General features: G+C 40.7%; 6 protein-coding genes across 12 annotated transcripts; 4 read left to right on the forward strand and 2 right to left on the reverse strand.

The window, feature by feature from the left end:
* The first annotated feature begins 82137 nt into the window (after positions 1-82137).
* On the forward strand, positions 82138-105952 carry HABP2 (hyaluronan binding protein 2). The gene is made up of 14 exons (XM_049810422.1): positions 82138-82266; positions 90465-90501; positions 95572-95700; positions 96865-96975; positions 97431-97547; positions 97915-98034; positions 98955-99126; positions 99567-99661; positions 99791-100037; positions 100930-101072; positions 101422-101556; positions 103079-103224; positions 104132-104332; positions 105928-105952. The coding sequence occupies exons 1-13, from the start codon at positions 82198-82200 to the stop codon at positions 104306-104308; spliced, it is 1698 nt and encodes a 565-aa protein (XP_049666379.1). The 5' UTR covers positions 82138-82197; the 3' UTR covers positions 104309-104332; positions 105928-105952.
* On the reverse strand, positions 104345-163586 carry NRAP (nebulin related anchoring protein). Of its 2 annotated transcripts, none has more exons than XM_049810421.1 (42): positions 161860-163586; positions 158172-158266; positions 157391-157478; positions 154182-154286; positions 153571-153675; positions 152828-152935; positions 151887-151991; positions 151215-151322; positions 149584-149688; positions 146735-146839; positions 144726-144842; positions 142867-142971; positions 141818-141925; positions 141009-141113; positions 138489-138587; positions 137863-137967; positions 136148-136255; positions 135224-135325; positions 134520-134717; positions 134192-134296; positions 131803-131901; positions 129642-129746; positions 129055-129162; positions 128102-128413; positions 126953-127057; positions 124709-124807; positions 122782-122886; positions 122280-122387; positions 121394-121507; positions 119752-119949; positions 117793-117897; positions 116650-116748; positions 115871-115975; positions 115405-115512; positions 113435-113746; positions 111323-111427; positions 110469-110567; positions 110248-110352; positions 108625-108732; positions 107648-107959; positions 107248-107400; positions 104345-105987 (listed from the first exon to the last, which is right to left on the reverse strand). In XM_049810421.1, the coding sequence occupies exons 2-42, from the start codon at positions 158225-158227 to the stop codon at positions 105886-105888; spliced, it is 5103 nt and encodes a 1700-aa protein (XP_049666378.1). In that variant the 5' UTR covers positions 158228-158266; positions 161860-163586; the 3' UTR covers positions 104345-105885. The 2 variants fall into 2 exon arrangements, with proteins under 2 accessions (XP_049666378.1, XP_049666377.1); XM_049810420.1 differs by lacking the exon at positions 161860-163586 and adding an exon at positions 158530-161268.
* A 1111-nt stretch (positions 163587-164697) lies between these two features.
* Positions 164698-190816, forward strand: CASP7 (caspase 7). 3 transcript variants are annotated; one of them, XR_007507295.1, is made up of 8 exons: positions 166491-166746; positions 182844-182992; positions 183882-184010; positions 184509-184684; positions 186180-186318; positions 186950-187599; positions 189111-189226; positions 190762-190816. XR_007507295.1 is itself a non-coding variant. In XM_049810492.1 (7 exons), the coding sequence occupies exons 2-7, from the start codon at positions 166634-166636 to the stop codon at positions 187171-187173; spliced, it is 930 nt and encodes a 309-aa protein (XP_049666449.1). In that variant the 5' UTR covers positions 164698-164727; the 3' UTR covers positions 187174-188544. The 3 variants fall into 3 exon arrangements, 2 of the variants coding, with proteins under 2 accessions (XP_049666449.1, XP_049666450.1); XM_049810492.1 differs by lacking the exons at positions 189111-189226; positions 190762-190816 and adding an exon at positions 164698-164727 and having other exon boundaries at positions 166634-166746; positions 186950-188544; XM_049810493.1 differs by lacking the exons at positions 189111-189226; positions 190762-190816 and adding an exon at positions 164734-166440 and having other exon boundaries at positions 166634-166746; positions 186950-188544.
* PLEKHS1 (pleckstrin homology domain containing S1) lies at positions 190799-211531 on the forward strand. Of its 4 annotated transcripts, none has more exons than XM_049810491.1 (15): positions 190799-190848; positions 193333-193468; positions 194721-194812; positions 194918-195024; positions 196406-196540; positions 197903-197978; positions 198656-198763; positions 199451-199546; positions 203056-203166; positions 204140-204267; positions 205583-205792; positions 206036-206137; positions 207550-207685; positions 208500-208592; positions 210331-211531. In XM_049810491.1, the coding sequence occupies exons 2-14, from the start codon at positions 193438-193440 to the stop codon at positions 208566-208568; spliced, it is 1401 nt and encodes a 466-aa protein (XP_049666448.1). In that variant the 5' UTR covers positions 190799-190848; positions 193333-193437; the 3' UTR covers positions 208569-208592; positions 210331-211531. The 4 variants fall into 4 exon arrangements, with proteins under 4 accessions (XP_049666448.1, XP_049666445.1, XP_049666447.1 ...); XM_049810488.1 differs by lacking the exon at positions 190799-190848 and adding an exon at positions 192505-192624; XM_049810490.1 differs by lacking the exons at positions 190799-190848; positions 193333-193468; positions 194721-194812 and adding an exon at positions 202403-202476 and having other exon boundaries at positions 194974-195024; positions 196488-196540.
* Positions 211532-222997: 11466 nt separating this feature from the next.
* On the reverse strand, positions 222998-242319 carry DCLRE1A (DNA cross-link repair 1A). Its single transcript, XM_049810889.1, has 9 exons — positions 241220-242319; positions 238077-239648; positions 236031-236164; positions 234751-234869; positions 232882-233025; positions 231856-232001; positions 230645-230799; positions 224408-224549; positions 222998-223762 (listed from the first exon to the last, which is right to left on the reverse strand). Exons 1-9 carry the CDS (start codon positions 241635-241637, stop codon positions 223596-223598), a joined length of 2997 nt encoding a protein of 998 aa, XP_049666846.1. The 5' UTR covers positions 241638-242319; the 3' UTR covers positions 222998-223595.
* Positions 242320-242452: 133 nt separating this feature from the next.
* Positions 242453-274306, forward strand: NHLRC2 (NHL repeat containing 2). The gene is made up of 11 exons (XM_049810138.1): positions 242453-242997; positions 245066-245218; positions 252039-252494; positions 254866-254987; positions 256737-256866; positions 266021-266120; positions 266594-266825; positions 267276-267398; positions 268473-268682; positions 269769-269994; positions 271982-274306. The coding sequence occupies exons 1-11, from the start codon at positions 242835-242837 to the stop codon at positions 272245-272247; spliced, it is 2181 nt and encodes a 726-aa protein (XP_049666095.1). The 5' UTR covers positions 242453-242834; the 3' UTR covers positions 272248-274306.
* The last annotated feature ends 14052 nt before the right edge of the window (positions 274307-288358 follow it).

Genomic DNA, 288358 nt, shown 5'->3' on the forward strand with positions numbered 1-288358 from the left:
TCCATGCAAGCAATTCACCCTGTTGCCTCAAAAAAAGTTGTCTTCTGGCAACAGCTTTGAGATCACAAGGAGCTGTGGCAGAGCTCAAAGTGACTGCTGGCAGCACTTGTTGTTTTGTGACTCCTGGGCTAGGAAATACATTGTGTGAAACCAAACTCCTTTCAGATGTGAGGAAACAGGAGCGTATCCTGAGCACAGCCGAACGTGACCCCCAAGCCTGCTCATGCAGTAACCCACATCCACACATCTCACAGATTTGCTGTCAGGTCCTGATCCAAGGCCCATTGAAGAGAAGTCATTCAGTGTACTGCCACAGGTTTGGCATGTAAAGCACTTAAGCTTTTTTTTTTTTTTTTTTAAACTATTTGCACTATTTTTTCCCCAGGAGAGGATAGTCCTTCCATGTTAGCATTTTGGCCAAAGAGCTAAGGACAAACACACTGCCTGTCATGTTCTGACACCACTTGTGTTCAGAGAATTTGCCAAACTGGTTAACCCAGCCAGCATTAAAAGCTTAACAGAAAAAATTAGGAAGACAAAGATACACAATTTCCTCTGTGTGGGCCTGTATTATGGAAAACAAGGTGACACAAAAGGCACACATGTAGAATGGAGGTGAAGGCAAACTGCTAGACTTCGCCAAGGATCAAAATATTGATAAGATGAAGGTTTCATGTGCTTATATTTCACATGGAGGGTTGAAGTGAAAAAAAGAAAGTTTCTGGTGCAAACATATAAAAACCCTTCTTGGTTCCCATATCTCTTTTTCTGTGTCTTTAACCGCATGTCTTTCCACCTTTTTAATTTTAAAACGCATGTGGGTTAAGCCTAGAATTTCCTGTGGCTAAGAGGAATGGGGTCTGATTGATCGTAATAAGGGACAGTCTAAATGAAGTGCTTGGACTTGCCCCGGGCGCTTCTATCTGCAGGTGCTGGGAGCCCTTGCCAATGCGAATGACTTTTTGGAACACAAGTGATTATTTACTGCTGAACCAAGCCAAAGGCTATGCTTCTCCTTGCAGCTCACAGCCCTCAGTCTCCAACAGGAAATGTATTTAGTTTTCAAATCCCTCTCCGACCAAAAAGAAATTCCAGCAAAATAGCAATAAACATCCAGAGAGTCTCCTCTTCTGTAGGAAAAAAAACATGAGCTTGGGTTTAAAATGAAATATCCTGTGACTAATCTATTCTAGGACCGGGACGGGGTCAGGTTGTTCTGTGTGGGAGTCAGCAAGAGGACCTGGGAGAAGGCTACCCTACCCCATTTGCCACCCACCCCCTTTTAGAAACTCCGATATCACCAACACGATGTTTTCAAACAACGATTGCAAAAGGGTTCACTGTTTGATCCTCCTCTTCTCAGTTTGTCATTGATTTCCCCCATCAAAATAGTTTGTGCAACGAATCCCAGCTGTATCGCTGGCACAGTGCTAGCCAGTAAATACAATCCAAATGTTAATTCTTTGGAGCTGAGAGCTTCGTGCCAAGAAATGAATAATCTGTGCGAGGCTAAACAAACAGTTTATTGACAGGGTGGGGTGGGGTGCAGGTGGGGGGTGGCTGGGCTGAGAAGCAGGCAAGCCCGACCAGAAGGACATCAAAGCTGCTTCTGTCAGAAGACTCAGTCACATGTGATTTGTTTTCTCTTGCCACTAATTCAGTTACGTGTTAAACTACTAATATTCCCAGGCAACAGTGCGAGTGCTTTCCAGACCAAATGCAGCAGGCAGGAAAAGCAGATGTTTGCACCCTGTCCATCTGAATTTGCCCTCGTTGTCTTTTTCATCAGAGGAGCGCGGTGGGTGCACTCAGGTCCAGAGATCCAGCAGCCAGGGAACTCGGTAGGTTCGTCTCTGCTTTATAAATGGAGGAAACGAGGCAGTTTGGAAGTGGCATTTCTCTGGCAGCTGATGGGAGTGTAGCAGTGCTATTTTACTGAAATTTAAATCGAAAGATTAAATTCCCTTTTTTAAAACTGCCCCTTCTGACTTTTTCTTCCAGGTTATCCAGGAGGTCAAGACCAGAAGCAGGATTAGAGCCTAAATCCCCCGAGTCCCGGGCCAGCTACAGTGCAGACCACTCATGGCAAATGCTACTGGACCCTGACCCCAGCTACGTTCTGTAGTAATCCACTTTGCATATTTTGGGCCAAAGCCAGGGCAGGATCCCAGGAATGCCGCCCAGCCACGTCTCATCCCTCTTCCAACCTGCTGCACCATTACGGCATGCTGTCTGGACTGGTTTTTTGGAGAGAAGGACTGGATTGCGCTTGAAGCCCAAACCCAGTAAAATACAGAGACATAAATTTGAGTCTCAATTTTAAAAATAAAAGTTATGGTCCAAATTTACATTCTGGGGAAATTATAGGAACAGGTCGTTGGTTTTTATTCCATTTCTCAACTGCACTGAGAAGGCAGGTATCTCCTCTTTTCCATTCCTCCCCATGGCAAAGAGGGTCCTTCCCACCCGGCGGTGTGCCTACGCTGACAGTGTCCCAGTTGAAGACAGAGTCACCTCACGGGTGGACCTGCCCAGGCTCAGAGGAGATGGAGGGGTTCCCTGGCCACCAGCACAGCCCTTAACACCCAGCATCACACAGGCAGGGGAAGGTGAGGGCCCGCAGCATGATGGTTTAATAAATAAAAGGCAGGAAAAGTCACCGGTGATGGGGTTGTGATGACAGGTTATGGAGTCTCATGCACGAGTAGTTAAGTCTGTCCGGGGTTAATCTAACTCAGATACCGATGTGGGCATTTAGATAGTGGATAACTCATGCTGTCATTAACCTGTCAGCATTACAGCAGGAAGATTATATCTTCACAAGAATATATTGATCTGGAAAGGGACGTGTTAGGCATGACCAAGCTTTTTCTATGCTGTCTTTTACCACCTGCTTTTCCCCTGATCAAAGATGTTTAACGTGTGTGGTCAGTGCAAGGAAAGCCATGTTTTCCTCTAGGCTGGAGAGCTGTATCTCTTTGTCCTCTTCCCATTATCTTGGGTGCAATCTAAATATCTAGTTACTTGCACAGCCCCTTCTTTTCATGCTGATGAAGCAGTGAAGAGAAGATAGTTGTCTCTGTATGTCTACTGCAGCCTTTTGCGGAGAGACTCGCACTTGCTGTGTGCGTCCTCTGAGCAGCTCAAAGGCAGGATGGCTCTGAACTGGAAGCTGAGTGCATAACATAGGACTTTGCTAGAGCTGGTAAGTCTCTTCTCAGCAGATGACTTACTGGCTTAAGGACTGTGGTGTGGTGAAGTAGATCCCCAGGTTTTGGATCTGAATGGGTTCCTCCAGATATTCAGACCTTGGCAAAAGTTTGCCAAGCTGTGCTGCCTAGAGATGCATTCCAACACCTGGTTTCCTCCAAAACCCACCAGAAAATGACAGCTTCCAGCCTCCATTTGGGGAGAGGCTGGACAACAGCGTGCAGTACACAAGGAGAGGACAAGAGTTACAGCCATAAAAGTGTTGATATTTAAGTTCACTGAAAAGGTAAAATTAGGAGCATTGCACTGGCAAATCCACCTAGTAAACGGTGTTTTAATGGCAAGAGAGTTCTTCTGATGGCATGGCATAGCATATCCATTCCCAACAGGGATAAGTTGGTCATTCCCAGCCTGGGGCAGGTGGACTAGACATGGTTTCCAGAACCACGGCACGGTAATGTCTGCAGTGCTTTCAGGTGACCACCTGAGGATAGGATCATGTGGTAGCCCATGGGAAATCTGGGCAGCTGGCAGACTTGCAAGGACTAAAAGTGTAGAAATGAGCCACACTTAACAGGATATCTTGTCCCAGTCCTGACTGGCATCCAGATTTCTGACAGCATGGTTGTGTCAGCTAAAGGTAGGATTTTCTCCCTCCCTACTTCCTGTAGATTGGTAAAACATTCCAAAGCAAAGTTTTGCAGCTTGAAATCAACAAAATTCCCTAGCATTGGCATAAAAATGCTGATATTGGTATTCCTTGCACTGGGTAGAAAACTCTATTTCTGTGAGCTATCCTGATGAAGCTTCAAAAGGCAAGTAACATTTTCTTTCATGTTCCTGGTTCCCTAGCTTTGGGAATGGGGACAAGAAGCTAGCTGAGTTGAGCTGAATGTTTTTTTCTCATTGCTTATGTGAGAAAATAAAGGTAACCAATACTGGAGACACTTCCCAGTGGCCCTGCACACATTGACCTTGCACAGGCTGTTGCCCTCCAGACCTGCTCCCGGCAGGGACTGATCACGGAAAGGGAGAAGAAGCAGTTGTGCTTCTTTTCCCCACGCTCACCCCAAAGCACTGCCTGAGATGTAAGCAGCATTAAAACACTTTCCTCTTTTCTGCGAGTGTCTGCTCAGCACAGCCTCCTGCTTCCAGGGTCTGACTGGAGATACCCAGGGAAGCATGAGAGGCCAAAAGTCTCCCAAGAACTGTCAAGTTTGGCATCCAAATGTTGACAGTGTTTAAACAAATCCTCGCTCTAAGCCTCCTGAGATGAAATTGTTTTCAATACTGCAGTGGGAACTGTCAGGTCTTGGTTAAGAAGCAGGTGGAGGTTCAATGAGCATGTGTGGCTGGTCCTAAAGCCTCCTGCCTCAGACTGGGACACTACCATTTATTGGCAACCAAGTGCTGGAGAGCTGAGAGATACGCACAGGGCATTAGGCACATATGCACACGCATACACGCACTGTTCAAGTGCTCACAAAAAGTGCCCGCATTTTATTTATTCAAGCAGAACCAGGGTTGTGGATGAATGACAAAGTGGTACTTCATCTCCCCTTAAACACAACCACAAATTAGGACTCCACATTAAGATCAGAGCAAAAAGCTCACTAACTTGTGTGTCTGCACATGACACCCTTGGAGCAAACTCTTCCTCCCCAACCTCCCAGCTAAACCGGCCCTTTGTGAAGAGGCAATACTGCCTTAGCAGGGGCTGTACAATCATGGCTATTCCTTGTGCACTGGCCACACAATAATATACCACCAAAAAAAAAAAAAAAAAAAAAGGGAGAGAGGAAGAGAAACGAGCGTTCTTAACAAAAGCAGAATAATATGCTAAGGCAAGGCTCTCTGTGATCTGCTGTTTGAAAGCAGGCGGGCATTGAGTTGTCGTTACCAGCCTCCATCATTTGAGGGCACCCTAGTCTTTGATGTTGGCTGCAATTAGCTGCGGGAGTAGTGTAGCAGCCATCTCTCGTGATGGCAAGTCTGTCTTTCATTGAAATGCTCTCTTTCCTTCAACCCTCCAGGTCAATGCTGCTGGGACTTGCTTCTTTACTGATGGCAGGAGCACATGCTGGGCTCGCAGATCACCAGCCTTATTGGTGTGTTGGGGATTGGAGGTGAATTGCCTAAAGGAGGGATGCGCTGGCATGCCAACACTGCTATTGATTAATGCTAATTATCATTTAATTTAACCTCCAATTAGTTTTAATCAATTGTCACATTCTCCCCGAGTATTACTGCAAGGATGATGTACAGTAAGGAGGATAATTGTCTTGAGCTTTTCCTTGCTTCCCAGATGGCTATTTTCTATCCCTTTCTTTTGCTTTTAATAGAGCTGGGTGAATAATTTATTTGCCAAATTTAGCTGCTGCTGCTTCTTGTGCCTCGGAACTGTCTGTAAACATAGTTTGAGTCTGTTGCTTGGTCCAAAATTTCTCATCACAGAATATTGGTTCTTGGTCTGTACAATGCGTTGCAGCCATTTGATCCTGGAAATTCAAGCAGGGCAGTTTCACTTTAATTGCGCATGTGGTGGGGTCGCATGGCCCTGGCCCCAGTGTTGCTGTCAGTCATAACTCTGGGGATCCAGGTTTGCATGAATTTTCCGTAACTGTTTCTTAAAAGAATGGTCACATTCATGTTTCTGTCACCCAGAGTATTTCCCTTCAAAAGAGAAAAGCAGAGAGGAAGAGCAGTTACATCTGTCCATCTGGGTGGATCATCTCCAGGTCTTGAATCCAAGTTCTAGCAATCAGCAAGCACCAAGTCGACTTCTTCTCCCAAGGGACTAATTCCTCTCTGTTACAGCACCAGCCCTCTTAACACTCTCCTATGTGGTCTTCCCACTGGAGCTGGAGAGACTGGTTTTGTCTGAATATCGCTACGACAGCCTGGCCTTTCCATGGCAGAATATGCTTTCCAGAATCAGAATGTATTCAGAGGTACTTGTCCAATGCTAATAATAGCTCTGTCTGTCCAAGTGAATTACAAAAAAAGTATCAATTCATTAATCACCCCCACTGATTTTGTGTACATCACTGATGAAACATCAGGCAGCATTCCCTGAAGGTCAATAAATTAGGGCAGTTATCCAAAATTACCTTCTGAGATCTCTCTGAAAGCTGAGGGAAAAGTGAGCAGAGCACAGTCCTATCTATTCTTGCCGAGGATCAAAAGCAACTCAACAATACCTCAGGGCATCAAAGACAGCTGATAGATCTAACAATAACATCTTGGAGCCCTGATATTCATCTGTAACCTGGACTGCCCGTGCAGTGCAGTCTCTGTGCTGTACTCCGTCTGTACCCAGACCGACACGGGTCAAGAAAGGCTGAGACAGTCAGGTACTCAGGGAATTCGCTTCCCTTCACAACTTTCTCATTAACCATGCCCACACTTGAAGAACAGAAACAACGCAGCCAGATTGCCAGCATCCAGTAATAGCTTGTTTGGACGCCTTTTCTGCACTTTCCAGAGATATCCTGCACCCGCCGGCTGTCCCGATTTCAGGTGGAGTGGTTTCTTGCCCCCGGCCCTGCCACCAGGTATATGCGGCACTGATCAAAAGCCGTGGTGGATAATGCGGGTTCATTTCGGCTGGTGGGCAGGTCACGTCCCTGCCACCAGTGCCGCCACTCGTCTTTGAGCCTCTGCCGTGACCCGAAGCGAGGTGGCAGTGGTGCGGGAAGGCGACTGTGCCCCTGGCCCCGCTGCTGACTGCTGGCAAGGCTCTCAGCGTTGGTGTCTGATCTCCAAGGGGTTTCCTCCTTTGCCTGCAGAAGATATGAAGAACCTCATTGCTGGAGGACTGAGAACCTCCCTTGTGATAGAAATCAGGAGGGCTCAGGTGCCTGGTAGCAAATATGTAGTTCATTGCAGGACTGTGTCCTGATTTATATTTTTTTTTAAAGTTTTATTTTAAAAAATAAAAGATCAGCTTATGTGTACAACTGAGCTCTTCCTCCTCCTACCCAACCTATTCATGCCCAAAGGGTCAAGTTGCATGGGCTCAGATGTCCCAAGCAGATAGTTATGACTTGGTTCAACATTATTTCATTATAACCACTTAAGTTACAGGAGAACTTTAGTGAAAAATAAAACTATGGTAAAGCAAATCCATTGCTCCATAGAAACGAAAGCTGACCCCATGCTCGCCTTTGTGCATGGGCTGGATAACAAACCCATTGTAAGATTAAAATGAAAAAAGAAGGAAAGCCAAAGCTTGTTTTGTTCATATAAACATGGGACTTTCGATTTACTTTTCACAGAGCTTTGACTGGGCAACACAAGAAATGTGAGCTATCTCACAATGTTCCCTTGGCATAACATGGTGCTTTCAGTCTCATTATTATTGCATTATATGTAGCACATCTGTTACTGGTCAGGAGCCAAACTATTTAATTCTATTAGATACATCTATACAGCTAAGTGATAATCTACACCAGGTTTATGGAACAAGCACTTAATTCTTGGCAGGGAGCAGCTCAAGACTTGATACAAGAGCAACAGAATATATGCAGTGTAGTTGTAGATCAGTGTCAGAAACTGGCCAGAAATCATTTCTGCATTCTTCAGCATGCAGGCATTCCAGTGTGGGAAACTATTCATTCAATTTATTGTTCTAACATCTGTAAGTTATTGGATGGGGGGGAGGGGAGAGGGAGAAGAGGAAAACGCTCAGAGGGAAAAACGTTTACCTAACAAAATACTAACTCTTTCAGGGGGTTTCATGTCAGCACTCTGTAAATAATAGGAGCCTTTTAATGCACATGTGGTAGTATTTACTTTGTGGAGAGGTACACAGAATCCTGTCTTGTTCAGAAAGTTTTGTGCCCCAGTGCTGCTCGGGCATACAGTTTTTGCTGTACATATTTTGTCTTAATCCATCTTTTATCTTGCTGAGCACAACTGCCAAGACCCAAGTCACATCCCATCACCTCTGCAAGCACCCACAGTGTGAGATGAACCTCTGGAGCTCAGCTCCTCCACTGGTGCGAGAGGGCTCTGCTCCCCTTGCAGGGCACACGGCAGCTCTGACGTTTGCCAACTGGCAGTTTGGATCCTGGAGCTTTTTCTTTCCCCTCTCTGCAAGACCCTTCCAAACTTTAGGAGGGAGGAGCCCCTAAACCAGGTGTTCTTCTCAGAAAGGCAAGTAAACATGGTTTTACCCCCGTTTCGGAGAGGAGGAGGAAGGGCACTGCGAGGTGATGACTTGCTCAGGGTTGCACAGGATGTCTGCAGCAGAGCTGGAACAGGGGCCAACTCTCTGAACTGTCAACAGTGCCTCTACCTTTATCCACCAGACCATCCTTCCTTCCTCTACACTGAAGAATTGAAACAATTCTGAAAAGAAAAAAAAAAAAAAGAGAGAGGGTCTCCACCTGCAGAGTTTTCTGACCTTCCACTGACAGGGCTTTTCTTTTCCTCCCTCCGCTCCCCCCTGCCCATTTTTTTGTCTCTCAGTGGAAGTAATTGGATCTATTTCTGAAGGAAGTGATGTCAGGAGACCTGGGTGTTCCAGGAATAGCTATTTCCATATGATCTGAACAGGTTCTTACATACTGTGACACATACATTGTTGTAATTTAAACAGACCTGGTTCTTTGGACTGAAGACCATTTATAAGAGTCTCCAGCTGGAGGGGAATTCATTTACTCATGGCCTTTTGGGAGCAGCAACATCCTTAACTCTCTGCTGTCTCTCCCAGCACCAGGCATCTGAGATTTCCATGAACCATCTTATCCTGAGCCTGACCCTACCCAGGTAAGAGCACGTATTGATTTCAGAGGTCCTGCTCTGCTGTGGGTGAACGTGGCTGAGCTCCACTGGGCATTGCAGGCAGCAGACAGATAATACCAGAGAAATCATTCCTGGTCGTCACCGGTGATACTTGAGTTCTTATAAGAAAAACCCAATCCTTGCACCTGAATTTACAAGCTGAATCCAGGAGGATAAAAACAGGGCTCTGAATGAAGGGAAAAGGCTGTAACACTGTACTATATTTAGGCTGTGAGCTCTGGGGACAAGCGTTGCCTTTCTTTTTCCCATGGAGTTGTACAGCATCTAATACCGTAGGGTCCTGGTCCATGACAGAGGTCTGACATACGACTATAGTGCCAAAATAATAGCATTAAATACCAGTAATAACATAATGAGGTAATAAATAGTAATAAAACCTTGGAGGGAGGCCAAGTAGAAGGATCTTCAAAGGCTGTGCTGCCCCCTACTACTCTTGATCCCAAATTGTACATGGCCTTCAACCCTAGTGAAGTGGAGAGGTGTCAAAGAAACGAGGGTCTTGCTTAATGTGGACCCGCAGCACCCAGGGGCGGGATGAGAAGGAAGAAAGGTCTGTGCCTTGCTTAGCCCCTACGGCTTCCCCTCCTGCCCGGTACAAGGTCCTTCTGACATCCAGAGCAATGCCAGGTCTGGTCTCTGGGTTGAGGACTTTCAGAGTTCGTTTTAAAATCATTTCATGATTCAGCATTATACTTGCATTTCCCAAGTGCTCCCTAAGTCAAGGGTGCTCAAAGCAAAGCCAGTGACTGGTTTAGGCTTATTAGGTCCCAAACACAGCCCTGACCTGTCTTCTCCCTCCAGCTGAAGACCAAGGGCAGAGCCAGTCAGGAGGAACTGGTCACTGCTGACAACAGCAATTTGTACCATATTTGTCAACATGTAGACTTGTAAAAGTTAATTTCCCAGCGCTGTTCCTTAAACAAATAACTCACACCTCCACATGGCCTGGAGATACCTTTCAGGGGCGCTGACTGACAGAAGGAGTCACCAGCGGCTGAACATCCGAATTCCAGCCAGGATCTTCAAGGTGAGCTTTGCTCTCTTAGAAAGAAGGAGCAGAACAGGCGCAACCTTTATACCAACCAGCCTGCTCCCACTGCTGGATCTCTGAGCCACTGTGGGGATGGATTTATGAAGACTTCAGATGCTTTCTTGAAAATGGGGAAGGAAAAAAACCAAACTCAAATGGTAAGAAAAGTCACATGTGGTTTTTGCTGTTTATTTTCCATTAGCTTTGATAATTGCTCCAGAGTGCTGTACTTTATGGCAGTGTCCACCAGAGTTACTAGTACACATGCCGAATGTATATACTGATATCGGGAGGTTTAGCTGTGCACAGCAGCAGCTCCACCATCACTCCCCTGCGCACAGGGGAGTCACACAAATTAGCAGTAGTAACAAAACTCTTGTTCAAAACGCTGAAGACATTGCCAGCTACCCCACCAGAGCCACTCTGTTGCTTTTCATGGCATCATTTCTCTCCTTCCTCCTCACAGTTCCTCAGCTCTGCCAATGAAGCATCCTGACATTGTGCTGCAAGCTGGGGTTTTGCCCTTAGCAACTTTAAACTTTCCAAGATAAAGGATTTTTTGGTTTGGGTTGATTTGGTTTGGGTTTGGTCAGCGACATTTCAGCAAGCCTGGTAAGATGCTGGTAGCACAGGCATTCCTTACTAAAGTGAGGTGATTTCTGCAGGCAGGGAAAATCTTAAATTTATTACAAAAATCAACCTCTTGGCAGTGGTCCATGACCTCCTAAAAGTCTAAAGTTCACCAGTTTCAAACTACTGATGTGATAATACCAATTCCTGATGCTGAGCTTCAGAGAAAGGACTCTCACCCCTCCTTCTGTGCAATCTTCCTTTTGCATGTTATTTGCTTATATACTTGATAGGCAACTGTCATCCCTAGAAAGTGCCAGCAAACAAAAATATTTTGCCTGGTATTTTCTTGACATAGTCAGACCTTGCCATTGTCCAGAGCGGAGGACCCAGGATGTGGTATTGGAACACTATTGCGAAAAAGATGAGTGACAGGCATTTAATTTCCAGTGCTGCTCATCAGATATTTTTTTCTTCCACTCTTCCCATGACAGAGAAAATTATGTAAGTGGAATACCCCAAGGGGAGTAGTAGCTTGTTGTAATTTAAGATTAAGCCTGAAAAATGAATGGAGGATCCAAGCTACAGGTATTTTACCTAGCAGAGCACACCACGTTCCTGGAGTGATACATGGCACCTCGGCTGGGCTGAAGCCTTGGCTTTGGTACCATCACAAATCCACCTTTGGGGAAGTTAAGGTGTTACTGTCATCCACTATTGCCAGTTATAATCCACTGGGACTGTTCGTAGGGGTACAGCCAGCCACAGTAAGAGAACGTTCATCTGTCCATCTACAAATACTAGATCCAGTTCCCCGCAATAAAATCAGCATGAGACTGCGGAGGGAGCACCAGGACAGAAAAAGCCAAGCAGAATAGCCCCTGGGGCTAATGCAGATCTGCTGACAGTTCACACTGCTTGCTGGAGAAAACCCTGGCTAGCAATAGCTCAGTTGTCGTGGTGTTGGACAAGGTTTTGAGAGGTTTGAGTTTGTTCCCTGTTTTTCCATAATGTTTCTGTGCCCCAGTTCTCCACTTCTGAAGGCAGAGTTGGTAGGGGATTGCACATCCTTCTTGAATGTGGTGAGGGCAATGGCCCTATAAATCCCACACGGTTATAGACTCAGTCACACTGCACTACCTTCTAGAGCCTAGTAGTTCTCCACATGCAGTATAAAATAACCATTAAATCATCTGTAATGCAGCCAACTTAACTGTAATTCTATAAGGCGTGGATTGAGGACATGTAGCTAACAGAACTGGTTAGAGAATGTGGGAATCTTTACAAGGGAAAATTTAAAATAACTTTTCCATTTATTTTTCTGAATTTGCTTGTTTGTTTTTAGTTAAGTAAACTTTTCTTTCTTCCTTTAAGCAGTTTTTATTCTCTCATTCTCTCCTCTTTCTCATTTTGTCATTAGAAAAAGTGAAGGAAGGGAAGAAGGGGATGCAAACTGATAGGGAAGAGTAAAACCCCGAAAACCTTGAAACCTTGCTGGTTATTTTTTGGACACCATTGTGGGCGTTTTGTTTCAAAAATGAAAATGTATGTAAAAACCAGACATTTCTTTTTCTTGAAATAGGTTGTTCATCACTGGAAAGTATGGCTGAATTGAAGAGGCCAAATATCCCAAGGCCTTGTTTTCTCCATTTGCAGCTGGGAAAACTGAAGTGAAGCACCAAAGTGATGGCCCCGAGGCCACAAAGTGGGACCCAGTGTCAGAAAAGATATTTAGACCACAGGAGTCTCTGGGTCCTCTCCCAGGTCGAGACCATCGCTGCTCACAAGGCAGCTACATGAGGTCTCCTACTGTAACACAACCGGGCTGTGCACAAGGAGAACCCAGAGGGCTTCCCTCTCGCCCTCCGTATAAAAAAAGTGCCCTTACACCTCAAAATTCTTTCTCAGGGCCCCTGCTGCAGCAGCGTGGTGAGGCAGTAACACAGCAGGGGGCTTGGTGGTGGGCGTAGGAGAGCAGGTAAGGTTGGGGGCAGCGGGTGGGGGGCCAGGGGACCGGAGCGGGACACGGCCAGGAATGTGGGGAAGGGCTGTTCATAGATCTACAGACGCTTGAATTAATTGGCTGCTGTTTACAGCTTGGGTTTATTGCTCAGCTTTTAATTAACTGTTTCCGGATTTAATCTCACAAATGTTCTGTCTTCGTCCTTGTTTAATCCGGCAGTCTAATGGCAAGCTTATTTATGCAGATCAATACTGTTTACAAACATGAAAGCCGCCTGTCGGTTTTTGAACTTTAGACGTGATGGCATTGGTTATCAATAGCTGAAGCAGCCCCAGCAGGTGGCATGTCAATATGCAGCCAGTCAATATTCATGGAGCAGCCAAGATTAAAACTTTTTTTAGCGGGAGTGGGAGGGAGCTGCCTAAACTCTTCATCGTATTCATATATGGAGGATTTACTAGCCGCTCCTGCCCTTGCTTTCTTTTATTTAGTTGCAGCCATCCGAATGGAGCACTAATGAGAATAATCAGGTTATTCAAGCACATGCATGGTGGTGGGGAAAATAACTGTTCCCACAATCTGCTCTGGACTCTGGCCCTCCCTGAGCCAGCTCACCTGCAAAGGTGTTTCCCTCTATTAAAATATTTTAAGCAGCAACCAGGAAGACCTGGCTTGCTCTCTGCATCTAGTTCACCGTTGATTTAAATTGAAATTACTGAAGGTATTGGATTGTTTTCCACTTACTCTATTGACTTCTGTAGGCATGGAAGAACAATTCAGAAAATGCTTCCTTGAAAACAAAGTATGAGAATCCAATGACTGGTAATTTTTGGTGAGGGGATGCATGGAGAGCAGCTCTTGATGTGAGCCCCCTCCCGTGGCCTTGTGTCCCCTTGGACCTGCTCTTCTGCTTGTACCTTGGGCAGCTGTTGGCATAATTGTGAAGGGAGAAAAGGGTGTTTTCCACCTGACGTGCACAGGTGTGAATAACACAGCGTCCCGGTCCTTCAGGGACTGACAGGTGCTTATCTTGTTGCTTTAGATGGTAGCCTCTGTTAAAGTCACTGGCCCGGTTTTTAACAAGCCGGGTTAATCACATGCAAATCTCTGAAAGAGCAGAGCAGAAGGTGTTAGTCGGTCACTAGTCAGGGCTAGTGGGAGCTTTTCTTAGGAAGAATTATAGGCATAAACATGGAAAAGAGCCCCTCAGCCTGATTTCATATGATATAACCTTAACCCACCAAGGCAAATGAGATCAGGCTTGCCTGTGCCTCCTATTTATTTGTGGAGTACTCCCATCATGAGCTGCATTCAGGGACCAAGCCCCTGCTGTGCTGGGAATGGTACAAGCATAGCTAATTGTATGTTTGCTATAAACACGGCTCTTACACAGTTGTTACACCTTCCATAAATACGTCTCTAATAATCAGCAGACAATGGTATGGGCAAGCCAGAAGCATAACACAAAGCATAAGAATAAATTGCATTTAATTACAAGGAGAATCTAATTAAGCCTGATTTTCTTAGACCAGTGTTAGATTGGGAGTAACTTCATACACATTAATAGAGTTGTAACACATGTGACCCGTGGTATAATGACAATGACTACTCAGGGGTGGATTGTCAGATTGATGCACGGCATGACACTAACTCCGTTCCTTAATTTCAAAGGTGCAGAGTAGATCATTTCTATGCAGAACGTAAGGGCTCCAATCCTCCCTTTACCTTTGTGCCTTGGCTTTATATTTTTGGCCATTTTCAGCATTTGCTGACATTTTCCAGTCTGTTTGTTCTAGTATTCATTGTCGATTATGTAGCCAGGAACAAGCCTCTTGGGGCAGCAGCCGCAATGTTTGCATTGGGGTCCCGTGGCGTCCTCGGATCGAACACCCCCCGTAGCCTCCCAGGGGGGTATTTTGTTCTCTGGGTTCAGAGAGAATTTCATGACGGTTTAATTTTGACTCTTCCCTGATGACTCACAAAAGGGGGAAAATAGGACATCAGGAAGGGGGAAACGTGGGGACATCATGGGAATGCTGGACCAGCATCAGGCTTTGCAAAACCAAGCTGGATTTCGAAGCGACTCACCCTTGTATACAGGCGGGCTGGTTAGAAGCTGCTGGTCTGTTCTCTAGCAACTTGTGGCACACCGCAGCCTTTGTAAGGCTGGCAAAGTCGGAGCAGCTAATCAATTCTGCTTTATTCTCCTAGCCACAGACCCTCGCCTGCAAAGCGCAGCGCCGGTTTTAATAGTGACATCTTGAGCGCCTTTCAGAGTCGGCTTGAAAGCAAATATAGGCCTTTTAATAGGTTATTTTAATGCATTAAACTACGGAGATGAGGAAGAGAAGGGAAAAAAAAAATAAATCCCTGGCACATACATCTCTGCAAAAGTTTCAGAGTCTGGAAGAATCTGATCCAGAAACAAAAGCCCTTTGAATCTCTCCCCTTCCCTGCTCCCCCATGCCTGGCTCCCCCTCCCCTTCCTTCCTTCACTTCTCCCTCCTCCCGCTGAGCAGTAACAGTGCCAACTTATCAGATACTTTTAGCTGCCAGCTTCCCAGATACTTTCCTTTGAATGTGACCTGGCAGCAGCTCGCTGCAACTTTTGAACTGCTATATATGTCATATGGTAAGAAGAAGAAGAAGCAGCTGAAGTATAATGACTACTGGAATACGCGATTCAAGACAAAGTCAAAATGCTTTCAGTGGGGAGCGTGAGGCAATTTATTTTAACTCGTAAGGCAACTTTGCTTTCCAACAGGAAGGGGGGTGGGGAAGCAAGCAGGATAATCGTCGTATTTTATCTTCACCTGAGGGCTACAAGTCCGTCACCAGCATCCACGTATTGCCCCTTCTGACAGCCCTGAGGTGCCCATAAGAGTTTGGGGTGAGGAGGGAGAGGGGGACCAAGGGCACGCGCCCAGCTGGCAGGGAGCAGTTTGGAAGCACCATGTGTCCCCGGCCAAGGGGAGAAAGGGGAAACTGAGGCAAATTGACTCGTGCTGCTGCAACAAGTCTGCAGCAGAAATAACACCAGGGAACAGCCACCCGTCTTTCCACTTTCTGGATCAATGGGATCCCTCTGTTATATGAAGGAAGAAAAATTCCCAGCAGTCCAAAATGCACATGGAAATAGGCAAACAGCTAAGTCAGTACAGGTTCAGGAAGAAGCTATTGTAGGAGCAATGGTCATTCCAGGTTAATTGGACCTTTTTTCCTTTTCTTTGGAAATGTATGGATTTTAAGATGTTGCTTTAAAATTGCACAAACCAGTTCTGGAGGGAAGCATCTGATTTAAAAAAAAAACCCAAACAGCATTAACAAAAACCCCCTTATCTCATTCAGAAGAAATAGTTTTGATTTTTGAACCAAAATAGATTTTCTTTTAGGAAGGCAGAAATGAATGGAGAAGATTACAATGCTGAGACATGGTGCAAAGCGGTATGGTTTATGAAAAAAATGTTTCAAGTGCTTGGGCGTTTGTTTTTCAACTTTTGCCTGGAAGGAAATGTTTGAATTCCCAAGTATTTTGTTTCAGGACAGAGCGGATGCAGTTTTCATGGTCTGCGGGGTATTCTGCACAGTGGAAAAGCTGGTTCTTGAACAGCTCTACCTCTAATACATTTAATTGCTGCAATGCCAGAGATCTTTCTGCATGTAGCTGCCAGTTGAGGCTGTTATTAAAGAAGGAGCGGGAATGCTGAGACTAGAGAAAGGCGGTTCAAGATGTTCCCTCCAGCTCCCAGGTTGTATTGCTGCAGGAAGCCCCCAAGTGCTCCCTGTACCTCTCTGTACCCCTCCCTGAAACAGGTAGACTAGTAATTATTTGTTATAAAGTTTATTAGTGTCCTTGGCACATTTCAGCAGATGCAGATTAAGACCACCTTGGCCCCAAGGAGTTTGCTGGTACACTGCCACCCTTGCCGGGGCTTGGCAGGAGACTTAATACAATAATTTCACAAAGCGCTTTGAGATCAGGGGATGAAAGCTGCTATAGAAGTGCAAAATATAATGATTAATTGCCTTTTCTTGGTGGGAAGTTGCTATCATCTCTTCACTTTCTATGACTGGCAAACCGGAGGGAGTATTTAACTTTTAAAAAAAACAACATCTTTACAAAGTAACAAATTAAGATGCAAATCTGGAGGGGTTTTTTCCCTCTTCTTTTTTTTCCTCTTCCTCTCTTTTTTTTTTTTTTTTTGCTAATTGGCAGAAAATTAATGACTGTGTTTCTGACTGAGCAGATGCTCCCGTCAAAAAAGGCAGATTTGGAATTTCTCTAACCCTCCTTTTAAAAACACATCAAGAACGCAGTAGCATGTGGCAGGTCAGAAATTAAGCGAAGGTAACTGTACAGATTGTAAAGAACACAAAGGCGGTTTTGTGTGAGTGAGTGAGTGAGTGGGGGGTGCTGTTTTTCCCCCCATCGCTCCCTTTTGTTTTAACTTCCTTGCATAGGATTTTATGGGGGGGGTTGGTGTGGTTTTTTTTGTTGTGGCGTTTTTTTGTTTGGTTTTTTTTTTTTTTTATTTTAAACCCGTATTCCACTGCAGCTCACAATTAGCAGCCAGGCCTCTGGGACCTAATTAACCAATTCAATTAACAAAAAAAGCATACAAGTCACCCTGACATTTGTCAGCCATTAGGAGGGATGTCAGGCTGGCAGGTTCTACCGACACATTAATGATGATTAGCTCATTTGCAGCTCACTTTTACCCCAGGTGTCCACCTGGAGAGACTGGCACCAAACACTCAGCAGACAGGGAGAGGGACTGGGGCTGGGAAGAGCTTTACCACAACTATGGTGACCCTCAAAGGGAGTTTTGACCTTTTATTGAACGTATAATCAATAAGTTTTTTGCCTCAGTTAAGAGAAGCTGCTGTCCCCTCATCTGGCTCCCGTGCTCGCTAACCTTCAGAGGAGCGCTCGCCCAAAGATCCAGGGGACCAGCACTTGCCCCAGGGGCTGAAAAGCCTTGTTTTTCAACTCCTTCAGTGGGAGAGAGGCCTTTAGAAACATTTTCCTTGTCGATAGCGCTGTGTGCTTGCTTACCGCAGCAGGGCTCCTTCACTTGGCTGGGGCTGTTTCTTAGTTCAAGCCAAGCTCTTTGTTCTCAGGATTGATTAACTACAGTACTCTATATAATATAGGCAGATATTTATATAGACAGCGCTTCCGTTCCTGCCTCTGATCTCCCTTAATTTAACTCCATTTCCCCAGCAGCTCTGATTTAATAATAAGTGGCTGATTGTTAAAGAAATGAAACCAAGAGAAACAGTGGCAAAGATTGCTTCCAGGATGGAGGGCTGTTTGACCCTTTGGGCTTTTCCCCTTTTTTTTCCAGCACCTGAGAACAACTTTTCCTTTCCCTCCTGGGCAGCTGACTCCAGGTCACCCGAGACCGCCGGGGGTTCTTGCTCCCATCGAGGACGGTGCCCAGGCGGGCTCCCTTGGGCTCGGTGGAGCAAAGGCATCACTGAGTTTTGCTCCTGGGGGACATTCATAGGACTGGCCGAGGTTCACGGGCAGCCCCCTTGCCCCTTGGAGGCTATGAGGATATTTCAGGTGAGCGAAGCAGGGCACAGCGACGGGGACACACCTCCGACACGCTGCAAGAGTCAGTCCCCCCACACTGGACCCATAGGGATGCTGCCAGCAACTTGCTTCACCTTGCCCAGCCGTCCTGCTTTCATTCTCCTCCGCCCCAGGCAGCCCAGTCCTGGCTGGGTGATCACAGTGTTGTCTGACATAAAATGAGAATAAACGACACGTACAGGAGTCACCAGGAGCCTTTGTGACGGCATTTGCAGCTCCCCTCTTGTTCAGACCTGTCTGACTGTGCTTTTTCAGAAGGCCAGAGTGTATCGGTTTCCTTCTCGTTGCCTCTTATTCTTGTCCGTTGCACTGTTGGCCAGCCCCAGCCAAGAGCAGACCCTGAACTGCTATCAAGGAGCAGATTTCTTCCTTGATTTAGGTGTTTCGCAAGTTTCCTGCCCGCAGGGTGAACTCCTTGCATCCAGAGGCAGTGATGGCAAAGTGAGAAACCCAGGTGCACCATCTCCAAGCAGGGAAGAAAGCCCAGTGAGCAGTTCAAAGGCAATCAGGTGCTTTCCTTAATTTCAATTAAATCCTAACTGCACCTTCGCATTGACTAATCACCGAGGGGCTGATTCAGCTCCCTCTGCAAAACAGGACCTATATCAATAGCCAGAGCCAAACACTCCTTCCTGGAAATCTGCAGCGCACAATAGTAAATACAGAGAACTGGGACTATTCATGTATTAACAATGCAGCGGCAGCAGCCCTTTATTGTCACACACATTGTTAAACCCACAAAGAGCAACTGGTAGGTTAAATCTATTTTAGCTGGGAAAGCTTGACAAAAATCCTTGCCACCAAGCATTTGATACTGATCACAGTGTCACATCAGGGAACAGCAAGCTCAAAAGAACGAGTCATTTTTTTTATTTCTGAACTTTAGAGGCAACGGCCTCTCCTCTTCGCTGGCTCCCCAGGTCTTAGTCCTCTTAGTAGGAGGTGGGCTTTTTTTTTTTTTAAATTTTTTTTTCCTTCATGCCACTCAATGAGAGCAAATTCGGGGGGGGGCGGGGAGAAAAAAAAAAGCAGGAAACATACAATGCTGTATTGAGGCAACACAGGTGGATGGCGAATGTGAACACAAGCTTCTTTCTCGAGGGAAATCAAATCCAGACCTCGGGATGGCAGCAAAGGGTACGGCTTGCAAGGCAGCAGGACGGCTCCACAGCAAACAATCACAGCTTAAATCTGCTCTCCTCTCATACAGAAACATCCAATCTAGAGCATCTCTCTGAAATAAATATCTTGGAATTAACACAAAAGCCTCAAATCGGGTGGATTTGTTTGAGTTACAAACATTACTATAACCTATTTATTTTTCCTGGGAGTTTTCTATGCAAGGGGACCAGTTTTTTACCTAGTAACACATCTCCATCTGCAATCATGTTAATTTTTGTGGCTTCACAGGCAGACTCCACAAAGGTCTCTGTTGAAAAACCCCCAACACTTTGGGCCTTGAGAAGGACAAATCTCCCATAAAGAAGATGGGAAAAAAATCTGATACAGCACCATTTGTCCCCATTGAAGGGGTCACTGAATACTGCCAGGAAGGTCTGGTGGGACAAGGGGACATTAGTGCTATCCAGCTGGTGGAGCTTCTCAGTTGCCTAGTAGGATATTCATTTTCTTATTTAGATGGTGGCAATAAGTGACTCCCTAAAAGGGTAATTTAAAACCTCCAAAATAGGATCCCATATTAATTTTATAACCTATGCATTGGTTTTATAGGGACCTTGAAGATAGCTCAGTAAATGTAGATGCCTTTCATATTAAGGTGCTCCTGTTAAATTTTACAAGTGGACTTTCCTGTTAATAGGAATTATGAGTCACTGGAAAGATAAGGTCCAGGGCTCTCAGCACAAGGCTTCACCTTTTTTTATAACTCCCATGCCCCAGAGTAGCAGGATCGGCAGTGGATAGGAAATTACATATTCTGTATTTGCTGGGAAGAGCAGATGACATTGGGTGCCTGGAAATCCTCCTATGTATACATGGGTGAAGAGGGGTCTGGATTAAGGTCTTTGTATGTAAAAGAACCTTAGAAAATACCAATAGGCAGGATATTGAACTACCCACCGGAGGTCATCGTGGCTGGCGTGCCATGCAGGGGAACCTGGGATTAATGAATTTGCAAGCTAAAAGAAACTTCTCATCCCAGAGCACTCCAAAAGGATTTTTCAAGGGGGGGGGGGGGGGGGGGGGTGTTAAAAAAGCAAGATCTGCTTCAAAATCAGGGCTGCATTAATACTAATGCAGACCTACCCAAGCACCATCTTGCCAGATAACATCACATTAACAGTCTCAGCCACTTCCTTTCCCACCTGCATCGTTTCTGCTCATCGCATCATGCTTGACAGGAGCAAGTCTGGGGCTAGAGCAGTGTCCCTCTGTCTGTCACCACCAGCGTGGTGAGGCTGCAACAAGAGCGTGGCCTGTCTCTGAGTCTCTAGGATTCCTGCCAAAAGGGCAATCCTGTAGCACATGTCAAACCACGCATGGAAAGACAAAGTTGTCTGCTGCTTTGCCACACCTCCTCCTCTTAGTTCACCCTGCTGCATTTATGCTCTGAGGACTTCCATGTCGACACCAAACTCCAAATAAGCATCGCCAGCCTCGGCTCAAGTGCCGGGTGCCTTAGAGCTACACCAGAGCCAAGGGGAAACAGAAGCTGTGCCTTGATCCTGCTGCCGGAGGCTGAAACTCGGATGTAGTCCCTATGCTGAGTTTCTCTGTGGTATCGCCACTCTGCTGTGAACCTTATGGCTCAATTTCATGGATGAATTTTATGCCATTGAAAGTCAGCCAGACAGTGTGGAGAGGCTGTTTGCTCAGACATAGCAGGAGTATCTGAAAACACTGACATCTTGTGACAGTTTGGAGTGAGATGACAACAGAAAAGAGCTGGAGAGCCTGTGGGGTGTCCATGCCTTTTCAAGGACTAGAAATTTTAAAGAGGCTTTTACATATTATTGCCATTTTTCCACACACCTTCTACACCACAGCCCTTTTGCGGACCCTCCTGCTGCCAGTGCGAGCAGGCCCACATTAAGCACATTTAAGCCCTGAGTTTCTGCCCACCTTGCTGCCGATCCACACTGTTACTCTTCAAATGAAGGTATGACAGTCTGAGGCTCGAGGTAGTATCTGCGCGGAGAAATCCCTCCAGAAAAAGCTAGAGCTCCCTTCTACACGGGGTGTGCATGAATGACAGAAAATCTCAGACAAACAGAGGAGAGGGAAGGGTCAGATGTCTTCAAGGCTCATGCTCAGCTGTAGTTATGCGAATGCTCCTCTTCCCTCCCAGCGCAAAGTCAGACTGGCTCGCTCGCCCCTGTCTGGCTATAAAATGGCCGCCCAGGGATGCTCGTCAGGCCCAGGCTGAGGGAAGCGCACGTTTTTTGCCAGATCCCCTGCCTGCAGCTGCCCCCCGACACCCCCCCTGCAGCCCTAGGCCCACCCACCCCTTCCTGCACCAACGGCTCTGCCTCCCCACAGGGCGCCAGCCCCCCAGCCCTGCTGTGGGGACGGTCCCCTTCCCACACCACCCACCCTCTTCTGTCCCCCACAGCCCCCTCCCCAGCTGGTGGCGGCTCCCACCAGTGCCAGGACTTTCTGGGCACCCCCTGCACCCCAATACACCTACACGGGCACCTCCAGGAGGAGCGCAGGTGACAAACCCCGTACCCAAAAGCCGCACGGTTAGTGGCGGCAGCCCCACGTGAATAAAACATTTCTGTGTCGCAGAAAACTGGGTTTAGCCTCTTTAATGCTGCCGGTGCAGGAAACATCTGGCTGCCGCTGAAGGGAATATTTACTGCCAGAGATGCGGGAAGCGGGGTAGCACCATGGTGCGTATGACTGCATCCTCACCCAAATATTCATCACGGCTCCAAGGGCCAACTGAGCAGCCGCTACAAAGGGAAAGGTGCTGTCGGGAGAAGCCACACAAAGTCCTTGCACCCAGGCCAGGCCCTCAGCATCTCCAAGTGTTCATCTCACGTTCAAGTCTTCGCTTTTTGTTGGCACTTGAATTTTGAGGGTCTATTTATGAAAAATAAGGATTTTTTAAGCCCACGCCACTGCCATGCAAACTGAAGTGGCCCTTTCCCCCCCAACCAGTTTTTCCTTCCACATGGGAGAAGTTCAGTCTCAATACACCTGGAGAATGCCAACCCCAAATTTTAAAATTCCAGAATCAGGGGATTTGCTTTAAAATTATAAGATGAAAAAGGAAATGGAGGTGTTTATTTACTTAGCTATTTGCTTAGGTCTTTTGAGGAGTGAGTATCATGTTTTCAAACTCTACTGGCAACCACCTTGAGTGATTATTTTTTTGAAAAGAAATGTCAAGATTTTCATATATTCACATGACTCCTGGAGCTCGCAATTTAAGGAAAGTTATTCAAGATTCAAGATAAAGCTGTGAAAGCAGGTATTGGGACTCAATTTGAAAGTTGTCTCTCAACTTAGCTACATAGTAGAAAAGCAATAAAAATAATATGATTACAAGCCATTAATTATTCCCCACTTAACAGCTATATAAATGTAATTAAAAATAGGAATTTTATGTAACTAGTTCAAATCCTCTTCATTTGCAGGAATATGTCATAAAGAGCACCAAAGAAATAGAAGCTGAAAATTGTGAGAAACAATGTAAAAGACTCGCTGTGAAAATTTAAAATTAAAAAGTTGTTATATTTTGAAAAGAAATAGCTGTGTGCTGGTTGAGAAACCAGTCAGCATTTTCCAACTACTTTTATTAAAGAGAAACTAGACTGTTTTCAAATTTCTTTCTTTGAAAGAACCTGAGGTGTTACGAATACTCTGCAAAGCAGAGTCCAGGTAAGGCTGATGAACTGCTTTAACCAGCCTCTGTTTCCAAAATTAAAGTTCTGTGGGCAGAAGAGGTCGTCAGGGTGGCTTGCTTTTTCCTTATTGAAGTCGTGTTTGGGCTTCGCAGATTTTAAAGCCAGAAGGGACTATTATGATTCCCTTGCCTGACCTCCTGCATAACACAGACTGCAGAACCTCACCCAATAATTTTCGCATCAAACCCATAACTGCTGTTTGATCTAGAGCATATCTTTTACATCAAGACTGGATATCTTCTTAAAGACTTCAAAAGTGATGGGGAATCTACCAAGCTCCTAGATAAGATAGTTTGAATTTGTCTAACTTCAGCTTTCAATCACTGGATCTCATTATGCCTTTTTCTGCTAGATTAAAGACCCTTCTTCCATCAGAAATCTCTTCCCCATGTAGGTACTTGAAGACCTTGAGAGGGTGATAAGAGAGGACGATATTTCTTGAATGGCTGAAGAGAATGTGTCATCTTAACAAAGGCAAAAACTTATCCATCAATATTCTTTATTTTCCCCCCAGTTTAAAGCTGGTAAAAGGTGAAACCAGTAGACTACTCTGGTGAGTAAAGATTACTCCCAGGAATAAGGGCTACAGCGTCAGACTCCAACTCACGCATTGTGAGGTGTATTACTGTGGATTTGAAAATGTCTGTCAATTAAATTGCACTTCATTCTGCCAGGTAGCGATGTTATATAGTGGGACACACCATCTGCCCACATGATCAGAGACTGTGTTTTTAACAGGCATTTACAGTTTTAATCCACTCAGGAATGATTCATTCCACAATTTTTTATCCCTTCCTTTCTAAACACGAGTACAAGAATAGCGTCACCTCAGGCTACGTCTGTTTTAGAAATGTTTACTACAGTCCCAGCAAAAACAGTCTACTTTTTTTGTGTGAATCTACATGAAGGGCTAATTTTTGCTGTAGGCTAATTGTGAAATCACATAGACATTTCTTAAAAAAAAACAAACAACAAAACAAACAAACAAAAAAAAACCACAACAAAATGCAGCACCTCCATTCCCAAACAACCTCTTTCCTGTCCATCTAAAACAGTCTTATTGTTGGAAAACGGGAGGGAAGAAATGAAGCAGAAGAAAGAAGTATTTGCATGAAGGTCAGTGTCTGCTACTTCTCTTCATAGAAGCAGTTTCCCCCACCCTTTTTGGACTACTGACAAGAAGCCGCAATAATGATTTGGCCAAGGAGTTTACAGGAACACAGGAACACTACACTTCATTGCTTATTGTATATCCAAGGTGGATATTGCCATAAAGTGTGTTTAGCTGGAATGCCCCACACCTTTGTGTAGAGGAACAAAGGAGATTATTAATGATTAGTGGTAAGCCGCGTGCTCCTGGGATTCACGTTATGAACTCTGTCCTGCATCCTTTTTGACAGGACACACCACTCACTTCCACACACGCTGGCTGACTTGAAACGCCTGGAAACATTACTCTGTTCAACCCTGATGTCACCGACTTTTCTTGATTTGTCCTTCTCATCTTCAGCTGTGTGCATCGCTGTCTTTCTCTTCCTTTTCATTTCAGTGGAAATGTGTTTGCAGCTAGTATTGAAGAGCACACACGGACTCATCTCTGCCATGCAATTAGAAATCTACATTTGGGCACCTGAATAGGTGGTTACACTGCTGAAGAAACAGCTGCTCTGGGTCACAGTGGCAAATAATACCAAATACCAAATTGCAAAAGCTCTAACCACCCTGCGTGGCTGCCTGAGAAGGTGCAAATGCTCTCCCCTTCCCTTGGCAGGGCACAAAGGCAGAGAGACTAAGCACCGTGGCTGTGGCCCACTGGGCATCTGGGCCAGAGCTGGAGGCTTCCAAGCTCATGTCTAGTGCCCTTCCAGTGCCATCTCTTTACAAAGGGAATGTTAAATAGCATGTTAGCAATGGCCTGGAGACTAAGGAAAAATTGGGGGCAGGGGAATATTTCATTAGATAATTAAAACTCGACATCCAAAGGTGGTGATGAGCATGAGCCAGGGGCAATTCAGGATCAAATCCTCAGAACAGAAAATGGATACAACAACAAGAACAAGCCCTGCCCAGAGTAAATCCTTTCTTACGGCTGAAAAATAATCTTTTTTTAACATCATGTTTCACTTCTTTTCATTGTGTGCATATTAGGGATAAAGATGGAAATAGCTAATAGTATTTTTGGCCCAACTCAGTGATATTTTGGATAAAGATCAAATTCTGGATGTTTCAGCAGAATTGGCTTTATCAACACTGCAAAGTTCTCCAGCCTCGCCTGTGGGTTTAGCCACAGGCTCGTTGGGCAGTGGAGGTCTGGCATTCAGCCAGCGTCATCCAAGGAACTGAAAGGATCTGAAGAAGCTGGGAGGGTTACGTGCATATGGACAGGTCTGTTTTATTAAAGCAGGCAGGGCACACAGTTTACCTTTTGGAGCCAGCATCTGCCAATACAAACTAAACTTTCCAGTGCTCAGCTGGGAATTAGCTCACAGGACCCAGTTTCAAAAGCACTGCTGGAACAGGAGCTAAAAGAGCCCCAGCTCAGCCCTAGACTGCAAGCATGGAGCAGGAGAAGGGGCTGTTTGCTTTTTAACACACTGCGTGACCCTGCCTTCTCCATGCTGGCTGGCCACGTTGTACTGTACTCCAGTCGCAAGTATGTTTAAACAGCTCTTTAGCCCGATTAAACACCACTGTCTTTGGTTATACCCAGGCTCTCTTAAACAAGGAATATTAAGCTGACATTGGGTAAATACATTTTTTAAGCAAAGGCACTTGTAAAGGCCAATTACCATCCCAAAATATTGCATCAGCTCCCCATGGACACTGTAGCCTGTCTCCTCACACACAGGTGACAGCTAATGTTGCTCAAAGAGATGAAAAACCTATTTGAAAATAGGTTTCTTTGCACCTGCCAGAGGGTGTTTTGTTGAATAGGTTTATGTAAGTATGAGTTTTCTTCTTCTCTTTTTACAAAGAAAAGATTTGCCATACACCCTCACTCCAAATGCCTGAGCACACCTGTGGGAGTGCAGGTTTATATATGTAACATCTCCTTACATTGCCTCCACTGCCACAATTTCTTAGCGGGAGGGAAAACATTGATTTCCATTGGCAAGTAAAAGCAGTCAATGTAGTTTGCCTCCCTTTGTGCTCCACAGTTTCTCAGTCCTTAAATTATCAATCTTCAAAGACCAAATCAAGGAGTCCTTACATCGTGTAACACTTCAACATGCTATTCTGTGCAGATGGTTAGCACACCCAGATCTTTATAACAAATGAGAGGTCACCAGATATTGCCTCTACTGGATGATGCTTCAGTAGCTACCAAAAATCTGCATAATGACCTTCCATCATGAGAAATACTTACGCTGCATTAAAGAACAGGCACTATTCACATCATCCTCTAATTAATGCTTTTATTCACACTTACATTTAAGGCCATCCAGCATGTTTCCAACTCCTCATCTGGTCTCTTCCATGTTACTTACTAAGTCATTTCTCCACTGGGGCTGTCCTCTAGTGTCATGGAATGAGCATTCTCCAAGGTGATAGAGCTGCACAGACAGACAACTGAGAGAAGCCTGAAGTTTGACAATTAAATGAAAAATCCTATGCACCAGAAAGGGGCCATTTTTTCTCTCCCTCTAGGCTAGTAGAAATTCTGTTTGGCAATGAAATGGAAAACTGTAACATTTTAGCCAAAATTCAAAATAATTTGTAACAAAAGTATCATTCCTCTTGGGAACCATATTTAAGGTTTCTAGTATTTAAAGAAATGGTATCACTATGCTATCTTCTGGACAAGATCTAGCAAAGGCCAGGTTCTTGACTCAGTCCTTTCTCTTTCTGCTGAGAACATGCACACCTGAAGTGTCAGGAACATAAATATATGTTTTGTCTTACCTTCTGCAGCAGGACTTCTTAGTAAGAAAAATACTGGCTTCTTGATCAAAACTTGAAAAAGACAGTAGATGGAAGAGCCGCTATATGGTTTTTGAAAGCAGATGCAAGCTTACTGCACTGCACCAATGCTCCAAGCTGAGCAAAAGCTATATGTTAGCTTGGTGTCCCAACTGAGCTAGTATCACCACCTCTGCACTCAGTTCTCATCTGCCTGCAGATTTCTTGGAGGCAAGACCTTATCACAGGCTTGGGACAAGGATGGAGATAGAGAAGATTTTTCCCCAGCAGTATAACATACATAGGATGAAACAAATTAAATGATCAAAAACCACCCTGATGAGCAGAAGAAAAGAAACAACTGCAGCAGGTTCCCCTGGGTTATCTCCTTATGCACCATCAGCCAGTAGGCCAACATAGACCCCACATGGGATGGGTCCCACTCAGGCAGGTGCTGCTCATCTAGGATGAGGCATGGCTCCAGAGAAGGCAAATGGGAGAGCCTGGCAGCAAGCTGAGGTGCTGCTGGAGGAACACTTCAGAGTGCGTCGCTTCTGAGGGTGAGGAGGTTTGGGCTCAATGGTTGGGGGTTTAGGGCTTCCTTGGCGCAGGCTTTGCTGAAATCATTCTAGGTTGTATCCTGAGCTGGTGGTCTTGGATTCTGAGCTGAGATCTTGCCCCTAACTGGGAAAGGAAGGGGAGTTCCCCAGATTAGGTACTGGCACATGGTCTAATGAAAAGTATGTTTTCTCTGTCTTCTGTTGTACTTGGTTGTTCTGTTATTCCCACTATGCAGGAAAGCTTTGCTAAGGGCTTATACAGTAGAGTGGCCATGGTACTCTCTGCCCTGAGCTGGTAGTGTTTGTGAGACTGTAGTAATCCATTGCTGCCTACCAAAACACCAGGAGGTATCAATGCAAGTGCAGAGTCAGGCAATCATCTCTGATGCTTTAAGTAATCAGCCTGGCAACCCCATTGCCGTTCTCTGGGGCTCTGAACTTCTCTCTCCATGCACAGAGAACCCCTGTGTTGATGAAAGCAACTGGTCTGCATGCGTCTGTGCCACCAGGAACCAGCAGGCTGATTATGTCTGTGTTGAACACCGTCTGTCCCGCACCCCATTAGCACACTGACGTCTTGGCTCAGCCCCACATCATTTCCAGTAGCTGGTTGTTGGCAGGGGTCTCCCTCTGTGGTCCCCACTTCAGCTCAACACAGACCTTCTCCATCGCACCCCTGATGGGGTTTACAGCTACAGAAACGGGTCGAGAGCCAACAATAAGAAAAACAGTGGCTCGATTAGTTCCCACTGGCACAGTAGCACCCTGAGCACAGCTAGGAAGGTGGCACCTCGGTGACTGTCACAGCCTCTCTGTTCTCCCAAAAGCCTCCTCTAAAGGGCTGGACTCCTCATCATGTTCTGGTTGTCCCCCTTGGAGGCATTCTGCACAGCTGCCAGAAATCTTCCCAAGCACCCGAAGCTGTTGCTCAGCTTGGTTTACCTGCATATGAAATGCAATGAGCAGAAGTAGCAACATGCTTCACAGACAAGCTGTGAGATCTCCTTAATGAATGTGCGTGAAGGACCCAGGGTGGGTAAATGCAAAATAACAAATAAATAAAACCACGCCGTCTCAGAGTGTTGCTAAAGGAAGCTGAGCATGTGATGAAAACAGGTTTTAATAGATCCTGACGATACCTCCCTATGTTGCAGGCCTGTGAGCAAAATCCAGTGTGCCTCATGCCATGTGTGAGGAGACTTGGAGAGCCAATTAAAACCATAAGCAAAGTCTTGAAGTTTCAATTTTTTTTCTTTTTTTCTTTTTTTTCCAAGCATGAGGTTTTTAGGATGTGTAATCCTAGGCACATCTGAGTTGTACAGCACCTGTGCTGCGCTGCGTTTTGGTGATCTAGTACTGATATCCTGGGTGGTAACATAAAATATTCACAAAGACAAATGTGAGCTGAAGCTGCTACAGGCTCCCTCTGCCAGCTGTGTGGACAAAAAAAACCCAAAAAACCAAAAAAAACAAACAAAAAAAACCAAACAAAAAACCCCCACCAAACCTCAAAAAAAACCCCCAAAACAAAACCCACCCAGCTAAACTAAATGTGGCAAGCAAGCAGAAGTTCCTCTGTCTGAGCCTGTGCATATGTGAGTTAGTCTGTGTGCTTTAAAAGCCAAATTAGAAGGGATTTGTGAACAATGTTCTCCTGACAAGTCAGGTGAATTTTATTCCTTGCTTTCAGCTGCTCTAGTGAATTTTATGCAGCTCTCCAGAGACACTCAAGCTCACAGAGCTCCTTCCAAAAATGTTGTCTTTGCTCCCTCTGTTACATCCCTCTCCCTGTCAAACTTCCACTGCTCTAGTCTCCGTCTCTTTTAAATGGGCTTTTACTGTTCATTTTTGTGTTTTAGTGACTGCACGCAGCCAAAAGTTTTTCTTCCAGTCAGCCCTGAAACAGCCGGAAAGTTAAACTGCTTCCATTTGACAAAAGCAGAGGGGCACAGCGACTTATAAATCTCCTGAAAGGAGAGAATAAACCGTCAGGACGGGACTGTGGGAGGCTGGTACTATGGGTGCCCATGGGATGAGATGTCCCTCAAGGTCAGCATCCCCTGTGGTACCTCTGCGGGATGGGACATGAGTTCCTATAATATGTAGGGTTTAGACAATGGTGAAAGAACAAGTAGTAGCAAAGAGAGGGTGTGGGGTTTGTTTTGGGGGTTTTTTTTGTTGGTTTTGTTCCCCATGACCCCATCGCATATAGGATTTGAGGTCCAAAGCAGAGGCTGAAGGAGCAGGGGTCTGCTTGGAGGGCATGGTCTTTGCAGGAGCTGCTGGATGCTTCTCATAGCATGACCATCATAGGCATAGCAGCTGCTCAGGCTGGTCCTGGCTCTCAACACACTTGCCCCTGCAGGGCAGGTTTGTTTCCCACTGGTCTCTCCAGGCCTCACCTGTGAACCATGGTGTGAATTAATGCCACATGTAATGCTGGGGACACCTGCCAGCCCGGCCCACGCGGGCCCAATGACCCTGCGATGGCAGGGGACTGGTGGGTGCTCCTGTCCCGGGGAGGATTTGAATGACAGACCCAGAGGCAAAAGGCTCAGTATCCTGTTACTAATCCCATCATCCAGCCAGATCCCCATCTCTTCCTTCTTTTTTTCTTAAAGGGCATTTGCTGCACCAGCTGCCAAAATATCTCAATTGCATCATGTCAACAGATCCTTCTCAGCCTGACGTTTTTTACTAGGAAAGGCTGGGCTTAACTCTTCCATTAAACAATTAAAGCCATGCGCATCAAACTCAAAACAGGCTCTGTTATAAGAGAACAATAAATATTGATGACTTGAGGCAAGTCTGGCTTTTATGACGTTTGATGACAACTGGTATCACTTACAAAAATTACATCATAAAGAAAAAGCAATGAAATTGCATGTCATCAGACAACATTAAATGTCAGAAGAAATATGTTTATCCTTTGTTTTCAGATCCAAATTCAGTTCTAAGATTTAAATGAAATCTAGGGCTGCTCTGATATTTATCAGGCACCATTACAAAAAGTCCTGGGGTATTTTTGTTTGCTAACCTGCTCATTGCCAAGGGTGGTGTTTGTTTACGTTCTTGTTCTTTCAAGCCAATTTGTGCCTAGTAGAGCATCCTCTGAATTGAAACATCCCCTTCCTCTTTACCCCACCCACCTTATTTTTGTCTGTTCTCATCCTCTGGAGGAATCATGGGCTGCCAGCTTGTTGAAAACCTCAGGGTAATCAATGGCAATACTGGGCCTGGGGATGGGATTCACAGAGGTCTGTATTAGCAATAAACCATGGGTTTGTTGAAGATGTTTGGAGATGAAAACATTTTGTCTCCTGTTTTTTTCCTAAGGTAAATAAAATTAGGACTGTCTGGACCACTGCACCACAGTTCTGCGGTTCAAACAAAACAAACCCTCCCTCTAGATGTGAACCTCAAGATCCTATATATAGCCAAGGATGTTAAAATAAATGCTATTATTAAGCAATGGTAGAATTTTCAGCTACTCTGAGTGCTTTAATATCTATTGCTGTATACATTTAAAAAAAAAACACACACAGAGAAGTCTTAAAATACATGTCTTTGTCATGAGGTCCTTTTGCTGGCCAAATTCTCAAAAGGCTTCCTTAGCTTTGCACGGAGTGATAGATCACGTGAGAAATCTGGCCCAGAGTTCATTACAATGTTTGCCTGGTTTCTCTTTTGATAGTTGAGGCAAGTATAAAAAAAGTTACCATTTGGGGAGGAATAGGCGGAAGAAAGTAGAAATGGCACTCAGCAAGCCTCTGGGAGGGTACAAATGTCATTTCTCTTTGAAACAGCACCCAACAGCATTCAGCACATCTTACAGCAACCTACATCTCTATGGCATCTGAAAATGAGTGAGCTGTTTCAGCAGAAGAGCCTCGCTATTGCTTTCATTGTTACCAACGTCTCCTGAGGTCTAATGTAGGGGCAAAAAACCACCTGCTCCAGTTTTTTGACTCAACTTTACTAGATGAATGTGTTCCTGATTCTCCTGTAGTTTATATGCAAAAGATGCAGTTGGCCACTGTGCATCTTCAAGGTAAACTGTGCCCTGAACTTCAGTGTCTTCTCAGACATCAGCCAGAACTCTGGATTTAAGTACTTGGAAGATTGGGTAAACCCTGCTCTTTATTGTAAGCTAAACCCACTAAAGATTTCAGTGTTTTTCTTTTAGATGTCTGCTAGAAGGGGTCAGGGGAGTTGTTTTGAACTCTGGGGATCTAAACCCAGACAATTAAATTATGCAAAAATAGCATTTCTGGAACAATTTTGCAGTAAAAGTTTCAGTCATGCTTTTACTTCTTGAGCTTTTGGCTCATCCCTGATGAGCGAAAAGAGGAAGGGGGAAATCTTTTTTTTTTTTTTTTTTCTCTCCTGAATGGCACACAGACTGTCAGTTCATGGGAGCTGAATAATCATTGCTGGGTGTTAGGTCTCAGATTTTCTGACTATTTTAAAGCAAGGCAGGGGTAGCTGCAGTTGTTTTACACTAAGGAATTTCAAAGAATCATCATATGTTTTTTCTTGTGGTTGAAATGCTTAAAATATTCCTGTTCCTAAAGTAAGCTGAATTTACACACATCTATATGTATATATAAACAAACACACACTAAGGCTCTACGTCTGCTGGGAAAAAAAATTGTAGCAGTCAAAATAGGAATACATCTAAGTTATTCTGGGAGACTATGAAAGCATCAAAAAGTAAATACAACCTATAAAAAAAACCCAAAAAACAACACAAAAATCAGGCATTCATAAGGACTGGAAGGTATTCCGTTGGCTTTGCTCATTTGCATGTCAATGCCACAATGCCATGCCAGCGCAGAGCTGCTTCATAGCAGCACTGGTGTCTAAGCCCAAGGGAACAATGTAAGAGGTCGTATCAGCACATTTGTAGGTTCACTGATTTCTTTTCAGTGTGCTCTGGAAAACAAAACAAAAGTGGAGAGACAGGAGCTGTATCCTATGTGGTGATTTGTTGCTGACCTTTCAGGTCTTCAGCACAAGCAGGGTTGCTGGTTTTCCAGCCTCACATGCTTTACGTTGCACAACATGGTGGAAGGAGAAACCCTTGAATTCCACTGTGGGCTCTGCTGTTGTGACACATTTCTGTAGCTTCACGGTTAGCGCAGCACCTATCTAGGTATGCTTTGACTACCAGCTTTTCCATGCCTGAACTTAAAGGTCAGGTTGTCTTTGGCTGAAATAGGAGCAGTCAGCTTTAATTATGACTCTGTCAACTTCTGTAAAGCCTTTTATCTGAATGTTCCAGGGCATTTTACGGATGTTAAGGGGCAAATTTGGCTGTTACACATACACAGGCTTCCTTCACGGAAGCTATATTTGTGGCTCTGATTTGAACCCACTAATGAAGTTTTGTACTATCACATCAGCAGATGCTCTTAGGAGGAGCAGCCACCAGCAGCTGTGTGACTTGGAAAGCAGACTAAGCAGATATGTAGGGTGAGAAATAGGAAAGATACTGAGTGTGCAGATGGAAATGGTAAGCAAGCCTCATGAGAAGCTTCTGCTTCAGTAGTTACACAGATGAAGTACTCTTGAAATACTCGTTGCCCCATATTGGTTTTACATAGGGCTCCTATACCTTTCCTCAGCACTTGGCACTGGCTCATGGTCGCAGCCCTGATTTTTGCGGTTCATACTCTCAGGTTGGTAGTGTTCCCTGCAGGCTTAACCTGGCCAGGACTACCACCTTCATTAGACAGTTAAGAATTTAGAAGTTGCAGCTCCAAGACTCAATTTTCTTTGTGGAGCTTGCTCCAAGTTATCTCACCATGACTTAAGGCAACTGCCTAAGCAAGTCCAGCTGTTGTCATGGGGTAAACATGAATAAGTACTCTGAATTCGCTCTGCCACTACAGCTACAACTAATTCTATTTATTCATTTTTTAAATGCCTGGGAACTTATGCTAGGACCCCACCATGCTGTAATACCAAAGCAACAACCGGAGACTGGTGGAGAAATCCAAAATCTTTAAAACTAAAAATAAATTCAGCAGCTGGGGGATACCGGGAGGAAAAATAAGAGCTGCCAATATATGCAGCATTTTTCGGCCTAACACTATGTGCCAATTTTAGCTTGTCAACCATTGCTGGCAGTAGACAGAGAATGTGAGTGATTTTCATTAATTACCATTTCTCTGCCAATGTAGATAACCAGAACTTTCTTCCACCTCACTGATGTGCAGTGTGACTTTTCTTTTTTTTTTTTCCCCCTCATTTATAAAACTTCAAATTATCTTTTTGCCCAGGAACTTTCATCAGGCTTTAAACCTATAATATTTTTTCTGGATTGAAACTGTGTCTCATTGATTTCAGTTCTATTTTACACTTGCATGCACCTTCTTGGGCATTGAATGCTGAATAGGCTTTGTGTAGTTTCAACTGTTCTTAGATGACAGTAAAACCTTCTCTTCTCTGCACTGGATCTTTTTTTTTTTTTTTTTATAGACAGCTTCAGATCCAGGTAGGGAATCCAGAACCCCAAACTTCCCTTTGTTTGCCTTGGCTATGGAGTATGTGTGCAGAAAGCTGAAACAAAAAGGGGCAAAACTACCCAACTGGGGAAGATGACATTGCATTATTAATGAGGCACACTTTGTGGAAGTACCTATAGCTTTTTAGCAAACCAACTAGAAACCAGATGTTGCTGTTGATCTATCTAACGTTTGCTAGTAGCCCTTTCAAATGGTGACCTTCCACGCTGTAGCCATGACTGTCGAAGTATATAAGCAAGGCCTACAAGGACAGGCAAAACCATCTGGCTTAATATAAGGTAACTTCCCTCCTTACTGCTATTGTCTTGCTTGTGCTCTTAGACTAACATTAGGACTACAATGATGCTAATCCTTTGTCATTAGCAAGACCTTAATTATTTTGTTCATGAGTTAGGAGGTGACTTTGAAGGCTACAGGGGTTTCACCCCGATTTGCTCCATGATTCAGTGGTTGATTTCTTTCTCCCTACTCAGAATGTTTATTCATGGTTGAACAAATAATGGATGAGCAAGTTTGAAAAAAGTGAGAGCTAATTTAAAACATCAATTCAAGACTGCTGGTGTATTCAGAACATTTTGTTTAATGTTTTCGCTAAACTTGTTTTGTTAAACAATTGTATTTCCAGCGCAAATGGCAAAAATGCTAGAGTCTTCCATACAGATGTGCTCAGTCACTTCACCACTTTCTGTGAGGATAAGTTAATAGTTTTCCTCTCTTTAAAGGATAGTATCTGCTCTGCCCACTACATTAAGGCTAACTTTCTGAATTAATCCCTGCAGTTCTGTGACTTTGACTTACAATATTCATTTCACCATCTGTGTTGACATAGAAGATCAACCTGCATTTCACATCTTTTTGCAATCTGTCACTAAAATCAGCAAAGAGTTTAGAACCAAACCATGTTTTATCTTAATGGTGGGAAGACAATGTTTAGAGAAAAGTTTTTTGATGGAAAACCAAAGTTATTATCTAGCCTTACATCAATTATTCTAAACATATCTAGTTTCTTTATAAGTCCTTAGGGTGTTAGTGGTCTAGTTTGATTTCTTTTCTTCTCTTAATCACCTGGGCATTAGCACTTATGAAAAAAGTTAGTCTTGCAAATTGGATGGAATGGAAATACAATTTTTTAAAAATTAATAGCTTTGGCATGCTTCTGTCATGCCTCCATATTATTCAAGGCAGTTCTTAAGTAGTTCTTAAGCTTTTGTTGGGTTTAACTGCAGCTTTGTCCTTCTAGTCTGTTGTTAAACAAAATCTGATTCATACAAGAAACATTTATATCCAGGTCATGACACAATGGAACATGCATGTAAGCTTCTGATGAATGTCCTACCTGATGAGGTGCCCAGGTCAACCATTTCATACCCTTTAAGGTCCAGAAGACTATTCCTATTCTTCACATTAGGCTCCTGTTTCTAAATCAGGGTTTGGGTGTCCCTTCAGGTCATTTTTGTAGGCAGATTGAATCTCTGCTCGTATGTCGTCAACCTAGGTGGATTGTATCTTCACTAATTCTGCCTTGGGACCCTGAAGCCCTTTGGGTTTTCTTGCCTTCAGGCTGTACCACAAAGAAAACTAGCCAGGCTTGCTCTTGTAACTCACTGTCAACATTTCTGAAAGTCTGTGAAGAACCCCGCTAATTGTGCTTACGCGTTTGCTTCCACATGATTAAGTTCAGCTGTTTAGCTGAACTCTAGGAACTGTCAAGCCTCATTAACTAATCATACCTTCCGTGAAAAAATTGTGTCTGACAGCTTCATGGACATAAATGCCCTCTAGTGACTGGTGACCACTGTAAGGAGCTGTACTTTGTGTAGAGCCTGTGTATTCTTCGGTAAACATCTATGTCTCTCTTACAGTACTGGTCTGTTATGGGAAACTTTAATGAAATTTAGTTTTGGAGAAAACACTCACCCTTTATTCTTTCTTTTTTAATACTTATATTAAAGGTACTGTATGTGAGAAACCCCTCTAACACTGCCATGTTTGTTCAGTTTTTCCTTCCATCTCTTTCCAGATAGCAGGAGCAGATAATAGTTGTCACTTTTCCCTGATAAACCTTGATGCCACATTTGCCCCTGGAGATGGTCTGGAGTAGCCCATCTGAAACTGGTGTTACTTGGTCTAATTGTATTTCTCCACAGCTGGAGTAACCTTGCTCTCCCTAGTGAGCAGGAAAACTGGGAACAGGAGGACTGGGACTGCTTGGTTGTGTTCCCAGCTCTCACAGCGAGATCACTTTTACACGTAGATCTTTTATGTAAAAAAAAGTACTTGGATCCCTAATTCCTAGTTTCTGCTTTTGTTAGCTGTGGTTTAGGGATCCAAGGAGCACTGTTGCAGAGACAGTACAAGATGCCAGCTGCATCTTGTGGACCCTATGCCTTTTAAGCTGGATAGTGCCAAGCCCTCTGGAGAAGACCCTAGCACCGCTGCTGATTGACCCATGGATGGATAGGCCTCTGCTCCCAGACCATGCTCTCACTAGTGTAGACAAAGCTCATTAAAGTTGCACTTAACCAGCACTTTCAATCTAGACCTCATCCAAGTTGTCGTCAGACCGAGAGGTGTCTTTCTGCCACTCGAATGGGAGATACAGGCCTTGTCCATAGGCAAGAGGCGTTAAGGCCAGAAGCGGCATGATTTGTTGCAGACTTGAACCAGGCATCCTCAACGCTTGCAGAGTTGCGTTCCTCCCCTTGGCTAGCGATCGCCCAGGTTGGGTTTGCTATGGTTCCTACAAACCCCCCTCTTGCTCTGACTCCTGGAAGTCCTCCCTCCCTCCCTCCCTCCCTCGTTCATCCTTATCTTTCTGTCTGTACAGGCTTTCTGGGGCTGCTGGCTCTTTGTTGCTGGCAGCCCCCGCTGAGGTCCCACGTGGACAGCCGCTGCTGATTTGCATGCATGTGCATCGCTGCCAACAAGCTGCCGCTCGGCCGCCTCCGCTGACCCTTCTTGGTTGGGTTTGGGTTTTGTTTTTTTTAATGCTGCTAATCCCCAAATCTTATGTAGGACGAATACAGGACAGCTAAAGAATGATTCTTTTTTTGGCGAGAAAGCCTTGCAAACATCTGTAGTCAGCATGTGAATGCTATCTGGAGAGGGGGAAAAACCGCAGCTGATATTGGCTATGTCTCATGGTGACTGAAGGTTTCACATTAGTCTGGGCTGACTTGTTTGGGGCTCTTTTACACTAAGGTATTTGCAATATTTGCTATACAAACATCTTCTGTGTGCTTTCATGCACATGTATGTCTCTTTTCCATGTTGCTCTTAGAAGGGTTTCTCATCACAATTCATGTGCCTGTCGCTTTTGGGTGTCATTGCCTCCTGCCACGCTAATTAAACCAAAAAGGAAAGAGGGGGCAAATAGCCATACAAATAAAAAATACAGGCTTGTCATATTTGACAAAGGCATTGACGTTAAAGCAGAGGCTTTCAACACCATGACTGCTTCCTTGTTACACCTAGCTAAGGGAAAATGCAACCAATGTTGTGGGTTTTAGTGATTAAGTGGTTAATGATTTAATGAACTAAAAAAATCTCATTTGTTGCATCCCTTGGACTCAGAAAAAACCTCAAAGAGCTGATTTTCTGTGTACCTCAGTCCAATATTGCTACCTGCTGGGATATGAACACAATCTCTAAATAAATTGCAAGTGGCCTTGGGCAAATGGAAGAGTTTCGCTTTGATCTTGCTAGAGAGAATGAAGTCAAATGTTCAATCAATCAATCAAATTCATAACTTCTAGCTACAATCGGCCTGACAACAGCCTATTATTTATTTTTAAAATCATATATTTCATTATTGCAAAACACACAGTCTCTCGTGGGGGGAAAAGACTAAATTATTTATAAGCCTTATATGTGACTGAGTTTGTTGTTTTTGACATGCTTGTCACTAACTATTGTCAGGAAGAATTTACTAAGATGTTTAGTCTGAAAAGTTGGCTGGGAATGTGTGTTGTGCCACATTTAAACTGGGTAGAGGAAACTCTAATAGCTTCTTTCTTCTTGAATTCCTAGTTGGTAAAGACAGCTGAAGGCAGACTGGGCTTTCTAGTGTGAAAACAATGCGTTAGAACAAGCGTTCTTTGTTTTAATTGCTGCAAACCAGATGATTCAGGCTCTGAAATTATCCATGAGGTGGGGATATGAAACTTTTAATTGATTTGTGTATCCCTGGAAATGGCAATTCTCAGTATGCAGAATACTTATGTAAACAGAAAAGGGAGAACAATTAACCCCACACCTCAAGAGTCTGTTTTCACTAGTGTTTGTCAAAAGTATCAGAAGAGTGGGCAGGAGAAGAGTGTATCAGAGAAGTCTGTAGGGAGACTTACTTCTCATAGTCATCCTATTATACCAAAGCATTTATAGAGAAGTTATAGTGGGTAGTTTTTCCAACCCAGCTGGAGTTTGTGAGGAAGCAGTGCAGACACCTAGCTGCAGCTCCCACGTGGCTGAGGGGACGCCATGATTCACATATTGCCATGTGCCTGGTAATGGAAAGAGTTTTTGTAGAAGAGTCATGACCTTTTCACTCCCCTATTGCTATTTATGTGACCCTTATTGGTCTTACATGTCTGTAAATAAAACAGTTACTAGTACTCAAGAGACCTTGGTCCCTGTATGTGTCTGAGAGCGCTTGCAGCAATACCTGAGCACCACGGGAAAGAAAGTGTTGAAATCCTGGCCCTTTTGAAGTAAATGGATGTTTTTTGTAATGGACTTTTTAAGGTCAGGATTTTGTCCGCCTGTGCCTTTAGTCATTACTGGGCAGAGCAAGGAACCAAGGTGAGTGCTATGACCCCAATCCAACTAAGAGATCCACCAGCTTGTACCTTTAATACAACATGAGGAAAAATAGCATCCAGTGTAGAGGAACTGAGGAACGGTGAATCTAATCACTATTGAAAACATCCACATATGTATTATATGTATATACATGTATGTATATTATACGGTACATACATTACATGTATATTCATATTCTTGGTGCACTCCTTGTCTGCATCCAAAACCAAGTCATAAGTAAGGACTTAAGCATTTGGGTGATTAGCATGTAAAGCATTCAGAGCTTTACAAAGATGCTGCATAATACATCTCTGTCAATACGTAAGAGATACAGCTTCCACTGTACACTGTATAAACAATTAATGAAACTACAGCTGTCTGAATTTTTTCCAAAATAGAAATTGTTATCAACTTTTGCCTTGCAGATTGCCTGAACACAGAGAATTTAATTTGCTCCTTCTTGCTGATAGAACTCTTGAACAGATTGAGGGAGGCAGATTAGTAGTACTGCCCTGGTTTTGCTGGAGGGAAAGGCAGGTGTGGCTCCTCCAACCCAGCAGCCTGGGTTCAAACCCAGAACCTTCAGGTCTGATGCTCTGTTCTTTGCTGCAGTGTCTTTCTATCATCCTTAGTGGTGCAGGCTGAAATTATCCCTTCTGATCTGCAACACAGATCAGCTATCCTTTGGATCTGCTGCTTATTCTACACCCATTCCTCAGGTAGAAGTTTGGTGCATAAAAATGGTGCAGGATACACGGAAAGCATCCAAATGGCAAATGAGACCTGTTGTTTTATGTGTAATTCCTGCACTCTTAAGTCAGATAAGTAAGGGCTTATTTGAAACTATTCCTATTATTACCTTTTAGCTCTATAAAATGGATTCTGTGTTTGTAACGGGAAATTTTTTGAGCAAGTCTGGCTTTAAAAAAAAAACCAAACACAAAAAAATTTCTGAGGTTAAGCTGGGCTACTGTACCTACTTACAGGTACTTCATTTCAAGTGGAACTTCAGGGTTAAATTCTGATCCATGGGTGTAATGAAAGTAGAAATCTGCAGAAGTTTAGCATTGCACACAGTCATAGGGCTTGATAGAGAATTTTGAGGATCATTTTAATGGAAAGGTGATGCTATTACAAAATCAAAATGACTGGAAAAAACTTGCTTTCCTTCTAAATACTGTTCTTCTCTCTTCAGAGTCTAAATAAGACATTTTATTTCAGCTTAGTACAACACTGATCTAATTTTGTTTTGGTTTTGGCATGTCTTGATTCAAAATGAAATATTTCAGGTCAGTGAAAGAAGAAAAATTAAATGTTGCCAATAATCCCCAAAATGTTGTTTTAGTCAGATATTGAAATTAAACATTTTACTACTTCTGACTGTGTTTGTTCCCGAACAAGTTGTTCCATGAGCTTTTTGATGATATTTCAACATCTTATATTGATTTCCCAACAGTGGAGTATCCCATGGCTTAGAAGTTCCAAGAGGTGGTGAAGGAAAAGCTGAGCAAAAGGATTGATTTAACCAAACTTTAGTGATCTGAAAGTTGACCATCTCACCCAGATCCTCTAGGGTCCCTCTGTAGGCACTGACAAAAAGAAGCCCTTCCAGGGGATGGTTTGTCCTATGCTGAAGCAGTTGAACATGGGCTATCTTTCTCCTCGGGAATGGAGATGATTATCTCCATCAACATTACTAGATTAGATTAGAAGCCTTGTACAAAAGGACAAGAAGCAATGCTTAGAGGAAGGGAAGTTTGGGACTAGACAGAAGAAAATCCATTTTCACAGCGAGACTGTTCAAGCACCAGGACAGGGGCTGGGAAATTTCCACCCTTGGAGACTTCATTGGGCAAGGCCATGAGCAACCTCACCTGTTGAAGCTGACCCTGCTGTGAGGAGGAGGTTGGCCTAGAGACTTCCAGCCTAAATTATTCTGTAATAATAGAGCATGTCCTTGTAGTTTTGCTCAGCAGATTTGAGCCTTAAGCTTTGTTTCAGCAGCCAGTCTGCATTGCCAAAATGGGATCCTGCCTCTGAGATTGCAACTTTAATGAGAGGTAATGGATTTATCTTAGCATTTAGACCTTCTGTAGGTATAAAGCACTCATAGAATCATAGAATAGTTTGGGTTGGAAGGGACCTTTAAAGTCCGACCCCCTGCAATGAGCAGGGACATCTTCAACTAGATCAGGTTGCTCAGAGCCCCGTCCAACCTGACCTTGAATGTTCCCAGGGATGGGGCATCCACCACCTCTCTGGGCAACCTGTGCCAGTGTTTCACCACCCTCATCGTAAAAAAATGTCTTCCTTATATCTCATCTGAGCCTACCCTCCTTCAGTTTAAAACCATTACCCCTTGTCCTATTGCAACAGGCCCTACTAAAAAGTTTGTCCCCATCTTTCTTGTAAGTCCCCTTTGAGTACTGAAAAGCTGCAATAAGGTCTCCCTGGAGCCTTCTCTTCCTCAGACTGAACAACCCCAAGTCTCTCAGCCTTTCCTCACAGGAGAGGTGTTCCATCCCTCTGATCACTTTTGTGGCCCTACTCTGGACCTGCTCCAACGGGTCCATGTCTTTCCTGTGCTGAGGACTCCAGAGCTGGACGCAGTACTGCAGGTGGGGTCTCAGCAGAGCAGAGTAGAGGGGCAGAATCACCTCCCTCGACCTGCTGGCCATGCTTCTTTTGATGCAGCCCAGATTACAGTGGGCCTTCTGGGTTGTGAGCACACATTGCCAGCTCATGTCCAGCTTTTCATCCACCAGTACCCCCAAGTCCTTCTCCTCAGGGCTGCTCTCAATCCCTTCATGACCCAGCAGGGTTTGCCCTGACCCAGGTGCAGCACCCCGCACTTGGCCTTGTTGAACTTCATGAAGTTCACATGGGCCCACTTCTTGAGCTTGTCCAGGTCCCTCTAGATGGCATCCTGTCCCTCAGGCATGCCAACCACACCTCTCAGCTTGGTGTCATCTGCAAACTTGGTGAGGGTGCACTCGATCCTGCTGTCTATGTCATTGATGAAGATAATAAACGGTACTGGTCCCAATACACACCCCTGAAGGACACCACTTGTCACGATCTCCATCTGGACTTTGAGCCATTGACCACTACCCTCTGGATACGAACATCCAACCAATTCCTCATCCACCAAACAGTCCATCCATCAAATACATATCTCTCCAATTTAGTGAGAAGAATGTTGTGGGGAATCACATCAAAGGCCTTACAGAAGTCCGGACAGATGACATCCATAGCTCTTCCTTTGACCACTGATGTAGTCACTCCAGCATAGAAGGCTACTAGGTTGGTCGGGCAGGACTTGCCCTTGGTGAAGCTATGTTGGCTGTCTCGAATAACCTCCCTGTCCTCCATATGTTTAGCATAGCTTCTAGGAGGATCTGTTCCATGATATTCCCAGGCACAGATGTGAGGCTGACAGGTCAGTAGTTCCCAGGGTCCTCCTTTTTACCTTTTTCAAAAATGGGTGCAATGTTTCCCTTTTTCCAGTCACCAGGGTCTTCACCTAACTACCATGACTTTTCAACTATCACGGAGAGTGGCTTGGCAACTATATCAGCCAATTCCCTCAGGACTCTGCGATGCATCTTGTCAGGTCCCACAGACTTACATATGTTCAGGTTCCTCAGGCGGTCATGAACCTCATCTTCTCTTGACAGTGGGAGGCACTTTGCTCCCCCAGTCCCTGGCTTGTTGTCCATCCACTCGAGAGGTGTGGAAAGAGAGGTTGCCAGTGAACCCTCTTAAAAAAAACACATTTGTTTTCTGAGCAAGGTAATTTGAAGAGTAATTTAATGACATTAAACTTTAAAACCAACATTCAGATGATTATTTGGAGAATATCAGGTGACAGCATTGAAAACTGGGTGGTTGTTCACTTTGTAAGAAAAAGGGGGAGACAAATCCCCTTGCAGAATGTGTTGCCTGGGAGATGGCTGAATTACTGAACTAGAAGCAGCCTGCTCTGAGTACAATATCTGGGGTGGCTCCTTGGCTGCTGAAGACATCTCTGTGCCACCATGGGCTGTCAGGGTAATTACAGGTAATTTGTTGCATTTTTGTGTCTGAGTACCAGATCAGTGTTGGCCAAAAAACTCTTGACGTTCTCTTAACTTGGAAGAGTGCACTGCATTTTAAAAACACAAATGGTCACGTTTGGGGACTTTAGGAAAAAGGAGCCTTTTAAAAGTAAAATTTGTATTTTTGAAATCTTTCTTCATTTCCCAGTTTTAGCTGCTGTTGTTTCATAGTTTGTCAGAAGCAACAGTGCAAAACGCCTTCCAGCCTTTCCAGCTGCCTCTGTTCAGACTGTCTGAACAGAAGCAACACCATAGGTGCAACAGGCAGCCACTTCTGCAACACTGTGCCAATAAATCTGGGTGATGTTGAGGAACTTCCCTTCCTGGTGTTTGCTTAGCAACTCTGAGCATGAGCTAGTACCATTTGTCTGGTTTATGTCACATATGATAGTCCTATTTGCACCTAGGCTTGGGTCCAGATTGTGAATGCCTTTTAAGCCTCACACCAATTCACGCTTGTTGCAAAGCCCGGAAAATTAAGCCTTTCCTGAGTTTTACTCCTGTGGCATCATTACACCATGTAATTATAGACTGTAATGTTATTTTATTATGAAGGTTTAGTGAGATGAGCAGTTTGGGACACTTAATGCCTAACGTGCAGTTCAGCTTGGCTTTGATTCCCGTTATGAGATTTATTGTCACAGGGAATACATGTTCCACTTGACACTGTCATGTGCCCATCTAAGCTGAGTACACAGACTTTTTTAAGGCTAGAAAGATTTATTTGTTCTTTTTAATGTCTGGGACTAAATTTTTGCATGGAAGGAATGTGTTGCATAAATATACTCTGATCCTTCCTGGTGTAAGAGTGGGATAGAATAATTTGCTTTATTTCTGTCTTTCTCAGCCATCTGAGAAATATTTCAAAGACATTTCCTGCCCAGATTTCCATTGGGCTATAAGTGACTATTGTCTGTTTTCAGAAGTTCACAAGTATATCAACATGTATGAACAAATATCTCTTTCCTCTTAACAAGCACGCAGGCTCACATAATTGTGGGAGGGCAGTGCTAGTGTTGTGTACTTTACCAGATGTTTAGCTGCTGTGATAATGAGGGCTATTAAGGAAGCAGGGACATTAGATGCTGCAATCTATGATAGTGGGGGATTGTGCTTGATGACTCAGAAAGGTCTCCTCAGCTGCTGTGTTTCTGTGTTTAAGGGAGGTGGTGTTTGTTACCTGCCAAGCAGCCTGTGATTTACAATCTCAAAGTACTGTGAAGTGTCAACACCAAATTAATTTCTTTGTGTGTCAGTTGTGATCTCAGATGGTCCCTTCTAGTACTTGGGGGTTGCCAAAGGGTGGTAAATTCAGCTCTGAGGTTGTTTTGGTTTTTTGGCTCAAGTGAACATCAGAGGAAATCCTTCCCTTTTCACTCAACTGTACTATTGAGAAGAGCAGGGAAATGGCTCGGTTATGTAGCTAGAGCTGTTTAGAAGTGTTTTCAAAGGGAAAAATGGCACTTGTAAACCGGATAGTCCTGTAATTTCTCTTAACCAGGTATATTTTGCTGTTAACTGTAACCACGTAATCTCAAGCATACCACATAATGTCTGTTTGCCAATTTGCCCATTTGGCAGTGAGCACACAGTATGTAATACTGCTGCTGTAGGTGGGTCAGCCACTGGACCTCCAGGGCCGATAATTATCAATCGCTTCTGTCTGAATTAAGATACCCTCTGCACCAGTTCTGAATAGGAGCAGATATTGAAAGTTAACTACATGTCTCTGCGCAGAGGACTGTTTAACACAGGTACATCACACAGGACAGGATCCTGTTGCCATTACAGGTGTCAGAAATTTTTCATGGACTTTAGTAGCCCCAGAGTTTCAGCCGTGGCTTTGAGTGCACTTAGAGAGGGATTGTTTATGAAGAGCTTCGATAGCACAGCATACCTACTGCCATTGGGTTTGGGGAATGTTACAATTGGACATTTTCCCAGTGAACTGATACATGCTGCTGCCTTACCCTGTGTTGGTTTCAATTTCCTGTTCTAGTCATTTAATACAACATTTCATGATCTTGAAATTTGGAGTTACCTTTTTGCCCAGGCAGGCAATTGTGTATCTTACACATTTACCGTACTCAGGCACTTCTGAAGGAACCTGAAGTGCCATCTGACTGTTTGCTTCTGGATTTTGCGTATGAGAGGCTTCCCATTTGTACACTGGCATTTTAACATACCAAAAAAGAGTGTCTTCAGCAAGCAGAAACCACACAAACAACATGATACTGTCTCCAAGTGGAAAATGGAAGTAACAAACCAGGCAGTGTAGGATGTTTCTGTTTCTTTCTCTCTCTTTAGCTATGTCCTTGCTGTGAAGGCTTTTCTGATCTAATTTCTTCAGGTTCTTGGGATGCTGCTCATCTACATCTTGCACTGTATCAACATAGAATCATAGGCAATTATCTGTTTACTCAAAAACATAATTATTGCTGCATTTAATGTTCAACCCTATAAAAGCCTGGCCACAATAAATTAGGGAAACAGAGCTTTATCCCTAAAGACAAGCTAATTCATTCCAGGGGTGTAGTTGCAATGGGACTCTCTGACTTAACAAAGGCAAAAAAAAAGAAGCAAGAAGAGGATAATCACTACACATGGGCTGCAAGAAAGGCCCACACACCAGGTTTAGATGGCAGCTGGTCCAGGCTAGCATAAACCAGTGGATGCTTCAGGGCGCGTGGGTTCCCGGCACAGCTCCATCCATCCCTGCCTGTGACAGCAGCACTGGGTGCCACAGGCGCAGGGAATGCTGGCACAGGCAGTGCTGGGCTCCTCCAGTGGCAGCAGCTCCGGAGTCCGACTGCTCAGAGCATTGCCAAATCCAGCACTGACACTTATTCTGGTTTTCGCCGCACACAGGAATTCAGGTGTGATAGCTCACTCTGGTCCATGAAGGTCCCCAGGAATCCTGACTATGAAGCATCGGTGCTTATGCTGGTGCACTTCCCAGTGACAAGCAGAAGACCTTGGGTTTTGCTGTGCTGTGGTGTTGCCTGGATCTGTCTTGGTCCCAGGAAGACCAGCGTCTGAGAGCAGCACCCCTCATCAATGTCCATCCCCATCCTGACACTCAGTTTAGTGTCTATCCACCAATTTTAAATTCACTGTACTGGTGGGGGACATGATTTAACAGGGGCAGTGGAAAAGTTTTTAACTTCATGCTTGACTTTCCTAGAATGGCACTGACAACAGCTGATGGCCAATTTCTGTTGGTCTCCTTGTGTTATTTTAGTCCAACTTCTTAAATCACAAAGTGCTTATATTCCCATTTTTATCCTCATGGTAGCACAAACTGCATCTCATCTTCTGGATATAAGACATAGTTATCTATAAATGCATGGGAGACAGTGGATTATGCAAATATGCTTATTACTCTGTTATGGTGCTGGTAGTGGTTGGTTTGTTTTTTTTCTTTAATTTGAGCTCATTAACACTTGAGGCAACATGTTTTTTCCCTGCAGTCTCAAGACAAAATCATAGAAAAAAAATTGTTACCACCTCTATTTTGTCTGGGCTGAGACATAAAAAAAAATAAGAGGCTGCAAATTGCTGGCCAATCCCCCCTTAAATCTCCCCAGCTCTCCCCCCCCACACCCCCCCCCCATATCAGTCCTTGTTTTCTCACTCCTGAGCTGAAAGTATCAACCAGGAGCAAACGTACAATGTTTTTGTAGTTGTTTCCATAGAAATTAGGCAGTTCTTCTGCTACACCTTAATTGCATATGTTGCAGATCATGTCATAAGTCATTCTGACAAAAAGGCCAGGGAACCTTAATATTTTTGTTTACAGTATGTTAAACAGATGTTTTTTTCAGTGTAGAGATAAGACTACATTAAATGTGATTTTATAAATAGAGCGTCTCACAGCTCAGCTCCTCTCGGGACTGCTCTGATTTGCTCGTTGGATGATTATAATGGGTTTTTAATTACACCTGTGAGCCAAGGTGTATATCAGAACTAAATTACAAAGCACCTTATAGTCAAGATTTTTCCAGTGTACAATGAGCTGAAAAAGGCTTTTTGTCCATAAGGACAAAGAAATTATTTTTCACATTATTAAAATAACAGAAGCTTTCTGGGCAAACATAGTGATAACACAGAAGATTAAGACAGACAAACTTTTTATTTGTTTATTTTTTATTATTTATTTATTTTGGAAGGTGCTTAGCAATTTCTCCCAAGCAAGCTTAACTCCTTGTGAGCAGCTGACTGAGCCTCTGGTGTTTTCATACTCATTGAAGCTTACAGCAGGTTATTTTGTCTTGGTTTCGTTTCTAAGATTTTTTTGTTTGTTTTCATAAAAATGAAGGCCAATCATGTCATTATGGAAAAAAAAACAAAACCCAAAACTAAAAAACTTATGTTTAAAAGAATGAGGACAAGTCATTTTCATCCTTGAAGGAAAAACATTTAAAATAGTTTAATGTTTTCTCAGTCATCTGAAGCTGTCCCTTAGGCTAAGAGTTACCTCTATCTACCATGAGGAGTTGGACAACTTGAATCATTAAAAAAATGGCTATTTTGGTCAAAAATGGATGCTCAGTGAAGTAACAGGAGCCCAATAATTCCATATAAACAAATGATTGGGGTAATATTCAGAACAGATTCATTTAGTACAGGCTCTTAAATATGTTATTTCAAACATAAATATCAGTCTGATCCAAGGCCTGCTGAGGACAGTGGAAATAGGCCCAGTTTCAAAGTTTTGTTTTGATTACGAGTAGATCTAATATCTTCTGAATTTACCTGAAACATGGGATGAAGTTCTTGAACCCGCTAATGTGAATTAGGCTTCCAGCTGCAGAAAGTTATTGAAATGTTTTTGCTTGGAGACCCAGATATTTAGATCTTAACTCAGCAAAAGGCAGGTCTCAGCTAACCTGCAACCTCATTTTAGGCCATGGCAGCTGCTGAATTCCAGACCATCATCAGGAGAGGCTAAAGGAGGGCCCATAAACATTGTCCCGGGGACACCCAGGTGTGTTTGAAAAAGCTCCGTCTGCATTGAGGGATTTGCTCATTGGATGTTTATAAGGATCCTGTTGCCCTTTTCTTGTTTTTAATAAGTTTTCTCAATATCAAAGAGGATCAATGAAGTCATCATTGAGCTCCCATACTTGTTTTCCTCCTTCCAGCAGCGTTTCCAGGTGGCCCAGCACACAGGGACGCTGCTGGTCATGGGGGTGACACGAGTTGCTGGACCTGGGAGCCCAGCTGCATTGCACCAAGCATTTGCGTCTTTGGAGAGGGCTGGGCTGCAAGTGTGAAATGTAACAACACGTCTTGACTCCTGGATTACCATCAGGAAGAGTAATTTCACTGTTGAAGCAAGTCTTTTGCTCTGTCTTTCAAAAGAAAGTCTTTGACTTATTGGTGGCTTTAGTGAACTGGCTACAGTACATAATTATCTAGGTCTACACTTCTCCAAATAGCACAAGAGCAGGTGCTCCCATAATCTGTCACTTAAATGCACAAATCTGTTCAAACCAGATGCTTGTCTTGGTAGAGAGTAAAAAGACGTATTTTTTTTGCCAACTTGCTTGTTACCACCTGGGCAACGCTGATCCTGACTGTTTGCCCCTTCAACAGCTCAGCACTGTCTAGTGAAGAGAACAAGAGATCTCTTTTCCTTATGTGTTTTGAGAAGGGGAGGGCTTGTTTCTTTTTAAAATTTTGGGAAATTAAGACCTGCTTTACAAAGAAAGGAGAAAGGCTGACGTCAAACAAAGGAATGGTCACCTATAGGTACAGTTATTGGGAAGCTGTGCAGTCCAAGAACTTCCCTTTAGTCAAACACAGAAAGGAAAAAAGTGCAAAAAGCACAGCAGATTGCTGTGCTCGTCCTGCCTTGGTGAGCTTACCCACAGGGCAGCCTTCGCCATTCAGTTTGCTGTCCATGGAGGCGGACATGGCACTAAGTGGACAATATCTGTATTTTGCCTCAGATATCTTTCAGAGAGTGAACTTGCTATGTTTACGAAGGTATTACTTAATGGCCCAGGGGTGAACGGACCACTTGAGATAAGCCATATTTGAACCAGCCATAGGCATGTTGTTCATGAACTTTTCTTTTTCCCTGAGCGGAATTAGAAGGGAATAAGCTGAATGCTGAAAGGCAGTGATGGAAAAGTAACACAAAAGCAAGAGGTAGGAGGAAAGGCAAGGCATAAGAGGATAAGAAGAGGTGAGAAGGTGGGAAGATGGAAGCAATGGAGATGAGAAGAGAAAGATGGAGAGTTAAGCAGCTGGCACTAAGTGATTCGTACTAGGATGTGCTTCCAGAGGAGACTATTAGCTTTTCTGCTCCAATTATGCAGAGAGCAGCTGACTGCAGCTACTGGCTTGGACACTGATTCCAGACATTGGTTTCACCCAACACAAGTGTTAATGCTAGTTTGAAGGAAGCACTTTTCACTTTCATAGAGAAAAATTGTATGTGATCCAACTGGCCTCTAATCTGACAGTGAATGGTGATGGTGTCCATCGTAATGGCTCTGGTTCAAGCAAAATTCAGAGGGTTCACCCATCTGAGGTGACATCATGACATGCTGAAGCCCCTTTTAGTACCAGGTCAGAGACTGGCAAAAAGAGCTGCTAACTCGACTTCCAGGGTAATCTTCCCTCTTGAAAATACCAAAATACTGGCTGAATCCTGTTTGATTTATAGGTGGCAAACTAGAGCTGACATGGCTGCAAATGTCAGTCTCATTGGGTTAGGAAGTAATGCTTACTATTGTACACATTACTTGCATAGGACCATGAATGCAGAGTGCAGAAGGCCAAATCTTCAACAGATACGAATTTTCTATAGATAATTTCTATTCCATTAAAACAAATAATTCTTTATCACTTGGGTGAGCGTCTACCATTTCTTGCCAGATGCTGACAGCTGAGACTCTTCCCAAGCATTCTCCCCATTGCTCTGCTGACTCTGGCCGGCGTGGGATGGCTTGGACAGCCCCTCCTAAGTGAAGAGAGCAGGACTGCCAGTTTCTGACTTTTTATATTTTTCCAGAGGAAGCATCAATGCAGTAACTGAATAATTTCCCTGATGTTGCTGACTTGAAACATAGCCAGGTAGCATGTTTATTACAGTTAGTTTTCCTTCATAAATCAAATTACCTTTGATCTCCAAACTCTCCATTTATTATCATTCAAGACCAGAAAGGCTGATTCCTAAAAATGAAGGCACAACCATGTTCAAGAAGCTGGCCATATCCTCTGCTTCTCCTCCCTTTCTGCGGTGTTTGAGCCCCCATTGCCACATGCTTTAAAGGCCTCCAAATGACAAGGGAGTGTGCTTGCAGTAAACAGAGACATACAGTAGGGCTGTGGCAACTGTAGTACACAGCATTATAACAAGTAGCTCTCCAGTTGCTGTCAACCTTGACAAGTATCCTATTGAAATGCAGATGCCTCCTTCTTGCTCCGAATGCGGCAAATAGTTCAGCCAGAGTCCATTCCTCTGGCTCTAATGAGAAAGAGGGGAAAGGATGCGCTTTTGATGAAACATAATAATCTCAGGTTGTCTGTGCCTTGGGGTAGGGCCACATCATGCAGGTGCTTTGCACATTATTCTGTTATGAAATTTAATATTTGGCCTATCCTACCCACAGCCCAGCCGGGAAGATGCAGGGGTATCTGAGGCTAGGATTTGTCCCCTTGTTTCTTGACTTTGTGGCAGTAAGTGGGATATGACCTCAGCCTTGACAGAAGATGAAATTTTATAAGCTTTTACCTACAGGTGGAAGATGTTAATAAGTATTTCTGGCATTCTAATATCCTTCCACTTAAGCATTATTAATAAAATCTCCCTTCCTTTAATCACCGGAGCTAGACATTTCTGAGCTTTGCCGTCATTTGAAAAGAAACAAACACGCAACAAATTGCACTTGACTAATTTTGTTAAATTCTACAGGAAAGCAAATGTGAAGTCAAGTCTCTAGAGGTCGAGTCTTTGGCAAGAAGAATTTATAAGCGGAGTACGTATCTATTTGTTCTCTGATTATTTGCTCCGCTGACAGTAGATGAAGAAAAGACGAAGCAGAAGATTTGTGTTAATTTAGAAAAATGTTTGAAAGCGTTGGCCTTGCAAATCCAAATATATTAGCTAAATGTTATTGAATAATAATGAGAACAGGCGTGTATTGACCGAAGGACTTTGGAACTATGCAAAATTAATTTGTATTTATTTAACCCTGCCTTTCAATGGATCTTTGTTCATGTTTCTGCAGCTTGGATTTCCTTGCAAGATCTGATCTCTTTTTATAGCACTTCTTTAATTGAGTAACCAGCCTAAGTGCCTCGCTTCCCTAACAAAGGTTGAACAAGAAATGAAGTAAATATAAAAAGCAAAGGCTTGCTTCTCAGAGGTGCTATTGTTTGTACAATGGTAAAGAGCCGGCATCTCCTCTGAGGCCTGGGCTACCTCTTGCTGGATGTGCAGTAACCCCAAATCTTCCCAGACAAATGGCTGGAAGAAAAGAAGTCTCTTATCTCTGACTTGCAAGCGGTGAGCTGAAGTGAGGAGCAAGCAAGAGACCTGTCCAAGCCCCAGTGATCTGGGCTTCCCTGAGCCACAACCCCTTACCCTGAGCACGTTTCCCTCCTCTCATTGTATATGAAGCTCTCAACCTGATGCCTTTTTCTTACAAAAAGAGAAATGTTTCATCAGATTAAAATGAAGAAGGAAGATAGTCATAGGGAAGGAGATCTGAGAAGGGCTTACAAGTAAAGGGTAGCTACTGAAAGCAAAAAATCAAGATCTTGCCCATCTTTGCTACAGAGATGATCTCCTTGTCCAGCCCATGCCCCCAGACACCATACAGGAGATGAATGAGTTGACTGCATCATCTTCCTCCCTCTTCCAGCACCCTGGGTGCCTTCCTGGTGCTCATGCACCCCCGTACAGCTGTGCCCGCGAGAGCAGCAGCGGTCGGTCCTGCGTGGTACTGCGCTCTGCTGAAGGACACATATCTGAACATCGTGCTCCTGCAAGGCCAGTGCAGAGCACAGCCAGGTGCTGTTTTATAGATTGTGGCTGCAAAGTTCCCCATCTGTCCTTCCATACGCCATATAAAGAGCAGCTGGGCTAATTTCATTCCTGCACATACTCTGTGGAACAGCCTCAGGAGGCTGTTTAGTCCTTCTCCCTCACTGAGATGGGATTGAGCACTTCTAGAATCCTTCCTGACCTGTTTCTGATCTCTTCCCTAACAGCTCCATCAAGGGCAACCTGCAGCTTCCTGCTGCTCCAGGGGGCTGATGGCCCAAATTCAATTTGTCTTTAGCTCCCTGGAGAACACAGAAGGTTGTTACTCATCCCTCTTTTATAACAGCTATTCCTATGTGGAAGATTTTGCCTTCTGCCTTTTTCTTTTGTGCTAGACTAAGCAAACCCATGTTTTTCTGCCTCTGGGCAGGGCTGGCAAGTTCCAGCCCATCCGTACACTGGTATATCCTGAGTGTGAGCGGGGAGTCTCTGACCTCAAGTGGTTCCACTTGCCTCCTCTCCATCACTGGAGAGCCCATGTCCCCTGTACGTCCTTCCTGTGCCCCCCACGGAGGTTAGGATCCCCCCCTCCCCCCATCCTTCCCATTTTGGAAAACGTTACCAAGGACTCTTGGAGATGTCAGTGAAATTTTTTCCCAGGTGCTGTATGGGTGAAAACCAGAGGTTAGGCAGCATTTGTCAAAGTGAACAGAGAAGGCAGAACGTCACATTCCTCTTCTTTACGGGCATGGAAGTGTTAAAGGCTTTTAAGCTTTGCTGAGGACAAATTAAATGAAGTCTTCAGCATGTTCATAGTGGTTACACCATTGCCCACACATACATGCGTTATCTGTAGCAACTCAATACTTTGCAGAGGGCTTTGGGAAGTGTGAGAATGAAACAGACTCTTTTTAATCTCATTTATTTCCTCAGGCCATCTGGATTTAGTAAACACTCAAGACGTCTGAAAGGACAAAGTTGAATCTTAACACTAACAGGTTCATACGTGCATTAAGAGCCAGGACTGCCTGCACTTGGAGTGCTGGCTCCAGTGTTGGCTCGCTATGAAGCCTTAATAGCTTTTCTGCAGCTTATGCGCCTTAAAGTAGGCCCAGCTATGACTTCTTGCCTCATGGGGTGTTGTGAATGTTTATTACTTATTGCTAAGAGCGGACAGCATTACTGAAAAAACGCTAGCAGTCATATTCAAGGCTCATTAAAGTCTTGCAAATTTGGCTTGTGCAAAGTCATCCTCAGGAATTACCCGTTGGAGTTGCTTTACACCTTCTTGTGTAAGAATGGCAGAGCTAAGCCTTTAAAATGCTTTTCAGATGAATCTGTTCTCAACGTGGTCAGGAGAATCTTACAACTGGCTTCAGTGGAAGCACGGGATGCGGTCCAAAGTAAAAGAATCAGCGCTCTGGGAGTTTGAATGAAATCTGGTAACTAATAAATGAAAAGTACTTTTGTTTATCCATGCTGGCAAGCAGCCTGTCCATAGTGGGAACACCAGTGCCCAAGTATGTTCTTTATCCATTTGGATTTATACGATGCTAAAATGGGAGCCTGGCCAAAGCATGAGGTGCCCCTGCCACAAAAAGCAAGGACAAAATAGGAGCTTAGCTCCGAGAGCTGTTCGTGAAATCCATGCGAAACACAGCTCCTAACTCCATGAAATCCCTCCCTTCGCAGCGGTGTATAACCATAGCTCTGTGTGTATTGTCTCTGTTTGTGTCTGTCCAGCACAGACTTCCATTAAAGATGCTGCTACGTTGCTGACCTCTGTGCAATGTTGATAGTATGGTGGATGTATTTGGATGTAAATTGTACCAAACGTGAGTTAGAGGCCTGGATATTTTATGCTTTCTTAGTCCTTAAAGTCCCTGCACTGGGAGGACTCTGGGGTAGTTTAGTCACCTTAGCTTTTTTACTGCCTTGAAGTAGTACCAAGCGTCCAAGCCACCAGCACTTGCATGACTCTATACCTGCCTCTCTACTCACCGGTGTCAGGAAGGGGATGAGTAAAGCATAAGTCATGTTTATGGGGTTTAAAAGAAAAGGTTTCAACCTTGACTTATTGTGATGGGATGGTAGCAGAAGGAAGGTTAAAGTGCTATCCGATGCTTATCCTTATCTATAGCTGTGCTGCGAATCTTGTGTAGTTTTATTGAAATTTGTGTTGATGGTATGTGTCTATGAGAAGGGGGTATTCCTCCTTATTGTTCTCGATCCAGAAAACTAAGCATGCAAATATTCTACTTAGGCTTCATAGTTAACGTTAGGCAGTGGAATAAGAAAGAGCTGTTAGATATGATGCCTTTTCCTGAGCTTTACACTCAAGATACCGGGTAAATTGGTAAAATTTGGTCTAATTATTGTATGAGTGCGAAGCTGCTGGAGGGAATTTTAAGGAATCATTACACTGAGCCACACCTTAAAAATTTGCTTAGTTTTTGTGAGTGAGCATCTTTGTTATGAAACCTTCCACAGCTAAAACCTGTGTAAGACTTCATTCAAGTCAGGCCTATAATAATAGATGATACAGCATAACACAATGTGACAATAAGACAATCTCTAGCTGTAACTTCATGGAGGGGCTTTTTGAATCACAGACCAAATGCTCCCACCTACCACAGGGCATCTTGGTTGGCTGGTTCATGTCTTCCACTGGAGGGGGAGTGTGTGGTTTCATCCAGGCTGGTAGATCTGAACCCCCGTTTGACACCACTTCAGTCTGAGTTTGAGCCATTTGAATTTCACCCATATGCAAAGCGATTGGGATGGAAGGTGTAGGGGGAAGAGGCTTTTAGCTAGTTAGAGCTTTACACTGTTCTTGGTATGATGCCTCCTGATGGGAAGCAGTCTAATAAAGCTTCCATTTTCAAGTTGAGATAAAAGCATTACCTATCCAATAGATCTGTGTGCAGACATTAATGCCTCTCTGCTTTGTTTTCACATATTATATGTACAACTGGCATTAATTGTTGCATTTTTCTTATGTTTTTCCAGTATGTTTTTAATCTCTGCAGGCTGTATTGATTTTTTTCCTGTGTTGCTTCTGCACTTGCCACCAGGACCTCCTTGTAGATAAGGTGTTTCAATTCAGTGTGTGATATTTCTTGGAAAAACACTCTAAACCACTTTTTTTTTTAATGTGGTTTTTTTTTTCTCTCTCCCCCCTTTTGCGATGTATTAAAAGGAAGATGCTGGAAAAGAATTCAGAGCACAAAGCAGGGACTTGCAATGCCCTTTCTCTTTCAGCAAACTCTTTTATTCTACTGTGAGGAATGAAACGCTTCTGTTACAGCAAACACAGACTTGTGTTTTACAGCAAAAGCTGTTTAAAAGGTTATACACAGACTGTACACAGGGTTGAGCTTGGTAGAGAGAGTGTTTCTGTGTTGCTAATATTAAGAAGAAGAGACCACTTATTCTGAAGTCACAGTTGTTACGGAAAGACCCTTCTTTTTAGTGCTTCTGTCATCTCTTTAATTCAGAGCTGAGGGGATTCTGTCTGGACAGCTAAGAGTTAAGGTGAAATTTTAGGCTGCCACAGAATTAGGCTTGGGGGCTAAGAAGAGGGTGTCCTTGGCCATTCCTCTTGCATGATGGATGATGACGGGGAATAACAAAGTTTGACATGGGGTGGGCAAATCCAGTGACTACAGGTAGATAAATCACAATATTTTCTAGGTTGTTAAGGCTTATGATGCATTCCTTTAAAAAAATAAATATTGTAATTCTTCATTATCTCAGCACGTACAAACATGAGACATGGAACACGCTGAAAATACTGGGGAGGTGGACTCAGCCACCATCTCCAGGCAAGCAGCGCTGCCAGAGATGACTTGCAGTATATCATGATCACCAGCATTGTGCAGACGTGATTTACGTCCCTGTCGCTCACCTCTCGTCATCCCACCATGGCAGGCAATCCGAGTGGTTCTGCCAGAAGGCAGCTTTGCTCCCCAGCACGCTGCCTATCTGCTGCCAGCCTCCACCTCTGCCCTCACCTCCCTAACCATAAGCTCCGCTGTTGAAACTTGCTATGAGCACAATTAACGTTGGCACAGCAACCTCATACCTTTCAGCGCATCTAAATTTATGCCATAAACACTAGCCAAAAGCTGACCCTGGCCGTGAAGGTCAGACAGAAGGGCAGAGTCGTTCCTGCCCCCCATCCTGGCTTTGGCAGGCAGCCCTGGTCCAGGTGAATGGGAGCCGCAGGGGTTCAGTGACAGGTCCTGGCAAATCCAAACCACCGTCAAGCCTTCTTCAATTACCCATAAATCGAGTGCTTTCACTTAGCTTGAGAGGCAGGACCTTTTTCTGCCCTATGCACTCCACCGGCCACACTGGACACACAGTGTTGCTGCCCTCTCTTTTCCCGGTGCGGACCGCACGAGCCTGCTGCCCTGCCCGCTGCCCGGAGAGGATCCTGCTGGTTCCTGGGTACGGCATAAACACGCTAACCCGCATTTAGCAGTTAGCAAATGGCGCTCAGAGCATCATGCTGGGCACTTCCCACAGCCTGCGCGTATGATGTGCGAGCTGGCAGCGTCGTCTGCCTCAGCCACGCGTCATTATCTGGGCCCTTCAGATCCACTGCTGCTCATTAGGTACCTTTCTTCATCACAGCACTGTCCGCTGGTGCACCCCCAAAAGTGTCAGGGACCCCCCAACTGAGCTGCCGGGGTGACGACACACATGCAAAATCAGCGCACACCAGGCACGATTTCGGCAGATTGCTCATTGCTGGTTCAGCTCTTGGGAATGGAGGACAGGGAAACACGAGCTCCTCTTGCTACGGGGTGCACTTAGGGCTCAAACCTGTTTCTCTGCTCTGTCCCCCCTTTTTATGCCGTGGGTTTGGCTGCTTACAGACCCCCGACAACAAGTGGTGAGGGTGACTGCACCGCATCCCTCGCTTGTCCCAGTGCTTAGGTGGTGAGATCGCTGCTCTGGCTCGGATCTTGCAGCAAGCTGGAGCAGAAGCAACTCCCTTTCAAAGCTCAGGGCTCAGAACCAGACCAGTATCTCCCATAGCGCTTCATTGCCTGGGAAGCCCCATCTCAGCTGTGCCCCATGTACTCGCGCTCCAGCACCCAGCCTCCCCTGAGCAGGGAGAGGTGGAGCAGATGAACTTCCCATCGAGAGCACCAGGACAAGGGAAAGAGCAGCAGCCTGAGCATCTCCCAGCAGGCACAGTGAAAGAAAATGCCACGAGTAGGTCAAAATGTCTAGGCTCTGTTGTCACAGGCTGTACCTCAGGCAAAACACAGCTGAAGGAAAAATCAGAAACCTTCCAACCCAGTTAACTTGGATCCTAAGCAGAGTGAACAATGCTACAGAAGAACTATCCATTTCCATTTGATGTCCCTAAATACAGCAATGATCAGTTCAAAAAAGAATTTAATATTAAAAATTCAGCCACCTTAATCAGAAATAAACCCTGATTCAACACAGATGTACAAAAAAATGTTTTGAATTTTAGGTCTACACCCCAGCCCCAGAGAGCTAAACACTGAATAGTCACCACTCTGAAATGCATGCTGTCTCTTGGAAAGTTCTGCAAAAGGTGAAATGTGCTGTGGTTTGTTTTGCTTCCAGACTGATCTAACTAACTGTTCGAACTTTCAAAGAAACTGTGTAGGAGCCTGACATTTAAAAGAGGGGAAAAAAAGAAGATGGGGGAGGAAGTCAAATCTTCCCAGAGAATTTGAAAAGATTTTTTTTTCTCCCCTCTCCCCTGAAGGAGAGTGCATCTCGAGCACTGCTGGGCCGGCATTTGCTCCCGGCAGGCAGAATATCGCTTGGTGTTTTTCCCAGTGGTGCAAAGGAGAAGCATGTGTAGATGGGTGTGTTGATGTCAGGTTTGCTTCGCTGGGTAGTTCAGTGGGAGGAAATCATTCAAGAGATCAGCTCTACCTGCATCATGAGATACCACAGTTAAGAATAAGAAGTACTTGCAAAGGTTTTTATGGGCCATGGGAGATTTAAAGCCGGAAAATACCGAGTGTGCTACAGACTAGACTGGTCATCTGCCCAGGAGCCAGACAAATCTCTACTCTCCTTAATCAATGTAACCAGGAATTTACCAGATTAAATGGGGATGCATTTTCAGTGGTTTTCTCCCCCTCTGTGGTAGGCAGAATTTCCACGCATTCCTACATAGATAGATACATAATAGAATCTTAGAGAATATATACTGCTTTGTAATGTGCAAGTATTGTCCCTACGCCTTTATATATTTCTTTTATATTTTGAGATACATTGTGGATGTAAATCAACTGTTTGGAAGCACAAGAACAAATTTTCCACAGCTTACACTGAAGCCACAAAGAGGCATTCCTGATGCATTTTTAGCTCGGTATGAGCTTTCTGAAATATAGCAGAAGCCAGGACAAAAACTATTTTTTCTTTGGAAAACCATCACCAGGCAATACAGATTCTTAGAGGAGGCTTTCTTCCCCTCCTACCACACCGGCACACACACACTCACATAAGTGATCTGGACTTAGATGTATAAAAACTCCAGAGGTCTAAAGGTTTGACGAACAAATGGCAAAATTCCCTGTAATCCCACCGAGCGGGTGTCTGTGAGTTATTCGGTATGGCTTTGCTCCCAGGGCCCTCGCAGCTGCTGACAGAAGCTGCGAGTCCACACGGAGTGGCAGAACGATGCTGTTACGATCGGGAAGAATTTAGCTCTCGGAAGTTGAAATAAATGCCTCATTCAAGCTGAACGTGGTGGATGTTACTTAGGCTTGTGGTAGTGAGATGTGGAAATAACCTATTAGGTGAAGTCCTCTCCCTTGCCAGCATCAGATGTGGACTGTTGTCCTGTGAAACCTTATTCACACAAATTGTTCTTACTTATGTGACCCTTCCCACCGAAGTAAAAGCAAATTCCGATGCTATTCCTTCCTCCGAGCTTCCCTCTACATCCTGTCTCCTTTGTTTCTAACAGAGGTTGGGAATGCATGCTGTTCGGGTTCGGGGGTTTCAGCACTAAGACTTAAACTGTCATAAATAGTGCCATACTGGTGAGATGAGAGATGATGAATATAAAATAGAGATTTTAAAAAAGTATTTCCAGGGGTTTCAGTAAAAACCACACTCCTAAGAGAGTATTAATTGATATAACTATTTGCAGAAGTTATTTTTTTACCGAAGTTAATATATTGGAATTATTGGACAAATGCTAATCAAAATCTCTCCTTCGAATAATTTTGATTTTAACCTTTTTCTTTCATGCGGGAAACCTGTGAATCTCCTGGTTTCCTCTTCCTTTTTTTTTACAGTAAGATGAGCTAAGAATGCCTAAGAAAAAATTGAAAAGAAACTTAATTTACATGAAGTAAAAGAAAATATGTTGTGTAAAAAAGACAGTAACAGGATCTCTTTTCATTCCTTTTTTGATGAGGTTGTCTCTTGGAAATTTTAAGGGTATATATTATTAAAATTATTTCAGGACTTACATGTTCCAGTTGCATTTTAAAATATTTCTTATTATCTTAGTGGCATATTTTCAGTTCTCAAGAATGACAGTCTTTCAGTACTGCGTGTTTTTAATGTTGGGGTTTCCTACATCTGGTTTATATGTTAAAAAAAAATACGTGTGAACTGATTTGCACCAAATTCCCTCGTAACAGCAAGAGTTCATAGTAAAAAGGGATTGTGAAAGTGAGGGGGAAGTAGGGAAGAATTAAAAATAACGGCAGAATAATTCTTGTAATCACTCAGGCTAGGATAAGCATGAAATGCAGCTATAATATGAATTATAATCTGAAGGGGGAAGTAACAGCTGAAAGACTGAAAGAATTTCAATTAAAATATACTAAGCTTAACAGATTGTGCAGATAAAGCACACCAATACAGCGATGATGGACACTACATAAATGCCAATGCAGATTTCCAGAGCACAGCAAACAGTTTAATTAAAAAATGCATTTCAATACAATTATTGTTTTAGCCCAGCGAACAACTACAACAGAAAGTCATATTTCAGCGTACGAGCTCCCGACGCATGAAGCCTTTCATTGTAGGGTATTTATGAACCCCGTTCTTGTTTCCGACCTCATAATGGGCAGTTGAAACACACAGCAATGAATATATCCTTGTATCGGTCCTTTGTTCTGGAATTTTATCTAAAGATATAATTAGGGGGAAGGCAGTGGCATCAGAGGGGAGACCCCCCTTCGGCGCAGGAGCCTGAGCGCGTTTCGGCACTTCGGTTATGTTTCAGTGCCCTCTCGTGGCTCGCACGCCGCGGGGACACGGGGGACAGGCGGCCCCACGCGGGGACACTGCCACCCAGGGATGTCCCCACGCAGCACACACACCACACCCCGGGTGGGAACCCCTTCCACCCCACGTCGCCTTCCCGTGCTTTCGGCAGGGCGGCTCAGCTCAGCGCCCTACGGCAACCCTGCGTGGGCATCGCCGCCGTCCCCGTGGAGCCACACGGGCTCAGGGGGTCAGCCAGCGTCCCACACGGGTTCCCGTGCCCTGGGTCGCACCCCCCGTGGGGACGGGGCCACCCACGCTGTGGGGTACGAGCCTCGCGGTCGTCTGCCCCGGGAGGAAGCACGGCCCGTCGGCATGGTCTGCGGGGGATGCTTGCCGCCGGCCCCGTTTCTGGACCGGGTTCGTTCTGTCCGGTCTCTCGCCGTGCGATGAGTCACGCTCCTGTCATGTACCTGGACATCAAAGGATGCTGCAGCCCGAGTGGTACCCACCCGCGTGGGGGTTCTGTAACAGTCAGGGGTTGCGGACTGTGGGATGGCCACTTCAATACTCAATCATGCGTTTCAGAGTTCCCCTGTGATCTATAGGTACCTGCCATTTAAAACATCTTTCCGGTCTGTTTTGTTCTTCTAACGTTTTTTTTTCACCAGATTCTTCCGTCTGCCACTTCCTTTCCTCCCACACCAAGTAGCGCCTCTCACAAATTGCAGCGCTTGGAGCTGGTGCGAGGGGCTGCAGGCTGAAGAACTCGCAGGTTACGGGCAGCTGCCAAGGGAGCATCCCACACACATCACTGTCTACAACTTTCTTTCTGGAATTAAGTTTCTTGTTCCCTCCTAGTCCCAAAACCTGCTGCCAGTCACGCTGATTTGTACCAAACCATGCGGTGCATGTGCTCTGATACAGAAAACCCCATCTAATTCTAAATCGGAGTCACTTATCTAAGCCTGGTTAGGAGTCAAGCTGTGACCATTACGTTCAGATCACTTATGACACAAACTAGATTTAAACACATACCTCAAGAAGCATAAACCCGTGTCTTCTGACTTTACTACAGTTTTAGATGATGGTAAAAGTCAAAACCACCACCATAATTACCCATCTATTTCTCATCGTGTTTTCTGTAGTGCCCATCATTGTAAAATCTAGGATATGATGTTTGAAAGTTAAATAAATGATGTGAAACTTAGATCTCTGTTTCAGCTAGGCATTTTTTACAGCATCAGAACTGAGTGCAGGCTGTAAGTCTTGTCTGTGCACGGTGTCTTTTATTGCTTCCTTGCTTGTATGGTGCAGCTTGGGAATTTTAAGACAGAGTGGGGTGTATAAATTGCACAGCTCTGTACTGCAGGTGAAACTGATCCCTGCTGTAATGCTGCTGAAGGTAGGAGAGCTGTAAATGAGAAGGACTTTTGCTCAATGTTTAGTATAACCGTTTCACCAAGCAGTGCGTTACCCAGCCCCTGAAGCCTTGTGCTGAGAGACAGCAGTCAGAGAATGCCTGTTGGTTTTTAGAAAAATTTAACTGAGCAACTGTCATCTTTCCTTCCTCCATTTTTCAGGTCTCTGTGAGACTGTGTAGACGGCACTTTTTGTTTTGAGGAACACAGCAAAGCAAAGCCAGACCAGGTCTGGGTAGAGTTTTTCCTCTGTTACTGATGCCCTCCAAGGCTGTGGGAATTTCCCAGTAAGATGCTGTTGTATCACTGGTTTTATCTTCTGCTGATATTGAACTGATATTCCTGGTGTGGGGAGGTTTCTTATAATGGTGTTTTTGCAAAGGGGAGGAGGAGGAGAGGTATTGGGACTCTCTATGCCTGTGTTGGTTCTTACTGGTCAGGGATTATAAAGTGTCGATGGAACTGAGGCAGGGTTGGAGGCATCCTTAGGTGGTACCCTGACAGCAGCAGTGACTTGCAGGTAGCTGCCATTTCTGCCTGCTTTTCCAAGGAGAAAACCCCATTCCTCATGAGGTGACTGAGGGAGAGGTCCCCAGTCCTGTGCTTGTGACCCGCACCCACCTCTGCTGTCCTGTGATGCTCCGTGAGAAGGTTCGGGTGAGCACACAAGCATGTGCTAGCCTCACTACTTACACTGCTAGTCATCGCCTATGGAAAGGGGTCATCTCCTTTCTTCCCTGTCCTTTATGTTGGGATTACGCAGGGTCAGCATGGGCCAGGTTTGTACTCAGTGGGAGTCAGCAGAGTTTTCACCTCAGGATGCAGGAACCAAGATTTTGTGTTAAGGATGTGAACAAAGCCCTGTGAGCACCTTCACCACGTTCCTCTTTTGTCAGAAGCAAAAAACTGCTGCATGACTTGTTTGCTCCTGGAGACAGACCCTCAAGGGAGCTGCTGGTGAGTTTGGGGAGCTACAGCAGAGATGCGGACTGGGTTGGGAGTTAGGGCTGGCAGCACTCATCTCTGTCACAGCAGGAGCTGCTGAGCAGGGGTGGTGAGTGGGTCAGACAACAGGCTTGAGGACCACTGTCAGGGTCCACATCTTGAAGACCTGGGCTAGTACAGGTCAGAAAAGAGGAATCGGCACTGTCGGCCCCTTTGTTTGCATAGCCTCTGAGCTTCGGCAGCCATGTTATAAAGAAATTTATTTGGTCTTTGAAGAGGGCAGAGGGGAGCAGATGGGGCCACAGGAGCAGGCAAAACTTCTAACGGGACCATCCAACAAGCCTGGCCAGAGAGTTCTGTTGCATCCATTAATAATAATACCGCACACAGGCAGTTCTCAATCCTGTATTTTGTGAATCATAAAACAGGGGGAGATACCCTTTCATGTACGTACTAGGATACCTTCTTTTCAGACCTCAATATTTCAAATACCTCTAGAGTCGAGTCTGAAGTGGATTTGGCTCTGCTTTGTGAATAAAATCCCAAAGGACCGAGGGCTAAGAGATGCTGAGCACTCATTTCAATAGGTCTTCCTGGTGCAGACCAGGCAAACTTGCAGGTCATGCCACTCAAATGTCAAGTGTGTGCCCAGTGGTGGGAAGAGCAGAGGCTCTTTGTGACCGGAGCCCATTCCTGTGGCTGTGAGTTGAAGTGCAGATGCACCGTTGTTCTGCCAGTCCCTGTGCAGCTCCCTTTGCACAGATCAAGCCGGCGAGAGACAGTTTCTTTATTTGCCCAGATTGTGCCACGACCTTGCTTTTCTGTGACTCCTATTCTAGTGAGCCCTATCTTGTTGCTCACTGACATTTCCTTGAATGCAACTGTTATTTACAGAATGAGAGGTGAATGCTCAGAAATGTTTTTGGAAGCCAGCAGCAAAGGCCAGGTTAATGGTTACTTGTGTGCTAACACAGACTCTGACCCACGCGGTGCAGCCGGAGCGGTAGAGAGTGTTGCTATCGTCTGCTCACACAGCGCAGGATGGCACAACACAGAGACTGCCTATGGCAGTGCTGTCTCCTCACTTTGCCTCATCTCTCATTAGCGGCAGACTCTACAGCAAAAGATGCTTCTTTCGAAACTTAAAAAGTGAGCGTGAATGCAGTTCAAAAGCCTGCTTGTTAGAAGACTAGAAACGAGTGGCAGCCTGAGCTGGAGAGATATAGAAGACTTAAAATACATATATATGAATCATATATACCAGCCTATAAGCCAGGGTGTATAGAAACCGACCTTTCTGTTTCATCATCGCAAAGTAAACAAACTGCATAATTTGCTCCATCCCACGAGTACTTGTCCCCTCTGTGCTGTCTGTCCTGATGCCACATGCTGCAGCTGCGTTTGGCAGCTTTGCTCCCTCCCACTTCCCTCTATTCCTTCTCTTTCAGCCAGTGCAACAGGACACCCACTCTTCTATCTTCACTGTTTCTTGACCAAAAATATGGCCCAGTTCATGTGGGTGCAGAGATGAGTCATGATCAGTTGGGCAGAGGCAGAGCAGATGGAAGACATTGGACTACCTTGTGGGAGGGCAGCCAAAACAGTCCCAGTTTTACTATATGTCTGTCTTAGATACAGAGATTTAGGTGGCTGGATGCTTATCTGAAAAGGAAGAGTTCCTGCTATTGGTGGAGGAAAACGAAGCCATGTCATGTCTGAGTAGAGAGATGAATGTAAAGGTCTACCTCTCGAAAAATGCATGAGAATGGAGCTCTCAGACCTGGGCTAATACATCTTCAAGTACTCAGCTTTGAGTTCAGACTCAATGTCATTGCATTTTTCACAGTCTTGTCTGAGGATGTATCTGTTCCAGCTTGAAGAGAGTCCTCAAGAGTAAACACGTTTTTATATTTGCTGGCTACATTGCACAAAAAGTTAATGTTCTCCAAGCTGAAGATCTACATTTAGTTTGTCCTTGAGGTAGGCAATCTCCATCAGAATATGTGTGATCTTCACTTAGAGAAGCAAACAATTATTCTACATGAAGCTGATGCATAAAATAAGCTAAGAAAGCACCCTCCTGTGAGTACAGCAGCCTGCTAGAAGTCCTGAGTAAGCAGCACTAGAAATCTATTACTTCATGGAGGCTGGAAAAGATTTGCTTGATATTTTTAGCCCAGTTGACAGTTTTGTTAACCTCTCTCCCTTTTGAACATTTTGCATGTCAATATTTTTAAATAGTAAGTATATAGAAACAGTGTGGTAAAGGAGCAGGGAAATTAAAGAGGAGCATGTGGGACTGGCAATGCTGGAACTGAGACCTGTCATGAAATACCAAATCTGCAGCCTGATATCCTGCTCTCTAGCAGGTTTCTGCACTGAAAGACTTCAAAGTTCCCCTGTGCAACAGCACATAGTCCATCTCAATGCATTTAGCTAGGAACCCTGTCCCCCTAGACGTGCCTACGAGTGGGAGCACGTGCTGGAGACACACACCTCAGTGGTGCCTCTGAGCATCGGGCCCATGGTGCCTTCTGTGGTCAAACTCTGAAGGGCCCAGCTACCACTCAGTATAGCTGACTTCATTTCAATGTAATGCTGAGATCTAGTCACAAAATAGGAGTATGAGCTCTTTATTTGTTCTTGACTGCTGATTTCAGTCATTCATGAGAGATAACCGTCCTTCTTCTTCTCACACATCCCAGAAGTTGATGGGCAGTCATTTTATCAGCCTTTTTCACATTGTTCCAAAAGATATTTTTCCCTATAAATTTCCAGATAAAGGTGAAACCGTGACCATTGAGAATTACAGATTATAGAAAGGTCAGCCTGCAAGAACACTCTCACCTGCATGCCCTGAATCCTATGCAAAGTATTTCCTAAGCCTAAAGAGCAGGAAGAATTGTAAAGACTCACTCTAATGGAAATTTTGAACATGTACTAAACCACCGTGTGTTAAGGGAGCTGTAGGTGATGGGATTGAGGAAAAGCATCATTTGTGGGGAAATTATGTCGTAACTGGAAAAACCATCACTGACCCTTCCTTTGCGCTGAGGTCCAGCTTTGCAGGGAGATGGGCGCTGGAAGGGGCTGTGCTGGGAGGCTGTAGCATCTCTGCCGTGCAAGGTCTCTGAGAGCTGGCTGGAGGAGATTCTGACAGTGCTAGGGCAGGGGACAGATTGACAAGAACTGTGCGAATTTGTGTGATATTTCCTGATTTCTGACAGATTGAGTTGTTGGATGATTCAGCTGTGAGTAAACCTCTGTCTCCTCCCCGCTGTAACTTCAACTTACCTTCCCTTCTGCTCTCTCCCTTCCTGTGCTGCTCATTTGGATGGAGGTTAGGTGACCTGGCATCCTTTATTCATGAAAGAAGCCCCATAATTTATGTACATTTGTTCTATGTTCATGGGGTTAATTTAGTTTTGGCAAAATGTGCAGAGAAGCAGCCCTGAAGACAGAAATCCTCCATTTTCCTTCCCAGAAACAGACTGTGTCGTTCGTGCTGCAGAGTCCCTGCCCCGCAGGCTTGCCTCCTGCCTTGCCTCGAATGGCACGGGGTATTTCAGCTGCTGGTATGGTCCTTGGCCTTGCTGAGACCAGCATAATGGTGCCAGCCCAGTGGTAGACTTTACAGCTTCCCTTACCTCCTCCTAGCTATAAATTTGGCTGGGAGAACCAGATTTATCTCTGGGGAACCACAAAGAATCACAAGTTGGTGGCTCATGTCCTCCCCTTCTCGCTGCCCAGCTGTAACTCGTGGGCAGAGGACTTGCCGGATTCAGTATAAAATAAAAAGGTCATTTAAAAACTGGTTAACTATCCCTCCTAAAGAAGGAACTGTCCCCTGTTTAATTGTGAAACTTAATACCATCAGAAAATTCCTGTTTATCCCACTTGAGCTATTAGGCAACTTCTCAGAAAGAAACCACATTCATCACTGGGGAATAATAAGTCTTATTTATAGAGTAGCCCATGCATGAAATCCTCTGGGCAACTAACAAAATATAGTCTGGCTTTAAAAAAAAAAAAAAAAAAAGAGTCTGAAAAAACATCTCCATGTAGTTCAATAAATGCCACGAGGGGTGAAATAATTTCTTAATGTTTTTAGACCAAACGTGGTCAGCAGTAAATGAGTGTCAAAGGGATTTTTAACAGACATTTTCTGGAGTTACATTACCATCCTCCTCCAAACAGTTGGTAGCTGTGTGGGATGATCAGAAAAAGAAGAGAGAATACAGTTGAAGAGGTGACGATGTCTTGACCTTCAGATCACCAGAGCAGCCCTTCTGTCTCTAAGCAGCTTTAATCTAAAACTACTGAAAAAACCCCTAATATGGAGGTGACTGTGCTGAATGCCAAGTGACATTAATTTTACTCTCAGGTGTGGCAAATTAGGAGAATAAGCCTTCTGTTTAAAATATTTCCTGGTGAAGCCTCGAGGTCCCATCCCAAGGGAGGAAATCTTCGTTTGTCCCTGCAACCCATGCGAGTGGGGCAATCTCCCTCCTCCGGAGGGGCTGAAGCCACACGGGGACCTGAGTGTTGCTGTGCCACCCTTGAAGATCTGCTCGTCCCCTGCATCAAGGGTGGGTGTCACCGAGCTTTAACCAGACACAGCACCGGGGAAAAAGTGTGAAGAAGGACAGTAATATCCAGCCCCTCTTTCCACCTGGCTGAAATATATGTGAAGTCCAGGGAGGAGACTGGGGACCAGAGCCAGGGTTGGTCTCCATGCCAAGGCTCTCATCCATACTTGCTTTTTAAGGAGAATAAGAGCAAATTCAGGATGCTATTGAAAACCAGATGATAATTTATGCAGGTACAATATCTCTTAATATCTTCCTTCCAACTACATTTCCTGTATGTTGCAGCTTTTATTTTAATTATTGCATTCCAAATGACTTGCCTTTCAGTCAGCAAGACTGAAAGATCTTGAAAGACCCCAGAAGTAATTTATGAGCAATTATCTGATATTCATTTTTAGCAGTCTGTACTGTTCCGATTTCTGTCACCTTGGAATATTCTTCGCCACAGTCTAGATAATTTAACTAATAGGAGGGACACCCGTTTTAAAAGGGGGCTTTCTAATGACAGGCCCTGCTGAGCCTGCTGACACTGGTGCGGGTAGTTGGAATTATTATGGTGATTCTCAGCATTTTCATTAATCTCTTCTGCATTCTCTGGGGCTTCTGAGCTGAAACTTGCCAGGCAAGGTCTTAGCAAAGTAACATTTTTTTTCTCTTTCCTTAGGGTCTTTTTTCCTATTGTGAGAGTCTATTAAATAAGGTAAAAGTAGTTCACAAAACTACAAATGAAGATGGTGACAACAGGCTTAAGGCATGTATAAGGAGTGCAATGAGCATCTGCTGGAGCACTGCATTCCCTCTTTCTTATACCCTCCACTGGAAAATCAAGGTCCAGCAGGGGAAGACAGGGTAATTTTTGGATGCTGATCCTCCTTGCTCAGGATTATAGGTTTGCTGAGGATTGCTCTGCTGGATCAACAGGGAGGTGATGGCCACCGGCAGGTCAGTGCAAAGAGGTGCTGTGGCCACATCCACTTGTGACCTGTGACACGGTCCAACAGTAACCGTGCTTGCCCCTGGGATCCCCAGAGGCAGTGGAAAGTGATGTAGTGGCAGTGCATGGGAAGAGAGGAATGAAATGCATGCAAAGTGCCACGTGAAGGCCCATCAGCTGTGGTTCCTCCACCTGGCAGGACACGACACAAAACACACTTCTTCCCTCCGTGCTTGCCAGGCACAGCTAAAGTGTCCTCCAACACGTGTGGAAGAGCAGGGCGTGACAGAGACTGTGGTGTGGGTTTACACAGCCAAGCGACCGTCCATTCTGCTCCTCCACCTCCACCAAGTGAAGGAAGTCGTTCAGCTCAACTGTGTTTGACCAGCCCCAAGAGCACAAATTGTTCATGGAAGAGCTGGTGGAACCAAAACCCTTGCATTCCTGAAGCATAAGGTCTCTGAAGGGTTCCCCCACGGATGCACAGCCCCACAGAGGTGGCAGGACCCAAATATCTTCTGCCACTACGTCACCAGCTGAGGAGAGTGTGCCCACAGCTCTTCCAAAGAGAATTAGCCCAGGAGCAGAGATGCCCTGGCAAAATGAGCATTTCTTCATCCTGGTCACTAACAGAAATAGTCTGTTTTCAACCCCCATGGGTCCAATTTGCCTGTTGAGACTGCTGGCGCTTCAGAAGACAAGAAAATCCCACTATTTGCCTGTACAGCATCAACTGCAGGAGGCCTTATTTTTGTGTGGAGCTTTTGGGCGCTACCACAATCTGAATCACGAATGTCATTTTTGTGTTTATCTTCTTTTCCCTTTGATCTTTCCCACACTCTGATTGCTGATAGATTCAGCTAGCTTAGAAACAAATATTTATTGCAGCTATGCTTTTCCATAAATAGCAATTGTATACTTTTAATAAGATCAACTTTTTTTTTTTTTTTTTTTAAAGCACGTATCTGGAAGCTAAAGGGAAGAAAAGCAAAACCATTTAGAAAGGCACAGGGTACAGGCATGTGTGTTTCCCAGTCCTCTGCGCTACAGTGTGCAGAGCTGAGCACAAAAATGACTGCTGTTCTCAGCAAACATCAGAGTCTTTAGACATTTAAACATTCAGCATGCAGAGGAAGAAAAGACATGGCAGCTACCAGTTAGCTGGGAGGTTTTGTTTTATTTCTCTCTCTGTTCCTCTTGAATGCACTTAGAGGGGATGGCTCAGAGGATTCAAACTTCCTTGCTTGCTTGTGGGAAAAAAATCATCCCTGCTTTGGGTACCCAACTTCTCTACCCAAGCGGGAAGTCACAGATACAGCACATCAGTGGGTAAGAGAAATGCTTGACTTGCCCCCACCCCAACACATCAGAAGTGAAACCTAGGTCAAGTCTTTTCATGTGTTGCTCATAGCTTCTTTAAAATAGTGTTTCCACTGATGCACACCAACGTGATGAACATTTTTCATGTATTATTAATGCATTTCTTTGTACCATGTTCCGGAAAAAAAGTTTTGATTTATTCCACACCTTAAACCCAATGTGACAAACTAGTGAGATGGCAGCGGGCTGTCTCTTTCTTTCTCCAAGATTTAAAAACTGAACTTAAAAGTCTGGAATTATACTCAGATGCATTCCACTCTTGTAATATTAACATTTTTTTTATTACCTGAACTATTTTCCCTGTCTCCCTTGACTCCCACAGCAGGGACTCTCATATTATTTCCTGCAGTGTTCCACCCCCACTTTCAGAGACCTGGATTTGAGGAGCTGCCCTACCGTTTATCAAAGCTTTTCCCTTGGTCATCAGAGAGAGTCTTGTCTGGTTTGGGCTCTATGAAATTGTCTGCTTCTACTTTTTTCCTTGCTTTTTCTTCCTCTTCTTTGTATTGAGTTATCTGTTCACAGCTGAGTAATCTCAGTAGAACTGCGGGGATGGAGATCTTCTTGCCTTGCGTCAAAGATACAGAACCTTTTTCAGCTGAGCCAGGGATTGGCGATACGGGCAGGTATTTATAAGTGCACACACAAAGTAGGTATGAGGTGTCCGCTGTGGCAATTCCTGTGCAATATTGTATTGATCATATATACCTCTGACCTCTTTTCTGCCCTCTAACCGCACAGTTCACCTCCACCAAGACTAACTACTTCCAGCCTTCTTTACTGCTCAGTGCCTCTCATGCAGCAACCATCTTTCTGGGAAAAACAAAACAAAACAAAACAAAATAAATAAAAAAAAAAAAAAACCAACAACACCTCACCAATCAGAAGAGGAAAGTCTTTGTTTCCTTTCTTCAGAATGTAGGATTTTCTCCCAAACCAGAGCTGTAAAATTTATAATATCCATTCTTAGATAAGCTGACATGTTTAAAGCTCAATAGATTGTAAAACAGGTTAAATCATCACCATATTTATCCCACAGAGATTTGGAAATCATTTGTTTGAGAAGAGAGAAAAAACTAATTTTTAAGATTGAGGTAGGTTGTGAGATAATAGACTTTAAATTGTCAGTGTTGTTGCGCAGAGAAAAATCACAGATCATTTCCCAGTGAAACCACTGATACCAAATTTGTAGATGGACTCTATCATCAGCAGCTATTTTAAGTATACAGTATTAATATAAGTGATCCAACTGCAGAGTGGTGTGATATGACTTAAAGCAAATGTTTTGGCTGGACTCGCTTGGGGGTTAAATTTTTTGTGTGTTTTCAACTGTCCTGTTTGTGCTTTTTTCCTCACAACGTAAAGCCTCTATCCTGCCTGTGCTTTACTTCTTAAGCTCTTTAAAAACATTTGTCTCTGCAACCCTTTTTGTAGTACAGTGAGTTCACATATATAGAAATTGTCGGTTGTTCCTAATCTCTGTCCATTTGTGTGATGGTCCTCTGAGTAGGAGCCTTGGAATAGAAATGAGTCTCCCTTTCCTGAGAGTTTGGAAATCATCTCACCCAAATCAGCATCTATGATAAAGATGCTGACACCAGTGTTGCGGATGGCTATTATTTATTTATGTTCTCATGACTGGGTAATGGAGTTCTCTCACCTGATATTAATAGAAATATCTTTTTACAGCAACTTTATATTTATGAGTACAGATGATGGGGACATCTTAAACTTCACTAATCACTTCCATGAATATTTGCTTGAACAGAAATCTAAATCTACTTTCTCTGTATTTGTTTTTCAGTTATTTGGGGGGAACATCAAATTAATTTTTTTTCCAAACATCATTGCCACATTTTCCCTAAAGAAAAAAAAAAAGAAAGGAGAATGAGAGAAAGAGAGAGAAGGTCCTTCTTCTGCTATGTTTCTACGTTGCAGCCCTTTCTGAGTGTACAGAGTTGGGGGGGAACTAATCACTTTCTGTGGCTATTCTAGCTGACAACTGTAATCACAAAAACAGTGATGTTTGCATGAGATCCTGAGCTATGCACAGAAAGCAAATTTTGAATGCTAAAGTGAGCGTAAGGAAACAAAATCTCTAAGAGTAACACTCAACAATCTGCTAATCAGGCAGTGAAAAGGAAAGCCATATAAGCCTATACACTGAACCAAGATTTACCAGCCCAGTTTAATCCACCTTTACTAGAGGGTTGTAGGAGACTGTTTTGCTAATGGTTACAAAATGCAAAGGCTGTAAGGTATTAATGCACTTTTTGTAAACAGAAAAAGTGGGCAAATCTATAGAATAAATTATACATAATTTTTCCCCACTTCTTTTGCCTGACAGCATAACTATGCCCATACTGTGCTGAAAAAAGGGTTTTCACAGATTTGTGATGTTAACTGTTGAATCTATATTTATGAGTTTCCATGATGTTTCTGTAATAATAAGATTATTAACATCTTTTTTACTTCGTATGAGGCACTAAGGCAATCAATGCATGAAACTTACCCGCCTGTAACAGTAGCTGGTTCATTGGCAGGGACTGCTGTAAAGAGCGTGGTGAACATTAAGAAATATGCATTTATTTTTAGCAGGCACTCAATATTCTGTGCAAATCCAGCATGGGAAAGGGGAACGGAATTTATAAATATCTCGTTGGCAAAGAATCCTTCCCAGAATGGCATCATTCAAGCATTTTATACCTTTTCCTTTTAACCCTGCACCCTAAGGTGCCAGTGAAAAAAACATGAACACCACAAGTCTTAGGGCAGGCCCAGAGATGAGTTGTTGGTCAAACTGGTCTTCCATTTTGAGTGTTGTCCCCTGAGTGTGGTTCTACCAACAGCCGTGCCCATATAATATTTTGTCTAGTTCCCATTTTCACAATTAGCTTATGAGGATATCATGTCAGGCTCTTTCAAAAGCCTCCTGCCATCTTCAGAGACACCTTGCTCATATTGAATTCTGCTCTGTCCTTAGTACCTCTTTTTCTTTCAAGTGAGACCAGGATAGATAGGGAGGCAGTCCTCAACATGACTGGCAGAATCTGGGTCTCACTCACCTTTGAGAATGCCCAGATTTGGTGACACCCAGATCCTTTGGTGGGGATTTGGTGGCCTCACCATTGGCGTATGGTCAAAGAGGTCAACTTCAGCACTCGATTCAAACCTTGTCACTGTGAGCAATGGTTGCACACTGACACCACGGTGCTGAATATGCCGTTTTGACTAGGACAGAGTGTGAACACATTCAGTTCTTAAACTTTATTTAATCAGATTGGAAGTCTCCTTGCTCAACTGAAGAGCTTGCAACAGCATGTGAAAGTGACAGCTAGGGAAAATGCCATCATTAGGAGTATTTCCATCGTGTCTATGGCTCTCCGTCAGCAGGCAGACATGCTGAAGTGATGCACACAGTATTTTCACATTAATATAAAGTGTGTATGAGTGGCCTTTGTAAGTTTGCTGTGTATTCAGAGAAAGCTCAAACTGAGGATCTGACCTGAATTTGGAATTGAGTGGTCCTTTCAGTTATGTAAAAGCTCATTTTTCATGACAAGAATCCATTTATTAGGTGAACCAAAAACCCCATAAGCAGACAGTTTTAGGATTTCAAAGTGCCTTCATACAGGTTCTAGGAAACAACTTGCAAAACATGCAGAAATTTATACAGAGATGTTTAATAAATCAAAGAGACACTTACAACAATGAACATCACTCAGTTTAGGTGATTAGTTCTTTACAGTCATTAGGATTGGAGACCAGAGTGTGTGGACTAGTCTCTTTTTATAGATGATTGATGGGATGAGAGAGATCAGAAACAATATTGTAGACAACAGATGAACAGAGAATATTAAAAAAGCAATGGGGGGAGGATTGAAGCCCTGCTGAAAGATTAAAGAATAGAAAGAAGTACAAATGAGCAAATCAATTATTGTGTGAAGATTTCTAGGATGTTGTTTAATTCATATTGGCCTGTTCTATATTTAGTTTCCTCACAGTTTCTTTTTTTATTGATGTTTCTTTTAGTTCCCTCTCTGGAATCTGATTCTAAGATGCATCATTGAATGATCCTTTGAGGGGAAATGTTACAAAATGAGACCCAATCTAGCAAACATTTTCTGACATGAGCCGTCTTGCCTTAACTAAGCAACATTCAATGATGCTGTTTGGGAGTATGAAAATTGCTCAAAGAAGCAAAAAGTTTGCAAATGTGGGGCCTGGAACGTGTGCATCTGCTTGGGGAGGGAAGGGCAAAGAAGGAAAGGGAAGGGGTAACTTCAGACATGCTTTTTCCTTCCCCAGAAATTTATTTTAGCACCAAATATATGGGTTGGGTTGCTGGAAGGATGGCCCCAAAGACATGCAGAGTGAAGGGGGTTTACGCGCAGTGCCTGCCTGTCAGACCCCTTTCGGGATGTGATGCCAGGAGTTGGGCAGCTGTCCCACGGGAACCTTGGCTTCAGGACCAGCTTCAGGGGCCAAGGTAGCTGGGTTTTCCAGCTTGTCCTCCTGCCTGGAGCCTCCTCTCCCAAAGCATCCTGTACGTGGTGTGAAAGCTCTTTCCCTCACGGGGGTCATTCGCTTTGACTTTTTGGGTCCCACTCAATTAGGTGCACAAGTGAGAGCACTAGCACAGGCAAGGACAAGGCATGACAGGTTTCCTCTGGGAGCTGGAGAGGTGAACTGGAGCCATTGCCTCCACTCAGCCCTTCCTCGAGCCAGCCCAGCGAGCAGGGCATCTTCGGGCCAATGTGCGGGGAGCAGCAAGAAGAGGAGCCCGGAGGACGGGGACTGAGGTGGAGGTGCTGTAGCAGAGCTGTGTGCTGCGTGGGCGCTGTGCGCGGAGGGTCTTAGGGGAGAGGAGAGGAGAGGAGAGGAGAGGAGAGGAGAGGAGAGGAGAGGAGAGGATGTCTGGGAACGGGTGTCAGAGTGGAGAAACCTTTGTGCTTATGGGAGGCACCATGGGAAAGGGAAAAGAGGAAATAAATGCACATTTAAAAAGTGGTGCACTCTAAGCACAGACCACAGACTTTAAAATAATGTATCGCTTTGCTGGCTTCAAGATGTCATTATACAGCCGAGCTCAGGCTGTTCAGGAATCAGTTCTACTTTGGAGCATGTTTGAATTAAGTTTAACAATAAATTATTCAGTTTTGCAATGCCTGGCTTAGGGATGATTATAACATCACTGTAATTACTTCTAATGTAAACACTGATACATGCTGTCACCCATACCAGCACCTCAACATTCAAAATTTGCTGTGAAAAGTTAGGTGCCTGTCTAAACATATAAAAAGTGCTGCTTTCCACACAAAATGTCAACTTCCTGCCGGAAAGTTCTTTTTAACAACAGCCAAACAGATTCACTGATACCCTTTTTGTGAAGCATTTCATAGGAGCATGGTGACTCTTACCTCTTCTCTGTTTTCTGGGAGACTATGATGCATCACAGGAAGATTGCCAACTAGGAGGTCCATGTTGCTTCTGAGGGTTAGGGGAGGAGGAACTTGACTATTTCTGCCATGAAACATTGTGATGGTAGGCTCATACCAAAGTTTCCCAACCTTAAAAATATTCAGTTTTTTGGTTTAGGACTCTGAACCAGGAAAACCGTGCTGACTTTCCAGTGAGCTGATACAGTCGTTGGTTGCTGATGAGACAAGTCTCCCTGGACAGTGTCTGCATTTCCCTTTATGAACCTCGGACGCTGATTTTTCATGGTGCCGGGTCTGTCCCGTCCCAGTCTGGCCCTTCAGAGGCTGTGCTAGTGGTGTGGGTGCAGAGACACCCTGGGCTGTGAGCATCTTGTTCCCTTTGCTTTTGCTGGGTCTGGCTCTGGGTACCCACCATCGGTGTAACTTTAAAGCCTGCAGGATGACTGGTTTGACTGCAATGAAAAGAATAGAAAGTGGAGAGCAGAAAAGGGAACAAAGAGATTTGGGAGCAGCTTAGTCAAAAAAGGGCCAGTTAAAGAGGACCGTAGGGAAGCAGGGAAATCGTGCTGAATGCAGTGAACAAGGGGGAGGAACAGTGGTTGGAGTTTTCAAAGGAAGGTGAGGGGGAATTCAGTGGGAGCGGGACACAAAATCCCGTAGGATCCGCTCACAATTCCAGTGACTAATTTACAAGCTATTAGCCCTGCTGCTATCGATCTGGAGCTCACATTTAGCGCTGCTGCTCAAGAGACAGCTTTCTTATCCCAGACAGTCTTATAAAAGCCATAATCAATTTTACTTGTGGTTGCCACTGCTACATGGGGAAAAGTGCAAACAGTGCTGTGCTGCTTCTGTTATAAGTTTCAGAGAGACTTAAATTAAAAAAATACTTGTTTGACTTCAACTATGTAGAAAATGAGCTGGAATACTGGATCAGTGTCCACAGAAAAATTGCTTTTCAGAAAGAAAATCCAGGGTCAAAGTAGAGATCTAAGGTGATGGATCAAAAAGAGGAATTGTAACCTGGGGAAGCTGGGCTTGAAATGAAATCAACATCTTTATGCTCAACCAAATTGGCCCCGCTCATCACGCTAGGCCAGCCAAGTTAAACACGAAGCCAAGATAAACATGACATAAGCACAAGAGCTGTTACACATTTCATCACCTCCATGTATGGGAACCAAGGAGGTAAGGCAGGGGTTACAACTGTGTGCTGCTGCGGTTGTGCGTCCTTTCAGCTGGCCGTTCAGATGGCTAACTGTCAATGTGTAGTAATGAACATTAGTAGATAGATGAAAATTGGAAATCTTTTGTATATTCTTATTCAGAGTACTGCACAAGGAAAAGTGAACACCTGACGAGAATAAAGTAGTTGTGTGGTTCTTACTCAAGGAAGATTTGTTGGCTCTATCAGAACTGCATAGCTGTACATATAACACTTGTGCATCATTGCACCTGAAGTTATTTGCCTCTGTTATTTTAGTCATTTAGACAATTCATTGAACAGCGTACCAAATTATTCTGCCAAAGAATTCACAGATATTTAGTATATGCATTACTGTATGACCTCCTGTTGGATTCCCCTCCTGGAAACGGATATCTCACTGTCCCACTGAAAATGTGTGACTCCTGTTTAAAGTAACAACACTACAGTGAATGGGGGGAGGGGGGGGAATCATTCAAAAAATGACAATAATTTTTTTTAAAGACGTATTTGGGAGGCACTTTTTTTTTTTAAATCCAAGCGTTTCCTAGTTTGTGCTTGCCTCTAAATGCATGCAAACTAGCATGGGGGTCAGACTTCATTATGGCTTTTCTTCTCCAACAGGAAAAAGGTATTTACCATAATGTTCATTACATTCAGCTTGTTTGGGCATTGTAAAAATAAATCAGTAATGAGGGTGGTGTCATCTACACTGCAGTGTGAGAGGAAAAAAGACACGGATGCTGGCTGAAGCGGCACCAAGATGTGCGACAGCTCCTGCAGTTGGGCAGCACCCAAGACTGCAGAAGCGTTTCCCAGGGGAGCTCTGGAGCTGCAGCCGTTACAGGTCTGCAGCCCTGCACGTCCAGCGGGCTCTGTGCCTTTCTCAGAGTACAGAAGGGAGATGGAGATTCCCCAGAAATCCATGCACCTCTGCCTAACCCCCTTTTGCCCCCTCTCAATCCCATGCAGCTTGTGAGTCTGTGGGCCAAGGACCACCTCAGGCTGGGCTGTCAAACTCAGCCCACAGCAACTGCTTTGTGCCACCGTACTACAAGGGCCACTTTTCGGGAGGGTGGCAGAGGCTCCTACCTTCAGTTGACTTGCCAGCTGCTATTTGACATGTTTTGGAAGTGCCTGGCTCTGACCAGCGTGGGGTAGGTCCGTGCACCTCTGTGCAAGCTGCTGCCTGGTGCCCTGCTGAGCCCAGCCACCCTTCTGGGCTGCTGCTCCTCACCCCCTGGTGAAGAAAATCCTCATGGCTGCAGTGCCAGGCCCTAGTGTCAGGCTTTTTTCAGGTCCAGGAGCACTTGGGTTTTGCTGTTACAGCTCCTTCTTTCCTTCCTATGCTTTTATTGCTGCCGCCAGGTTAAAAGCCGAATGCTGCGCCTTTCAGAAAACCCATCTTTTCCCCCAAAGCAGCAGGATGGCACTGTCAGCTCTTGCCAGCTCTCCCCTGTCTCTGCTCCCACCTCTAACTAACAATCCCGTTAAAGATTACCTGATGGGGGCACGGCTTGTACGTGTTCCCTCGGACTGGTGTTCCCTCGGACTGATGTTCCCTGTCCTGCACTTTGTCTGGAGAAGGACCAACGGAGCCTGTGGAGGAGGCGTTTGGTAACCGGAGCAGAGAGACTATATTAGCTCTACCTTTGCAGTGTAAAAATATCCCTGGTATAGGACGGTTGGACAGAATTTGGCTCTTGGGATTTATAGCCTAGGCAGGTTAAGTGAGAACTGTGCACATTAAATGCAGGCTTTGAGGTAGGCCATCGCATCTTTCCTAAAATGATGTTACCCTACGGTCAGATTTTGTTTGTTTTTAATACTCTGTAAATTTACTACAGGGGCTTTGATGCATGTTTTTCAGCTTGAAAGCAAAACTGTCTTCCTTCATCCACCACTTTACAATTTTAATGCTTTTAGCAGGCAGCTCCAAGACACAAAATGGGCTCAGAAAGCTGCACAGCTAACAAGAATATCTGGAGCTGTTATAGGAAAGATTTAAAAGAACACCCAAGAGGCCAAAAGAGGACAGAAAACCTTTTGGCCAGGGCATACGCCAGTCTTTGACTGAGGACAGGAACAAAGCTCCACCATGGCAGGTTGTTCTTCAAGGGCTCAGTGGTGTTTATGCACCTTCAGAGGAAGAGTCGGGTACCAAATCAGCGTCAGAGAGAGGTTGCTGGTCCTGGTGCGTACCGCTGGAGTGGGATTGCCTCTCTTCCTAACTAGCTGAGCCTCTTCTGGCACTAGCTTTGAGCTGCATAAAGCCTTTGAAGAGTTACTTCTGGGTTATAGCGGCGGGGATGAGGGAAGAGCCCTTTTGCACGTCCAACAGAACTTTCTGCTGCCTGCACTTATTCTGGTTTTTGTTTGTTTGCTTGTCTTTAAATTTTTACTGTGCTTTTGATCTGCACCCAAGAATTGAAACCATCACTGGGAATGTGCTGCTAGAGAGAATTATGAAACAAAATGCAACCGCAACACTTTAAATGTTGATTTAAGTGGTGTCTAGACCTCATGCTGGCTTTCTGCACCAAGATGAATTTCACAAACAGAATACCCCTCCTCCCCTTCCCAGATTTTATATTAAAAGTCAATTCCCTATACTCTCACTCAACTCCGGTCCTTCTGTATAAAGAGGAATAATAGGGCTTCTGCCTTCTTATTTTCATTTGCCGTTTGAAAAAGGCTTGTATTTAATGGAAGTGGAGGGAACACTAAAAAGGAAGCATGAACATGTATAGGGCTTTTGAGTTAGTAAGTTAATTAAAGAAAGCCACAAAATGGTAGCAGTGGAAAAGGCCAAAGTCAAAGCATCAGTCTTTGCTTCTGAAGAAAGATGTCCTGACCTCAAAGAGACTGGCTTATGCTCTTGTGGGCATGGTGCTCATGTCTGATGCAGGCAAGTATTTCTAGAACCACCGTTTTTATTAATGTTGCATAATAGATATTTTTATTTTTATTTTACCTTAGGAAATTTTGCTCTTCACTTGCAGCTGTAGTGATTTGTTTCTTCTGGTGTTAGTAACTAGATCTGCAGTTAGTGTATCTAACACCTTAAAAATCCACACACACCAGACACACATAGGTAGATCCAGCACAGAATATTTATTCGTGTTGGAGGATGGAGAAGAGTTATCAGCCAGGAAGGGCTTGAAATGCTTTCCAGGATCAGAATTCAAGTGTTGTTCACAGTGGCAGAAAAATGTCCAAGGGAAATATTTTTCAGTGGAAATTCCCATTTTGCGGGGGTGGGGGGGTGGGGGGAGGACAAAGTATTATTTCTGCTGCTTATTTTGGAAACCAAAACTACTCAAGCATTATTAGAGTACAATACTTAAATATTGATAGTTAAGATATCAATAATAAATCATTAGACTATAGTCTTATAGGTTAATCTTTTCCTTCTTTTATACTAGACATCACAACCAAGACAGGGCACCTCTTGTGCTTGGAGCTGCTCATTAATATAGGAAAAAATACTGAGCCAGAAGAGTTTATTACCTAAACAGGCAACACATAATGAAAGAAGAAAAGTTACTACCCACACTCTTCAGGTGGGATTGATGGCATATTGAGAGTAAATGATTTGTTCAAGGCAGTATAGATGGCTATGCAGAACCCCCCCAGGCCACCACAGTGCTGATCCAGTACTTAAAACATTTGTTTTCATCTATTTCTTCTCAATTTAAAAAGTTTTGATGTTCTTATCTATTTTTTTCTCTCCAAATTTATTGTCTGAAGACACCTAGACTGTCACAGAGAAGTGCTTTGTGTCTGATGAGCAAGCCATCATCATTAAGATGGGCTTGGAGATGTAGGGAATGGGTCCATTCCCAAAAAAGAACATCTGCACCCAAATCCTGCACTGCCTTTGAAGTCTTTTGCCATGCACAGCAACATACTTTATGCACTCCCGTGCCCCGAAAGGGTTGGCCATATCCTGATGGTCAAGGAAAGCAAGATGGTATATATGGGCTCACAACTTTTAAGAATCAAAAAATGTCTTCAAAGCTTCTTTTCAGTTTCTTGAAGGTCCCTACTGACAAGACATTTCCACACATAGAAAAGAGGAAGAAAGTGTTTCACTTGTTTAAACTTTAGTCCCTCTTCTAAAGTTGCTAGCAGGTTTGCCCCTCCATAGGGTCTGAGAGGAGGACCACTTTGCCACAGACCGAGGGGCAGAATGAAATGGATCCATAGAACATTCTCATCGGTCAAAATTCTCCTGGGAACAAAGAGAGACCCAGCAACCTTGTCGCTTGCATCTTATTCTGTAGATTTATGTGGCACAAAAAGATATGAGCATTGTGCCAGTCCTCTGCACAGGCGAGATTTCACTCAGCAGCTTGAGAAGGTCAATTAAGTGTTAAATAGCACCCGGGATAACAGGGTAAGATGACTATGTGCCATGTAACGCTTTTTACATATCATGAGCTGTGCACAAGGGCACATCTAAATAAAATGCATAGGAAATAGCATCACGCAAATATGATCTACATTTTTCCTTGATCAAAGAGGCTGAGGGAAAAAAATAATTAAAAAGTAAAAGCCTTATGCAATGAGATTTAAAAGAAAACTTTGGAGGCTGACAAGACGCATCTGGCACAACTTCAAAGTCCATCAAAGTACATATAATCAATGTTTGTCAATAGCAGTTTTGCATCCTTTAATTTATCTTTCATGGATATAAAGCATGATGTTATTAGGACCCAGTCCATACCTTAATTCTGTTTAAGTTTTGATGAATCAGGGCTCTATTAAAATTCAGTGCAAATCAGCTTACTCAAGGACACATTACATAAAGTCGTGTGTTATCTAATTCCTTTTATCTTGCTGTCTTTCTAACTAGTTAAAGAATCTGGAATCTCTTAAACTTGTATGTGCGGCCACCAACATACTAAATCTCAAACAAGTTTTGCTTGTAGGCACCTGCTTAAATTATGCACGTGTGGCATAATTAGCATACCTAAATTCTTTGTGTATTTTTTGATGTCTGAAATCTCCTGTAGCATGTTCAAGCCCCAAAGTGAGGAATCATCAGAAATAAGGTTCCTTGACATCCAAATTTCAGCACTTGTCACAGAGTCTGTAATCAAGTGCTCGCATCTTACCTTTTTCACCAGAAAATCCCATTCAGGTTGGGAAATGATGAGGCCCTTGTGATTTCACTGTTTTCTTCCTCATATTTCAACATGAAGACACCCCACCCATCCGTTTTATTTACTGTTCACCATTCAGGTCCTCCTGAGCAGACAACCATATTCATTTTTCTCCTGGTGTTGTGTAATGTGCTCAGCGCTATCCTATTTAACTGTTTTATAACCATAAAGAAAACATATTGCTAGGGAATTCCTTATGAATTTGGGCTGTGATGTGAAAACACTGCATTTCTATCCCCCTCTTCCTTCTTCCTACTCAGGCTCTAAACTATCTGGGAGAAAGAACATGTCTTTTCACTTGTTTTCACAACATTTAGCACAAACAAGATCTGATCGGTAAAAGTTTGCCAGCATTTGTCAGAGAGGGTTGTTTATTCTCGCAATAATATTGTGGTTTCCTCAGTTGCTACTGTTGTTACAAATGCTTCAGCTTCTGGAAACTGGGGGTTACTCAAGAATTTTGATTTTTATTAAAAAAAAATAAAATGTTCATTTGTGGACAAATGCTTCAGAACATGAACCCCGATATCTGAAATTTAGAAAATAATAAAAAGCACACTTTCATGTTTTTAAAAATCCTGTCTTTAATAGCTAGATCTCACCATTTTTTCAGGTGGGAGACAAGTAAGTCTGATTCATACTTTTTTTAATTGACAATAATAGTCGAAAAATAATTCTGATAAAAGGAAAATATTTTGTTTCATTTTTTATTTATACTAGTCCTATCTTTGATACTTACTGATTTGAAACATTTACCAGCAGTCAGTTCAGTGATTACCTGGACAGGATGCGCTTATTTGATCAGGGCACTCTGTTGAACATTAAACAGTATTTGAAGCCTGGTTAATTATTTGCACTGAATTAGCTCACCCTCAAATGATTGTGGCTTGGCTGAAAAAACGTAGGCAAGAAGAACAAGCTAATTTCAAGAAAAAACAAGCGCGAGGATGGTTAACAGTGCTTTGACCCTTCAGGTTCTTCCACTGGTCGTTCTCCTAGGGAACACACATTTGAGCGTGAGTATGTTTTTATATTACTTTTCTTGCCACGTGCCAGGTCCGCTCCTTGCTGAGCCCTTCCCGGGCAGCTGGAGCATTTAGCTGAGTATCTGCATTTCAGGACACTGAGGCGCCCAAGCGAACGCTGCATAAGAGGGAGGGCCCCTGGTTTTTTGGAGCAGATACCTACAGTGACAGGGAATGTCCCACCCCGGTGCGGTCGGTGGCCGGGGGTGTGCGGTGGGGACTGCAGCTGCTCCCCCAGCCCTGGGCACCGAGAGATGCTCCATACCGGAGGGCTGCAGCATGGATGATCATCTTCATGGCGAAGGGACTGGATAGATAGCACATTAAACAGGTCAGGGGTCTGCACTGGCTTGGGAGTTTTGCAAGCTCTTTCGTGAAAGGTAAAATTTACCCCAGCCCCGTGTTTTGGATGGCTGAATCGTCATTGCCGCTAACGTTGAAGGAAGGTTAATGGCAAAATGTGCAACTCAACCAGAGGTGGCCAGAGCCCTGCTCTGGTAGAGCTTGATATATTTTCCCAAATCTGTTCATCTCCTCTTTAAAGAAGACTGAAAGAATGACCTGTAACCAAAGCAAAGTTAAAAGTCAGTTTTAAAAACATTTCTTCTGTTCCTCCAAGCACTGTGATCAAGTAGCTTTTCTCATGAAGGAATCTGAGGTTCTTTCAAACCTCTGCTTTCTTAATGACGGTTCCTATGCATGCAGGTTCATATTTACTGAAATGCATTGCAAAATTTCAGATGTTGACATGCTTAAATTGAGTCCTTTGGGAAAACATAGAGTGAGGGGGTTTAATGGGTTATAGATCTTTTTGAAGAGCTCAGTGAATTTGTGATCACTGATTTTTGCAACACAATAGGGTATTTATTAATTAGTGTATCATCAGGGCTATCTATTCTCTGACAACAGTGAATGTGGCACACTTGATTCACTGGTACATGTGACAGCTTACTGAGGGGATCAGTTCTAGGACAGCTCAATGCCAGTTTTACAGACATTGTGGGAACCCAATCTAATATAAATAAGCTCATAATGAATTGGTTTTGTTAATTGACACTCAGTGAAGAAGATGTAGGTGCAGTCTTAGACAACACAAAGTCTTGCACAGATTTTTACTAACTAGTCCTAAGTGTTAGATTGATTCATTAGCTCTGACAATCCTTATCCGACTTTGCTCTAAGTACTGCTGTGGAAAAGGTAGTGTATACCTCCCCCCGCCCCTGAAAATTCATTAACATTGCTAAAATGCAAAAGCAATTCTGCTGTCACTGAAAAGCAGCACGACAGAATATTCAGCAGGCTAGTTTTTAATAAAACATGTTTTTTCTTCATAATTAATATAACAAGGTTTTCTGGCTTAGCACTTGGCATGGATCCCAGAAAAAAAAAGAGGGGAATGAGTCGCCGTGACGTGACCATTGCATGACAAACATGTTATGAGAGAACATTTTTGCCTTAATGATTTGTTCCAAAGAAAAAGTTACACTGAAATAGTTCGAATGAAAAAAGAAAAGACTTTTTACTTTGCTGAAACCATGGAAAACACCCTTAAATTCCTATTTCTTCACAATTCTCATTTTTATTCGAACCTGGTTTTAGGAGTTTTTATAAGTAACATTCTGATTAATACATGTTATTGGTGAAATATTCCAGAAGTCAAAGGCAGATTTAGGCAGTAGCTCATATCGAATCAGTCAAAATAGAACAAGAAAGCACTCGGACATTCATGGATCTGGCGGGTGTGGAGCAGGACCCTACAGCAAAAATTTCCATTTGGTTCTTTCATATTACCTGAAGAGAAACTGATTTCACCTGCATGAATTCAAACTATTTCCATAAAAGGCATAAAGCAGCATGATGGGTGCAAGCGAGAACAAAATTTGGTCCTTTATTTTAGCGTATATGATGCAACTGAACCAAAGATTGTCTTCAGACATGACAAGACTTCTCAGGTTGGGGGTTTTTTTTCCACTTTTAATTACACTTCTGCTCAGCGAGATACTGTAGGAGAAATGTGCCTGCCATAAGATATTGGTTTGTTAAGTATTCCTTACTTAGCCAAAGAGAAAAATGAAGAGCTCTGCTGCAGCAGGTTGTGCAATTCAGCTGCACATCCTCCCTTACTCAAACTTGTATTGAGGCAACTTTTCTGAAATACACATAGATTTAAACGGTATGCTTAAATGTCGTGCTGACTTGGGCTAGAGAAATCTGCAACAGGACAAGACCAAGCTGGATCCCCCAACACTCCGGTGATGGAGCTGCTCATACACCAGGCTGCAGCTCCCATTTAACAATGTTCTCAAGTGCTTCAGCACATGCTCGCAGGAAAAAAAAAAAAAAAAAAAAAAAAGTGCTTTTTAAATCAACAGATATTCACATCAGGCTTTTTCCTCATATCAGAGTTCCCTGCAAACTCAACACCCCTGGCAGCAGAGAGGAAGACATGCAGGGGCATGAAAGCAGCAGAAGTGGCTCTTCACTGAATATTCCAGAACCTCAAAAAATTGGTGGCAGCTTAGTTGTGACGGAGAGTGTTCTGAAGTAGTGACTAGCCATGCCCATCCCGATATCCAGTGCACTTAGTAGTGGAAAGGGAAAGATTAAAGTATCACAGTAAGATCAAACAGTTGCAAAGAAAACTTATCATCGGTGCCTATCTCCCAGCTGGCCCACATCAGGTAGGAAACTGTTACCAGCAGTACAGGTCTTTCCTTGCCTCAAGTGCTTGGAGACCCACATTTTAGGATGTCCCAAAGTCAACTCTGTCTGACATCTTTTTGTACCCACCAACGGATCTATTCCTACAGCAAACTCCCACTTCTGCTCCCCTCACCGTCTCTCCAGTGCTGCACCACACGCACAAGGGCTTTACGCTCCTCTGTGTCGCAGGCCGATCACTGCAAAGAGAAGTGAATGCTGTCAAGCCCGACTGGGTTTGTGGCCCATCAGGTGTAATGCCCTTCTGCCGCGCTCACCTAAATTTGCCTGATGCAGCAGGAAAGCGACAAAGCCTTGGGAGTGCCCCCAGCTAATTGTGCACCGTGCTCTCCGAGAGGGAAGCGTTCCTCACTGACCCCTGAAGGCAATCAGCTTATGCCCTGAAGCGTGCGGGTTGATATCCCGTGTAACTAAAGGGACTTAATGACTTTGCATAAGCTTTAAGTCTAGCAGTATAACCTGCATTCCCGGCACTGGCTGCGAAAGCGTTTGATAGTGCAGCGCGCTTGTGTTAGTGTGACGAGGCTGGCTCCTGCAGCCCCCATGGAACAGATTTTGCAGCTTCCCCTTGCTGTGGCATCCAAGGCTGACCCCATTTTCCACCTGGGAGCACAAGCACACCTCATCCACCAGTAAGTAACTTTAAAAACAGCCAGCTGCTACCAGGTCATCTCTCACAGTACAAAGATTAAGTTGGGAACTTTGATCTCTGGGAAAACAGGAGCAGGTAACTCCTGTGCAGAGAACCAAGGTGGTTTCAGCAGCACCTCCAAGGGCTGTTGCTTTTTTTCTGCATCCCTATGGGTTTTGTATCAGGTGCTACCATGGGAAAGGTTCACAACTGAGTAATCAGCCAAATAAAGACGTTAAATGTAAACTTCTCTGGCCACCCAGGGACCAGTCAATAAGGACTCTGTCATTTAGTCTGAGGCACATGCTGCAGTTCAGTGTGGAGGCAGGAGATGTCTTGCTAGCAGAGAGGTGAAGAACTCGGAGGTTTTGGTGGAATCCTTTCAGAGAATGGTTTCCCAGGCTAAAAATACAACATGTGTTGCATGTGTGCTCCAGATGATAATATGCCCTGCTTTCATTATACTGCAACCATGGCCTTGGCTGAGAAATACAATGTCATTGCTGGAAAAGCCACTTTCCCTTGAAGTTCAAAGACTGTCACTACCCAAGATGGTTGCAGGCAAAAATCTGGCCGATTGTAAGAGCATCAGAACTGTCGATTCCCTCCTCCTTTGGCGAGAAGCCCAGACAAAGGTTCCCACTGAGAGCTGTCAGCAGGATCAAGGGGTTCACTACGAAAAGGCAGTAGTTGTGTCTGCCCTCATGGCTCCTTCATGCCTTATGTCAGTCATGGATGGAAGTTGATCAAATATCCATCCTTATTCTCCAGTTCATCCCCATCCCACCTCCTTCTCGGCTGCAAAGCTGTGACTGCACAGAAGAGCTAATGAAAGGGGTAATATTTGGGTTTTTGCTGCGGAGGCCACTTTGCAGCAAGTTGCGGGAGAATTTGCAGGACTTAGGGTAATTAAGTGAATAGGCCTACTCTTACCAATGCAGTTTAATGTCTGAACGCCTGTAGTGTTTTGTTGCAAAGTGTGTGTATGTGTAGAGGTAGTTTTCATCGCTCTGCTCGTCTGTCATGCCAGCTTGAGTAGCTACACTGTTTTCTCTAGAATTACTTCTGTTCTGCACACATGTAAATTCACAGCCTAACGCTGGGTTGTTGTCTTTGTGCTGCCCGTTTCTCCACCTGCTTTTGTGTTTTAATTATTCTTTTTGATTGTAATAAGGGGTAGCAAATGTACCCAAGACACAATAAACAGTTCAACTGCAGAATGCCGCTGGCAGCTGTAAATAATTTCCTTTGAATTTGAGGTCAAATCTTCCCAGCTTTATTCAGAAAGAATCACCCGAGATTAACTGGACATTTTTGTCTGAGAAAGAGCTGTAGGATTCTGTCCTGAGACCAAGAAAGCTCATGGTTCTGGCATTACTGTTTCATATCTATTACATTTCATTCGTGTCTCTTTCTTGAGGAGTCGAAATGGAAAAATGAAGAGTATCACGTACCTGCAGCGTTTAACCTTGGTACGAAACCCAATTAGTAAAGTTTTGATGGTTCTTTGGAGAAAGAAAGTTTTAGTGAAGTGCTAATCATTACGATGATGATGACAGACAACAAAGGTCAGGTGAAATGAAGATATTTTGAATTTCAGCCATTTTTCCACCATTTTTTTTCTAGAAGCCCTATAAATGTAATCGGCTCCACACTCAGCAATGCATCAGTACCCATATAAAATGTCTCTCCCAGATATCTTTTTTTTTTTTTTTTTTTTTTGCAAGGTTTCTTTTTTATGAGCCTAAAGTAATAAAATTTAAAATTGCTCTCCGCACATTTTTCCAGCTTCGTCCCCCATCTCTGCGGACCTGCTACAAACAGGATCCAGCGATTTTATTCCCTCTTGAGAGAGCACACAAAGTATCAGTGTCGAGCTGCAGCAAGGAGACCGTTTGGTGAAACCAGCCCCACAGCCTAATTTCTTCTCTCCCCATCCACCCCCACCCCCACCCCCCCTTTTGTTTGAATCCTGCTCCTGGTTGGGCTCAGTATTGCACCTCGTCGGAAGGACAAGATCCTCCTCTGCTGGCCATGAGCAAATACGGCACTGCAGGCAGGAGGCCCTGCCTTCACTGCCCCTGCCTGCACCCCCTCCTGCAACCCCCAGCCTGCAGACCCCCCCCCCAAAAACCTGCAGCCCCCCTTCTGGACCCCCCACCCTGCAGCCCCCAACCTGTGTCCCCCTCCTAACAGCCTCCTTCTGCATCCCGCATCCCGCATCCCGCATCCCGTGACGGCACGCAGGAAAGGGCGAGCTCAAGCGGGCAGGAGGGAAGGAGGTGAGCGCTTCTCCCTCCTCTGCTGCACACCACCATGGAAAGCTTCATGCAGGGAGCCAAAAGGCTTAAATTTGGCCCTGTGGTGGCTAGTGGGGGTGAAAAGGCTTCAAAACCGGTGTGGTCTTGGTGAGTGGTCCAGTGGACCTCGAAAGGGAGGAGAAAAGTCTGTGCCGTGCTGAGAGGTCAGCTCTGCCTGGGGTTTTGTCCCCTGTGGCTCCGCTTGTGACAGGAGCACGACTGGGAAAAGCTCCAGGACAAAACAGGACACCAGAGCCTTAAGGTAAAGATTGGGTTTAACTCTTTGTCTCCCCGTGCCAGGTGCTCCGGGAGCTTTTGTTCCCAGTAACATTTGTACCGTGGCAGCAGATGGAGGCTTTCATCCAAAAGCAGGAATCAAAATTCGGGACTCAGCCACCCTGGACTACAAGCGACTGCCTGCTCTGAAGGATATTATTGGGAACCTGCACGGTTTTTAGGGCTCCAGTTTATTGCAAGTGGGAGTTTAGGATATCTGCCCTCTTGCAGTCAGCTCTGCCCACTGGAAGAGTGCTTGGACAGGAGGGGTAGGTGGGTAACCTGGAAAAGAAAGCAGTGTAGCAAAGTGCTTGGTCTCTCATCTTTCCTCTTTTCTCAGTGTGTGAGCCATCCCCTTGGGCATCGCGAGACTATCATCTCTGCTCTACAGTGGGGGAAACTGAGGCACGGAAGAGCATGATGCAGTCATGTCCTGCACCTCACTCAGCCTGAGCTGAAACCCTCTGGCATTCCCGTGTGGTGCCAAGGGCTGCCCCAAGTGCGGGGGCAACCTCGCTGAACTCAAACCCTCCTGCCCACAAACCCTTTCCAATGCCATCAGGCGAACAGCACAACAGGGTGCCGCGGAGAGCTGGGGAGGGAGATGAAATGTTTCTTGCTTCGTCCTGCTCCCGTTGCTGCTTCCTTGCTCTTTGTTTCATCTGTTCCTCCAAAAGAAAGGAGTACACTTGCAGGGTTTGTTTTGGTCTGTGTTTATGGATGAACGCTACCACTAATTGTAAATGGAGCAATTAGACCTTTTCTTTATACAGGCTCCATCGGGGTCTGGCAAAGGATCTGACGAACCCTGTACCTGCACTCAAGAAACACATACACCAAGGGCAGAGCTTTTACAGCCTTCTCATTTACTGTCATCTCCGCACTCATTCAGGAAGGGCAATTGTGTGAGTGCGTGTGTCCTTCCAGCTGCAAAGGATTTACTTCTGTATGTGTGTGGCTCACTTAAGTGCACCTGGAAAGGGGCTCTGCTGAGCGGTTCAGGGGACATCGCTCTCATTAAAGTCAGTGGGAAGGGGAGAGCTGGAGTGTCTGTTCTCCCTGGCTTAAACACAAGAGGGACGCAAACGTGCCTGAAGCAAAAACTCATTTATATATTCCAGATAATATTCGCAAATGTGAATTCTGAGCATTTTTTGCCCTGTTTCTTATTCATTGCTTCCGATTCATTCGTTCTTAGTCACAACCAGCGTTAGCTGAGAATGTCTTTCTTCTGTATAGCGTTTCTATATATAATGCTCAACTAACCAGGGCTTATATTTACAGTTAATTGTATCTGTAGCAATGCGTAAGTGCACATAATGATCGTGTGTGAGTGCGTGTGTATGTACGCTGTCTTTATTACGTGTGTGAAATTGTTTGGAAACATGTTTTCTTCCGACAAATCATGAGAGGGATGAAGAAGAGCAGCTCCAAATCTCCTTCTTTACACCCACTGTTAGCATGCATGTTCTCGTCGCAGGCAGGTAATCCTGTCCGCAGCTGGGATTCAGAGCAAGAGCTGAAATCGTCACGCAGGGGGATGCATCCCGGTGTGGAGTCTGTGTGTCTCCTTTCAGACAAACCTCACTCACACTCTTCAAAGGCTGCGAGCTGTTTTCCTTCTTCTTCTGTTCCCTTTTGTCGCTTGCCCTTGATCACGAGCCAAACAGGAAAGGCTGGAGCCCCACGTCGGAGGTCAGACACATGGCATTTCCTCATGGGAAGTGCCAGAAATGTTCTCCTCCATCCAAAGGTGGTTGACAGCCTTCCAGCTCGGAGGTCCGGATCCCACCGCCTGCTGCCGACGTAGGCTCCCGGGCCGGGCCGTGCCGCCCGACCTCCTCTCTGCCCTTCCCGAGCGCCTCCCGGCCTCCAGCTTCGGCAGCTGGCTGGGGCACGGTCTCCGTCGGTACTCAGAAGTTAGACAGATAGTCAGTGTGCGGTCACTTAATAAGAAAACAGGCGCTTTGACTGGGTCAGGACAGGTTTTTCCCAAATCACACCAGCCCAGCAGCGTGGGTTGGATGCTCAGAGAAGCCAGAGCTCCCACGCGGGTTGTTGGGAGCAGGGGGTGTTTTAAGACATTTTGTTAATCTTTTGAAAGAGCTCTTAAAATCCAGCCCAGTTAGCTACAAAGTGGGTAGTGAGCTTATCTGAATGTCCACCACTGGGGGCAAACAAACTTTGTGCTGTAAACCTGGCTCTGTGCTGGCTTTTGTTTTTCCAGAAACTGACCCTCTGCCCTTTTTTATCTCATGCAGGCTTCCCATTTCTTCTTCTTTATCGACCTGCTGCATGGTAAGTGGTTTCAATTTCTTCATTTTAACTTCTGCGTACAGAACTGAGAGGCTGGCAACCTGGTCCATCAAAAGTCTTTGCTAGTGCCCAGCATTGAATTTTATTAACTTCATGCACAGCTTCGCTGAGCTCAAAATAAGGCCTGAGATCAAGCAGAAAGGCTGTTTGACTTTGGACAAGTAACATGGTGAGCACTTTCAGACCTCCCCGTGTGCTCTATGTCAGAGCAGGAGACAGCCCTGCATCAGGTTGCAGCCAGGAGCGTGTCCGGCACGCTGGAGCCCAAAACAGAGGTACGGCAGCAGTACCAGCTTGCAGCTGATCATGGGGTACTCCTAGACCGCACCTGCAACTCACAGCTCCGTTCCAATCCAGGACTATTCTGCCGCTCTGCGGCTTCATGTGCTCAACACAGTTTTGGGGACCCATGGGTGACACAGTGGGTCATGGGCTGGAGGAGAGGTCGTGGTGCCGGGCTGCAAACCTCACAGAAAGATAAGCAAAGAGTCTAGCTGTGCACGAAAATTGAAGGTCAAATAAATGAAGGCTAACTTTCCCTTGCAGCATACAACTAACCGTGGAACTTATTTCCGCAAGGTTTTGTCCAAAGTGCAAGAAGGTTCAAAAGCTCATGCAAGTAAAAAATCATTAAAGGCTATGTAGCATTAAGATGTTGATAAGAGAAACGCTGTGATAAATGTTGTGTGAGGATGTGTAGATTGTGTGAGGATTTGTACATCCTTTCACAGCCTACTTGGTCCACGTAGAAGATTATGGTATTATTGATAAATTTAGTATTTTTGCAAGTAAGCCCTGCTCCTCCTTTTCTTGATTTCAGTGGCTCTTAGATATGCGTTTATAATGTATAGCTAATAAAGTATTACATTAATTTTTCTCATTTTCCTGCAAAAAAGTGTGTGGCTTTTACTATGCACTCATTACTTATCTTCATTCCGGTTCATTCCAGTGGCATTTTGGCTTCCAGGACAAACCTGCAAGTCTAGCAGCCTTGTAGCTTGTACATGACTGCTTCTTTCCCTAAATCAATGTTACTCGTCTAACAAGATGTTTGTGGAAAACAAATTTCCAAAACATTTGTGCATCTGAGCTCAGTATTTGGCTTCTGCAAGTATTTGGCCACAGAGTCATGTCCTTGGCTTCAGGCTTTACGCACAAGCCTTGTGCAAACCGGTTGATTTGCCTCTTGATGGTAGAGTAATCCCCTTCACCGTTTCTTAATTCATTCCCTCCCTCATGTGTTATGGTCCTTACCCCTGTCCCTCCACCGTCCCTGCACTCTCCCGCTCCCCATCTTCCTGCGAGTCCCCGCTCCTTCAGCCGTCATCGGCCGCCTTCGCCCAGCGCCCGTCCCTCCAAGGAAAAGGTGCTGCAAAACTGCTTTTAAGTAACAGCCACAAAACTATTCGAAAGGCTTGCTGGCTTTGTTGTTAGCTGGTCTCACTTCTTTCACAATTTCTTTCTGAAGCCACAGATAGTCCCAGCCACAACCTGCGTGGAAGGGAGGAAATACCGTGAGGTCTCATCTCTGCAGAAGTAAATGGGAACATCTCGTTATTTAAAATACAGTCAGGATTTCAGCCTCATAAAAATAACACTACATTATTCTCAGAGCTGGAGACAAAAAGTATTTAGAGAGGTGGTAGAAAAACTCATCCTGCTTAAATTAGGCCAGATTTCAGTCAGTCCCCAGAGGTTCAGAGAGCTTGAATAAATGCTGGGTACTTTCTGGTGCTCTTGATGTGTGTTGGCAATATGCTTTAACTTTGCACATCACTCATCTTGACAACTGCAGTCCAACAAAGTTACCTCGCAATTCAGGTCACTCGATGGCATCCTAATGCATCACTTTCCCACTCGGAACATTAGTCATGACTTGATCCAGTGAAGGTTTTGAAAACAGTGTGACTGCCGGCGTTGGGGTATCTGTTCTCTCCATAACAGAGAGCCCGTGTAAGCTAATGAACAAGGGGATATTGATCAGAAATCCATCGCTTGATTGACAGCTCTTGGCAATGTGAAAAACTGCAGATGAAAGCTTGAGCAGTTTAAAAGATCACCCAGACCTCAAAGCTGATTTGAAGCTTTAAAAGTCAATCTCTGCCTATCAATTATGGGGGGATTTTTTTGTACTACACAGAGGAAAGTTATTCTTTGAAAATTTGCATGCAGGATGTCTAATTTAATTTCATGTAATAGTCACATTTCAGTGACAAATGTCAGATCACTGCTTTTTTTAAGCATGTTAAGGTTTTCCAGCACTTACAAAGAATGAACACTCTGATTTAGTAATATGTTTAAATCAACCAGTGTATCAGACTTTGTGCGTTAATTATGTGCTCAGATAAAAAAAAAGTGTTGTTTTTGCTTTACTAAACCTATAGCTTGTTATGAATAATTAAAAAAATGGAATGGGAACACTTCTTAAATAAGAGATGTGGAAGCCAAATAGTGATTTAGTGTTGAAGCAATGATAAATGAGAAGACATCTTTCAGTTTGATGTCACGTACCCAAGTCGGGGTACTCTGTTCTTTGTTTTTCACCGCTTCGTGTGGCTGGGGAGGACACGGAGTAGCTGGGAGATAGGAAGCATCACTCACGTGACCCATAGAAGCTATTTCTGTTTCACAGTTTCATAAAGAGGGATGGCAATGGAGAAAGCAGGGATGCTGGTGATTTCTCAGATCGGCTGCACTCTCACATCGCCGTGGCTGGTCTCCCAGCCAGGCAGCTCAGCTCCACGACTCCCACTATTCACATGAGGGGCCAGGGTACCCAAAAGGGTTTGCTGAAGTTTTCCGAGCCCTTTCCGCGTGTGCCCTTAACTCCACAGCTTGGCCATAAAGTTTCACTTCATGGTAATCGCCAGCCTATGAGGGGGTTGCTCAGTGTCACCCGCTCGACTTTAGCCCTGGCCACCCAAAGGTGCTATCCTCGAGGGCTGCTGGGTGCCAGCCTGGCTTCAGGTGTGCATTAGCCTGTCCCAAAACTGCCCAGGGGTCATCTGGCTCATCAGTGCAAACAGGGGGTTGTGCTCCTCCACCTCGCAGAGCTACCAGAAGCAGACATCCTCCAAAACGTGAACTGCAGCTTGGCCAACTTGGGTTTTACTGCAGAGATGCACTTAAAATAGTCCATAATGGGTCAACAAGTAATTTCCTAAGTGTTGTTAATAAATGATTAATCTATTGCTAAGAAGTTATGCCAGTGTAACAAAATGAAGTGACTGTCTTGTAATTTCTTAACACCATACACCGAGCAGTTGATTTAAAAATCATGGTAGAGGCTTCTACAATGGCTTAGCTATTTGTGCTCATTCTGAGCACTTGTTTTTCCTCTGTCAACTCAAGAGAGTCCTCACCAGCCTCTGTAAAACATGCTGGGAGTCTTTGCAGTCTGCTTTTGACAGCTGTAACTCCCCTGTTCATCCTTCATAACTTTTAACAGGTATATCTTTTTTATACAAAGGGCTACCCCATCCCTCAGGATACTTCTTTAAAGCATCTGTGGAATAAAAGTGAACATTCCCCACTAAGATTTTGAAAATAAACAGGGGAAACAAAATCAGACTTGTTCAGACAGTTCCCTCAAACTCAAGTCCTCTTGCAAAATCTCCCCTCCGACAAAGTGAGCTTGCAGGCTGCATTTCAGGCAAAACCCTCTTTTTGTTTTCCTTTCTTAACTACATCACATTAAATTTAATTTTGTTCACTGTAGACAATGTCCTTATCTTCCAGTGAGATCCTTCTGTTCCTCAGCAAGGCACACACTTCTGCAACACTTGCACACTGTCGAGACTCAGCTCCTGTGGAAATAATGAGCTGAGGAAAAGGAGTCTTGACTTGACATAGCAATAAATGAGGTGAAACTTTCCTCTTTTTTTTTTTTTTTGGTGAGAAATGAGAGTTGGCATGTAGGAAAAAAAGAAGAAAAAAAGACGGTTCTATTTTAATATGAAATATAAAACACCCATTGTACAAAAGTCGAATTTCTTTTTTTTTTTTTTTTTCAGAAGCAAAGAAAGAATAAAGATAAAGGCTGCAAGCGAATGAATGAGGAGAGAAAACTAAGATAATGCAGTCGATAATCAGTTCAAGGCAGAGCATTATCCATGGGGCCATCGGTCCGGCCCTAGGGGAGAGCTTTTTAAAATGTCTCTGTACGTAGCTTAGCTTTGCTCATTACCATAGCTTGTCTTTGAAACACCGGAGTGGCTTCCACCAGCAGCGGCCGTACCTGTGCAAGGAGCTGCCAGCCCACTTTAATCAACCGACCCCCCCAAACGCGGGCTGGCAAAGCTGCGGGTCCTGCCAGCGCCAGGCTCCCGGGGAGGACGCTGGCTGCTGGGAGGCTGCAGGCTCAGCGGGGGCAAGGTTGGGTTTTTCGGCACGTCTCCGCTGTGCCCGGCCCTCGCTCCTCTGCAGGGGCTTTGTGGACGGGGAGCCACGTAGGCGTGTGGGTGCCTTGGGCCCTCGTTCCCCTCCGATTTCGCCCAAAAAGGGTTTCTGTGTCCCCACGGGCAGCAAGCACCCACGTGCTGATGAAGGTCTTGCCTTGCGCGGCGGCGGCGGCGATGCTGGCGGTCAAAGCAGCTGGACAAAGAAAAACCCTTCTTCTCGTAGGAATCTAAATCTCCTTTTCTCACTGTGCCGGTAACAGCCATCAGCACCTCTCCTGGCTGTGGGGCCGTGCGGGGGGGCTCGTGTCCGTGCCTGCAGAGCCCCCCACCTGCGTCCCCTCCAGGGCATCCCGGTTGCCACCGTGGGAACTGGCTGAGCAGCCAGGGCCCCAGCACCCTCCAGCACCGGTCCGGTGGTGCGCGGTGGCGGCCGGGCCGGGTGCCGGGTGGGTTCTGTCCACGCACGCCAAGGAAGAGCTGAACAGCACCTTCGGTCCTCCAGACGGTGCGAGCTCTGGACCCGCTGGTGTCCCAAGCAAGCTGAAGGAGAAAAGGACTGGGCATCCCAGGGAACAGCTTCTTTGATACCCTCTCTCCTTCAAGCAGTTTTAATTCCTCTGTTCTTCCACCCCCTTCTCTCCCCTCCCTGCAGACCAGGCTGATGAATACGAGTACTACGACGAGTACACGCAACCGGAGCAGGACCCCCTCCTCCAGCAGCAGTCCTCGGAGGACCCCGACTGGTTCGAGGCATTTTTTGGCTACAGCGATACTGAAAGAGGTACCTCTGAGGGGTGGGCAGGGAGGTGAGGAAGGGGTAAAATCCCAGCCCTGCACTTGCAGCATGAGCATGGCAGGCCTCGGCTGCCAGCCTGCTCTCGAAATGCCTGCATCAAAGAGATGAGTTAGGAGGATTGTTTGCAGTGTTCTCCTTTGTATTTCTCTTGTAAGGAGCCTGTGTTTTATCTCCGGGTTTCACAGGATGGATTCTGATCATGCAGAACATTTCTGATTGCTACTACAAAAAAAGCACAGGCTTATTTGTCTATAGACACTGTAAGATGTAATTGCTGTTTTCATGGGATATATGTTCTGTATTTATGCTGGGAACCAAATGTAGAGCAGGCTTCCTTTTTTTTTTTTTTTATTTCTTCTCAGTTGCAGGGTCTCCTTTACTCTTTGCTTTTCTTTTTTCTTTTCTTTTTTCTTTTCTTTTCCCGTTTTGCCAAACTTCAGGAAAGGTTCCTTGAGATTGCTCAGGGAACACAAAAGGAAAGACAGGGAAGTTGCCCGTAACATCCCCTGGGTTATCCCCTGGTACAAAGAAAGCAGAGCTGGTATGTGACTGTCCCCGATACAAATTGCTCCTGGCAGCCTGGAGTGGAGTGGAGAGGTTGAGCATGGTGTACGGAGCAGCACTCCAGTGACTCTCAGCAGGTGCCTGCTCCCTTGGAGCAATAGCGATAACACCAGGAGGTATTATACGGTATAATGGTGGTGGATGGCTATTGCAGGGGAGATTTACTGCCCAGTTGTGACCAGGGCAATGCCAAATCCAGACCCCTCCACACTAAGTGCATGAAGGCACATGCCCAGGGCCAGCTCTAGTTTTTAAGGCATCTGCTTCTGCCGCTGCCATAGAGTTAAATCTGTCCCTGAGCGAAGGAAGGGACTTGTCCCATTACAGCTGCATCATAGACATGGCAAAGGGAGCTGAGGAGCTCCAGACCCAAAGCCATGAGCTGTTACAGCTTGCGATAAGCTCTGCAGCAATTCATAGGTGCTCCTATGGCTGCTGAGCTGATGCATAAGCATGGTATGTGTTACACGGGATGCTGTGCCCAGCAAGGCAGCCTTCTGCAATTAGAAAATGTGAGAAGAAAGAGCAGGTGATGGAGGTGGAGAAGCTGAAAATAAAACTAAAAGTTCTCCATCCTTACCCCAGCAGACCCATGCTCCTCCAACCCCTGCAAGAACAACGGTAGGTGTGAAAACAGAGGAAGAAGCTTCAGCTGTCTCTGCCCCGAGCCTTACGCTGGGATTACGTGTGAGAAAGGTAATCGTTCTTTTGCTGACTTACACTCCTTATGTTGGCAACTGATGTTACTCTTACAGCTCTGTCAATGGAAGCAAACACGGGGCTTTATAAACCCACTGTTTGCTAGGGCTGAGGGTTTTGACACCCCACTGCAGTCATGTTCATAGGTCTCACACTTAGCTCCTCATCCAGATCAAGGTCTGTCTAAAGTAGTATCCAGGAAAATAGACTTCAGGTGTGCAGGAAGCGCTCCTCTATCCCCTGCCAGGTGGGCAGTGGGGAGCTGCTCATTGGTCCTGCAGACTTTTTGCCATAGATACTGTGAACAAGAAGAGAAACCCCAAGTCCACACCAGCCAAATGAAAGCCTCCTCAAAACATCAGAAAGCGTGTCTTCCCATGCTCCCTGCAAGGGCACGGCTCTTGCGCGCACACAAATGCTGATGAAGTACCTCGTGTCTCTGTTTTACACAGTGAAGAACATGTGTCTGGAGAAGCGTTGCCATGGTGGAGACTGCCTGATTACGTTAACCCCGCCTTATTTTCAGTGCAGATGCAATCATCCCTACAAGAAACCCGACTGCCAACGAGGTGAGCCCTCAGCAGGACGCTGAGTGAATTGTGGTGGGGACGGCACGGTGAGGTCACCTCGCCGCGGCTGGTCAGATGTGGGAAATCACAAAGAGCCCACTGCAGAGGGTGGTCCTGCCCTAGTCGTCCAGCCTGAGTCTGCTACAGCTCCCACCTGTGGGGCTGGTGGGTGATGAATCATGCTTGATTTATAGGATGGTGGTTCAGTCACTGGTAAACCCCCCCGTGATAAGTGGTTTTCAAGAGTTCATAAGAACATGATGCCAACAGGCTAAGTGGGAGCTCTCCCAGTTTCTATTGGGCGTGCAAATGGCTGTATAGTGTTCAGAAGAGCGACAAAGCTGTTCTGTGTTTTCCGCATTGACAGCATCTTCACCGTGCAGGCCAAACCCTTGCAAAAATGGAGGTATCTGCATACGGCACAGAATCAGATCCAAATTCACCTGCAAGTGCCCTGAACCTTTCAGCGGGAGGTTCTGCGAGATCGGTACGTCACCACACCAAGCGCCGAACGCACCCGGGGCACTGGCCTCCTTGGGGAGAACGTTGGAGGAAGCAGCTGACTTCTGCAGCCACCATTAGCAAAGGGACTCCAAACAGTTCCCATAATGACGTTTTCTAAGTGTGCTTCAGCAAGGCCCCACTGGTATATAATGAATGAGCACACATTTCGCAGAGGTTGCATGTGTCTCATGGGGTAGGGGCGTCGGGCTTTCCTTAAACACTCGAAAGCTGATGTAGTAAAGATTCATGTCCAGTTGCCTGAGACTCCCCAGGCTGAGGGGACAGCCACTGATACAGGATGGGTGGCCAAGAGCGTGGGATTACCCCAGCCTGTGTGGAGACCCTTCTGCCCCTGCAGCACCACCATGGGCACCACACTCCACGCATGTTTCCAAGGAGAAGGATTTCTTTCTTTCTCTTTTAAAAGTTGATTGCACTTCAAACTCTATGTACCAGTACGTGCTCCACATTGCAGGTGACTTTTCCTCCATCTCGCCTCCAGGTTAGGTTCACAACCCCACAACCTTCCTTTTGGCTCATCCATTGCCCTAGAACGACAGCAGCTCTATGCCCACTTCTGTCTAATCCTGCTGATACCATTTCTTGCCCAGGACACTGATGGACAGATTCAGCTTTGGCATTAAGACACCTCTTAGCTGCTAGGTCTTTACCATGCAAAGAGGTTTCAGGCATCTGAAGTCAATCAAGCTTCAAGCTGGACAGATGTTGGGACATTACTCTTATTTCTGGCCTGTGTTGGATAAGGGATATAATTACATGACCCCGTAGGTCCTTCTGATCCTCCATAAAATTAACATAGGGCAAGGAAAGGAAGGAAGATGAACCACTCTGGGCAAGGAAAACCACAAAAATAATTTTCATATCAGCATTGTCTTCCTACAGGACCAGATGATTGTTATGAAAAGGCCTCCTCTAAGTACAGAGGAAGTGTGAACCAAGCGGTGAATGGCAAGACCTGCCTGCACTGGAATTCCCACATTCTCTTGGACTACCCTATTAATGCCTTTATGGAGGACGCTGACTCTTATGGCATCGGTGAACATAACTTCTGCAGGTAATATTTTGAAGAAGCAACTGTGGAGGTCTATATCAAAGAGAGCACTGAGGAAAAACTGCTCATGAATTTGGCAAACTGATGGTGTTAAGATCTCACGTCTTTCTAGACACCGCTTGCCTATAAAATACCAGGATGTTAGAGGTGCATTCCCTAAGCCACTGTACTGAGGTGAGGTTTCCAGAAGCAGCCCTCATTTCCCTGAATCAGTGCCTCATTTTTCTTAGGGTTAAGATGGGTATGGGAATAGTGAAATGGCAGAAGCCCTGCTTTCTTATCTCAGGTATCTTCCTTGTCAGGTCTTATGAAAGAATATCTTTGAAAGCTTGGCTGTCCTATGGGAGCATGAGGCTGCTTTCCTAAGTATCCTCAGATCCTTCACTGGTTTCGTGGAGATTTCCCTATTCCTGCTGGCTGATGCTCTCAAATGTTCCCTTCAGGAACCCTGATGAGGATGAAAAACCCTGGTGCTACATCAGAAAAAGTCACAAAGTGGAATGGGACTTCTGTGATGTTTCACCCTGCTCAGGAACAGGTAAAGAATCAGAAGTAAGTTGTTTGGCAGCATGTAGGTGGTCCAGAGCAGCAGGTAACTCCCTGTTACTTAACTCCTCCAGTCCAATGTTATCTCTGCATTATACATCTGCTGTCTCTTCCAATGCAGCTGAAGAGAGCCTATGGCCAACGGACAGCTCAACAGACCCACCTGGATCAAACGAAATATTCAAAACATGTGGACAACCAGAAATTCAAAGGCCACTCAAGAGGATCTATGGTGGAGCTAAGACTACAGCTGGCAAACATCCCTGGGTGGCATCTCTGCAGATAAAGACTTCAAAAAGGAACACACATTTCTGTGGTGGAGTGCTAATTAAAGCATGCTGGGTTCTTACTGCCGGGCACTGCATTGAGTAGGTGCATGTCCTATGCCTAGGGTAGATAAATGTATAAAAATCAGAATGGTTATTAAAGGCAGTTTGGAATTCAAACTATTTGCAATCTAAATGATTGCTGGGAATCAAATTGAAAGGAAAACTTATATGTGAAAAATGAACACGTACATGAAAATATGTATATACTTGAAGATGGTGCTTGCTGGAATAACAAATTAAACTTACCCCCCACTCACCCAAAATGAGCTAAAATAGTTGTGTGAGAGGAAAAAAAGGAGGAAAGTAACAAAGTTTTGCAAAGTATAAAAGAACGTATGAGAACTTCAGGGGATATTGGGATACCATAAACTTCATCACGTATTGCATCATAATTAAGATCTCCAGAACAGCCAAAATATGCATCGTGCTTTCAATTGTTTATGTGCCAGCTAGCTTAGAATATGACATTCCCTTCAACATTTTTGTTGAATAGGTTGGAAACCACCATACTTGGAAACTAGTAAATTACACTCTGCAGATCATTCCAGCTCAGATGATTGTACGCATGCCCAGACAATGGCAAGCAATTGTACCCCCATGGCTCCATGAGTTGCCACTCATCATCATGGCTATAGTAACAGACTGTGTGCACTGCTACTCTGCCCGAAAATGCAAAGAAAACAATGTTTGTGCAGCTTTAAATCACTTTATTTAATGATTGCAGCTAGTTAAGAGCACATGTATCGTCCAACACCACCGCTTCCCTGACTAAGCCCTCCTATAACAATCTTAGGAAATCTTCTGGCCATGCTCTACAACAGGAAGCAATATCTTGACTTCCAGATACTAAAGGTGCAGGTTTTCACTCACCACCACTGATAGACAATGTCTGCATGTAATTTACTTTCTTTTTTTTTTTTTTTTTTTTCAGACAACCAGCAGAAAATCTTCAGGTAGCCCTTGGAAAGCAAAACCTCAAGAAGAGAGAGCATCAAGAGCAAATATTTGATGTGGAGAAGATCATCGTACATGACAAATACAGAGAGAAGGATGGTGTCCCACACAACGATATCGGTAAATCCCTTTTATTGAATATTCATGTGGCTCACCTCCAACCTCAGTTCTTTGAACGCCTCTTTCCAACTCAAGTCAATGTAAAATTTCCATTGAGACTATATTCTGGAAATAATTAGGCAAAATTGAGGTTTAGACCCATTTGAATCTTGAGGATGTGAATTGTGATGGGCAGGCAGAAGTCACCGTGTGGGAGGAGCAAAACAAACAGGGACAGGTCCGGCATATAGTGCAAATAGCACGTCAGGTATATGCAGCTTTGCGTGGGGTTGTGTCACCGACTGGTAAGGATGGTTAGGGATTAAAATGAGCTACAAATACTTTTTGTTGTTGTTTATCGTCTCTCCAGCACTGCTGAAATTGAAGCCAGTTGATGGTCACTGTGCAGTGGAAACAAAGTATGTGAAAACAGCGTGTCTGCCTCACTTCTTCTTTCCCGTTGGGACTGACTGCTTCATTTCTGGATGGGGCATGACAGAGACAGGTATTTGTGGCCTAGCTGGATTTTGGTGGGTACTTCCATGGCAAGGTGGGCTGGTGTTTTCAGTAGCAATTGCCAGACCCAAATGTGGACCTAGGCACTTAGTGAAAACAAGATATGGGATTCAAAACAAAGGACAGATAAACCCTGCCATGGAAATTACTCATTAGGAGAAATCTCCAACTGCTAGACCAACCAAACCTTTCAGAGTTCTGAAAAAATCTCTGATGCATTTTTTTTTGCTTGCCATCTGACACACCATGTCATGGTTTCATCTGAAGCCAGCAATAGAAGCAAGAAGGTATCAAGAGAGAGGCTATTGTATAGTTTGTGTGTTTCAAGACAGGACCAAGAAAGATGGGAACTTTCACATGGTTTTCCAGCCCATTGGGTCAGATAAAGCTTTTCAGAAGCAGCATCTGGATCTTCAGATGCACTGAAAAATAAAAAATCCCAAAGCTTTTCAAGTTCAACCAGCTCTATCCAAAACCTTTCTTGCCCACAGTAAATCCTAAGGGGAGAAATTACTATGCTTAAAAAAAGATAATGGCAATTTTCTGAAAAATGCATTTTCTCATGTTCTGATTGATGTGTTGCTGTAAAGCAGCAGAAGGAAAATGTGTCACTGAGGCTGCAGTAGGTGTCCTAGTGCTTTGTGACTGATACAGCCTGATACGATACATAGGACCAAATTCTCCCTTCTGATGTAACTCTCATTGAAGTCCACAAGAGACAAGCGTGTTCATTTGATCAGAATGCACCAACAGAATTTAATGGACATTTTTTAAAAGTTCCAAATAAAAAGTCTCTCTTAAAAAGGGTACGGGGAATTTTTTTTTTTTTTCCCCAACAAAGATATCAAGTACCCTGTACATGTTCACACTAGATGGCTACTTCTTTGAGCAGAGCTATTATTAGCATTTTAGGAAATCACTGCAGAAATGGAATATTTCCTGAAACTCAAGCAGAACCAAACTTATAAACCACCTTTGATTATCTACAGATGTAGTGCTTTGAAACTCTGGCTATTGCCTTTAGATGTCAAGTTATGTCTTTAGATTCACTGTAATTAATCATTGCCCTTAAATATTGTATGATTTTCAGTTTTCATGTGTTTCATTAACTTGTGTGTTAAAACATCTAATCGCACCAGTCTGAGAAGTGCTGAGCAGCTCAAAGCCCTGTGGGGACCTGTGGGAGCTGCAGACAGCCAGCACCTTTGAAAAGCAGGATTACACGGGTAGAGCTGATTGGAGCCAAATTCTGAATACTTGACCTTGTGCTTTTATTCAAGCAACAACCTGGTATCCTGAGTGAAGCTTCTAGGCTCCAACTCTAACCCTTATCATTTCAGACAGGTACCTCTTTTCTTCCCAGGTTAGCACATGCATTCCCCCCCCCCGCCCCCGCACCCGCTATTCCCCCTTCCCATCCAAATGGCAAGCAAGCTCATATTTTCAACAAAGACAACATGTAACAGGATTGGAAGGAAGGTGACTCCATTTTTTTGGTGCACATCCTATAGATGAAGAATCCCATCAGCTGCTAGATGCCAATGTCAAGCTGATTTCACAGAAGAAATGCAGTGCACCCAGAGCATATGATCACATACTGGATGAAAGCATGTTTTGTGCAGGAAATCTTCGGAGACCCAGAGCCGATTCTTGTCAGGTCTGTTGCTTCTTCTGTATTTAAACACTAATTTTTTGTGTAAATAGTCAGGCTGTGCAGAGTAATAGCTTTGGCAGGGTGCTGCATATGTATCTGTTTCTCCCATCAGTGTATTTCAACAGCGACCATCTTTCTTCGGTACAGTTTGAGATGTATATCCCTAGAGCTAATATTGTCACTGTCAGCCACAGGCAGATCTATGGAAGCTAGAGACTAGCCTGGAAAGTTTGGCTTCTGAGGCAGTTTGTCATAATAACCTGGAAACTTGCCTTTTTTCTCTCAATTTTATTATGGCCTCTGCTATGAGCACCAATTCTAATGTGATTTTCACTATCAGAGCTAAGACTTGCAGGGAAACTCAGGATTGGTATTGCTTTTCACTACAGCTAGTGCAAATGTGAAGCAAGTTCATATTTATACTGTTGTAAGATAGGGAAGAGTTTGAACAATGCTTCCTGACATGCAAACTACCACTGCAAGCATACTTCACAATAGAAATCACCAATAAAACAAACAAAAAAATGAGACCAACCAGCTCAGAATAAAGTTATTTTGAGGGGAGAGATCAAGTGTTTTCTTTTATGTCAAGGAACACATCTTTATCTTTCTGAGGTCAGGTTCTTAGTGCCTGGTACTTTCATGCCTGGGAAATTTCATGTGACCTTGTCAGATATACGTCACAGACTTGAATAAACAAAAACTTACATCCAAAAAGTCTGGTATCATTTGACCTGGTTCCAGAACCGCAAGCCTATTCAGGGACTGAGCAGCATCTGATAGTACATCTGATAGGGGAAAAAAAAAAAAAAATCATTACAGCTTCAAAGCCCTATGATGGGGGGGGAACATTCTTATTTTGGTTAATGTCTTGGTCCCTATTTTGAACATGTGTGCTTTTTCTCATCAGGGAGACTCCGGAGGCCCACTAACTTGTGTAGAAAATGGCTCCTACTATGTATATGGCCTTGTGAGCTGGGGTGATGGGTGCGGGTTAAAGAACAAGCCAGGAGTTTATACCCAGGTGACAACATTTCTCAGTTGGATTAAATCCAAAATTCAGTCTGAGTCAAGGTCACTTCATTAGGAGACAGCTTTGGAATGACAAATGGTAAGCTTGAGATATTTACTTATTTTTATCATTTCCCCAAATGCCTCCTCTTTGACCAAAACCATTATTGATATTTCCTCATGGCCTACATGGAGCATCCTTCACCACCATCTTGAAAATAGCCTTAGAGCATTTGCTAGAATGTTAGTGATAGTTTTCCTGTTGGGGACTTTGAAATAAGCCCACATTTTGTATGCAAAACAGATCAGAAAGTAAAGCAACTCCAGTTTTTCCCCAAATCAATCAGAGCCACAGTTGCCAATGTTTCAGTTTTGGTTTTCAAGCCTTGAAAATTCTGCAGGCTCAGCTACTGCCACCCTGTCCCTCCGGCCCTCATGCCCCAGGCTAAGGTGTGGGTTTTCTGGACTCATTGGACCCTGACACCTCAAAGCTATTGGGGTGTGCTCCTAAAGCCAGTACCGTTTTTCACATATATAAAAATCATCATGTGCCTATGTTTGCAAGACTGCAGCCATTAGAACTATCTGAGGAGGGAGGATCAGGCAGAAGAATTGTTTTTAAAAGCACTTCTGTAGGACAAATTCCACCAGTGATGGATTCCAGATTGAAAAAGCCAAAAAAAATTCAATATTAGAATTATCCACTTTATTCCTGATTAGAGGATAATTACTTCTTATGCTCCAGATCTACACTGGTATATATGTGCTTAACTTCAATATCAGTGAGACTTAGGCAGTATTAAAGCCCATTAAAAAATATGGGTCTAAAGCCATTGATAATTCTTGGGTTTTCATAAGTTTTGCAAGTCAAATTGTGTAAATTTTGCCCAATGATTCTGTATAGAAATTTGAAAAACAGAGGATTGGTATTAAATCAGGATATAAAGAATAGTCGTGTTTTTGAAGAGTCAATTCCTTAAAATAGTAATGTCCTTTTCATCTGAATTCCAAGGTTTACAACCTTCTCTAAGCAGCTACATAGTCTATCAATAGCTACCCTTATTGTGATAATTTCTAACAAACTAATACTGATTTTTTTTGCTTTGGAAGATTTGAAAAAGATTGAAGAATTAATTGCGATATGAATACATCATGTTAATCAAGAACAAATTCTTTGACGTCTGCTAAAAGGCGTGCCCTTGGTTAGTCAATGATAACTTTGCTTCCACTGGCCTTTGTCTTGTTCATCTGTTAAACCACCTGAATCACACTTCTGTATTCTCTTAGGTCAATGGTGCTAATAATCCAGGAACATAAAAATCTCCAAAGATTACAAGTGTGGAATAAGATTCATCTGATTTATTCATTACAAATTATTTTATATTCTACCAATCAGGTTCATTCATCTGTAGTACAAAGCTGAGCCTGCCAGTCACCTAGTATTAATTTAATTTACAGCTTTAAATAAATATCAGATTCTGTAATACATACAAAGATAAATCACAAAGTATCCACACAAAAATAAAACAATCACTTATAAATTGCAATGTTTAGGTTGCTTTTTAAAACAAAAAGTTCTTAGACGCCATCTGGAAAAGCTACAGGATTTGCAGGACAATATGAAAATCTATTTGTGTTATGTCATGTTTCTGTTTACTTCTGATACAGCTGCATTCTCCTTCTCTTGAATTGCAGAATTTCTGAAGCATCAGGGTTGACTGTGACCTGCTGAGATCCTTCTGTCTCCAGTTCATCCTGTAAAATCAAACCCAAGTAAATTGTGAGGACGGCCAGCGGACAGGAGGTTTTAACTATTATTCCATAAAAATATTTGCATATTAAAAATTACCACAACTGGCAAAGAAGTGAGCAAAATCTGCATCACTGCTTTGCACTGAGCAAATCTCTACAGTGGAAAAGTGCAAAAAATGGAGCTGTTCATATAAGTTAGATACTACACATACCAAAGGACTGAATGCGCTCAAGTCCTAATTTCTAATTTGAGCCCTAAATAAAGAGCAAACTAGCAAACACCTGTGTTCCAGATGGATTGCACACCTGTAGATCTCCCTGGAACCATCAGATCTTTATCATACGTAGGGCTTAAGATATTGCCTGCAATCCCCACTGCCTGCATTACTCAACCACAGTTATAATTTATTTCTGGAGTAACCTTTCAGATGGGAATGTAAATCATGGATATGTCCTGTTTTTCTTGGGCTGGATTATTGTTTGACTTGTTGCCAAAGTTAAAACTTAAATGAAACAAGTATTTAAAGTGCAGAGCTTCAATTTTATTATAATTTAATGCTTCCTAACTGTAGGGGCTACAAGGTCCCTATATAGACTTCTGCTTTCTTGTGCAGGTTAGGAGTTACCCCTGTGGAGGCAGGGAGAAGGAAAACCTGGAAGATCCCAGGTTGTAATTTCTTGCCTCTTGATCTGGGCAGAGATGGAGGAGGCTGGAGCATTCCCCCTTTCCAAAAAGCCTCCCACAGTATTGGGGAGCCTCCCACAGCACAGATTATGCTGTTAGGAGTCTACACTGAGCCTGTCAATACAATTGCCAGCGGAGATTACATGGCAACATGTAATTACATGGCAACACATGGTGTCTTGCTGAAATTAGGAAAAGAGAAGGGGAGTTGTACAGGGAGTCCCTTCTGCCTCTACTTCTGATTTCCGTGGAGGTACCAGGACCTCTGGAGATCTGACAACATCCACAAGTTAAAGGAAACACATCCCATAGTATAAGTAAATCCTATTCTGTGGCACTTTCTAGTCCCTACAGGAATTCCTCAGCCATGACAGTGCTGAATTCTCTTGAGAGGTTCCTTCAAATTAAGGTGTACACAAAGCCACAAAGCTTTGCAAGGGAAGTATATGTATTCTGTTCAAATAAAGGGGACAACTGTTGACTCCAGGGAGTATTCAAAAGCATTAAACAGGATGTGTGCCTGTCTGCCTTCTGGAGAGCAGTGCTGTTGGGATTTGCGAGAAGAACAGTCTACTCACAACTCCAGGTCCATACTGAGCAGAAGCACCCTGCAATCCCATTTCCCGGATGTACGCCAACTCAGCAGCTCTTCTTGCCATTTCGACTTTGTGAGAACCTGGGGGAGTCCAGCCAATGCCTCTGAGCCAGTTCAAGTCAGACTTGTATTTTACCTGAGAGAATGAACCATACACCAGTGTGCATTATTTTGTTTGGCTCTAATCAAACCACATGTCCTGGGTATTCAAGAGAGAGCATATAAAGAGCAAAAGAGTTGATAATAAACAAGCTATTCATTTTCAGCAAGCAGACTGTAGTTCTTTCAAGAGTGTGATTTTGTTGATAGGTAAAGTCTGTGAAGCACATTGCCACAGGCAGCTCCTAGCACTTGGAAGGACAGTGTTGCTCAGCTATACTTACATCACTCTGCAGCTTGTAGGCCTGCTTTGCATGCTTCACGTTCAGCTGCTCAGGATCACAAGTGTATTGGTGCAAAGGCTGCCTGTAGTTAACATTGCTTGCAAGCTGCTGGCTTCTCTTAGCATGAAGGAATCCTGGCTGGTTGATGTGACTCTGGAACTGTGCCCTGTTTTGGGCATATCCGCTCCTGTATTGGTTGTCACTCTGGAGTTTCCCCACTCTGAGGACATGCCTGATTTTGGGATCATCACTTGCACTGAGGAATCCAACCTGCTGGCCTCTGTCTCTCAGGAAGGCTTCTCTGTATTTGTACTGCAGGAAGTGCAGAGGAAGATCTCATTTTCACATTCAGATTACCTTCAAATTCTGTTATGAAATAATTTACCCTCCCCTAGCTACCGTTCATGCTCCTGTAGTACCCAAAGACCAAGTGTTTGATATCAAACTACATCTCCTAATCTAACAAGACACTTCAGAAGAATGGTCTTTGTTCTAATTTTTAAAGGAGTAGGAAGACTTAGGGACCCCAAATTACTGATCCCTCAAAAGCAATCAGAGGTCCTCTTATTGTTGCACTCGGGTGCACCCAATACACAGCTCAACCAATGAAGTTCCCCCATCTTCAGTTTTCTTGCCAACTGTGGTCTTCTGTGTTCAAAGGTGACCCACTTTATTCTAGACCATGCTTTAACTATTCATAGCCTAGTACCTATTTTATTTAACTACATCATAATATGCCTCCTTCCCAAGAATAACTCTTTGAAGCGAAACAGAGCAGCCTGGTATTGGACATTATTAATGGTAGCCTTTAGTTGGAAATCTCTGCACTTAACTCACATTTGGTTACACTGGGTCACCAATTTTCCAAACCAGAGCCAGAACAAGGTTCAGAGTTATGTCAGAATTCACCCATTTTTACAGGGTGGGGGTGGCATGGGAAGAGGGTTGGGAAGTGTGTGAAACAGAACAATTCTTACATCACTAGCAATCTCTCTTGAAGCCTTTGCTGTCTGGAATGGGATGGCGTCAATCCTAAAATCATAGCCAGATGCCCTTGTCTGTTCCCAAGATGTTTTATACAATTTCTGTGTTGAAAAGAAAAGAACAAAACAGTCATTTCCCCCTGCAGTTTCTTAAATGCAGTCCCATAACTGCAATAATAAATGTTTTATCCTACTGGGCTTATTTGTATCAAGAGTCATCAGTACCATCTCCAAGGTTTTGATCCAGTTCTATAGCACTTCAACTTCTTTTCCATTCACCATAATGATAAAATGCCTCATCTGAAAAGTGCCACCAGGGTTTCCTTTTGTACTTGAATGTGGTTGGTTTTGATGTGATTTAATTTCTATTAGAAACTGTGAGGCATCAGTCACATCAATATTGCATTGATATTGCCCTTATTCTCTCTTTTGATGCATCCACTTGCAGTGTCTTGGGTTTCGTGGCATCATAATTTCAACACCAGTTATTTCAAGCTTTTCAAATGATCCCTGTCTCTATCCCCAGCCACATGTGGCTTCATTAACTCATATGGAATAACAGCCGGTTCTAACATATTTAATGTGACTTTGAGGATGTGAAATACATTTACATCCTGAAGAGAAAATGCTCTAGATTTAGTTCTTCTTCCATTAGTAGCTTTCTTAAAATAGCTTCCAGTCTGCAGGTCCAGCTGCACAGCCATGGTATCTTAGCTGACACTTTTGGCTTGTCCCTTTCTGATTTTATTCATTTGCTTTCTGTAACTCTTTGATTCATCCTTTCTGGGGTTTGTGACCATATGAAAACAAGCACAAAATCCACTTCACATTTTAAAAGATATTCTTCTGTTTCACTGGTGAATTTAGTGCTAGGTGGTGCTAAATTTGAAGGTAAGCTGAGATGCCAGAAATCCTGCAAGACAGCCTGGGTAGAAGCAATGCAAGCATTACTGTACACCCTGCCAACAGGTCTAGGGCTGACCTTTGCCTTTCTACCTTCTCTTCTATCGCTTCAAAGAATGTAAATCTTACTTGTTTCTTTCACCTACAGAGCACCTATCACCAAACAAGGAGCTCAAAGCTTCTTACAAAGGTCGCTCTGACCCTACAGTTAAAGACAACAGCTAATTTAATCGGGGAACAGTAGATTAGGAATAGACTGAGTGCCTCTGTCTGGGATAATATGGAAACAAAATCCCTTTAAACCGGATTCAGTTGCATCCAGGTTGACGACAACTGTGCCTAAGGGCACACAGTTCAACACAGTGTTGCAGTTTCATGACAGTAGATAGTCAAGGAAAGAGGATTCTCCCTCCTTCCCCACCCAAACATAAGTAAAAAGATTTAAATTTGTAACTAACCATACCTATATTAAAGGACTGAAATCCTTAATAACAGTTTCCTGACCTAGAAAGCAGAACCAATACTCAAAAGAAAAATCAACAGAGTTTTCCTGATCCCTCCAGCCCGAACCTAGCAACATGTTGGCTGTCCACAGCCTCTGGCTTTTTTAGTTTTGGTCAGGCTCAGAGAACCTGGCTTCTACATATGTATGAAAGTTTTTCATTCCCAAGCAAGTTTACCAAGTCAACTCCCCAGAGTAAAAGGCTTACTTACGTCGCTGATGTGAAGTGCATTCTGGCGGGCTCGGATAAAGTCCGGATGATCAGGAGGCAGGGTGTACCTGTGCCTGGCTTCTGAGCTTCCAGCCTTGTATAATCTCTGCGGAGTCAAAAGTCATTGAATTCATCTGATACTGGAAGCAATGTTGAGATCAATTCTTTTATGCATTGTAGTACAACAAAAGTTAAGATTACTTATAGTAAAATGAAACCTACGTCACTGCACTGGAGATAGCTGGTTTTAGCATGAATCAAATCTGGAGAGTCAACCACAGCAGTGAACTTCAAACTTTCTGGCTTCTGGCGGTATTTTATCTAAGAGGGGGAGGAGGCAACAAAAACAAACAAAGGAGAAAAAAACACAGGACATTTCTGTTAATGATATGTCACAATTCCGAGTGTGTGATAATTGGAATAAAACATAAAAGCCACCTTCCTGAAGCCACAGTATTAAAAACATAATGTTCTGCTTTAGTCTCAGTTGCTCTTTCAACTAAGGAATGGGGATGCCACTGTATGATTGCTGTGGTGCCCAGGCACCAAACTTTTTTCGTTTGTGTGCAAGAAGGACTTCCCACTGAAAATTCACATGCAAAAAACTTTTGAGGCTCCAAACTTCTTTTTTTGTTTGTGTGCAAGGACTTCCCACTGAAAATTCACATGCAAAAAGCTTTTGAACACTACACTTTTGACAGCTCATAATTTTTCTCCATTAATGCATGATACTGAGCAGGCAAATGCCCCTTCAGTGTGGTTGTCAATGTTGTATCTTTCTATATCACTTCCATAACCACCTGCTTAGAATTTCATAATGGAGTTTACTGCATTTATTTATTGCTACATGTCTTGTTTATACTCTTGTGTTTCATTCGGAATGGAAAATATTCAGCAGGTGTCACACAGTGGACTTGCATCTCCCGTACTGCTTCTTGGTAACTTACACCTTGTATAAACAGGCTCCCACATCAAAAGGAAATGATAAGCTACATTCGTAAGTGTCATGTAACGAGGAGCCTTGATGGTAAACAATTCCTACAGACGTGCTATCCCATGAAAGATTTATCAGTTACCTCGCTGATGAGCTCTCCAGCCTTCTTTACACTTTCTATCTGCGGAGATCTCAGAGCCATCCAACCAACTCCTTTCATGAAGTTCAGGTCTGATTTATAGCGATGCTGTTAAAAATGAAAATCATTAGCTATCAGTTTTGTATCCACAGCTATTAAGGTTTTTTAAAAAGACTCCCTGATTCATATTAACATTTTGAGGTTTTTCATTTGCCATGCACATATCACATCGTAAAGCCAAACTGTTTGCATTTGTTCATTCCACTAGGAATTAAATAATGTATCATATGCAAGTTACAAGAGAAGGCCCCATGAGTGAATTAGTATGACTCAAAGCAGTAAGTAATAACCTGTTTGTACTGGGCGTAAAAGAACCCCTTTTGAAATAATTTTTCTGAGGTGAGTTCAAGTCAGGAATACTAATTATTTTATCCGGTGCATGCTTCCTCATTAACCCCATTTCTAGGACGACACATTACTCTTTACTCACATTAAAGGCTTGCTCTACCTCCTAATCCAGTAAAGAAAACAAGGCAGACCCAATAAAAAGTGAAAGCCAGTAGAGTACCCACAATCCCAACAATTCTGACTTCTCCTTCAGAGTGACAGTGGGTCACTGTGTGACTTCAATCCAACCATCAGGGTTGTTTTTCAGGGTTGGGGTTTTTTTCCCCTATATGCAAAAGGACATAACAGCCAGCTAGCTCAAGTGTGTTGTATTTTACTCTACTAGATAGTGAGGGTATCAGACAAAACCACCTTCATCATTTCTCTGGATTCCTAACCTGTGGGGTCTAAAGGCAGGGAGCCAAGTGCTGAGGTTCTTATTCATCTTCTATCCTGTCCCTTTGTAGGCAAGCTCTGAAGTACATGCTGTTAGGGTCTAAGGACTGAGACCCTAGAAATGCCACTTTCCTATCACATGAGCCACCATCACACATCAGTAAACAGTAAAAAATCCTGCCTTCCTCGATCTAACTACCTGTATGCCAATCTGTTAGCTATTACAGGAGAAGGCAGGAATGGGAGTTGGAAGGGCAAAGAACTGCATCTAGCATCAGCTTCTATACCATCTCAAGAATATCCCCAAAAAGTTCTGGCAATAAATAGTACATTTGGGACACCAGATAGCAAGTACAGCAAGTAAGAAAGAAGGATACAAGCTCTCTGGTGCTTTGACTGCCACTCTGACCTTCATAGCTGGAATATCTGTTAATATCTGCTCATCAGATCTGAATAAATCCAACAAATATCCCATCACTTTGTCTCGCAATGAAATCCTGAGCTCAGTAAATTATCAGCTCTCTAAAGACCTACAAAGAGTTAGCATAACTTTCTGAACACACTTTTTCACTTCCCTGCTGAATGAGTCATTCTCTTTTCTTACAAAACAAAAAAACACCCTAACAGAGCTTCCTGCTACAGAGCAGCTAATGACACTGGACCCTAAACTGTCAAAATACAGCTGTCTGCATCCATGCAGCTTTATGCATGCACTCAACATCTACATCTGTCTGAAAGCACATGCAGACAATGGCTTGTCCCTGGACAAAGGTACAGGCTAAGGCAAAGTGAGCATGGACATGGCCCATGCTGAGATTCCATCATTTCTGTCATCAAAGTTTGTCTGAACTTACATTTGCATAAGTAATTTCTGCAAACACATCTGGGGAACTGGTTATTTGATATGACCATTTCTGTTTGCAAAATGACCTTCTAACATATCCCAAATCAACCTCTGAGTGTATGCTAAATCAGCCTCTGAGCATTTAACCTTCTGCTCAAAGAATTCTGCATGTAGAGTAGTGGCTGTCAAACCACTGACTTGCTGTGATCCAAACAGCTGAGAGATGATTGTGTATATCCCTTCCCTTGGCTCTAGAATGAGTAACATGGACCACAGTGATTTTATGTCAGGTTCACAACACAAGAACCTCTGTGTTCCATATATTCCATATGTGAGGAGCAATCAGATATCTTGCTGTTACACATACATAAGTTCACAAACCGTCTTTCTAAAAACACTGCCCAACATCAATATACAATTCATGCCAGTCACACAAAGCTTCGTTATTGCTAAATTCAATTTGCTGTTAACAGAAGGAAAGTCTTTACCTCACTCTGTAGCATGTGGGCTCTTTTGGCCCACTTCATCTTCATGTCTTCCGGGACTGCTGTAAATTCATGGAGTCTCTTTCTGTAATCTTGATCACTTGCTAAGGCCTGGGCTTTCCTGGCATGGACAAGATTCACCATGTCCATGGGCAGGTGGTACTGAGACCAGACTTCTTGGGATCTCTTCTTATACTCCTGTTCACTCTGTAATTTGGCAGCATGCAAGCAATGCAGCAACCTGGTGTCATCCAGAACACTTCTGGCACCAATGTGCTTTCCTCTCTCCATCACAAAGTTGTGTTTATATTGGTACTAAAAATAGAAAAGGCTAAAAGTGAAAAAGTGCCAAACTTAGACTGGCTACTCTAGCTAACTAACTTAGGGTAAGTCACTAAAACACCTATGCTGTCCGTAAGAACAGCCAAGGTATGCAGCACTAGAAAGTAATTGTTTGAATCTGTCATTGCTCTCAAATTTAAATACTGCAGTAGCTGCAACATTAAAGTCAAGCACATCTCAATACGTTCTCTGAATATGCCCAAAGCATTGATCATGTTTAACCTCATATCATGTACTTTTATTATCTCTCACAGAATTTTATTCCCATCACTAGGAATGAGAACATAAGAGAAACAAACAAAAGACAGAAGAAAAAAAATCTATACAAAAGAGAAACATCATGCACTTTGTAGCCTTCAGATTTGCAAATGCCACCCAGCTATTTTAAAGAGTAAATTCAGTTTTCCTGGATCAATAACTATGTTGAGAAGCCTAAGATGGTGGTCTGAGCACAAGAATAAGCACAAGCAACCCCTCATTCTTATCTTAGCTGGGACTATGACTCTCCCTATCATCTTGCATTTATCCTCTCTGTGAAATAGTGATGATGATGATAATGATTATTTATATAGCATCAACAGAGTGCTTGGAACTTTAAAGGGAAGGCCTGGGCCCTGAAGAGTTCATAATGTAGTTGAAATGGGATAATAACACTTATCTACCACACAAGAGAGTTGTGGGGATTAAATTACAGTAGCTAATGTTTATAAAGTGCTTCCAAGATGAAGGGCCAAATTCAGATCTGTTGTAAGTGGATGTAATTCTATTATGGACTTGTACCCTTTAGAGCAGATCTGAAGCTGTAACCAAAAGCACTCTGCAAAATATGTTTAAGTATACATCATAAATTACAGCTAGAAATAGTTGCTTCACAAAACAAATACATATGAAATATATTCATATTTTATCACATTAGAGATAAAATATGCAACTAAATACTGCACAAAATGAAGACTTTTTTAACTAAATTTAGCTTAATTGTCACCTAGAATTTATTTAATTTCTTGTGAGGAAGGGATGAACTTAGGCTTTCTGAGAAATGGATACCACCATGTCTGAGTGTTTTGCAAACAGCAATCCAAATGAGACAATATTTTTAAGGGTGAGAAGATTTGTTTCCTCTGTTTCAGAAATTAAGGGGACACATATTTATAGGAGCATCCACTGATCTTCACTTCTTAACCAGACAGGCAGTTTCTGATTTTCAGAGATTCAAAGAACTCTCAGCTTCTGACTTCATTTCAATTCAAGAGCACTAAGCACTTCCAAATGTCAGCTCAAAGCAGGGTGGACAGAATTAGTGGGCACTTCATAATATGAGGAGCTGAAAGCCTGCAAAGGAGCAGAATCCCTCTGATTTGTCTGTCTGCAAATACTTTAATTCAGCTATTTCCCACTGGAAGATGTTTAACCGAGCTTGGTTCCCGATTAGCAGCGATTCTTCCTCTTCTTTTTTTTTTTTTTTTTTTTAATTCACACAAAGAAACTCATTCATAAGTAATATATTCTGTCTCACACTTGTCTCACATGGTTATGGAGTTGCTTTAATTCAGTACAATCTGCTTTAGACATTGTTTTACATGAAGTTAACAGAAATTAGGCAAGAAGGAAGGTTGAATCATTCAACTCACATCACTGGCAATTTCTCTGGAGGCCCTGGCAGTCTGGAACGGGAGTGCTTCCGTTGTCAGCTTGTAGCCTTGAGCACGTAGATTATGCCAAGATTCTCTGTATTTTGCCTAAAGTAGGAAAGGCACATGTAGATTGCTGTTTCACTTTTAAATGCACAAAGGAACAAACAAAGGAACCCTCTTTCATTTGTTATTCTGCATTACAGTCTCATTCTTCATAATCAAAGGATTTTTTTAAATTATCTTTGGGAAATCCTACTAACTCAGACAAAACATGTCTCGTTCTTTATGTAGATATAATTTACTCACAACCGTATATATGCTAACGGAGACAAATATCATTATAATCAAATCAGGGAAAGCATAATTAGAATAGACCTAAACAGTCTTCTACTTATCTATCTTCCTTGCCACTGCACAATTCATCCTCCAACCCAAGTGTTAGAAATACAGAACAAATTCTTACATCACTGAGGTTGGCTGCATTTATTCTTGCCTGTGTAAACTCTGGCAGACCCACTGTTGGTGTATAGTGATGCTGACTGTCCTCTCCTGCTGCTTTATACAGGCGCTAAGAAAGAGATCAAAAAGACAACTGCAATTAATTTTCTCTATTGTTTCAATAACAGCAGTACTAAGTTGTTTATGATTATGACAACTATAGTCAGCCAGCACAAAAACCAGCTAAGAATATACCATTGCAATTGCAATTGCAATTGCATGGGTTTTTTTTCTGGGCATAAAAAACTTTTACATTAATTTTTATACATATATCATGATGCCAACCCACTACATTCTTAGCCTTGCATTGTTATGTTCTCAGCAGGCCAAAAGTAGACCTAAGAACATTAAGGGCATCATAAATGTGTGTTAAACAAAAGGGTAGGCATTTCTGGTAGACTGGCCATATTTTCTAGCTTGGATTTCTCCTCATGTTATTATAGGTGATTTTGATAATTTGCCTGTGGGCTTTGTCTTGTTTTTTCAAAAATTGGAAAAGCAATTCTTTTTTTAGGAACCCTCTAAAGTGGACCATACTATGCAAATGATTGAATTGAACATGGTATTAAATGTTTGGAAATAATAAAATGTGATCTAACTGAAAAAACACAAATGAGTGATGCTTGTTTTCTTTTTTGACACATTTTTTTTTTCCAGAAAAGGGTTGTCTCTTTCCCACTCCTCCATCTCTCACTTGCTGTATTTTGAAAAGCATATTTTCTGATTCACGTTAGGAGAGCCTACCTCATTAGCAATCATATTGCTGAATTTTGCATGAAGGAGGCCAGGAGAGTCTGTCACCGATGTGTACTTGAAGGAATGTGGCTGCTGACGATATTTACTCTGAGTTCACACACAAAGAAAAATGAACAGAATAACTAAACTGTCTTGTCAGATGAGGGACTTTTTCCAATACCAGTGGTATAGTATCATTTCTTGTGCTTAAAATTCTACTTTGCAAAGGGTATCTGTCTATTAACAATTAGACTAATTTACCTTTTGCTACTCTGAATTTGGTGCATTCAAGTCTCACAGGGGAAATGAAAAGTAAATAAGGAATAAGGTGTTAAAAAAAAACAACAAGGTGCCGCTATGCTGAATACAGTAATAAGGTTATTTCACTCCTTCGTGTCATTAACCCTGGCTAGTGGAATTATAGTAAAGGCAATCCAATCCAGAGGGAAGGTGCTGCACAAGCACACCGAACTTTTCTGTGAGAAAAATGAGGTTCCACCTAGCCTGTAGTCCTATGTCAGAATTGTGAACAAAATAACTGCAAGATCACTGCAAGCAGGCATCTGTTCAACACAGCTAGGAAAAGGACTTTTATTTTTTTTAATTTCACATCTATGTGACTATGGGCAATAGATTCAAGATTTGAAACTGGGAGAGACTGTAAGAAGAGAAAACAGCAGAGGAAATAAAAATCCAGTTACAGAGGGGATAAAAAAATAGCACACAAAAGCAGCAAGTGAAAAACAGACTAACTGTAAAGCAGGAGCAGAGCTGAGGACAGTGTAATATATTGGGCACTCCACAGGTCAGTCTAACTTTGGAGAAACAGTACGAGGTACGTATTGGAGAGAGACACAGCCCTTATTTTTAGTTGAAAAAGCCCATTTTAATTCTAAAATAAATAACATAAAATAATAACCTCCTGGGTCTGAATCACAGGAGAAAAGATTTGCAAAAACAGTTAGCAAAGTCTGCAAAACCTTGAACTCCATCAGGTTCACCCATCTGCAGTTAGGACACGAATGGAATGATCAAATGCAAGGGGAGGGAGCCTAGCATTATCCAGTGAGTCACTTTGCCAGCCCAGTTTAATAGAAAGACATCTGGCAAACTCTTGTTTGTAGTGGAGAAATCAAAACCCTCTTTTGTTACCTCGCTGATGAGTTCAGAAGCTTTCTTCTTTCCTTCAATCTCTAGGGCCCCTGAATTAATACATCCAACTCCTCGCATAAAGTTCATGTCAGACCGGTATAAATTCTAAGGAAAACCAAGCAGAAGTAATTACAAGTTTGTATTTGAGATGCCCTATATTTATTCATCCAAAACCACACAATAATGGTATTCAAATAAATCCATTAAAATTAGTATCTACCACAGAGAGTTCATATACATTACCCTGTGTTCTTGTGTTTATATATGTGTCCGTGTGCATACAGCCCTGACAGATCTACAGTACAGATGAAAGATTCTGAGGAGTACTAAGTCTCATGAACACTGAATGATACTTGGACTCCTAACTTCAATTTGTAACCTTGAAAAAACTTTTCCTAGATACACGAATTTTCTTCATGTATTATACATAAATCACAGCTAGATATTATTTATTTATAAATATATATAAAATAAGACCAGTTTATAAACGTGTATAAAAATATTTTTAAATAAATGCTGGTAACTTTTTAATAAGTGAAATTGCAGACAAAATAGCCTTGGTTTTCAACAGTTCTGAATATCATAATGTAAGCAGGCAATACTAAGGAAAAATAGCACTAAGTCACTGTATAGACCTTGTTAAAATATTTTCCAGACCACCAAATCCAGCAGTGACTCATTGTAAGGATTACTTTTTCAAAAGTTACCAGTAGGTTACTGGTAGATATATTCTGACAAATATTATTTCATTTGATGATGAGAAGGGTGAGGAGGAGGAGGATCATCTTATTTTCTGCTTCAAAAGAGCTATAAAGACCAAACAACTAGTTTGATCCACTACAAACAGATTTGCCTACTTGATGGATATGTGGAAACTGCTACTGCTTACTGAGGGAAGAACTAGCTTCAGTTAACAAGGTGTTTTGGTTCAGCCAACCACTTATAATGGAAATGGACTATGCCTTCATTTTATTCAGCTGCCTAGGAGAACAGAACCAGCTCCTCTTCCATCCGGGTCTGTCCAGTGCTAATCTCTAGACTCAAAGGCATCATGGTGCTGCGTACAGGAAATATCCTTTGTGAGTCAGAAGGTAAGAGAGGACAACACTAGCTCTTGTCAGCTATTAGCACTAGCTGGTAAGAGAGAAAACCCTGCACCCTGAGATGTGTTGCTGCCAATCAGCATTTCACTCCCAACTGAGAGAGACATGGATGGAAACCTGCCTCAGAATCTCTGATTACTTGTGTTTTCACCTGAATTATGAGCAGCACAACTGGCAGGTGATGTTTACACTTGTTTGAGCACAGTCTGCCATCTTTAAGACTGTTGGCTGAAAGTGTTAAATTGATATAAAGTAGCATTTGGGGGCTAGATGTGTTTTTAAGATACAGCCTCTCCTGAGGTCTCCAGAGACAATGTAATCTATTAAAAGCCCTTTGCTACCCTTGAATTTGTAAGGCATTATCCGGTTAATTTTACTCAAGATTATGTAGAGAGCTAAACTCATCCTTAGAATTTCAGTGCTTATGTCTTGGGCCAGAGTTTGTAAGTCTCTTACAAATCAGATTTTTAGCAATAGGCACCATTCTTGTGGAAGTACACACGAATTTCACCTAGATGCAAACCAACTCAAGTACCAGTTGGTAAACAGTTTGCATAGTTAACAAGATCTTAGAAAGAGTATTTCACCAACAATGCAATCATCCTCACTTGCAAGCGCTTCTCTGCCCAATCATCAAAGACTACTGTACTTTATCTCTCAGTATAGTGTGATCACACATGTTGTACAACTGCCCAATAAGATAAATGTCTCATTCCTGAATGTAATCAAGGGGGAACAGCCATTGTTGATCCCTCAGCTGCTGCTCAAATACATACTGTCAGCTGTCATGATTTGGAACAGAACTATCTTGCATGAGATCCAACAGGGAAATATCGCTGGGATATTTTGCAATTACCTCACTCTGTAGTTTGTATGCATTCTTGGCACACCGCAATCTCACATCATCAGTCAAAGAAGTGTACTGGTGTAGCAGCTGTCTGTATTCTTGTTCACTGACCAAAGACTGGGCTTTCCTGGCATGTACCAAGTTTATCATATCCAGTGGCAGGTGGAAGTGAGTCTTTGTATCCTCAAAACCTTGCTTATATTTCACCTATCAGATTAAAACCAGATCACATAGATATCACAGCACAGTAATTAGAATTCCGGTTTTAATCAGAAGAGACATTCTCCATATTTCTTCTATTTTCCAGTATAAATTATTCTTTCTAGAAGTTCCCTAACTTGTTAACTATACTGTGAATGATCGATACTTATAATTAGAATACGTGGCAGCCTATTCTTTATCAAAATAGTAACCATCTACATTATATTCGATTTAGCTGAGATAGTATTTATAATATTTTTTTGTTAAAACTGGATACATTGAATCTATAGAATTATCAAACTGATAAATGAAATCTTAATTCAATGCATTTCTAGAAAGCACAACAAAAAGGTGAAGCTACTGCCTGAGGATAAAATGCAAACAGCCATATTTATATTAGAAATAGTACAAATCCCCACTCAAAATATTTGTTGGTCCCATTGATTTGGCCAGTTTCATTTCATATTTTTAAATGTCTTTTTTAGTGGTGGGGTTTTTTTCACTTCTTGTCTCGTCCAGGAAAAGAAAGTTGTAGAAATCTTCAAAGAACATTTTTCACATGACATTTCCTTATCAGATTATGCAAATTTGAGATGTTCAGGCTGTTCATCCAAATAATGAACATCCAGAGTTATTGATGATCACCAAACTGACTTAGAGTAACCTGACAGATGGATTAATTCTTCAGAAATTTATTGTTACCTGTATGTCTAAGCATACCATCACACAAGAAAGAATCCCAGTACAAGCCCAGCACTCACTGAAGTCTATGAACACTCTCCCATTTATATCCACAATCCAGCTCACTATGGACAGTTTTGGTAAGAAGATAAATAGTTCTTAGATTATTTATGTGCTTAAAGTCAGACAAATATGTCACTGCTTTCTGGATCAAGCCACAGTGTTCAAAATGCACTGAACAGTTATAATTCTTATAGAGAATGAACAAATTATATGATTCTTAGCATAACCCAAGACCAAGTGAGAACCATCCCCCAATCAAAAAAGTCCGACTTGAAATTCCATACTCATTCAACCTTTAGTCTTTCAGGAAAACAGTAAATTGAAAATAATCACTGAATAACTTTGTATCTCTACCAAATTGAATTTACTTCTGTACAAAGACCACCGCTAATTCTCAGTTAGACCTGCCTCTGAGTGATACTTTTACAGAGTAAAATATTCTGTGCTAGGCAACACTGGTATGCATCAGGGATTGTGCAAGAATGCAGTCTTCTTTTATTGTCAAATTAACATTATTGTAAATAATGTAAAAGAATGGAAAGAATATCATATTATATCAAAATATCTGGAAAGTGGGAGAGAAAGCCCTAAGTTTTAAATAGTAAGCTATTCAACAGCTAGTCCACAGCTAAGTGCATCTTCCATGAGGAACTACTAACTGTTAGAACCAAATCCAAAATGCCCACATCTTCTTTCTTTTACTTACATCACTCTGCAGCGATGCTGCATGGACTGAATGAGCAATATGAATATCACCATCCAGGCCACATGAGCCAACCATCTGTCCTTTCATTTTCTGAAATGCCTCCTTATACTTATGCTAAAAAGGAAATAAGAATAGGAGTGAAGAGAAGTAAGTATTAGTCAGATTGTTAAAACCTGAATAAAAGGTGTTTCATATTACAGAAAGATAGCCATGGACAATAAATTCTGTCTATAGTCAATATGATAATAAATCTGAATGAACCTTTACTGCATGCTAGGAAGACCTCATCTGTGCAAACATTTTAATATTTTATCCTATTTAGAAACACACAAAAATACACCAACAAACACTTACAAATATCTTGGGTTAGTTACCTGCTATTACACAGGTCGTGGAAGACAAGAACCTGGTGCAACTGCTCAGAATCAACCTCTGAGGAGCCTCCTCTCCATCAGCTCTCTAGCAAAGTCAGAACAACTGGTCTCCTACTCTTGAAATTAATCTGTATATCTCGACAACCTTTAAAGGACACCCAAGACAAACCCCAAAGGGTAGAACGTCCTGAGCAAGATCTCTTTTCCAAAACTTGCCTAACTAACAGTGGCTGACAGCTCCTGAACAATCACTGTGATTGCCCAGTCACTACAGCAAGTTGGTCAACTTTGATAACAGATGTTTGCTTTTGCAAACCTTCCTTTGCTTAGTTACCAATAACACTTTGTTGTTGCTGCTCCACCAAAAATACAACTAACTAGACCGAGGCCAGATGTCTCCCAGATGGAGTTGGCTGGACATGATGTTTCCATCAAGAGTCACTCAGCAGAGCAGAAACAGTCTGGAGTGACTGACATACCTACTGGACAATATCAGCAGTAAGTTCACTTACATCACTTATGATTTCACCCGAAGCCTTTGCTGCCTGGAAGGGAATGGCATCTAGTTTCAGTTGATAGCCACCATCTTTCATCTTTCCCCAGGACTCCTTATAGCGAATCTAGGAAACATGGAACAGGAATAAAGCAGAGTTGCTGTTCAGAGGGTTGACACTGCAGCATTATTGCTATCCTAGCAATGTTACCACATTAGTTTCATTCTATTCTGATGCAGAGAGCTAACATAAAGCAAACTATCAATACACAACAGGAATAATCACATGACAAATGTCCATTAAAAAAATGTATTTGTTTGTTCATTCTTAATCTTTCTAACTTAGGAGAAGTTTGATAAGAAGTTTGATTTCTCATATTACTTCAGAAACATTTAGACCATAGTATGATCATGTACTGGGAAAAGGAAAGAAATTTAGTATGATTTCCTGTGTAGGACAAATAGCAAAGCACTATCAACTTTTTCACTTTTCTTTAAAGTATTAAACTTCGTATTTATACCTCACTGATATTCATAGAATTTAATTTGGCCTGAAGGATTTCAGGAAGATCTGTCGTTGGTGTATACTGATGCTTTACACTCTCTCCATGCTCCTTGTACAGCCTCTGCAAATAGAGGTGAATTTCAGCAGCAGGTACTCACTACACATTCAATCACTAGTTCAAGCAAAAACAATAACAAATAGGTTTATGGAAAGCAAAGACTACACAAAAGTGACAGCAGCATTAATAAATACAGGCAATTGTATCAGTCAGAAAGTATTCAAAAAGCTTTGGGAGTCCGATACACCTACCAGCTAGAGTATGCTAGAGAGGAACTCCTTGAAGTTTTGAGTGTATAAATCTATGTATATGAAAATTCAGATATTTCAATATTAATTTGATAAGACTTCCAACATATGTGAATAGGGAGAGGGAGAATAAACAGCATTTATTAAGGATGTGCAGCCATGAGTGGCCCACCAACACTTTGAAATTCCACAGAAATCTGGGGAGTTGAAGTTCCCCAAACACTTCTCTCCAAAGTTGTTCATTTTTAGCAGATAAATATGATGGTAATTATCTGTGCGATTAATCTGAATTGATTTCCAGAGCTAGTTGCAATGGGCTGCTTAATAGTCAGTGGCAAGAGGTTATAAAAAACTCAGAAGATGACTAATCCCATTGTAAAATAGGTGTCTATGTGGGCTACTCCTATCAATCCTTGGAGGAAGAATATAAGGTTGTCCCAGAACTAGCTAACTTTTGGGTGTCTGCAGACAGATAAGAGGAGTTCTATGCAGTTAACTGGAACTTCCCCAACAATGGCTATGCAGAGTTCACCTCTTTCACATTATTTTCCTTTCCTAGCTTAGTTTCTTCTTACATTGACACCGTAATTTTCAGATAAGTACAGACAGCTACCTCTGGTTTTGGCCTTAGATATGACCCATGTCTTGGCCACCCAACTTGCCTTTCCAAGTGTGAGTGTTTGAGACCCTCTAGATTACGATGAACCTCTCCATTTCACCCGGCTGCAACTTTCTTTAGCAAGTAGGCCCACTTGTATTGCAGCTCCATAAGAGGAAAATTAATGAGAACTCCATGTGTGAAGAAGTAGAGCAGCAGACAGATTTTGACTGTGGCTCAGTGGAACAAAATGATTTATATTTATCCTGCCTGAGATGTAAGCATTTTGGATCTTATTAATTAAACCAAAGGCATAGACACTATAAGTATTACAATAGCATGTGTTTTACACAAAGTCTTTCATCTTCTTCTTCACTTTAAAAATATCTATTTTCACAATAAAACATCCTCTCATGTTTGAAACTTGTCTTTTTTGAGTGACTTTTGCTTATTATTCACTTCTGTATTATCCCAGTTAAGTCTACAATATTTTTAAATCGCTCTTCTATTAAAAATAAACATGTTTAAACACCAAACAGCCTCAATTCTTCCCTTTAAGGTTTCCCCTCCTGGATTTCTCTCTCAGCAGGATGACAGCTTGAAACAATTTATTTTTTCTTCCTTGTCATGCTGCCTTACATTTTGTTTCCAAAGAATATGCAGAAACTGAAATTTGAAAGATCTGTTTGAAAAGGGGAAAGAACCCCAAATGTGTTCTTCTTCAATGAATATCAAAAAGCCAAAAGTCTCTAAAGGTCAAAGGTCAGCCTTACTCCTAAATTTGACTTCTCAAAAAAACATTGGACATGAAACTCCTTTTTTACATGAAACTCCCATTCACTTCAGTGGGATCTCTATGACTTTCCATTCCAAGTTAGAAACATGCTCTTTGTGAGATGCACCACACCAGAACACAGAAGTTTCATGGTTCCCAACAATAATCTCAGAGAAAGAAAAAGAGAGAAAGCCAGTGCTTCAATCAGGTCGTTCAAAGAGGATACCACTCTTATAATCATAATGTATATACATTATAACTTACATCCACAGCCTGGTTATAACTAATTCTAGCCTGGATCATCTCAGGAGTGTCTTTAATACTGGTAAACTTCAAAGCATATGGATGCTGACGGTACTTCTTCTGTTGAGCAGAAAAAGATCAAAGCTGTGAATTTTGTGCTGCTCTTTCATGCTATTTGAAAGAGAAAAATCATAGGTTGCTGGAGATTAGAGTGAATTTGTGAACATAATTATTATTCCTCTTTCCTCATCTTTATGTCCTAGGTACTTTCAGATTAATATTTGTTTCGATTTAACAATAACCTTTTGCCGATTAATATTAAAGTATTTCTCCCTAAATATAAGAAAAACATTTCAAAATCAGATTCTGCCTACCTAAATACTCCGGAACTCAGGATTTTAAAATCTTTTTCAGATTACTTCAAATACCATATGACTGATTATATTTTTTATTTATAGTTTCTTTAAGCAAGAAATGACATACAATTGTAGTGTGTTAATAATGGCAACCATTTAACTTATTGTTTCAGGGTTTAGGTTTCCTTCTAACATCTATAGGAAATCAGCGCAGCCATTAACACTGTGCTTAATTGTTATGGCATGTCTTCTAGATAATGATATTGATTCTTCTTGCTTGAAAGAACCCATAGTATCTTCTCAGAGATCTTGTTATATTTACATGATTAAAATGAAGGCTGTTTGATGGAAAAATGACACTTTTTCCATACGGCCAGGTCAATAAAACCTTCCTTTCCTCCATGAGTTGTCCTATACCCATCAATACTCTTATCTCTTCTCCAAATAGTACATAGCAAATTTTCCCAATGCCTGTAATGAACTCCCAATTCAATAAGCATGTCCATGACTCTTCTGGAAATTGTTTGTATCTCAACGTTCAAGTCTAAAGGCAGGCCATTCTCCTTTAAATTGAGCTGTGATCCACAGCAGTTTATTTGAGGCAACATCTTGACTGTGGACTCAAAACACCAATGTAAAACACATTAACTCTTTTAAGGTATTACAAGCTTTTAAGCAATGTTTTGGTTTCAGAAAGAAATCCCTTAAAAATGAGCAATCTTACTAAGTTTAACTGGGGACAAAAGTGGTTTACGCTTTGTCCTGATCAGCTGTACAGACCAGTAAGAGTTGACCAGAACATCTCTACGTAAAAATCCTTTAAAATATATTCTGGCAATTGCTTTTTAGCAGTATTACAAGGGCTAGTCATTGTGTGTATATAAGAAGGGAGGAGGCTCATAGCCACCTAAAATTATTTAGTACTCACAAAAAGGTTGAGATTAACAACCTAGTAGGTCAAATTTCTACTCGGCAGTTTTCACTACTATAACATCAAAATGGTATACCTATACAGATTCACAGGTACTATTCCAGCAGCATTGCTGTACTAGCTTTTTTGAAGCTAACTTGCTTTACACTAGTTGAGGATCGAGTTTATTGTGTCTAAAAAAACCATCCTTCACTGTAGATGATTACACAGGAAAAAAATAGTGTTAGCAATCAAGCAGATGTGAAAGGATGACCGTATTTTTCTGAGACACTACACCAGTGGTTTTGCTGTTATTGAGTGGACAGATGATTCCTGCATCACTGGTAATTATCTAAAAAAATCACAGGATTCAGTCTCCTGCTGCAGCAGATTTGGCCAGTAGGACTTCCTCTGAAATAACAGAAACAGAATACTATGAACCTTTTAACCATTTCCACCAGAACCTCCATTGAAGGCCTCATTCAAAGGATTCTGGAGTTCGCTTTTTCCTATGAGTGATATTGCTTATAGAGAGAAATAAGGATGAAAACTACTTGGGCCAATAGATAGCTACAGACAGAGATATCTAATTAATTTCAATAGCTAACGTGAATATATATGAAAAAGGAGCAAGAAGGAACATGTATCTGTTACAGAAGAAGGTTCTGGGTCCAATGACTGCATCTTTTCATCATCTCTCCTGTTTCGCTTCATTAAAAAGGTATGTTAGTGGGTAGCAATTGAGCACTGTTTGATTGCCATTATTATTCATAATATCATTTGTCACCTACTTTGTTTTTGCAAAGGCTATATGGACTCCTACTGGTGTGTGTTTGGTATCTGGTTTCCCTCTAATTACCAGTCCTATCCCTGGTTTTGAGGGCTTTCATGTGGTATGCCTTTTTCTTTCCCCTTTGAGTGGAAATTATTTTAATTTTATACAGACATTTTGCACACATTATGCAGCAAATTCTGTTACATGCTGTCATGAAATCTCACCTCACTAATGAGTTCTCCTGCCTTCTTAGCCTGCTCCACATTTAATGACCCAGTGGCTATCCATCCAACTCCTTTCATCCAGTTCAAATCTGCTCTGTATCGGTTCTGACAAAGAAAAAAAAAAGTCCTATTGTTGGTGTTCATACACTTAAAATGCCATTAAAGGATTCAGACATCTCAGGAACAACAACCAAGTCAAATTAGTGCCCGCTTTTGTTTTATTCACTATTGCACAGTTGCAAGGAAAGCAAAAAAAATTACAGAATTAAATAGAAGTATCAAGACTCACTAGCACTTGTGCAATATGCTTTGCAAGGTAATTTTTAGAAATGGTCTACACCTTGCTGTCATCTGTAATTTTTATTCTAACATGGCAAAAACTTCAGTTTTATTGTATATAGTGCACTGTTTAAAAGATTATTAATGATTTGCAATGATAAGAAAATTATATTTAGCATTTCCCAACCCCTATCCTTTTGTTATACTGGAGGGAAAGCATTTTGTTTTGTTTTGTCCATGTGTCTTTAGGGAGGAAGAGTACAGGAATACTTCTCACTTTCCTCACAAATCTTTCCTACCAACAGTCTACTGAATTCCAAAAGCTTATGCAAGCACTACAGCTGGGTTTCTCAAAGAAGCCAGAAGGGTTTCAGCAGCTACACCTCAACAAGACCTGTGCAAGTCTCCTTGAAAAGTTGTGACTTGAAACCTCAGAATGGAAAGTCTAACTGATAGTAACCATTTACAGTGTCAGACAGTTCAGTTAATCTGATGGTTACAGCTGAGCATGTGGTCTCCATATGCAATTTTATCACCATAAATTATTTAACCTCCCTGCACATTAGGTAAAAAAACCCAAACATCATATATGAATCCTAGTGTTTTATTAACATTTGAAGTAGGCTTTGAATAAGCCATGCTCATAAACAGGATTATAACTCTCCTCAAACACTGCACATCTTAAACATATCTCTTGAGCAAATAAGTGGTTAATATTTACTGTTTTAATATCAACTGTTTAATAGATGAAAAATTAGCTGCATAAATATGTCATGACATTAAAAGCATAAGCATCTGAAGAAACTCAGCCCTAAGTGTCTGAAGGGGTTGAGTGAAAGGGTATTGAAATATATTAAGCTCTGGACTTACATCGCTTTGCAATCCATAGGCCCACTTGGCCCATGCTACTTTCATGTCAGTAGGCAGGGCTGTGTAGTGATGGAGAGCTGTCTTGTATCCTCTGTCTGTGGCCAAATTCTGAGCCTTTTTGGCATGGACAAGGTTAACCATATCCATGGAGACATGGAACTGGTTCTTTGTGTCCTCAAATGCCTTCTTGTACTCCAGACCACTCTGCAACTTTGACATTTGAAGGGAATGAGCCATCTGCGAATCTTCCTCCACAGCCTTTACTCCAATCAGCTTACCCTTCATCTTCTCATAACCTTCCTTATATTTAATCTGTGAAGAAAAAAATAGACCGTGAGTAAATGATCTAGGCTGCCAAACTGACAGCTCTGCTAGTAGTAAAGCAATGGTCTATCAGTATTGTGACATGGTTGGTCCTCAATACAAGCAGGTAAGAAGTCCATTTGCAAAAGAGAAAATTAATGCCTTAGAAATTAGTGTTTATAAAGAATAAACCCTTTCTCAATAATAATATGTTCACAAAAATTGTTCACAAAAATCTGTAAGAAATCTTCTCTTTCTGGTTCTCTATAGGAAAAACAACATTCTGTAAGCACTGAGGTCAGACGGTTCTTTCAGGAATTTTCTGGCCAGGCATAGATGTACTAAGTTATGATGTTTCACAGAAGATTTCCACTTCATTTTGAGTTCTAAAGTTCACCCTCTGGTCAAAATGAGAATAGGGAAAACACAGTCAGCATGTGGAGAAAAACTCTGAATTGCTCAGAGCAAACCTTCTGACTAATTACAGAATGCCAGTCACCCAGACAACTTCTCCATTTGCTCCTTAGCACAAATTGAATGAGGATGGCTCAGAGCACTGAGACATATGTGACACATCCCCAACACTCTGGTAGCAACCCGGACTGTCACCTGTCCTAAGAATAAAGAAGGCTGATGGAGTCCATACTCACATCACTTGCCAGATCCCTCTTTGCCTTAGCTGTCAAGAATGACAAAGCATCCAGACGAAGAACAAATCCTTTTTCCTTCTGCTTCTCCCAGCTACTCTTGTAGAGTTTCTAAAGAGATGACAATAACACAGCCTCTTTATTACTATCAGTATATTCTATTTGTTCTATAGTCACAGTGAAAACTCTCAGGTAACGTCAGACCAGCGTACACTCCATGCCCAGCAACCATATGTCTAAGGATCAGATAATGGTGTCTTCATTTACATACTGTAACTGTGGATATTGTGGATACTGTAACCCCATTATCTCATTGGTTCCAGTGAAACTGCTTATGTGCCACTCATCTGGAAGCACATGGAAAATACACAGCTTCAAACTCTGAAAGTGACAAGTCTTCAGAACAGCAGATGTGACTAGTATTTAATTAAGGGCAATGAATTAAATTTAGATATAAAATTTTTTACATCTAAAACATTTGGATCTTTTCAGAGAAAGAACCTAAGTTTCACCTACAGAAAAAACATTTCAACAGCAGCTGTAACTATTCACAGGAGTGAGGGAGTCCAAACCTCTGTCTTACACAGTACCTCACTGATATTGGCAGCATTTGTTTTGGCCAGTATGAAGACAGGATCATCTTTGCTGATGGTGTACTGATGAAGAAACTGCTCTTTTCCTGACCTGTAGGCAACCTGTACACAGAAAGCAAAGCATGGTTAACAAGCAGTAGGCTGTGTTAAATGTTGAAGGACTACTGATTAAAACACCCCAAATATTCAAGGATTTTTTACAGTTAATTTATTTGGTGAGTAAGTTTTTAGCCTCATGACTTTTTTTGTCAAATATGAATTTGAAAGCTGACCCACAGAGTCAGGTTGACCAAATTACTCATGGTTAAATTTCAGGGAAGTGATGAAACAACATACATATCAGGATACTTTAATCCTCTTTCCTAAAATTAGGTACTTAACTGGCTATAAAGCTGACAGTAATTCATACTCTCTACAAAATGTGTGCAAGAATACATTTCATCCAATATTGAATTGCAGCTACTTTCTAGGTGGAATGAAAGTCTTTAATAGGACAGAGAAATAGTGAATTTTAGGCATGAAATGAAGAACACTAAGTAATTGAATCTGCAGAGAAAATTTGTGACCTAAATGTAATTGCTGACATAATATTCCAGTGAGGACTAACATTCCAACTTTAAAGGAAAATATCAAGGACCTCTTATAATCCAAGTAGCAAACATCTCCATTGGATATCCCAGGGTAACATCAACAGAGAATTGAACTGCTCTGTTTCAGAAGCCCATAAAACTGTTGGAGGAGCTGTTGAAAATCTACGAAAAGATGTCCCATTTCACAAAGTGTTACCTTTCTTACATCTCACAGAAAAAGAAAAAAAATATCCCTACTATAAAGCTCTAAATTCATGGTTACTATTCTGACTGCAACACACATATAGAAAGGCAGCATTGTCCAGTACACAGGAGATAAGTAAGAGGACTCAGGAGACAAGCATTCTCCTCTGATTCAATTTGGTGTCATCTTTGAGACACACAACACTCATACAAGTAAGTGCCAGGTTTTTACTGATGCAGAGGAGCAAAAAAAGAAAACATGGTAACTGCCTAAAAAAAGATCAATCAAGAAGCAATAAATTCTTCATTCACATAACAGCTGAGAAGCTGGCAGTATCTTCATTTCAAGGCACAACATATTAAAAGTAATTTTAAAAAAAGCTTGGCAAGTCACTACTGTTCCAAAATTAGTTGCTCAGCAATTTTAACAACAGGTTCCCCTTCTTTTGAAAACTTAAAAGTGAGTTGCTGTCAGCTAAGTCCTGCCAAGGAGTTCTGAAGTACCATCTCAGCCCTGAAGAGGTCAGGCAGTGGGACTAGATGACAATTGTAGGTCCCTTCCAACTGAAATAGTCTATTCTAGTCTATTCTATCTGACAGGGTCGCCCAGCCCCAACAAAGAATAGGGAGCATTCTGAAGGCACCCAGTTTAGGAAAATATGCCAATTTAGCATTTTACCAAATCATAGAATCAAAAAGTAAAGTCTTTTAGTAAAGTAAGTAAAGGTAAAGTACTTCAATGGCAATAGGTGAAGAACATGTGACCTAACAAGGCTGATATAGCTTTAAGTAGTATGACAGGGCCCTCAGTGGAGAGAAACACAGAACCTGGGATGGATGTATATCAGTCCCTGTGCTAACGCCTAACTAGCTTTGAAGCACTGCCTGAGGATCAGCTGGGAAATACTGTGTTTTCCCTCCAGCTTCCTTCCTCCACTTTTACTACCTCATGGATAACCAATTTTCATGCAGATGACATTAATGTCTCAGGAATACTCAGGTATCCTCTCATGAACGCATTTCAGCCATACTTGAATCCAGCCTGCACCACCCACAAGATTGTCACCAAGACTGTCTTGTAGAGGCATCCCCCCAACCACCCAGCCTTTGACTTCATTTATAAGAAGCCTCACTTGCCTATTTCCATTCCCATTGGGGTTTGATTTTTGTTGTTGTTGTTCTAGTACAGAGAATTCAATCAGAGAATTCATCAAATAAACAAATAAAAACCCTTAGAAATAAATCTCAAGAAATTTCATACATTGAAAGGTTTCATGACTGGGTTCTCTTCCACCACCCACCCCACTCCCCAGTGTACATATCTAAGGAGTCATCACATTATGAGTAAGCTACTTGCAAACAGACAAATTCAGTCAAGGACTCACATCACTTTGCAGTTCCTGGCTTTTCTTGGCATGCTTGATCTGAGAACTGTCAGCCACACTGGTGAACTTCAGAGCATCAGCCTTCTGTCTGTACTTTTTCTACATCAAATTAAAGCAGGTTACACAAAAGTTTCTACAATATTTACCTTCCCCCCCAAAATGTAGTGCTTTCAAAAATACATGACTGATAGAGCCAAAAGTCTCCTGTAATTCCCAAGACAGTTTTAGCACGGGTATCAACAAAATAAGCTTCCAAATACTACCCAGTGCTAGTATTTTCAAGGCAAGGAGGGTAGTGCAAGAGTATGCCAAATGCATTGTTGCTGACACTGCAAGCATGGATACTCTTTTGTGTCAGATGTACTAGCTACATATCTTACAAGATCTAGGTTGCACACCAACCAACGAGTGTCCTTCACAAACCAGCTATGAATTAAGTCAGGACCCAAGAGACCTCATAAACTAGACAGTCAATATTACTATCTCATTTTCTTACATGAGCTTTCTCAAGCATATGCACGTGTTGTTCAAATCACTGAACATATGTTACTGAGATATTTCTAAATTATTAAGATATTTCTCAACTATCGATTAAACTAGAACAGGCAATTTCAGGGTCCTGAAAGTAACTTAAATTCAAAACCTTCCCCACCATCTCCCAGTTCTTTACAAAGCAGAGCTCAGTGTAGACATTGCAGTCAAGCCTTCCTGGGAGCAATAGCTATGAGAGGCCTCACAAGGCTCAAGTCTTGGATGTAGGAGAAAACATCGTACTTCATTCATCCTCTGGTACCAGTACTTACATAAAATCTATTTGAATGGGCAAATTTGCATAGAGACTAAAGTTTCTAGTTTGGTAAATAAGAATGCCCTTACTTTTATCGCATCTTACTTTTTGTTTTACATCTGAAACACACCAAAGTGAATGGAAAACTTCCACTGACTTCACTGGGCTTTGGATCAGGCCTGTTTTGAATCAATGTCTCTGCCTCAGCCTTTTGCATCACTCATTTGAGAGCAAGCTAAGCATCTCTTTCTATCTTTGAGACACTACAAGGAAATGCAGCACCCTGTTTCAAGACCACAGTATGACAGGGGAGACCAAGCAAACACCTCCTGTATACTTTAGTTGAATTCTTATTCTAACAATTCAACCATGAATGAAGTGGGGTATTCCACCTAGGAAGGGTGTAAATGCATTGTTTCATTGTCTGGCATTTCAGGAGGGAAATCCTTCTGTTTGAACTGATGGGTGAACAGATCAGTTTACACTGTGTCTCTGCTAGGGGAACACAAAATACAAGTTAAAAAAGCATGCAACACTTCAAAGAGGTGCTCATGGCTTTATTTTAGGAACCTGGAAGGGAGGAAGGCAGATTAAAACCAGTATGTTTTGTCACATTGCATGGAACACAATGTAGTGACATTCTGCAAAGAAATGACAAAATGCCAGGCTCTGTATGGCAATAGAGATCTCTAAAATAATATCCACCAGTCTCCAGTTTAAGTGACTGTCAGCCATCTCTTGGACTTACACAGCACTGGAATGAAAAGGCAGATCATTATGGATTAAATATTTGTGGAAGTGATTATTACTACAGCACACCACAGCAGCAGATGTCAGTCTATCCCTAGCAAGACACCAGATCTGAGAGTAGCTGCTCTTCTTTTGTTTCTAAGATGTATTTTTTCCCCTTGCAGGAGTAAGGAGAGGATGTCAGAGACCCAAGGTGTCAGAGAGTGTGATCTCCAGTAACTAACTGGCTTCTATTCCTTCCTCCAGCACTAAGTGGGATTTTATCCTTCTTGTCAAACTTCCCCTAATTTATTCTTCTATCTGTCCTCTAGTTTTCCTAGCACTAGTGAGACAACTCAACCATAGCCAAGCAGCTGAACACGTGTCCTTCCATAAGGTTAATGGCAGTGCAAACCCATGAATTAATCAAGTGAAAGAAATAAAAAGCAGCACAAGCTGAAGCTGCCAGTAAAGCCACAGCCCTTATTTCCCAAAAAGCAAGGAAATTTCCAAACATGGTTAACAAATATTTAATTTTTCAACACTGTTCCTTAAAACTCTATGCACTTCATGTAGCATGTACCACAGGAAATTCTAATTCCTTTCAATGCCGCTCTGCAAAATGGGCAGGTGAATGAAAAGAGGTGAAAGCACAATTATGGGGACTTCTGCCTCACAAACTTGACACAATAATCATATAATGGGAAAACATATTTTTAACCTCTAACCCAGGATCTCGTAAACTGTAGAATAACTAAATGATGTCCATCAGTTCGTCCATTTCTCAGATTTTCCATATTAGGAATTCCTTACCTATTCCACACAATAAACCTTTGAATAAACAACAGACAGAAGCCTGAGCACTTTGCTTACCTCACTGACCAAATCTCCTGCCTTTTTGGCTTGTTGTATATTAAGACTTCCTTCTGTGATACAGCCAGCTCCTTTCATCCACATCAGATCTGCTCTATATTGAAGCTGTAGAGGAAAATGACATTTATTGATATGGGGAACACAGGTACAACGTTTGCATGTGAACTTGTGCACCCTTTCCTATTTCAAAGACGTTGCAAAGACATTTTAAAAATGCATAGTGCAAATCAAACAGCGTCCATATGAAATGAGAATTAATGTCAAACTGAAAAAGGTTATAAATACTCATACTGCTTGTAACAGTTAAGCTGAGTATACATCGTCTTACATCACTCTGGAGACCATAGGCCTTCTTTGCCCATTTGGTCTTCATATCTTCCGGAACCACTGTGTATTCATGCAGTCTCTTTCTATAATCTAAGTCACTAGCAAGTGCCTGGGCCTTCTTAGCATGTCTCAGGTTTATCATATCCATAGGCAGATGGAAATGGCTCTTACTCTCCTCAAAATCTTTTTTGTAGGCAATCTAGAAATAGAAGGAATTAAAATAAGTTGTCTGTACTAGTGTATTGCAAAGCCAAAGCCATCTTAAATCTCCACTCTTGTTTAGGTCCTTATGCAGCTTAGGCAAAAAACACATGTAGCAATCAGGTCCTATGAGAGATCCACAAAACAGATGGCAGGATGAATTTTATCGACTCTGGAGACATCTTCTCTATTACAGTACATCTTACTTTTAAACATACCTTTATCTGTTTGAAAGTTTTATGTAGAAGTGTTTATACTGGGGTTTTAATAGGATTTTATTTTCCTGCCCCAAAATAAGGACACCATCAACCTAAAAGTCCCTATGGGAACAAAAATACTGTGCAATCATTGCAGATTAAGAGATGGAGGAAGGAAACAAATTTTTGTTAAATGCTTCCAAGAATTTCTTATAGTGAAAGCAGTAACAGTGGTAGATTGCATATCGTTGCTGAAAGATTCATAATTATGAAAAACACCTTTGAGTAAGAGAAATAAATAATTTACCTCACTACTCATCTTGGCCACCTGCAGAGAGTGCAAAAGTCTTGAATCTTTGGTTCCAATTGCTTTTCCTTTTGTTTTTTCATACTCTTCTTTATATTTAATCTGTGAAAAAAAAATAGATTAAGTCAAAGAACATTTCCAATTACCCAATACATAAGCAATATGTTCTCCGCTGGCATTTGGATGGTTAAAATTTACAAGGGCTTAGTCTGATTCTCACTTTGTCACTTCAGATTTCCCAGATTTTCTCAGAGGTGCAAGGTTGATCTCATTTATGTTGTCATTAACCTAATTCTTTAAGGCTCACTCCTCTGAGGTGGATATGCTTATAAATTTAAAGTCTTCTGATTAGCTAAATTATCTGATTCTTAAAGCAAAAGATAAGAAAACAATCATGTAAAAACCAAACAAGGAATTCAAGATTTTATTTTCTTAATGAGGTGGGATTTCAGAATCACCATCATTGCTGAATACTTTCCAGCTGCAGGAAAAGTTTCTTCTTTTTCTGCCTCTCCACAGGTTAAGAATCATGAGATAAGCTGCTTAGGAGTTTGTTTAGAAATTTTTTTATATACATGTGTTTATGTTAAAGAAGCCGACTAAAGAAATATGCATTCCTTTTGCAGTGGATGATAGCAGTATTTTTGAGGCTATAAACAATTCAAAACACTGAATTTTACTAAGGGATTATTTTGCAAATTTTGTTTCCTTCTGTACACTTGTATTTAAAAAAATAATTTTCAGAGAGTGAAATTTCATAGCAGAGTCTGAGAAAGTTTGCAACTGTTCATCAGCCATTGAGAAAGATGGACAGCCCAATGCAGGACTTAAAAATCTAGATGAAGTGAGCTAAGCTTTATATCCCTGTGCTATAGCAACTTATGTAAAGAATAATTGCGAGGTAATTAATTAAATATAACATACATCACTGGCAAGATCCCTTGAAGCTTTGGCAGCAAGTAAAGGCAGAGAATCAAGTTTCATCTCAAAGCCCCGGCCCTTACTCTTCTCCCAGCCTTCTTTGTACTTAATCTGAGAAAGGAAAGACAGCAACATGTTGCTAACCCATAAACACACAAGATCTTCAAATGAACATGAAAATTACTAAGAGCAAACCAGAAGTATAAATATGCTCAGTCCACAAATTGGAACCTTCTTAAGTCAGAGTTCATTATCATTTTGAGCTAATTAATTGGCCAGGATTGAGTCAAGAATCTTATTCTTGGAGTTTACAGGCACTTTAAATCCCAGAACATGCACCAATAGCTCTCAATTTCAAACAGGCATGAAGGAGGGAAGGTTCTTCAAAAGTGCCTGTGGTTATGTCTACATACGCAAATAGTGTAGATCAATAGGAACTGATCTATAGACAGAACAGCTGGTGCTCAGAATCAGACATCACACTACTCATTTCAGGATTTTTCTTTCCCCCCACCCCCAAACTAGAGCTAGTCAGGTCATATGCACTGAATGCCTATTTGTAGCTGCAGTTCTTTATGTGAGCTCCTGGAGAGCATCTTTCGGTTTGGCTTCATTCAAAAGGAATCCAGCTCATGTGCGCTGAGACCACCCCACAATGTGAAGCAAAGCTCAGTGAAGAAACCCTTATAATCCGATTTGCTTCAGAAACACATTCATGAGGTACACCATATACAAATGTAGATGAAATGTATGAGCATCACATGCTTAACTTCTGAAAGTTAATGGAAGTTAAAGTACTAGTTGTTTAAGCTCTTTTTCAAGGTTCTACTTGAAATTCTATTAGAGCAGGATCAAGTATGCTTCATGCATACTATGCATGCACCTAACGAAGTATCCAGGAAGCCCTGATCTCTGGATTTATCTTTTTGTATGGTTATATTTTCCGGGTATCTAACAATGAGCATGCATCCCAACACATTATAGCCACAAAGAGTGCTGCTCCACAACACTCCACCAATGCAACTCAAATAAAACTTTGCGGAAGAACATGGTATGAATATCCCAGGAAAAACTTGCAGTAATGCCAACTCACAACCACGAAAGATTATGAAACTGGTTCAAAAATAACAGTCACACCGGTAATAAGTCTGGAGTTTTTTTCTGGTTTTGCCTTTATTTGTCTTGTTGGGCTTTTTTCCCTCCAAAACTATCTACAACAATGGAGGCCTGAAAAATACTTTAAAAATTAAATAGAGGTTAAACTTTTCCTGCAAGTGCTTGACTTTAACACCCAGGTGTCTAAGTAAATCACTACATATTGTCATGAATTACGAATGGCAGCAACAGTGGGCTGAATCCAAATTCACTGAAGTCACTGTGTTTCTTTCCATTGACTTCAGTGGGCTTTGAGTTATTAGAACTGTGCAAATGTTGGTTCTCCATAAAACTACCATCTCAGAAGCAGTTAATTTTCTGAAGTGAACACTGATTTACTAAACAAATTCAAATCATCTGAAAAGGTCTTGAAAAAAAAGCCTATCAGTTTCACTGTACTTAAGATTGTATCCCTACCTATTCTCGTTAGCGTATTTCATTCTGTTTAGTAAAGACCAATGATAAACATCAACTGCTTCCAGAGACAGCATCATCATCTTTACATTTATTTCTGTCTATTAACAGCATCATGAATACCAATATTTCCACATCGCTTGGCTTACCTCACTGTATAACTCAGCATTGGCTTTTGCCTTGACTAACTGAGGTACGTCCTGAGGTAGAGTGTAATTTGTTTTTGTCTTCTCGTACTGGGCTCGGTAGTTCAACTGCCATATATTCAAAAAAGTCAACAACAAACTCAGTTATTTTTAACTCACTAAAATTATGACCATTACACTGATTGACTGCTGTTGAATTTCAGGCTATTAGTGCCATATGTTATACATACACTTATAGGTATGGCTGACATAAATATGAGGGCAATAAAGCAATTATAACTTTTATCTAGGTACTAGGAAGTAGAATAATTATTCTATAAACAGAATAGCTACTGTTTATCTATAAGTAGAAAATATATTATTAAAAAGCATGCATTAATAAATACACAGAAGTTAAATCCCTAACAAAGCACACTAATACAAATCTTAAAAATGGAGGAAGATATTAGATCTACTAGTCTGCTTGGCACATTTTTGGAAGTGATTTCACTCCATTAGTATTCTTGTTTTGGTTGTAAATCTGCTGATGAACTATCAAGAATAAAAACACTTAAGTGCTACAAATGCTATGAAAAAAAATTATCTCATAATTCTAATAAACAATGGTGGCTAATGGTGACAGAACTTACATCACTGAGCTGCTGCGCATTTATTTTGGCTTGAGCAATTTGTGGAGTGCTGGCAACAGAGCTGTACTTCAGCTTGTCTATACTTTGCCTGTAGTTTACCTAATTTAAGATAAAATAAAAGATTTAATAAAGGAAGAAATGTTCAGACTGGAAAAAGAGAGATTAAGTAGACAAAGTTTCATTAGCAAATGCTCTGGATAAATCATTACTTAAACCATAATAAACTGAGGTGAGGAAAAATGCCAGGATCTGTTGGATGAGATCTGAGTTAATGCTCTGAAAATTTCCTAGTTTGAGGTCACAGTTTTTATTCCACTTTGAAAATGAACTTCATTTATAACCCCTCCACCTCAAAACCACAAATCCTTAAAAAGATGCAGTTTCAGCTGGTCCCCCAAAGCATTCCTATAAAACTGATATTCTTAACCATCACTTAGACTACTTTTATCTTTGTCAGACTATCTTTATAATGGAACATTGTAACTGCCTATTAAGAGGTCTGTCCAGTGTAATGCTGTGCAGAGTAAATGAACTCTCTTACACTTTGTCTTTACTGACTTTTAATATAATAATCACAGAATTTCCCAAAAGAGTTTTGTGTGGATGATGAGAGAAGAAAAATACATATTTATGGTACAAAAAAAGTCATTTTAATGTCAGCCATTGATAGGATTGGAGCCTACTAAATTCCTAACACATTAACATGGTAGCAGCAATAATAAGCTATAATATAAATATATTAAGTCCCAAAATTATGCAAGATAAAAAAATCATAGAGAAGCTTTCTTTCAAACCTGTTGCTGCCAAAGGACTCAGTGCTACACTGCCGGACACAATTATTATTCTCTGTAGGCCTTAATTAATATTCACTGTAGTTAATCACCACTTTGCAAACATCGCAAATCACATCACTTAAAACTAGTTTCTTAAGAAAACTTTTTTCCAGTAAAGTGGAATATATTTCTAGAGACTTTGACTTACTGCCACTATTTTAATGCAAACCTTCTTATCTCGGGTACCCTCATGTAAACTTGTTCTTTCTGCCATAAGGACAAAAACGAGGAAAAAAAGCCTGAATTCTCTCACAGGTCCAAGTGATCAAGGTACTTAAAGCAGTTCATTTGTTTCTTTACAGAGACAGAAAGAATTTTAATTCCACAGAAGGGGATCATTTCTTTTTTAACTGAAACTGTGTATTTATTGCTACTTGTGATTACTTAGTGTGTGAGAGAGTTATATTCTTAGAGTTCAAAGTAAGCATGTCGGTTATCAGTGAGCAGATGAGTCCTGGGACTGTTTCAAACTACTAGATGATGATCATGACTAGTGCAACTGAGTCTCTGTGGCCAATTGATTTACGTGCTCCAAACCCAGATGCTGACTATGAAATGTAGAGCCCCAGATAGTGCTGAAATGTTTAGAGTGGGTGGAACTAATTTGTACACTTTGGACACGAATTCATGCTGACTTTAAACTCTTTAAGAGTTCTTACACGCACTCGAAGCTCTCTCACACACTAACTTTACTTTTCTAATCTTTTTCAAAGACAAAGCTGAAATTACTGCTGAAGAGGCAATAGTGCATCCTACAGTTGAAGTATATCAAGTACTTCCTCAAAAACTTCAGGGTTCTCATTTCTACCTCTTCATGCTACCATCTTTTTCTTGGAAGAGGTATTTAAGCCCAGATAAATCTCATATAATGTTAATGGCCTCTCTAAGGCATCTTGCCCCTGGTTTCTTGCAATTTCAATGGAACAACAGTTTATACACGCCTTACATAGTCAGAAATGCCCTGCAGAGGTGCTGCTCTCTTCCTTTTGATTTTGTAAATAATGCTGTGCTCCTAACGAAGGCACAGGTTAAGTTCCCAATGAGATCAACTCAGATGAGTTGATCAAGGCAGATCAAGGCAGATGAGATCAACTCAGCCTTTAATGCTTGTGAGAGGTGAAAGTATGGTATCCTCTGCAGTCTGATGTCCTGCATTTATCTGTAGAGCACATATAGCTACAGCAGTACACAGATTTCTTCACATTGTTCCATCAGTAACTCAACCCCAAGCACAGAGGGCACCTCTCGCATGGACCACAGGCATAAGAAAGGTTATGTGACCAATTAGTTCCCCTTCAAAGGGGAACACCTATCTTCAGGGAATGCACAAATGATGAGAAGCCTACTTAAGTCTCCCTGTCCTTTCAGAGCTTGATGCTGCTGTTGAAGCTGCCCAGGATGGTGAGGCGTTTTGCAACACAGACCAGGGATAGGGCAGAACTCACTCATTTCACACCACTGTACAATCTGTGCTGAACTGAAGCCAATGACAGGAGGTGGCAGCACTTTCTATTCCTCTGAGCCCTCTTGACTCCCTGCACTTTTTTCCTTTAACTTTGTTATCACTAGCTGTTTGCTCCCATGATTAAATCATCATTTCACACATGCAATCTATCACAATCTCTGTTACAGAGAGATGATAAGCCATGCAAGTCATAGGAGAAAAAAAAACCATAAAATTATTTACATCTTTCAAAGGGACCAACTTCCTTGTTGTCTGATATGAAGGAGTGAGAGTAGCTGGGTAATTGTAGTCAACACCGTCATGTTTGTAATCAGATTTATAGGCTATCTGAAACACAGGGAGAACAAAAAAAAAAAAAAAATCTTTTTTTTTTTAAGCTGTCATTTGTTTGAATAATTATCAGTCAAGAGGAAAGGAGAAACAATAATATTAATATTAAATGCAGGAAACAAAGTAAGTTCAATGTCATGAGTGACAAAGAAAATGAAATTATTTGCATAGTTTAGCCACTAATTGATTCTTTTTCAGCTCCTCAATTAATCCAATGCCAACAGTGGGAGCATTAAGTTAACTTCCACCTATGACACATCTCTTTTATCTTTCTGCTTAGTTCTCAAGCTTCTTACAGATTTGTAAATAATGTACTTGAAGGAATGGTATGTAACGAAATAGCTTCTTGACTAACCCAGTAAATTAAATTGGAATCCAGAAATCTTCATTAAAGGCTGTTTTTTCAGCAAAGGTCTGACCCTGAGGGTCGTGGCAAGCAACCTTCAGCATCCTACTGATGTCACACAAAACTGAAAGAGCTCAGTATGTTGCCAGATCACTGAATTTGATTATTTTAACTTCTTCCACACAGTGAGCTATAAATCAGTACAAAAGGGTTTCCAGAATTTCCCCTCTTCTCAACATATCTATCCTTCAGATCGCCAGTACAATATGATCTAAAGTTTTCTATCAACTTAATTCTGGAAAAACTTAAAGACAGGAAAGCAACAACCATATAAGTGTGATTTAAAAAGACTTACATTGCTTGCCAAACTGCCAACTTTCATGGCATGTAGCATTCGCTTGTCCATGCCGATACCTACATAATGACCTTTCATCTGGTTCTGGTAGGTTTCTTTGTATTTTAGCTGTACAAAAAAAGCAAAAATACTCTGAGAAAATATATTTAGTTTTCCTATGAGTTTCCATATATTACAGCAGTGGGACAAATTACTACAGCTGTGGTCTACTAGTGTTGCACCACTACAGAAACTCACAAGTTCAGAACAACCTTTGTACTTTAAAAAATAAAAACTAAAACCCTCTGTGAGTTTCCTATTTTACAAGATGTCGTTTACATATTCTTCAGATCACCTGGGTGCCACATAAAGGAGATACTTCCGCCTTCCATTGCTGCATATTATTTCATCAGAAATAAATATTAGAACAAAGTTGCAGGGAAGCATTATTTGTACATCAACAAATGAACAGATTATCATGTACCAAAACTGGACCATTTTGGGGCAGCTTTTACCAAGCCCAGAATAGGGAATTTGACAACAAGATAAATTAATCACTCTACCATCTCATCTGTATGGCAAAATATTTATTCCTCCTGGATTTCAGAGAATGGTAGCAAGCATTATAAAGCAACATTATACTTCAGTATCATGAGATACAAGCCATGTAATTATTAATATTACTTTCCCACAGCAAACATGTTCCTCTCGCATGAACTGTGGTAAAGTATCTTCTGCCTACATTTCCAGTCAGGAAATGGACTTACACAATTAAATAAGTAATAATTATGATAGATAATGCTAACAATTGACAGCTACTTGTCTAGATTAGCAGTCCATTGTAAACAACCTCTCTTCCATATATCATAATAGTTCTTTCCATAATCCTATATAAAATGAGCCTCAGTTATCCATCAGGACAGACTAGGATAGGTGCTGTACAGGCATGGGTTAAAATCAGTTATAATCAAATTCCCAGCTCAGGCTTATCTGAAACACACACAGAGGTGACTTGTGATTCCAGCAGTTACTGGGTTAAGCAGGCCACACCCAAGGTACTGAAAACTTACATCACTGGTGAATTTTGAGATCTTGCTCACATTCTTGAATTGTGGAGTATCACAGTAGTTCATGCTGTAGCCTTTGTTGTTTTCGAGATCCTTCTTATACTCCACCTTAGTGACAAAAATGCACAAGGGAAAGATATGGTAAAAGCGTATCAAGTTCCTTCACACACTTTTTATTAGCCAGACCCACTATTCATAGATTTTGATACATGAATGTCATCAGATGGCATATGATGAAAATTAATAAGAAGGTGATTTTCATATACTCACTTCTCGTTTTATAGACAAAAGAAATGCAATGAACTTCATCCATTGGGACCTCAGCAAAGTGTATGAGACAGTGCCATGAGGAAAATTATTAACAAAAACAAGGATCTATGCAAGAATTTTAAGGTGAGTGTGGAGCAAATGAAAGCAGAGAAAGCAATGGGTATTTTTCAACAGGAAGGATTGAACACAGGGAAGTTTATCAGCAGAATTCCTCAGAGGAAGTTTAAATACAGAACTGGTTTAATATTCTCATTAAGTACCTTTGCTCTGAAGTAGGAATGTTGAGGGTGATATTTAAAGGGGTAATAGAAATGGGACTAAATTCAGCAATGTAGAGGTTAATATACATAGGGAGTAGTCATAAAAATTTCAGCCATCACCTGGAAAGGCTAAGAAAGAGAAAACTGTTTATATGTAGGCTGACCACAGAAAGATGGCAACATGCTAAAGTAACACCGCCATGAAAAGTGCAAATGCAGTCCAACGCAGGAGCAAAAGACTTTTGAGCAGGCACTAGGAAGTGCATGTGCTTTATACCAGGTTCCAGCAAGACCTCATCAAGAACTTATGTACTCTTACAGTCATTCCTGTTTAAGGAACATGTACTCAGCCTGTAACAGCTGCAGTGAAAGACTGTGAGAGATGAGAAGAATTTGGCTTGGTTAGTCTAGGAAAACAAAGGCAGAGAGAAGAAAATTATATCCATTTGTAAACATCTCAGAAAGGTAATCATGCAGGGAGAAAAACTTTTAAACTAAAGGACAATGTTGGCACAAAACACAATATTAATAAAGTGGACAGGAATACATGTAGGCTAGAAATTAGAAGAAGAGGATTACATGATACTGTGCCGAAACAGCAGGAGTCAGGAATCAATGGCCCAGGAGGCCCCTTCCAGTCCTACTTCCAGGGGTTTTTCATTATTGAAGGTTTTATACTTTGACATCTCAAGAGTATAAGTTTTTAAACTGCCATGGGGAAGCTCTAGAAACTCACATTTATTAATAGCTTTATAGCTGATATGACACTATAAATAAATCAATAATTCAGAATCTACTGAGAATTCCCCAGCAATCTTTCCTTGCCAAGCAGAAGAAGAATGCATTATCAGTAACTCACAGTCTTTCACATGACGGAAGAAAACAGAAACCTGAATTAACAGAATGGTACAAATTTTGTCTCTGTTGGTGTTATTTCTTAATTATCAGTAAACCCATTTTTGAAACACTCTAAGGTACACACACAAAGTCATTCTAAAGCATTTATGATTATACCTTTGCAGCACATTAAGAGCACAATTCAGGGTGTTTTTTTAGATCTCTGTTCTTCATGTGGCCAGAATTAGAATTAATCTTCTGGGGTTAATTTCCCATACTTTCATGCAGATCATTGGCAGTGCCAGATAACAGCACCTGAAGATCTGTTCTTGCACCTTTCTCTCCAGTTACTGTGCTACACACAGGTATTTTTGTTACATATGGGGCAATAAGAACAACAGCTTTTTATATCTGTAGTCCTTACCCACCAGACACAAATGTTTGCATGCACTGCTCTCCTCTCAAAGTTGTTAACAGATCGATTCAACCCCTTACCTCACTGACAAGCTTGTTAACACTTTGGGCTTGTTTAAGGACTAAGTTGTCTTCAGCCGTTAGGGAGTGAAAGTGAGCTGCACCTTTCATCTTGGAAAGATCTTTCTTGTATTTTATCTGAAAAGAAGTAGGGAAAATTATAAAATAGATGTCTACCTTTCCACCATTGTTATTTAGACTGACTTCATGAGTTGGGATTTTTCCTGTTCTTGCTTTGATAAGCAAATAGAACTTGCTAAGTTGAAACAATGCAAGTTATTAGTTCCTGAAATAAACCATATATAAAATCACAGCCCTAACAATCCCAGTCAAGCTACTTCACTAGACAGCTTTTTCTTAAATCCATTTTTTACATAGATTGAACAGCACTGGTTGTTGTTCATAGCTTGAACAGATAACTAGCAGATTCTTGGCTGGTGACTGGTTGAAGCTTGTGTGCTCTTCTATTACTGAAGTTAATTCTCAGTACTTTAATTTTAGATTTCTAGTCAGAGAATTACAGGTAGTTATCAAGTGCTCTGTGAACTTTTCCTTTTGTAGAAACCAGCTTTTCAAAAAAGCTGTATCTTTTTGCACTTACAATGTTTTTAAGGGAATTCTATTTCTCTACCAAATCAAGATAGAAATAAAAGAACTGTTAATTTAATTTAGACATGAGGTTGTTGACTTAAATTGGGCTCAGATGGGTGAACAGAGATAATACTTATATTGGCGTTTTTCCAAACTTTGTCCAGGAAAAACCCTGTTGGGAATACATTTCTATAGTTCTTGCATACAAGGAGATGCTTATGTTCTTCGTCTTACGTTACTGCTTCAAAAATCAGATTCATAATGTACAAAATAACAAATTATTTTAAATGTGTTGCAGCACAAAGTGTTTGGGGTTTTTATTTTCTAATTCTGCATGCAGTTTCTCAGGCTTTAAAGACATGTAGCAGCTTGGTAAGTGCTCGCACGTAAATGTTACTGCCTTGAACCAACTCTTCTCCTCGCTCCAGGTATTACAAATTAATAAGTAAACTACTGACCATTAGCATTCTTAAAACCTATGAAACTGCCGTCTTCATCTGGGAAGGTTCAATATTTCATGTTTAAACAGGGCATCACTGAGTTTGTTATCCAAATAGAGACTGGTCACAGAAGGTTTCAGGTTTTTTATATTCTCTCAGTCATAAGCTCAGGTAACAGAATATGACTGATCCTTTCACTCTAGTTTACTGCTAGTGTCTAGTCCAGGCTAGTACAAGCTGAAAGACTCAACCATTTGTTAGCTCCCCAGAAAAGAGACTAAGCCCATCAGCTCATATAGCCCCATGAGGGACAGGTGTCCACACTACGAAGGTTGTCAGTCACAGGAAACCTTCACAGCAGCCACATGGTAATGACCTACAGCCTGACCCATTTTTTGTCACTACTAGAAACGGTCTCCTCAAACAGGACTGAGGCTCTTTTATCAACGGGCTGCATGCAAGAATCACACATCACCACTTTCTTTGCAGATTTTTTAGCTTACTACCCAAAACAAAATCCCCAGCCTAGAAATAAGCTCAGTCTTGTGAAGTGACAGTGTCGTACTCTATGGTTTCCTTTCCTCCATATGACTTGCTTTGCGCTAGAGGCATGATACATCAAAATATCAAAACCAGTTCAGCTCATTCATCCTCCATTTATTCACTACTGGGAATACCACAGTAGTCCACAGGATGATTAAGGCAGTTGAAGGTTTCATTAATAATACAGGTGCAGATTTGCCAGGAGGGTTAACCTAACAGTAGGGAACCCCATTAGTTGCTACATCCATCTCCTCCCTCATGCAAGTTGGAGATGTGTCCCCTTCTATTAATGGATATTATTAATCCCCTGAGCCATCCAGTTCCCAGCAATGCAGTGAAATGTCGTTGTTGTTTACTGCTCAAGTGTAATTTTAGCATTCTCCTCCCAGGCACTGCTCTGACAAACTGCTGGTTTTAATTGTTTATGAACTGTATTGATTCAGGTTTCATACTTACATCACTTGCCAGTTCATTTGCTTTCTTGGCATTTTGATAAGCTGGAGTGATCATAGCAGGAAAGCTTCCTTTCCCTCTGCGTTCTTCATACTCATCCATATAATCCTGAAGAAAATTCAGAGTGTTTACTCATCATACGTGAGCAGGTGGGGCCATGGGTGATTTCACAAAACCCCATATTCCTTGTTAGTAAGAAAGTTCATTGCTTAATTTTATTTTGTTTTATGAAAAAGAGAATAAAATTACCAACTGTAAGAATAAAATCACCCATTAAATTAACTGTGCCTGTAAAATCATTTGTGTTGCATTGCAAGAGAAATTTAGGTAGCAATTAGCTGTAGTCAAGATAGCATTCTAGTATACAATGATATACAACCTTCTAATCTCACCTCAGTTCTTACAGAGATTATATCTGCTAGTCCCTCTCTTTGTCCATATGTGTTTCCCTGGAAAACTATAAAAATATCTAATGGTGTAGGCAGCCAGGAGATTTGCTTAAACTTTCCAATTTCCAAGTTTAATGTAGGGTTAGCCTTCCTCTGTGACATGACAGAAGTCTCTTGATCTCTCTGTGGCCATTTCTTATACCATAACTGACAAAAAATAGTATTTCTCTAGTGCAGTGATATATTTTGAAGAGGGATTCATTAATGAAGCAGAAATATCTAGATATTAAAGTAGTAAATACCTGAGGGAACAAAATCACAAAATTCCATTTGCTTGATATAAGAAAACAATTGTTGTGGAATTAATACTCTTAAATCTATCTATAGAAAGGTTTCTGTGTAAATGTTTGACAATTTGAAAAGCCTTTTGATAATTTAGTGACAAAATAATGGAGCTTTTTTTAAAAATGGTATTACATAATGACCATCCCAAAGCTTTCTATGGCAAGATCTGAGGAGAATATAGCAAGTACACAAAAAGGTAAAGATATAGGGTAATGTGTCTTCTCTGTAATATTTTGTAAATCCATTGTAGTAAAGAGCCAGTTTAAGTGAAAAAAGAATGTGTGGCATGTCAAGAATGTCATGGAAAGCACAGACAGAAAGGACTGTAAATATTTGGGGTATCTGTCTTGTGACTTCTCCATGCAAAACAATTTGTTGTAGGTCATTTTGTGCACCACCAATGTCACATAATAATAGGTCATATCATAAGTTTGTGAACAATATAATGTAATTATAGTTATTGCATCTAAATTATTCTATAAACAGGCACAGAAAACAAAAAATATCCCTGACTAATCAGCTGAGTTTCTTAAAATGCTATTTATGAGTCTGAATTCTTCAAACTAATTTGCCATTTTCTTTTTCTTCTTTCTCAAATATATTTTTACATAATTTCTAATATTGCTTATATTACAAAACAGTATTTTCAAAGTTCCAGATAATTAACATTAGCCAGTTCTAAGATTTTTAAACATGAACAAAACAGGTGTTCAGCACACAGGAATTTTACAGTCAGATTCCTTACATCGTCTTATGTTATGTATATATCTGTGTGATGTACCCTCATGATCTCGACAGTTAGAAATCTAATCCCTTTACCCATGTTAAGTCATACTTCACTCAGAAAGATCCATTAATTTCAGTGGCTCTATTTTATTTGAATAAAAATATCAGAATCCAATCTATGAAGATTAAAACTCAAATTAAATTTGAAGTCTGTGACTGAAGTTTCAAAGATACTTTCAAAGAAAAAAAAATTAAATTATTTCTAAAGATAGCAGCATTCCAATGGTTGAAAATGCAATTAGCACTTTTTCGAATTCATTTTATTTGTTTATTCTTACTAAAACTTGTAGTAGTTCAAAAGACAGAAACTAATTGAAGGCTTCAATGCTACTTATTCTAAACTCATATTCTTGAAGGATGGTTTGCTTTTCACTCATTACAAGGCATACATTTGGACAGAATGAAGAAACATAAAACTCCCAAATGTCCTATAACAATATATTCCCTGTTCCTTCATTCCTTCAAAGTATATGGGTCTTAGGAGGAGCTATGATGAAAAACCTAAGACTAACCATACAGTTCTGTTTATACAAACCCACTATTCAATTCCTTTCAAATTCCCTTTAGCTGTATTCAGTTCTATTTAGCGGTATTCTTACTCTAACTTAATTGGAATAGAAATTTGGAAGCATTTTGGGAGACCACAAAAATAATTGCATTCCCTTAAAAATTAAATAAAAGCAAAAAAAATGCCACAGACCAAAACAGAGCTAAAGCCTATTTGGTTCCACAAATGCAGAACTACCATTTGTCAAGCTTACAATACCACTTTTGTACAAGAGCTGAAATTTAAGAGATCGTGTATGATCTTTAGTGCCACTTGCACATATTTAGAGCTGCAAAGCTTCTAAGATTTCTAAAAATACTGGCAGAAAAAAGACGCTTATCTATCTACTAACTTTCTACCATTTCACAGCTCTTTCACTTTTTCTCCTAACTGAATTTACATTTTCTTTCTCATGGAATGGGAAAGTTTCCACAAGTAAACACATTTCAGCATAATACGTAAAAACACCACAATAGAAACGCATAGCACATACATGTACACAGATGAAATTTGCCAAGACAAGGCTTACCTTTTGGAAAGACCCTACCATAATGATCACACAGTGACAGTGCATGCACCTTGTAGTCTCATCTTGTAAGTGCCAATGTCAAATATATTACACATTCAGAGCATGGTGCTGTGCACACCATCTTTTCCTTTGAGACCTTGCTTTCTCGTACAGGAAAGCAAAGTAAAAATAGGTCTCACTGCAGTTTCTAAAGTCTTGAGCAATCAGCCATAGTAATGATCAACATCAGCATGGGTATCTCTCGGATGTTGCATACCTGGCCATATTGATCTACATTTTCTCTTGCAGAAGTAACATCTGTTCCAGCTGTATGGCTGGCTTTTCCCTTGATCTCTTTTTCATATCTTAGATGATACTTTACCTAACAGGAAAAAAACAAAAAGGAAAAGAATCATCTGGATGATTATAGTCTGGTACACAGATGCTGCATAATAAGTAATAATCAATGACATGCACATGTTGACAATAAAGGATTGTCAAAATTCCCATTGCCACCAACGTACAGAAGTCAAATAAGCCACTTGAAGATATAAAAACAAAAATATTGGTATGCTTTTTAATAATGCAGTAGGAACATGGGACTTGCCATTTCAACCCAGACCATTAGTTCAGTGTGTTCAGTACCACCTGCTTGTCAGTGGCTAATGCCTGATGCTCCAGCAGGTTAAAAAAATAGAACTGATTGTAATGTAAATCCATGGTTACCACAGAGCACTTTTTTTACCCCAGGGTCATCTGAACGCCATTAATAAATGGGCTTGTTTTTGAAAGATGCTGATCTCCCCAATGATCAAGGGAATTTTAGGCAATGAACCTTCAAGTTTAGAACAAGATTTGCACTACCTTTGCTGAAGTCAAAATAATGCCTGTAACCTGATGCTGCCCTTTAATCACCATGTATGTTTGCTGACACAAATGAAGGGTTTTCCACAGATCAAAGGCAAACAAAAACATTTAAATGTTTTAGAGTCAGTTTCTTTTGCCTTCAAAATTACAGATCTCTTCTTTTCCTCAATGACTCTTAATAATGTTTTACATTCACTTCCATTGAGTTAGCACAATATGTTATCCTCTCCAACAGTCTTCCTTTCAGCCTCCAATGACAAAACACAATTAACTGTACAGTTTGAAGCAATACTGATGTCTTTTTACAATGCTTTTTAAAGAATACAGCTGTGTTGTGGTTTTGTTGTGTTTGGAGAGGAAAAGAAAGCCAATAAAGATCAGTACACCATGGAGTTTAAAAAAAACACCCAACAGTAAGGAGAGTAAAATAAGCAGAATAGAAGGCTATGTTTTATAAATATATAGCTATGTCAAATGTATGCATGTGTTTGTGTGTGTGTATGTGTGTATATACTTTATATATGTAATTGCTATTCAAGAAGCTAGTTTCTTGTGTTCATAAAAGCCTCATCCTGCAACAGCACATAAGAAGGAACAGAAGAATTTGAACTGTAAGGACCCACTGGGAGCATGGAAAGCCACGGCAAAGCAGAGCTCTGCAAACACAGCCCTCCCCTGATACAAGGTCACCCAGAAATATTGTGGCTGTGTAAATTAGAGCCTGCACTTCAGCCCCTCTAACTCATACTGATTTGGGCAGAATAAAATCAAAGACCTCTGGCTGACTCCATATTCTCTTCCTTCTCGGTTGTATGCAACAGGAGGCTGGGTAAATCCAGAGCGTCAATTCACAAATGAAATGCCTAATTTTCTCTTTGTGCATAAAACTCAACTTTGTCCCTGCAAAAGACAATCACTTCAAAAATCTGTGTATGAAGTGCACTGCTAGCATAACTCCACAATACTAAACATTTTAATCCAAAATTTGTGTGACAATTTATTCTTTCCTTCCCAAAAAGAGACTTTGCTTTGGACACTTACATCACTGGCTAATTCATTCGCTCTCTTGGCTATTTGATAAGCTGGAGTGATCATAGCAGGAAAGCTGCCTTTCCCTTTCTGTTCTTCAAAGTCTTCTGTGTATTTCAGCTGTAAAAATCCAAGACAGTTCAGGAGCAATTAGATCAAATGTATCTTGATTGCACACATAATCAATTCTTAAAGTTGCAAAGTCAGGTGTTCGATGGCTGTCATCTCCCAAAAGGAAGATGAACCATGAAGTCCGAATCTTTATAGTGTAGCCTTCATCTGCATGACCGCATATCTTCTGCAGGACCTCTGTGTCTTATTCAGAGTACAGGATGGATCACAGTCACTTAAAAAAAATACTAAAGTTGTCTGCAAGATGCCTGCTCTGTTTATATTAGTCAGGCAGCTTCCTTCTTTATATTGCATGGCACTCAGTTGCTGGGTATAGAACAGACTAGTTCCCTGCCTTCAGTTCTGACAGCCAGCTAGTCCCTAAAATGGCCTGGAACTGAATATGTTCTTTATAACTGGAAGTATTAAATACTAAATGGTAAAATGAATCTGCCTTTAAAATATTTTTTTTTTTTTTACTTTTCTCTATGTTCATATTTTTAAGTGATTTATAAATGTCCTAAGAGCCAATTGTGGAGTCAAAACCAGGTCAACCTATTTTGTTTCACTTACCCCACTTGAAAGCTGTCCTCCAACCTTTGCGTGAAGTATATCTGGAGTGTCTACAACAGAGGTGAACTTCGAAATTCTCTCTTCATGTCCCCTCTTATATTCTACCTGAGGAAGAAAATATGAAATACACATTACAAACAATAAACAGCAAATATGCATTTTCTATCAGAAGGCTTCAAGAGAAAATGAGCAACAGCAGTCATGACACTTCCCACTGTACAGTCAAGCTATCAGTATATTTAAGGCCCAATTATCTTAAAGTGAATGCCAGAAGCAGATAGAAATGGACCCAGACAATCACATTTTCTAATTGTACTAGATTTATGTGAGCCATACATTTGATTAAAATATCATAATAGTCATTAACAGCCCAACTAAGTTCATACTACAATACCAATGCAGACAGTGTTTGCAGAAAACAATGCAATACTTTAAAATAATTTCTACAGGATTTATTTTTACTTTATCTTTTTCAGTTGAATTGTTATTTTTATAAATAAGCAATTTTCTCTGTATATATTTAAAGTAGCTTGTATATGAGTTAAACTCAGTATTACAGGTATTTAACTTCAAATAATAAAGAAGGCAAAATATGTCAGATGTAAATAGATTAATAAAGCCATAAAGTGAAAATAAAGGTAATGAATTAAATAAAAATTTTAGAGTGATTCACAATCTTTTTCAAGTTGGGATAAATTACAGCAAAAGGTGCTACACCTTTCAGGAAATATCTATATTGTCATTTATCCTATATGATTGTCCTCCCAAGCCAAGTAGTTTGTTAACCCCATTTCCTGCATCATGTTAAAGTTTTCTCACTTCGCAGAATTAACAGTACAACAAATATTCATCATAGAACTTACTGTCTAAAGTGAATGGCCTAAACCCAGGATTCTCCAAATTCAGAAGTCTAACATACAATTAAAAAAACTGCAACTTACATTACTGCTTAGCTGGGTGGCTCTCTTAGCAACCTGATAACCTGGAGTGATCATAGCGGGAAAGCTGCCTTTGCCTCTCCGTGGCTCATATTCTTCTGTATATTGAAACTAGAAAATGAATATTTTTTTGTTTGTTGTTACAGAAGAACCCACTGTAGTTTAATGTGATTCTTCTTTTAATGCCCGCTTCCTAAAAGTATGTATCACTTTATTTAAAAGTAAACAAATTAAAGAACTTATACCTTATAAGTTTGTTAGGTAGAAATATTTCCTACATACAACAGAAAACATCCCCCATTCATATCAGTTATCCGCTGTTAATTGGCTATGTTGACTGGGCATAGACAATCAGTCATAATTCAGAAGTGATTTAATCAGTCATGGAAATACAGTCAATGAAACGTCTACTCTACGGAAAATAAGACATGTTTTCCATCACGAGTTCTGCTCTACTGAGGGAAACAGCACTGCCTGCTAGATCAGGTCACCTCAGATATCATTGGTCATTAGTTTAAGTGCTTCTCAATTCCATAAATATATTAATTTATGATTTCCAGGATGGGCAATAGCACTGTTATGTGACTTTAATCACTTACGTGGTTAAATACTGTTATTGACAGAAGTAAACATGTCAGTCTCCCCTTTAGTAACATCTTACCAAAGGTTGGCTTTGGTGCACTGGTAAATCTTCAGAATATGATAGACCACGAAAATAGAGCTATTCCAAACATCAGCCCACTTACGTCACTCAGAGTCTTCTCTGCCTGTGTTACCTTGACCATCTCAGGATCCGGGATGGTTCCTGAGTACCACGGTTTTCCTTCCTCATAGGCAGCATAGTAAGCATTCTACAAAACAAAAATTAAATAACTAGCAATCTTCACCCTTGTTTTAATACACAACCATCTGATCTGACAGAAAAAAGGAAACACACACAATGCTGTGGAAGTGAAATTTACTCTCTGCAGACATACAGCACAAGGCCTACACTCCATATACCTTCAGAATGCTAGGGCAGAACTTGTATAACAAGAACTGACATCAAGATCCCCCTGGGAATCAGATCACTTGTTGTGAAGCTTCAGTGCTAGTAGAAGGAAGACACATTAAGTATGGCTGTACATGTAGCAGTCCGAACAGCTAACTGTAAAGATACACTCTTCCTTCCTCATCTTCTGATTCTTCCACCCTAAGCTGTAACCAAGCTATGCTGCCTTGAAAAGTTTAGCCAAATGAGAAGCAATGGCTTTTTTAGAATTTAAATGCTGTGAGTAAAATCCTAACAATCAGGACTGCCAAGGCCAATTCTTGGTCTCCTGAAGGCTAGTGGCTTGGAGACTCGGATATTTCTTACCTGGGTGGCCAGTTGTTGGGCTTTATAGGCAGCTTCAATTTCTCTGGACCTTACATCCCATTGAAAGACTGATTTGAATTGTTCACCCTCTTCTCGATATTTTATCTTAAAAAAAAAAAAGAAAGACTTTGGATTAGTAGTTTATTAGTACAGACTAGCACACCCCCCTCATAGGAGAAGAACAAAAAGGGAGAAAAACAAGGTGAACAGTCTCTCAGTCCATAGTGATACGGAGTCTGCAAGACTTCAGCAACAAAAGGAGGTGAATGCAAGACAAAACAACAAATACAGTGCAATTCCCACCATAACAAATCCACTTCAGCTAGTTCGGGCTGCACCTTAAACCAGTCTAAAGAAAGGCTACTTCCAAATACACCTCTGGTCCTACAAGGTGACCCGTCTTGTCTGTCACACACTAACACCATCAGCCAGGCAGCCATTGGGCAAATTAGATAAGGGAATTAGTATGTAGACTTTTGGTGTGTTAGCTTTCAGCTGTATCAGTTCCTTCATCGGCCTCACTGCAAAAATCACCAATACCAACATAAGAGAAGCAGAGGAACAATGTGACTACACAGAACTAATTTTCTGGGTGACAGCATCAACACAACTCAGTTTAAGATGATTTACTCTTTTCATAATGTTTACCTGTGTCTATCTGTTAGATCTCCAACTGCTACAGACCAGCCTAGTTTTCAGTGCCAACTAATAATTTCACCCTGAAGACACATTTATATATAATATGAATGCAGAATTCAAGGGACTATCACAAGCACACATGATGTACCAAATCTCCACAACTCACAAAACAATATCAATCACCTTCTGAGAGCTTGCAAAACTGTCCATTTTTTCCTTCTTCACCCTCTTCAGATCAACACCACTTACACTCTGTTTGTGTACAAAAAGGCCACATCACCTGTAGCTCTATGCCATGCAAAGGCTACACAAGTACTTCCTCCATGCCACTCATTCTTAGCAAAGGAGTTTTCATGGAAGAGAAGACTGCATTTAGCCCTAAGGTCAAAACACTACTCTATAATCCACACCCAACTTCTCCCTAAGATTTTTACTATTATTGGAACTGCACATCTGTAAAGGAGCAGCATATTACACCCGAAATCTGGCATGAAGTTCTGAAAGAATATTTCAGTCTTTAGATAATACTTTTGGGGGAAATAATCTATGAGGATTGAAATCTCTAAGAAATTTTAAGCAGAACATATCAATGCAGCATTAGATGAAAGAACTATTACCTGGTGGGCAATATTCTACTCTCCTATTTTCCCTGCACAGTGTCCACGAAGTGTCATAACTCTGTAAATATAAATTACTATTATATTTAGACTTGGGTCATCATTTTCCTGCTGTTATGTTTATCATGACAGCATACAGAAGTCCAAATGAAATCACAGCTCTGCTATACAACTCACTCTACAAATGCAAAAAATAACAGTCCCTGTCCCGAAGAGTGCAAAATCTAAACTGACTGGACAGAAAAATCACTGAGCAGGTATACCATTATTCCCATTTTATAAATTAAGTACAGAGGTACAGAGATTTGAATGATTCGTCTGCTCACATAGAAATTCTGTGTAGAGGGAGTGAGCTGAATTTTTATCTCTGCATTCAAGTTGGTGTCTCAACATAAGATTTATGTGAGAACATCATGTTAGGACTGAAGAAAGATGTTACTTTTTCTGCATAAGAAATAGTCTTATTTTAAAAAACCCAACAATTCAATTTAAATTGCTACAGTAACAAGTGAAACCTTTTCCCAAGTTAGCATTATTTTCTACATTTATCAATGCAAAATTTTCCTGCACTCAAAATTTCTACAGAAGTACTCCCTTTAAGTAAGTACTGCAGAATCAGCTTCTTTACTACCCTTAGCAATTTTCTCTCTGGAGCAGAACCTCATTATGTGATTGAAAAGGACAGAAGGTGCTTTAGGTGTAAAAAACAAGGGAAAGTGATCTTTGAGCTATAATTTGTCTGGTGTGTATATTCACATGCACTGGAAGTATCAGAGTCTCATATCACTGCCTAAAACCAGAAATAGAACCTGCTGTAATCCCAGACTCATTCCTGACCAGATCTGTCACACACAGTTTAAAGTAAGTGTGATAGTCACTGCTGAAATAGTTACTGCCCATGATGTTGCAAAACCTGATATATAAGAATACTGTACAAGAATAATAAAAGATACAGTGTCTGATAAAGGCTATTAATGTATGTCAACTTTGTACAGCTAATACAGAACATCAGAATGAATTTAGCATGCTATAATCTAAGAAATACAACTTTTTTATTTTATTTTAATGATGGCTAATCACATCAAAACACATTGGTTTGCCTACTAAATACAGTCATGCAATGAATAGTACTGTTTTAGAGTATTAGAAGACATGACATTCAAGAAAATAGCATTACACATAGACGTGAGATAGATATCAATTATTGGCTGTTTCTGTATTTCTCATTTCATAAGATTCTTAGAAATGCAAGTTTGAAACAAATGTATCTGGAGGAAAACAATGCAAGACAGAAAAGAATGACATTTGAAAAGAAAGAAGACTTTGAGCACCCCTAGAGGTTTGCCGGGGCACAGCAGCCTTTTAGAGGATTGATGCAGTTAAAAGGGCATGGAAAGCTAGTCCATGCTGAACGCGTTAGCAAAACGTTTTCGGTATAACCATGCAAAACTCCCTGGACTTCGTGTTTTGTCATTTCAGGTTTGCCAGAAACCCTTGACAAAGTATTTATGAGAACTTTTGCCTACGTCCCACTGAGACAGAATTTATTTTTTGTTTCATGCCCTTTAGTATCTGTTTCAGAAGAGATCATAGAGCAAGTAGGTCATTCTTGTCCCCAACGGCTGTGTAAACCCCCCTGATTTAGTTACTAAGTTTACATAGCTCTGGGCAGTTTATGCGAACAATGCTTCCATGTAGATTATCAGATATGGCAGGTGAGAAACTGCTATCCATTTTTCTTTCTGAAAATAGAAGCAAATTCAGATCTAACCTTTCTTACTCATGAGTGAATGCATTTTAAAAACTATGATTCAAACCCAGGCTGAGATCCTACTGCTCTAAAAGAACACAGGAGGGTAAGTAAAGAATACATATTTATTTCCAAAACAAGACACAAATACAATATCAAAATATAAAACAAATCTAAATACATTTGGCCCTCCAGCTTCTTACCTCACTTACCACTTCCGACAGTTTTTTTGCATTCATATTTATTGGTGTCTCAAATACACTTGTGAACGCATTGGTTTTTGGATTATGCCTAAAAAAGGAAAGTGTGAAAGTATATTAGGAATGTACAAGACAGCCCACCAGAAAGGTTCTCTGTGAGCACTCAAAAACACAATACCAGCTTCCACCCCTCCATACATAACTTTTCCGTGACTCACACACAGATTTCAGATTATATTCAAGTTATTATTGTATGGAGTAGGTGCCTAGAGCAAAATTAATTTTAATGATCGTCATATCAATGCTGTGTTTCTAATAACAAAAGAGAATAATAGAATAAAAAACAACTGTCATCTCTCCTTTTTCTGCTGACAAATTTGACAGGAATTGATCATTATAAAATAAAAACTTCCTAGAACAAACCAACTCCAAAATCTGCATTTTATACATTTTCCTGATGATTAGCTCAACCTTGTTAACTCTTAACCGCAGATTTGGAAAGCACTGAATTTTATGGTTTGGTTTATTTTCTTCCCACAATACTGAAATGGAACTTAATTTGGTATCTTTTAACACACTGGACAAATGAGGAAGCTTTATACACAGTAACAAGAGTTTCCCATCATTTGTATATCCCAAAGATATGCATGAAGGCACTAACAATACATAATTTCACATCACACATGGGACCAGGCTGAGTCCAAATGGTGATCTTCTATTACATTAAAATGACTTGGCATTTTAAACCTTTGCTTTAAAAAAAAAGAAAAGGAAACACACTTACGCTTGACAGTAAGGCTTTTTCTCATGACTAACAAAGTTGTTTACTGTTAACATCATCTTGCATACTTCGCAGTGAAAACAGGCTTTATGCCATGTCTGGAAATACCACAAAACAGAAACCAAACAGACATGATTTGTATTTCATTATTACTCTGTTGATTTTTAAATCTCAGTATTGATCCTTAACATTCATTTCATGAATTTGAAGAATTCTTCAAATATATGCCTATTATTAACTCATTTCAGTTCTGAACCCAGTTATGAGTAAAGAATTTTTGGAACCGAGAGATTTGCACTGTGTTAAAAGTGCCAATCTGTACATTTATTATAGTCCAAAATAATAAAGAAAGAGAACTGACCTGATCTATACAGTTAATCTTCTCAGCAGGGTAAACCCCATAGCCACATCTAGCACACGGCTGCACATTCATCTTGAAATCCACAGAGTGAAAAATATATAGGTTTATACAAAAGGTTCAAAGAGTATGAAAGTGACTTTTTGGCCTGTGCAAAGCACACTCTAGACACTCCAGTCAAGGCCTTTTGCTGTGGTCAATGGCTCCCATTAAAGCTCTGAATTGAAGTCTGTTGCTCCGTTTGCTGACCTTCTGTTTCAAAGTCAGCTGCAGGCTGGCTTTTAAAGCTGCCAGTTAGTAAGAGCGGTTATTTTGGCAACTGTGTCAGTGCGTAAGGGAGGGTAGCAATATCTTTCTCTAAATAGAAGAATGAACTCACAGAAACAAATCACGTCCATGTGAACATTAGAGTCTGATCATTTAGTATTTCAGTTTTGCTGTAAAGCCAGTTGTCATAAGCCCAGGATGAAAAGTATATACAAGCAGCAGCAGCAATTTATCATAGTCTCTCGTCACCCTGATATACAGCAAGTGACCTCATGAAGGACTACTCTGTGTTTAGGAACAGCCTCATATTAGAAGGAGGTACCACCAGAGACACAGGTCAGAGATGGGTTTGGAGCTTCCTGACCCTTTGTTGGATCTAGAAGAGGTACACCACCATCGTTCCAGCCAAGTCACTACTTTTTTCCCTTGGTGCCAGCTCAGTTTCACCTTGTATGTTATGGGCAGCAGAACAGACCACACTCATTTCTCATGTCTTTCTGTTTTATCAATCTATCACTACATCTCCAGGTGTAGGAGGACACACAGTGAAATGGGCAGAGCCTCTTATCTCCGAGAGTTCTAAACATGATGGGTACAAACCCAAACATCTATCTCCTACAGGAAAAACTTCAGAAAGGAACCATTTACTTTTGAATAGAATGAACAAAGCAGCTATTTAACAGTGTTCACAAAGAGTAGGCTGGCATAGATCAGAATATAAAAATTCCTTTGCCAAATAACGATAAGGAATTATTATGCCTGATATTAGGATTCAAGCACATTATTAAGGTTGTGAAGTCTGCTCTGAACAAAAGAAGCTATTAAACTCTACCGCTACAAACGGTCAGAATTTGAGACTTACATCTCACTTAATTATAATACCTCCAGCTGCAGGGCTCCATTACCCTGGGACAGAGCTAAGAGTTATCTCAATCCAGGTAAAAGTCTACTTAGTCATCCATGGATCCGCACCACTTCCCATGCCTGCGGCAGTCCTGGGATATTGCTAAGCACTTTCCTTTTCTATAAATTACAAACAATTAAAACAAAATAATTTCTGTCTAAACCTTCTGGTATGTTTAGAGAGCCTTCTATTCACCTCTCCATAGAGACACACAGTTCTGCTTAACTTATTATTACTACATTTACTGAATGCTGACAATGTACTGGCACAACGTACTGTCAGCAACTGGTGTGCTGAAAATAGAGTCTCTAATCTGAAGAGCAATGGGTATGGCACAAAGTCCTGAAAACACTTGAGGCCCTTCAAAGTAATTAATATCAGTATATAAACAGATGTATTTTCATTTAAAAAAAAAAAAAGTTCACAGAACATAATTCCTTGTATTAAAATAACTGCTGAGTTACCTCATGTACCTTTTTGGCATCAGGAGTTATTTTATGTTGACCAAGTTACATCACAATAATATCCATCCTGCTCACACCTGTGAAACAAAATAGTTTGGAAGTCTTCCAGTTCCCTTCTCACACAGGTTTTCATCTTGTCCCAGATTGCCATTCTGTTTATGCAAGTGACCTATGTTAGGGTCACAGCGGCCAGGCTGTCCCCTCCTTATTTAGCACTGGGCACACTACTAGCTGCTGCCTCTCATCTACTCCAAGAGTCACCATATTGTATATTTTCTCAATAGTCCTGGTTGTCTTCATGCTGTCTCAATCCATGCTAGAGCCCTTGTCTCACACTTTGACAAGAACAAAGATGCATGACCTGCTCCTGTCCCAGCACAGACAATACATTGTTTAAGGCCCTCCTGAAATGAGTTCTGAGAGGTGCTGAAAGCACGACATCCCTGAACCACACTAAAACATAAAGACTTGGCAACTACAGAACAAATCATTCATCCAGGAGTCACCTGAACACTGATGATCTGGGCAGGACTACAGCCTGGAGCATCAGTATATACAGCCCATATGCACTGTGCACCCAGAGAGCATACTAGAGGTCCTTGAGAAGAATGAGACCATGTGTTCCTTCCAAAAGGCCTGTCAGACAGCTAGAAGTCCTTTATTTCACAGATAAAACTTAGTTCATTTCAAGATATACAAAGCCTGTTTGTTTCTTTTCAGTGACACATATTACCAGCTTGGCTGGAAGTCAGCAAACACATTTTCCAAGTTCTCCTGCTTCTCCCAAGTTACAGCATGTTCAAGAGAAGCATGGTAAGGCACAGTGCCCTATACAGCTACTGCCTTTCTCAGACACACTACTTCCCTCACATCCATTGTGTGACAGTTCTGCTGGAGTCTATTGAAGATTTTCCCATTTCTGAGCACCTCAAAACTGTCCTGTTGCAGGGTCTGTTCTTCACCACCCAGGATTAAAACTGATTTGCTAACAGAAAAGAGAGTTTATTGAAAAACAAGCATTGTATGGTCTCATTACAAAGTACGCACTGCATTTTGATCATGTAAGGAATTAAATCACAAAACCAGTGCAAGTTTGTTATCTTGACAAATCTTAGCAAGACATTTTCTCTTCAGTTAAAAGCTCATTGTGGCTTTTTTCCTCCTTTAGTAAGGCCCCATAAAGGCTTTTGATATCAATGAAAATCTTAAAAGGCTTTACTTAACAGTAGAACCTTAATCAATGTGGTTTAAAAGTACTGCAGTTACGTGTAAAGTACAAGGAGACAGTACCTTGAAAGTGCAAATTAGTAGGAAGAAACATTGTTACCTTTCCAACCTCCTTAAATTCATTGAATTAGCTGCATAGAAAACGGGGCATGTCTGCATCCTGAATGCGAATTTTAAAAGCACACATTAGTTACACAAAGTAACCTCTCAACAGACATTCAAGTCAGGGCCACCTTCTCTGTCACTCCTGAATAGTGGCTGTGCCCTTCCAGCCACATGACTAGTGGGAAGCCAGATACCACAAATTACAGCAACCCTATCTTCCCTCTGTTTGCAAAAAAAAAAAAAAAAAGCTTCTGTTTCACTACACAAACTGGGGGTGTTATCCACTGTTAAAAGCTGCCTGTAAACGTTCAAACACTAGACCAGACTCATCATAACCTTCTCTGAACTACGTGGTTAATTAGTTACCTGGTCTCAGGGCCTTTTGCCTCATATAGCCTCGCGATGCTGATCAAATTTAGCATAGTAGCAAATCCAGCCTGCAAAAATATTGAAAGAAAGCTGGAAAAGACTTATCAACACCAGGATCTCCCAAGACTTGAAGGAAAACCTCTAAGGAACTGCCTTCCAAACTTGTACAGTAGCTTTTTACATTTTTGCTGTTTTGGAAACCAACCAACAACTGTTTACATTTCATGACTAAAAGGATTTGTGCTTACACTTTCCCTTTGTTGCTAGTGTCAGGAAAACTTGAGGGTGTGGAGATTTCGCAAGTGCTTCTAACAGAGCAAAAGAAAGCAAGAGAGGGAGTAGAGAGGAATGGAAAAAAGAACCAACAGGCCAAGAACGCATCACTGTTACAGAGCAGAGAAAGAAATGGTGAGGATGTGCTACAATTTAAGCTGAAAGCTTGAAATAATGTATGCAAAGCATGCACAGCAGAGCCCACGTGCATACAACGAGACCTTCAGTGTCGATGTCCATTTATCATGTATTAGAACCTAAAAAAGACCCAATTTTAAAACTTGTAAAACATGGCATGTGCAACAGATCACCTCTGCCTGATTAGAGAAATCCCACGCAAACATATACACCAAACTGAGACGCATTATTTTACTGAATTTCATGAAAGTGTGGTGTGCCATATCACACGGCACAGTCCCCATATTCCCCACAGCATATCAAAACCGTCCATCCTTTCTTGCAAAATATATAAAATTCTAACAACTGTCATTTAGAAGGGAACACCTTGCGAGTCGCTCAAATCCTCCATCCTCAAAGTATCCCCACACCTGCCTCCCAGGTCTCAGCAAAGCCCCATCCTTTCTTTCACAGATGTTGTGCAGAACACAGCACACAGTTATTATTCCAGACAGGTACTATTTAGTTGCCTCAAGCCTTCTAGTTTGTACCTGCCATCTACCTTTCAATTTCCCAAAGGCACGCTCCATTGTCATCCTGCAGCTGCTTACGTGGTAGTTAAAAACTTATTTTCTACAATGCAAATATCCAGCCAAAGGCTTCATTATTAATGTTTTTAGGGAGTGGAGTGAGTCTCTGGGGATAAGAAAAGGAATGCTGATGCTATAGGTATGGCATTGCTGGCTCTTCCCCCTGCCCAGTAATGCATACGGCCAGCTGTGCAATGTTATACATGAGAAATTTTTTCCTTCCTGACCCTTCCCCAGATAGCAATCACTCCGTGCCCTGAAGCAAGATACTTCCTTCTACTATCTTTTTAATTTCTCCCTTACTCATTACTGAAAACAAGCAAGATTTTCTGAAAAATCTAGCACCTCACACTGCATTAAAATTGGTGAATCTAACATGTAGTTAAGAAAAGTATTGCAGCATATGGAGGAATCAACCTTTCCCTTTGTAAATGCCAGCAACCAACCTGAAAAGAAAATAGAAATAGGGGGTTCATCAACAGTTTGAGTCAGAAATTCCCCATACACAATTCTGTTAGCAAACTCTTTAAAATTGGCAAGCATTATCAGATACAGTATCACTTTTTCAATAGCAATACAATAACTTTTAGAAAAAAAGCCATTTCTATGTCTGCTAATTCTGCTGTGAGGGCCAGATGGCAATGGATAAACATTTTCATCAAGATATAGAAGGTCACAGCTGGCAAATAGCTTCTGGATTTCCTAGATAACCCCCATACACATCATCAGGAAACGACATTTGGATTTGCTGAAGTTCAGGTGCCACTGCCAGTCATTGCTGGTGATGGCACAGTCTCCCTCATCTCCTCTACACACATTTACTTGAAGATCTATACATTTCCAGCATCTCTGTTGTCCATAATGATCCATTATGGATTTGGAAGTGGTGCTGTCTTCTTGAAAAGAAGCAGCTAACAGATGGCATGAGAGGAACCATGGGATTCTGCTAGTTTGATTTTCAGGAGAAAACTTTGGCTACGTATCCAACCAGGAGCTACAGGCATAATCCCACGAAGCAGAGACCGGCCCCAGCAGCAGCATGCAGACACACGGCAAGAGCCGCTGCGCCGTTCAGATGCTCCTCCATCACACTGAAGCAGTGACCTGTCGTGAAGCAAAAGGCTGTTTGTTACCATGCCTGTGTTTTGTGCCAATTACGAGGCAGTTACACTGAAAAATGTCGCTTTGATGTAAATCTCTTCAGGTAGTGAATGTTAAACACCACGCACTGCTGGGTAGGTGTATGATTTTGCAGGATTGGAGCCCGCATCCAGGAGTAATTAGCAAGACCGTGCCAGTCTTCAGTCCGTGTACTGGACTGCTGGGCCTGATGCAACGGCGACACAGTAGGACATCGTAATTAGCAGAGATGCAACACACTGAATAATTGGACAGATAAGGAAGCGCCACTGAAGTTTATATAAGGGAAAATATTGCCTTAGATCTAGACAGTCTCGTGTCACCATGAAACTTAAGGCTCTTCTTTCGCGGGGTGTGACGGAGCACAGCCGTTCAGAAGCGGTAATTTCCTTTTTGCTCTGAGGAAGCCGTCATCACCAGGGAAGCGGGGAGGGCCGGGGGGCAGCACCCGAGCCCCTCAGCCGGGGGGCCCGGCTGGGGAGCGGGGCGGGAGGAGCCCTCGCCTCCCCCAACCCCGCACCCGCCCCACCGGGCGAAGGCCGAGGCCCCCCTCCCTCGCCCCGGGGGACCGGCCCGCAGTCCCGCCGCAGCGGGGCGGAAGGCGCGGCCCCGCCGGGACAGGACCGGGGCGGCGGAGCCCGTCCCGTCCCCTCCCGTCCCGCCCCGCTGCCGGCCGGCGGGGCACACACCCCGCCCGCTTTCGCTTTCGCTTCTGCCTCGCCGGAGCCCAGCGCCCAGCGCCAAGGCAAGCCCCGGCCGCGGTCCCGGCTCCTTCCCAGGCCCCCTGCTCCTCCGCTTCGCGTCGCGCCCTCCCTGCTCGCCTGAGGGAAGCCCGCTCCGCGCCGCTCCCTTCCCGCCTCCCGCCCTCCCCTCAGCCGGCCGCCGCCTTCCCGCTCGCCCGCCCGCGCCTTCTCCTCCTGTGTCGTGTCCCCCCTAACCCCGCGGGCCCGGCCCGCTGCCCTTACCTGACGCCCGCGGCAGAGGGGTGGAAGGAAGCGGCTCTCCCTCAGCACGGGATGCTTGGGCGGCCCTTCGGGTGGCTGCCCCGGCTACACAACCGTGTCCCGAGCGAGGGCAGAAGTCCTCGCGGCGGGGCTTGCGGTGCGCGTAGTTGGGAGCGTCGGGGGTGCTGGATTCCTCCACTCGGGGCTGCGTCTTCCTTGGCGTGGGGCTGCTTCCCCCCACTGTCCCGCTCCTCGCTCCTCCTCGGCCGCCTGACTGCCCACCCGAGGCCTGCGCGCCCTCTGAGCCTTACGTTTTGGAAAAGATGTGTTTGTTTGTCAAAGCCGAATCTAGAACCCAGCTTTCGGGACCTGCTGTTACTCTCGGGGAGCTCAGAAACGCCAGTCAGTGACCCGGACGCCGGCTGGGGTGGTGCCGGTGGCCGGGGAGCCGCAGGGCCTAGCTGGCGGCCTCCGAGCTGCGGCAAGGTCACCAGGGCGGTTTTCGAGCTAGGTGTAAACATGTGCTTTTCTGAGTAAATGTATTATCAAAGCAAGTTTTATCTGCCTAAATACGGGGAAGGGGCAAGAATGGCCGCTGGTTTTCCTCATGAAAACCTGGAGCTGGAGTTGGAGAAGGTGGCTCAGCGCATCCCACCGCCAGCGAAGGTGGGGGTCCTGCGCTGCTTCTCCACTGCCCTTCTCGGCCTCCGCTGAGCTGGTGCGGGTCATTGCGCTATCAGAAAAATGACTCCTCTCTTCTTGTCGTCTTCTGCTGGCTTAATGATCTAAATAAACTTCCTCAGTGGGCAGCTCAGTACCTGGAAGAAGAGGAGAGACAGACCATTTTTTTGTCAGGAAAAAGTCACTAGGTCAGGTCTGCCTTGTCTAGCGGTGCCCCGTGTCGCTTTTGAGATGAGTGAAGATGTTCCAAGCTTACACTGGGGTTAAAAAAATTGACAGAAATACAGCAATTCGTGTAAGAGGCTGCTTCATGTAATGAAAATACCTTTTCATTTCCAAGAAACACTTCACAACTGTGGGGGTTTTTTCCTAACAACTGTACACATATATTAGTTAATCATTAGAAGAATATAAAATTCATATTAAGTGTTGATATAGACAAAATGGAGAAATGAAAACCTAAGATCCCATCCATGGAAGGTAATACAGGGGTTTTTCTCTTATGCACAACTGACTGTGTATATGCAAATGAAAACACAGGAGTTCTTTTGGTGTCTCAGTACTGGATAGGATTGCAGTTACAAATATTTTGATGTTAGTTGTCCTTGCCTTCTTCCCAACCTACTTCTTTCCAGACCATGAAAAATTTTCTGCGAATTAGTCATAAGATCTCTCCCCGTAAAATAATTTTTACTTTTGTTCTTATCTGCATATTTGAGAGTGGTATTAGACAAGTCACTTCTGGTAACTGCCACAAGGTAATACAGACGGCTGAGCATGTGCAATGTCATGTTAATTCAGGGCCAGAAACCTATAGCCACTCTTACTTGAAGGTAAGTATTATACAGTATAACTGTAAGTTATACTGTAAGGTATAGTATTATATAAGGTAAGTATTATACATTATACAGTATAACAGACTAACAACCCCGCATGTATCTCATTTAATGGTTTGGTTTATAGAAGTATTTCTAAAATGATAGAGTTCATTGAGGGACACTTACATTCTTGTACCTTTATTTGTAGATGTCAGGAGATCAGCATGTTGATAGCTCTACTCAAGAGGGAGGTGATGAAGATCACGGTGATGTAGTTGATGCAAAGCCAGACAGAAGCAGCAGATTCTCACTTTTGGGAAAGTAAGTTACTACTTTTATTCCTGTTATTGTTGTATTGGCTGTTGTGCTACCCTTCTAATGCGATTTTGGTGTTCAGTTTGCCATGTCCGCAATGTCATGGATGGTCTAGATAGGGAGATGGTTTATGTTATATAGGTTTAATGTATCTGGTCTGTACCTTAGAGCATCTCTCTATAGTATCTCCCTATAGCAAGACCTACAGCATATCCCATAAGCTTTATTTGGTAGTCAAGAGACCACTAAGTTCATTTAGCATCAGTTATAGCCCTTCATCTTAAACATTGCCCTTTGGTGGAGCTGAGAATTAAATATGCCATTAATTACCTGTTTTACTGCATTCAGCTCAGCTAATCTCCTGCATCATTGGAATCCCCTGCTGACTATTTAAGTTATTTTAAAGCCTGGATGTGCCATCTAGGTTGTAGCACAAAGAAGCCTCACTGAGTCTAGAGATGTAACCCATTACAGAATAAATTAAAAGCCTTTAATTTTAAAACATAGTAGTCTCACTGAAGCATAAACTCAATTTTGTTAAATGTATAGGAAGCAAGAACTATGTAATGCTTGTCTGTACTCCTGAAAACACTAGATAAATGTGATTGAAAATGAAAAAGATGAAAAATGAACATGCAAAATTTACAAATACTATTGAATGTCAGCAAATGGCTACTTCACATTCTGAACTTAATGGATTTAGAGAGATTTAATTTGAGGTGTTTATTACAAAGACTATTGGATTTACAGAGAGGTTTTGATTTTTAATTTTTTTTTACTATTGGACATTCACATTCAAGTGAACAGTATAGTTCAGAGAAAGTACATGGAGAATATAATTTTATTTTAGCTGCTTATGAGTCTAATGGGGGTAACAAATCTGTGAGAGAAGTGAAGATGCTTTAGTCTTAGAAGACTTTTGATGTGCTGTTAAGCAAATCACTTTGCTTTCTCTGTCTCATTTTATCATTCCTCAAGTATGTTTTCTTATGTGTATTATAATTTTAACAGAATCATGTAATGCAAAATAGAAAATGTAACATTTGTTTCTAAATCTTGCCAAACATTTTTCAAAGGTTTCTTTTAAACTTTATAAAATGTGTGGTTTAATATCTGAATTGGTCTTCTTTATAAGAGGCAATATGCTAATACTATTATTAAATTATGCAACTCAAAGTTAATAATTCCTGAAGGGAAGGCAATGATCAGCATTTCTATCACTTTTTTCTATAAGAAATTTTTCAAATAATTTGGCTATGCATCAGTTTGAGGCATTCATCTTTTGGGAACTCCTTGAAGATACAATTTGAAACATTTTTCTTTAGAAGTAAGAAATTGCTCAAATTAAATATGAGGTAATTGGGAAGATTCAACTTAGATTTTGTTGAAAAAAAGTAAGTGAGAAATCTACCAGAGTTTCTTGAAGAAGGTGATGATTGCCTAAAGAGGAATGAGCTGGTTGACAGCGAAGGTCTTAAAAATCCAAGCACAGTGACAAGATCTTTGTCTTATTGAAACAAAAACTCTTTGGCCTGAAGGAAGATAGGAGAGGAATGTGAGACGATAAAGGAAGATGGGATATGATTTTAAATCATGACTGTAATGGAGGAGACAGTGACTAGAGAATGATCGTTCCTTGTGCCTCACTGGAAATCTAGGGCACATCCAATGAAAGGTTCATGCCATAGGTTTAAAACAACTGATGAGAAGTAATTTTCACACAGTGCAGAATGCAATTGTAGAACTTAAAGTCACAAGATATGCAGATGTCAAGATTTTAGATGAGTTCAGAAAAGATTAGATGTATTTGTGGAGGGAAAGTCCAGTAGGAATATTGACATTAAAATCTTTGGTGCAAGATGCTACTGAATCCCGTTTCTGTGAGAATATATTCTATATCCAGTTTCTTTTGTTTGTTTTCTTAAAACTCATTACTAGTCAGTAGCAGATACTAGGCTAAATGTACTTTTAGCTGGAACCAGCATGGCTCTATGTCTTGATTGCCAAGGCTTAATTTTGGCAACGTGAAATTAATAGCTGTAAAATGAGATGTCTAGAAAACTTTAGACTGACTACAATTTTATGGTTCTTTGTTTTGTTTTGGCAACCCAGTTTTTACCAGCTGTGCAGTACTTTCACTTATTGCTTGAAATACATAAACTCAATTGGTAAAAAAGTAATTTGTATTGTTAAATAAGCCCATTAGATTTCATTTAAGAGAACAGGGTAGTGAGAAACTGAATTCAGAGCTCTACAGAAAGACCAGCTGTTTCTAATAGCTTCACAGCTCCAAGTCACCATTCTCTGGCTGTGACCGGAAATTTATCTAGCAAGAGCAGTAAGTAGAAATAAGTGAAAATCTTATTCACTACAGTGTATTTCTCTCCGACAAGTCTGTGGGCCTGCTTTACTGTGGAGGCCACGATGCTCAGAACAAGCCATGGAGTGGGCAGGTTCTTCTGGCTTCACCAGTTTAGGGAAATTATCTTCTGTGTATTTCTTTTTCTTTGAAAAAGTGCTAGTACGTAGTTAATGTTGGTGGGGAAAAACTGTTTGGTGGGGAAAAACTGTTTGGTGGGGAAAAGAGTTGAAAGAAGTAAGTTTTGAATTAGCATCTGCTGGTGGTGTTTGGTTTAGGGTTTTTTTTTAGCCACTAGATGGCAGGAGGGTATCAGTTTTGTTTATTGCCAAACATGGGGACAAAAATTAGGGAGAGTTGCAGCTGAGCAAAAATATGTGGTTTAGAAAGCAGAAATAGCAGGATACACTCTGGCAAGCCTGTGCACAACAAAATTTTAAAACGTGGTTAAACAAAGATTTAGCTGAGAATTTCAAACATGTATTTTAATTCTTTATGTCATAGTTAGAAATTAATAAAATTCTTCCCATAAAAATTTTTCTTTTCTGTGCTGTATGTGCTTCTGTTACACTTTCAAGGCCTTAAAAATATTCTCACTTCTCCACAGGATGATTTAATATCTTCATTTGGTATCTTTTGTCTTTTAGTGGGGAACTCTGTTAGGGAGATTGATAGCAGCAAACCTATTTTAGCATCCAGGAAACATACGTAACATGAAACGGAATAAAATTGTGGTTCCACTGTATTAAGCAAAGCTAAAATTTGTCTTACTCCTAAGTTGTTGTTTTTTAAAATGCTCCATCTAAAAATTCCCAAGGCTTGGTAGGCTCACACGTGCGCTGTCAATAACCATGACTGTGGGCTTCAGTGAAGAAGCATAATGCAGAAGAGGGTGGTTGTTAGTAGTATCTAGGTACCAGTTTTATTCTAATTTAATTGCATAGAACTATTTGGTCTCAGGTTACTTTTTCTCTACACCAGCTCTACTGTCTTGTTTTACAGTCAATATTCCCCTTCTTATCTGGAAACAGAAAACATAATTTAAATATATATTTAAGAATTTTTACAAATACCTAGTTACAATTTAAACTGTGATTCTGTAGTGCCCTTAATGCAGAAACATGAAATATATTGTAAGAAAATCCCATTGAGGAATTTGAGAGGCTTGTAGGGTACACTGACATGTAGTTACCAACAGTACTACTTGTACTAGGGGAACAGCCTGCCTCACCATGGTCTTCACCATGGGCTGCAGGGGAATCTTTGCTCTGGCATCTGGAGCACCTCCTCCCCCCTCCTTCTTCACTGCCCTTGGTGTCTGCAGAGTTGTTTCTCTCACATATTCTCACTCCTCTCTCCCAGCTGCAGTTGCTGGGAGTTTTTTTGCCTCTTCTTAAATATGTTCTCCCAGAGGAGGTACCACTGTCACTGATGGGCTCAGCCTTGGCCAGCGGTGGGTCCATCATGGAGCCGGCTGGCATTGGCTCTGTCGGATACAGGGAAGCTCTAGCAGCTTCTCACAGAAGCCACCCCTGTAGCCTTGCTGCTACCAAAACCTTGCCACACAAACACAGTACACTGATCTTGTAAATTAATTGCTTGCTTTGTAGAAAAAGTACTACTGCTGGCACCATATGCTTAAAAGAAACCGTATTGGCCTCCACTGCATGAATGTCAGCTGTTCTTGCTTTGAAATTAACATGTTCAAATCCAGATGATGCCTTGAATGATACCTCATCTTCTTTATCATAACTTTTACAGTTTTAAAATTAAAAATGCAGTTCTGTTACAGGTTTTTCAGAGACAGAATATTACAGAACTAAGTAAAGTATCTCTTTTATCCTTAGAATAAAAATAGCAAGTTACTTTAAAACAAATAACAGCTGATGAATCATTATCTGAAGTTATGCTCTGGGCTGCAACTCAGAGGTCTGAACTAAACTCTTGGTTCAGCCTCACATTTCCTTTATGTCTCTAAGCAAATCACTGTGTGCCGTAGTCTGTCCTGTAAATGGGTAGTGATCTTTTCTCTTACTATCCTAACTCCAAAGTCTAGCACAATATAATTTTAATTTTGTTTGGCGTTTGTGGGTTCTGCTTTGCACAAGCTAAATAAATATCAGTGTATTTTCCCCCAAAGTGCTGAACATAAAATTTCAGAAGCAATAGGTTCTGACATCCATAGTCTGTTAAAGTTAATTTCTACAAAGACAATAAAAAGATTTTAACAAAGAGCAACATAGATGTTTCATTTTCATTACTCTCTTTTAAGCCAGAGGTTGGTGGTTTTTTCATTCTTTGTTATTGCAGTTTTTGTTAGATCTGGCACTCAACTCCTGGAGAACACTGCAGGAGTATTTAACGATTAGTGAAAATTGTGGTCAGTGCTTGTACTTTCCCTTGGACACTGACTGGAGGTACCGTACAGGAAATGCCCAAGTGTCTTGAAATAGTGTCTAGTCTAAAGTATAAGAACTCATTAATTCACAGTCAGTATTTGTTTCCACTCTCCTTAGAGACTTTGTCTTGTGAAGCATAGCAAACACTGGGTTAACCATGAACTGTAGCTGTAGCAATCACAACAGTGAGTCAAGTATCCTAGTTCCTTTTCAGTGTAGTAATTTATTTCCTTCATTACAGCAAACTCTGGGCTGTCATCATACAAAATTTGGAGGAAAGCTATTCGGTAGTGTCATTTTTAAGCTTTCAAAGTAAGCAAAACCAAATTAAGCCAAATTAATAATAAACCAAAACTGTTTAAGGGTAAATATACAGGAAATAGTTCTATGAATTAGAATACAAAGAGGTTTTGTAAACTGTGCGTGTTCCTTTGCATTATTTTCTGAGAAATATTCATTGTGTAAATATTGTAGTAATGGTGGATCAGGTTTTGAGAGAAGGAAGAAAGACATATTACAAAGTGAAGTCTGCTGTCCCACCTCCATCTCAAGATCTGCTGTATTTTCCTACACTCTTACATAGGAACAGTGATAGAATCAGAGCAATGGGAGTGTGTTTTCCGCTTGTCAGCAAAGGTAGATCAGGCCTGCATGACCTCAGCTTGCAGGGTGATCGCTATGAGGGTTTGAATAGCCCCCATAGAAAAGTCCAGCGTGACCCACTGCTGACACATGCGAATCTTTGGGCCTGAACACAGAGAGCATCCTGTTTCACTCTCCAATGTAACCCTGAGCATGGTGGGCTCCTAGCATTAGCAAAGAAGATTAGACTTGCTCTTGAGGACAAGCTGAAGCTGTTTTCAGATGCAGTGTGGAGTACCATTTGATGATGAGCCAAGGTACTGTAGAATGTTATTTATCTCCTTCCTTCTCTGACACCTGTTTGGAAATCTCATGAATGAATACCCTAAAAGAGTGTAGTTGCAGCGCTTGTATCAAGCTAATTATAACTCTATTGGCATTTTGCAATTGCTAATCCTAGCCAGAGTGTTCTCTGAGAAATAGTTTTTTGGGGGGGGGGGGTGGGTGCTTTACTTTGAATCATTTTCCAAGCAGTCCATATAGCAATATATATACCTGTTAATTGCTCTTAGTACCTATGATAGATAAGAGAGGCTTCATCTTTTTTTTCATGTAATTGGCAGTTGCCTATGTACATTATACTACTTAGGATATGATCATGCAAAATTTCAGCTTCCAGAACACCCATGTATGTGCAGGTTTTCTAGAAATGAGCAGAAAGCCTTTCAGCAAGCAATATTCTTGATTTGTAAAATTTTACCATTTGAATATTATGTTGCATGCAATATTGTGAGGCCTGCACAGCAGATACCATGCAACTAATTAGGAAGCTGAAGATGAATTACAAATTGACAGTTGAGAGTTAGAACTTACTCTGTTTTGGTCCTCTCTGCTGCAGGCATTACACCACAAAATTGCCATGTAGGCTGTAAATGATACTTAATATTTTAAGTGCACAAAGACTAGGATACTGCTACTTTACTGATACTGTTTCTTTTTCTTTCCCTCTTGTCTTTTTTTAATTGATGTGAAATGTGGACAACATTAGACATAATAGTCTGCATTGAAATTTTTTTTTACAAAGTGCAGCTGGCTTAGCCCCAGTGTGCTTTGTCTGCTTCATTTGTATGTAATAAATAAAATTGCAGCCATGGTTTTGATTTGAATTATGTTAAGACCATCACTAATATGCAGTTAAAAGGAGAGGAAGACATATTTAGGTGTAACTATCAGAACTCCAAAGATATATATAACATGCAAAGATATATATAACATACAAAGTATGCCAGAAGTTGTAGTCTGAAGCTTGCTCTTTCAAACAGCTCAACTGCTTTCATTACACACTGAGTTTCCAGTTGTCCTGCACTGGGTTTCTCTGTTTTCCAAGTTCCTAGAGAGGATTCTCCCTCCTAATTGGAGAAGGGTCTGAAACAAAAATGAGACAAAAAAGCTAAAAGAGTAGCTCAGGATCTGAAAAGTATCTTATAATGAGGGATTTAAAATGTCCTTAGTTTCTCTAACTGAAGTTGAAAGACAATTGCTTGTACTATACAAATATGTAGTGTACTGTACAAATACATAGGTGATGGAAGATCAGAAGATAGGAGGCACTTTTTGGAAGAAAAGAATTCATAAATTAATCCAATGGATCCATAAATGGATCTTTTAAAAAAAGGTTCAGTATAAATCTAAAAGATGTTTTGCAGATTAAACAGAAGCTGAAAGTTTGTAGGAACTGCTGAATAAGGGTTTGTGGCTTGCTTTGCAAGAGATCAAATGAAAAGTGTGTTCACACTCAGATGGGTCAGTTAGTGCAATTAGCATGTTGCAGCTTACTAGTTGATTTTGTTTATCTCCGAGACTTGCAGTTGTGAAGCTTTGTGGTAGGTGAGGCCTTATTGTGATTCAAGCTAATACATTCTAGATTGTGGTTTCAAAGGAACGTATCAATAGCCATTGCTGTAGTTCAGCTGAGTAGCTGATATGTGATAAGCTCTGATATCTTGACCGTTAAGCCGAGGTCTCAGAGGCCTTTAGAGCTATAATATACTTTGGGGAAATGCCATATTCTGTGTACTGCAACCTTGTCATGTTTACAGTTGACGTTAAATAACCATGTGCAGATGCCAGCGGTTTTATTTCTTCAGGGAAGCTAATGTGCAGTAACCAAAGACAGGAATTTGTTGCTGAACTGAGATACGCTGTAAACCTCCACAGTGGACAGTAAGAATGCCTTAGTTTCAAGCATTTTTTTCCAGGAGGCACGTGGCAATAAGCTACCTCACATGCTCTGGATGTAAACATTGTACAGATGTACAAAATAGTGGATTTTAAATTCCTTCTCTACTTTATTGTACACAACTATCCCCCGGAAAGAAGCCATGAGATCTGCAGTTGGTTTATGAAATAAATTTGTTTAGGCTTCATTTTGTAATGGAAAAACTAAGACCAAGAGATTTGAAGTTATTTTTCCCAAAGTTATTCAATAGCAGAAGCAGGTTTCATACTCGGTTCTCCATCTAGAGCACAACTGTCTCTTAGTAGATAACAGAACTTATCCCCCCAGCTGACCATTTTTGTTTGTTTAATACTTTCCATCAAGTTAACTGAGTAAAGCATAGCTAGCATATAATCTTAATAAATATTTTTATGACTTGTGTTCTACTGTTGGAGGTCATATTGCATGCTACAGGAAATTTAGGGAAATACCAGGATTTCTTTCAAAAAATTAAAGCATTTTATTTTGCGAATTTTCTGCAAAATCTGTAACAGTACTGCTATATATGTCATAGTAAGAACAGAAGTAGGTTTTTAATATACTGGTTTAATGGATGAATGAACTCAGTCCTGTCATGGGCAAAGAATTTGTTAATGGTAGCTTAGGCCTTCCCCAGCTCTATTATTATCTTTATAAATTCAAGGAAATAATCCCATTGTTTACCTAACTCCTTTCTTTCAAGACTGCTACAGCAATATTTTCCTTTCAAAATTAGTGTGTTTACAGTTATAAGGAGGGCTTGGGACATGGGTTTCCAAAAAAACCAAAGAAACAAGAGGCACTGTCTCCATTAGCTTCCTAGTTTCAGGTTCATTCAAGCAAAAGGCTTTGACCCTGGTGAGTTTTAAACTGGCTTTGTTTAGTCAGCTGATGATCTAATTCCAAAGATGTCCTTAAGAAGTCATGAACTAATTGGTGGGTCAAAAAGAAGCTGTAGGCTAAATAATTACTATGGTCCTGATCTTGAGAACAGTTACAAACAGGCATTATTTTACTGTCTGACTAGTCCTGTTCCTTTTAGTAGACCTGCTCCCAGAAGGAAAGTGGGGTGCATTCATTAGGATCTGTGGTGTTTGAGTAAGGACACTTGCCATTTCCCTTTATTCCTTCCAAATATGACTGTCAAGGTTTTGGCACTTCAGCAGAGTAGCATATGAAGATGCAAGGGTTGCACAGACGTTCTAAGTTATTGATAAATATGAATTTTAGACTCCAGTATTATCAGTCTGGCATGTTTCACCATGATTTAAAATTTCTTTAACAGAAAAAACAAGACCATTAAAGGGAACAGAAATCTAGGACTGTTTGACTGGGTTTTGTGTTTTAATGTTGGGGGGGGGGGGGTGTGTTGTATTGTGTTGTTTATGTTTGCTATTCCAAATTGCAACTGCCAGTTTTCATGCCTTTTGTGTAAGACACCTCCTTGCCATAGTAAGCAATATAGGTAAAATGTTTAGATGCTTTGGGGGGAACTTTTATGTTCAGTTTTCTAGGACTACTTTTCTTGTCTCTTCTAAATTAAGACTTTCTATTATGTTGAAAAGATTCTGACTTTAATATTAGAAATTTTTTAAATTTTCTTTTGACATTTATCTGGAGCATATTTAAAAATAGCCTTCTAAGGACTGGTTATTTTTTTGGTGCTAGTCTATCAAAGTAGGCAGTCATTTGCTAATAACTTTCAGTAGGGAAATTGAAAGTATGCAGTATTTTCTTGAACTTCCTCCTACATAATTAGTATTGACACTTTTTCCTCAGGACATTTTTGCTTCAACTATTAAGCTGGTTTTCAGTTTATCTACTGGCACATAATTTGGAAGCCTGAGTAACCTTTGTTTAAAAAAAGATTGTGAGGGATAGTATTTATTTTCTTGGTTTACAGTTATATTTAACCTCTTTCAAAAGAGTCCTTGGTAAGGTGTTTTCTGTCTGAAAAGAAAGAGATGGAAATTGCACCTGCCATTGGAGTATATTCAGGAGAAAATGTTTGTCAGGCCATAGCAAGTGACAGTCAGGTTGGAAACAGAACTGAGATCTCCCAAATGCCAACATCTTCTGCAGTGGCTCCTGTTAGTGTTTATTGTAGGCTTGACTTAGTATTCTAGCATGCTGCCTTTTCGGTGTGTGACCCAGGATCACACCATCAAATGCAGTATAATACAGTTTTAGTATTTGGACTAGCCCTTATGGTTAACTCATAGTCCTTATCCCATATAATTTGTGCTTTCTGATTTTTAACAGTTAAGGAATATTAGTTTTTATAAAAGACAATTCAAGTAATGACACATTCTTCTTGTCCAGAAATGTTGCTGCTCTGCAAACCTGATGCAATATTAATGGGAAAAGGCAACAGGATAATCTATTATTTGCATGCAGCTCTAAATCTGCGTGACACTTTACCAAAATGAATCTGACAAAGAACAAAGAGTCTGCCTTAAAGAACTTCAGATCTAAAAAGCTCTAGTCAGGTTTAACAAGTGTCTTTTGCTTGTTATTGCCGATAGGTTTCAAGAGAAAAAAAATTCAAAGAGGGGAGAGTGTACAGTAATTAGAGGTGTACTAAATATGGTGAAATTAGACTGGATAAAAGTATTAAAGCTGAATAGAAGTATTAAAGCTGACAGTTTGGAGAGAAGGTTATGTAGGAGTAAGACATACTAATGCATAATAATCAGAAAACATCAGACATATGAATAGACCCCTAATTATTGAGACTAAAGTAGAAACATAGAACAAAATATTGAACCTTGATTGTCTAATTTATTAATTTTGTTTCCTGTTCACTTCTTTTGGAAGAATAACTCTGAATTGGTCTCCAGCAGACTCAGTTTTACTACACATAGCTTGGTGATGCTTTGTGAATTCAAACACAATCCTCTTTGCATTTTCATTTTTTCCTATCTATCCTTTAACTACCTATTTTAAAAAATAAATCCAATCCAGGATTTTTCCCCAGGAGAGCAAAATAGCACTTGTGATGAGCAGTAGCTGCAAATGCCATTTATACTGTGCATGCAATAATGGAAAGAGTGGGGGTTTTTAGACAGAAAGAGCATCATATTGCTACACAACCTGCATAAAATTAAATCAGCAATAGAGGCTATGTAAGTTTCTTCAGAGGTCTTAAAATTAATGTATCGTCCCGTACACTTACTCCACAGTATTGTAACTTAACGGGGAATTTATTCAAATGAAGCCTATAAAGAGATCCCCAAATGTAAAAGTCATGAGGGAAACATGTCAGTTGTTTGTAATAGAATAAAGAGCATTGCAGGTTTAAGATACCTTGCATCCCACAACATTAAGTGTATGAAAGTTCCGGTGGATGTTGATGGATTACCTGAGAAGATTTGTACTAAGGACTTTGTCACTGTACCACTGCTGTAATCTTCTTGCCTAGAGTCAACAGAATGGCTGACAACGTGACGGAAACTAGAATAAAACTGTTCTCCAATGTCAAAAAGCATGGGGACTCCAGAAGGGATCCTGAGGTGGTGTGTTCTGTAAAGATAGCATGTTTTTTTAATGCAAATTTTCTTTTTAACAGAAACCTGTTATCAGTCATTCAAAAATGATATATGATTGCACATTGTATTAAAGAAGCGTGCCAGGGTAAAAACTACCACAATGTTCTGTGATATTCCTTATCAAGTAAAGCCCAAATGTACTGAACTTCATAAAGCAAGACAGAGTTCTCGTCTGTTGTGTGTGTGTACTTCAAATAGAAATTAATGTAATCACTTTAGCCTTTTCCACCCACCTCTGAATGTCAACTTCCTTAAATTGAATAGTATCATAATTGTAGAATTTTTTTATCTGCTTATATTTTTCAGTACAGCAACAAAAGTCCCTAACTTTCCTAGGAGAGAAAGGGATTATAGCTGTTTTCAAAGCCCAGATATCCGTCTCTAATATCATTTTTAGAGTTTATTTGGATTGACACATTAATTTCCTCTTAGAAAAGCAAACAAACGGGAAAAAAAACCAAACAGGAAACTCCTCCCATCCTGTGACTGGGAAGCGATGACTCTAAAATTTGTCTTTACTCATCTAATCCTTCTAGGCAGATCTGTTTCTTCCATGTGCTGTCACATTGCTTTTAAGGCCAAGCAGCTCATGTTTTCAGAAGAGCTGTATTGGCTGTCAGTTACTATCACCCTCTTTTTAATCATTGTTAATGTTGAGGTTTAGTAAATGGATTGGTATAACTGTTTCTACTTAGAGATTGCACTTTCTTCTTAATGTTTCCCTTTCCTCCACTCTTCCCTTAAGAACTTTTCTTGCACTATGCCAGCTAGTACTATTCCAAGGGGAGTCTGTATAGTACAGCAGACCAGCTTGCTTAGAGCAGAAGGTTTTTTTACAGTCACTGGCCTTTGCACCTTGCACAAAGGTAGGCAATACCAGACTACACAGCTGGCATTAATTACATAATGTGATGGGAAGTGAAGACCCTCCCCACGGAAATAAATCACACTACACTTTAAGTTAAGCAGCTGGTTCTCACTGAAATACTTGTTACTCTGGAGGGCTGGCAGACCTGAGACCAAGACCTTGGCTATAGCAGGTGAAAGAGATGATGAGAGACTGCAACACTCAAGGAAGAGATTCTCCTGCACATGGATTCTTAGTGTGTTGGTGTGTCATACTAAGATGTGGTAGCAAAGAAAGTGCAGGATGATGCCAGTAGAAAGGAAGCCAAAGGAGAGGAAATGGCAGCTGCTAAGAGGCACTGCTTTCAGTAAAATTGTTATTGAAAATAATCTTTAGGTATAGTTAAATGTTAACAGTGATATTTTTGTCCTTGAATCTTGATATCCCTACATACTGAAATCATATTTTACCCAAAGTGTAACAGAAAAGAAACTTTGTTGTGATAAGTAGTTTAGACAATCGAGTTCACTATTGGTGCAAGTGATGTATCTCCATTGACTTTGACAGAATTTTAGCCGCTCATGGTGGTAAGAAGCTTGGCCTTTACTATTTAAAAGTTCAATAACAAAATGATAAATAGTATGAGTAACTGTAATTTTATATATGAAAAGTGAGAAGTTGATAATAATGATTTTCCCAGGGTTGACAATGGTTAAGTCTAGACTTGATGAAATCACATTCCCAGACATACTCTTGTCAAGCCTAAGGCATGGATTTACAAACACAGTAAGGGTGAAAATGTGCAAGCTATATGAAGGTGCCAGAGTGGAGTTTCAATTTTGCTGAACTCTTGACCAAAGGGACAGAACATGAAATATGTGAGAGCACTGATAACCAGAATATTTCTGTCTAAGGGAAAGATCAGTGACCACTAGCGGAGTGAGGAGTTATGGCACAGTTGTAATTAAAAGCTGAAGAAAGAGTAAACAGTCATAAAACTCAAGTTTCTATTTAGTCTGGGCAGGTTTGAATCCCAAAAGAGGGAAATTAAAGACACTGGATGTCAGAGAAGCAGGATGAAATAAAACTGAGGGCAAATAGTTTAAAACATTTTATAACAGCACGTAAGTAACCTGTAGAAACCCTTTTGGAAAATATGGTAATTAGAAATCTTAGTAAGAACAACAGCAGTAAACATTTATATTAACATGTGTCCAGTTCAAAGCTTAGAAAATAAATATTTAGCTGGAAAGCTTTAGGCTTTCAGTCATAAGCCAGCCTGTCACTGACAGGACGTTTCCCTTAAGGACTAATGATTACATATTTATTACTTTATTAGTCATTATTACAAGGTCTGATTTAGCTTGTTGAAACTGAAGAGTTGCACCTTATACTATCAATTTAATCCAGTCAGGCAATTCCTATATTGCGCTGTGTTGGCACAGAAAACTGAATCTTCAAAAAACCTATTTCTCTCTGGACTGCAGGCCCAGGATATGTATACTGCACAACCTTTGCTTCCTTATTTGTTCAGTTTGGACAGATACCAAAAGATTTCTGGAACTTTTTGTTGTCTGCCAGTAAAGAAATGGTAGGCGTAACCCTACAAAGCATGCTCTGATTGCTTAATATCTCATTAGCCTGATCAGCTTGGAAGGAATCATTAGAACAAAAATATACTATCCTTTGTAAAGAAATGGGGAAATGATAGAGTTATGTGTGCTACCATGCTGACAAGGCTTGTCTGTGACATTTGACATTGACTGGCATAGAGCTTCTTGCATACTTTTGGGAATACCAGCAGTAGTAGCTACATCCCTTAAACTCCCAAGTATTTCTGCATGAATGAGTACGAACTATTGAACTCAGAAGTGAAGTGGTTTCAGAGAAGTTGTGTGGCTACATTATTATGCCACTTAACCCTAGCTGCTGTTTTCAGTGAGGCTTTTTGTGGGGTAACATGGCTACGTACTTCTGGACTAGAATTAGATTACTTCCAGCATTTTAGCAGAGCAGACAGTGCAAACATGATACCATGGTGCTCATGTGGATCTGTCCCGAGTGTTCACAACTGTTCAGGGGCTGAACATAAACAGAAATTTGTGTATAATTCCCTTGAAAATATCCTATTGTGTGTAACAGCCATTGTTAGTCATACAGCTTTTTCAGGAAGTCAGTGAAGCCAGGTAAATCTGTAGAAACTTGAATCCAGTGTGGACTGAGGAAATTAGCCTCTTCATTGACCTGAGTGTTTATTTGTTGTTTTGAAATTCTTTTTTCTGTCTTTGCCAGAGAGCTGTCTAGTGATGTAGGACCAGGGGGAATTTTAGGCTAAAATAAGAATCCAAGACCTCTTTGAAAGTCAAATGTAATATTAACATCATACAGCTGTGGATAATTCTTTAAAATGGTTAAAATCTTTTCTTGAGGCAAAGCATGTTTAATTATTGCTCCCAGAGCCCTCAAGAAGCAGTATGTGAGGGGAATACCAATACTCACGACTTGCCAGGAAAAACTGTACTTCCAGATTATTAGACAAAATCCTCAAGTAGATATGATTCAATACCTTGTTTTGTAGCCTCTAAGAGAAGTCTAAGAGAGGAGATGATATTAGGATGGTCACATACAGAAAGAGTACAGAGAAAGCCTGCCAGCTGCAGCTATTTGATTTGGCCCTTTATAACAGAGAGGACACTCAAAGAAGCTGTTTTAAAATTGAATTGCAGTAGCATTTAAACACGATGAATCATCTGGGGAAGGTTTGTTGTAGTTTACAATTAGTCTTGTCCTTTAGTAATAAAAAAGAGGACACAAAGCTGAAAGACAACAGTCGTTAAATCAGGAAGGTAAGAAAGTAGATTACCTAAACATTTAATCAGTTCACAGCAATCTCATGTCTACAGGCTGTTATTGAAGCAAATAGCTTGGTAATTCTTTAGAAAGATGTCAGAGTGAGAATAGTGAAAGTACTTATATTAATCAAGATTGTGGGAAAAATCTATTTTGTTAAAAACAAACTGTATTATACAGTTATTTGTGCTGCAAAAGTAGGTTATGTTTTCCTCTCAGACATCAGCAATAAATACTATTAGAAGCAGGATGCTGGACCAAATAAGTAAGAGACGTACTCATAACTTCTTCTGCCCTTTCCTGAGCATTGTTTTTAACTGGGCTTGCTCCAAAGCTTGTTTATAGTTCTGAGGTTTAATCAGACCCTTTATAGGCTCTCACTGGCTTCAGTTCTGCTTGAGGAGATCTTGCCAACATTTGAAGCCACCTGCTTGGACCAAAAAGTCCACCTTTAAAAGCAAGTACTGCTGAGTTCCTCGTGCTTGTACTTCAGGTGTGCATGCTGGCTGTAATTGATTTGTTCTTAATACTTCAATGAGAATAAATTGCATCCCTTTCTAATCCAGTCTAAGACTTCTGCAGAAGCGTCAGTACATAGTCATATTAACAGATAATATTTATAGCTCGGTTTGGTTTGGTTTGGGTTTTTTAAGTGAGGTTCAGGTATTGATGATTACACTAAAATGTGCTTAGTTTTTTGCATAGGTTCAGACTGCTGTTTGGCAGACCAAATTAGCATGACCTGTTTGTATCTGTAACCTTTATCAGTAGAAACTACCTACTGCTCTGTCTTAATCTTCAGAAAATTTAGGCACGATGATGATTCAATAAACAAATCCTATCGTGCCATTGGGTAAACTGCATATCTTCCTGTGCTTGGAATAGTTATTGAGGGAGATCTGTCTGTCCTTCCATGAATTATTTATAGTAAAAGTGAAATATGTCCGGAACCATAGTTTGCAAAAGGTTACTGTCAGCCTGACTTCATGTTTAGGCCATTTGTTTTATCTGTGGGATCTGGGTATACTAGTGCTGGCTGCAGATCACTCTAGAGTTGTTTTACCATTATCAGAATCCAATCACAATAATCACTTCATGGCAATCACAAGATCTTTATGCCTTGATCTGAAATACGAAAGAAGAAAACAAACATTAGAGAAGAAGGAACATCGGGTAGGGCTGCCTGAATGGTTTGAATTAAGATAAATAGGCACACTGCATGTGACTGGCCACTGAAAATAATTTCATTTGGTTCACCTAGAAAAAAGAAGAATGGAGAAGAAGAACAGCCAAAGTCCTCTCTCAGTAATCAGTACCGAATTGTTACGCCCACATTCCAGTATAATATGGACTACAAGAAAGTTGGCAAATGTATTATTATAAACAACAAAAATTTTGAAGACAAAACAGGTAATGTTATTTCTTTGATGATACTCATTACAGACTTTAGAATTTTTATACTTTCATTAAGCAATAAATATTTTATTTTTAGGACATGAAATTTTAATGAATGTATTAATCTTTTTTGAGAAGTAGTTGTTCCTACAATTTATTCCCGTTCTTTAACACTTGTATTAGAGCAGCTCTTTGCAGCTTCTTTGCAGTATATGTTTCAAAGAGCATGTCACCTTGCTCTACCAACTTCAAAATAACCTTTGTCCCACAGTTTAAGGCTGTGTTGTTAAAATTTGAACTTTGGCATCTGCAGCCAATGCTATATCTTCTTTGTCCCTGAGCTACAGCTATGAGCTACAAAAGCTAATAGCTGTAGCTGTTCTCTGTTTACACTCCTGCATTTAACTTTTCAGACCATGTATCTTTTCAAAGCAGACAGATACTTGTGTTATAGTCAACCTGATAGGTCTTTTCCTATACACTTGGCAAACACACTAAATGAAGTGTTTACTCCAAAGAATTTACATTAATTTCTTTTATGTGGGTATCATAGGGACTCTTTTCAACAGTTTTGTCTTGGGGTGCTTTATGCATATGTTACACTGCATAACCAAAAAGAGATAGAATCATCCATAGAGGTCCTGTGTTGCAAGGTGCTGGAGGCATGCCAACATTTTTCAGGGTAAGATAGGTGTTAACATTGAACCTTGTGTTATTTTGCTTTAAAACAAATCTCACAATTTGTTCTCAATGCTGAGAATACTGTTAGAGGATTGTTTTAAAATCATGTCACCATGACATTGTTTAGTTTTATTAATTATAAACCTAAAAATTTACCTTTGAACACGTGAGTTATTTTGAATTGTGTAATGTGCAATCAACCATATTCTTTGTTTTCTGGCAGGAATGGGTACACGCAATGGCACTGACAAAGATGCTGGAGATCTAGCTAAGAGTTTTAGAAACTTAGGTTTTGATGTTTGCATATACAATGACCGAAGCCGTGATGATATGGAAAAATTACTGAAGCAAGGTAAAAATTTAGAATCATAGAATAATTTAGAGTGGAACAGACCCCTGGAAGTCACCAAATCTATCCCCTGCTCAAGGCAGGTCAAATTAGAACAGATTGCTTAGGCCCCACTACATACAGTTTTCTGTATAGAAGGATTAAGTTTCTGAATGGATTAGGCTTAATTCCCCACCTCTTCTGCCAACATCGATTCAGAAATACAGTTTTCTTGTCATATTAGGTGAAGCACCTGTCCTGTGTATTAGGTGAAGAGCCTTGTCATATTAGATAAAGAGTCCAGCCTGTTGACTCCTGTGGGCTAGACTTGGAGTCAAGTGAAGGATGCATTCATGTATTCAAGGTACTCACCACATTACTAAAAAGTGGGTTGTATCATCTTTATCCACTCCTTCTTAGTATAGGCCCAATGTATATGTAGTCTCAGAAAACTGTGTTTGCTAAATATAATTTTAATTTAAAATGTTGCTTCCTTTTGGCTAAGACATATTTGATTTGTAGCTGCTGAGGAGAATCACAGTGATGCTGCTTGTTTTGCCTGTATCCTTCTAAGCCATGGGGAGGAAGGCCTCATCTATGGCACTGACGGACCCATGGCTATCAAGAGTTTGACTGCGCTATTCAGAGGAGACAAGTGTAAAAGCCTTATAGGCAAACCCAAATTATTTTTCATTCAGGTAATAGCCCTAAGGTAAATATAATATCCTACTGCTGCAGTGAGGAAAACATGCTATGTTGGTTGTCTGCTCTGGAAGAGCCCTGTAGGTTAACTTACTGAACTTTGCTGGAGGTTTTGTGAAAAAATGTGTTGAGAGAAGTTGAGTATGGGTGACTTGTATTGTTTGTTTTTAAAAGATAATTTATACACAAGATTCACAGATGTAAAGAACATATTGTCATTGTAATTTTGTACATAGTTTCTCCTTATGCTTGGTAATATATAAACTTCAAAGCAGAAAGATAAACTCCCTCTTGTGTAGACAGAGCTGAGGACTGTCCAGGCCTGTTTGAATAAAGGCTGTCTCTACAAATCACTGCATTCCGCTAAATGAAATATTTTCTCTCTCCCTCAGCAGCCTAAAAATTTATATTGCATTATTGCATTAGCATATAATTAATTGTATATTACTTAAGCTTTTAAAGACAGCTGTTTCAAACAGTATAAACTGACATACCATGGGTCTGAATTGCACTTTTTTTATCATAGTTTTATGTATATATGGGAGTTGCAGCAGATGTGGTTTTCCCTAGGTTGTTCCATCAATTAATCCTCAACCTCAAAGTGAAAACTGTGTCTATTTTAGGCTCTTGATACTACTAAAGTGATGTTTCTTTTAATTGTAGGTTTGGAATGTGTATTTTTTGCCTTTAAAGTTATCTTAAGAAAGGCAACCAACTAAGCCCATCAGACTGCTATTTTTTTGCAAGAGCTGTCAGTCAAAGCTACTGATCGAGAGCTGAAACTTACCAACCTGGACTGTGTTTCCAGTGTGCCCTTTAGCAAAACCACATGATTAAGAGGAAATTAAGAATAAAAGAGAGAAATGGAAAAATGTTAAAAATGCAATATGCTTGAAATGGGTGGTCAAACACTGGAACAGGTTGCCCAGACTGTAGAGTCTCCGTCTGTGGAGATATTCGAAACCCAGCTGGACATGGTCCTGAAAATCTGCTGTAGCTGTCCTTGCTTGAGAAGGGGGATTGGACTAGATGGTCTCAGGGTGTGATTTTGTTACTCTGTGAAATGTAGTGCTACAGCAATGCATGTCAGGAACCAAAGACAATGTGTAGTCGCCTGTAAAGAAAATGTCCAGAAGTCACACTGCAAAAGACATTATGTAATAATTGAGTGCTGAGGATGACTGGATGACTCTAGACTAGTAAAATTAATCATGCTTAGAATAAGCTAATGCTGACTTGGCACTTTGACAATCCACTGAGATCCACAGCCTGCAAAACCATTAACTCTCTTTACTGTACGGGATGTATATTTTAAAATGGGTAAGCTAGTTTATCACTGAAAATTAGATGTCTCCCAGAATTGCATTTCTGCTTCTAATACATGCAAAGTATTGCTTAAACTGTATCCATTAAAAAATGTTAATTAATATTTATTTTTATAACACCGTTTCTCCTTATTGGACAAGTTCTCTTTGTCTTCACTGCTTTCAGGCATGCAGAGGCTCTGAATTTGATGAAGGTATACAAACTGACTCTGGACCTGCAAATGACACTCTGGAAACAGATGCCAATCCGAGATACAAAATCCCAGTAGAAGCAGATTTTCTGTTTGCGTATTCCACAGTGCCAGGTAAAGAAAAGGGAGTCAGGGTGGGGATAGAAGACTAAAAATTTATCACTCATATTGACTTGATTGTAGACTGATGCTCATTGATGATACGTTGTACACTGATGGACAAAACACTAAGGCCCACTGCATGTTGGGCCAGTGTGTTGTATCCACCCCTTTTATACTAGCTATAGCAGAAACAGAAGAAAGCCCAGATTTGGCAGGTGAGAAGACACAGACATTACAGGTTGCAAAGGCATTACTATTTTCTGGGAATCCTGGCCTTCCATATCCTAGTTCACTGAGTATGTTGAATATGTGATGAAGGCAGGAAGAGGAACAGTTAGAGCACAGGACTTACTCTTAGAGAGGAAAAACATGAAATCTTTCTTCTTGCACTTTCCCAAATGCAGAATGGTACTTGAGTAGTGTGAGGTCTGGAGAGCTAATACACATTATTCTCCACTTTAATGAAGTAGGATATATGACACAAATGATAAGAGTTAAACTTTCTGTGTGTGCAGTTACTCTTTGCTCAGAATCTTTCACACAAATTAGTACATGTCTCTCTGCCATTCTATTCTTCAGCACAAGATAATAAGAAAAAAGAGGAAAAATAACCCCATGTACTTTCTGATCTCTTCCCTGTAAGGTTATTACTCCTGGAGGAATCCTGGAAGAGGCTCCTGGTTTGTGCAGTCTCTGTGCTCTGTACTAAATGAGCATGGAAAACAACTTGAGATCATGCAGATCCTCACACGGGTCAACTATGTGGTTGCCACAAATTTTGAATCACAGTCTGATGATCCACGCTTCAGTGAGAAGAAGCAGATTCCCTGCGTGGTCTCTATGCTCACTAAGGAACTTTACTTCTGAAAGTGTATTTTAAGGAAGCCAGTGATGAAAGATCAGGATATGGTTTTGGGTAGAGATTTGATATAAACTGGAGTAACACATTCTTAATAACAGAAATGTAATTACACTAGATTTTTATATTGTATAAGCTGGGGTATCTGAGGGATGGACAATATGCAAGATTTTAAAAAAGAAATAAATGTTGTGGGCCAGCCTGACAGCTAATACTAATGACTGTATCTTGATTTCCCTTAGTGTGGCTGTCATGGTTTATGGCTACTGAAGATGTTCTGAGAGTCAGCTACCTGACCCATAAAGGTTTATTCCAGAAAACAGACTGTAAATTAAGAACAAAAAAAATTAATCATGAGACTCCATCTTTTCTTTCACTGCTAGCTCATGGAACTATGACTTCCTCGGAAATTTGCAAAGACCATCATATTATGGGTATGTCCAGTGATGAAACAGTTTGTAGCAATTTAAAAGGGTGTTTCTTAGTCTAATATATTTCCTTTTTATGAACATTATTAATTAAGACTAATGGTTGCTCTGTGCTTAATCTGGAAGTCAATTTACTTAGGTATCACTCTAGCATAAAATGAATAAAAAATCAATATTTGTAGATTATTTGCCTGAGTAGTATGGAAATGTAACAAATAGAAAAATTAAAATTAAAATCTTTGTAAAAGATTGGCAAACTGTAATTGGATGATGCCTTATTAAAGTGCCATTGTAAAGATTTTTGCCTTGCAAATGACAATTAACTGACAGAACAGCCTGAAACAGTGGTATTGCAGTTTTTCTGCTTGCAGAAATAAAAATGTCTGCTTGTTGATTCAGAAGTTTTGAACCAACAGAAAGTTAATGCCAAGGCTTTGTTATAAAACATTAAAATTTAATGTTGAAATCATAGAATTATATGTTCCAGTAACAAATGTATGTTTAGATATAGCTTCTATTTGTGAGGAATTTTGTCAAGACTGGAAATACTTACTTGAATCAGAAACCAGAAGTGCCTTTTTAGTTACTGCACAGTCTTGATTTTGTATTTTGGAGCTATGTCACTGATGTTTATATTCCTACTTTTTATATTCTCTTTAAAGTTGGTAGCTAGCTCAAAAAAGTAAGTTTAGTGATTTGTTTAAACTGATAAATGGTTAATTGTTCACCCTTTTCCCAGTTAATGTACTCTATACTCTTTTGAAATCTTCTAAGAAAATAAGTGCATACTATTAAAGCCAAGTTACCGAATTATAAAGTTTATTTTCTTACAAATACTGTGGCATAGTGAGGCATTTTTTTTTCATAAGTCAAATTTACAGTTGTTTGAATTAAATAAATGACTGTTTTATGGACATCTTGAGCATGAAATCAATAAAGACCTTTTTTTAAATTTCCTATGAATATCTGCATGTTTGTCACTCAATCTGGTGAAGTGAAAACCAACTAAAATACATCCCAAAACCTTTCTCAGCCAAGAATGCAGATGGTCTTCAGCATCTTTTCAAGATGAGGTTTACAGTGTCAGTTGAAAAGTAGTTTAGAAAAGTAAGCTGGCATTGGGTGACTTAGATTAGGCAGGCCACATCCTCTCTTACAATAAAGCAAAATTATTGAAAATATTTTAATGGAAATATCCTGACCTACCAGTGCTTAATCTTGCCCTGTGTATAAAATGTCTTTATACAGTAAACTGTACAGTGGTCTAGCAGTTCATATGAAAATGTTCTTCTTATTACTTCTGGCAAATAGCTCCATCTTAAACTATTTTCTGGCATTAGAGATATTCTTGTTTTACTGTGAGAAAAGTGTCCAGTCAACATTTCAGTATTCATTACTTCTCTGGAAGCTCTTTCATGTCTCTATAGTTCGTTGGTGTTTATTTGCTTAAGGTTTAGCCTGTTTTTAAGTTTCTGTTAACAGTATTCCCCTGTCTCCAAAACTATCCTTTTATTCAGATGCATTGTAGCTCTGAAGCCAGAGAGCCTTGGGAACAAAAAAGGAGCAAGTAGGGGCTCTGAAACAGGTCATTTAAGTTTTTAATATAATGCCAAGGAATGTAACAGCATAACAGGTAAGGAGCACACCTCCTTTTTTGTAGTGCTTTTTTCTTAGAGGTTCTTTGAGAATGATATTTTATTTTTAAGAAAGCTATAGCGAATTTGTCTTAGCATAAAAGCACTGGGAAAATATAAAAATTACCAGAAATAGTCCCTAGTCTACAAGGGAGTGCTGAGAAAGAATCAGAGGAGTTAATATTAGGGAGTTTCCTCTGTCAGTAGGAAAAAACTATTTGCCCTATTGGACATAGTGTCTAAAAGTAAAAAAAAAAAAAGGTGGACAGAGCAGGTCTTTATCAGATTTTGTTGTACATTTACCATGACAGACACTAAGTAAGCACAGCTTGGGAATTTCCAACTAATAGGTGAAATGGTAGCTCTCTGTCTAAGAAAAAAGGCAGAGTAGTAATGTTACTTGAAGCTGTTCAGTGCTCTAATGTGGCAAGCTAACAAGGCACTCTACATTTGCAAGAGGTCTCCTGGTAGACCAAAGGTTTCCTGGAAAAAGATGATAGTGTGGCACAAAGGAGCACAGCAATTCTACCTGCTGACTTACAATGAAAGGAAGAAGTTGAGGCTGAATCTTAAACAACCTTTGGACTAGTTCTAGTATATGAAATATACAAAGATCAGCATAAAATACCCGAAGACACTGCCAGAGAGGAAAGCAACTTGGAAAGATAATTTAGAGTAGCAGTGAAAGAAAGAGAGAAAAACTCCCTTGTGTGGGGACCACTGTGTCTGCTAGATGGAGCATTGCTTTAGATCATGTCAAAAAAACATTAAAATTATTTAAGAAGAAAACTTCCCACTGACAGACATCATGTCTAACTGGTGATGTTTACATGCTGAGGGCTGTGCCAGCCCAAGACCTGAAGGAACCCATTCAGAATAAGGAAGCCTGACCCTTTCACTTGAGCAAGGGCAGGTAGGTAGCTGAATAGTGAAGCTGTAGGGCATTTTAGTTTATTTCCTGATCAAATTTATAACTATTTTCTGTCTAAAAGCAATTCCCTTGCCATCTGCAGGATTAGCCAAATGGTTCAGTGTGTAAAATCATTATCATTATTGATATGCTGGATGAATCAAAATAATTCACCTATAACCAAGACAGACGCTGACCCTACAATGAAAGTACGTTGTCTTTACATAGGTAGCATGAGAAATCCTCCTTCACCGTTGTATGTTTTAGTAAATGCTGTCCTTTAACTCTGAACTTGGTTACATTTTATAGTATTTTACAATCTTTTAGGGTTCTTAAAGTTGCTTTATCTTCCAGTCATGGGTGGATATTATATTTTAGACACAGCTCAGGGGAAATGAAGGGACTGTTTAGAAAGCTGAACCAACAAAAACAAGCTGTCTCCAGGCATTTTTTCTGCATGGGAGACATTCATGGCTGCCTCAAATGTGCATATTTTTTCATTGCTTGTAAGTGAATATTAATCTTCTGGATTCCCCTTTCAGAACAGTCTTTTATTTGCTTCCCATGGCAGAAACAGGAATTTCCTTGTGGGTCATATTTCAGGGTGTTTGTATTTATACACAGACTATAAGAAGGCAGTCACGATACAGGGCAAGGACACATCATGTTTTGCTGCAGGACACAATACAGGTTATCTGGAAATACTTAAAGGTGTGTTTCTCTAAAACCTCCTACATCACAAAGACATTCTGCCTGTAAGTATTAACACAGTTTGTTTTCCTTATCTTGGTATTATATTTTTGAAGTTTTATATTAGCCTACATCTTAATAATTTGAAGCATTTTATTTGCATTTTTACTGAAGTGCCTCATTGCCTTTCAAAAGGTTGAAAGCAATCAAGTCTCTTAATGCCAGGAATACAAAAATCTGAGGGGGTATAATCATTGAATTGGCATTGTCTATTCTGAATTAGACATAACCTGTGTAAAAATGTTGCTTTCCATTGAAGAGAAAAGGCAATTAAATGCAACAATTAAAAACTTTTTCCCAAAATGCAGAGTGAGATAGCACAACTGTAATCTCACAGGTTTTTATCTTCCCACCTGCAAATCTTGACTTTTATTGAAACCTAGAAGAGACTTTTATCCTGTTACAGGCTCTTGGAACGTTGTTTTGCAAGACCTGTATCATTTGCCAGTCACGGTGACTCTGTCAGTCACATTGAAAAGAATATTACATTGCCTTTCATTGCAACCTCAGGCATGTGCCCCTGCTATTGACACTAACAATTTGACTTTGTGTGCAGTCATTTTTAGTTTTGGAAGTTGCTTTTTTGTTCTTTTTTATGGTAGGCAATAGGTGAAAACCCTAGCAGTAAATTTTATAAAAGTCTGTCATAGCATTTGTACAACAAATCTTTTTCCCAAAAAGGCAAAATTGCAAAGGTTTCCTTAAAAAAACCAAAACTAACAACAACAAAAATACAGGCAGCAATGCTCTGCAAAGATCTCCAGTGCACCTAAATTTGCAGTGAAGTCATTTTCACTTATAGCAGGGTATTGCCTGGAACAGGATGTGTGGAAGTCTATAGCTTTAGTTGTGTGTCAGAGGTAAAATTTTGTGTGTAACCGATCCCATGTCAGGTGGCTGAGGCCAGAAAATAACCAATCATTTCTGACCACCACTTCTGACCATACCATGTTTACTTCTGGCACCATGGAGTAAATCACTGAAGAAACAGAAGAAAGGAAACACCTTAAATCTCTTAGTCCAGCCAGGGAGCTCAGCAAAGAACTAAAGAACAGTACTTGCAATCCTTCAAATTTTCCCAGAAAAGGCTCTGCACCTTCAGGTGGCACACGTTGGAGACCGGGTAACCTCGTTGTAGCTAACAGACAACTTCAAGCCAAGTTACTAAAAGGAAAGTATTGGATTTTGCAAGGAATGAGAGCTTTGGGATAAGGCAAAGGGAAACTTTTGAAAAGTTTCCTAAATTATGTTACAAACAGACACAGTATTACAAACCAGAAATGTAAGTATATGAGAGAAACTAGATCTGATTTTAAATAAACAAGAAAACAATTGTGAGATAATAATAAACTGTCAAGTGTGCAAAATGTAATGTCATGCATGCAGTCGATTGGGAGGAGTGCAGAGGTCACATACAAATTGCAAAGAAATAGCAATGCTTTGGAGGTCTGGCACTGTTATCCTGACACCCAAGTGGTGTTCTTCTCAAAGGAAAGCACCAAAAAGCAAATTGGCTCCAAAAAAACCCCCAATGGAAGCCCATTAACCCACCTTTTACTTTCTAAATACTCTGTCTCTTGTTCCTGCACTTATCAAATCCCACAGACTGCAGCTTGCTTGTTTTGTTAAAGGGTTATTTAACAAAACTTCGGAGAATTCCATGAAAATGCAGCGGTGCATTCTGCCTTCCTGACAGCCTCTATTCCTGTCTCTGCACCAGCCTGGCTATGCCAATGAGTAGGTTATTTAACTTCTTCTCAGGTTTACAGTAAGATTCCCATTTCCCTGGTAATATTGGAAGAGATGTTGCAAAAATAAGTTCACATAAATAAAACCAGATACTCTGTTTACCCCTCTGAAAAAATCATATTAATCCACCTCTTAGAAAGCTGTAAAGTTTATTTCATCACTGTTTATAAATTGTTCTGAGGGCATTGTATTAAGAATGCTACAGACTTGCAAATTATTATAATTACCATGGTATCATGACTAGATTTTCTAAATAGATTTTGAACTCTGCAGGCCAAGCTATGCCTGTTTTATACAGAACTGATCACACTGCTAAAGGCAGTGTCAGAAACATATATGGGATGCAATATTCCTAGGTTACAGGTGTTGTGTCTTACAAAGGAAGGGGCAAAATGAAGTTCTGTTGGCAGGTCTCGCAAGTTCCTAGGCAAATCATCTCTTTGGCCTATATACATTTATAATTTTTATTGTTTGTAATTTTATAATTCTATTATAATAGAATAAATATAATATTACAGCATATAATGTATAATTTACTTTATAATATAAAATAAGATGTACAATGGTATGATTAAATGAATAATAATAATTATAATTGTTTATGTAGTTTATTATAGATTTTTTCTATGTTCATTTTATATAGTTTAATCATCACTACGAAAATAAACATTTATGAGACACTTGTTATTTTCTCAGGCAACCGTGCGTGCAGTGAAATGCTGCTCAGCAGGAAGCAAAGCAAAAGGAGTTAGCTTCAAGGATTTTGCTCTGTTTACTATCTGGGTGGACGAAACAATCAGGATGGCTTCTACAAGTAAAAGAAATTCTGCAGGTATGAAATTTCATTTACTAAGATTTGTCAGTAGTAAGGTTGAATCAGGTTTCTATTCATTCTTATCAATATACAATACCATTCTCTTTACCCTCCACCTATCAGGGATTTTGTGGTAAACAATAGGTGAAAAACAGGGGAAAATAGCATAGTGAAAAATCTGGAGATCTCATCTGGGCTTACACTGTGTGTTAATTCTGGCCCTCTGCTTCCTTCCTTAAAGAATCTGTCCTAAATGCAGCATTTCCCTTTATACCAGATTTTTTCTTGTCCCTGACACAGAGATTGAACTGACATTTGTGAAAAATGTTAAAATCCTTAAAAATTAACTGTGAACTGGAAGGTACAGTGAGAATCTCCAAGGCACTGACGATGAAGCCTTACCTCCACTGAAGTCAGTAGCAAATGGGATTTCAGAACCAAGCGTTGCTTGTATCACCCCAAAATTTGGTCATGTTATATTTCCCAGGACTTATGTATATTCTCTACTGTCCCTTAGTGGAAGATCCAAAATAAGGTTGACTGTGCTCCTTTCAGTCACTGGATTCTTAAAAACATCTTAATTTCCCAAACATGGTTTATAGCTTAAAAAATTGAATAAGATTGCCACTCCTTTCATTGGGTATTAAAGTGCATTAATAAGACTGAGATTTTTATTAGAAATTCATCAGTGATTAGAAAAAGTGAATCTTAAACTACAACTGGCCACAGGTTATGCAGGGTCATGAACAAATACATTCAGGCATTTTTCCCCCCCAGGTTTTAGCTCATATTTTACTTGTAAGACTTTTTCCTGTTGTCACATCACGATTCACGGTGTAAGATGATCTATCCTTAGCTGTGTTTGCAAACGATCCAAATTGAATGCCATCTACAAATTTCATTAGGGGTCTGTTTACTCTCTTTCAGGACACTAATGTGGAGTTAAATAAGACCATACTCCAGAAGTTAAATAAGACCAGTTAAATAAGACAGAGGCTCCTGATATCTTCTGACCCCCATACATTGTCACTATCATTTGCTGACAGTTTAGGTCAGTTGTCAGCAGTAACACTGACATCAGGGAAGCATGGTCTGGCCCTATATTTTATAGCCTTGATTTGTGTTCATCTTCTCTAATTGCAATGTGCTTTATGGCCATTTAAGCACAGAAACCTGGTGCTCAGCAACAATTTTCAGTTCAAGCAGATCTGTGCAAGAGATTAATTGGCAACAAATTAAGTAATTGTGTTGTTCATTTCTCTTTGATTAGTGAGAACTCAAAATACCTTTTGCCCTGAAGGTGAAGTCTACAAGCAGGGATTCTTCATCAAATCACCACCTCTTCAACTTTTCGGCTCACAGGTATACCAGCACAGATTAGTCATATTTCAGCAATCCCCCAACAAGCATCTGTTATTTCTGCTATCCTGAATTTTAATGAGAGACAAATTGCTTTCTCTTCGGCAGAATTCCTGGAAAAGGCGTTTTTTCATCCTGTCCAAATCCAGCAAGGGCAATTACATCCTGAAATATCTAAAAGGCCAGAACATAAAAGGCTCCATAGCTGTTGATCAGTATGTAACTCAAATGCATCACCTTTTTATTTTAAGTCATGTATCAACACTCTTAAATGGCCACTGTATAGGCACTTGTTCCTGATTGAGGTTCTTGATCCAAATCCCACTGAACTCCAGAAAAGAGTCCCTGGGGCTTTTGTAGGCTTTCGGTGCAACTTAGAGTGTATGATATAGATAGAAGTAAAAATCCTAAATTGCTTTGATGAATTTTGATACATTTTATGTGAGTGATTGTCATGATCTGGTATCTGCAAACCAGGTATCTTGGCTCCATGATCCCGAAGGCTGTATTCCTGTAGTAGAAGATACTTTATCTTCTGTGAGGACAGTGCTATGCATTCACTCACACGCAAGTAAGGACAGACTATGCCACTCTTAACGGTGGCACACAACCTTTCCCATCTTACAGCTTTACAAAGTGCTTTGCAAGTTGTGCAGAAGTCTCCTGGCTTTCATGTGGCTCTTTGGGCTGATGCTGACTGCCCCACTGCCTCTTACTCCACCAAGAAATTGCTCTGCTTGGCTCGTTTTTCAGTTGGTCATTTCATTCCTCTCAGCACAGTGCCCACTACAGCAAGGCTGGGTATCATAGGCTTTGTACTGGCACCTTTTTCCATATCACATGTGGTGTAAGATACATAGAAGGTAAGCAGTAAATGTAAAGGAAAATGTAAAGATTTTACCAGTCAGACCTGGGGATTAATACTCCAGGCTCCTGGAATTGTTAGGCATGGAGGTCACTGGACTCACATTGCTGTTGTGCTTCTTCTATTAAAAGGATTTACATTGTGAAGCTCTTGAAAAAGTGCTAGCTTGCTCAGTGGTATGTGGTTACATTATTAGCATCATCATTATGGTTGTTGGTTTTTTTACTTATTTAACTTCTTAGAATTTAATGGAAGTAGTGCTTCTATTTAAGTATCCATTAAGAGTACTTCTTGTCTGTTCTTCTTCTCCATTAAAACACTGTTAATATACAATTAGTTTCAAATCAAATGTATTGTTCTGTAGTGGTTCAAAAACATCTGCCAGGAATTTTTCTTACTGTCATTTCTTTTCAAGATTCTGTGTTAGACCAACAGCCCCTTTTTACAGAAATGAGGATCCAAAATCTGGACACGAGTCTTTGCAAAAGTTGATTAATTTTTTTTGCTTGGAAGTTTTCTTCATTGAAAGACCGTGTGTTTTAAACGTGTGCACTTTTTTTCTTGACAATTTTTTCTGTGGAAAAATGTTTACCTTTCCCATGTAGATCTCATCATATTACGCTGTGCTTAGAGTAAAATATTCACATACACACACATATGTATGTGTGTGCATATGTTTGTGTGTAGGTATGTATAGTTATATAGGATGTTTCATATGGTTATCTTAACAGAATCATAAATATCGAAGTTGGCATAAGCAATTCTGAAATTATGGAAACAGTAAGGAAGATGTTTAAATGCCTTCCTGAACAGGTGATGTCCATCAGTACTGGAAACAGATGTTACTACCTCATTGGCAGCAGCAGGTAGGCATAAAAAGATGTGGAAATGCAATATGACATTATAGCTATGCTAATGTTACACTAAGATGCTGCCCCAAGGCAAGGTCCTACTCCTTCACAGCTGCTCCCATTGCTTCCTGCATCTCAGCTACTGATGGCACAGCTCTGGGATAATACAATTCAGCTGGTTGATCCAATGGAAAACTGCTCTTTTCTATGCCATTTTTTCCCCTGTGGCCAGGTTAATTTTTGCTGGTTCAGACAGGTGAGCTAACCTTCCCTGCAGCCACACTGTTACAACATCCCACAGGTGAAAGTAGTGGGAGCGTGCAGCTGGGAGTGGGGATGGCAGTGGCAGTACATCAGTGTGGCAGCGCTGTGTCAAACTGTACAGGTCAAGGGTCAAGGAAGAGCAGAGAGCTTTGTCTTCTCACCCAGCAGCTCCTAGGAGCTGGAAAAGCTTCTGGTCTTTATGGATAAATCACAGGAAATAATCTTGCCTGGAAAGTAGGTTGTTAATCAAGGGAAGCAGACTGAAGGGGAAAATTCCCCCGAGGGAAAACATCCCCAAAGGAATGACTGGGGCCTTTACTGCAGCAGGGTGTTGTGCTCCTTGCTCTCCCAGGCTTCAATCCAGTCCTCAGCAAGGGCAGAAACTGCTGCTGTAGAGGTGATCAGCCAAAGCTCAGTTAGGTGAGAGAGGACATTTGGCATGGTGTTCCCGTGATGCTGCTTCCCAGCTTCTCCTCTTCAGTTTCCCAGCCACAAGAATGTCAGGAGTTTTTCTGCCTTGATGCAGAAGAACAGCTGATGTGTGAAATGGTGATAAGCATAGAAGAAAAACACATACCTGTCTGTTACTTGAGCGTGCCACACCACACCTTCCCCCAGGGCACTGCTCTCACAGCCCACACTCCATGGGAAGCATTCCAGAATTAATCCAACTAAATCCACTGCAAGCATGAAAGAGGGCTTCAGGGGTCCTTTCATGGCATGTTTCTCATTCTGCTCGCCCAAATGCATTCCCAAGCCTTGTTAGCTGTCTTTATGGCAGGAGTTGGCAGAACAGCATTACACACAGAAAACGAAGCAGAAAGCACCACCCCACCTCTCCCTCCCTCTCCCTCTCCGTGTCTCTTGCACACACACACAGCCCCCCCTGCATACCTTTTAGCTCCCAGTCTTAGGCTGCACATGTCTGAGTTCAAACTTTGCCACCTGGCTACGGCCACCCAAGTAGTCTCTCTTGAAAGAAAGGTGCAGATTTTCCCCATTGATTTCAGGAAGCATTATTTTGGGCCCCATAGGAAGAAGGGGGTAGGCAAATGGGTTTTGCTTGTGTTTTACCTGTGAGTAGGTTTTAATTTCTGTTGTTCCAACCTACAGGCAGGAAACAGAGGATTGGGTCTCTGTGATATCTTTGATCTGCAGGGACGCCAAAAGAGGTGGATGCTGCCCTCAGGTGATACGTTACTGCACTTGATTTTAGAAAGGAAAAAATATGTAATTTCATTAGAAACCTGTGCAAAGGATTTTTCCTGATTTTGGCCTTGCAAATTGGCTCTTGCCTTGGTTAATCAGAAATTCATTTTCCATATAAATCCTGTACCCAGGCTTTATGCATTAAGCAGGCATTGCACAGTCTGTCTGCGGTGGGATTGATTTTACATTGAAGGAATCTCTTTGAAGAGTAAGCCACATGGAAATTAGGAGATGATTGACATTATGCTGCAATGAATTGCACCTTTGATGTGTCAGAATGAAAACTTGTGTGTTATTCTTAACGTGTGCTTTTTGGTTATATTTACATGCTGTTTTACAAACCAATCCACATCTGGTCTGTCAATGTTATGAACCAGCTGGAAGCCCTGTTAGTTCAAGCTCAGGCCCAAGTTTCTGCACCTTGTCAGCCAGCCAGGCCTACTAGTTCAGACTCAGCACTGAGCTACTTACATCCCTGCAGCTTCTAGTCAGCTCAAAGTGCAAGCAGGGCAAATTTATGTCAGCCTGAAAAATGCCATGTAGACAACCTCTCTGAGCCATTAGAAGTAAAATTTGGACTAGTGGAATGCATTGGTACATGGTAGCCCATGCCCATCAGGTGCCTGTCTTCTTACACTGCTGTAATCTTATTTCCAGAACCAAGATCTTCCAAATCCAGAAGTCAGAAGCCGGCCCTCCTCTTTGCCAGTATTCTTGAATTCTGTAGATACGACCAGTTTCCCGGAAAGCCAAAGCTGCCAGAAGGTAAACAGATCAGTCATCCTTAATTATGAGTTTGCTCCTAGGGGTGACTGTGAAATTTGATTTGTGTAGTTGCTTGTTTTCATCAAAAGTTCTTCAGAGCTTGTGCAACGGGTGCCCGGGTGGTCTGTTCTGCTCTCTGGTGGGGTTCCTGAGTAGGACCTGGATGATAACATCAGAGACTCCCCACAAAGGAAAGACTTTTGAGGAAAGTCTGCATGTAAGTAAAGGCAGGTGTTGATGGCAATGAGAAATGATATTCATTGGCTGTCTCAACTGACTGGCAAAGATTAGTGGGCATGAAGTAAGCCCCTGAAGATTTGCTTTCAGATGCCTTGGCAAAGCCATGTGATGATTGTTTTGGGAGCTACTAATCACATTCCTCCTGTTTTATGATTGTGCTGTTCTTTCTCTCTTCAGGCTGTAAAGCTCAGAGGGGAGTTCAGGTCCAGTTCATCTGTGCCTTCCAGATCTTCCCCCTCAATATTTAAATAGAAAGGAAGGAAAGCATTGCTGCTGTCCCAAAGCAATTGCAGTCCCCTGGTGACAGGCTGAATAGCAGCCAAGGAATTGTTGGTTTTCTCTAGTCACAAAGCTGTGTGCAAATGGCCCAGCTAGAGGAAGCTGAATGCAGGTGAAGCACTTGCAGTGTATCTTTAGGAGGAGTCAACTTTTTTCTTTTGTATACAGGAGAATGGTTCCTCAGAAGACAAGAACAGGCCCAGTTCAGATCCTGGTGCTCATCAGGCTCAGTGTCACTCACCAAGAGGAGTTTTTCCAAGCCTGGTGAGCAGAACAAATCAAACAGCTCTTGAGTTGTTCAGTCTGCAGAAGTGATTATTGGCTCTTCTCTCACCTGAGTATCTGTAACTGTAGATTATCCACCTATTTTCCCAGCACACTGGGTTGGTTTTCACTGTGAAAGTTTCCTAAATATTTAGTCTGTTGTCTTGTTTAGCACTGAAAATAACCTTCTAAGAACTTGCTTGAAATACCCTTTGTTTACTTTGCTTCTTGGAGGCAGATCCTCAGAGTTTCTGTGCAGCAATTGCAACTTGTGGCAGCTCTCACAACCTCCATCAAGAAGACTTTGAAGTTGCACTGCTTGAGGATTTGCTCCTCCCATCACATTTCTCAGATGTGCCACAGTCTTCCCAAATGGTTTCTTTCTACAGCCTCTTCCAGTAGCAATTGAATCAATGTAACTGAACTAGAGAAGAAGGGCTTGTTAAATTGAGGCACACCTCAAGACTAGCCTTCTGTCAGCATAAATATGACTTCTAGTTTAGCTTCCATATCTGTCAGGAAGGATTTAAAAAGATATAATGATGAGTGTTATCATGTATTATCGGCTAAACATTCCGACCTGTGTTCCCTGAACAAACACCTGCAGCAGTTTCAGAAGGTTTTCATCCATCCTCTGCCCTGGATTACTGCCTTTGCAGCAGAGTCAACAGAACAGAAGCACAGCCAAGGCTCCACCTCACCAGTATGCAGTTGACAGCTGAGTTTAAACCCATCTTCATTGGCAGTTTATGCATTGGACTATGATCTGGAGCGGCTGAGGTACAGGGAAGAGAATCTGTTCTGCAATCATAACTAACAGGGTGGTAAATCACATGCTGCAGTCACCATCCATGTATATAGGCTGGCAGCAAGCATGAGAAAGTACAGCTAAATTTAGTGGAAAGAAGTGAAAATAGTTGCAACTACATGGCAATGCCATGGGCAGTTAGCACAACGCAGCTGATGCACAGAACTTTATGAAGCTGCAGTAATTCAATTGTGAGTCTGAGCTCTGAAATGCATTGAGTTAACCCTTAGTCATGCCAAGACGCTCTGTCTCTTTCTTATGCATGCCTTTTCTGTCTCATTCATTAATTCTTCTCATACTTACGATGCCTCAGAGAGCATGTATTATATGCAGCTGTTCAGACTAGGACAGACTGACCATGAGGGTTAAAAGATAAGGAATTTGGATTTTACCTTTTCAGCCTGAAGCAGAGGGAACAGCAGAAAGCTCGTGTTTCTGTTTCAGCATGTGTGAAAATAAATTACCTTGCCATACAGCTAACAAGAAACAAAAATGTTTGTTCATTCAATAAAAATATTTCACTTGCCTCATAAGTTTAGCATCTGCTAACATCTCCAGATCTATTCTCTGCTCAGTGATGTCTAGACAGCTGACTTCCACATTAATCCCTTGTATTTACTTTCTTTTAGAAGTATGACTCCACATTTCTAGTATCTGATTCTTTTTGCTTTTTATTGGTGATTCCGTCATCCAGCCCCAGATCCTGAAAACTCTGGTCAGTAGCCATTACTCATGCAAACAGGCCTCTGAATGTTAGTTGAGTCTAGTCATGCAGGCAGGGACCCTGAAGAAGTCTGGGGACCTGGCTCCCTTTCAACCCGCATTTTGGAGCTCCCAAACCATATCTGACTCAACATCTTGATACACAGCTTTCAATACCTGAAATACATCAAAATAAGGAGCCCTGACTTGCATCACCCATACTGTGCATTACTGTATTGCAGGCACCTAGGCATCCTTGTCGGGATATGTTTGGCACACCTGATTTTTTGAAAGAGAAGTTCCTCTGTTCAAGGGCATAATTTTCCTAAGGAGCCTATAACTAACAAATGCTCAGTTGTTCTCCAGGTATCATTTCCATCTTGTGCTACAGCCAATTTTCTCCATAGTCTACTTTCTCTCTAATGTAAATCTGCGTCATGGTTCAACAGAGGCTTAAAGAACTTGTTCAGCTGTACAGCTGAGAATAACTGTACACTGACGTTAACTGCAATCCTCTGGTGGTAAAGCACCTGGAGGAACAGAAATGTCGGCAAACTGCCTTAGGGAAACAGTGCTGATGAAGCTTAACTTTCTCTTTCCCATTGCCCCTGTAATCTGCAATGGTGCCAAGGAGAAACACTACGCATTTAGCAAAAGGTAGCCAGTGTCAGTGGTTGAAGGCTCAGTTTGTGAAGCTAATGAGTGCTGTCTGCTCTCTGAGATTTCCTAGGAGTTGAAGGATCTCAGGACTTCATAAAATCACCTCCTCTTCCCCGTTCTCCCCAAGTGTTTGCTTGTTTGATTGATCCAAAGCCCCTGAAAAGTCACTAGGAAACTGATTCATGACTTTAGATCATGACCACAGAGCCAGTCTTGTTCCTGCTGTGCTTTTGTTACACGCTTCTTGAAGGACTGTTTGCAGGTTTGTTCTGACTCTGACTGCATGCGTTGCTTTTTATGTCATTTATACCCACAAGGAACAAAAATACATTCATCATCTTTAATTTCTATTCAATGCCAGTTTCTTCTCTTTACATGTGAGAGAGTAATTAGTTTAATTTACTTTACCTTGAAAACAGTGATATATTCTGTGGCATGTTTAGCAATTATTAAAATGATCACCATGGAAACCAAGGATGTAAGTGGAGAGATAAAAAACAGTTGCATCACAAACATGGCATGGCGAATTGCATTGGGAGGCAGCTAAATACTAATTACCGTGCTCTTCACTATAGTGAAGTCAACAAGGAGACATAAAAATAAATAATTTATCTTAGTGACTGAGAAAGGTAAACTTGGTGGCAGGATTAATTTCTCCTTGACTTACCAGATTGCCACAAACTTAGTATTTCAGGTATTTATGAAGGCAGAATATCACTCAGGACACAAAGGATTCAAAATCAGATCTCCAGACCTCCAGGTATGTTCTAGTTAATGGAGAAGTAGGAGATAACAGACTTCTCATTGGTCAAGGAAGTCCCACATTCATTCTTCACTTGATAGCGGTTAAAAGGTGCTTAAAAAGGACAAATATATCCTGATCCAATTCTAGATTTCCTACAGACTTTTTTCCTAGTGTAAGGACTTTATAAGTGAATGCAAATAAAAAATCTTCTCCACACAAGTGACCCTAAATGTATGCAGATTCATACGTGAAGTGTTTAACCCACTTGATTTTTAAACAAAAGAAGAGGTTGTGAGCATGCAATCAATTGGAACTGCCTCGTTACCACAAATCCATCTATGAGAAGTATTAATACCAGTGGCTAGTTTTGTCTGTGTGCCATTGATGTCAAAATTAGAAGAAGGAGCACAGATACAGAAACCTTGTTTCTGAAAGAGACTGGCTCTGAGCATATCTCACTTCAAGGAGATACATGTCTTCCCATGTTTTCTGTGGGTATTTGCTGATTCTATTACTTCTCCGTGTAAATGGAAAATACATGTTAAACAATCTGTATAATTGAACCTGTTAAATACAAAATGATTCTTTTAACAGGATAAAAATCTGGGAAAGAGTGAGGAAAATCTGCTGTCATCAGATACAGATGAAGACATCAAAAAGGACGAAGAAGATTATTACCAAACTCCCAGCAATATTTTAGCAAAGGTAGTTTATCAGTTGCGAGTTCTGCTGGTTTGTTAACAGCCCCAAGGAGACAGGGCATATTTAATGAGCCAAAGACGAACTGGTATGAGGAACCTCTTTTCTTTGCAAAAGAAATACATAGATAATAGGTAGGTAGGTAATAGAGCTTTCATTTGTACAAGAAAAAATACACTAGATTCAAAGGATCTTTCTGGTAGAAAGTGGCATTTTGACAAAAACATTGCTGATTTTGTTGAAATTCCCCAAATTGACCGTTTCATTGTAAATGGCTTTTGCCTATTGTATTGGGGTTTTTTTTCCGAAAGTGAAAAATTCATTTAGAAAATGTAACAGTACATTATTTTTACATATTTTAAAATGTAATTCTTTTGAGGCATCAGTAAGCTGCATAAAACAAAGCAGTACTTTAAAAATGCTGTGAAACATTTTGGCACCTACATTTCATTCTGAAACAAGGGAGCAGGTGGAATCATACTGGTAATTTTAAACAAATTTTGACACCTAATTTGGGGGGCTAATTTCTCTAGGCTTCCCATGTAGTCAGTGGTCAGGAGAAGCTAAGAGGTCAGTCTTCTGCAGAAGTCACAGTCTCTCTCACAAGACTGTACAGCTAACTGAAGGACATTAACAATATGATTTTGTTATATCATCTAAGTGCTCTAAGTTAAGTACACCCAAAGTACAAGACTTTTTTCAACCTGCTTAAACTAAAACATAACACAGTTTTTGTGGTAGTATTTTAGAATATAGCTGGTTATGTCCCAGTCTGAAAGTGTCAATAATACCAGAGAACATTAACTTGTAAATTTCAACCACCTTTCTAGCTCACAGTTTCTGGGAATTGATTTATCAGGGGGAAAGCCGAGCTATATTAGCCAATGTGTTTAAACAGCATGAGCACTGCACAAAATAAGGAAATTAAGAAGATTTTTTCTGTAGGCAGAGCAATGATATTAACATCTTATGCTGTTAGCGTTTTCAGCAGTGCACTACTGAAGTATCAAAGCCTGACCCTACAGCTGAGTCTGATGTCCCTGTGGAAGAGAAACCAGTGCGGAAGAACCCAGTAAAGGACAACATTTATATGTCAATGAAATCACTGTAAGTAACAACTTCATTAAGGTTTTGCAAATTAAAAGTGACATAGTGGTACAGATAGAGCTGTCATCTGTGGTATTTACATAACAATATCTAGAGGCTGCATCTTGTATGAATGAGTCCCTCTTTGGTCTTGGTTCAGAAAGTTCAGAACTTGTGGGAATACCAGAGTGAAATTCAAATTCATCAGCATGAAATTTAAACTCACATTGCAAACACATGCATTTAGAAATGTTCTGACTATAGGATGCAGCACTTTTTGTTGACTTACACTTTTTCTAGGTTTTCATAACGTAAGAGCCCACCACTTTTCTCAGATACTGCAGCCAAGCTCCAAAAACTTTTCAGACAGGTACTCGCCAAAGCAGGCAGCATTATTTAGTGGTTAGAAGAGAAAGGTAGACATGGGGCATTAGTTCCCAGCTTTTCAGTAAGAAGTTACATGCTCCTGAGTAGTTCATCTCCTTCCTTCCATTTTCCCATCCAAAGAACAGGTCTGATGCTGTGTACTTTGAAAGTACAGTGTTTGGCATGTCACAAAGAAAGACCTGAACTTTGTGGCACAGTTGTAGTGCCACTTGGGAACTTTATGACCTCCACAATATAGCACAGTATACTGAAGAGAAGTGTGCCTACCCGGTAAAACAATACCTCCTGAGCCAGAGGACTGGTCATTAACTGTTAGCTATGGCCTGCCACCTACAGACAGTCAGGTCTTATGTCGCATAATGGGAGGCAATTGGAAATGCCAACTCACAAACTAGTTTATTCCAATATATTATTCAAGGTCGTCTGTGTCTTTGGGAGCCACTGGAGGGAATTACTATAAAAATCTCACAAGCCTATGCCATCTGAGTTGAAATATACCAAGAGCAGCTTTTGCTACTAATCTCAGTTTTGTCTGGGGTGTGGAGGGGAGTTGGCTTCAGGCATTATAAGGCTCATCAAATAAACCTAAAATGTGTGCAAGCACATCTGAGTTATTGTATCTCCCAGGGGACAGCATTACATCCCTGCAGAAGCCAGTACAGCCAAGGCCAACAATTTGTACTCAGTTTCTTTGTAAAGGCATGTTGTTAGCTGGAATGTTTTCAGGCTTAATAAATAGTCTTTAAATACTGAAAATGTTTATTTTGGGATTTATGGTCCATTTTTAGAAGGACTGTTTATTTTACTTAGCTGTAATTTTGTCCACTGGATATTCTACAAGAACTTGTTATTCTTTGCTTCACTGATGTCTATTTGATCCAGCTTCAAACACAGCAAGAATGCCTGAAATGGTCAAGCCAGTTCATTTTTTATCATCATTCCTCTGCAGTAGGTTGCTGGATGAGAACTGTCAGCTCATGTGCAGACGTGATGGGGTCCCATGTCCCCCCAAATGCCAGGACAACAGTGCATGTCCAAGAGACTTGGAAGCAAACAGAGACCTAAAATTCCCAGAAAGCAGCACCAGTCAGCAGCCAACCCTCCAGAGAAGGAAAAATTCATTACCACTTTCGGTGGTTCAGTTGTCTATACTGCTCAGGTAAGTGTCTTCTCCATTTTTGTTGCAGAGAAGACAGACGTGTTCATGGATTTCAGCTGAGGTACAGGTAGAGCGTGCCAAGCCTGCCAGGGTTCAAGGAGTGTCTTGACAACACTGTCAGTCATATGATTTAATTTTAGGTAGTCCTCCAAGGAGCAGGGAGTTGGACTCAATGATCCTTACAGGTCCCTTCCAACTTGACATATTCTATGATTCTGTGGTCTCTGATGTTTTCTCTCACAGTCAAATTACAGATGAGACCCAGCTGCAGAATTTGGATATTTTCATCCCCCTGGCTGATATTAACAGTTACCTAAAACTTACTGAAGCAGCAGGACAAATATGGTAAGTTCTGGATGTCTTGTGATGGTGCCTGTCAGATGTGAATGAGTGACAGTCAGGTACAGAAGTGTACAACCATACACATCCATGTACAGTTTTGGCAGTGCAGAACAGGGCAGGGTCAGTGTGTGCTGGTACTTCAGTGTATACTTCAGGTATTCAGTGTAAGGAATTTCTGCTCTTTCTGACTCTTCATGTACTTGAGTTTCTATTTCAACTGCTGTTGAAACGGGCTGTATAGAATTGAGATCCCTCAGCATGCTGTGTAATAATTAGCGATGAAGTCCCACCCCAAAAGCTATTCTTCTAATGTTGGTGTGAAATCACCTAATTACCACTAGTCAGTTTTGCCTTTGATTTGGTGAACCACAATGATGGTGTGTCTCAGAGATATAGTGAGAGCATATATCTTCTGATAGGGTAAATAGGGCGTCAAGCTGACTTGAGTTGGATGTGAGAACAAAATTATCTCTGAATTAATCCCAGTGGTGGTTCAGTGCTAGGAATCAGTGCTAGGCAGAGATTTTCACAGGCAGGTGTTATGGGCTAGAGCACATACATCTTCTTAGTAGTCCGTTGGAAATTATTGCTCTCCCTAGACCTTCAATATCAATGACTAGGATAAGGAGGATGCAGCAGAAGAAATGCTCAGTGCATACTCCTGTACTTCCTGTTGACCTTTCACTGCCACACAGCACTGAGACTGGGTTTTGCTGCTGCGCTCATGCCACTGTCAGCAAAAAGAAAAAATACCATTGCAAAAGGGACTGGAAATGGGACCCCACCTCATTAATAGGATCTACATCTAAATTTATAGAGCTTTCTTTTTCTATGGAAATTGATATTGAAAGAATTTGGAACAGAGCACTAAGTCTGACTGTCAGGTCAGCTAATTCTAAATAGCTTGTCATCAAGGAGAGTCTATCAGAGACCAGCAAGAAAGAGATACTAGAATTTCCATAAGGGTCCTGTCAGGACAGCAATGGATCTCTGATGCTCGCAGTTATATCATGGATAAAACACATGATAATAAGTTTTAATTCCATTCTTTTGGGATTACATTGGAAATGAACTTCGTCAAACGTAGGGCTAAAACACCTGCAGCAGTGTACGTGTACCTGCAGTGAGTCTGGCTGACTGCTCTTGCACTGGCATCCCCAACTCTCACTGGTGACCTAGCTAGTACCAGTCTCACTTGTTAACAGGCTGCAATGTCAGTGTCATGCGCCCTTTTAGGAGGACCTGTTGGGATGGATGAAGCAGTTTGGTTTCAGCTAGAACCAGATCAAAAAGTTGCAAAGTCATTCAACCTGTGTATTATTTCCAGAGAGCAGTACCGTAAACGGAATCCTGTTCAGCCATTGCCATTCTGTTAGCAGTAACTAGATATCCCGTATGTTTCCTTTATTGTCTAGTATCTCACAGTGGACTGGTCCTTGCCGACTGGGATGTTTGTTTAATCACGGAGACCATATAGTGGCTGTGAATGATCTGCAACCCCAGAACGTGGAGGAGGCTTACTTCTTCATCAGCAGGTCCACAAGAAAGGAGGTAAGCTTGACTAACTTGAAGGAGATAGTCAAACGAATCAAGCCAAATGAGAAAGCAAGTTGCTTTTTGCATTTAAAGTGGCTCCATTCAAACCGGTTTACTCTGTTTTAAGTTTGGCATGAATAACTTCACTACCAAATAGCTCCTCAGCATCATTCTGATGTAGCATCTCTTATTCCTGGGCTATCTGGGGAATGCAAGGACAGCACTGCTGTGTTTGAGGAGTTGATCTCAAAGAGTCGGAGCAACCCCAAGAGATACTACTGGGCAACCATAAATTAGAGTTACTGGTATTTTTTGGCTAAGGCCTGTGAATTGCAAACTTTGGGAAATAAATTATTGCCTCCAGTGGATGTGTAGCTGCTTATAGTGGTTTTGTGTATTGAGGGCAGAGCCCTAGACTCCTACCTCCTATTGGTTATCAAGCACTACGCATCTCCTTGTGTGATACCACTTTTTCTGAAGAATGTGGGAGATTTCTAAATCATGCCTTAACACCACTGTGATCTACAACATGTTGCTACCTATGTTTCTTTCAGATGAACTCATATTTTAGTATCCAGGTTCTCTGTCCCATACCTGTACACATTCATATTTGAATTTTGCTGAGAAAGTTAAGATCAGATGCTTTTGCCATTGACCCTCTCTGCCATCTAAAGAAAAGAAAGACAGTCTCAGCAAGGAAAAAAATATTTATCTCTCTTAATAGGGGATTTTTATTTAGCTAGTTAAAATACAAGTCAGATAGTAGCACAAATGTTGATCTGATATAACAAGCTATAAAAATGTCTCTCTTTTTTTTTTCTTTTTCAAGGTGAAACTTACTGTATGTCGGATTCCACATTCAGATATCTTCCATGCTAAAGGCTGCTCATGTTCCTGAAAAAAAAAAGATTTCAATGATTAAGTAAGTGCCAAAGTTCAGGGGAAAATATTGGGGGAAGAATGTGATATATAGTGTATGGAGGTAATCTTTCTCCTTTAGAGCTGCCAGACATCTTTTGTTGCTGAAGTACAAAGTGGATTTCATTTTCATTTTATGTCCTAGTAACTTGTTTTGTTGACATGGATGGCATGGGTTTGGCTTGTATTTCGTGTTGGCATGTACTTCAGTTACATCAAAAAAAGTGAGGGTCAAATCATTTATGAAACCTTTGCGCTGTGTATACTTTGTACTTCAGCAGAAAGTACTGGTTCACGCTTCTGCTTGCCTCTTTACACTGAGTTACATTGATTTATACTGAACTCCTAATCAGTTAGGGGTGTGGAAACAAACTACATTTGGAACAAAGCCATCTTTTTCCCTTGTTTCCCCTCAGCTACAGAAAGGCAAAGGCAAGCTGAGAGCTGTAGGGTTGGAGGGAAGACTGGTAAATAAAGTGTTGTGTAGTGATTCAGTGGGGCCTCCTTTTGTGTTATGCCCCTCTCGCCTTACAGCCGCAAAAATACATTCAAGGGATGGCAGGAAAAAGAGCTGGCTGGAGAAAAGGAATGTGTCTGGAGCACCTTTTTGTTCATTGGCAGCCAAAATAAGCCCTAAGTGAAGAATGAATGAATGGATTTGGGAGAGAGAAGGGCTGGCCTGCTCTGTGGAAGTGTTACTGGTAAAGGCAGCTGGGAAAACCAGAGAGACAAATGATGTATATGAAAGGATGTGCACTCAGCCCAATGCAAATGGATCACTGAAAGAGTTTTGATGCTACCAAGTACTACCATAGGGACGTCATGGGTACCACAGCATTTCCAGAGCAAGTGCTTATTTGTTCCCCAAACAAGGATGTTTCCTGTAAATATTTATTTGTGAATGTGTCTTGCTACCATTGCTATCGTAGAAACATGACTGATTTTCAGCTAATATCACACCAAAAGGTGCTGGTGCTTAATATGGAACTGCCTGCAGGGGTGCCTTTAGTGGATGCCAAAAGGGAACTTTGTCCTGTACTACAATAACCTCTGTTGCTTACAGAAATATGGTGTTTTATGGCATGTATGCAGAACACATACCTATTCTCTATATGGATATGTACACTTTTGTATATATGTGTTTGTGTGCAGGTGTATTTACATTCATATATATTGCTGTAAGATAGATTGTATTAATATACAATGATGTGGCAACAAACCGAATCACTGTTTTTGAGTACAGATAATTTTATCTTGCCAGGTACAACCAAAATAACTATTGCATTTAGCAGGCATGGGATTATTGATATTAAGAGATTTATATAAGCTTTGATTAAGGTGGATTTGTCCCAAAGGAAATATTTGTCCAGCTTCCAATTGAATTAGGCCAAATCAGTTACTACAGTAAGAAACTAGACTCACTAAAATCAGCATTGGTGCCACTTAGTCCAGTAGTAATTTTGACAAATGTGCTTTGTATATTTCCTTTAAAATCCAGTCTGGACTCTTAAAAAAATTGTTATAAAATTTTATTTAGCCAAATATGAAAACAGCATCAGTAACTCAAAATGAACACACACAAATATTTATACAATCTATTCAGACTCAGCTCCCGTTCAAAACATTAATTTCCAGACTGAACGTTTTCACAGCCTGTCTCTTCTGCTTTTGAGGTAAGAGTGTTTGGGACACACTTATTTCTCAAGGTGGGAAAGGATAACTTTTTGGTATTTCTGTTTCAGTGGTGTTCAAAGGCCTGTTTGTGCTGAATTCTGCATAAAGACGGAGGGGAAGCCCCAGTCCTGGAACTACAGAGGCTGAAAATGGAAGAAAAGTCATTCCTTGGGAGCTCTTCGCCAAAGCTGCTATGGAACTCCTTTGCTCTGCACTGCCTCTTTGAGCCCAACAAATCCATTTCTGCCTAAAGAGTCTCTGAGGGATGGGATGGCCAGCTATTACCATGCAGGGCTTCTTCCAGCTCTGTAACTGTGTCAGTCTGCTAGGACAGTCCTCTAGACCTGAATCCTAAAGTCACAGATCATCTAGTTCAAGAGTATCCACTGAGGATGTCACCCTCGACCCTTCCTGCCCAAGGTTTGCCTAAGCTCTTCTCCTGAAGTCTAGAAAAGGAAAGTCCAAATCTTCCTCTGTTGTTCCAAGACTCATCTCTCTGTATAATTACGAAGTTTTTCCCTAATACTTATCCTAGATGGTTTTTTCAGAAAATGAATGTGATTTTTTTTCTTGCCCTGTTTTCAGTGGGCATAGGGAATGCTTGATTTCTACTGTCTCCAGAGAAATCTTCATTCTGGAAGGTGTTTTTTCTGCCTGTTCTCCCTTCTCTTTTTTTTTCAGACCAAACACCCTGCATTCTTTCAACATTTTTTCAAACATTTCCTGATAGTGGTCATACATCACTGAACTGCGAGACAAATACCTAGTGTTTCCAGTTATGGGTGAACAAAGGAGGTGAGACAGCCGTAAAGCAATTTCCTGGAACTTCATAGAGAAACATTTCCAAAAAGAAGTGAACTAACGAAGAAGCTTGTGAACCATACGTAGTGGTGGGAGGAGAGCCAACACCGTGGAACCTGCACACAGCATTGCTGCTGAAGCAGGTGTTTAGCAATGCATGCTGCACCTCTCAGCCGTGGAAGAATGTTACTTTTGGACAAGAGTAGGATTTGGGTAGATATAGCATGCACAGGATAATTGCAGAATATTTCAGAAAACTGGGGGATTACTTCTGTACTTCAGTAAACAGTTACTGATTTGTTACCCCATAATTGATCACTATGTCTGTTTGCACAATGATAAATGCAGATAATTAATGTCACATATTGGGTGATTCATAACACTTACAGAGATACAATATGGAAATTACGTCGGTACAGTAAATTCTGGTAGGCTGTGTGAAGTTGTCTTCCCACATACAATTAATAAATGTTTTAACACTCTACAACACATTGTATTCTGTGAATACCTCACTTCCTCCTGACACAGCCCCTCCTCGTCCTCCAAAAACTACCTATAACTTCCCAGTAACCTGCAGCTGAGTCACCAAACAGCCCTTTTTAAAAAAGCTATAGTTAAAAAACCACGATCAACCTCATTCTGTAACATTTTCCCCAATGTGAAAATTTTACCTTTCTTCAAATGAGCAAATTCTGCTAAATCTCTGGGCTGCTTCCAGAAGAAACAGCAAAGGGAAACGCCTACATGCATGGTATTACCCAGTGCTCACTTTTAATCCAGGAAGATCTGAAGGGAATGTCTTTAAACCTGTGGCATCTGAGCGGTAATTTTTTAGTCCACCTATAGGCATTTTAAATGTGTCATGTAAGTACACACTCTTCAAAGAAAGAGTATTGTAGCTTCTTGTTGCAGCATGCTCTATAGTGTCAAAATCTTTTCGTAGCCAGTTTCCAGGTGCATTTTGGGCTATGGAGGGTTCCTGACACGGATGCTTAATTTGACATGAGCTGAAATTCAGTGAATGCACAGACTAGCAAATCTATGTAAAACACAGCTGGAAGAAGGCTGCAGATCCTGAACCCTCCTTGCACTACTGACCCCATGAAGTAACGTGCTTGGACGCAGGGGCAGATGCTGGCTGCAACACACACGACTTTGAATCCCTCAGCATCTGCAAACTGGGGGTACAAGAGACACAAAACCCAACCGACTGCAATACAGATTACATGATTAGCTAACAATTAACATGCTTCTCACTAAGTCTTGTGTTTCCTGTCATTGAATACGGCCAGTGTCTTTTGGTTGTTTTCCTGGCTGTTAATTCGTGGCACATTCCCATGCTACACTCACTCATTAGTGGCTAATTTTCCCCCCTGAATTCCCAAATATGAATCATGCTCTTTCTACCACTCTAGTACCCTTCTCCAGCAGGAAAATGGCAACTATCCAGGAGAAAAACAAGTTCCGGAACAGAGAGAAAGTAATGGGAAGAGAAATCTCCAAATTGGTGTGAGGTCACTGAAGTTAAGAAAAATAAAAAGCCCATTGTACAGCAAACACAAACCAGACCACACAGCTCCCACCCTTCCTCTTGAGGACAACACTACCGAGAACTGGGGTTGGAGTCATACACTGACCAAGAGAGCACAAGTCCTGCAGGAGAACGAGTCGAGCCACGAAAGGTTATCCGTGCTGTCTGTGTCCATCCTGAACACAAGCTCTCCATAGTGCAGTGTCTGGCTGCAATGCATTATTTAGAGTCCCTCCAGCCTGGGGTACCCAACCAGACATGCTTCTATGTGGCCGGACTTTCACCAAATGAAGTCAATAGAGGAGCACCTGCAATAAAGACGAGCGATGTGACCTTGCACACAGGGGAGAGAGCGGATCAGTGGTGAGCTGGGGACACCGCGTGCTTAATCTATGTTTGCCCAAAATTTTCTGGTGACCTCAGGAGAGCCATTTTCTTGCACACACTCAGTAAAATTCAAGAAGTGATTTCAGACAGATTTGCGTCATACTATCTCTTATCACGCATACGATCTCCAGCATCACATTCAATACTATGGATTGCTTTCCCTCCCAGAACGTCTGCTGGAAACACCTCCATCAGACCTGTACGCTACAGGCGTGGGGACTGGTTCATCAATGCCCCATGCTATGGAAAGACATTGATGTGCCCATTGGGTGCGAAAGGAGAAGCCATCCTTAGTGTCCTGCAGAAATGTGGCTTACCCTCCATCGCCCTTCAGACAGCACCATCATGAGGGAACATTAGATGATGCCCCTGCTTCCCTGCAAGGAACCGGCTTACTCCATCTGTGTGCTGCTTATGGAGAGCTGCACCAAGCAGGGCCTATGGAAATCTTCTCAAATGGATTCATCCAGTACTTCAGGCCGCATTAGGGGACATACTAATATTTACAAAGGTACTTCCTTGCTGGTGCTCCCTTTGTCAGTGCAGGGACTAGGAAGAGAGTGTAATGAATCCTCAGCAGAAAGCCTTAACCACAGGACCGTCTACCTTCAGGTCTGGGGAGCTGACGATGTAACCTGAGATGCACTGAGGGCTTTTTTGGTTTGTTTCCCAGGGACGAACAGCCATCCCACGTACGTGCCTCGCTGTAGCCAGCCGCTTCCCTCCTGCAGGCCAGCCAGCAGGTTGCTGCGAGGAACTTGGAGCGTGTCGGGCAGTTCCTAGAAATGCCACTGGAATTTCAATGTTCCTTTTGGCCCCTTATCACTGTCTAATTTATTGCATCATTTAAAGAAAAGGAGAGGCCAGCCAAGGTTGATGCAAATCTTTCATTCAGCAAAAACACCTTAAGAGAAACCAGGTCTCCGCACTGCAGCAGTGAGGATACTCAGTGGCCAGGAGCCGTTTGCTTGCTGCTAACAGCTGCTCAGTGACTCAGCCACCCCACTTCCATCTTACAGCAGGACCAGCTCTTCAGGGGCCACCAAGCCACTATGGTGGGAGCAGGACTGGACTTGTAGCACCAAATGTCTAGCCCTGTTGAATTTTCCATCCTGGGGTGCCTGGGTGACTCTGTGCCTGAGAACTTGTTTCTTTTATAATCCAGCGGCGGAGGGCGAAGTAGTTAAGCAGTTGATGGGAGCGCTAAGACCATGGCTATCAGTGGTGCTAATCTTGTGTTTCAAAACGCTGAATGTTTGCTATTATCATCACTCCACAGAGCCCTAGTCACAGGCTGCCAGCCCAGGGGTCTCTTCCCCAAAGAACTCAACAAACAAACCCTCTGCATGGGATGAGAGCTTCTGTCTGCAAGGTCTCCTTAGACTCCTCTTCCCAGTTCGGTTCAGTTCTTCCGTCATGGCGAGGAAATGGGGTTGACAAAGCTGATTAAAGGAGATAAGAGCCAAAAGAAAAGTCCGGCATGCGGTTTCCAGGTGGCCAGAGAGCAGACAAGCTGCCGCAAGCCTGTTCTGCCTTTGGCCCTGACACTTCCAGCAACCGAGGCCGTCAACGCTGATTGTGCCAGACAAACTGCTGCTGCATAATGCAGCTTAAAGTGTACATAATCCCAGGCAGTGTTGTAGGATAATTAAATGGTTTGTAATTGTAGGCTGAAAATCTGAGACAACTGCTGCCATGAACACCAAGGATGCTGATGCCTCTTTCAGCAGTGTTAGAGCTGGATCAGCCAAATAGCTAGAGATGGAGACCGTCTTTCCTGGGAGCCCTCTTCTGTTGTAGCTCTGCTCTACATAGCGTCTACCTGGAATCACCATGGTGTGCTGCAGGCCTGTCTCCAAAGGCCCTGGAATATGGAAAAAGAAAACACACAAAAAATAAACCCAAAGCAAAAACCCAAAGCAAAATCTGATTCTGACCTTTCTCCACATGGCAGAAGTTCCTTATAAAAGTGAAATCCCCAGGCCCCTGCTCCAGAAGAGAAAAACAAATCAATCTAAGCCTCCATCTTTTATAATCCCAGAAGAAAAATGAGACGAGGGGAAAAAAGCTTGGAAGAGTTAGAGCATATGCCTCGTCTGCCCTTACTTTTCTGTGAAAAGCACTGAATTATTAGTTGTATGCTATGAAATCCATTTGGAAAGGCCCACCGCGTATTTGCATTTCTCAGACGTGTCCTTTCCCACCTGGAAATGTTGTTCTGGCAGATTGAAAGGATCTTGTACATTTGCCCAGGATTTCTGGGCACTTGAACATCCTAAATCTGTGCACTGACCAGCTCCAGTGTTCTACGAAGCATCAGTCCCGGCGTGCCTGAGCTGCAGAGAGGGTCTGTGCGGGTACGTGAAAACCAGCAAAGCACAGCAGCCGTGGGGTATGAGCACGGGGGCACGTCCACTAACCAGTTCCCGGGCACATAGTCCTGGCTAGGGAACCCCCCATCTGAAACTCCCAGCTCTCGACTCAGAGAGGTAAATTTGGTGAAGCGATCATTGACGGACTGCCCGGGGGTATATCAGAAGCAGCGCTGCAGGCGGAGCGTGCAGGGATGGAGAGGACAGCAGGTGATAACATGCAGCCAGGCTGGCTGAGTGCAGGTGCGAATGTCCGCTGCTGCTCTGTTCGCACCGGTGCTGCAGGACAGAGGGAGAGCGCCGTGGGTTTTGCACAGCGCAATGGACATAAAATGCCCAGAACATCCTTCTGAAACCCAGCTGACCACAGTGGTCATCACCATGGTCATCACTGAGCTACGTTCCACTTTTTTTTCTGTCTAAGTTTTCCCATGAAATCTGTTTCTGTCTGTGCCTATAAAGCACAGCATAAAACCATGATTTATGCCCCTCCAAGGACTGTTAGAAGGATACTACCACCATCAGCCATGAAGGTGGCACAATATTTTTACCCAGGAGGAGCCCATGTTTTCAAGTACTTGCTCCTCAGCAGCCCCTACTGATCAGCTGCACATTCCATACTGGGACACATTTTGTCAAAATAACCTCGTTTACACACTAAATGCCCTTAAACAGATGAGATGCCCCACAGAAATTCTGGCCTTCTACCCTCCAATTTGCCCCTCTTCTATTTTATTTGATGTCCCAAGCCCATGTCATTCTTCACAGATGTCATTTTGCTTCCAGGCAAGTGTCCTTGTGCTCCTATTTCTAAGAATAAAGGTGAACTCTGGCAGTGTAACGTTTCTGAGAAATCCCCAGTAGTGGAAGGGTAGCTGAGGGGTGAACAGAGAGGAAGGAAAACTGAGTCATGAGGAATAGCTATAAATAGCTATAAATAGCAAAAGGTACTGGAGTTAGGAAAAAAATCGAGTTAAAGACTGTAAAAAGGGAATTCTGTGGAAATACATTTTTGTTATATTTGGTGATTAAAAAAATGATAATCAGCTTAAGGTTATTCCCTAGCATCAGACAAGTGGCAGTAGTACCTGCTTTTCAAGGTTAACTAAAGCATTGTAATAACTCAGAGTAAATATATGCCTGGTCTCTCTGGCACCATGATGAAACATCCACTGCTCCGTGGTCCCGGCACCCTGGGAGTTTCCATCCATTTATCTTTGTCTTGTTTAAGTCCTGCAAATGGTACTCACTGCTGATGCTGATGATCACGAAGCTGGAATAGTGCAGGGGTGTTTTGGCATTGCAGCAAAGAAGATGGGAGGATAACGTCACCCAACACACCCAGCCTGCCGGAGGTTGTGGTCACCGCTCTTCTCCCCTCAAGGGACCTGCGGCACCGTGTTCTGACAGAGGGAAAGGGAAGGGGAAAGGGAAGGGGAAAGGGAACAGCTTCAAGGTGTACCTGGGGACATGGTCTGAGCCACAGTTCATCTCAGCAAGTGGCCATCCTGCACGATGGGCTCCTGCTTGCCTTTGCTGCGTCATGTTTGTTCCTGGTGCTTCCTGACGAACAGCCCGGGGTCACAGCCAAATCTGTAGCAAACAAAGGTAAGATGTTTGCTGTCCCCAGTAGGCGGAGGAATCGGGGTGCTTGTTTGAATGAACAACCTGGGAGCAAACTGGAAGGCAGCAAACCAGGACATGCAAGCCCAGACACCTGCTGGCTTTGACTGAAGTCACTGATCGTTCACTTCTGTTGCTGTGTAATTCCCTGATTAAGTATCACATTTCATGGCTGTTGCAGTGTACAACCCTTTCAAATCTTCGTTCGCTCCAGCATGCTCTACCACTATCATATTTATTACAGATGCACATGGAGTCCTTCACCACCTTTTCTGTCTGCCTTTGGCTTAGACTCCAATTTGCATGCAAAGATCTCCACTTGAAGTTAGTACTCCTCCAAGGATTAACAAGGAGAGAGAAAAAAGGAAGAAAGAAGTGAGTTGTCAACAGAAGGGAATGACTTGATTTTAATCATGTGGGGATGAGGCTTTTTAGGAGCCTGATGGTGTCCCCCAGTTCTTTCCCAGAGCTTTTGGTTTCATTCAGGGGTGAGAGCAGATCACTGGCAGCTCCTCGCAGGCTGTGTTTGACCAAAGTAGTACAAATCAGGCAGTGAAAACCCCTGAGCGGATGATAGCTGTCCCTTTGGTCGTGTTTGGTGTGGAAAACGGGTTAACGTGGGCCATTGGATTTCCTGCGCTGTCCCATCCATGGACCCAAGAACAGCTGCCAGATCTGGAGGTGACAGCCTCTCTGGAGCAGAAGTTCACAGCTGGCTCCTGCCCTGATCCTCCAGGTGGGACATAGCCAGGATGCTGTCAGCACACGGTGCTCAGCAAGTAGGTTTAGAAACGCTGCCAGGGCAGGTGAGGCAGGACAAACGGCCTCCAAGTAACTCCAGCTAAAGCTGGAGGGGTCTGCAGGCAGTGTTGCTGTGGGCATCACTATGGGGAGGCTGTGGACCCCCATGCCCGGCTCACCTCCTACCCTGCTGTCCTTAGCTGGGCTTTTCCAGCATTGTGCATCGTCTTTTGCCAAATGAGCACAGGGGACAGCATTCCTGCTCCCCCCCCTTAATCTGTTAGGGCGGTTTGGTCATTTGTCATTACCTAACAAGCAATCACTAAGCGTACCACTGCCCCCCTCTCCCTTTGTCGCTGCTGCTTTCTCAAAAACAGAGGGCTCCACAGTGGGAATACCGTGCTCTTGCATGGCAGAAAACCAGAAACCTTCACACGCCGCTGGAATTTGTCAGGGCCCTGAGGGCACCAACAGTCCCTAATGGCCCTGCCTGGCCCCCTCAGGGTGCCCCCCATGGCCCAGGACCCCATTTCTGCCCTCCCCGGGGCCATCGGTCCCTGCCTCAGCGATGCCGTGGGATGCCGCTCTCCCCTGCCCGGCCATGTGCCCCGCCGATGCTCTCCCCGTGGAAGAGCTGGGAGGAATGAGATGTGCTGTGAGTGACCATGAAGGTGTCAGAGAAAAAACAGGCTCCCTGCTATTGCTGCAGAGCTCAGTTCCCAAGACGGTCGCTGGGTAGCAGCACAAAGAACCAAATTTCAGCTTTACCTCCCCTGTTCAAGCAATAGAGCAGGGCAGAGAGCCGAGCAAATAACACGGTTTCAGTCACAAGTGAAATCCAACCTTTCTCTGATCGAGGAAGCCCTGCTGAAATAAATGCCTCAACCCATCTCTTCCCCAAAGCAGGACCTGAAAAGTGGGTTAGATCCTGCTGCTGGCAGCGCTGCATTTGGGGAGGTTTCTGCTAGGAGCTGACAGACAAATAACTGGAGCGATCAGAAAAATAAATGTTGCTTCTCGCAACAGAGTTCGCTGAAAGCAGTGACACTGCACGGAGGAAGGTAGTGGGCAGCCGGGAAGGGTGGGAGGCAGTGGGGGTCAGTACCTGTAGAACCTCACAGCCAGCCCTGATCTTGCTGAACTCAGCTCCAAAGTCACTCGTGTTCACATGTGTGTCCTTGTGTCACCTTTTCCTCGGGTGCACTGTTGGTATCTTTTTCCCTGAGATGGTGAACTTTTTTCCTCTTCCATCCTTAACAACCCATACAATGACAGAAGGAAAGGTGAATAAAGTTAAAGTCAAATGCCAAATGAGAAAGCTTAGAGGTTTTAAAAACTGTTTGTTTTATGTAAGTACTTGTTGGAAACTGGCACAAACAAGTCACTATCTATCTGCTCGGAGATACCAGAGCAGATGTGACAGAGTGGAAAAGCCTCTTCCCTGCCAAAGTATTTGCTGGAGATTCGATAACAAGGTGCCGTTGTACAACAGCGGGTAAAGGTTCAGAGTAGAAAGGGGAAAGAGAGGAGGTACGCAGGCGGTGCAGGGCTCTGCCTTTGCAGGCTACAGCTTCTCCCTTGAAACTCGTGCCCACAGACAATGGGTAGAGCTGGGTTGGATTCAGTGGGAAGGCAGCCGTCCTTATCTGCAAACAGTGGCAGCTTGTCTTGTCCCTTCATTTCTGTTAGAGGGCTGTAAGCTCCTCCTAGCTTTCCTGGGGAGAGTGTTACATTTATCACTCCAAATGCACATTTATCATCTGAACCAACACATAAAACTTAAGAGCTCCAATTTCTAATATTTGTACTGACAAACTTTCAATAATACCCGTGAATTTCATTCATCCTTGTCATAAATCCCCCTAGATAACAATACTGTGTTTTTTTACAAATACTGAGTGTTTTGCAAACACAGTTGAGTTGGAATGGCAGATATCGAATACAATTTCAAATTGCAGCATTTCACTATAAATCCTAAAGACGTAGAGCAGCCCATGCCCCACCCTCAAAAGAGATGCTCTTATTTGTTTTGATTCTGAAATGAGAAACAGCTGGGTTTCTGTAGCTAAGGGGGAATGGGAACATTTGGGCTGCATTCTCTTATTCTCAAAACTCACCTGCTTTTCGTCCCCTACCAAAGAAAACTCACCAAAACTTATTCAGTAGACAGGGAAAACACATCAAGGAAATAACTGCACCTTTAGCCTGACACGGTAACAAGTCTCCCACGTAATCCCCCTCCCTAAGCAGTCTTCAAATTCAAAACACAGTCTCAGTAAAAATCAATGCCAAATTGCTTGAAGGATATTATCTGAAGTCATGCTATCTTAAAAAACAAACTTAAACACAAATTTATCTTAATAGCCTTTACTAAGCACATACGAGTAGACAGATTTGATCAGATAAGAGAAATGCTTTAACCATCCCAATGACATCTCAGTTCCTTTCTCCACTCCAAGTTACTATCAATCGTTTTGATGTCAAGGTTTAAAAAGTTACCCAGCACCTTGAAGTTCCCTTTAATTGTCCATATGCTTTTATTTTGCAGCATCGTCCCAGAAGCCTCCTCAGTGACCACCATGGGGCCTGGGTGCAGGTAGCTGCTTTCATTTATCACAGCCAGCCTGAAACCCATTGCCTGAGTCGGCACAGCAAGTGAGCTGCTTTCCTCCTCTCCCCTTTCCCCTCTCTCTACCCTTTCCAAACAGTGTTGCTTTTAGCTCATTTATCTGCCTATTGGGGTGATATGTAATCAGAGCAGGAGTCCTGATGGGAAATACAAAGTGATTCTTTAGAGTGGTTGGCTTTGAAAACCATTCTGGGCGCTGATCAAGAGAGTGTTGCAGCTGCCCCTTTCGTTTGCTTTGCCTTCTGCCCTGAGCCTGTCAGCAGTAGACAAACTGGAAGAGCCTCCAGGATGTTCACAGGCCCATCTTGCTTTAGAAAAATCTGATATTACCCATATCAACACGTGACACTTGTCTGATGTGAAGGTAAGGACACAGACTGACTCATTCACCCCACTGTTCAGGGAACTCTGGTCCAGCTTTCTTTAACACAGAGACCAAAAATCCCAGTCTATTGACTTTTAAAAAGTGGTAGATTTGCTGTAGGTAGAGGCAGCACTCTAAACCAAAATAACAAATGCTTTCACTCATGCATCTATAATGCCAACACTGCCAAAAGACTGAAAAAAACATTCACTCCTTCATTAAGAAAAGCAGAGCCACTCCCTAATTAATTACACCTGTGCAATAATGCTGGAATCAGGTCTGTGCTCCCCAAAGGACTTAACCTGCTGTGGTCAGAGAGCTGTCCCTTGGAACAAGCTACACAAGGGAAGAGAAAAGATCCTGCTATAAATCTTCCCACAGAATTCTTGTTTAATTAAATGGTTTTCCACATCTGCTCATATGTTCTTCTTGGCAATCTAAACAATCCAATTCTGTTATTAATCATCTTCCTTTACAATAATGAGAACAAAAATAGTAATTTCTTCCTGAGTTTGGATTCTGAAAAGACTTTTTTCCATACGAAGGAGGCCAAGTAACTGGATAACATGGAGATCTCCTAACACGAAGGTGGATGAAAAGCTGCAGAATTTGAGTCCACCCACAAAAATCAGCTGGTATTAGTGCAAATACAAACCAGAAAGAGGGAGGAGTGAAAACAATGAGTGGGCTGATGCAGGAATACCTACAGCGGAGCAGGCAACTGGAAACAGGCCCCGCCACATAGAGACAAAAAATGGAACCCAGCACAAAAGCCATTCTGCTTTGCTGACTGAGGTGAGCCTATCACCATCTGTTCCAAATCGGGGAAGGATTAACTGGGTCAGCCCAGCAGATGCCAATGTCAGTGTCTTCCAAGATACATCATTTTTGTGGTTAGTTTCAGAAATAAGTTTGCTTTTAAAAGAAAAAAAAAAAAAAACAAAAACCAAAAAACAACCAAACCACCCTTCATTCTGGGTAACAGGGTAGAAACTGATAGCAGGAAGAACCACAGAGAGGCAACAGCTGTCTCACACCTACCAGCTGCGCTGAAAGCCAGATTATTTTGGTTCTGTTACTACTTGCATGCAGGCTAACTAATGGAATCACACACCTCTAACAGCATCAGCATGTTGAGAGCCCACACACATACTCATTCTCTGTAGGAATATTCATTCTTGAAAACGCAACTGTTGAACCAAGATGTTGTCAGAATTGCGATTAAGATTTTGACTTTGGGGTGCTTACTCCAGCCCCTCAAACTTGGTGCAAAACTAGTCAGGAAAAAGACTCGGGAGGCAACAAAAACCTCCATGCACAATTCCTTAACGATTCAACTGCTAGAAGCATTTGTCTGCCAAACAGAATCCTCAAATTGCTCTGACTTGTACAAGGCATTAATTCAGGTTCAGTATTCACAAGGGCTGTAAAAGTTTCTTTTTCAAACACCTACTCCAACAAGGAGTGGAATCCTAGGAATGAGCATGCCAATCCAAGACAGTTAGCACTTTCTGCGGTAAGGAGTGCTATCATAATGCATTATGTAAAATAAAAACAATGCCATATTTCAGTGAATGTACTGAAAGAATTGTGAATCAGTATGAGAACTCCCCCCCCCCCCCCTTGGAGTTTCGCAATCATTTCTCTCAGAAGACAGAAATAAAACCAAAGTGACTTCACATTACAGAGCTTGTCACTCAAAGACAAGGATCTATGTATACTTACACTGATCATTAAAGAAACGTTTTCCCAACAAAAAATGGCACTGAAGTTTTCAGATGAGCTGTTCTGGGGAGTTGGGGGATGATTCTTTATGCATGATGCAACTTTTGCACATCCTGTAAGTTTGGAACAGTTTTTATTTTAGTGCTTAAAATTATACCTGTGTGCCTGCATGCAACCACACACTTCAGTATCACAAATACCAAGCAGATACAGGAAAAGCAGCACTGATAATCTGGTAGGATTCAGGGGAAAATAATGCAAAGTGAAACTTACCTTTCTGCTGCCAGTACTAACATTTGCCCTTCTTGTTTTTCCAGAATTCATGTAACAACCCTGCAAACCCAAATGCATTGTAGGGGACTACATGGAAAGGAACCACTTCTGTGCTTTGACCACGTTTTGAGAATTTGCACTACCAGGATGGTGAAGCTATCTTATACAATCAACATATACAGAACATTCACCAAAGATATTACAGACAGGTTTCTCAGATTAACAACTATGGTACTGAAAAGAAACACATTTTGCTCAGAAAGAACACACAAGCTTCATGTAGGTTCTTTATTTAAAAAAAAAAAATCAGAAAATCTTGAGTGGAAAGTAGGTAGCATTGTCTTTTATAAAAATCATTCTCAGAAGTACATCTGCTGCAACAGCCTGAGCCAATCCTCTCTCACAAGGTAAACTCTGTTTACCAGATTTGAATCACAATAGCCAGTTCTGTCTCATGAAACGAGCTTCTCTGAAGCCTGAATTGACAGCATGTGACATATGTTTAATACAGTCTCATTTATTACAATAACTTCTTTTCAGAAATGATTAAGCCAGAGGCAGTTTCTTCCCCAGCATTATACATCTGGGCATCTCTATAATGTTAGGAAAATTAAGAATAGAGAAAAAGGAGTAAATAAAAATAACCAGAAATATGCATTTGGAATAAAAGTTATTAATTTATGGGAAAAATAAGTAGTAGGTACAGGAAGAAGCAAGGTGCCTTCCCCCCCCCCCCCCCGCCCCCAAATTCAGCTTTCTCAAGAGAATGGCAGCTTAGTCCTCCCTAAAGAAAGCTCCATGGAAAAATGAGTTAAATAAAACTCACAGGAACTCACAATTCCCACTCCAACCTACCTCCTTTGAAATATATATATTCTTCCTTATATTTATTTATGTCTACTGCCCTCAATCATCCAGTCTCTAAAATGCTTCTCCATCAAGCTTCTGGCTCTCCAGTCACCAACATTTACAGTGGGGATGATTTTCTGTGGCTTCAACCATTGAACAAAACGCTTCATTTCCAGGTAACTGCTGTGTTCACTGTAAGGAATCCCTGAAATGAAACAAATCATACCAATCTGTCAGTCTACTTAGCTTCTTGCCAAAATACTTTTTCAAGCTTTCCAGCTAAGAAATACTTTAGATTTATATTTTTTTTTAAAATTCATATTTGAGATCTAAAGTTTATAGATAAGGTAAAATGAAAACCTGGGATTTTCCTTCTGGAAAAATTACCTTGCATTAAGTTACCAAGTCATTCATCAGTACAAACTGAGCGACACCAAGAATTTGGTTAAATGAATGATAAGAGATTCAACTCCACCCACCGATAAGAACTGAGAGGAAGACTCACAGTCTCTCACAAATGAGTAAGGTGTGGAATGAAATCTTGGCTCTGGAACTGCACTGCCACCAGCATCAGCTGGGCCAAGACTTCACCCCTGAACTCTCTACCTATATCAGAAAAAAGCCTCTTTTTGCACGAGGAGGACAGGAGCAAAATGTATGTAAAACCCTGTATTTACAGTGTTCTCAATTACTCAGTTCACAGATCTCTCCTGTAGTGACCATCTGTTCAGTTTCTCAACAAGTTATCAGAAAAAGCATTGGTTACAAAGAACAGTAGGAGTTTCCAGAATAAAAATATGAAAGGCATCCACACAAAATTAAATGTACTGAATCTTTAACACTCTTATACCATATATGGTGATCTTTCCTCTTGTTTGAGGTTTGATATCCACCAAAGAAAGGCATGAATCAGAGTAGGTCCACCCAGTAGGTTTGAAAGCCAGAACTTGATCAAAATTCTCGGAAAACTTATTCAAGTGATCTTGCAAGGCCTGTGAAAAGAATATAGCATATACTTAATAGCATTAAATAGCTCATTAGTCTAAAGGTTGGAGATTTCATGATGGAGAGAATTCAGACTAAATTTTATTTACATATCTTGGTATTAACTTTTTAAATACCATCTGCCTTGAAATTACTAATGATACATATTTACATCTACAGAGCACCTTGTACCTTAGGATCTCAATTGCTTCATCTGAATAAGCACATATTAACAGCTATGCCTTACAGATCAGAACACATAAGGCATAATCACATCTTATAGATCTTGCTCCCCAAATCATTCATTTTCTCTTCTCAGCTGGAGGTCAGCACTCTTGCAGCTGAGTGGTAATATAAGGTGGTGAAAGCCTGCTTCAGTGCAAAATCATCTGTTTAAATTAAAGTGCCACTGAGATCCTGACATCTGCTTATGCCCAGAAGAGCTCAGAGTTAATTAAGCAAGTGACCCCAAAAATTGCAGCAATCTAGTGCATGAGTTTGAGTATTACTCTGAGCACTAAACCATGTTTTACCATGACTCCATTCATGATAGGAAGGAAACTACCTCTCATCTCTTCACTCTAAAAAAGTTAACTTGAAAAAGTTTCCAAGCTGGCTAAGTTAGCCTTCAGCGTTGTTTAAGCTAGGATCGGGAAAAGGATGAGAAGGAAGCATAAGGAATGTACAATCCTATTCCTGGATAAAGTGAAGTCAGTATTATTTCAAACCAAAAATAGAAAATCAATTTCATGTGTCCTGTATAAAATCTTAAAGGCATATTCTCCATTTGAAAGCCCCTACAAGACTATAGAACTCAAAATCATTAACTTTTTATCAGCAGCAGGAAGAAGAATACAAAATAAAAGATTGGTTAAAAAAAGGTGGAGAGAGGGGAATAGGTAGGCTGTGATACAACACTAACTAACCTGTCAGACACTTGAAAGTTATTAAGCAGGGAAGCAGAAAGCTGCCTGTGACACTGCCACATTTAACAGCACCTTCAGTGCAACGTCCAGTAGCAACATAGAGAATCCATCAAACTAGGCACGAGAAAGAACAGAAAAACGCTACCACAACACACTTCTCATTCAGCAACAGCAATTATGGCTAGCTGCCATGACTCTTAATACACTGCAAATGTTCAGTACTCACTAGATTAACAATGTAACTGTAGCAGCCTAATTCTCCTTCACACTTCATTTTGGGAAGATTAACACAGCTTAAGGTAATAATGCTCATATTTGCTCCCCTTGCTCTACTGAAATCTAAATACAGTAATTCAAATACAATGATTATTATATTAACCAATGCTAATGTGCTTTCAAATTTTGTTATAAATAAAACTTTCACATTAAGGATGCAATTTCAATCTCATAAAAAATTATTTGTGCATTTCAGTCACAGGCACTTTCAAAAATCTCACCTCAATGCTAGTATAAAACATTACTGAGCTAAGCAACATAAAAGAGGTACACAGACCTGAAGACCCCAGTTCTCTGGCAATCTTCCACTGCATATTCAAGTGACAGAAGCCTTAATTTTTGACTGTTACAAAAAATTGTTTGTTGCAAAAGAACCATGCATGCATTTTAAAAAAGATGGCCTCTTTCCATAAAAAAAAATTACTACAGTATTTATTCACAAGTCCACTTTAAATACACATTCTAATTTTTTCTTTTATTGCTTTAGCCAACACTGTTCTAAACCATCATCCTTTTAAAATAGAAAATATATTTCACTGCTAAGTCAACCTTCTTCAATCACTGTGGCAGCGTGTTATCTACAGTGTCACTGAAGTCAGCAATACACGCGAACAGATTCCATAAGGTAGGAGAAGACTCAAACATGACTGAATAATTTACAATCAGCCTTAACACCACTTAAACTCGTTTGGCTTATTCAAGAACAGCTATTATTCACTACACACAGCAGACATTGTATTTTACTGGAGTAAAACCAAGTATTGCAGTGAAGTACCACAACTTTTTTTTAAATCTTTTCCTTTTCATATATCAAATCCACTTGCAATATTGCAGCAATTCATGTTTTGTTTTTATAAATATTTTAATTAAAAAACCCACACATATAAAAAGTATACATATTTTTTAATTTTTAAAATTTATGTAAATGTTATCCATTAACAATACCCAGAGCACAAACCTACAGCATGTCATCTCACTTTCGAGCCAGGCAGCACCAGAAGAAAGTTTGATACCAACTCCTAATAAACAAACTCCTCAAAAACCCACAGCTATACATAGGAAAAAAACAAATGAACAAAAAGAACCCCCCCCAACCCAACAGTAATACAACGCAAAAAACTTACTCCTCTGCCACTGTATTTTCACTGCCTCTGGTCCCCTATGGCTTGCTCTTTCTAGTTTTACCCTTCAGACTTCACACGTCTCAGGGAAACACTCATTTCAAGTACTGGTTCTTTTCAAGGGGGCAGTCATAAGGCCTGGATAATATATATCAGGTCTAGTGATACCTGGCCAGGTATTCAATATTATGAATGGGACTGCTTTCATCCTAACTACAGATCGAGACCATCTATGTGAATTTATAAAGCAGAAAAGATATGCTTTCTTCTCGAACTTGTTTCTTCAACAAATTTTTGGGACAGTGACACAACTCCTGATACAGCAATAGAAAATTGCCCATAATTCAATATTCAAATACACATTTGAAGATAAAAAGTGATGGAAACATTCAAGCCAGGCAGCACAGTTTCCCTCAGTGTGGCTGCATGTGTATAGAAATGTGCACACCTTGACAAAAGACAGCTCAAGCAGAAAGGGGAAACGCACCGTACATTATTGTCACCAAGTCTTTGGCCAAGTGAAAATCTAGGGTATAGCGCATATTCTGAGGATGCTGTGGGTTTACAAAATCATCTTTCAACCTGTCAGAAAAACATTCACTGATCCACCTGTTTTTCATAGTGGATTTAACACAATCATGGTCACTATTCATTTTTGTTTGCTTCAGTTCTAGGCAGAAGGTACCAACATCAGTCTTTAAACTCTGGTAACTAGGGGAAGGACAGGGAGAAGTTTCTGTACTTTTCTAAGCACCTGTGGCTTCTGGGTGAGTGATGTTCCCTGCTGAATCAATACAGTGTTTATAAATCATATATGAACAGCTAAGCTAGTTGTTCACAAATAATAAATCAGCTGACTCCAAAGTGAAAAAACATGCTTGATATTACTCCTGAAAATCAACATGGAGAAAAGCAGATTTCAGATAGCCCCAAAACTGGAACTAAGCAGCTGGACAATGCCATCAAAAGGAAAAAAATGTTCACAACATAGAGACTGCAAAAATACTTCTAAAATTCCTGAATATGCAGTCAAAAAAATATCAATTTTATTTAAAAAATTATAACATTTTCCAGCAATCTGGAAACTCAATGATTGGGGAAAAAAAAGCCCCTGTTCACAGTAGAAAGCCTGCGAACAAGGAAGTACATGCAGGAGCATCTCAAAACCATGAACTCATTTCCCTTCCATTGCAGGTAGAAAGGAAAACTGTGGGAATCTAGATTTAGTCTTGGGAGCAGTCAGCTATGGAAACATGGAAGCTTTCCTTGGGCAGGCACAGTTTTATCAACAGTTACTGCAAGCCAGGCTTCAACTGTGGTAAGCACATGTACCTTATGCAGCTTTTTTTGGTTCTTTATCTAGAAACGGACCAGAGAAGTTTTTCAATAATAAAAGGCAGAAGAATCATGCATACAGTTCTTAGGACTATGGGTTTTTTTCTATTGGTGAAGAGCGTAACAGGGAAAAAAGGGTATAAAACTGGGGCTTCTAGGAGATACTATACCACCAGGGTTTGGCTATTTGCATTCTACTAAAAAGGCAAGTGATGTACAAGATCACAAATGTACTCAATTTACTAAATAAGGACTGAATCTGAGCTTTTGAGTGAGAATACTCCCATAAGGATTTCATGGATTTGTAGGTTCACAGCTGAAACTACACAAACAGGAAATTAGCCCAAATTAAGAAGTAGGATTGTGTTTTTGAGTACGGCTAGGGATCAAATAAAACAGATGAGGTAGGAGAGGCCCAGAAGATAATGAAGACATTGGCATTTAGTGATGAGGATGACTAAAAAACTTCTGGCTTTCCCAGTAATGAGCCAGTAATTCAGGACAAAACCTGTATAATCCAGCACAAGACAAAAACATGCAACTGGAGATGATGACATCAACATTTACACGGTCTGCAAAACCAGGATGATATCATTCATCATTCTTTAACTAGAACGAGATTACAAGTGATCAGATAATCTTAAAAAATATTGTCTTTTCTGAGATCATGTTTAGTAATGCTGCAGGAGCAGAAATAACATAAATGGTCATACGAACTCATTTTAAGCATTTAACATTCTCCACATTTTACTGATACTACATTCCACCTGGTTATTAATCTAGCCACTGGCATCATTGGATCTTTAGCACTCTGGAAGCCTACCTAGCATGCCTAGCTTACAGGGACACAAAATTACTAATGACAGCATGAGACCACATTCCAACAACCACACATGTGAAGTCAAAGCCCCAGTACAGAGGCCCATGGCTGTTACACTAGGACTCTTGTCCACTAGATCACTGTGCCTTTAATCTTTCCTGGCCCTTTCCAGGGTCCAGGCATCACTCCTGGCACACTGTAGATTCGTCCAGAACCTCCTATTCTCAGGGATGAGACCCTGAGCATGATACAACTGCCTCTCTCTGAGAAGCAAGGCTGTCTAGATACGCTTGTGGTATAACCACACCCTCTGTCTGAAGAAGACCAACTACACGACTACTCCATATGCGCTAGGACACGACAGTAGAATCACATAATGACACAAAAATCTGCAGAAGAAACTAATATATCTTACTGTTTAAAACATCATACCACACTAAAAATAAATTCATACACATTTCCGTTACTCATTTTCTGCCCCACTGTGGAAAAGATTATAGAACAACATTCAAACATTAAGATATTAAGTTCCATCTCCTGCAGCTCCCATCCCAATGATATAGTCTCTTTTTCTCCTTTTTAGGTCAACTCTGACCTTGACTGGTCCTGCAGCTAAATACCATCTTGCTCTGAAGGATTTGCTTGAGATGGCACAGCAGGCCCGAAGCAAAGCAGGAAAATGAATCCAAGTCTGAAAGGCGTAAGCGACCACTGTTTTTCTTCCAGGCTACCTTTAATCTAGAGCCTGCTGCTTTGCCTTAATGCCACTCTGTTTTGTAGTCTATTTAGAAAAACTTACTTTCCCCCAGGAATTAGTCACCTTTCCAAACTAAGAAATTCCCATAAAAACTCTCAACAACAAAAACCCGCTGTCTCAAATCTCAACTGAAATGTGCATTTGAAGTCAATTTAGATGAAACAATGTCTTAAAAGAAACTGTTTTACTTGCTTTTGCTACAACTATTAGAGAATATGGTGTCCTTCAATTCACTCAGTGTGTATATTTGTTTATGTGTGAGTTTTCATCGACTTTCAAGTATCCTTATCCCCACGTAAATCTTCAGCACAGAAGGAGAGAGAATATTCTTTTAAAAGATGAAAATATGGTTATAAATACATGGAAATTGAACTGAGAGGAACATGGAGAACCCTATTCCTTTTTTATCAAACACCAGACTGGAAGTTTGCCACGTTCACAGGCTGCCTCAAAACAGAATCTCACAGGCAGAATATCCTTTTAGTCTTCCTACATCATACCAGGTAAAAGGCTGAAAAACAGGGACTCCATGTCACAACATATTAATTGCGAATAGGACAGATCCTGCAGTCGTTACATAAATCTACTTCAAAAAGGCCCGCAAAAAGCAAGCCTTTGAACAAACCTCATCTTATCTTGTAGAAGCACTGCATTGAAGTGAAATTACACTTTCTGTGCATCATGTTTGGAGACAGATATTAATGTTTAATTGCATTTCATTTTCAATGTATTGCTACATGTCAAAACTTTGCTAAATAAATATGATCTGACAAGAGGTTAAAAAGCACCAAACACAACACTGGTTGGGAGGAGCCAACAGTAAGATTCGCCAGCAGGTTAATCAACAGAGTGTATTTTCTGCACTTACCTTAAAATTAATCTGCATCATGGGAAGAACGTGAAGCAAAGTACCATCCCAGTCCACACTGATGAGGGAATTAACAGCTGCTGACTCCAAGCACTGCAGTGTTTTGTACTTATCACGGGACATACTTGCTTTTGAGCCCAGGACTTCAGCAATTGCTTTAAGATTAATTGAGAAGAAATCAGACAAAGAAAATTGTAGGAGTTCATTTTTTGCTTGTTTCGGAGATATGCCTAATTATTGCACTGGATCATTTTTACTGTTGAAAAAAATCCATATTCAACAGGATATAGTGTTTCATATTCTAAAATTAAGAAGAGAAACCTGTAATAGCTGTTAAAAAACTCTGGCTCCTGTATTTTAGCAGCAGAATTGTGTACGACAATTGGAAAGAGAAGGAGAATAGAAGTACTTTGGTAAGTTCTAAGTCATACTTCTTTGGTAGAATGTTACCGAAGTGAACCAGTATTTATTGCAAAGATGCCAGAAACACGTGCAGGTTTTGGAATATGCGACAAATGGCCCACGTTAAAGACAGACTAAATTTCAATGAAAGTTAAGTCTTGTATTGATGACTTTAAATACACTCAAAAGCACAAATGGTACACAGCTGCTTGCTCTAGAGTAGACATTTGGGCAATCTTGCCGGTTCCTAATGCTGTAACCGAGTGAAGCATAGCACACAAGATTTTCATTAAGTCAGAAAAGATGTGTTTTGGTTTGGGGAATGCTTTGTCAAAATTGATTTCATTAAAACTGATTACTATAAATGTTTAGGAAGATATGTAATATAATCCTGGAAAAAAACCTGTTAGCAAAATAGAAGTTTAAGAATAATTATATCCCTTTGCTGTTTTTTGACAACATAAAATTACTAACACCAAAAATGTCACAAAGACCTCTTTTTTTTTTTTTAATTGCCCTCAGCTATTTTCTCACCACAATCAATTAAATAGGTTTGTTCATTTAGTATCCAAATTGGCCTTCTGGATATTCAGGGGGTTGTAAACATGGCAGAAAAATATTTCTTTCAGAAAGTTAAAACATTGATTAGAAAACTAAAAAACTAGCAGTAGAATTATTATATTTAATTTCTTTACACGATATCTGACTATCAAGACTAAGCGACCCCTTATATCTTCACGAAAGAGGTCTTTTAACGCAGATTTAGATATTTACTTAGTTATTTGATCCAGTACACTTTTTTTACATACCTAAAAAAACTTTTTCTTTTCCAATGGAGTAGGTGCCACAGACGACTAGAGTACGTGGGTTTAAAGTCACTGTCTCAAAGGCAGTATTGACTGCAAACTGGATAACCTCTTGTTGAGAAGGAAAAGTGTATTCAGGACTACAGTATCTGGGGCATGGAAACAAGATACACGCTTCGTTACACAAGATGGAAGACATCTGAATTCACCAAGAAGGCCCTCAAAACTGCATGCACACAATAACAAAGTAATGAAAAAGATTTATTAGAAACCACTGAGGTGCCCAGATGACACTGTTGCAATAAAATTTGCAATAAGTATATCAGTCTTTCTTCTACAACTATTCACTCGTCTGACACTGACACTCAGTTCTGCAGTTTTTTCTCTATAAATACCAATTGCTCTTTCAAGCTAGATATTTGTATCACATACTAATTACATCCTTATGTCTATTTTTTGTCATGCACACAAACCATAACATAAGGCATTATTCATTTGCAGAAACATATGGAACAGAAATAAAAGACTGCAGCTGGGCATTAGTCATCATATGCAGAAAAACAATTTTATATACATGAGTCAGAGAAAGGTCTAATGAAAACCTGGACGAATGATTTAACCATTTGGCATTCTTTCACTCTTTGAATTCTTCCACACCCCTCTTCATAATAATGTTGAATCCACAGAATACCAGTGTTCATGAACCTCTTGTTTTAGAGCTGAACACTCAATGTATGAATTCTGACACCCAGAATTTAATACCACTTATAAATAATAAGGTCATCTCAGCAAATACTTCAGCATCTTCTCCACCACCCACTTTTATTCTCTCATGTAACAGCGTAACAGATGAACAAACTAGACATACATGGACTTTCAATAAATACCTGATCTTATTCAACACTAAACAGAACTAACAAGTGTTAAAACAGTAATGCCATTTATACTTATGTTTATTTGGTTCATATAAAGTCTTACTAAATTGAAAAGAGGGTTATATTGAAAAAAAAAAAATTAAACACAACTTACGTGGTATCAAGGTAAAGGGTGTGGACTTGTTGACCAATCAAAGCAGGGTAGCGCTCCATAGAAGGATCTGCCCTGAAGTCTCCTGTGTGCAGAATAACACTTCCACTTGGTAGATGGAAAAGGATCATTGTTGCACCTGGACAACTGAAACAAACAAACAAAAAACCCCATACAAATTACGTTAGTTCTCTATACTAATAAACTGCCTTAAGAGATACACCACCCTTCAGTTAGCAGGAAGGTGTGCAGAACAGCATTTTAAATCACAGCTACTATGCAGCCTAATTTAGCTCTATAATTAGCAAAATTCCTGATTTCTAAAGGAATTCTGAAGCTAATCTCATGGCCATAGACAAGCTAGACTTGAATTCTCAGCTGAGATGGAGAGAAGGAAAAAACCACACCAACAGTGAAGTAATCAAGCATTAGCCGCCTTTTTCGGATACTGTGTCTTCTAGGTACAACAAAGATGCTGCCTCAGTTGCAATCTCTGAGGTTCTATTACTTGATTGAAAGAGGAAACAGCACACCAAAGAGAAGCAGCATTCTTATTCAGGAGAAACAGAATTGTGTTATTGCAGATGCATCTTCATTCCTGCAGGACTTACTGAAGCATTTCCTTTTAAATTCTATTTGCAGATTTTAAACATTATCCTCCATCCAGAATTCCCTGGCTAGAAATACAATTCTCCTATTGGCCACAAGAAATCCATTGTACCTTCTGCCATTCCTCGCCAAAGCTGGCTGAAGGGCAAGAGCTCAGACTGGAAAACCAGAGTGGTACTATTTTGGACATGAATCATCTGTAAAGAGTAAATGAAATCTCAAAAAAGGAAAAACTGGCATGAATCAGAGCTAAGATGACAGAATTAGTGGACTCTCCAAGAAGTTGAACATTGTACCTAAAGTTTATATGCCTTTCAAATTGAAGCAGAGGATCAGAGACAGAAACAGGAAAAAACGAGAAGTGTCCAAATTACATAAGCAACAAGGCTTCCTTCATTCCCAGAAAGGATTCTCAAAGGACTTCATGGAATCTTATCTCTCCAACTATAAACAAATCCTACGATAAGTAATATTCAAACCAGCTGTGACACAGTGCTGCATTTCAATATATACTTCAGGGAAAGGACTTTTCTTCTAGCCCATAGCCAAATAAGGTACCAAGAGGCAGAACAGCAAGAGCACACAGCTGGAAGTCAGGTGCTACTGAACTTTAAATCCAGAATCACCACACAGTGCCAGCATAATGCTAGACAAAAACCTCAACCTTTATCACCGAATCCAGTAGAAGTCTTGTTGCACATTTCAACAGGCTTTTCTTTAAAGTTCACTTTTCAAAATGTTGGCTAGGTTTTGTCTCTCCCGGAATCCACATTTTTCTTTATCTGAAGATTTCACTATCTTCAGTTAAAGCTACAGAAACCTAACATATTCAATAATCAAATGTAGGACATTCCCTACTAGACATCAAAAACTAAAATGTCCAGTCCACTAGAAAAACCATTCAAATAAACTTAAAAATTACAGAGGTATGTGTAGTTAACACTACATATGCATTACAAGCAAATAAAATAAAGTTAAACTAAAATTATCAAAAAAGCCTAAGTTTCATTTTCAAAAATAACTCACCTATTTCAAGAGCTAACTACTTGCAAGAAATTTAGGCTCCTACATGTCTAGTTCACTTCTGAAGAGAAAATGTACATTACTAAGCCGACTCAGGTATATGAAGTATCTTTACCCTTTCATTTTTTTCATATCCACTGAAACCTAAAAATCATGAAAACATAAACTGTATCTGTACAGCTATTCATCTTTAATATTCTATACATACAAATATTCCACAGCAAATGCAATGACACATACTGATTGGCATCGACCAACATCACTTTGATCCCATTCACTACACATTCTGTGTCCATCGGCAGCATGTGGATGTACTGCTCTTTGACTCCAAGTTTGCTCTTCACCAGATTGCCAGTTATCTGTAACAGGGAAAAGATTTAGTATGGAATATGAACAAAATCTAAAAAAAGCCTTTGTTTATTTTAGAAACAAAGGCTCTCAAAGCCAGACTGTCTGGCTTAGAGAGAAACTATGAGATCCTGGGTATAATCAAGCCTTTCAGTAGCATTTCATCTCTCAGAAAGAGAACTGAAAAAAGCTGTCTTAAAAAAGCAAACTCTGAAAAACCTGTCAACAGGTTACGGATTGGAATCAGAGAGGAGGCAAACAGGGGGGAATAACATCTGTTACAGACTGCCAAGTCAAGAAGAGGAGGTGGGCAAAGACTTCTTTAAACAACCGGAGAAATTTCTAGGTGATAGGCCCTGGATTTCATCATGGACGACCGCAGCCACCCCAACACCTGCTGGAAGAGCAAAACGGGACACAAGGATTCCAGGAGACTTCCAGAGTAAATCAGAAATAGTTTTTTGATGGAGGTTCTGGATGGTTTGATTAGGCAAGGTGCCCTACCATGTTATGAGTAAAGAAGAGTTGGTTGGACATATGATAGCTAATGGCAGTCTTGGCCATTCAGCAGCCTGAAGCACAGGACACACAGGACTGGGCTAGAACTACTCAATGTACATAACGTGGAGAAGAGATGGCTTAAGCAGAATCTAATTTCAGAATTCTCTCACTTAAATAGAGTTATAGAGAACATAGAGACATATTCTTTCCATGATGCACACAAAAAGAGCAAGGCACAATCTCAAGTTGCAAAAAGGGACATTGCAATTGTATATTAGGAAAAAATTTCAGAGTCGGTAAGCACTGCAACAGGTTGTGAGGAGATGTAGTGAAACGTCCTATTTTCAAAATTTGACCAACAAAGGCTCTCTGCAGTCTGATCTAACTTAGACCCACATTGCACAGGAGATAAGTCTATATGACCTCTAGAGATCCTTTTAAACTTTAATTTTTTCATGGTATATAGACAGGGAATTTTCACTGATAATCTTCATCAGTCAAATCAGGGTAAGAATTTCTCACAAGGGAAACCCAGATTCCCCTATACATATCCAGTGTGCCTAACTGACCCAACAATGGAACCTCTGATCTTCTATTTACTTTCATCAGTATAAAAGTGATTATAATTGCATATGGATTTTATAATATTTATTAATCTTGGAAAACCTTACCTTATTACAGTAGATTGGAAACATGAAGTTTTTTGTTAACCCACAATAGTGATCAGAGTGAAAATGAGTAAGGAAATAAGCTGTGCAGCCTTCAATTTCTCCATACTGGAAGGCATCAACTGTAAAACCAGTTCCTACAGCAAAAATAGAAAAGAAGCCAGTCAGTAGACATGCATAGATCAGAACTAGTTTCTAATTAAATTTTCTTTTGTTCTTTCTTCCAAATTAAAAGGGAATACAGTTACACTGCATACAGTTGAAGGAGCCATTTAAAGATAAGCATGGTTTGCATGAGTCAGCAGTCACAAAAAACATTTTCACTTATTAAAATAAAAATTTAAGTGTCCACACACAAATACTTTCACAGGTCTCCCAAATATCTGTTGTTCAGCTGCCATCCTACACAGATGGCAACTGGTTAAGCAAATAAAACACATTTATCTGCATACAGCTGGTATTTTTGAAAGTTCATGCAGACTAAAATGTAATACCAACATCTTAACACAAAATAAAACAGATAACCAGAGCTTAACATAATGAATTTTGCAATCAAACTGCAATTTTTCAATTATTCTACATTTAATATTCCTCTTAAAACATGCTACCATATAATTATCAAGCAAGCAATCTGGGGTCTTTGAATACATCCGCTGAGATAAAACATGACCGATATGCCATTGTATGCTTTCAGTGAGGACCTGTTTGTATAAAGATGTTGTATAAAGACAGCTGCATAGAAGATAGCCTTGTTCTCTGCAAACATAATTTTTTTAGAAAATGCAAACATGCTGACAAATGGTCCTTTCACACTGGGTTACAGTTTCATAAAACAACCAAACAGTGCATAGAACTAATTCACCTGGCAGCACTCAAATATTTTTCATTTTATGTTATGCAAATTTCCTAGATCTTCTAGAACTAGAAATAGTTTTACCTGAGGCTAGAACTTCAAGTATTTGCAACTCCAAAAACATAGCAGTCTGCTAACTGAAAATCACAAACCAAAAAATCCCAAAGTGTTTGAGAGGTACCAGACTCAAAACTTCAGGGAGGCTTAAATATACTAGGCCACGGGGATAAACACATATCATTAGCAACATAGGAAATACAGTCAAATATACTTCAAATGTAGTAACAAAATTCAGAACAAAGATAATATGGATAACAACAAAGCAACTTTAAAATTACATCGTAGGCATAGGAGTCTGCTCTTCAAATTTATCGTATATGGAAAATTCTCTAAGTCCATGGAAGCCGTGATACTGGTGTAGTCCCACAAAGATTTACAGGTCAGTCTTCAAGCAGCAGCTTGGCACTTAGGATCTCTAATATATTTCTATTTGGCTTCCTCAAATATCCACCTAAGACTAAGACAGTCCTTTAGTGGTAAACAGAACTGTGAGGATCTGAAGCCTTTTAAGCCGCTGATCCATCACCCTGTAATTTATGTAATTGCTTGAGGATATTCTGATAAATTCTTGGCTGTTTCCTTAACTAAATTCTTTCTGCTTGGTTTTCACTTCTTTGTTTTGACAGTTGTAGTAAATCATTTTTCTAATACTATTGAATTTCAAATGCAAAATTAAACTCAATTCCTTTAACTTAGTGTAAGGAAATAATTGCTATTGACAGCCCTATTTTGAGGCACAACTGAAGTGATGTAAAAGATTAAATTCAGGAATTAGGACTGAATATTAACAAGGGATATATTCAAAACCATGTAAGAAAGTAGATCCATCTTTCAATACTGCTTATGCTTTTTGCTCTGTCAAAAACATTCAGAAATCAGCCCCTGAAGTAATTTTCCTGAGATAACTATTTCACCAACTATTTTCAGCCACTGCTGACTGGTTCTACAATCACCTTCTTTCGGAAACCTGCACCTACACAAGATTTTATCAACTTAGGTGGAGGAAAGAAAATTCATTACGAGCTGCAGTTTAAATGGGTATGAAGAGTGAAGAATACTGAAGCCTAAAATTAGGTAAAAAAATACAACACTCAAGCCAAAATTAACCTCTGCAAAAAGCAACAGTTACTTCTCACCTGGTATTTTCTTGTAGAAAGGGCAGTGTTTTTTTCTTGTGCCTTCACCTGTAGTAGATAATTCTTTAAATTTTTTTCTCCACCTTTGTTTGCCACCAGAACTTACATCTGCAAAGGCTCCATTTTTACTTGAACTTTCTGTAACTGCTTCTACATCTTCCACAGACCCTTCAGCTTTCCTTTTTTGCTGTCTGGGCCTCTTTCCATTGGGAGTTAGTGAACTTGGTATCTGCTTTCCCTCACTCAAACATGTCTCTCCTTTGCTTTCCTCTTTTACTTTGGGTTTTAACCCAAAGAAAACACCAATGTCCATTTGTTTGAGTTCTTTGGCAGAACTGGATTTAGCATTCATACTTGCTAAAGAAAGAGATGGTACTGTTTTAGAGATTGGGCTGGGAAAGCACACTGCAGCTGTATTAAGATTTCCTTCTTTCTCCACTACCGACTGCAAACTCTCCTGGAGAGCTGTTTTTTCAATTGCATTGGCAGTCATTTTATCTGTATTAGTTAAAATATTACTTTGGTCCCTGAAAACATTACTTTTCTGTGTCAGAAGAGACCCAGCATCTTCTCTGACTAGCAATGGTGATGTCTCAGTAAAACTCAGGTATGCAGAATCCAAAGCACAAGCACCAGTATTTTCTGACTCTGTGTTACCTGCTTTAGCAGCAGAGGAAATCAGTTCTGGCTGTTCAACTTCCTCACACTTAAAAGGAAAAGAGGATCCACTGGTTAGCGCCTCTTCCTGATGCTGATTGTCTGCACATGTTGAATTACAGAACTTGCTGTTCATGTGACTCTGAGAAACAGTTTTTACACTATGATTTAGATGGTTCAATGTATTTGCTTCCTCACAGTCGTTTTTTTTAATTACGAAACTTCCTATTTTGCTGTGCTCATACTGAGGCTTCTGCTGTAAGAGAAGTCCATCAAATGTTTTAAACACCACGGAATTAGATTCTTCATCTTCAAAGTTCCAGACTTTGAATGATTCATTTTGTGATATTTTTAATTTCTTCTCCTCTTCCTCAGTTTCCTCTTCGCTTTCCTCAAAAGTACTAAGTGGAGAATAAGAAATTTCACAATCACTGAAGTCCGCTTTTGACTGTAGTAGACTTGGCTGATTTGTATCTTTCTGACTACACAGGTCTTCTTCTGTTCCACTTTCTTGAGAAGATGCAAAGTCATAAAACTCAAATTTACAACTATCATCTGTGGTCTGTGTAAGCTGAAATGTCTGTTGAGGCTTTTGAATATCTGCAAAAGAGGAAGTACTTTCACTGATTATATTTAGAGACTTCATTTGCGGTGATCTCTGTACCATCAATGTACAATCATCACTTGGGACACTTGTTACATTATTAGATGGTTTCTTATTCTGTGAGATTTCCTCTACATGACTTGGGGAACAGCTGGGCTTTGCAGCAGTAGAACATGTCATCTTTCTCTCCAAAGTGTTTGCTGAAGAGTTTACAAGATAATCTCCTGCCCTGCTTGCTGCAAGTAGAAAATGGCTGTAACGCTTGTAGTGGGATGGAATGGTGGAATCGCACAGTAAACCATCAGGACACTCTATGAAAAGAGTTAAACAGAGAAGTAATGTCAGTATTTTTGCAAATACAGTTGGCATAATTATTAAAATAAAAATCACACGTGACACACAATTTAAAAGCTTTTTTGTATAAATGCAGCTCTCGGGGGAAGGCAGCACAAGTAAAAAGTAATTTTGAAGCCGCCAAGACCTCCTGCCCTGAGCTGGCTAGAAATGAGAATGCTCCCAAGCTAAAACCAAACAGCTGCTCATACAGTCCTATGCGTGAATTACTACAGCCCTCTAACAACAAGAGTACTTAACCTTGTTTGAATGCTGTGCTAATGTAATCTCATGGTTTCTAGTTTAGAATTGTCTCACGTGCAAGCAATGAGCTCAGAGCAGTAGCACCAGAAAAGGCCAGTAGACATGATTCAAAATAAACTCATATCTTAGGTCTGAACCAACCTGAAATTCCATTTCAAAATGTCTGCTGGGTTACACATTAAATTAAAAAAGGAATGTATTTACTTATGTGAAAAAAGTATTCAGGATTGAGATACCAGCAAAAATCTGTGGCTGTTCCCTAAGCCGCCTTTGTTGAGAGTTTGCTAGCCTAACTTTTGAGGACTTTAAGGTGAATGCATAAATCAATCAGAAGGATTTTTCATCTGTTAATTATGGGAGTAAGAGAAGGAAATGAGGTGTTAACACATCTGCCTTAAGTTAAAACCACTACCAAAATCGGGATTAAAGGACTCACATTTCATTGTTCTGAAGAAGAAACTTCAAGGAAAGTTACAAAGATACAAAAAGGGAAATGACTGTGTGACAGCCTTTACTCAAGTTTCCTGACTGTATGCTTTCTTGTTTTTCAAAAGTTATGAGGTGTCTTAAGAACATAAGTTGGATACCTGGATCTGTTCAGACATAGTGTTTCCCCACATGAAACTAGCAATTGGAATGAGTCAGTTCTACCTCTCTTGTACAGAACTCAAAACAAGACTGTGTTGTTTTATGATACAGGAATGTTCATGTATAATTTTGTATAAAATTTCTAAAGCATACTGGACCAGCGGCTAACATTTCAAGAAAATTAGCGTAACAGACTGATCTCAGCTTCCAACTATCCATGGACAACTGGACAAATCACACAGCAACATGGATACAGGTTAAGAAAATTTATACCTAAGGAGAAAGAAATTTGGTGTCAAAAGTAGCAGCCTCTTAAATGAAGGGTTTTTTGCTGACACTGACTTAGTAACTGAAACAGGTTCTATTATTTTAGTGGTAAACATGCACTTTCAATTTCTTCAATAAACAACTAAAACTGGAGCTTGATAAACAACCATGAATCTTTATCACCACTCTACAAAGTTTTGAGATTAGATTCTGATATGAGATTTTCATGTCAGATTTCCATGGTCTTCACAAAGAACCAAAAATCTCATACAAAAATAATACTGATAAATGATCAGTAATAACATTCTAAAAATCATACCAACTACCACCTCAGATTTTGAGCTAAATATGAAAACCAAGGTTTACAGCAACATTATGTGACAAGCCTTTTAACTTTTCTCCAAAGGCTTTTTTCTTACTCTATTCATACCTTTTTCAATGGATCCCAAAGTATCCAAACATTCAGCAACATGCCATCGAGGTGTCTGGACCAATAGCAAAGAGAAAGGCATCTGGCAGCTCGGACAGTATCCATCATGAATAGGCTTTGCATTTTGTGAGCTCTGTTCCGTCAGGCTACTCACGCTTTCCTGGGAGTGCACACTGCTGTCATCTTTACATTGATCTACATCCTGATTTGGCCTCGATCTTGGCTCCGTTTTCTGAAGTGTATCAGTTTTTTCTATGGATTTTTTTTTATTTCTATTTTTCTTTCTTTTTGGCCTGCACTTGCTGTCACTTACGTTCTGCACAGGTGTAGAGATGCTCTCTGAATTACTCTGACACTTTTGCTTCCTAATGGACTTGTACTCCCAAATGTCCTCTTCCAATAAAGCATCTTCAGACATGGCAACACATGAAATATTCTCCTTCCTTTTAAGCAACAGTTCACAAATCTAGCTTTCCCTCCGTTAATATGTTTTCTCTTCCCTCCCCCCTTCACTAGCTGAAAAAAAGCACCTGAACTCCATTTTAAAAAAGCAACACTGGGCCACAAACCAAACAGCAGTCCGGGATGGGACAGAAGCATGGTGGATCCTAACCCAAAAAAGTAATTTAATGAGAGTCTCTTCCAGTATTTGTTGTAATTACTCCTGTTAAACAAAACCCAACTCTGTAAGATGCAGAGAGACTTGCAGGGTGACCCATTTCCTTCAGCTATCCCTCTCCTCAGCACCCAGCCCGGCCTCGGAAGGTGAAGCCCAGCTAGCCCCGCTCCCCTGCCTGCCACCTCGCTGCCCCGAAACACGAAGATCTCAAAAGAAAACGACGAAGAGTTCAGCTACGGGATCGCTGCCGGGAGTCACCACACGGCGAAGGCATACACCGGCCCGGCGCTGCCGGGCGGGAGGCCCGCGCTTATGTCCCGCCGCCGCGGGGCACCGAGGGCGGCTGCCTCCCCGACAGCCCCCCGACGAGGGCACCGAGGGCGGCTGCCTCCCCGACAGCCCCCCGACGAGGGCAGCTGCCTCCCCGGAATCTCCCGCCGTGGGCACCGAGGTTCACGGGCGGGGGCCTCTCCTCAGCCGTTTGCCGCCGACGGCAACGCATTCGCTTCCGCAGTTTCGTCACCAAGGGCGGTCACTCAACTTTCCGTTTCTCTCATAGCATCCCCCCCCCCAAAAAAAAAAAAAAAAAATAATCCCACCGTTTAAATTATTGGTGCTTGCTTTGGACTTTGTCCGGTGCTGCCCGATTTTCACGTCTGTTCCACTTGCAAATAAAAAAAGTAACTGGGCGGGAAAAGCAGTCTGTGTTGAATCTGCTGAGCTGGAATCACCGCGAGGGATTTCTCCTCACGACTGTGCTTCTGTGGATATCAAAGCTATGTAAAAACACGAAATTAACGAGAAGGCCCCCCCTTTAAGACAGACGAGTTATTGCGTATTTGGACTTAGGCTTGGGGTTTTGTGTTTGGTTTGTGGGGTTTTTTTTAGTTACAGCTTTCCTCCCCCGCCTTGCGGGAGGTGCCGAATGTGCGGCGGTGGAACGGCAGGCCGGTAAACAGCGGCCCGTCGCGGCGGCGGGCTCGCCCCGGAGGCGTCATGGCGGCGGGGGGCCTGGCGGGGCTCCTGCCCGCCCAGACCCAGCTGGAGTACGCCCTGCTCGACGCCGATACCGCCCAGGAGAAGGAGAACTTGGTCTACCAGTACCTGAAGAAGATGGACAGCCGGGAGCGGGACCTAACGGTGCCCGAGCTCGGCGGAGGTGGGTGGCGGGGCCCGAGCGGGTCAGGCCCCGCGGCGGAGCGCGGTTCGGTGTCCCGGGCCCGGCGGCTGCGGGGCCTCCCCCGGTGGAGATGGCTGAGCTCTGGCGCTCACCGTGTGGCGTTTTCCTTGCGGTGCCGCTGCCTGCGGGGGCCGCGTTCGATGCTTTTTTTTAAAAAGGCGCTTTTCGTTACAGGAAACGTCACTCCTGAAAGCACCAGGAGCGAAGGACAATTAAAAAGAAGCCCTTTATAAATGCTCCCCTGCTGCTGGTTGCAGAAACCCGTTCTTTAAAGCCTGTCTTCTCAATCTCTGCTAGCTTCATTAATATTTTTAAGTAAAGCCTCTCCTTTCTGTGCAGTATATTGATACCTCTCTCCTCTGGTCATAGTGAGAACCTTAACCAACTCTCGGAGCTTTCCCCTGAGCTCCCTCGGTTTCACTGCAGCCGCTCAGGATGTTTCCCAGCAATTTCTCCCTGTGACTTACCTGTGCTTGTCAATTTTCATGTCCCCGATAATACAAACTGTGCTGGAGAAGTCACCCTCTTTCAGTGGTGCGCCCATTTCCCTTTCACACGTTTCTGTATCTCTTCTTGTGCTAAGTGTGAAATCAAAGGTTAAGTCTTGTAAGATCTTGCAAGTCCTGCTCAAGGTCCTTTTAACCTTAGTAAGGCTCTCGGCAAGTGTGGGAGCTCACATCTGGCTGCAAGACAGAGACCTCCGGAGGTAAACTTCAGGGTTAAAATCACATACCTATGGTAGGAATGAATTCTGATTTTTAACCAATGGAGCAAAGTGAATGCTCTTTCTGTCTAGATTTGGACCCTGAATTGAATTTTTGCTTTTGTCATTAATATTGTTTCACTTTCTGTGTTCTGTCAAAGCTTATTTTCTACTCTAAAAAGAGCTCAAATAGGTAGCCAATATTTTTTCCAGTATTTTTTATGAAAGGTATTTTAATTCTAGTGAAAAGGGGAGCAATGCCATAAATAAATAACCTTCTCTTTTCTTTTAAAAAGTAAACAGTAAAGCCCTTATACTGTGGGAATAATGCATATACCTGATAAATTATTCTCATTATTGTCACCGAATCTGAATTTGTGTGCATCTGTTGATAAATGTATGGAGGTAGAGATCAATCCTCCTCCTAGTGAAACTGAAAACGAGCTTCCTGCTGACTTCAGCAGCAATAACTTCTCCTGGGGCAGTAAGAAATTCGTTTGCTGAAACTGTTAGAGTGGAAGTTTTGAGGATTTTTAGATTAGTCCAGGTTGTCAAAAATTTAGTTCAGCTTTGCATTGTATCACATCTATCTCCCCCCCCTCCCCTTATTCTCAGAAATGTTAAGTGATAATAACAGCAGACCGTATTCTAGGATGTTTCTTTCTCATCTTGATACCACAGTTACCAGTGAGAAAAGAATGCTTTAATGTCTCATATCAAGTGGTTAAAATAAATGACCAGGAGTACTACCGGGAATATCTGAAAAGGTTGTATTTCTTCCCATATAACAGGATTAATTTTTACCTGTCATTTCAAACTTTGAAAATCAAGATCAAAACTATAAACACAAAATTTTTTTAATCATCTCTGAAATTAGTTCTTTACAAAACTGTGGGAAAAATCATTAAGAGTTTAACAGATTTTTACTTTACTAGCATTTATGTGAGTTTTAAATAATTAATTGCTACCCATATGACATCGTTAGGGGTTGAATAATGTAGATCATGTTTTAAAATGCATGAAAATTCTTCTGAGGCTTGCATGTTCTTTCAATAAAAATATATTTAAATATATCAACTGGACTTTCAATATTATATTAAATCTTGTTAATAGTATTTCTTTTCATTTACTAATTATGAAGAATTAGGGAACGTAATGATGAGTTGGATAAATACAAGACTTTTGGTTTGCTTTTCTACCTGTGTGGAAAGGAATGTTGAATTTTATTTTTATTTTTTTAAAGTGAAATGTAGCAGGAACGTTTGGTGGTGTGCAAATTAGTTATAAGTGTCTGCCTTTCCCTACACTTCCCCTAACTGGGTATCACTGTTCTCTGAATTCCAGATCTACAATGGTTAAACACTGCAGGTCCTATTTCTCTTCACAAAGACCTTTGTGGAAAAGTTGTGGTGTTGGATTTCTTTACTTACTGCTGCATCAATTGCTTGCACCTGCTGCCTGATCTCCACGCATTAGAGCGCCAGTACTCTGATAAAGGTAAAAGTGCTTTGGCTTGCTTGGAATAGAATTTACTGGCAGTGTTGCAGGCAGAGTAGCTGAGTCACTTTGTTGCTGGTTACTAAACAGCTGGCAAAATTTCAGGGGTGCCTAAAAATGTCTTCTAATCTTTTAAGTAGCCTAAAAAAGGTGACTGTGTATACTCCCATCACATTTTTAAATGGGGTTAAATAAGGTATCTGTTGTGTCTGCATAATTAAAGAAATAGTATACGTGCTTAAAGCCCAAATCTGATATCCTCATAAATAAGGCTATTTGCAAAAAGCTACACAAGGATGTAAGATACAGGCTCAAAGTTAATGTAAGTATGTAACCCTCTACGCTTGAGGTAGGAACCAACTCTGAGAAGACTATAGTAAAGGTGGTAGAATGAATATAGTTAAGGCTACTTGTTTTTTCCATTTCAACTGAAACAACAAAATATGTAAACTTGATTTAGAATTTTTTTGGTATTGGCATCACTTTATATACCATTAGTAGTCTTGTATTCTGGAGAGGAAATTAAGGTCTTTAAATTCACATCTGAGATGAAATCTATCTCTCTGAGTGAATAAAAATGCAGGGCAATTACTATTTAGAATGCAGTCTCTTGTCATCATGATGACTTGTCAGAGATAAGCTGTGATCGTACACAGAATGTATCAGCTACTCACTTATCTTGGATATTTTAATAGACTGAACAGTAGGATGGAGAACAGTGTTACCTTCAGCCCTAAAAATATTGTATTAAATGCAATATATATATATATGTAGTAAATAACATTATCTTATAATGTTTAAGTCTCTGATTCTCTGTTGGCATTTCTCATCATTTTTAATTTTGGCAGCATTTATTTTCATGCGTTACCTTCTTTCACTAGAAAAAGAAATTACAGTGCCTTTGAAATTTCAAGTTAACTTTAAGTAGCTCACATATATTGTAGGTTTACATAGTGCTTTAGAGAAGACTCAAACTAATTTTTCTACCTTGGAAAGCTTAGCTGTTTGCTTTGGAGAAATTTGAGATCCAGTTTAGTGTTTCGGATATGAGGAACTTTATCTAATAAGGAAAAACTGTCATGGCATTTTTGGGGAAGGGAGGCAGTTGTAACTGGAAGCTGATTAGCAAATGATAAATGGATTGCTGTGGATATCAGGCATGCTGGGAAGAAGGTCTAGATTGAGATTTCGGATTACATTGATCATATAATGATCTTTAAATTATAAAAATTGTATAGTATAGTGTTATTGTATTAATATAGCTGTCATATCCTTAATCTGTTTTCTAAGACCAAGCTGTTCAATCAGTTGGTAACAAAATACTCATTTTAACAACCTCTTCGCACAAGCTTTCTCTTTAAAGTATTTGAACATCTCTATACTGGTGTAGAAGAGGCTGCAGTACTCTGAACTGAACTGGAGTCCACTTGGAGACACATTTTTTGTCTGAGTTGTATTAAACTTCCTGTCATAGGAGCCCTTACTTGAGGAAAGTACTTTGCTGATAGGTGATAAATTCTTTTTGTGTTTGAGCTATCCTAGTAAGTTGGTTTTGGATTTGAGCTATCCTGTTCCTATAGGAACCGGAGAGAGAAAAAAGATACTTGGGATGAGAGTGGAGGTAGAAGGAAAGAAGAGCAGGTGTGTGCAACATTAATCTTAAATTTAATCCATTAGGAAACACAGGGCAGCAGTTTGATTCAGGAAGAGATTAAAGTGCTTGATGGTTCAAACAAAAAGAAAAATACGTGGGGGTTTTTTTCACTACGAATCTCCCTTTTGATTGTTTTCTGCTGTTTTCATGTTTTGATTGTCAGCCTTTTCAGGATTATTTAATCTTTCTTTGCTGTGCAAAGTGTGTAAATTTTAGCATTGCAGTAATACGTATAAATACATCAAGGCAGCAAGGGTCATGGTTGTGGTTTTTTAAGCCATAGAAAAATACTTCAGTAGATGGTCTTACATCAACGTGCATCTTTTTCACCAAAGGCAAACACGATTTACTAATCACTAGGAGAAAGAGAGCTGTTGACTTGAGAAACTTGAGAAAAATAAAAGTTTGAAGAGTAAAACTAAACCAGAATGGATGTCGAACATAAAAAAAAAAAAAGACTTTAAGAATGCCTAGATATATTAATGCAAGTATCTTGATATTCAGCCTTATTGTGGAGTTTCATTCTATTTTAACCTACTCTTTTATTTAGTTAATGGAAGTCCCTTCACTTTTGTTTGGGTTAGTTCCAAAATCTATCACCTTGCGATTGCAAAAAACCTGATTTTGGTGCAAAAGATGAGCAACATTTCTTTTGGTAGCAGCAAGTTGGGTTAAATATATAATGAAACTACAGCTTTACTAAACTTTAGATTTGTAAACATAGCATTTACTTACACTTTTCATGTATATATTTACCATGCTATAGAGGTGGCAGAGGGTGCTGACCTAGCAGACAATATTAGTCAGAATGAAAACAAGCTTCTCTACTCTGAGAAAGCATCTATCTCAATGCATTTGGATCTTCAATCTAGTGTTTGAATATTTGAAGGAATGTTGCCTATGTTTTTCTGCATAACTAAGAACAAACCTTAATATTGATATAATGTCTTTCTTTGATTATACATTGTATACATACATTTTTTGATACTGATTACCTTTTTTTTATGTGGTTCAGTGCTCTCTTATGTGGAGTATATTGAAACTTCAGCAGTGTGATCATCAGTCATGAGAAGCCTGGATACAAGAAGTTGTAGTTTCAGGGTGATCCTAAACCATTGTATATATCATTGTACATACGCACATAGTTCTATTGTCTGGAGCTTCAGGAGATCTGTTTCAAAATGAAGACTGCTTTCCATAGGATTAAATGTTGCCTAGCATCTTTAGCTGATATGTTCTCGCTGCTATCTTCAGTGGTGCTATTTCTGTGTTTCAAGTGGCATTCAGAAAGTTATTTTAAAACCCAGTGCATATTCAGTTCATGTTATCAGCAGTCCAGAAATGACTTCTATAAGAGGGAGTACTTTTTAATATTTAGAAATAGCTTGGCATAAGTCCAGTGTTGTGCTCTGTTATAATCATTCAAGTAAAGTGTTTTAAATGGTGTGCATATTCTTATGTCTTAGCATAGCATCCATCAGTTTCCACATGAGTTTTCTTCATGAGAGGATGTTGTAACTTCTTTGTGCTGTTCAGGTGTTCAGTATAGAATTGTCTTTCTAGCCTGAATGCTGTTTTTGAAGGACAAATATAAGCACTGCTGCTGATCCTATTACAGTTAAAATATTTGACCTACTGTTTGGAGATCAGTTAATGATACTATAACTTGAGCTGTCTGATATGCAACATGCTGCACCTATAGGATTGATAAAGACTGTATCAGTTATAGTGATTTTTTTTTAATTCTATATCTGTGAAATTGTTATATTGAACTAAGTTTTTTACTATGCAGCACTTTACCCTTTCCTGTTGTCACACTGAAGATGTTCTTCTGCATTAACACTGTTAACTGAATAAGTAGCCAACTTAAGATTAAATCAGTTTCTTTAGAAGTAAACAAACCCGTTTGAGCTCAAATAATACAACTATTTAAGACCTGAAATAATTGCCATTGTTACATTTCTACCACAAAACCAGTGGTGAAAGTAGAACAAAGATGTCCAGCTAGCCAGCTTGCACCTCTACCATAAAGGTAGAAAAGCATAAAAGTAAATACTACATTCTGTTCCAAACCATGTCCTTGGATGCAGTTGTTTACATTTGTTACTCTTTGGGCCCTGGTTTAGGCCTTCTCTGATCAGAGGGCTGGTTTCACCGTTCTTGTAATGCCAAACTGCTGACTGGGCTTTTGGCGGACAGTTTTACAAAAGCATTTTATTTTTACATATTTGCTTAGTTTTACAAATAGTGAAGCCCTTTAATGGATTAGGTAGTAAGTGCCAAATAACTGTAATGATCTGATACATAAATTTCCAGTTTAGAATGAATTGTTGTGTGACATAACAGTTTAGACTAAATGAAATAAAATGTATAAAATAGGTGAGTTACTGCAGAAAAAAAGTACACTTCTTGTGGATTAAAAATTAAAATGCTAGAATGCTAAATAAATAAAATTATTTTCTTTGATAAGGAGAATGGTACATTATGCAAGCTGCAAAAAATTATTTTTTGTGTGGATTTCCTTCTCAGAGAGCTAATTCTGGATTTTGATAATTGTGGTTGCAACTGGAAGAGTAAAGAGAGAAAAACTGGGGGAAAGAGGGGTACTGTTCTAGCAACTATGAGAAGCTAGAAGATGAGAAATAAATTTGTTAGCAAAGTGATTGAAAGTATTCAGGTTGTGTCCTGATTAGATTTGTGATAAATTGATGAAGTCTTTTCCTGTTGTAACAAATGTTTATATTTGAATTGAAAAAAAATTACCTTCTAAAAATAAAGTATCTGCTACTACAAGTAACTGAAACAGTTTATACTCTCAAGTCTTCTTAAAACTTTGCTGAGAAAACATTTATTTAAAAATTTGTTTTGTCCAGATGAGTGTCATTTCAGGGGGGCTATTTCCGTTGGCTGTTGTTTAGGATAAAGCATAACAATATTGGAGAAAGCACTAAATGACAGAACTTGCTTACTTAGAGATACACGTTGTGCATCTGCCTTTATCTTTTATAACTAAATTGTATCCTGCTTATCTAAATTTAATAACTGTTCAACCAAACCTATTTTGTCTATAGTAGCACAACACAACATTTTCAATTGCAGTGATTATTTGTACAAGCACAAATTAGTCTGATTTAAGAACCTTATGAAGTTCTTCGAGGATCTACACTCGTATTTCAGAGTATAAACATCATCAGAATTGGATTAGATGGCTGTTCTTATTCCATGCCACCTTGTACAGACTCCAAGTCTTCTTTGCTTTTTGGTATTACTTGTATTACTGAAAAAATATGATACTATAAGGAATCCACCTATACACATTGGTGACTGTGGGAAGGAAGGAAATGCCACAGATATTTGAATGCTACTGATAAAAGGGTTTATAAATGCTAAATGTTTTTATAGACTTGACTGGGGAGAAAAAAAAAAAGGTACTTTTTTTGTTGTCAAAATAATTTCTAATACTGCAGTAAAATTAACTCATGTGGGCGTCAACTCTAAGGATATTTTCCTTTCCCATTTAATTTCACTTCTCTCCTCAAAATAACACAAAAGATCACATGCAAATTTAAAACTTTTACTTAGACAAAGAAGTAGAAAGATCCCAGTTGTTATTTGTGGTTACAAAATGCTTGCACTATCCAGAAACATGAGTGATTTTTGGATAAGTAGTAAGGTTAATGTCTAATGATTTCCATTAGATTAACAGGTCTGGTTTAAAATTATTGTATTGCAGGTTTCTAGAACTGCATGGTTACTGTTGTTATCTTCCTTACTTCAGTTAGAATTGACAAGTTACTTTGACTATAACAAGATTATGCTTATGGCTAATAGTATTCTTTAAGTACAAAGTAAGATAAAGTATGGTATTGATGTCATGCACAGTTTATTTCATTTGGTGGAGATTATGCTAGTGAAACATAATTTAAAGCCCTGAAAAAGGATGTAGTTTTGTTTGGGTTTTTTTTTTTTCACTTCCCCTCCTAGAAGCCACTGAAAAGTGGCTTGACTAAAGGAAGGCTCTTTATTCTTTCTTGGGTAGGGAGGGGGAGTGGAAAATTTGGGGCTGCTTACGTAATTGTCTACATGGGGTGGAAGCAGATTTATTTCTTATCACAAGGGAAAAGCAGCTGAAGTCTGAGCCATGGATTTTTATTTCTGTGTTTGAATTTCATAAAACTAAGAAAATAAGCAAACAATTCAAGGAAGCTCATAATTGTGTGCTTTTGATCGATTTTAGGGTTGGTATTATGTATGCAATGTATATAAGCAGAATTATATTACTTTATGCTTATGCAACACCTTTGTACTAGGATTTGAAGTGCAGTTATCCCTGCTATGGGAAAACCTGAACTCTTCATTGTCTTTATTAACCAAATACAAAAATTAAGTTAAACATTTTAAGGGGAGAGGCAAAAATAAGTTATTTAATCCTCCCTCCCTCCCCCCCCTCTTTTTTTTTTTTTTAAGGAAAAGTGTTCAAGCCTGCCTGCTTTGTAACAAGTGCTATTTGTAATTTTGTCATAGTTGTCAGTGCTAGCATTTTTATTTGAAATATAGAATACTGTATTGATTTCAGAAGCCTATAGTTTTTTGGTTGGGTTTTTTGTTGTTGTTTTGGGTTTTTTTTTGTTTGTTTTTTACTGTTTATCTAGCGTTAGATGTGCCAAGGTAACTCTGGACTTCTGGAGTTCAGTGTTATAATTGTGATTCCTAGTTAACTGTGGAAAATAATTAATTTTCTAAAACACCATAGTTGTGTATAGGAATCAAAAGACAAAGAGGTATCATAAACATCTGAAAAAACCCCAAAGTATCAGTTGAACTGCTACAACTTACCCATAATTATTTTGAAAGTATTTCCTACCTTACTATGTAGAGGTTCAGGAACTAAGAACAATTTATGACATATTAAATGTCAACCAGCTGGGGAAGTAATGGTCCTAAAGTTCAGTAATTTTACTGAAGTGTTGTTTCTGAGTTTCAGTATTTTGTGTACATATCTATCTGTACTCCTACTGAGATGTAATTGCTTTTTGTTTGTTCAAATCCTCTTTCATTCTGGAAAGCAGTCAGTCACATTGTGAGATAACTGTGCATCATTTTTACTTTTTTTTTTTAATTCAAATACAAATATGTATCAATGCACGATTTTATTTTTCCTTTCAGACGGTCTTATTATTGTTGGTGTCCATTCAGCGAAATTCCCAAATGAAAAAGTTCTGGATAACATTAAAAGTGCTGTTCTGAGGTATAATATTGTGCACCCTGTAGTAAATGATGCAGATGCTACACTATGGCATGAACTAGAAGTGTCCTGCTGGCCAACTCTGGTCATTCTCGGGCCTCGTGGAAATATGCTGTTTTCGCTTGTTGGAGAGGGACACAGAGAGAAGTTGTTTTTATTTACATCTATAACACTGAAATTCTACAAGGAGAGAGGACAAATCAAAGACAACAACATTGGAATAAAGCTATACAGGGACACCCTCCCACCTTCTCCCCTGCTATTTCCTGGCAAAGTGACTGTAGATAATTCAGGAGAAAGGCTGGTAATAGCAGACACTGGACATCATAGGATTTTGGTTACTCAAAAAAATGGACAAATTCTACACACTGTTGGAGGTAAGGCTATATAAGTTTATTATAGTAATTTTAGTTTAGGAGTAGGGTATGTTTGCTGGGCATACTAGGCTGATTCTTTTCTTAGAAGACGTAGTAGTTTATAAGCATTGCCAGAAATATTTTTCCTACTAAAATCACTTTTACTGGATATAGGGGGATATAGTATAGTACCATCGGTGAGAGACTCTGTTACTGCAATTGGTTGAGATTTTTTTTCTTTGTTCCATTGACTAAAGCTTGTCTTTTTATATGATGTCCAATATGAATTACAAAAAATATGTTTTGTATTCCTCTGAAAGAGTTGCAAATGGGTTTAGATTTAAGTGACATACATCCACATCCAGCAGCAAGGTAGGGAAAAGAGACAGTAATGCTTCCGTTTCCAATAGAAGAAATGAATGTTGAATTGTGGCAGTGGTGTTGTGTGGGGAGGTTTTTGGGGTGTGTTTTTTGTTTGGTTGTTGTTGCTTTTTTTTCAAATGAAGAGCATTCCTGTATAGGATCCTCTTCTGGTTTCTAGAGGAAGGGAGAATTAAGAGCAGGGGCATTGCACTAGTAAGTACATAGGCACCTGAAAACAAAGTTGCCTTAGTGTGTATTAAAAGCCCTGTGCTCTCATCAAAACTGAGGTGTAATGCATAAACAAGTTATGAAAACAGTGAAAGTTAAGTATTTTAAATTTAGTTACATTTGTTACAGAGTTTATATTAGTAACATTTCAGCTTTAAAAAAACTAAACTCTTCAATGGTTTTTGTAAAATTACAATATGCTGTACAATGCAAATTAAAAAAAATTGCACACTCTTTGTATGCTTTACTCTTTCATAAATGAAACGTTCAGACTTGTTCTTTTTTTTAATCTGTTACAGTGGTCAAAGTTACATCTTAATGCACCAAGTAATAGCTGTTAGGACAGTCCATCTGTGAGCAACCATAACAGACAGACTTAGGAAGTGGTTCAATCCCCAAATCTTTTAGAACAATGGCTCATTTATGTCTCAGAATCACAACCTGTATGCTGATATGTCGTATATTAGTTAGTCTGGTATTGACTAACACCTCTGCCATGGCAGGATCCTACAAAGCTCGTAAAAATACTAGTGGCACTGCTATTTAAAGAAAGGAAGAAAATCTCTTGCTATTTGAAGTAACAGTGCATTGGATAGACGGACTAATTATCCAAGTTAACCTGATAAAGGCATTAGTCTTAATACCCATCTCCTGTGGGAAGTACAGACAAGATTTCTTATGACAAAAATAAGATAATTTGGTTTCTGTTTGATATGTGTGATGAAGTCTCTGCAGACAAGCTACCCTTTAGTGTTCTGGGATAGTTAGTAAACAGTAATTCAGAAGGAGGTGTCCTAACCTCTGAACTGGTACCCCTCCTTCCTCTGGCACTCTGCTATTCCCTTCCATGGGGATGTGCACCCTGACTGTTATAAGGGGAGCTACTGGAATCTTGACACACCAGCACCTCAGTCATTGGTGTCTGTTAAGGTCTAAATTGTCTTCTGACAGTAGGTTGTAAAAGTTTGTGTATTTCAGTGACTCAGTTAAATGAGTCAGTGGGCAGAAAAGAATGTAATGAAGTTGATAATACAGTAATAAATGTCGGCATGCACAGAGGTTGAAATTACTATATTTGCATCATAAATCATGATGCACACATAACTCATATCTAAATGTCTTCTGCTGACACATACTGCTAATGCACTTTAAATGTTACGCCCTCTGAAATACGATGCTTACCTTCATACTGTTATGTTCAGGACATGTTCCTTTCTATTTCTTGATTGTTCTGTGCAGAAGACTGACACTCCATCATTCTCAATGTTCTTTTGTGTAATTAGTTCCATGTCATCTTTTTCCTAATTATTATTAATGAGAAAAGGCTGCTAATCAAATATTAGTTTCATTTGTGATTACAGCAAAATCTAAACCATTAAAATGGAGTTGAGTTCTGGAAATTAAAAGTTTTTCCTGCTGGCTTGTTTTGATGTAGTTAGGAAGAAAAAAAGATGTAGTTTTTTATTTCTGTCTTCCATTGTTGCTGTTGTCCTTTAGGGCAAGGAAACAGGAACAATTTAGACCCCTATTAGGACTTCTATTTGGAAGATGAGCTTAAATAAGCAGAGAACTTGTGGAGAATGAGGTCAAAACTGAATAGCACCAGGCTATTGTAATCACATAGCACAGCGACTAAAATGAGACTACACAATATTAATAATGTAAACTTTACAAGGTGCTGTGAAAGCATCTCTTAGAATATGTAATTTTCTTACAGGTTTTAATGTATGCACTTTAAGTGTTTGGGTTTTGTTGGTTTTTTTCTAAAATTACTTTTGAGTTTGCTTTGTTTCATTTATAGGTCCAAGCAGTGGAAGGAGAGATGGCAGATTTTCAGAGGCAGCTTTCAACTCACCACAAGGGATCGCTATAAAAAATAATGTTATTTATGTAGCTGATACAGAAAATCACCTAATTAGAAAGGTAAATTTCCCATAAGGAAATTCAAAATTTAATCTCTTATACCTTATTCTGCTTACACAGGTCAAAATTTACACCAAATTAATTACTCTCCAAATACCTTCATCATTAGGAAGGAAATTTGGCCCAATATCTTAAATAAATGCTGTTGTGTAGTTTGTTTTCTGAAGGGCTACATAGACTTCTGTGCTTCCTTTCAGATGAAGATGATATGCACTACTCGTTGTAGCATAACTGATTTATTATTTTTTTTTCTTTAGTGACTCTTACTTTCCTGTTATGAGAAACATCTATTCTTAGTACTGGAAGCAAAAATTGTTTTTGTTTCACTTCCGGTAGTATCAGATTCTTATCTAAAGTTATTGTACTACTATGGTTCAGTGAATATCTAAACTTCTGTTAGCTGTTTAGGTCTCTAAAGTACAGGTAACTGCTTTAATATCAGAATTTTTTGCATGTGGATTTTTTTTTGATTAAATGCTTGCAAGGTTTCTTTCTGTATATTGTCATTGGATCTTACATTTGGTTAGGTCAAATATAGAATAATCAGAAGTTAAGATTGTTGAAGCAATATAATATTAGCTTCTTATTAAAAGTATTCTTTGCATCTCAGAAGATCTTGTCCTCGGATCCTCACCAGTATGTCTGATTTGTGATCAGAGGAGGTACATCCTTACTCAATTTGGGGTGCCTTTGTACTGTTAAAGTGCCCTTGTACTGTTAATTAGGTTCATTCAAAGCACTAGTCTACAAAATCCCTGCACTGGATTCATTGCAGTTGGCTGCCAGGTTTTATTCTGGAAGGGACTAAGGCTCCCCCTTGGTAAAGAAATATTGATACTAAAAATGAGTAGTTTGCTCCAGGATCCTCATCTTACTAATATTCATCACTGTAGCATGGTGACTGCAGGAAATAAAGTTGCAGGTAGCAAAGACAGCTCAGAAACTTCTGAAGATCCGGATCATACTGCTTCAGCATTTTTCGTGATAATTAGCTGTTCCCTTTCATCTAAATGTGCCATGAGGGTATCCAAGAATTAAAGTAGTACAACAGCTACAGGATATGTTTTCAGGTGTTTGTGCAGGCCACAGGCCTTGCAAAGAGTGCGTTTACTGCTACAAAAGTTAGAAGATTCTGTGCATGAAAGACTCCCTTTTTACATGATCATCATGATAAATTCCTGAGAGGTATTGGAAGTCACTTAGAAAATAAGCAGAAGGGGAAGGAAAAATAAAGGGATTTACATTGCATAAATGAAATAAACGTTTTTTTGCTCTAGGGCATGAAATAAACTGCAAAAATTATTTGCTTTGTACAGATTATTTTATATAGAGCTAGGAGATACTGTTACAGTATCTGAATTTTTATGTCATATTCCTGTAGAAGTTTAAAATAAAATATCCACATCCATTGTCTGAGTATTTTTCTAGAAAATTTTGATGCTTTCTTCTACAACTGCTGAGCAAACCTTGACAGAGCAGTGTCAATTTTTGTTAGGTGTGGAAGAGAATTCCAGGCATGTGGTTTTCCTGCTGCCTGCTGCTTCCTTCTCCTCCCCACCTACCCCCCCATCAGCAAGCATTGTGGTAAATTTAATTATTTTCCTAAATAAACAAATAGCTGAAAATTGTTCGGATTTATTTTTTATTTGTCAGCAAAAGCTCTCTGGTTTTGACATCTAGCTCAAATTATCTGTAACTTCAGTCAAGTTAATTTTGTACATTCAGTGTGTGTAATTTTGCTTCTTGTAGATTGACCTGGAATTAGAGATGGTGACCACTGTAGCAGGCATTGGGATACAAGGTGTTGATAAAGAAGGTGGAGCAAAAGGAGAAGAACAGCCTATCAGCTCTCCGTGGGATGTGGTCTTCGGAAATTCAAGTATTGTATCAGTCGAGCTTTTAACATCTCGTGTTTACACATGCATGACTGTTTGCTAAATGTTTTCCTGTTTTGGTAATAATCTGAGATATTGAAAGGTAAAGATTTACTTTACAACTGAGTCTAAAAATCAGTGGTTTCATTTGCAAGTGATAACTGCAGTTCTGCTTGGACCCTGAAAAATGTGAACTGTTACTTGATGGAAGCAAAATTCTTTTGCAGCAAGTTACACAGTTACTGAGTCCAAATACAGAAGGAAGTTGTGACTGCCTTTGTTAGGCCAGTGCTTTATGCCAGGATCACTTAAGAAGCAGCTACATTTTACAGGAAGTGAGCATTGTCTAGAAGTTCCTTTCCCTGACTATACAGACATGTCTGACTACTTGTAAATATTTGAGTTTACAAAATAAAAATAATTTTAGTTGGGGGCCTCTGTTTATTCCTGTTTAGGTGACATAAAATCATTAGACTCGAGATCATGATAGAGTCAATCAGATAGGAGAGGAATATCTCAGAAAAAACCTTGCAAGTATCAAGGGGTAAAAATCAAATCTTTGCATAATAGGATGCAAGAATCAGCTTCTGAGGATTTAAGTAGCTTTCTTTCCTGGTTCTCCTAACACACACCTGAGCTTGACATCGCGTAACTGTGTTTTCAACCGTTAACTGTGAGTTGATACTCTATTTTCTCATGTTTCCATTTCGATATAATTTAGAAGTTGCAGATGCCAGTTTCTTAACAATGACAGAACAATGCTTTAATGTGGTGTAAACCCCTTAGGTCAGTACTTCAGGCATAAAAATTTACTTCCAATATTGGGATTTTTTGGATTTGCAGATGAATGGGGTGGGGAAGTTGCATGATTTAAGTCTAATATCTTTAAATTGGAGGCACTTTGCAAGATTAGTAAATTACAACATTTTACTGACCTGGAAGCATTTGTTATAATCTTGGCTCAGTTACAAGGGAGGAAAACACACTCAAATTAAGTTTAAGGGAATATGAACCTAGTTCATAAATGCTGGTTGTATAGAAGTCTTCTGGTACAAATACATTGTCAGTATAGACAGTGTACTACCAGCAGCCTTGACTACTTAAATAAGCAACCAGCATCAATTTTTAGATTTAACATTTTTGCTGGTGTCTTCTACCAAAAAAAAAAGCACTTTTTTTAAAGGCTTTGTCAATGACCCTTACAATCGGTGTTAAGCATATGGAATCCTACTTGCCAGAGAAAGGAGGAGTACCTGAAAGAGCATCTCACTGGATGTGGGCTGCTATTAATGAAGGCATGAGCTTTGCTGAATTTTATCCAGTCTGATTTTCCTTTTGTGATTCAGTAGACTGTTCTGTGACTAGATGGTATAGTTTTCAAGGTATCTTGAACCAGCAAGCTGAACTCCGTGGGATGTTATTGCAGAGCTGTTTTGCAGATCAGCAAAGGAGGAGACAAATAACTCATCACTGCTTCAGAAACTTAAGCTGGTTAACAGAGCTATTCAAAATACCGTATAGTTTTACTTTTCATTTTTCATGATGCTTCCTTCTGCTTCTGCCAGTAGTTGAATATCTGTTGATACGTTTTATTTTTGAAAGCTCTGTTTTTTAAATGTTAATTGATATGATTGTTATCAATATGAACATAGTAATCACTGAATTAGTCACCTGTAAAGGGTTCCTCTTCTGCACTGTTTAGCACTGACTGCTGAATTTTTATAAGCATTTTACATAAAAATCAGATCTTCTGAATGCACTCTGTTCAGACCAGTATAGATTCTTTCATACTCAATTAGAACCTATCAGTCAGATGTCTATTTAGATCTCTACAAAATATAATATAACCTGTCACTTAAGAAGGGGTTAAATCAATTTAAATTCTTTCTTTGAGAGGGTAATAGGCAAAATAGATGACATGGGGGGGAGGGCGTGCTTTCAGTTTCTTTTTAAGATATTTTTTTCGTGTGGTTTTGTGTGAGTAAAGTAAGCTAGGAAAATTGTAAATTACTGTAATAGCTATATAAAACTCTTTAGGAAACTATAACCAGAGACAGTTGTCAAAATGGAGGGTTCTATTGAGTAGAATGCTAACAAGAGTCTGTCATGGAACATGAGGAACCAGGACTGGTGTCTTGTAGTCTGCAGTGCATATGTCTTACAGTGTAGATACTGTTAGGAGCTGCAGTGACTTCAAGTTTGTTGCCAGCCATCAAAATAGTTTGTCAACGCTGCAGCAGAGTTTGTCAAGGTTGTATGATTACTGCAAATTGCTTGAGCCTAGTAGGATCTTCTGTTACTATCCATGGGATGCATTTGTTTTTCAGTAAATGCTCGCAAAGTAGTTTTGAAGGAAATCTTCACTGTCCTGGGTTGGAGACCCAGCCTTCCGTTGGTAATTCTCAGTGTGCTGTCCTACAGGTAGATACCCTGTTGTCAGTATATTAAAACTGGTGCGCCAATGCCTGTTTATGCATTTGGATGGATGAAGTAATTGATGAGAGTTTTAAATATTACTTTTGTTCAGATCCAGTGCCCATTTTTTACATATGCTTATATGTATCTTGTGCAAGTTGCAGGAGATAATGTACACTTCAACAACTTATGTTCATTATTACAAAATTCATAAGTTTGACTTTTGTGTTACTGGCGTGGCATATGGGAAATAACATCATACTTTCCCACTTTCCTTAGATCTATGTAGCGTAAACTGTGTACAAGAGGCATTTTTTCTTTTCAGAAGGTAGATTTGTGGATTTTATAGTTGTTAAACAAGTGATGCTTCTGTGAGCTTCCTTTCAATGTCCAAAGCCATGCTATCCAGAACATGAAAGGGAGAAAAAAAGAAGTTTAAATGTTTAAGCTGTTTATGTACTACACTAAATACTATTGAACAGCTTATGCTGACCTTTTTCAAAGTCTCAAAGGGAAAGGTTACCTCTCTTTAAGGTAGGGGAGTTAACGGAGACAAAACACATGCTAGGATTCAGGCAGACAGTATTCTTCCTTGTCATCTTTTTTATTTCTTTAGTTGTGACCACTGAGCTTGTGTTTTACCCTCCCTGTCTAAAATTCTTGAATGAACTCCATGGATTAAATTCTGGCCTCCTTGAAGTTGGTGCTGAAATTTGCATTGACATAGATCATGCAGGAAATACAGGGGGAGGGCCAGCAGCTTAAAAATACGTTATTAAATTACTGTGTGCTTTTTTAGCTTTCTCTGTTGTCCCCTTCTATTTTTATTCAGTGGGTGTTGAAAGCAAGTGATACTTAAATGCACAGTTGATCTAAGCGTGAAATGTTCTTGATAGCTGCATTCTTGCTGGAAGGAAGAGGACAATGACCTGTGCTTGGTGACATAACTGTGTGTTTCACATTCCAAAATCTGGTCTTTATTTAATAATAATCTATTTATAGAAAGTCCCAATAACTCAGCAATAAGCATTTCCTGGGTGAGCTGAGACTATGTATGAACTGTTTATGTCTGAACTGTCTGTATCTTGAAAGTATCCTTTCTACATGTCACTCTTCTTTTTCCTTCTAGTCTGGTCTCATTCTGGCATTGAGGCTCTAGCCTTCACTGTCCTGTGAAAGGCATTTTCCTTGGCAATAGCTGAAAATGGAAGAGCTGCTTTTGTGATCATCAGTGATTAATTAGGAATCATTTTTCTGGACAACTCAAAATTTGAATTACTCTAAACATATGTTGCATATGTAATATGCCTGATGTAGCAATGATGTGATGTGCAAAAGGCCTTCTCATCTCTTTAGCAGTTTCCTATGCAATGTACAAACTCAAAAGATACCCCATTCAGCTTTGGGCTGCATCTGCCCTCAAACAAGCTCAGTTCTACAGAAAATCATGTTAGAGACGTCACTGACACAGAACAGCATTGTCTGTCTTCTCTCCTTGAACTAGATCCTAAATTTACTTGTAAATGGTAATTATTTTTTATTTAAAATATTGGGAATTTCAAAGAAGAGGTAACTTCTTAATTAAAGATAAGGCTGAAGTGGAAGACTTATCATAGGGTTTTACTCCTGTGTAAGAATTATTTAAGGAGAAAAAGTCTTTTGAGAAATATGACATTAAGAAGTTACAGTGAAGGACTGCAGTGAAGCAGGACGTTACCCAGTTTCGCTTTGGGAGGACTTCTGAAGCGCACTGTTTTCTTCTGTATATTGTTTGAGTGGATTAGCCAGCTTCACACTGTTGGCAGAATCAGAGCGGGGCAAATAGAATTAACTGAAGTTTTCACATGTCGTTGTATAATATAAGTACAGGTTCTGTCACCCCTAAGCAGCTTTCATTCCTGGTCCTAAACTGGCATTTATGTGGCGCTTTTTTTTCCTTTAAGCTTTTGAGAGAAAACTGAGGAGGGATAAACTTTCAGAACTAGTAGCTTTTTGTGCTATCAGCCCAACAGACTTTATCTCTACAGAAACCTGGTTGAACTGTTGACTGAATGCTCTGATTCTGTATTTGAAGTCAAAACTAAGAGATTAGGGAGTTTATGGTATTGCTGTATAGTAATAGCAACAGAAGTTATTAATGTTTCACATGTTCACTATAGAAACAGATCAAGAAATTACAAATTTATTTTAGTATAAACATGGCTCTGACAGAAACATACAAAGACTAAAGTCTTAACATAAGGATGTAATGGGAGTTGTGACTCAGTCACTTGTTGAGATCCAACAGTAATCCCATGCAGTTCATTTCTAGTAAGTTGGACTTCTCTACATCTTGACAAAATGGTTGATGATTACTTTCTGCAGTAAAAAGATGCATGTGGATTAGAAGAGTTGCCATCTTAACAGGTGTCAAACTTTGTAACATTTTGAAGTCCATGACTTGAAACTGCCCTCTATAAAAACTACAATATTTGTACCTGGAATGATGATTTCTCATTCTCTTTGTTCCACAGTCTGTAGTCTTGTTCTGTGAATTAAATGTATGCTCATGACAAAGAAGTTAAAACTACAAATCAGATTTCTAAACACTAGTTCAGGTATCAGATAATGTTTTTAATGCAAAATTCCAGATGCAGAGCCGCTGGAAATAAATATCCTTAACAAGTCTTACAGAGGCTTTGTCAGGCATGCTGGGGTCATAATGAGACACAGTTTTTAACTGTTCTCATTTGATGCTGAAAGTGCTTTCAAACATGGAATGTGGGTGTTGGGGGCCAGGGGAGGTTGCGTTGCTGAAGTGCCCTCAAGTGTATGCATTTGCTATGCTTAAATAGGAGTGAATAAAACGCATAACCAGACTTAGCTTTCTAGTTATATTGATGTATCCCAACACTAAATAATCTAAATTAGTCCTTTCATGTTAACAAATGCTGTCACATCTACTTTGGATTTTTTTGAAGTGTGTACTGCCATTACAGTCAGAAGACCTGAGTTAGAAAACTTGGGAAAGAACGAAAAAACATTTAATTATAGTCATCATTTTTAGCTCCCTGTTATCTCCCATTGTATGATATCCCCTTGCTATCTATGTCCAAGGATTTCCCTTGATGAGAGGGCAGGTATGTTAACTAACAAGGAAAATTCCAGAAGCATTTTGTTTCATAAAGGGTTATGCTGTTGGAGGGCATGTTGTATAGCCCTTTTTGCCTTGTGTTTTGCAGAGGATGAGTGTACCAACAGACTTCTTCCTTGTTACTTTTTATAAAGATAAAATTAGTAGACAAGAATAATATTTTCAAACTTCAATCTATTTAGAAAATGTCAGTGGTGCCAGCCACAAAATGTAACTTTGATTCCCAGGGTTTTAATTCCCAGACTGGAAGCAAGCATGCAGTCCCCAGACAGGGAAGCTGCAAGTGTGGGTAGTCCTGGGAATGGAATCTCTTCAAACAGATATTGCTGTCGACTGTTACAAAATAAAGTCTTTTCTGTGCTTTCAGATTGACTCACAGTTAATGGTCAGCAGTATTACTGAACTGTTTAAAGTTGTGTAAGTGTACAAACAGGACTGTGAATTCTTAAAACACAGATATATAGCAGAGGCAGATTCAGGAACTGCATTATCATGTAACAATTGAAGCATCATATAATATGGAACACCAGTGCATTCAGAGCTCTACTTCATTATTAGTGAATCTTTATAACATAAGTATATAACATTTGCAAGCCGTACTTTGCTTTGATACAGGCAGCACTAAAGATAAGAAAGCACATACCCTAATAAGGAGAAACTACACTGGATTTTTAAAACAGCTCAAGATAGGTTGGAATGTGGTGCTTAATTGAATAAATGTAAAAGAATTGCTTTGTTCTTTTACGTTGTTTTATAATAAATTCTTTCAAAATAAATTCTTTCCATTCAAGGATGATAAGGAGTTATGATAATGATGGCATTACCACAATTTTAGCATGCTGGTTCTCCTGCAAGAACAGTACAAGGATGACAAAGGTGACATGTCCTCAAACTGTTCTATCCTGAAAGAAGAGGTTTTCCTGTCTTTTGTTTCAGAACATAAAGCATTAAACTCTGTAGTGTCAGGACCATTATGTGATAAAATATCTTAGCTGTGCAACTATAGGCATTGTTTTTACTTTTCTGGTTTTGTATAAATTTTTTTGTTAAAGTTCTGACATATTTTCCACAATTCAGTATGCTTGTGCTGTTTCCATGCTTGCATCCATTCTCTTTGTTCTGATTGAAATCCAGTAGAAAATATTTAAGTTGCATTAAAATTTATGATGGTTATGGAGCTCTTGCTTATTTTTCCTGTCTTGTTCTCTAGTTGAAGAAAGGATCTTCTGTCTCTTGATCTTAAGTATTCAGTAAAATTTGAAATTAATATTGATCCTTTTTTCCTGTGTCTCACATTTGAGAAGACTTTTGGTGTGCAGAATTAGAGTAAGAAACCTTTTCAATTTTTCAACGTATAGCTGTCACAAGGGAGTTTTCAGTGGATGGAATTAGAGAATTGGATAGATGAATGGAACAAATTTTTCTGAAGTGCTCAGTTCAAGTTTTACTCCTTCATTTCATTGGCGGATGAAGTGAATAGTAAATAATTAACAAAGCACTTTTTGAGATCCCTCAAAATGAACTGCACTGCATAGCAAGATAAAAAACTCACCTTCTGAATTGACCAGTGAGTTTAGCATTATTCATTCTGGGGTACTCAGGATAGAGGCATCTGAAAAGTGCAAGGTATGCATCATGGAAATATAAAATCCTGAAGTTGAACATGTACTATGTACAAAGTAGTAAAATGATTTCATAGGCCATTTTCTGAATTTAATTCTCTTAGAAACAAGCTCTAATCAAAGGTGATTCCATAGCGGGGCGTACTGGTAACATCTCTGGTGACTCATAAAATGTGCGTTTTCCAACTCATTTTGTAAACCTTTCTGCTCAACAAAAAACTTTTAGGTGCTTTGGAAGTTTGACTTTTATTCTTGGAGCTCTAGTTTGTGTAAAAACATGGAGCCGTGTGGATGTGCAGGATTGAGTCAGAAGAGTTCCTTTGATCACAGTCTTGGAAACTTGTATCTTGATCCAAGAAACAGAAAAGGCTGAAGATAAACTGTGTTAAAATCATACCAGTACTACTATGAAGAGGGCTCATAGTATGAGGAAATGGATCTTGGAGACAGAAGAATGCTTTTTTTTCCCCTCTTGCAGGTGTAATGTAGGAAAGGTTTAGAATTAGAATTAAAACAGCAGGATCTCAGTTGGGGGGATGGTGGTAATTTCATTTTAGGAAGACTGATTTGGACTAAATTCGCAGGTTTAAAATGCTTGCAAGCATTTTGCCTATAATTGCTTTTATTTTGAAACTCCAAAATATGAGGGGGAGAGGTATCTATTAGGTTGTTTACAGGAACAGCTATAAGATGCATAATGTTTCATATGTTCATGTGAATAAAAAGTTTCAGTGAGCAATTTGAAGGTATTTTTCTGTTGACTGGCTAATAGTTATTCCTATTCCAATACCTGATACATTCATTTAGAAAAACATTTTACTGTTGTCTCTGACTAGATGGGACAGTTGTATACAGTGTGCATAGACTAGTATGGTGTTAGATAACAGCATCCCCATTTTAATGCAGTTTTTAAATGCCAACTTTCTGTTCCTTAAGATTTTCAGAAAAGGCCAAGAGAAGTTGATTTCTTTGGGGTTTGGGTTATTGGTTTTGTGGGGGGTTTTTAATGGTCTTTCAGAACTTGTCTTCATGCATTCTTTCTTATGCTGTAATGTGTTATGTTTAAAGCTATAGAGCACTTATATGTTCTTTGCTTTCCATTTGTATAATTTTATTTGTGAAGTATTACCGAGGCAAACTTTGTGTAATTTATAGATTTGGATTGGTGAACAGTAGTTTTATACTTTGAGTTGAAAAAACTAGATGCTTGACACATACCTGAACACCTCTTGATCAAGTCACTGTTCCACAGATCTGCATCTTGCATCTGTGATACCACATGTACATGTGCATAGGGAGAACAGCTTGGAAACTGGATGGCTAGTGCAGGGGGATATTAGTAATTGCCCACATCACATCTAATGTTTGAATAAACAGCAGTTGTTGCTCTCCAGAGCATAAACCTACATGACACGCAAGCATCAGTTACCCTTTTCTTAAAACTATTACGTACTCTGTATGTAATGTACAATCGTACTGCCATGGTTATGTCTCTCAAAACCTGTAAGCAACTGCCAGTAGTTTTTTGGAATATCTAATTTTGTCACTAGCATAGTAAAAAAAAAAAACCAAAACCAAACGCATCCCCCACACCTTCCAAAACCATGCTTAGCAAAGATATGTACGTATTTGTTGGCCAGTATGAATCCAAAAATAACAGGTGAAACATGGACCCAATAGGAAGATGTTGCAAAGAGCAAATCCCATTTGAAGCATTGCCTTTATCAGGCAGGGATATTAAAAGCACAATTTTTATATCCTTAGGAAGAGAACAGAAGAAAAATAGCAGAGGTTTTTGGTAGATGAAGACATTCTTGCTCTCCTTCTCTTGCTCTGTTTTTTCATTGGGGTTTTTTTTTTTTCTTCCCCATGGCAAGTGAGGTGGACTAGGGGGGACAGCAGGGTTGGTTTGTTGATTTCTTTGTTTTATAAAACATTCCCAAAGTGGGCGGTTTTTTCATCTGTTTTAATACATACATTTTATTAAAGTTTCAGGGACCCAGGAAGGTGATGTTTTATGGATAGCAATGGCAGGCACTCATCAGGTGTGGGCACTGATGTTGGAAGGTGGAAAACTACCAAAGGGAAGGTAAGCAACTGTAATAAGAGACATGTGAAATTGCTGTTTGTCTTGATAAACAGCTTTCAAATCCCAAAGAGAGAGATAATCAAATTAAACTAAAAATAATTTTTCTTGACTGTACTTAGCTTGAAGCTTGCTGCTTCTGTTCAGACTTAAAAGGCGTGTGTCCTTTAAAGTCTGCCTGCTTTTTCCCACATCTGTTAGAGAAATGAAAGATGCTACTTATGCTATAAAACTATGACTTGGTAAGGTACATTCATATAATTGAATGTTACTTTTCATTGCATTTGCTGAATTGTCTAGTGATGAATGATATACTAAGGTGAAGTAAAAGTTAGCACAAAGGCATTGAATAATTCCTTGTACTGTGGTACAGTTGGTTTTGTAACTCAGAAGTGCTTGTCCTGTAGCTTCTGTTTATGCATAGTGTCTGAAGTATTTCAAACTCATTCTTGAACTTGGGTACTATTTGCCTTTAGTGATTTAAAGAAAGGAGTCTGCCTTCGATTCGCTGGGAGTGGAAATGAAGAGAACAGAAACAATGCATACCCGCATAAGGCTGGCTTTGCACAGCCTTCAGGTATCTCTCTGGCTTCTGAGGAACCATGGAACTGCCTTTTTGTAGCAGATAGCGAGAGCAGCACTGTGCGAACCATCTCTCTGAAAGACGGAGCAGTGAAGCACCTTGTAGGAGGAGAGAGAGATCCATTGGTAATCACTTCAAACTTCCCCACACTGCCCTACTAATATTCCTCAAGCCTGACCTGGAGGAACCACTTTTGGGGTGAGAGGGTAAATCAGTTTCCGTGGCCATCAGTTTCTTAACTTCACTGCTTGGAATGCAAATGTGTGCCAGTTGTGACACTCAGGTTGTAGTGCAGATTGTTGCTCCTCAGATAACAAATTACTTCACTTATTTTTAAAATAGCCAACTTGATTCGGCATTGTGTGGTCATTAAAGCCAGCTAGATTCGTACTGATAACTTAAATGTCAGAGTTTCCATTTCCATCGTCAGCATCCTCACTTCCCAGTTTTTAGTATCCTTGTTTTGAAGTTGTCTTGATTTTTTAAGTCAGTGAATTTCCATTTAATTACAGTCATTTAAATTCATGTCAACATTGAATAATCAAATGTATTAATTTAATAAAATACTTTTTCAGAATTTGTTTGCCTTTGGTGATATGGATGGAGCGGGCATAAATGCAAAGCTGCAGCATCCCTTAGGAGTAACATGGGACAAGAAAAGAAAACTGCTCTATGTGGCAGATTCCTATAATCATAAGGTAAGCATATAGTAGCTTGATATATACAGGCTTTGCAATTTTTACTACCACGAAGGATTATTTCAGGAACATACAAAGATTGTGCTTGGTGCGGTTAAGCTGAGGAAACAAATGAGTTCCTTTGTGGGTTCTTTTTCTTTTCTTCCTTCCCTTATGGGTCCTTCTCTTTACCATTGTTTTGCTGTCACATGCTGCTGTGTTGATATGATGGTCCTTTAGGGAAGGTGAATTTGAAGTGCCAAGTTACAGTTCAGTCTAAAGACCCTTTCCTTATATCTTCCCAAAGATGCTGAACTACAGCAAAAGAGCTGGGAGTGCTTAGTCAGGAATACTGCAGGTTTGACAAAACTGGGAGAACTAGAGGACTTGCTTTTCCCTTAAAAAAGCCACCCAAGTTTTGAGAAGTATTGTGGGTTGCCTCCATGGAGGTCTGAGATGAGAGATTGTTTTGTGTGATTGTTCTTACCTGATGTTGTATAGGCTTCCATGTCTAGAAGGTTGTTAACTGTACACTGATTAAATGCATTAAAAGAAAAATAATTTGTTTTAATTTGAAGAATAAAGTATATAACACTAAACGCTTATTGAAAATTATGTGGCAAATGAAATTTTGCTTCAGGTATTGTATAAAACATTATAAACTTTTTTGCTATTACTTAAAGAAAAAAAAAACATCCATCTATTTGTACGAAAAAAATTATACAGAAGTTAGCCTGCCAGTTTTGTTATGGTCTTACTATCTTGCAAATGTTTCCAGAAGGGCAACAAACATTAGAAAAACAAGCCATTCAGCATACTTTTATACCAGAGGGGTAGGTGCCTTCAAAATTATGAAAGGGAGCACTGAATAAAGACCAAAGAAAGAAGTGAAGTCCAGCAGGGAATGGGGGGTGAGGAAGATGGGACATGTCATTTGGTAAAGTATGATAACTTAGCTTCTAGGACACACACTTGGTGGCTAAGGTACTCTAAGTTAGTGCTGGCTTCTGAAAATGGGGCATAAGATAATGCAGAACTTCTAAATCCTGGTGGTTTTTTTTCAGTAAAGTTTTTTTATGTCTTTGTTTATCTTAGATTAAGGTTGTAGATCCCAAGATGAAGAACTGTGCTACCCTGGCAGGCACAGGAGAAGCAAGCGATGTTATTGGTTCCAGCTTTGCACAGTCAACTTTTAATGAACCAGGAGGTTTGTGTGTTGAAGAAAATGGCCGCTTGATGTATGTTGCAGACACAAATAATCATCAGATTAAAGTTCTGGATTTGGAAACAAAAATTCTTTCCATGGCAAGTAATACTTATTAAACAGGCTGATAATGGTGTTTCTTGATATAAATTACTATTACAGACTCTGGCAAGTGGTATAAAAATCATATAGCTTATAAACTTTTTGGGTACAGTAGCTATATTCACAAAATGTTTTGTGATGATCTGGCAAGTAAACATTGCCTGTTAGCACAGTTGTTGAAAGCCTTAGTCTTTGGAAGGGCAACTTTTGCATGGAAACAGAAAGCGATGATCCTCTAGAAAAGAACAATACAGAAACATGAGTTGTTAAAAAATAGAGCCCACTTTTTCAGTATGAAAAGCATTTCATGAGCACTACGTAACAAGTGGAAGTTAAAATCGATTACAAAGTCCTGTAATTAAGCTGTAAATGATTTAGGGAGGTCAGTGACTTAAAGTGGGATACATAGTGGGCTTCCAAGTTGTCAAATCAAAAGCACTGTCATAATTGAGCACTGTTTTATTTGCTTTTAAACATGAAGGCAAATAAATTTGTACTCCTGTCTGTCTTACAATGGCACTGTGTCTTAATGTTTTCATATATACACACACACATATATATATATATGTGACGTAATGGTCCAACTGTCTTGTATGTTTCTTGCATTTAATAGTACGCAATCTTAATGTGTGTTTAAATTTTCATATCATATACCATGTTGGTGGCTTTTCTGGGAAATTATCCTTTACTGTGCAATCTGCATGATTAAAATCTTGGATTTTATTACTGAAGCATGCAATTTACCACCAGATTAGAAGAAAATACCTATAAACTTTGTTTAAAGTAAAAATATAATGCAACTGTTAAAATTTTAGTTGCAGATTTTATGGTTTTAATAGTAAATATTATTTTTATTTGGATGAATCAGTTTTATCTTTTTCATTTTAAAAAAATCATTTTGTCCTTCCCTTTTTCTTTGTCGTAGTATTGTGGCACTCTGTCAGAAAGTTTGAGTCCAATAGCCATATTATCATGCGTTTAGTTTTCCTAGTCCATGTCAGCTTTGAAACTGCAATTGTATTTTGAAAGCCTGTTTGCTTTTGGTACAAATAAAAATAAATATTTTGTTTGATTTCTACTGATAGTTGCCTATCCTGAATCCAGAAGGATGTGATGTTCCAGATAACCTGCCTGTGCAAAAGGATAAAATAACAAACCTTCCAAAACTGCCTAAATCTGCACCAGTTCTTCAACTTCCTTCGCTAACTGTAGCTCCTGGCCAAACAATTCAGTTTTTATTAAAGTTGACTCTTCCTCCAGATTCAAAACTGAATGAAGAAGCACCCAATTCCTGGTTTATCACAGCAGAAGGTAAAGTGCCTGTGTTGTTTTATCAGTTGAACAGGAGTGGGTAGGATACAAAGAGGGTTATATCATGATGCGCCTGCAATACAAGGGATCTCAGTCTGATGAATCAGTGTGTCCCTCCCAGTCCTGTGTTCCCATTTGACCTTGAGATGGAATACATGTTATTTAGAGTTGATACATTTAACAGCTGGCCTGTGAAGATTTTAAAAAAACCACCTGATAGGCTGCTTTTTGCTTGATTTAATACATGTTGCGGTTTTTTTGTTTGGGGTTTTTTTTTTTTTAACTTTCTTGGAACAAGCTGCCAGTGAGGGTTTGCAGAGGTACTGATCCCCCTTAGATGCTTGCTCTCTCCACTCTGTCTCTATGATCAGCTTATCCCAGCCTGTCAGGGATGGAGTGAAGCTCTTAACTTGTAAGAGAAAAGTAGCAAGATGTTTATTGATGTAAAAGAGCGATTTAACAAGGTTTGATAGTAAATACCACAGTGGTTTAACATGATTTGATGGCAAGATTCAGTTGATACTTACAGCATAGAGGACTGGGTCAGACAAAACTGTCAGGAAGACCCTCCTATTGAGTCATGAGGTTCAGAAAGGACTCCCTTGCTTTCTAAACTCCTTCCCAGAGGGGAGTTTAGGTGCGGCTGGATCCACTCCTAGTCCCAGACTTGGTCAGCAGCTTATGTCTAAAGGACTATACGCATGCAATCAATCCTTTCTATCACTTAGCTAAGATTTCAAAGTTTAGCATACTATTAATCACTTACCCAGAATCTGTTGTGGCAAGGAATCTCTCAGCCTACTCGAGGGGAGATCCTGCCGTGCAGCCCACTGCCATGCAGGAGAGCTCAATAGGTCCTGGGCTGTCCACTCTTTATGGAATAAGATAATTGACTCGTAGTCATATTTGCATACCGACTACAGATGTTAGCTTCTTCCAGATTTGTCCAGCACTGTGGTTAGGTGGGCGCATTGTTCGAACTAGCCCTTGGCTATTGCTATCTGTCTCCCCCAAATCCACTTTGAGCCAGATGCAGCAATCATGACCAGACGCATCTACAAGTGCCACTGGTGGTTATCACTTGAGCAGGATTATGGGAAATACAGGCCAGGTCAGGTTGGGGTGAGCGGGGAGCACACCGCCACGCAACCCTACTGTCTGTCTCTGGGAGAAAGCTCACCATGAAGCTGAAGCATATTCCTGAAAGAGATTCCTTTTTTTCGCTTTTGTCTCTTCCAAAAAGTATTTGAGGTACAATTATACCTAACCACTTTGAACCTATTTTGTTAGCATTCATATGTGCATATTTCTGCTTTTAAAAGCAGTCAACGAATACTGTACAAGCACTGCAATTTGTTTATATGCCTCATGATTTAAAGTAGTTTCTCATCCCAGTTTGTGCTTTTGGAGTACAAATAGACTATTTCCAGGAGAGTCGGCACACTTTTTGGCCTAGAGAATCTCCAAATATTGTTGAAGTAAAGATATATGTGATAGCTTCAAGGGTTAGTAAAATTGGAGAACGTAAGCAACCTAAACTCAACAAGTCATTTCAAGCTCATAAATTCTAGAGCCAAATTTTAGGTATTTTCTGAAAAATGCCAAAAAGAGCACTTTATCCATCTCACAGTACAATACAGAGTACAATGCAATGAGCTGGGTACATTTATTGTGCAGTTCAGTTCACATACTCTTAAATTTTTAAATAAATGTGAAACTCAAGTTCTGTTGTAACAGTCAGCCTGAACATTGCTAAACTGCAGCAACCCACTTGTAAAACCAACGCTTCTGTTTGGGAATGCCATAATTACTTTTTTTTTTTTTTTTTTTTTTTGGTCCATGAATGGAAAAATCGGGAAGGAAATTTCCCCTAACGTTGCATATGGAAAGAAAGTCTAAGTTGTCCTATAGGTAGAATTAGTGTTTTCTGTAGGTTTCAGACATGGTGTTAAATATCCTAATGATAAAACTTGTTCTTCTTTTACAGATAATACCTGGTTGCTTCAAGGACAGTGTCTGTCTGGAGAAATAAAAGATGTTTCCTGTCAGATTATCATTCCCTTTCAGTTACCCAGGAGCTGTCTGTCAGCTGAAGCTATCCTGGCTGTCAAAGCGTGCCTCTACTATTGCAGCAAAGGTAGCAATGCCTGTATGATGAAAGGAGTCTCATTCAGTCAGCCTTTACAGATAGCTAGTACAAACCAAGGCAGCTTGACTCAAGTTGAACTGATACATGCTTTTTTAACCAACTAACCCAAAGCCAGCTGATTTCATACCTTATTTTACTATCCACAATTTTGTAGGAGAAAAACTTCTCTCCATTGTTCATTTTCCTGGAGCTTATGACAAAGCTAAGAAATAATATACTTGGTAAAATGAAGTAGAGTTCTCTACAGCTTAATGTGAAAATTTATCATCACAACCTCATTTCTTTTCATTACAGTAACAGCAATAATATTGTAATACTCTAGACTCTGTTGCCAATTGTGAATATGTTGGACATATGCCATTCTAAGCAATGAGCAACAATTTTTAGAGTCCTTTTGAAAGAGCTGGTGTTACTTTGTGATGTTACTGTAAGAAGTTCTTTGCACTGTACATAATGTTAGAATAACTAGATCATTTTGGACTAACAGTTACAAATTCCTTCTGTGCCCTTATAAATTTTAATGGAATGTTAAAACAAATAGTTTTTTTCTCCAGGCTGTAAAAGAAGTATCTTGCTTATTTTTCTGTAATGGCATTTATGACACATGTATTTTGAAAATACATCTTAAACTAGGTGCAGCTCTAACTTTATGCAAACCAAGTGTTTTGCTTAACTAGATATGACCGCCTTATATGAAGAGCATAGTTTAATGGAGAAATTTCTGTGAAAGGAAGTGTTCAAGTTCCTACAGAAAAATTTCATGCTGATTTCTAACAAAGAATGTGCCTCTCTCTAATGTCTATATTTATAGAGAAAAAAAAAAAAAACCACACCACAAAACCATGCTGGAGTTTTTCTGATACATACCAATTTACATTTTATAGTAAGTGGTAGATAATGGTTGAATATCTAAACTGAAAAAATTAAATGTCAGCCATTTCAAGCAGGGTGAATCACTTCCTACTTTTATGATTTCTCTGTAAAGACTTGTCTGAATACTTCCATCTTGAAAATACATAATATTAAGAAGAATATTATACTCTTGAAGGCTGATTCAGAGTCTTTTGAAGTCAATGTTAATCGGCCTATTTGTAATAGTGGCCACTGAACCAGAACTATACATTTAATAATGGATTATTTGCATTCATGTTTAGAGGTTCTTAGCTTTTGCTAGGAAACTGGTAACCTAATCTCTGAGTAAGGTGCTTTAAAACTGTATTACAGAACTCTGCCTTTGGTGGTTGTTTTGCAAGTAAAATTCCTTCAATTTGCCATAGTAAGTAGCAGGAATACAGGAGGGGGTGCAAGTTTTTTACTTGAACTGAAAGCGTTTCCACAGTGCTTAAGTGGTAATTGGATAAGGCTCCGTGCTCTAGTCATGAGGTTTGGTTCTGAGAAGATGACTTTGTTTTAAGTTTGAGGTTAGTATTTTTGCATATAATATTCAGTAGTGAAAGAATTTTTATATGGTCTTTTCTAAAACAGTCACCATTGTTCATGACACCTCTAAGTAAATCCCCAGTATGATTTGTTGTTGCTCTTTCTTACTTAAAGGCTGACTGAAATGTTGGTCATGAACCCGAGAGGCTTTTGTTTTAAGGGAACCACATGGACTGGTGTGGTTTTTCCTTCCATTGAAATGCCAGTCTATCTGCAAGTTCTCTGTGGTACCAGAAATGGTTATCTCACCTGTCAGCAAGGCAAGGGCTGAGCTGTTATTTTTCTCGTGTTTGTTTTTTAAGCAATTTTTCTAATTCAGTGTTTCAGCTCCTTCGGGTAAGCCTCTCAATTCTTACATGCCATTTTGAAGAAGGAGAAAGCTTTGCTACTTTGTTCACAGATTGCAAATGCTATTGGAAGTATGAAGGTAAAGAAACTGATTTGGGCTTTTACCATTTTTTACACTTTACAACTTACTCTTTCAGAATTCTTTGTTTGTGTTTTCTTTGGATAGTAGCCAGGAAATCTTAGATAAGCTTCCAGCTAGCTCACAAATTTTCTGTTGCTTACTGAAAAAAAAAAAGCATTAGTTTCAGAAGTTCAGAATAACAAAACAGTTACAGTTATCTTGAATATATAATTTAGCAGATTATTTTTTTCTCTCATTTTCAACTAGAATGACATTATATTTGTCTATTTCAGTTGGATGAGATCATCAAATTCCAGTATTCAAAAAAAAAAAGGTCAACAGATCTGTTTTCTTATTGACACTTTTTAATTTATGTATTGCTGTAGGGGAAAGTCTGTGTATTCTTAACTTTATTTAACTATAGTGTGTAGTGTTTAAATACAGTGTTGTAGATATGTTTTCTATCTAAACATACATATATAAATGTGTGTTTAAATGTCATACCCTTTTTGTTTTCAAGTTTCAAGACACACTCAGAACCACTATAAGCTTATGGGGAAAACGAAGGTAGTAGGAAAACTGTTGCATAAACATCAAGCTGAAGTCCAGGATCAAACTGTAAAGGACCTTTAAATATTTAGTTTTAGCCAAATTTTAAACAATTGTATTTCAAGGAAAACAGTTTCAACTTTACTAGTGGAGAACAGGAATCTATCTGTTTGAACCAGTTTTTTCTTTGTCTTTTTAAGTCCATGTCTTGTGGCAGATGACTGAATCTTATATGAACTAAGGGAGCGGGGGGTGGTATACTATATCTATGCTACTATTGCTCTTTCTACAAAGCCTCAGAGCATTCCTTGCTACTACACTGTAATAGCTTTATGCTAAAGGAGAGGCAGAAGGTGTGATACCATCTCAAAAAGACACACAACCCACTATTTACAGAGAAAAGCTGTATGTCCCAAAATGCTTTTTCCTCACATCCAGTAAGTCCTAAACCCTTTTAGGCAGTAACTCCTTTAGTTTGCAAGGGAGAGGCACTTTTCCTGACTCATCTTAGTGGGTTTCACACAAGGACACTGCTCTAACCGTTCTCCTTCATCATCTTAGGAGCAGCTGATTCTCAGTGTGCTCCATTTCTTGCTGTTGAGGTTACTAGGTTTCTTCTGCTCCTCGCTCAGTCTGTGTGTTCGCTGTGATTGGCCTTTGATCATACAGCCTAACGCTATGTTTTGTTTGTCCAAGGAACAGCATACTCATTCCTGGAGTCACTCCTCCTGTTTCCCTTGTGGTGTACATTTGAATGTTCCATAATTAGACAAACATGTTTTTTTAAAGCTTATGATGTTTAGGGATACTATTTCCATTGCTTCCTCCAGGGTTTACAAGATGCTCTTATAGAAAAGCCACAAGTGCCATAAATGTAACTAGACAGGCAAACAGAATAGCATGTACAAGCTACAGAAATTTATTTCAGTTAAGTACCAGAAAGCATCTTCAAAATATGATTCAGAAAAATAGTAAATGTTACTACTCTGTCTAAACACTGAAGAATCAGATACATTGATGACTGCTATCTCTTTGTACGGTAATTTAGTTTATTAGTGTTTCCTGATATAAAAATTCTAAGCAGGTTGCTATGGCTCAGCACTCCCAGATTTGTGTCTTACAGTAAAAGTATGTAATTCGAGGCCTTTTCAAAACATGTCTTTCTACTGACTTTAATGGGGTTTGCATCAGACCTTAATAAAGTAATATATTACTAGAGCAAATCTCTAAAAAATATTGGTCATGGTTGTATTGTATAATGGAAACAAGTTCAGTGGCATTTGCAGTTTTTAGTTGTGGTGTTTCCTTTACTGAAACAGCTTTTGGTTTTGAATGAATATATTAATAGTTTTGTGAGATGTTTTCAGAAAATTTATTTAATTACAGTACAATATTCTTCATTAGACTAGGAAAAAGATAATGTGGTTTCCAAGCGGGAGCATAATGTGTTTTAATAGCTTTTTCAAGTTGTTTGAATTCAGTAGTATCTTTCTGTAGTTTGTTCCCTCCTGTTGAAGGAAGGGTAGGGATGCTGGCTGTGTAAACCTATTGATGGGCACATACTTTATGCATACATTTTTACTTGATTCCTTTTTGTGTTAGATGCTCACATGTCATTTTGGGCTTTTCTACTGGATGCAATTCTTCATGGTTCATGTTTTGCCTCTCATGTCTTCCACTTGTAGAGCGTTATGTTTGTATAATGCTGTGGTAATGTGATACAAAGCAAGTACAGACCAGATGAGTAATACATGAGAAAGTAGTTTTATAGCATCATGTAAATGCCTTAGCTGCTTAGCCTGAGAAAAGGTGCATATGGCTTCCAGTAATGTTGTATATATTCTTAAAGCACTTTTTTTATTCCAATGGGCAAATCTTGTAGCTCAAACCATGAGTAAAACTATTTCTTGTGAGAATGTCAAGAAAAACATAGTCCTTATCTCTTGCTCAGAGGAGGGTGATGATCAGAATGAAGGGACTTCCCTTCTCATGAAGGGGCATGTCATTCTGTTCCTTTAATTATTGACTATTTATTTTAGGAAATGGAGTTGTATTATTGACCACAAATTCTCTTGAAGTTTTTTATTCCTAACAAGGTTTTCTATATACATGGAAGCTTTAAATATCTGACTTTGTAGAGTTATGAGTGATATATCTAGTTTAAAATGGCTTATAGTTCAGCAGACAATAGCAGAGATTTATGTACATTCGTAAGATCTGTATTTTTTTAAAGTCACTGTTACTCATTAAGACTTACCTCAAAGACACATTGCAGCTAAACCCCCACACAAGTGTGTTCATGAACTTTGTATTGTGACTCAAAAGTAAGTTTTCTTCCTTGTGTAATGTGCGAGAGATGCTGTGACACATTGTGTATATGTCTCCTCCAGGCTGCAGTTGTGCTACCTGATGAGAATTTACCATGCACAGCAGCTTATCAGCCACTCCCCAGTAACTCTCCAAACAAATCTGCCAGCTCAGTTGTTAATATAATCAATTAAAATTACTTATTTATGTTAGCAAAGATTTAGTATTTAGAATTAATCATTATAATTTTCATTTAAATCAGTTTGTCAGGTATTAGAGGAGCTTCTCTGTCCCAAGCAGGGAATGTATAAGAATGGTGACAATTAGTTGGAGACAGTTGTTGAAAATGTGAGACCTGGTTATTTCTTAATTAAACTACCACATCTGTCTTTGTATTCTACAACAGATCATGAATTTAGAAGCTATATTTCTAATATTTTACATTCCATTATTTTCATATAACCAAATTTGACTACTGACTTCAATCAGAAGCAGCTGTTCTATATTTTATGGTTTTTGTACTATCATACGTAAAACCACTACTCTTGTTAAGGATTAGGATTCATTCCTGTTCAGGATTCAGCATGCCTACGATTGCGTTTCCAAGTTTATCTTCTTTGTCATAATATTATGGGGGATTTTGATTAGGGTTTTGGGTCTATCTTTTCCTCCTGTAGTTTCCCCAAGAATGAAATGCAGCCAGTGTCTTGTTACCATGGCGGGATGCAAGGAGGGTATTTCCCTCCACCAGCTTCTTGCCCCACCCCTCCTTTAGGGCTGGGAATGTAAACAGCAAGTGCAATAGGGCTGTCCCATGTGAAGATAAGTTACCTGGCAGCTCACTCCAAAAGGGTGCAAATGAGGTGAGGGTTTCAGGGTGAGTTACCCCATAACACTGATTCTCAAAATGCATAGACATCGTGCATACTGGCTTTCTCGGTTTACCTGCTTCCTAGGTCTACTTCTATTTACGGCCTATAAAATCTTGCTCTGTAAAGAGGGGAAGAATTTTGGCCTTATTCCTGCAAAATCTTCAATCAATTGATTCATTAGTACTCTTAAGATAACCTGGTAATAATTACTGGATTCTAGGACCTATCTGGATGCTCCCCCATGATTCTAGGTAGCATTAGAATTGTCCTCAGGTCAGCTTCATCAAGCTTTACACTGATGCAGCTATTGACAAAATTTTTACCTTTGCCTCTGGCCCTGTCCAGTGAGGTCCTGAAGTTGTTTCTAGATCTCCCAGAACATCCCATCAAACCTGAGTAGCCTATCCAGGGATTTTGATGGCTCTTGGTTTCAGGAAACTTTGATGCTATAGATTAGATACTTTGGCTATTATGTGATTTGCTGTTGTGTTGCAGATAGTGCTTAATTATTATCAGAGTGTAACAGATTTTTGTTGCAGCTGAAAAGCTGGAAACCTTGGATATAACTTAAGGAGTGTTTGTGTAGCTATAATTACTTATTGCTTAATGTACCTCTTTGTTGGTCCATTGCTTTCAAGCATGCCAGAGAACTTTGTCCAATTGCAGGCCCTAGGGCTAAGCAAAAGAATTGCAAGTATTTTTCAACTCTTGCCTAGTTCCTTTGAAACACTGACAATTTTGAGCTAAAGAAATCCCATTTGTAAAAAATCTGTTCATAAGTCTACCTTAATTTAATGCTTTGTACTCAACATGCCTCAGAAGAGCAATATTCCACACTCTATTATTTCCCCTTTTAGCTAAGTATTGAGAAACTCAACCCATCTGGCAATTGTCAGGCTTCATAGAAAGCAAGACAATGATCCCAAAATTGATCATACATTCATGTTTTTAAAAAATAAGAGCTTGTTTTTCAAGCTTTTGATGAAACTGAAATACCTGGGTTTGAATCATACATTAAAGGAATCTGTCCCAAGAGTTGCCTATATCAGATTGCTGGCTTCCAGATTTTAATAATTTTGAATTGATAGTAAAGTGGAGGAACAGAATTGCTAAATGTTTTATATTTTGAGTATTTAACTTCAAAACTACCCAATTTCACTTTTAAAGGAGAATTAATGCAATTAAAACTTTCTCTTCTGTAAATCATTACCATTGATGTAACATTAATCATTGTATCATTAAAAGCTGTGATGGATCTATGTGACTTTATAAAGAAATTAATAAAGAAAAATAAGGTAGTTCTAAAACTGCAACTGGGTGAAATCCACGTGCTCCAAGGTTAGCGGCGAATATCGTTAGGGCCAGTAGTTTAGCCCAATGTGACAGAAATTCTTTGTCTTCATTACATCCTGATGGCTGAAGGAAAAAATCAGTGCCTTCCATAATAATACTTGAAAGTGCATCTTTACAGAAATGCTAGAGTACTGATTGAAATATGGTATTTGACCTTCATGGTTTGCAAGTTTCAGGGGGTTTTAATTCTACTAATTCTGAAACTGTGAAGAGTTTTCATTCTCCTTCATGTTTTTCAATTAAGTTGATATTAAGGTGCTTTTTGTTCAAGCTACTCTTCTTGCGAAGTACTTTAAAATGTTTTTTTTTCTCAATCTTGTGACCTTACCTCTGAAACTAACCTCTTTTGTGCACTTCAGAACAAACTGAGCAAGGAGATTTCAAACGGCTTGCTGAAATTGTGATATGAGTGAGATGGAAGGCAAAACATTCATTGATCTAAAAGGACAAGGGTGATGCTTCCTGATATTTGAGGGGTGGAGGGTTGGTCTTTGGTTTGGGGTTTTTTTCCCCTGTTCTACAGATCAGCAAAGATTCTTTAAATGGCAGAAGGTTGTGTAGAGGCAGCTAGGAAGGGCAAGGGCCAGGTTCTTTCACTGTGAAACCATATAGCTTCATCTAGGTTCTGATTCTGGGATGTCTAAAAATCCCAGCAGTATAATACTAGTGAAGAAAGTTGTGTCTGAGCACTTAACACCTTAATAAATGACTCCATATGGTTTAAGGGGAAAGACGAGGATTTTTTTTTCTTCCTTGAGAACTTCAGTGTTGCTTTGTGGACATTGGAATATTTTTGTCTGCTCTTTGAGATACTAAACCTCTGGTTTTCCATTACATGTGATGCAAAGCCTTTCAAATATCTGAACATTTAAAAGATGTGTTTTTTATTTGTTGCTACAAAATATGCAAAGAATTAAAACTGAAGGCACTTCATCTACAGCTGATGTAGGTTGTTTAAATTCTTCACATACAGCATTGCCTAATAGCATTCTTAACAATATTCATGGATTATGATCCTTTTTAAATAAAAGGTAAATGTCCTGTAATATTATGAGAACAAATAAATACACTGTAGAAGAAATGTCAGCCTTGGATATCAATTCAACAAATAAACAGTGATTAAAGAATGTACTCTTTCTCCTGTGTGAAACCTCTTTCTCCTTGTAAAGCTTTTTCATGGAAAAATAAACTTTAAAAATTTTATCTTTTCTTTCAAGTCTGCGTTTGTCTGTCAATCTTTATATGAACATAGGTGTGGAAGTTATGAAATGCATCTGCTGTAAGGGGTTACAGCTTGATTAAAATCCTTTAATTAACAAGTACTATTCATTTCACAGTCCCTTTCCCACAGGGCTCTGCAGTCATGGATGTCAGCCGGCCATTCAGTGACCTGAGGGTTGGTAAAACAGCATACAATCATGAGGACTCCCCAGCTTCAAGGTTACCCAGTGGTCTGAAAACAAGAGATCTGGTTTTATTCGATTTCTGCACATGAGAGAGAGGAGAAATGGTGTACTGCATGAGTCATAGACTGACTGCTTGTAGCCTTCAGTTTATTGCAGAGATCCGAGAGTAAGCTTAGCTACTGGAATAGATCTCGCTGGATTGAGCTCCACTTTGAAGCACTCTTTGTTAGCTGTATTACTGAGGCTAAACTGTGCTAGAGTTTGCAGTATGTGAGGGCCTGTTTAATGATTATGGTTGGACTATATTTTAACAGCAGCTTCTAAAAAATACAGTTGTTTTGTTACAATTGTTTTACTTGAATAACAGTTTTGCAGCTTTGACTAGGACATACGTATACAGAGTACTAATACAGGCTTCTTGTGTGTACCAGTACAACCGAGGACCAATACCAACATACCTACAAAGATAATCCCTTATTTATGCTGCTCATCATGTTTTTATTGATATAATGATTTATCTGTAACGAAAGCATCGTGTGCTAAAAATTCTGGCATATCTACTGTAGGTGAGCCCCAGCAATAGTAGTGTAGCTATGTTGATTTCCCTGCCCCTCCCCTTGCTAAAGATAATTCCTCATGTCTATTCATCTATTCAAATATTTAAAACATTTATACATACTACTTATAAAACTCAGCTAACTTTCTTTGATTTGCATCCAGATTAAATATATTCAGCTTAGCCTGATGCAGTAATTCTGAATTTGACAGACATTCAAACAAATTTATTTTTTCATTTTCTGTGTCTTGTTATAAAGTGCATCTAAACCTTCTGCCAGGCCTAACGCAGCAAGCTTAGGCAGGGTCACATCATCTCTCAGCATCTTAGTGAGCATTTGCCTCAGATCGCAAAGCTGAAAGTGTACTTGCATTCAGTCATCACCTCTGAAATGACACCTTCACCCCCAACTTTTATCAAAGTATTCTTAAAACAATGAGCCTGTATGTACACGGACTTGTACATTCTATGTGCAAACAAATCTATGATGCTTATGGTTATAATGGCATTTGTGTGACTGCACTGGACTTGCACATTTTGCTAGAAGCCAGGGAGGCGCTGCCCGGTAGAGATTTCTGTGGTCACAAACTCACTGCTCTAGGAAACAACCAATTAGGTTGTTTTAAAAGGCAAGGGAAAGGAGCCTTTCATGTGAAATTTGCTAGTGGGGCCAAGATATTTTCTTGTTATTCCAAGAGATTCTGCAGTCTCCTGCCAAGAGGAACTTATCCACAGATTGGGTAGATGGGACTTTAAACAGCTTCTCTCCCTGCCCTGTCCTTCCCATCTGAAGTAGTTTGCTGTGGCTGTTCAAAATAACGATCCTGCTGCCGTATCTGAATTTCATCTTTTCTGCCTGTCACCCTGGTATTTCATGTACAAAATCCCACCAGAAACTGAAAACGATTTTATGTGCTGCTGTGTGTAGCAAAATTCTACCCTCACCATAACTGGGCTTTCTAGAGCTGGTTTGCTCTCCTTTGCCCTCTTCCTTAAGCACAGAAATCAAAACAGAGGTGAGGATTTCAGCCTTCCAAGTGTACAAGAGTAGCTTTTTAAAGTATTTCTACAGCAGCACATGTTGTTTCTTTTTTTGGAAAAGCATTAGCAAGTTGTAACCCTTAGTCAGATGTCTCCATAGTTTTCCTATCTCGGGCATTTCCTTAAGCAGAGTATTGTGGGTTTACCAGTGCTCAGAGCTCTTAACAACAGGCTGTAGATGGTGGGTGTATTTTCCAAACACTGAACAAAGCTGCAGTATTAAGGACTAGTTAGATATTAATGAAGAGGTTCCTTCAGTAAAACCAAATATTTAGTCAAATTACCCTTGTGCTGTGTATTCACTTGTGAATTCCATCCACCATGAAACTGCAATGTTGTTTTTGATCTTTGAAGCTATCGTTGCAATTATTGTCCTTAAGAACTGAAAAGTTGTTCTAACACCATCTTTATTTACTAATGAGAAGGCAGCGCATCAGGTTTAATTTGTTCTTTATTGTTGTGGTTTAAGCCTAGCCAGCAACAAAGCACGATGAGGCCGCTCGCTCACTCCTCCCCATGGTGGGATGGGGAGGGGAGAATAAAACGAAAGGCTCGTGGGTCGACACAAGGACAGGGAGGGATCACTCACCAGTTACGGCCATGGGAAAAACCCAGACTCAACTTGGGGGAAAAAATCAATTTAATTTGTTACCAATCAAATCAGAATAGGGTAATGAGAAATATAAACCAAACCTTGGAACACCTTCCCCCCTCCCCTCCCTCCTTCCCGGGCACAACTCCACTCCTTTCTTTCCTCTCCTCCTTTCTCTACCTTCTCCCCTGCAGCGGCGCAGGGGGACGGGGAATGGGGGTTGGGGTCAGTTCCTCACACGTTGTCTCTGCCGCTCCTTCCTCCTCATGGGGAGGACTCCTCTTCCCCTGCTCCACCGTGGGGTCCCTCGCATGGGAGACAGTCCTCCGTGAACTTCTCCAACGTGGGTCCTTCCCACGGGCGGCAGTTCTTCAGGAACTGCTCCAGCGTGGGTCCCTTCCGTGGGCTGCAGTCCTTCAGGCACAGCCTGCTCCAGCGTGGGCTTCCCCACGGAGTCCCGGCCATCTTGGGGGGCATCCATCCCCCTGCTCCGGCGTGGGCTCCTCTCTCCCCGGGCTGCAGGTGGGCATCTGCTGCCCCGCTCCCCTCCATGGTCTGGGGGGGGACAGCCTGCCGCCTCACCGCGGGCTGCGGGGGCATCAACCTCCTCCCCCTCCTTCCTCACTGACCTCGGTATCTGCAGAGGGGCTCCTCTCACATTCCACTCCTTTCTCCGCTGCAGGTTCCCCTTCTGAACTCTGTTCTCCCAGAGGCGCTACCACCATCACCGACGGGCTCGGCCTGGGCCAGAGGCGGGTCGGGCTTGGAGCTGGGGAAGTTTCTAGCAACTTCTCACAGGAGCCACCCCTGCCGTCCCTCCCCTGCTACCAAAAAACCCCGCCACACAAACCCAATACGTTTATGCAGCAGGGCTTGGGAAAGCACATCGTTTCCCTAGCAAAGGTCTGAACCCATCTGAGGTGACAGCGCAGAAGTGTGACGTGTTTTAAGCAAAGCAAAGCAGAGTCGGCAGTTTAACAGCCAGCGGCAAGCGCAAGCGGTCGTTGCATCAAGGCCTCCGCGCTTTCCCTCCCTCTCCTTACCTACACTGACACGCTCATGACTTGCCTAAAGCTGTGATGTTTTCCATGTTGTTATCTGAAGTTGATACCAAAAAGCAGAGATCACTAAGAATGAGAGGTAACTGTTTTTCAGAATCTTAAGACGTTGAGCAAATGGAATCGCAGGAGAGAATATAAAATTGAAATGCGCCAAGCAGTGCGTGGGAGCATCAATGCCTAAATGGCAGTTAAATCCAAGGGAAATTTGCTGGGGGCTACTGAGAAACCTGTCATTTAAATTTTTCTCTCCTTTATGCAGTTGAGTGAAGAAGATGGATTTAATTAACATTTTTGCCGTGCTCTTAGCAGTGGAAGTGCTATAAAGTGCTGTTGTTATCGCAGACTCAAATCACAGGAGGTGGATGTGACAGAACTTCTTAGACCATATGAGGAAGGTGCAGAGAATGTACTGGGATACTCAGAAATGGAGTCTCTAGTAAAGAGTGACAAAATTTGCCTCACGAATTCACTGGTAAGTGTAAAAACGAAACATTTACTGAGTCATAAGAGGATTATTTATGAATTTAAACTAGCAGGAGATTAAAATTTTTTATTTACTTGAGGATGCTGAACAGAAAGATTCTGTTTCCCATAGGCTTAAGTTACATGGAAATGCATAAAATACAGGAAAAATACAGAGCTTTACCAAGAGAAGTGAAGTAGGGTGGATGCTATATTTTATATAGAACTGTAAACATCTTTTTTCTAATATACAGCAAGCTTGCTGATTTTAAAAAAATAAATATTTTTAAATGTTAGTGGATGGAGAGTCTTAGCAACTTTGTGACCTGCCTCTCATCTATGCAAGTGTATCCCCCTTCACATGGTTATATATTTTTCTTATACACTCAGTTCAGGCTCTCTCCTGCTTTCACATCCTGTGGTAGCCTAATCACCATGATGCCCTCTGGGACTCTTCATATCACAGTTTTGGTCTTGACAGTAGGAGAGACTACCTTATTACAGTATCTGACAGCAGGCATGCATCTGTTTTCCAAGAACAGTCTAGCTCAGATGAACCTGTCATAGTAATTGTTTTCCACCTTGTCCTAACATACAGAAAGCTTGTGGAGTACCTTGTACATCAGCAAGCAAAAAATGATCAGAATTCTTTTGGATTTAATCCATGTTGAAGCTTCTCACAGTCTTGAAAGAAATTCATATTTATGATTAAAGTGGTCCCAGGAAAGAGCTAATTTGCTATTTGCAAAAAAATCCCAGCGAGTTTATGTTGTTAGCCTAGAAAACTTGTATATTTTAAACTAAGAAATGCTTACAGTCAAGTAAAGAACTTTTCAGAAGAAAGCGATCAAGTTATTCTGAAGCAATTCTGACCTGTCAGTTTAACAATATGAGGACTATTGTAAGCAGTGATAGATCCTATCAATTTTTTTTGTCTGCCAAGGAAATTAGTGATGAAAATCCACTAGGATTTTGTTCCAGCATGGCACTTCAATAGTACATCTCAGCATTAAAGTCTACTGAATTCTCCTCAATTTGGGAAAAGACTCAGATTCAGTAGTAAGTTTGGGTCTGTGATATAAACCATGTGAAGGCTGAACCCTTAGGTGGAATAAATTTTCCTGCTTCTAACTGGACAGTGGAGTCCATGCATTTCTCCCAGGCAACAAATAGATGCAATTATCCCTATGTTGCTGCACTCCTCTCATTAATCTCCGCTGATTTTCTTCTTAATGACTATCACTTGATCCTTTTCATGCTAACTTTATCCCTCTAATTAGTTCTCCCAAAGCTTGCAGCCCGTTGACTATCCACTTGTAGCTCTTTTCGCTCACAAAAGAAAAATAATTTAGTTTCTCTCATGTTGGAAAGAAATATTCCTAACCTGTACATCCCTTTCCCTTTTCTTTTTACGCTGGTGAAATGTGCTATTAGCAAGAGTTCCTGCTTCCTCTATTTCACTTCTGTATTACATCCCACTAATTTGGCTGTCTCCATGCTGACCACTGAAATTGCTCTCAGCAAGGTTTCTAATGATCTATTGCCAGCCAAATCTCATCAATCTTCTTGGCCTGCCGGTTGCCTTCAACATATACAACCAGTCTTTTAGTTTTGAAATTTTCCCTTTATTTACTTCTGTATTTCCCTTTATTCCTGCTCTCTGCATACTTTGGAAACTGCTCCTTCATCACATCCTTGGCTGAATAGTCCTTGTCTTCCATAACATGGTTTAGTGGGCATGGATGATGGTTGGACTTGATGGTCTTTAAGGTCTTTTCCAACCTAAATGATTCTATGATTCTACGATTCCCCATCTCCAGCTTCTGGTGGGAATTCCCCTGGACTGCTGTCAAGACCCAGACTGGACAGACCAGGGAGTCGTGTTAATTCGAAGTTCCCTCAAGCTAAATTACGGTGAAATGACACCAAACGATCAGTTAAAGATTTTATTCATGACAGAAGCAAACTGAACTGGGGAGGTGTGGTAGTAGGTGGCAGGGTTTCTCACAACAGGAATTGGCATAAGACTAATTCTGTAAACTGTGTAACCCAGGGTTACCATATACATCAATTCGGGGAATGAGGAGATCCCTCCTGTTGAGTCAGGAGGTTCAGAGCAGACCCCTTGCTTTCCAGACTCCTCCTCAGAGAAGGGCCCAGGGGCAGCTGGATCTACTCTTAGTCTCAGACTTGGTCAATGGTTTATGTTTTGAAATGGATGAGGTGTAGGGATTGTGGAAAAGGAAAAGGAAAGAGAGAAGACAAGAGCGAAAAAGGAAGAGAGAAAGATTTCACCAGTCCTGGGTCCAGCATTGGTTTGGTCAGCCGAGGGGTCCAGTTCTGGTGGGCTTGTGCACCCGGGGCTTCGGTTTGTGTCCTTTTTATCATCCTTACCCCTCTTTTGGGTGGGCTGAGCAGTTTGTGAGCCTTTGGGCTTGGGGGTCGTTTGTATTAGAAGAGCTTATCAGAAGAGGGAGCTGCGCACCCTCCAGCACGCCCTCCCCCTCCGGTTGCTGATGTCTGAGCTGATGGGCTTTTCACCTGGGTTCCTCGCTGTGCGGGGTTTGTCTTTAAGCAGAACTTGCCCCACCACAATGTTTGAGACATTAACTCTTTCAGTCTCTCACAACTGCCACTCTTCCTTCCCTCTTCCCATTGCACACTTTGTCTCTGGATGGTACAAAGTTCAGCAACCACCTGTGCTGAGGAGTCAGAGTCCCACCTCTCTCCTCCAGAACGGTCTTTTTGTATCAAACTTAAGTCTCATCCCTTACCTTCCTTTGACTTTATAAAATTTAATATAGCTGAAAAGTGCTAATCATCTGTTCACTATTCCTTCATGTTACTCCTTTTCTTTATCAAGCAATCCTGCTGATCACAGACAAGCCTTAGAACTTCAGCATTCATTCAGATTTCAGCATCACATTAGGTCCTTGCATTTGGACAGTATCTGAATTTTTGCAGTTCTTTCCACCTTTTGTCCTCTCTCTCTTTAGTCTGAACATTTGTTCAAGGTTTTCTACCTTATATCTCAATCGCTACAATGTGCCATGTTAGTTAACAGAATCTTGTCCTACTCTTACCTATCCAAAATGCAACTTTATCAAGTGTTGGTTTTGTAACTCAAAGGGTGATAACTGAAACATTACTTTCTTGAATCCAACTGCCAGCTCTCCTTACGTGCTAGTGTCAAGCATATGCTGCACCTCCGCATATTTCAATATGCCATTCACAGCGTAGTCATATCCTATCTGTGAGGTTTTATTAAATTTCAAGATACCAACTCCTGCCTCTGATTTTTTCATCTATCTGCACCATTATCCACTATTAATCTTGCAAACATTGCAAAAAGTACTTCTGAGGCTTCCCTTAATTTTCAAAAGGACTTCTTCATTAATGCTGGCAAAGCCTTTCTTACAACACTGAAATATTGTCAACATTTAGGCTCTCCTGCACTAAGATCACTCACTCTTGTTCATTCGTCTCATCTCTTTGTTCACTGTCAGGCTCCGTCTGTTGGCTGTACTGTATCGTTTGTTGCATGGTGTTGTACATCAGCTGTAAGCTCTCAGTGGATACGGGACCTTCTTCTCCCTATGTGTTTACACAACACCTAATGCCATGGAATTTTTCCTGAGAAGAACTCCTAGACACTATGGCAATATAAATGATAATAACAGTTGGTATGACAGGTTTATTTCCCTAGCAGTGCTTAATCTTAGCAAAACAGCTTTTAAAATAGAATCAGAAGCTAGAAAAATAAAATAAATGACTTCTACAAAATTTGAAGTTCTGCTTCCATCATTCCAATGTCTTGCTCTTGCCTATCTGTTTGTAGATGAATCTCCCATTGCTTATCCCGCTGAAGCTTCAGCAATGTACAAGCAAATAAATTAAAAAACTTTACTGAACTGGGGGGATTATGTCCTTAGTCCAGGAATTCCGGAAGGGTGCATGGAGTTCAGCTGAGCTGGATGTCTCTCCAGGTTCAAGTCCTAAAGGGTCCAAAGATTTTATCACACTTTTTATAGGGAAGTTTGATCACATGCTGAAAAAATGTTGAAGTTGGCTAGAGATGCATCTGTCTTCTCAATATTTATTGGCTTTTTTAGTTTGCTCTAGTGGATAAGGAGACGATTGATTGGAACAGATAAAAAACCAAAAGAG

Source organism: Accipiter gentilis, chromosome 9, assembly GCF_929443795.1.
Source record: "Accipiter gentilis chromosome 9, bAccGen1.1, whole genome shotgun sequence".
NCBI classification, from domain to species: Eukaryota; Metazoa; Chordata; class Aves; order Accipitriformes; family Accipitridae; genus Astur; species Astur gentilis.

What these genes read in the sequence shown, in the direction of transcription:
- NRAP (XM_049810420.1), bottom strand. Translation starts at nt 158,601, where the DNA reads ATGAATGTGCAGCCGTGTGCTAGATGTGGCTATGGGGTTTACCCTGCT. An exon ending in CATACAAACTACAGAGTGAG is followed by an intron (nt 117,898 to 119,751) that starts GTAATTGCAAAA and finishes GGTTTTCCTTAG; the next exon opens with AATTTATACCGGTCTGACAT. An exon ending in CAAGAGAGATTGCTAGTGAT is followed by an intron (nt 107,960 to 108,624) that starts GTAAGAATTGTT and finishes CACTTCCTGCAG; the next exon opens with TACAAATACAGAGAAGCCTT.
- PLEKHS1 (XM_049810491.1), top strand. Translation starts at nt 193,438, where the DNA reads ATGGCTTCTACAAGTAAAAGAAATTCTGCAG. An exon ending in TATATGTCAATGAAATCACT is followed by an intron (nt 204,268 to 205,582) that starts GTAAGTAACAAC and finishes ATTCCTCTGCAG; the next exon opens with TAGGTTGCTGGATGAGAACT. An exon ending in GAAGCAGCAGGACAAATATG is followed by an intron (nt 206,138 to 207,549) that starts GTAAGTTCTGGA and finishes TTTATTGTCTAG; the next exon opens with TATCTCACAGTGGACTGGTC.
- NHLRC2 (XM_049810138.1), top strand. Translation starts at nt 242,835, where the DNA reads ATGGCGGCGGGGGGCCTGGCGGGGCTCCTGCCCGCCCAGACCCAGCTG. An exon ending in CAGATTCCTATAATCATAAG is followed by an intron (nt 267,399 to 268,472) that starts GTAAGCATATAG and finishes TGTTTATCTTAG; the next exon opens with ATTAAGGTTGTAGATCCCAA. An exon ending in AAACAAAAATTCTTTCCATG is followed by an intron (nt 268,683 to 269,768) that starts GCAAGTAATACT and finishes TTCTACTGATAG; the next exon opens with TTGCCTATCCTGAATCCAGA.
- CASP7 (XM_049810493.1), top strand. Translation starts at nt 166,246, where the DNA reads ATGAAAAATTTTCTGCGAATTAGTCATAAGATCTCTCCCCGTAAAATA. An exon ending in AGATTCTCACTTTTGGGAAA is followed by an intron (nt 166,747 to 182,843) that starts GTAAGTTACTAC and finishes TGGTTCACCTAG; the next exon opens with AAAAAAGAAGAATGGAGAAG. An exon ending in GGAAAAATTACTGAAGCAAG is followed by an intron (nt 184,011 to 184,508) that starts GTAAAAATTTAG and finishes TTTGATTTGTAG; the next exon opens with CTGCTGAGGAGAATCACAGT.
- HABP2 (XM_049810422.1), top strand. Translation starts at nt 82,198, where the DNA reads ATGGTTAACAGTGCTTTGACCCTTCAGGTTCTTCCACTGGTCGTTCTC. An exon ending in CTTTATCGACCTGCTGCATG is followed by an intron (nt 90,502 to 95,571) that starts GTAAGTGGTTTC and finishes CCCTCCCTGCAG; the next exon opens with ACCAGGCTGATGAATACGAG. An exon ending in TTCACCCTGCTCAGGAACAG is followed by an intron (nt 99,662 to 99,790) that starts GTAAAGAATCAG and finishes CTTCCAATGCAG; the next exon opens with CTGAAGAGAGCCTATGGCCA.
- DCLRE1A (XM_049810889.1), bottom strand. Translation starts at nt 241,637, where the DNA reads ATGTCTGAAGATGCTTTATTGGAAGAGGACATTTGGGAGTACAAGTCC. An exon ending in TTTCTACAAGAAAATACCAG is followed by an intron (nt 236,165 to 238,076) that starts GTGAGAAGTAAC and finishes TTTTTGCTGTAG; the next exon opens with GAACTGGTTTTACAGTTGAT. An exon ending in AAAAGAAAAAGTTTTTTTAG is followed by an intron (nt 230,800 to 231,855) that starts GTATGTAAAAAA and finishes TTAATCTTAAAG; the next exon opens with CAATTGCTGAAGTCCTGGGC.